General features: G+C 33.3%; 6 protein-coding genes across 21 annotated transcripts; 4 read left to right on the forward strand and 2 right to left on the reverse strand.

Moving 5' to 3' along the window:
• The first annotated feature begins 22,855 nt into the window (after positions 1-22,855).
• On the forward strand, positions 22,856-41,824 carry LOC143253320 (uncharacterized). Of its 2 annotated transcripts, none has more exons than XM_076507009.1 (8): positions 22,856-22,991; positions 25,031-25,107; positions 27,256-27,326; positions 32,597-32,716; positions 34,440-34,524; positions 34,708-34,774; positions 37,640-37,829; positions 39,518-41,824. In XM_076507009.1, exons 1-8 carry the CDS (start codon positions 22,976-22,978, stop codon positions 39,609-39,611), a joined length of 720 nt encoding a protein of 239 aa, XP_076363124.1. In that variant the 5' UTR covers positions 22,856-22,975; the 3' UTR covers positions 39,612-41,824. The 2 variants fall into 2 exon arrangements, with proteins under 2 accessions (XP_076363124.1, XP_076363125.1); XM_076507010.1 differs by having other exon boundaries at positions 39,477-39,615.
• Positions 41,825-42,395: 571 nt separating this feature from the next.
• LOC143253318 (lissencephaly-1 homolog) lies at positions 42,396-139,103 on the reverse strand. Of its 15 annotated transcripts, XM_076506999.1 has the most exons (14): positions 128,892-129,240; positions 124,785-124,821; positions 98,279-98,469; positions 62,275-62,353; positions 61,628-61,702; positions 59,959-60,165; positions 58,258-58,354; positions 56,726-56,797; positions 55,627-55,729; positions 55,230-55,326; positions 54,329-54,460; positions 50,063-50,164; positions 47,415-47,571; positions 42,396-45,165 (listed from the first exon to the last, which is right to left on the reverse strand). In XM_076506999.1, exons 3-14 carry the CDS (start codon positions 98,314-98,316, stop codon positions 45,092-45,094), a joined length of 1,233 nt encoding a protein of 410 aa, XP_076363114.1. In that variant the 5' UTR covers positions 98,317-98,469; positions 124,785-124,821; positions 128,892-129,240; the 3' UTR covers positions 42,396-45,091. The 15 variants fall into 15 exon arrangements, 13 of the variants coding, with proteins under 13 accessions (XP_076363114.1, XP_076363112.1, XP_076363116.1 ...); XM_076506997.1 differs by lacking the exon at positions 124,785-124,821 and having other exon boundaries at positions 128,892-129,206; XM_076507001.1 differs by lacking the exons at positions 124,785-124,821; positions 128,892-129,240 and adding an exon at positions 108,072-108,215 and having other exon boundaries at positions 42,396-42,626.
• A 12,986-nt stretch (positions 139,104-152,089) lies between these two features.
• Sbds (SBDS ribosome maturation factor) lies at positions 152,090-159,518 on the reverse strand. The gene is made up of 4 exons (XM_076507011.1): positions 159,107-159,518; positions 154,170-154,299; positions 152,968-153,168; positions 152,090-152,211 (listed from the first exon to the last, which is right to left on the reverse strand). The coding sequence occupies exons 1-4, from the start codon at positions 159,232-159,234 to the stop codon at positions 152,200-152,202; spliced, it is 471 nt and encodes a 156-aa protein (XP_076363126.1). The 5' UTR covers positions 159,235-159,518; the 3' UTR covers positions 152,090-152,199.
• Positions 159,519-168,684: 9,166 nt separating this feature from the next.
• Positions 168,685-174,918, forward strand: LOC143253322 (bifunctional glutamate/proline--tRNA ligase-like). Its single transcript, XM_076507012.1, has one exon. It carries the CDS (start codon positions 168,759-168,761, stop codon positions 173,415-173,417), a length of 4,659 nt encoding a protein of 1,552 aa, XP_076363127.1. The 5' UTR covers positions 168,685-168,758; the 3' UTR covers positions 173,418-174,918.
• A 31,312-nt stretch (positions 174,919-206,230) lies between these two features.
• On the forward strand, positions 206,231-212,176 carry LOC143253323 (uncharacterized). The gene is made up of 2 exons (XM_076507013.1): positions 206,231-206,336; positions 208,270-212,176. Exon 2 carries the CDS (start codon positions 208,804-208,806, stop codon positions 210,691-210,693), a length of 1,890 nt encoding a protein of 629 aa, XP_076363128.1. The 5' UTR covers positions 206,231-206,336; positions 208,270-208,803; the 3' UTR covers positions 210,694-212,176.
• Positions 212,177-245,333: 33,157 nt separating this feature from the next.
• Positions 245,334-250,114, forward strand: LOC143253324 (uncharacterized). Its single transcript, XM_076507014.1, has 2 exons — positions 245,334-247,541; positions 249,122-250,114. The coding sequence occupies exon 1, from the start codon at positions 245,874-245,876 to the stop codon at positions 247,530-247,532; it is 1,659 nt and encodes a 552-aa protein (XP_076363129.1). The 5' UTR covers positions 245,334-245,873; the 3' UTR covers positions 247,533-247,541; positions 249,122-250,114.
• The last annotated feature ends 15,011 nt before the right edge of the window (positions 250,115-265,125 follow it).

Raw genomic sequence — 265,125 nt, forward strand, 5'->3', positions numbered from 1 at the left:
GGAAAATTCTCATATGAAACAGTGAATTTTACGTCTTAAGCTGATAATCAGCACGCTGAGATTTAACAGGATAATGTAGCCCAAGAGCTAATGCGACTATTGTTAAAAGTAACAAATTCGGGAATAATGCATCATTTATTCAAAACGTTAACTACATAGCAGAGGCGCTGTCCAGCTTTCTGTTTGGAATTAAATACAAAGTAACACAATGGCTATCTGCCCTCTGCCCACCAAAGGTATCGAAACCTGGTTTTTAGCGTTGTAAGTCCGCAGACACACTGTTGTCCCACTAAGGGAGTATATGTTTGATAAGAAGAATAGCGACTGAGAATGTTCCATTAAACTGATGGGTGTTGTTCTTTAGGTGTCCTCCATCTAGTCGCTCAACTAAAACTAAGGACAGCTGAGCTTTGCACGAAGACTACAAAATACAAAGAAAAAGAGAAACTCGTTTCATTTAGTTGCTTGAAGTGCTAATGATGGAAAGTTGTTGTTTTTTGTTATGTTTTAGAGAAAAAGATATATGGAGTTATCACCATTGGTGTAGGCGTATAGCCTTTCCACCCTAAAACCCGTGAAATTTTCTATCCACCCTTATCTTAGCAAGATATTAAAGGGCTAATAACGAACATAGCTAGTTTGTAATTGTGTTGTGCGCCATCTATCGTCGAAGGCTATAACATTTAGTGCCGTGAGAGAAGAGCGGGTGTTGACCCATGAACATAATCATTCTTGTACCATAAGTTGCTTATATCCAGAACGTGGATGGAAAAAAAAATCAGTTTCGTTTTTTGCTTCCTTTTTTTCTCATGCATAATTATAAAACTTACTGCTAAATAATACATAAAAGAAGTACATGAATGAACACATAAAAGAAGAAAATCGTCTGCTTGTATAATCACTCTCACCTCAGTGAGAGACTTCATCCAATGAAGTCGAACTTGATTATTAAGAATTTCGGTGAGGAAAAACATTTTTCCCTTAATTTATGTCTTTAATCTCCCAGTGTAGTTTTTTTTAAATAAAACCTTTCATTTCGCGAGAGAAAAGGAAAAAATCTAATAAAAAATGTGATTAGAGAGACATCAGCCAATCAGTTTTAATTTCCAGAAGTACATACTATTAAGAAATATATATATATATTTCAGAGGAAATGGTTATAAAAACATTTTGGTAAATAATGAAGTAAGCGTTGGGTTGTACAGTGTGTGGATATTTTTGTAAAATAAAATAACAACAATTATTTCTAATGTAGCTATTGTCAAAGGTAACAAAATTCAAGATTATTGTGTCATTTACTTAAAGCCTTAGCTGCAGCGGAGGTGCTTTTTTGTTTGTTTTAATTAAGAACAAAGCTACATAATGGGCTATATGTGTTCTACCCACCACGGGTATCGAAACTAGGATTCTAGAACTGTAAGTACGCAAACATACCGCTGCGCCACATGGGTGCGCGCGGAGATGCTTTCTAGCTAAGGGAGTATATGCCTGATAAGAGGAAGAGCGAATGAGAATCTTCCTTTGAATTGCTTTAGTTCTTTTTTTACGCGAAGTTTTGCAAGGGTTACACTATCTGGGAATATCTGTCCACAATTTTGCACTGATAGACTAGAGGTAAGGCACCTAAGCAACAGCCCACTCTTGGGTTCCTGTTGGCTAACAGAACATAAGAACTGACTATAAATGTTTACAGAGCAGTCACTGCCCTAAATTGTAGGATATATTTTTGCAGTAAAGGGGCAAGGAACAATGAACCCTTGACTCTTCTATAGGAGGACGATATTTATATATATGTAATATATCCACAAAGGACTTACTAGAGGCGGTGTTACATAAAAACCGTTAAGATTGTTGAAAGCGAAATATTCAATATCCATGCATGTTAAATATTTAAAAATTCTGTGAAGGCACTGTTCTTTTGGAAAATACAGCTGTAGATAAGTTTAGTTACGTAAAAGAGGAAGTAAATGATTTGTGTGGTGCTTGCTCGTGGTTTCTTATTGTATATGTGAAGAAAGGTGAGATAGAAACAAACCTTTTCACTGGAATATGCCTATGCTAAAATGTGACGTTTCATGCAAATTAAAAAAAACCTCAACACAATGGTATGATTTTGTATTTCGCAAGGAAACCGTCCACAAACAAGTTGTCAACTGTTTTTGTTTATTGTTCTGCAGTTTAGTGTTTGAGTTACATTTCTGTTTATTGTTTATAAAATGTATTCATCCTCCGCACGAAGTGAATAAATTAAGTTTTAGATGTCATCTACTTTGGGCGTTGTTGTTTTCTTTTGTAATTGTCGGCCACTTTGAATGTTGTTTATGACATTACTGTCAGCTTCCATAAGCAATGCTGAATAATGCTTAGAAAACGTACTGGTATTAAAACTGGTTTCTTTTATCTCTAAGTAGTCTTTGTGACTAAGGACCTAATGATTATATAGAGGGCAAGTGTTTAATTTGGAGACGTTGCTTCAATTATTTTATTTATATAAGATGAGCTAAAATATTCTATTTAAACTTGTCCAGCTTCCACTTTTATCACTGCCAAGAAAATATCACGGGAGTCATAACGCAATGAGGAGTTTGTGATGTCACGGGAGTCATAACGCAATGAGGAGTTTGTGATGTCACAAAAAAGTACTTCTGGAGCTGTTGCGTTTATTTCACTTGTGTCTTCTAGGAGTTATAATAGAATTTCACAATCAGAAACACACACGAGTACTTTTATAGAGACGTCTATTGAATAATAGCTGATTGAATTGAATGGTTATACAAACACGAATTACAGCGAATTGGAATAGTTATACAGATGTCTGTTGAATCATAACGGATTGAAATGGTTATACAGATATCTGTTAAATTATAGCGGAATGGAATGGCTATAAAGACAGCTGTTGAATTATCGAAGACTGGAATGGTTATACAGAGCTGTTCTCTGTTTGTGAAATTCTCGCTGTAAAAGTACTTTATTATATTTATAAATTACATGTAATAACACACTTAGAACTTAAAACTATACAATCTATTTGACTTCCACAAGATAATGCTATGAATATGTAGTAAAAAACATACATATTTGAAATATATTTAAAATTGTATCTTTAAAATTAATTTTCGCGAAGTATCATGATATCAGGAAATGGTTTCCTGTAATTACAACTAGAGAACACTTTTGAAGTAAGCTATAAAAGGGAGTATCTTTATAAGTTGTACTTCAAGCATGAGAGGTGAGATACATCAAGTCATCAACGAGGGTGTTTTAGACATGACATATTTACTAGGAACCACTTTGTTTGGTATAGCGAATAAATGTTTATGTAAAATAGTCAGTATTTATACATACTTAATATAGTTGTTATTTTATTGTCATTACACTTTTTAACTATTAGAATTAATAAAAGATGCACTGACAAAAAACAAAACAACAACAAATATTTATTTGTTTAAATTGGCTGAAGTCGAAATAAGAATGTGTTTTTCTGTTTCGCTCTTACCTAATACAAAGAACAAGATTTACATTTTATTATCATTATTATTATTTTCATTATCGCTATTACTACTATTGTTCTTGTCTCGTTGTATCCTCGAATAAAAACTAAGAGACATTAAACGTTGTTTCTATTTGAGAAATAGCGTTAAAATCTTTAAAACGTAAAATTAATTAGATAGTTTTTGTTGTGCATCGGTTACTGTAACTCCAAATATTATAAAACATCAGAGTATTAATTTTTGTTTTGCATATTCATTTATTTACTTCTGAAATCTTTAAGAGCATATCTAGGAACGTTAGATATTGTAGGTTACACATAGTACAGTGTAAAGTATCTGAAATTGTCCCAGAATGTCTATTTTTTACAGGCATTTTTATTTAAACTTCATTTTGAACATCTTGTGTTATAGTATCTATATACAAATACTCTCAGTTGGCCTTGTATTAACTCTAGCTTGCCTCTATACTAAGAATAATCTAGGTTGAATGATTATTTCCGATCTGTAACACGATTGTAATGATCTTGAAAGATTAAGTCAGAAACGTTCTTAACTGGAACGTGTTTGTTCTGGCTCAACAACAGATAATATGTGAAACCAAGAAACACTAAAAAAAAAAAAAAGTGTAAACATATTTTTAATTGCCAAGAATTTGTAATCACGTTATTTATGAAAACAAATATGAAACCTATTCATTGTTTTTAATAATGAAATAATATAAAACAACCTTTTATCCTACCTTAGCAGAATCTATTACAATACAGTAATATCATAAAAACATATATCCAAAGTCCGTTTTTCTTCCCCACCCCCTCTCTCTCAATATATATATACTATTTAGGAGAAATTATTTTCATGAATGTAATATTTTCTGGCTCATTTTTGTCCAATTTCTTTTGGTATCAAATTATAGCTGGGCATAAACTTCTGAGCGAAGCCATCTCTAAAGGCTATTAAGAAGCGAAGATAATAGCCACGGTCCACCGGCCAATGAAGGATTATCTGATTTGCTTTACCCGACCACTTTATTGGAGAAAGTCAGCGAGCCGTACGTTAAGCTCAGTATGAAGGAGTGGAGATGAAGTGTAGTTTGTACCAAAGGTCTCGTGCATACACGACCCCTTCCCGTGCCTGGTGGCGCGCAGCACACGCGTTACTAAGTGAGTAATTTCTACTTCTCTACTCAACTGGTGGATGGATGGGTGTTTTAACGTTGCAGGATGTGTTTGTGGTTTGATTTCATCGAAACACGTCTAGCCTTCCCTACACACACACACACACTTCCCGTTTAAATGTATGAGAACAAACTGAAACCTAATTAACATATAAAATAATCTTTTTATATACGAGTCAGAATCTATATTTTTAATGTTACCTGGGGACGAGTATATGATTATCATATCATTGCTTATTTAAATTACATTCTTTATTAACAACTAAATATCAGTACAACAACAGCCTAGAGCATTCAAGAACTTTCTTCCACGGTATCTAAATTTTAAAAAAATCAAGTACAAAAGTGTTTTCTCTTAAAACATCTAATATTTAAACAATCAACTAAAAACGTTTTACTTTACAGCATGCAAAATCTTTAAAAATTGAGTAAAAATATTTTACAACATCCAAGATTTTTTTTAAATTAAGTAAAATATTTTTACACCGTTCAAGATTCTTAAAAATTAAGTAAAATATGTTTACACCATTCACGATTTAAGAAAATCAACTAAAGAAGTCCGTAAATACTCCTTGTCCATTTAGTTGTATTCTATTAATCTTGCATCCTGTGCTGATTAGAGGCCTATCTAATCCTAATACACAGAAAAAACAAACAATGTAAGTGTGATAATAACCTGACACAGGACATATAATGCATGAAACTTTTAATTTCATACCATATTATTTGATATTGTTCAACACGAAAGGTGCCTTATGCGTAATGGACTAAGAGACCAAGTCAGAGACTTTTAGTTTCAGGAAAATGCTCCTAATTTAAAACTGCTGACCACAGGGAGGGTACTCGTTCAGCCACCCGCGCCGCCATCACGTCTTAATCAAATTGTGGAATTTACTGTTACTTATATACTGGATACACAGCCTCAAGTTCGGAGTGTGTTCAGCGGCTTTATGTCTCGAACCTCGGATCTTATGATCAGCAGCCGAAAACGTTAAATCTTGAGCCACGCGAGGTCCAGGCCTTAGTTTGAAACTTATCCTATAAACAGAGTTGAGTGTATTTCACCTTCTTCGTAACTTGAGCTATTTTAATAAAAAACGAATTTTTGTAACCAAATTTTCCTGCTAAATCCCTCGAGAACTGTGATAATTAATAACAATTATTTGGTCTAGTAAATCACTAGTGCATATGAGGTTTATTTACTTCTCATATAATTTTTCATGTTACCATATCATTGCCATAAAAAAAACATTATTGTATTTTTCTTGTTTTAAAAACACTGCAACACCGTAATTAATTTTATAGTTCTGACAGCTTTAATGTTGTTCACCATAACTTTACTTATTAACAAAAACACTCCCAGTATAAATAACTTTGATCGAAATCGTTTTATAATAAAGTACTATAGGCAATATTGTAAATTACTATCAAAAGTGCCCGTCCAGTAGTAGTGGACTTAAAACGCATAGCTATAAATGGAGGCATAAGTCGCCTTTTCCATTATTTTGAGCCATAGCGCTCGATTCGTTCGTTTGATGCAAAGGTTATTTCGCAACAATATGCAATACATGTCAGTTTCGTGTGACATTGTTTTCAAAAATTTAGCTACTGATAACAAAAACGGATTACAGTAAAAAACACAGAGTATTATCGAAACATTCTTTCTATTACAGAACCGATAAATGTTATAATCTTAGACGTTTATGAAATAAAAAACATGGGTTATTAGCATCACTACACTGCATCGTTGAACTTCAATAAACTTCATCTTAGATAGATTCGAACTCGCGATTTTTAGATTACGAGTTGAGCGCCCTCATAACATGGCCATGCTGTCTACATGTTAAGACACCTTCAATAAAAAAAAATCTCACAAACTGGTCGACATTTTATAGAATGAAAATGTGGTGAGCCTACTAGAAGGGTTCCATAACGAAATCTTATATCATTAAAGTTCTAGAGGTCGTTGCATCAATTAAAGTTTCTATAAGGCTGAGGGCGTTGTATAAAAATCAGCAACCCTCGAGACAGTCGAAGCTGATATAAAGTAATGACATGTATAAGAGTTACATGCTTCCACTGTTTAGCATGATACCACCGAAGATTGATCGCTTTATGTAACAGCTCTTTCTGAAGCAAAATATTCATATATTCAGGTCATAAAGATGCTTTCATATAGGAAATTCAGAAGTTCCAATATGTAAATATCCTTTATGCGAATAATATTGAAAAGAAAAATCTGAATCAACTTGGAGTATCAAAATCATCCAGAAAGAGACTTGCAATAAGTATAATTCAAGTCATAGTAAACAAAATGCGACATTTTATAATTGTTGAGAAACTGAGAATTAAGTACAAAAGTCTTCTACTTGCTCCAGGCAGCAGTGTGCAACATAATCAATTAAGATCTCCATTTTGAAAGTGACATAAGTCACGTGTACATTAATTACTTCTACAAGATATCTCTTGTAGAAACGTTGTTCAAACGTTATATTTGTCTAGTCAATGGAGAATGAAACACGTTTTTATGTTATTCTATACAAAAACATAGCAGTCAAATAGCTTAATTTCTCTGCAATCGAACTATTGAAGCTGGAGCTGGGAAATTGTCATGTTCGCATGCTAGATGGATTGTAGAAATAAACAGGAAGTAGTGGTAATATTTGGAACTAAAGTCTTACGACGGAGCCCTTTTCAATGGAAACTACATTACAGATGTATTATAAAGATGCAAGGTCGTCAGGTATACCATAACTAAGTTTGGCGACACGTACTGTAACGACGTTGGGGTTTTCCAAAATCTTTTTAACAAAGAGGCTGCATGGTACGTTAACACAATTTTGGAGCTTCGCCACGTCGTCACCGACCATATCGTAACATCTGTCAAAATTTAATTCTGATATATGCCATTTCAAATCACCTTACTAAAACTTACTCAACCTCTGTAGTCCACAGAAGTTTGTGTTTAGGACACAGACATCGTGTTGTTATGAAAAAATAAAATGAGATTATTCTCAAACAATGCGAAAATATTTTACCACATTGTTACTCGTAATTTAATGTGATTATCGTGATTTCTGTAATACAATAAATATTTCATATTATTTAATATAAGAACATGACCTCGTGTGTGAACAACAACCACACAATGTAATTACACATAACTCTCTAGTCAACACTGAAAGTGTATATGCTCAGCTCATTACAACGTGTTTGTCCAGTCAAGAATAACGCTTTAAATGTTAATAAATGTCTAATGATGTTCATGTTCTTTCGAATGATTGTTCTTGGTTGATTGGGGAACATAAGACAAGATCAAGTGAAAAGTTTGTGGTAAGTTACAAGTAATAAACATTTGAGGAGGTTTCTTGTTTATCAAGTTGTTCTCTTTTTTTTATTCAATTTAACACGAAATAAGACCATGAAAGGATGTTTTAATTATATAACCCAAGTTTTCAATTTTATCAGCATGTGGCAGAATTACACCCAAGAGAACAAGAGAAGAAATACGAATAGTCGATAAGTTCTCGAAACTACGCCTAAAATAAGGTTATAAACGTCGGGAACTGTAATAAAACAAACCTAATTCTAATATACATACATAGGCTCATATTACCAGCTTCAACTTAGTCGCTAGGCAACATTAAAGTTCCCCGCACGAGTGTTAGTAATACAAGAATATTTGTGTTTTAACTTTTCTTGGAATCACTTATGAATCGAGAAGCAAAATCCTCATTTAACTTCTGCTAGCAAAAGTATCACAGAGTAAGACGAATAGCATATCATCTTGTATTCATGTGTACGGTGCTGCACACGTGGGAGCGCTAAATTCTTATCTCCGGTTTTATAGGCTTAGCTGAAGGAATGTTTTTAAACCATACCCGTAAACACGCTAGGTAAACTTAAGTAGACAACTTCTTTAAAAGTGTTTCGTGTGTCCCATAGTATTATTCTGTGAGTAACGGATTTCTAACAGCCATAGAGTATACATTTTCCTGAACCATTTCTAAAAATGAAAAAAGTTCTTATAAGATCAGACTTTAAAACAATTCCACTTAAACTGATATAAAGTATACGGAATTTCTCTTAGCGTATAATAACATCCATAAAATAAGCATTACTAAAATATGCATATATATATACTGATTATCTACACTATTGCCTGATAGGCAAGGACATTAATGTGAACTGAGTAAGGTATCCTCTCCACTCTTATCTCTGTGTATGAATTAGCATATCTCTGTAAAACTTTACTCTTTTAAATAAGTCACAATGACCCAGAAGCCTGACATGACTAGGCAGTTTAGGCGCTCAACATGCAGTCTGAGATTCCTAATAGTTGAGGAGGGGAACGATGCCTAATTCGATGGGACTAAGATCAAAATAATAATTAAAAAACCTAATCCAATCAGATCTTTGCGCTCCACGTATCTGAGAAAACTGATTTCGTTATCTATTTACTCACACATAAAAACAACTTCTTACAACTACGAGAAAAGCAAAAAAAAAAAAACGTTCTTGCTTAAACTACTTTCAATTAAAACACTAAAAATGTTATTGTTGTGTAAACATGTTTGACTTGGAATTTCGGTCGGTCTTTGTTTTTAACCTCTACAAAATAAATAAAAGTTAAAACCTTCCGTATAACAACATTTCTCATGCTATTCTAATGAACAATCTAACATATACAAAAAGTACCTTCATCTTAGTAAAAACGTTTTTTCTTACATTAACAAATTTCTGATTTCGTTTTAATTTTGACAAAAAGGACCACGCCAGGAGTACTTGTCATAATTTGACTTTTACTCATAGTTCAAACAATTCATGTTAGAATAATATTTTCTAATTTCAGTTGTGTTTGTAGTAGAAACTGATCACATCAGTAGTTTCTCTGTTTTAGTCGTGTTTGTAGTACAAATTAATCACATCAGAAGTTCTGTTTGCTTCACTTGTGTCTGTAATAAAAAATGATTAAATCAGAAGTCCCTCTGTTTGTTTCAGCTGTGTTTGTAGTAGAAAGTGATTACATCGGAAATTCCTCTGTTTCAGTTGTATGTGTAGTAAAAACTGATTAGATCAGAAGTTCCTCTATTTGTTTAGTAGAAACTGAACACACAGTTCCAGTAAAACTGATTCCTAAGTTAATCTGTTTCAGTTGTGTGTGTAGTAAAAACTGATTAGATCAGAAGTTCCTCTATTTGTTTAGTAGAAACTGAACACATCAGAAGTTCCTATGTTTGTTTCAGTTGCGTGTGTAGTATAAAGTGATTACATCAGAAGTTCCTCTGTTTCAGTTGTGTGTGTAGTAAAAACTGATTAGATCAGAAGTTAATCTGTTTCAGTTGTGTTTGTGGTAGAAACTTATTAGATCAGAAGTTCCTCTGTTTGTTTAGTAGAAACTGAACACATCAGAAGTTCCTATGTTTGTTTCAGTTGCGTGTGTAGTATAAAGTGATTACATCAGAAGTTCCTCTGTTTCAGTTGTGTGTGTAGTAAAAACTGATTAGATCAGAAGTTAATCTGTTTCAGTTGTGTTTGTGGTAGAAACTTATTAGATCAGAAGTTCCTCTGTTTGTTTCAGTTGTGTTTATAGAAACAGAACACATCAGAAATTTTGTTTGTTTCACTTGTGTTTGTAGAAGGAACTGATCACGTCAAAAACATCTCTTATTGTTGAGATGTGATTGATCATGTCAACTCAAAAACTTTGTATGTCCTTTGTATTGTTTTAACTGTTATACCAGATGATGTCTGAAGTATATGTTACACATTTAATTCCCACTATTCCATAAGTAACTCCTGACTTTTCTGAAATACAAATATTAGATAGGTCCAGTACATGACGTCACACCCTGAAAACATGGTTCTAGTCCTCGGAAAGCAATATACAAAATAAAGTGTTATAAAAAGAGAGAGAAAGAGGGAGCGAGATCTTTTAAAACACTAAACTAGAAGTGAAAATACGTCTGTATTATAATACGTTTTGGACAAACTTTTCTCTGAACACAATAAAAAAATTACTTTTATATATTACCTATTACCCCGTAGAATTCTGCAATGCAAATTACAATATCTTATTTCAGAAATCCAAAGCATAGCTTTAAGTTCTAGCTCCATTCCTTGATAATGTCATATATATGACAATTTCTACAACTTTTGTTATTCTTCTCTTCATGCCAGAGAAATAATATGTGATCTAAAAGCTATATCTTAACGGGTCTATAATTCAATGATACCAAACAGTGAGGCTTCAATGGGCATATGAAATATGGACTGTTCCGTTTGACTGCTGTATGGGTTCATATGGGTTTTTGTTTCAGTTGTATGGTGATACTGGGAAAAAGTAGCTCAACCAGAACTTTTATATGACCTATTGATACAACCAGCTAAGGTAGTTTGTAATGGTCTTCTTTATAGGAAACGAGAAACTGGTCTGAACATATATGTGAAATATTATTTTGGTTTAAAAGCTGCAATGTATCATTTCGTTAATATAAAGAGAAATCCAAATATTTATTTCAGGAATTTTCTTCTCAAGAAAAAGAAATAATGTAGACGGGTACGGCGCAAATTAAAGAGAGACTCTAGAAATAGAATAATATAATTAAGATAGGTGATCAAATAGTGTGGATTAGAATGATTTACTGAAGGAACTGATTGGTTTAAATATTAAAGTAAAACTACTTCTGCTAAAACTTACCCTACTCTAATCTGATAGACGAGTTTGCTGTCACTTTTGTAGAGCACTCACAGCTCCTAAGGGCGGAACATGTTGCATTGACGTGACGCGAACTAATAACTGACATATTGGTTCACAATCCCTAATACACTAATTACTACGTCACGTCCCGTCTTATTAAAAAAACAACAACTTAGAACAGAAAATACTGAGCATGAATAACGACAAAAATTTAGCCACTTAGGCCAATGTGCATGTGTGTGTTTTACAATAGCAAACTCACGTTGCTGTATATACCGAAGGGAAACGAACCCCTGATTTTAGTGTTATAAAGAGAAACCTTAAGTGGACCAATAAAGTGAAAAAAACCCTGAAAAAGAAATACAATAAAGTGACAGAAGTATTTGAAAAGAAAGAACAGCATGAATCAAATGCGAAAGTCTAACACAAGTATTCAGTCGTATACTGAAGTTTGAGGGCTTATTACGTTAAAATTCAGGAATTAATCCCTTTAATAGGCATAACACAAATAGCTCATTGTGCAACTTTGTGCTTAATGACTAAATGATCGAAAAGAAAAGAATAAACAATTTGGTCTTACTTTAAGACTATATAACGAGACTATATATATATTTGGAAGGAAGATTTCGAAACTCAACAAAATCGTTTTGTAGAAAAACATGAATCTTTGAAAAGTTTCCATTGCAGAAAAATATTCACTCAATACTGATAATAAAAAAATAGTAAAACCTTATAGTTGAAAAGACGATTTCTTTAAATTCCCCCAAAGCGTCGTTTACTAAATTATAACCACGATCTTCATAGGATTCAATCTCCAAAAAAAACAAAAAGAAAAAACAAACTAAAACAATGAGAAAATTTTGAAAATTCACCTTGACAAAGTAAATTATAAAAATCTCTAAGGAAATCGACAAAAATGTAAGAGCGAAGAGAGAGTAGTTATTTAAATAAAAGAAGTAAAATAGAAATGAGACAGAAGACTAAAACAATACAGAGTAAGCTACAAAGTATAACAACACGTGAAACAAATGTTTGGATATATAAAGAAAAAACATGTAGAAGCTTAACAAGTAAGAATACGGACTAAACAAATTAACATCTGAGAACTTTATATATATCAGTAGCTTTCAAGAACTAAAACACGTGGAATAAAATAAAGAAAATTGGAAGAAAATAAAAAATAGAAACAAAACGTGCCTCTTTTCTACAAATAACAGAAAGCGAAAACTTGCAAGTAATTCCAAACACTTACACAAGAGAGCTGATTAGGCTTACTTTCTTACAAACACACACTTAACAAAGAAACCGAGCTCGCTTCGACGTCTTTCTTAACGGGCATCTCCTAAGGCAGGTTTGTCAAAATGCAAATTTCTCTCTATGTGGATGAAGAGTGGCATTAGAAAACAAGAAAAGAAGAGAGATGAAGGATTCCTTCCAACAACTCATTTCAGTGCAACTGTCACTAACGTTGAAATCGCACGTAACTGCCTTAATACCTATATACATCAACAGTCCTATATAAAAGAATCTTTACTCGTTTGTTATGCTGTGAGCTTGAGCACACACTCGCTCATTATCATCACGTGAAAGATCAAATTCAGCTATAAAAGATAAGTTAAAGTTTTGCTAATTTTTACCTCACTTCTCTCTTCTTTTTTTTTTTTTAGTGTTTAGACAGTTTTCAATATACTTGCTAATGATGACATAAAAAGGCCTTTATAAAACAAACGTTTATACTAGAAGGAAAGCTCTACTTTACTTCACTGAAAGTAATTCTTGTACGTTCTCGGGTTCTTTAAGAAGAGAATAATATGTTACGACAAAATAACTCGTCGACTCAACCTTGTACCCAGCCATTCGTTACCTTAAAGGTGTAAGTCTTGAAGTTTATAATGTCAAAAATCGGGTTTAGATATACACTGTGGTTAGAACACAAACAGCCTGTTGTGTAGCTTTGTACTTAACAAACAAACAACGAAATCACCTTTATTATTCTACAAGTTATCATCCAATACACCATGGTTGTCTTCATATAACTTCCATGACTCATTAGGTTAATAATTTCAAATAGAACAAAAACTACATTTCGTAAATTTTATTTTAAATCGTTAGTTTACAAAACTATTACAATAATCCTTATTAAATTTTGTTTCTTTCTTATATGCTATCTGCACTTCGTGCACCACAGATAATCAAACCATGGATTTCAGAGATGTATCTCTATAGACTTATCATGGACCTTATTAGATACGATTAAAAGTATTTCTTTAAAAGTAGGAAAAATAATAAACCAAACACGTCATTTGAAAAGATAAAGGTCATATTATTATCCGCGTTATCGTGAAATAATATCATATGTCATACAAATTAAATATTAGTGTTAAGGATTTTGTATTGAATTACAAGCACCGACACGCTTTCTTATTAACTACTTGTTCTTGGACAAACCTAAACGAAAACGTAATTTCAAACTACGAATTATTTTACAGATTTTAATCTGATCGATATAACTTCTTTCACTGGACATTTTAACCAAAGTTTGTTTTTTTAAGTTTAGTTGTTACACTTTAGTATTTTTCTTACGGGCAGTTCAAGTACGTCAGTGAATTTGATGAATTGTAAGAGAAAAAGATACATAATGAATATGAAAATTATAGAAACTCAAATCACAAGTCGTGGTTGAATTCTTCAGTTGGACACATGGATCACTGAACGCAAAGTTTGAGTAGCTGGTGGTAATCCTTTGACTTGGTTATCAAGGGTGCTTTACTTCATCCTAGGAAAGGGTTTCAAACCCATGAGATGGTGTTCTTGAACCATGTCTTGGATAATATATTCCATCAAAAGGTTTGGTGTTTAACCTTTGAATGTTAATACTGTGTTAGAAACATAAATGTTATGAAGATGGAGATAACGAAGATAATTTTAATAAATAATGCTTCTGAATTAAATTATAATTTTCAACGTAAATGGAAAGTTTTCTTGCACCCATTTAATGAGCTCCAGGTTCCACTACTGTATGATAACTGTCTCTTGCTCTCTCATATTTACACCTGAAAGAAATATAAGATTCCTTCGCATGCAAGTGATTATTATTTTATCCTGCTAACTAGGTTCAGTCATTGCCAAGGTTGCCATCTGTTGGTCATTATGAGTAGTACATTTCATATTGATTTTCATTACAGATTGACAATGCCACTCATTTCTTCTTGGCAGTAGTCTGAAATTCAGCCTTTTCTGAAATCTCGGATTTTGCTCAATATTGTGAATGAAAAATAGTAATATCCTTATGTAATTATTAATTTAATGCTGCTTCTATTGAACAAGTATAAGTATGTATACAAAGCGCCCAGACAATGAAATAAATAAATAATTTGTTTGTAGGTAGTACAAAGCTACACAATGAACAACAGTGATCACTGTGCCCATAAACAAATACTCTGACTGAAAGGAATATTATTTCAATATATATATATATATACACACACACACACAAATAACCCTCAAGTTATTCTGACTTGTTTTGGACTAAAAGTCCCGTAGATACATTGCTTTATCGTTTTGGAAAAAAACCTTTGTTGTTTCTAGTGAAAGTGCATCATTTGTGCGGGTATGCTTGATTAGCGGTGACGTTCAGATAAGCTCTGGATGTTATACATTCGTCAATCTGCCTCTGAAGAAGAAAGGTCCAGCTTTCGAAAGCGCTCGGGTTATGGGATTTCCATTTCATTTTTATCAAGAAGACTTCTTGGACCTACGTGTTTTTAGAACATCACGTCTATATTAATCAATGGACCTAATACACATGTCTAAAACGTTCTTCGCCTCATTTCTCTACTCACGTTCAGCAACTTGTATTGTTGGACAGGGTCGAGAGTTTCATTCCGTTTTCCCGCGGTTCGTCTTAAGTAGTTGTCGGCCTCATTTATATTTTTGATAAACGAGTCTCTTTTTATTGATAATGCTGGTAGACCGTAATGAAATGTATTTTTTAAACAGCTGGTCAAAGAAATGGTACTTTATAATAGCATTCCTATCAAACATGTGTCCTCTATAAAGTCCGAATGAAAGTCGGATAAATCCGTATTCTTATGTCAATATTCTTACAAACTTACTATTTCGTGACTGTATCTCAGTACATGTAATGCTGAAGTAACCATTTGACTCGTTTCTTAACCAGTTTCACATCTTCAAATGATGTCAATGTTCTTCTAATCTTTGAGTGGTTCTAATAAAGTGATGGTTAATACGAATACCATGACTTTTTAATATGTACTTTGATGTTGGCTGCTTTTTGTAGTATTAAATTTAAACTTTTGTTCAGATGTAAGAAAAAGCTCTTAAAAATTCGTCTCAAAACAGGTTCATGCTAGGTCCGTCTGTATTAATATATATCTATGTGCTCCCTAAATATTACGACATACGCATATTACTGTGTCGACAGTGGATGGGTGGATAGATGAATTAAATTGATAAATAAATTATTAAATAGATTAATAAAATTCTACCTACATATGTGTGTATATATATCATATTATCAGTAAAATCTCTGCTAAAACTTTTTCACTTACTTCTTTCATGCAATACTACATATACATATATATATATATATATATGTAGTATTATTAGCAATAGCTTTGTCGAAACGTTTTTTCACTAACTTTTCTTCTGATTAAATATAGAAAGGCAGACAATAGTTATATAGTAATAAATTTGCTGGCTCGCGGTTCGGCTCCGAACCTGTCACACTTGGAAATTAAACATGAAGACGAATTACTACAGGCCAAACTCACGCACTCGATCTAATCTGCGCTGCTACTAGGAAAATGCAATTTACGCAAAAATAGTTTTCGAAAATTTGTTAGAATTCACGCACTAACACATCAACCGAAAATGTCTGGTTACCTGGGGAAAAAAAAAGAGAAGTTTTCAGCAGGTTTTTGTAAGCCTACGTAGCAAGACACTGCGATGAACTTTCCAAAAATTGAATTTAATGTTCTTACAGTCTCCTCTTTTGTTTCGGCAGCTGTAACTATATGTAACGTGTAAACTCTTTCTATCTGAGCAAAATGAAATCCAAGCTAACATAATTCATCTTTGTACTAATAAGCAAAAAAACAAAAAACACGAATCAATAGTGTAATCTGTAAGCGGTAAAGGCCTAACAAGTGAATTTTCGGAATTTTTAAAACTACATTAATTGAGGTTAAAGGAAGACAAAAACACCGATGTTTGCAAAACATTAATGCTGCCATATACTTAAACTGAAAACAAGAGCAAGTGGCCAAGAAACGGGGAGAACTGTACCTCACTTACACACAGAAATATAAAGAAAGAAAAGAAAAAAGAAAAATCGAGAAAAAGGTCAACATCTTCAAACATGAAAAATGTGTTGACTTTCCCTGAAAATCTTGTTTCTCTGGACAGCGCTTTAATAATGTAAAATAGTAAACCACACACACATACAAAAGCCATAAGAAGGAACCAACTAACATCAGTAGTTGCAGACACGCGGATTAGGATTTTAATGACGTAATTTATATGCAGTTTATGTCCCTAAGGGAAGAAGATAAAAGTTGTGCCCGCCGGTGAAACATCTGAACGTAAGTAACCCTGAAGACAACATATTCTTATGCCACCCAATAAAGAACAGAGCTGACATCATGCGCAGTTGAGCGCTGATATGGGATGCTTCAGACTCTGAAACGAAATAAATAAATCTCTTGTTAGACACTTTTGATACACGGCGGAAAAGGAGAGTAGGTGCCCTTACACATTTCTGTCAGACGTGTCGAATTTATACTCCTAAAATAATTAGAAATTAATAGCAAAATAAAATGTTTTTATTCTGTTGTTTTTTAATTAATAACGAACGAACTAATAAAATCTTTACTTATTTTACAAAATAGAAATAATTGTTACCGTTAGGCGGAGAGATCTTACTTATCAACTGTATAAATAATAACTGTAAATAATTTTTCACTCAAGGACAATGTGATATTTCAACGTTAGAGAAGCGAAATAAATGCGTTACTATTTATTCTTTAAACAACTGTGATTTAGTCAACAGATCTAACGGTATTATAAATAATAGTATTTAGAAATATTTCTAAAACCGTCAGCCATTATTATTTGATTTAGATCTGCAGTACTTCACTAATCATTAATAACCTAAAACACTTTAGGTGTTTGTATAACATGTAACATGATAGTGGCTTAGCGGAAAATTTAACTATTTATAAACCTGTTTTCGATACTTGTGGTAATCACAGCACAGGTAGCCCATTTTACAGTTGTGCGCTTAACAACAAAGAAACAAAAATGCCGTCACAATTAATTGTGATTTATTATTCAGCAAAATCACTCGTTGTTTAGTTCATTGTTAATTTATTTCTTTTCTATGATAAAAAGACGAAATAGAAGTTTATTATATTCATTGAATTGATATTCCCGCTGCAACAGACTAGTTTTGTCGAATTCACTGTTCATAAGTAAAGAGCATACTTTGTGTAGTAGTGTAATGTGCAGTTTGATTGGTTTAGGTATAAAGTACTTTACCCATCAGTAACAACCTAAAATGGCCCGGCATGGCCAGGTGGGTTAAGGCGTGCGACTCGTAATCTGAGGGTCGCGCCAAACATGCTCGCCTTTTCAGTCGTGGGGGCGTTATAATGTGACGGTCAATCACACTATTCGTTGGTAAAAGAGTAGCCCAAAAATTGGTGATGACTAGCTTCCTTACCTCTTGTCTTACACTGCTAAATTGGGGACGGCTAGCGCATATAGCCCTCGAGTAGCTTTGCGCGAAATTCAAAAACAAACAAATAATCTGAAATACCTTAGGAGTCAAAGATTTGTAACCCGGCGAAACTAGTCTGTTGAAGTAAGAGTAGTGAGTCAAGACTTCTACGTTATCTTTTCTTAACTGAAAATCACGTTTTGTTTAAAATAAAAAGAACTTATAAAATAAACCATCGTTACTGTAATGACTAAAGAGTTATTAGTGGTTTGTAACACAACAGATGCAATATTACTGTGTTATTGTTCAGAAAATAGTGCAGTTTGTATTTAAAGAAATCACTCAAGTATTTTTATTTATTTCTCTGATGTGAATGGGTTATTTATGCTGTGCTAACCATGTCTGTCCAAGCACAACTTTTAGTGTTATATGCGAGAGATTGTGATTTTCTTATAGAAAAGCCACATGGGGCTACCTGCTCAGCCCACCGAGGGGAATCGAACCCCTGATTTTAGCGTTGTAAATCCGGAGACATACCGCTGTACTAGCGGGTGGGGGTGTTATATGCCCAGAGACTTTCAGATGTTTCACTGGAAGCTCAGTTAAGCCTCCAGACAGAGTTACTTAACTTAACTAGCGAAATAAAAACTGATCTTACTAGAAATATTATCATATATGAAGGATAATAATAATAAAACTGGCGGTAATTTTCAGTTTAAAATCTTAAGTATCTGATGAAATAATTATTTTATAAAAAGAATTTAAAATCTACAGGTGGCGAGAAAATCTAGAAAATGCATAAAATATTTTAAAATAATTCTCCATAAAATTGACCATTACGCATTCCTTAAAATCGTAAACACACTGAAGCGATAATAAAAATGGACGACACTGAAAATGAAACTCTAATCCTAACAATCGTCCATAGTTACTTAAATATTTCTAAAATGATTAGGGTTTAGTTTGTTTGGAATTATTCATAAAGCTACACAATTGGCGAGCTGTGTTCTGTCCACGACAGGTGTCGAAACCCGGTTTCTAGTAGTGTGAGCTCACGGACACACCCTTGTGCCACTGGGGAGCAAGTAGTTAGAGATAGTGGTTTGAAACTGTACACAAAAAGGCTTATAATGTATTATAATAAAAGAAATTATATCTGACTAATTACATTTCATTGTAATAACTGCAATTATAATAACTTGTTTAAGTGCTTTATTAACTCGTTATCATTGTCATTAATGAACAACCAAACAAAATAAAACAGTATACGATTGTCGTAAGCAACTGCTATATATCTTACTCTCACGTACGTATTAATTATCAGAGAAATTCCTAACTTTTGCTAATTTATAATTTTAAAAATTACTAAATGTAGTTGAGATGGTGTACAGAAAATCTAAACTGTGGTTTTTGTTCCTTTAGCTTGACCGTCAAGAAACGTATCTTCTGTTTCGTGGGGTAATTGCACTGTGTTCTTCCTGACCTTGTGTGTGAGGAACACCTTGTGACTGTCCCAAGAAGCAAAGATGCTTCCTCATTTAGGTGTCCAATTTTCTGATCTGTCAGTTTCAGAAAAAACAAAAACAACGTGTATTGTAAATGTAGTTTTGCTGCTATTGTATTAAGAAAGATTGATCTCTGACCCTGAAAGAGTTAAGAATAGTTATTTCGTGTTCTCCACTGACTTCTGATCATGTGTATTTAGCTTTCTTATTTCATTATACTATTATTTCTTCTTCTTCTTTCAAACACATTTCATTCTCTTATTTCTTGGCGAATAAACTCGAAACATGGTATGGTTATAACATTAGTTCAGTACACCCAGAAACGTTTCTTTTATTATTGAGATATTTTTAAGGATGATATGAAATGAAATTTATAGCAACTCAAATATCAACTTGACACGCCCAACATATTGACATACACAAAGTGAGGCTTGCACATTATTATAATTTTTTAAGGGGTCAGAGCATATTTTTTAGGTTTGACGTAATTAATTACTCAGCCGTATTTTGATCTATTTACATGGGATTAGCTACAAAGATAATTTTCTATGGGTTCTACACATTGACAAACAAAAATGGTGGGCTTCTCATTCTTATTAACTATAGGGAAATGAATATGATACCAAAAGCGTAATTGTAAGATTTTTTTTTTAACAGTTACTGGGCCCGGCATGGCCAAGCGTGTTAAGGCGTGCGACTCGTAGTCTGTGGGTCGCGGGTTCGCATCCCCGTCGCGCCAAACATGTTCGCCCTCCCAGCCGTGGGAGCGATATAACGTAACGGTCAATCCCACTATTCGTTGGTAAAAGAATAGCCCAAGACTTGGCGGTGGGTGGTGATGACTAGCTGCCTTCCCGCTAGTCTTATACTGCTAAATTAGGGACGGCTAGCACATATAGCCCTCGAGTAGCTTTGTGCGAAATTCAAAAACAAACAAATTGACAGTTGCTTTGCCGTATTTCAGCCTATTTACATGGGATTTTGTACAAACATAAATTTCTACAGGTCATAAACAAAGTTAGCAGATTTTGAAGTTTTGTATTTTGTTTAGTTCTTTCAGCGAGGACAGAAAATTTGGGTTTTATGTGAACTATTCACGTGTACGAGTATATCAACCAATATACGTGGGATAAGACATAAACATACCTTCTTGCTGGTTCCAAGTAGTGATATAGGCAATTTTAGTTTCTCTGTATTCTTCTCAGTTTTTACGGTTTTAATATTGATCAGGTTGAGATTACGTGACGGAGACATGTTGCATTCTTCTGCGAATGTTGGTCTCTTTAATTATTTTATTTACTTAAAAACAGCCTATTATAAATTAAACAATTACTCTGTAACTTCGGTGTTCTACAGTAGTCCTTTCATTTGGTGATATCTTTATACATCTTTATGTTTATTTTAATTCAACTCTGTGCCTTCGGGCCCGGCATGGCCAAGCGTGTTAAGGCGTGCGACTCGTAATCTGAGGGTCGCGGGTTCGCATCCCTGTCGCGCCAAACATGTTCGCCTTTCAGCCTTGGGGGCGTTATAATGTGACCGTTAATCCCACTATTCGTTGGTAAAAGAGTAGCCCAAGAGTTTGGCGGTGGGTGGTGATGACTAGCTGCCTTCCCTCTAGTCTTACACTGCTAAATTAGGGACGGCTAGCACAGATAGCCCTCGAGTAGCTTTGTGCGAAATTTCAAAACAAACAAACAAACAACCAAATTCTATGCCTTCTCTTTTATTTCATCTATAAAAGATTGACGAACCTGTCTTATTGTACAGTAGATCTACAGATCTCTCATTTCTGTAGATATTATATAATTTTATGCTTTTTTGTTTTTGTTTTGAAGCAAAGCCACTTTGGGCTATTTGCTGTGACCACCACGAATATTGGATTTTAGCAGTTGTCCTAATGAGGGACGAAGGTGTGAAAATTTCCCATTTATTTATTTATTTTTATGTTACATATTTTTTTCAGGATTTGAACTTCAGACCTGTCTCGTGCTTTTTCAACTAGTTTAAGAGCTAGTACTGATGAATCAATAAATTGTTTCTTGAGTTCTTTCATATTGGTGCCTCAGAGCACTATGGTAGTCAGTCAACTGGAATTAATAAAGTTTTCTTTAAAGGAACACATTAGAGATAAGCAACACAGCCAACAAGTCAACCATTATGAAATAGACAGATTTTTTTGTTGCTGGAGATGTTGTGTGGATGTATGATTTTAGGCAAGCAAAGCAAAGAAATAGACTAGAAGAATTATTCGTTCCTAGCCTGGACGCATGCACTTTTATTTGTTTTGTTGTCATCGGTGATGATAAGAAGGAATTTTGTAGATATACTGATCTGTTGTGGCATGTGAAACTGGTTGGTAAACCTGCTTAGACTAGGCAGAATGATTATGCTAGTTTTGAAGATGGTATGGGGGGGGGGTTATAAACCAAAGCTTCCCTTCCTCTGCAGTGTTTTTCCACATTGCTGCTAGCCAACTGGATTACATAGTTGATCAAACGACTCATACTCATGAGAACATTGAACAAACTATTACTGACGTCACATCTCCAGACCAGTCTGATCGAAGTAAGACAATTACCAGTTTACAGCGAATAGAGATCTGAAAGAACATCAATCAGTTCGTTTCATCTATACCATGTTTTAATACTAGAGTACCAAAAATATTAAATTTATACGAATATTAAGTTAATTTTATTGATGTTGTTTATGTTGATGAATTTCAGATTTTATGTCAGCTAACATAATATATTAATTATTTATTTAAATAGTTTTTTATATTAATGTGTTTGTGTTTTCTTATGGCAAAGCCACATCGGGCTATCTGCTGAGCCCACCGAGGAGACACGAACTCCTGATTTTAGAGTTGTAAATTCGTAGACTTGCCCCTGTACTACTGGGGGCTTTGTGTATTAATATTAGGTACTGTTTGTTGTTATGTCTTTTTTAATTTCACGCAAAGCTACACAAGGGCTATCTGCGCATATTAGCTACTAATCGACGGTTTTAAATGAAGTATATTTCTCTTGTTTGCTCTAAAGAATGTTAAACCTACTTTATTTAGAACTGACTACACAACATGATGCAGAAACAAGATTTCCAAATTTTAATTTCTCTCACGAATTCTCTTTAAAAAGTAAATTAATGAAGAGAAACAAAAATGTTATATTTACTTATTTATTTTGTGTGTGTAAGTATTAATAATAAAGAGTGGTATCTAATAACCTGTCAACAATGAATCAAAATCAGGAACTTAGCTTGTCAATAGCAATAACTGAATAAACAAGTAACATGGCCGCCTAACGACTAGTTGGAATTTATCCAGTGTTTTAATTTAAAACATCTAACACGTGACTGAGCGTGTTCATGATGCCTGTTGCAGGTAATTTGAAACAATTTGTCTTAGATACTATTTTAACACCATACACGTTTAAATTGTTTGCATTAATAATATTATAAATTCTAATTTACTAAACAGGTCTAATTTGTATGAGCAAAGACTTGCGTTTCCCTAGAAGTGAAAATGAAAGTGTAAAGTACTAAAAGCAAGACTAAGAAGCAAAGTTGCTGTCGTTAGTATAGTATTACCATTTCCTTTGTGATAAAGACAAGTAGATAAAAATTAATCTTATCCTTATTTAAGGCAAATTCGAATTTATAACGTAACATTTCTTTAACCATAAATAGAATTACGATTTATATCATTCTGGAGATAAATATTATAAGTCATGATTGTATTTAAATGTCTAACTACATTATACAATTATTGTATTTGGTTCAACAGTAAGGTCATAACCTGAGGACTTTAACATGTAGGAGATCATTGGTATCAGTGGAATGTGTAGATAAAGAGTAAAATTAAGCCTACATAATTATTTTGGGGTTTGGTCAGCAATATCAGTGAGAATGGAATCTCTGTGACACCTTTTTAAATGGTGTATTAATAGGGCAAGCAATAACAGTTATTGCTGCTATTGTGATGCTATTAAGTTAACTTCCATTCAAGTGTCACAAGTAATCTGTTTTCAAATGTTTTGATAATTCAACCTTGAACTTCAAGGCTTGAGTCTAGGCTGTCTGAACGCATATTAACATTAAAATAGGCTATTTGTAATATTTTGTGGTCTAAAAAACTGCTTGAAATTTAATGTTAAACAATTTCTTTGACACTACAATATAATATACAGTACACTTTCTCAAGTTTCAGGCAGACTAGGAAAGTAAATGTTATAATGAGCTTGTTTAAATAGTGTTTATTTCACCAAGCCAAACATTACTGAATTATAACAATTGTAAATTGTTTCTTGTACTACAGTATTACATAACTACTACTGTATTTCGTTCAACCACCTCATATGTAATCAATTTAATACCATCATTTTTTTTGTGTAATTTACTAACAGCATGAGAAAGCACTGGTAAATTTTAATTTATTAGATTATTTAAATTTTTTGAAGTGTAAATGAATGCTCAAATGTTAATAGTAAGATTTGAGTAAAATTTTTCAGGAAATATAAAAATAATCTCACCAAAATACTACCACTATACCTTCTTAATCATTAAATGAGAGAGATTGCAGTAAAATGTTTTTGATAATCTTCAAATCAAAGAGCCAAGGATTAATTAATATAGTTTCTTACCAAGTGGTCATTTCATGGATAATTATAGATTTGAATAAAATCAAATCTATAACTTGAAGTTTTTGTTGTTAAAGTACTGAATTGTTAAATATAAAACTTGTAATGATATTTTGAAGGAAATTCTGTGTAGTGGTTCTTTTTGATCCAGAGTGTAAATTAATTTTTATAACTTTCATGAACTTCTTTGGAAAAAGTTCCAATTAGTGGACTTGTTTTACATTTTATATACTGAATATAAAACATTTAGAAAAGCTGTTTTGTATTTGAATGATATTTTTAAGTAAATACATGTATTAAATAGTAAGACATTTACTGTTTGTTGCAACTATTTTTATATTCATTGTTATATAATTTATTAAAGTGTTGAATTTTTTATTTAAACTTTCTTTTTTCTTTTTACCAAATCCAGGTGTGGTAACACTAATACTTAACATACTTGTGGGTGGAAGTAAAATTATTTTCAATTATCAGAGGCTTTTCCAGTTGCACAGAGCAATCATTCTTGATGATGAGAAACCCACTTGAAATAAAAATGTATCTACAGAACTATTATTATATGTGTAGATGTGTAAGTATTGTGGCTGTGAAAAAAACAACAACATACTATTAAGAAAGTGTTTCTTTTGTGTGTAAAATTTTGTTTAAAGAAGTTAGCTGAAAGTTTGTGTATTAAAACAGCAAAAATCGTATTCTAGATTTATTATTTAAAATGATTTATATAGCTGATGAAAAGTGTTTTTTTTTTGTAAGTAACTTTCAGTGAGATATCATTTGTTTACAGAAGAATCAAAGAATGATGCAGTTGATTATCGACAGAAATACAGAACTCTGAAAAGGAAATTTAAATTTTTAATTTATGTAAGTATTTGGGTTGATGAAAGTTCAAGAGAGTAAAGAAAAGTCACTGTTATTTATATGATCGATAATTTTTGAATACATGAATATTGATGGTTGCTGATATTGGACATGGAATGACTTAACTGCCAAAGATACATTAATTATGAATGAAAGCCAAAAAGGCCATTACTTAGAAAAAGAATACTGGAAATACTATACTTCCTTTTTTTTTACATGTGATCTATGTTTTTATTGTTATACTTTATTTAAGTTTAAACAGATTTGCCTGTTAAATCTAGATCAGTTGAAATGTGTCAGTGAACATTTTACCACCTTTTGTTGTTTTTTTTAATCAAACATGTGGCATCACTTTTCCAGTATAAGAGATCTAATCTATTGTTTTAGGGATATATTCTTGTCACCTTTGATCTGAAAGAGTTGAACATAATATTTCTTAGTTTCACAAAGTTTTATAAACAACTTTTAAAATAGTGAAGTATGTTGACCTTGAGATATAATCAAAGTTTAATTTTAAGATAACAGCGAGGAGTTAAGTTAATGAAGTTTGGTAGTACTGTGTTAAACTTTAATATTTTAAGGTTTTTTTAAATCCCTTTTTTTGTAGTGGTAAAGAATGCACATGTAAAGGGTGTTTGGAAAGTCACTGTGCAGTTTTGTAATCATATTTTATTCAGTCTGTTTCAAGTCAGCAACTGATAGCGATGTTTAGAAACAAAATAAGAAGGATCCAGGCCTGTATTGATGCCAATGGGGGTCACTTTCAACATTGTTTATAATTGTCATTTCATATTTACCTCCTGTATTCTATATTGAAACGTCTGTTAATAAATATACAAGTGCACAGTGACTTTCCGAACACCCTGTATTTCATTGTGAGTTTCTAGTGGAACTGAAAATTAGGAAATCATGGTAGTTGAAGTTACTTAAGATGGCCCAATGTAAATAAGAAAGTGTATAGATGTTGCGTATTACTAGCATCAAAGTTCAAATATTTTTCTAAATAAGTTATCCAGAAAACTACTAATAGATTTGTTAAGTGTGGCAACAATGCCAGAGCCTAGTTCATTAGCTTGTGCTATTCATAGACTTATTGTTAGATGTAAAAGGTAAACCTGATTTGTATTTAGATGTGTATTTCAAACAGTTCTTAAAACACAAATATGAGAAAAGGCAAGATAACAAAATATTTTCTGCCCTAATGAGATCACCCCTTTTTTTATAACAGGCATCAAATTGTCTTTCATCACATCCATGTGCCATACTTATTCAAGAAACATTTTCAAAAAAATTCAAACTGCAGAATATCCAACACATTAGACATATCATTCCAAAGTTTATAACTGGCCAAAAATGTATTTTTTGAAAGAAGGAGTTTAAATCTGGGCTTCCAACATTTGAATCTTGTTACCTTTAACAATCAAATTTATATTTCAACATTTTTAATTTATCATTCAAATAGATCATCCATAAGAAGATTGATTTTTCAAGTAAGTACAACAGTGTTGACAGTGGAATCAAATGTAATCTTTAGAATGCCATTAGTTAAAATACTGTTTATATTTGATTTAAGTATGCTTAGTTTAACTTGCTATAGCTGTGAGTTTTTAAAATAGAATGTAATGTTATGTTGATTCAAAACCATAACAGACATTTTGGAAGAGTATGCTCATGGTTTAACAGCATCCAGTTTTAATAACAGAAAAGAGTTAATAATGATTATATATGCATGTTTTTGTATTGACTTAATTAATCAAAACTTAATTATTTTTAAATGAGTGTAATATACATATGTTGCCCCCACTTAAAAATAGTAAATTTTCCATAAGCAGAGAATTGGACAGTTTAAAAAACTCGTGATCATTGGTCTGATGGGTAGAGTTGATACCACTGCCTACCGGTCATCTTTTTAATTCGCTCTTCTTCCAAACTCTGTTATGTACATAAAGTTATTGTCACACAACTTATAAAAATATTTATCTCATATTTTCATGGTTATTTTTCATGCTTTGATTTTTTAATACACTATAATTGTGCTACTGAATTTTTTCTTCCTTAAAATTTGTTGAATTCCAAATACATTTTGTGATATTTGATTTTTATGACACTTACAAACAATTCAAGTTAAATGTGTTTGTTTTTTTTTTAAAGGAAAATGAATGTTTTCAAGAAGAATTAAGGAAAGCTCAAAGAAAACTTCTCAAAGTTTCAAGGGACAAAAGGTAAATTTGTGCATCCATGTATTAATATTAAGCAAGTTACCAATGTAGAGTGAAACTAGAATGTCAACTGATTATGAGAATGTCAAATTAAATATATTTTTCTGAGATTTATACTTATAAAGATTATAATGCATTGATTGCTTCATGTGTTTGGCATCCTTACTGTTAAGAATATTTTTGGCCAGTAATCCCAGTAATATTTTACAAAGTTCATCCAGCTTAAATGATTTAAGTTAGTCCTAAATACATATATTAAGCTAACAATTCAAAAGAATCCCTATAATAAAATGTACAATAAGAAGAAATAAAACTAAAAACTTTAAAAGTAATTAGATTTAATAAACAGTTTAACCAATACTGTTAATTAAGCTAACATTAAGTATTGTATAGTAAGTATTTATGATACTTATAATCAGTGATGTCGAGAAAACCCACTTGTAAAGAAATATATATGCAAAAACGACTTGTTTGGGTTGAGAAAATTTTTTACATAGAAAAGCGAACAATGTTTCGACCTTCTTCGGTCATCGTCAGGTTCACAAAGAAAGAGGTAACTGACCGGAAGCTGACCACATGTTTGAAAAGGGTTGTGTAACTGAGTGTCGGAATATAGAGGGCAATGTTAGATGTTTGAATATATAATTTTATTTATTTTATTATATTAATATAGGTATAAAGGCATTCCTTTATATTGGTTTATTTTAGGTTTAAGTTGTTGTATAAGTAAGGCTTCTTTAATTTTGTGCTTGTTTATGTTTATTTCTTTATTTAGTGTTTTCTATGGTTATGTTGTGTTTATTTGACTTGCAGTGTTCAAAAACATGTGAAGGTGACTTTTTATGTTCTTTAAATTTGGTTTCTATTTTTCTACTTGTTTCTCCAATATAGAAGTCGTGGCATTTATCACATTGTATTTTATAAATAATGTTGGTGTGGTGTTTGTCAGTGTAGTTTTTTCATAGTATAGACCTCAATTTTGTGCCTGGTTTTTGAATAAATTTGGTATTAACTGGAATGTCATATTTTGTTACTAGTTTTTGCCAAATGTTGGTTATTTGTCTGCTGATGTCAGGAATATATGGTATGCAGCAGTATATGGTTTCGTGATTTTTTGAATCATGAGATATATTTACTTTTGTTGGTTGATTTTGCTTTCTGTCTAGGTGTGTGCGTATAATGTTTTCTACGGTTTGTGGAGGAAACTTATTGATGTTGATGAAGTATTGTTTTATTTTGTCTAATTCATCATTAATTTTATCTGGTGAGCATGGTTTTATGGCTGTGTTTATTTGGTTTCTTAGTATGTTGAGTTTTTGTTTTGTTTCATGTGTTGAGTCCCAAGGAATGTATAGTCCAGTATGGGTGATTTTTCGGTGGATTTCTGTTTTGAATTGTGTATCGGTTCTTGTAATTTTGAGGTTAAGAAATGATATTTGATTGCTTTCTTCCTGTTCACGTGTGAAGTTAATGTTGGGATGTATAGAGTTAATGTGATTGAAAAAATTAAGTATGTGTTCTGTAGATTTGAATCCTGCAACCGTGTCATCTACATATCTGTACCAGTACAGTGGTGGATGTAATGCTTTGTTAATTGCTTGTGTTTCAACTTGTGTCATAAAAATATTGGCTAGAACTGGTGATACTGGGTTGCCCATGCTTAGGCCATTTGTTTGTATATAGTTGTGGTTGTTGAACATGGTTTGTCTTTATCGTGGTGGATTCTATGAGAGTTGCTAATTGGTTGCTGGGAATGTCTGTAGTTGGGTTAGGGTCTCGGATATAGAGTTCTAAGGCTATCTTGCAGGCTTCAGTGGTTGGAACTTCTGTAAAGAGGGATATAACATCGAAACTGGCCATTAAGGCTTTATGATTAAGTTGATTTAAATTAGACTTGAAATTAAAAGAGTCTTTGATGAATGAGCTGGCTGATGTTACATATTTGGAGAATGCCCATACTATGCATTTACCAAGATTGTCGTAATGGACAATCTGGTTTATGAGGTTTGGGGATGCCGTATATTTGTGGTGTGCATGAGTCGGTTTTACGTAGGTAGGAATAAAGTGTTTGTGAAATTGTGTTGGCTTTTTTCATTTTTAGTAGTAATTTGTTCAGTTGCGTCTCGTGTGTCTTTGTTGGATTTGTGTGTATTGGTTTAAATTTGTTCGTGTCTGATAGGATGTTCTTCATTTTTTGGATGTATTCATTCGTGTTCATTATGACTATAGCGTTACCTTTATCTTCTTTTAGAATTTTTATGTTTTTGTCTTGTTTTAGGTTTTTAATGGAATTAATGTCTCTTTTTGTAAGGTTGTTTTTTAGTTTTCTGTTTTGTGAAATTATGTCGATGGTTTTGTGAGAAAATTCTTTGAAAAAATCGTTTAAGATGTTGTTTTTAGGTGTTTCTGGAAAATATAAATTTGTAATTTTACCTGGGAAGTTTGGCTGTTGGATGTCAATAAAATTATCTAAGTTGTCTTCTTTCTGTTGGTTGTTTTTGGTTGTTTCCTTGTTTTTCTTCTCTGTAGAAAGTATCACAAGTCTTTAGCTAGATCTTCTAAACATGTTTTGATTTCTATGGTTGGAATGTACCTAGGTGCTATTGCGATGTTGAGTCCTTTGTTAAGTAGATGTATCTCGTCTGTGTTTAATTGTCGGTCGGATCTGTTAATTATGCGGTTAGTCAACGGTTTGTCGTGTTGGTGTTTTTTCTGTTGTTTGCATCTTAGTTTTTCTAGTTTTTTCTTGAGGCAGATCTTTATGTCTTTGTCGTTCTTAGTATTGATTTGGTTTATGTTTCGATGTATAAGTCCATAAATCTCTGGTTTAATGCAGCATGCCAGTTGATGGTCTAGGTTCATTTTTTGTTTTTGTAAGTCATGTAGTTCTTTGTATTTCGTGTTCAACATGGCTTTAAGTAGTTTTTTCTGTAAATTTTGGATAATGTTTGGAAAACTATGCTTACCAGATAAAATTAACGATGAATTAGAGAAAATAAAACAATACTTCATCAACATCAATAAGTTTCCTCCACAAGCCGTAGAAAACATTATACGCACACACCTAGACAGAAAGCAAAAGCAACCAACAAAAGTAAATATATCTCACAAATCAAAAAATCACGAAACCATATACTGCTGTATACCTTATATTCCTGACAACAGCAGACAAATAACCAACATTTGGCAAAAACTAGTAACAAAATATGACATTCCAGTTAATACCAAATTTATTCAAAAACCAGGCACAAAACTGAGGTCTATACTATGTAAAAACTACACTGACAAACACCACACCAACATTATTTATAAAATACAATGTGATAACTGCCACGACTTCTATATTGGAGAAACAAGTAGAAAAATGGAAACCAGATTCTAAGAACATGAAAAGTCACCTTCACATGATTTTGAACACTGCAAGTCAAATAAACACAACATAACCATAGAAAACACTAAAATACTAAATAAAGAAATAAACATAAACAAGCACAAAATTAAAGAAGCCTTACTTATACAACAACTTAAACCCAAAATAAACCAATATAAAGGAACGCCTTTATACCTATATTAATATAATAAAATAAATAAAATTATATATTGAAACATCTAATACTGCCCTCTACATTCCCACACTCAGTTACACAACCCTTTTCAAACATGTGGTCAGCTTCCTGTCAGTTACCTCTTTCTTTGTGAACCTGATGATGACCGAAGAAGGTCGAAACTTGTTCGCTCTTCTATGTAAAATATTTTCTCAACCCAAACGAGCCGTTTTTGTATATATATGATATTTATATTTTACCATAATAATTTTATAGATATATTTGTAGTTGACAAAATACAAAGAAGCTGTATAAGAAAAAATAGTTCAATTAGAATATCACTCTCTAATTTTACTTTTCAACTGCATAGACTTTGTTTTTAGTTTTAATTGTGGTCAATACACAATGCATTTTTTGAAGGGTTTTTTTTCTTATGACATGGTTGTCTGCAATTTTAACACATACTAATTTATACCAAGTTGTTGAAGTTTTTCATTCAGATTACTGTTGTATTTGATTTAGCAGTGATTGTTTAATTACTTCCAAGGAAGCAACAACAGTCTTGGGTTTCACAATATTTATAAATTAGTTTTGAAATTGAACAAATAGTAGTAAGAACAAATCTTCATGATTTGTGTACATCTTGTTTTATTAGCAAAACTTTCTCTCATACTAGCCTTGGACTAGTGATTATAACACTATCCTTAATGGGCTAGAGGCTTAAAGTTAATGTATAACACTAAATACATATGAGATACTGTACAGTAATCTCTCAGGTTTTGGATTTATTTTGTTAGTTAAAAACTGGTATATATTTTTTCCTTCTACATTATTGGATTTTGTATTAACATTTACAAATTATATTTGAAAAATGTTCATTAATCAAGTTCTTAATTGTTAAAATTTTGTAGGCTAACTCTTCTGGTAAAACTTAGGTAAATGAAAAGTTATTAGGTACCATTCTCCCACAATAAAATTCAAATCAAAGATAACATAAATCTAAAAAACAAGGTTCTACCATATCTATAACACTAACTCTTGTGTGTGTAGGCCATTTTAAAGGGTAAAAAAATGTAATTATTATCTTAACATGTTTATATTATTGAATGGTAGTTAATTGAATTTGTTTACTGAATTTAAAGTTAAATTTTAACATTTTGATTCACTATAATAAATATTAATGTGTTTTCCAGTCTAAGATCACAATTGTATAAAAAGTATAAGTATTAAGAGGGCTAAATTGAAATATTTCAAGTTTCAGTTTATTGTAAATGTTCTTCTGTACTACACTAGTCATCTTCTATATGTTTTTTTTTCTGTAATAAAACAACTGTACAAAAGTCATTTTAGATTGTAGAGTTTTTATCCTCAAATTCCTCTTAAATTTTGCATTACAAATGCCAATCTTACCCACAGTTCACTCCCGATACAAATAACAATACTAGACCTTACTAGGTGGATGGTGCAAGGCAAATGTTTCTGTGAAGTGCCACTTAAAAATGCAAAATGAAGGATAATGCTAAAGAAACACAAAAAACTTGCAGTCTTGACATTAACTTTATATTGAATTTCCAGCATTCTTTGTTTAAACTGATGCTTTAAAGGACAATTATTATGTAATATGAGAAACATTAGATAACCAAACCTATTAAACTGAATTATGATGCATTCCTTTACATTTTATTTCACCTTTGTTTAAGTATTGTCTAAATAAATGTTTTCTGTCAGCTTCCTTTTAGATCGCCTACTTGAACATGAGAAGGTAGAATCATCATCAAGTGACTCAGAAGCAACTGTTTCAAGTGATAGTGAAGTTGAACAAAAGGGAGATCACCTCCCAACAAAGAAGTAAGTTTAGAATATAAAGAAATTTTGTAAATAATAACATTTTGTTGTTTTATTAATATGTTAATATTTCTAACATAAATAGCATTTTCCTTGAAGTTCACAGTTGAAAAAAAAATGCATTTTTTTCTGTTTCATTTTTGTATGTAGTGTATTTAATGAACATATTTGCTTATGGTTGATTTCATGTTTATGTTCTAAAAAGCACTATAACCCTGAAGTTTCAAAATTGTGAGCTGTGAGCTTTTGATGTATTAAACAAGATTACTTCATATCTTTTACCATAGGATTTTTAAATTTAGTTCCCATTGTACTTAACAAAAATGCTATAGTTTACTATTTTTAAGTAAGAAATTTCTTGTATTTGGATGTGTTGTTTGAATATAATAAACTATTTAAAGTATTTTCTTTCTTTTAACTGGTTCATTACCACATATATATAGATAAACAACCTTCTCAGTGCCAGATTTATTTACAGATTCACGCTAAAAAAGATAAAAAGAGTTTTAATATTTTACAACTTATCCGAAACTTGAAATTGGTAAATTTTTGGGTTTGAAATGGGATACTTTTTCTTCATGATGGTACTAAATTTCAAATGTGCACATAGATAATATTAGACTTTTTAAAGTGGGAAGAAAGGTTATATAGCATGCCATGTAACAGTGAGAGAGTTATTACATACATTTTAAAGTAAAGTATATCACTGTGTAAGGTCTAAGATAAAAACAAATGGTCTGTTTATTTTGGAAGTGTTTGAAAGTCAAACTTGAAATGGTATATAAAAGATGAGAGCATTAAAACCAGAATTATATTTGTTTGGGTTATTTTCATGCTTTGATAAGATAATCATGACTAAAAATTGTATTTGCTTTCAAATAGTAACCTTCTGTCAAAGCACAAGAAAAATATTCCTTTGTGTGCAGATGTTCTTAGATCTGCATCACCACACTTGACAGGCATTTCATGAAAGATGACATAACTGTTCAGTGTGATAAGTGACCTGAGTAAGTGCAAATGAATTAAGGAGATAAAATTCCTATCTAACATTTATTGGTATTTTCATTTAAACATTGTGCCAAACAAGTGATTATTAAAATGTATATGACAGTAAATTAATAAGCATATTATATTCTGAATATATCAGTTTAAAGATAAGTAGAATAGTCTGCAAACTTTCCAAACACACTCACTACTTTTGTATAAATATTGTTAAAGGAAGGGAAATATTTTCATACTCTTTTGTGAGTTTAATAGGATTTACTTTGAGGAATTTAGGATCTTATTAACAAAACTACAGAACTTGTGCATTTAGTAACTTCCTAGTATTTCAGAATTATCAATATAATTTGGTTTTACCACACTGTGACAAGCTATGGTGCAAATTTGATTCATAGTACATTGTTTGACCTTCAGGCTTTGTTGGGAATTTTAACCCATGTTTATTAAAGCACTAAACAGAATATTAGGCTTGACCTTAATGCACTGTAGTATGTTTTTGTTTAAGAGAACAAGTTTTAATATAAAATCAAAGTGTGCTTCATGTTACATTCTACTGTGATAATAAAAAGTTGTGTTGGGAATGACATGAGAAGAAAGTAACATTTCATCAGTGACACTATTTTTTGTACTCATGGGTTTTGTTTCCTAAAATTGTAGGAAGTTTTATATTAAGAGTTAGAAAAATCATTCAAAGAGATGTTTGTTGTTGTTTTTATCAATTTAGGAGGAAGTCTCAGCCTGTTCCAAGCACAGAAGCACAAACAGTTTCTTCTTCAATTGAAGGAATGGTCACATCTACTACAACATCTGTGAGTTTTCAAATAAGAAATTCTGTTACTTTATTACTGAGAAAATTGTTAGTTAATAAACATTATTTTATCATAAGACATTTTTCTATTTGAAAAAGCATACAACTAAGAATAGCTTTAAATCAAAGCTATTACACTTTCAAAAAAGGGAGTGAGCCTTTTTTTCTTTTTTTTTCTTTGAAGACTTCAGGTGATTCCTTTGCTTCCAAAAAGAAGAAAGCTTCTCGGAAACCCCCTCAACCCAAACCAGGTACCTGTTTGTGAACCTGATACCATTTTTCTCTATATTTTTACAAAATTATAGATCAGTTATATCAATTTTCTTATGTTTTGCATACAGCATATATCAGTGTTACTCTCTTTCCCACTTAACTCCACATTGCACCGATAAAAAAACCAAAAAACTACTTATATCCAAAGTATTACTGATATTATCACAAATTATGTGGAAAGTTTGACACTATCAGCTTAGTTATCAGGTGCATGTGATAGTGTTACCTTGCTGGTGTAGCAAGTAAATTCAGATATGTGTGTTATACAAACTAACTTGTGTCATTCTTACCTGCTGTTATGCTTACTAGTCAGAACAATGTTTGTTACATAATAACACATTTGTCCATGTACACCTGTAGGTAATATGCTGTTGATAGAGTAGCTATTCAGTATTGTATTTGATAAAGGCTAGAACTTTGTTAGCTTTTAGTTACATGGATGTGCCATAATAATTTGAAATTCCATGTTTTTCAGTGTTCAAAATTCCAAAACCTGAAATAAGACAAAGAAACAAGGTAAAAATGGGTTAAATAAGAAGACCAGCTCACAGTTTCCGTCTAATGCTGGCTATCCTGGTTTCTTTTTCTTACACTATACAAAAAAAGTGCATCAGTAGCTTTAACTGTCACAGTTAAAAGTAATATATATGTTACTGTAAAAATAACATATTGAAGTGAACATTTATAAATTGTTTTAGGTTATACTGTAACATAAACAACTTTTAGCTACAATTGAGTATCGTTCAATAAAGAAACAGGCAGCCTCACATCATATAGTGAGTGATTACTCAAATGATAGTGTAAGAATACTCATCTTGAAGTGACTGTTATAAACTCTTAGCTATTTAAGCTAAGTAGTGTTATATCTTTAAAACTGAAACCACACATTTTTGTGTCTATCAACATACATCATAGAGTGTCCTGCAGCCAAAGCAACTCTAGGACATAGTTGTTATTAACAGGAGTGGTAGTTTAGAGATTTCCCACTTTTGTAGCTTGAATTCTGCTAGTTCAAACTATAACATATTTTCGGTGAGTCCGTTCTATTGGATCCTTACTTCATATATCAAACTTTCAAGCCAATCAGTTAAGAAGTTCACTATACATAAAAGTTCCAATTTTGACTGAATGTTTTTCATTTTTGTGTGTGTGTTATTTCTTTACACTGAGAGTATTGAAAACTTTACTTAATAGAAAAACATACTCTAATGGATTTTTTATCAAATTTGGTCTAAACATAGGATACACAAGCAAAGTAATTCAATAAAGAAATGCCCAATTTTTGACCAAAATTTTTGAGCACTATAAGTAAAAATTCTTTTGAATTATCAGTCTGTTTTACTACAGCTTCACTTATGAGTGAAAGTGGACTATTTTTAGTTGTTATCATTTGGATTAAAAACAACTGATTTAGAACAGCAAAACTATTGGGTAAAGCATGTGCAGATACATTAGTATGTTTGGTCAAGCAAACAAGATTAGCAGTTTCTAACTCTAGTTTTTGAAGGAATCATACAAGAGAATAGTTATTATTCATTACCAACTTTTAACCACAAATTTGCTAAATTTTATGAAATCCTCCCAGTTGAAGAGCATTTAACATTACATGGTATTAGCTTAAGCAGTTAGTGTAAATAATGGTGCTTGATACATCTCTACAGAGAGTGTATGGGTAATGACAAGAAACTGTTAATCTAGATTCCATGACATCACTATAAAAGAAATTAATGCTGTTTCAGAGAGGAAAACTACCATCATATATTTTAAAGAATCTGGTTGGTTTTTAAAGTGTAGGTCTGTTCTGAATAATATTTTACCCACCATTATGCTCCAAAGAACAAAAAATGTGGTCTAGCTAACTAATGAATGAATATGTGCTAAAAAATTCTTATCAATATTATAAGTGCAGTTACCAGTTTGACTGCCAATTTTGATTTCATTCCTTTAATTTGCATATTCAATCTTTTTTTGGATGCAACTTTTTCCACAACTAAGGTATTTTTATTAGATTTTGCTTTATTGAATTCCAAGGAATGGGTTCTGTAGGCTTACCTAGGTAATTATAACAGTTAGAATTTATTTATACCTGTCGTTTTCTACATGCATACATATGCTAAACCAAATCATAAATGCATAAAAATCAAGTATTAAATCAGAAGATTATAATTTAGTAAAATAACATTGAATGGCTTTATTATTATGACACACTTTACCAGTTATTAAAACTTCATATGTCACAGCATTTACAAGTAAACCTGTCATGATAAAAAAATACTTTGGGCAATACATAAATAGCCCTGAGATATGTAAAGTTAAATATGCTGATAAAATAACAGTTGCTAGTTCATGATGGTTTTATATTTAATTTGGAGAAAACTGCACAAAATTAAAATTGATAAATAAAATTAAAAAAAAAAAATTCAGAAACATTATAGCTTACACTTAGTTCTCTCTGTAGTAGATCCTTGAATCTGTATTTGTGTAAAGATCAAATATGTGGGTATTGGATATATATGTATTTTTAAAGTAAATATTTAAATTATACAAATTCAAACCATTTCAGTTGTTAAATACACTGTGGTGAAATATTTGAGAAATTACTAAATAAATTACTCTTCTTGTGTAAACCTTTTTCAATGATAAATGAAATTCTCAGACATAAGCTTGTTTTCATAACTTGTATCCAGTTTCAAGATTATACAATAATTCAACCACATTGACTAAAATATAATGTTAGTTGTTTATACTTGTAATTGTAGTCATTAAAATGAAAAGTCTTTAATGTTCATATTGAAGTACCTCATTACAACAAACTTATAGTAATTTTCATCATTGTTAATTAGTCAGTCAACAAGCACGCCCCCCTGAAGTTCAGGATGCCCCACCTCTCACTCAAGGTGATGGACATATGACTGCTGAAGAAATAGAACGCCATCTTGAGGCCAAAAAATCTCTTAGAGATCTCATCCCAGAAAAGACTCCACTCACAGTACCAGCTGAATTGTTTAGCAATGAACCCACAGGACCAGATAAGTAAGTTACTGAAAGTGCTGTTTCCAGTACAACAGATGAACATTTATTATCACTGTTCTTGGAGTATTATCTAAGCGTAATGTTTTCATACATTTTATGAACTTATTTTGCGATCAATATTGTAACAGTGTGAAAATAAAGATATTTTAGACTTTTTTTTATATGTATAATTAAATTGTAGAACTCTATAACTAGAAATTTTTATTCCCTTCCATCAGTTAATATTAGTTTAGATCTATTTAATTTGTTCCACTCTATTTTCTATCTGACCACACTAAACATAAACTATATGCTTACCAATGTAGTTCTGGTGTTTCTTAAGACTTTTACATGTATTTTAAAAAAAAGCTTTCTTATAATGAAAGCTTTTAACAGTGAAATTCTCTTTATAGTACTTTGAGCCAGAAATAAAAATAACCAATGAAGACCTGTATATTCAGAACAGTCCCATAATTCCTACAAACATTTTAATTGGTGTTTGCATTTACATATTGATAAATCTATCTTGAAGTAACTTTAAGAAGTTCAGGATTTGTGCATTACCTGTCAAATAAATCAGTATATATTATGTTATAGGACAGACTGTTACACATGATACAGATTTTATTCTCTTTCTGTTGGTCTAGTCTCCTATCTCTACTAGCCTATGTTGCAATTTTATCTCAATTTCTATTAATTTAGACTATCCGTATTTCCACATAAGCATAAATCTTAACTGACAAACACCATTTTAATAGGTTAAATTAACTGTATGTGATTTTTAAACTAATAATGTACAAAAGTTTTAGTTGTTATTAAGTGTAAACTGATAAACAAGTACAAGTGGAACTAGCTGTATATTCCCTCCATGTGAATCTTTTAATATTGTGTAATGCAATATAAAGCTATACAGTCTATATTTACAAGTGTATTGAGAAGTTCCTCCAGTGATGTAGGGTTAAAGTTCCAACAAATCTGATGCCATTAATTATTTCTGTCAAATACATAAAGACATCACAATTTTAAAATATTTGAATTACTTAATGTATTTAATGAATATTGAGAAGGGAGTTAACAATATTTGACTAGAAAAAACACAAAACCAACTATCGAAATAGATATAGCAAAATTAGTTAATTGTTTTCATACTTGATATAATTTTTCTTATACTCTTCTGGTATGTCTCATCATGAGAATGTGTTGAAGTTATTCAAAACTTTGTCAGTCAACGTAATATTTAATTAGATCATTGAAACTATAATTAGGTGGTTAAACAACAGAAATGTTAACATCAATTATGTGCAGTTACAGCTTGGGTTTAAACATACATACATACATGAATAGTAGATACTGTGTGTGAAAGAATCTTAGTCTAAAATCTCTTGGCAAAAACTTAGCAAAATATTAGCTTATATTATAGCCATGAGATTTAAGATTAGCAAAATGTGGTATATTTGTAGATGTAGAAAATTTTAACATGATTATATTTGATGAGAAAATAGTGCACTATAGTTCATTAAATGCTAAACCAGTTTACCAGTATTGACTCATTTAAAATTACATCAGACAATAATGAAACTAAGGTTGTATCATGATTTTAAATACAAATACTGTAATATTTTACATGTAAAACTGGTTGCACTCAAGTTTTTTTGTTTGTTTTTTTAGATAAACCGGTTTCTCACAACATTTTTTTTCCCTTCCCCCAGTGAAAGTGATGTTCCAACTCAGGGACCATCTCCAAAAGCTGGATTCCAAGCAGGTCCTGACGATAGTAAACTTATTATTGATCTTCCTGAATGATTTGGGAAGTGTAACTTACTTTCATTAATATTTTATAACATTTACATGTTTATTCTAATTTATAAACAAAAAAACTTTAAAAAGGAGCACTTGTGATGACCTAGAATACTTATGCATTGTGAACATTAAGTAACTAACTGATCCTACAAAGTAAACTCATTGTTACCTTGGAAGGTTTGTTATGATGTGTAAGACAACTATCTATTATGTACTGAATACATTATTTGGAAGTTTGAGTATTTCTTAAGTTTAAAATTTATTATTATGTATTCATCTTTATAATTGGCATGTTTCCTTTCACAGATATGTGGCTAATGCAATATTACATATACAGCTTTAATTAGCATTAGTGATGATTTTACAAGATCTAACCAAAAAACATAATATTTACTTTAATTATTACAAATAATGAGAAGTTTAACATGCTTATTAGTATTACAGCACATTTCTGAGATTTAAATAGTTATACACCGTAAAGATAGAGGTTGTAAGTGTAATGTTTCTGGTCATTTTATATATAAACAGTAAAGCCTCAATGGCAACTCTGAAATACCAAGATCAACTGTCACAAGTAAAATTTAACAGGAGACTGCTTCTGAATACAGCCATGGTATGGAGTCATTATTGTCTAGAATGTTTAAATCACAGTTAAGCAGAAAGGTTATTTAATACACAGTAAACCAACTGTTTGACATATTACATAAAGTAGATGTTGCTTTTACAACAGCTACTTTATTTATGACCAAGTTCTCTGAGATTTGTATGCTGTTTAAAGGTAGTTAGTTATCCTTAAGCTTTGGTATATATATATAATCAGTTGTACCAAAGTTTGAATTTTGGGCTTAATTGTAATTCCAAGAGCCAAAATACATCACACTAATTTCACAGGTTAAGTGGATTTAAATAGCATAAACATCCAGTAAACATCTTATTCTAACTTTATAAGTTGACTATCATCCATAATTTAGGATATTATGATCAGAGAGGTATTATATTTGATAGATGAAGTAACAAGACAATGGAAAAAGCAAATCCAATGTTAAAAAGTCATGCAAGTTACACATCACTGACTTTATAAATACAGGATGTTAGGATTTATTTTGTCATTAGTAACTTCCATTTGAATAACAGCAAAATAGAATGTTTCATTAATATGCAAGGTCTTTATCTTATAATTGAAAAAAATTGTTAATTCATAAATATATATTAAAATTACTGAAGTAGGGTAAGTAAAAAAAAGGCAAAAGATAAAAATTAAGCATAGAGAATGGATTTTGTCATTTGTACACAAAATGAATGAACTGTAAATAAGTTACTTAAATTTGCTAATGATATTAAAATCTTGGATGTTGCTGCTTTACAAAATGAGTTGGTCATATAAATGGCAGATAGGTTTTTAGTTATAATAAATGCAAGATATTAGATGTGTATTGTTATAATTTAGATTGGAGTAACCCTAAAAATGTGTCATGAAAGAAAAGGATCTTGGTGTAATGACTGATCAGTCTCTTAAGCCATCCAAGCAGCATACTGTTGCTAAAGGTATGGCAAATGGGATTTTAGGTTGTATCTACAGAAGTATTGTATACAAGTTTAAAGATGATATAATTTCATTGTACAGATCACTGGTTAGACTGCATTTGGGATACTGTGTTCATTCTTGGGTTCCTTACCTTAGGAAAGAGTTCAGAGGAAGGTTACTGAAATGATACCTAGGTTGGAGGGGTTGTCAGTTGAGGAAAGATTAAGATCCTTAAAATTTTCTCTTGAAACAAGAGTTAGAGGGGATCTGATTGAATTGTTTAAGATGGTAAAAGGAATTGATAATATTGATGCATCTTATATTTCATTTAGCTGCCAGAATTATAGAATGTGGCAAGACAGAATCTGTCCTCAGCTACATCAGGGTGGTTAGCCTAGTGAATTGGATGCCTTCAGATGTAAAGGAGGCAGTAAATTTGAGAGAGTTTAAAAGAAAGCTTGATAGATATACAATGGTAAAGGGTGGCTTTAAATTTTGTTTAATAGTTTTAGTTTGGCTTACTCTATCTCAACCAGGGGTGTGAGATAGCATTCGTTTTGGCCACCTTCACCTTTATTCTTAAATAAATAATTACTATGAGGGGTGTGGGGCATAAAAAAGGTTGGGAACCCCTGCTCTCCCTAAACACTATGTACAGTTCACAAGTTCAATAAATATTTATTTTTATTAATGTTTTTGGTAAAGCTGTTCCTTCTGTGTGAATGTGCTAAGATAAAACATGTAAGAAGTCATTTTTCAATCATACAGTGGCACACTTCATGTGCCTTTGAATCTGACTTGCTGTCCACTTAGTCATATTCACAAATAGAAAAGTTTCAGGTTGATATTCTTTATATTGGTTATTGCTGGTGGGAGTTTTATAGTTAGCTGGAAGACTCTTAAGTTACTTTCTCAATGATACCTCTGTTGAGCCTTGAAGTTTACTGTAACAAAATGAGCTTTAGGAAACTTCAAGTCATCAGTACCAAGATGATCTATAGGAGTAGTAAAAGGAACAGTAACAGAACTGAAAGTTATCTGTCACAATGTGAGCTACAAGTAATGAACTGTTACACATTTTCAAGCAGAATGTTCTTAAGTCTGTACAAAGTAAAAACTTCTAGTTTGGTTAATACCAATGTACAATTAAAAATAATTCACTTATAGGTTATGTCCACTTCCAGTATTTTAAACAAACTAATGGAGGTATTCTGTAGCTTTTACTAATAAATATTTAGTCAAGGAATGAGCAACTGGCATACTAAATGACTAAATTCACAATTTTATTTCATTTAACACAAATTATTAATCACAAGCAAAAACATAGTGTATGATACATAATTCTTTCATAAATTCAGTGATAGCATTTTGTCTTCACCCAGAAGTCACTCCCTTACTACTGACTTACATCTCTGATGGCTAATCTTCCCAACTTGTACTGGTTGAAGTTTAAACATTCTGTCATTTCTGAGGTGGGCCCAAACGTGTGAATGCTATTCTAGAAGAAACTGCTTATAGTTTCATGATACACACTAATGAAAATGAGTTTATAGCATAATGATGAAAAAATAATTTTCTTTGAGGAAATAAACTGATCTTTGTCAGTGCGCTTTTATGTAAAATATACATAAAGAACATCACACTAAAGCATCTTATTTACAAAATTATTCTGAATACTTATCCCAAATACAAACATTTATTCTACAAACACATAAATACTATGCCTCAGGAAAAAGAAAATTAACCCAAAATATAAGGTTTACTTTAAAATTATGCTAAGCATAACAAGACAAATATGAAGCTTTAGCTATGACCCCAAGGTTTTTCTCTCTGAACACTGAGAGAATGCAAAGCTTTTGACTTCGACACTCTTGACCTCTCAGCCATTACACCACAATGAATACTCACTATCTACCAATATGTCTCATACTCCACCTGCATTTTAGACATATATCTAGAAGTTGCATTCATTTGAAAAACAAAACTGACAATATGATGTGATTAATTCAATCTTCATTAATACATGTTTAATTAATATTAACTGCATTGTGTTTTAAAGATATAGAAAGGTAATTGAAACTAACATCTACAAATATACAATATTAATTTGTTTAAAAAAAAAAACTAGTCACAGCATGCTTCTTTACACCCTACACAAGAAGTATAGTGTATGGAACTTTTCCAATATATATGCAATAAATAAAAAAATAATTATGAAAGTGATGTTCATGGTTTATCAGTAACAGTAACATAAAATACAAATAGAACTTCAACTAGTGAGAAAATATTATTGTAGTATAGGTAAGCTAGAAGTGGGACTGCCATTGAAGCACTATTTGCAGTTATCTGGTACAGACATGAGGCTTAACGTATCATTAACATTTATGATTTTGCTTTTTAACCCTTTCAAAGCCAACCATTTTGAATTCTCAGGCACCAGTGAAAAACAGACAAAGAAGTGAGGGTACCAAGTATAGGTTTATGGAAAGCCAATGGTTAATTTTTTTTTGTACTACTTGAAGATATAAGACATTATAAAGATACAATTATGCTCAGTTTGTTTTATAAAGAAGAAAAACAGCATCCACTTAAAAGCAGATGGTTAGATTCAATGCCTGATCAAAGTGTTTAGACATTTCTTTACTGAATCCAAAAACTGAGAGGTCTGAGTAAGTCATCAAACCTGCACCAATGAGACTGGTACAAGCTGAGAGAGTACCAATACACAACACAGTACCATGCTTACCTACTGATGCTACTCTGTTTGGAATGGAGGCTCACAACAATTAACTATTTTATCTGAGAAATAAAACTTAAAAAAAAAAAAGTAAAACAATGAGGTGATAGTTTCACAAAACATGTGGCTTTCCTATTTACTCCTAAGCATTAACAGAGTTTAAACTTTGAAGTCAACAGCACGGAAATTGAAAATATATTTTCTGTCAGCTAACAATACTGTATTAAACCACCTGTAGTCTTTAAAGAACAGAAAACCACCATTATAAACCAGTGCCCCGTACAATATTGAAAATAATTCAGTAATAGTAATATATTTTACAATCTTCATTACATTATAGATTCCACACAAGATGCCATTCATTTACCATGCTAAGTACTGATAAATAATATTTCTGGAAACATGAAACAACCGTAGAGTTTGGTTCAGTTTAAAACACTAACCTGCTCCTTAAAAAAGCACTGATTAATGGTTACATTCCACCACTTGTAACTGAAATTCCATTGCTAATGCAATCTCATTTTAATGTACATGATGTGCAAAACCAACTGGCACTGATACCATTTACTTCAGAATTGTTTGTAAAGTATGTGTAAGTTTAAAGTGCCCTCTAACAACTAATAAACTTTAGACTTCAACCACCTCTAACACTGCTTATCTATAAAGCTAATGCACCTAAATAATGACTAAATACAGTACCTTCTCTGTTGAAGTGGCACTTAAAACGTTTTTATATACTTTATCAAGAATACATTTAAAGAACACAAAGATTAAGATTAGAACAAGGAACATCACTTACTCTCTACAGGACAAACAATTCTGTTCAAAATGTTAGAGTTTGGCAATGTATTTTTTGTTGTAATACTTTAATTAAAGTTACCATTATACATAAAACATCAAAAGCTCCTTACATCTTGCAAGTTATGTTTCTAAAGCTGTCCTTTCCTAATGACATTTTTTTTCTCATAATCCATTGTACTTAAATTCAAAACATACTGAAAAAAATGAAACACACAGCAGAATGCTAAAATGTATACTTGGTAACAAAATACAAAATTATGAACAGTAGCTAGCTAGTTGCAATTAAAGACTGGAAACAGAAGTTAAAATTAAAAATGTAGGTAAACTAATGAGGGAAAAGCATTAATCACAGAAAATATTCACAGTGAGTTGAACTAAAAAAGGACTTCCACGAGGAAGTTTGCAGCTTTAGAAAACCTCTTAACGGCATTCCCACACCTTGACTGACTGATCTACACTGCCTGTGACTACGTAAGGAGAATTCCGGTGGAAATCTGAAATACATGGAATCACAAATACTAGCTTTTCACCCTCACTAAGAAATAAAAATTATTAAAAAGACAAAGTAATTTACACAAGCTCACAATGGTGTTATTGTCTAGAATTATTTACATGTTCTACAGTAGTTCTATGCAGAATCTGATATTGATGTACACTTTTTCTCCATTATGTACTGGCTTTTCACAAAACATCATATGTACTATTATATAAGTGAATCATTTTTGTTGAAATCTGGTCACATTTGTTTATACTTAAAATGCTGACAACCATTGGCTATAGATTTCTCTAGACCAATCACAACTTAAATTCAAACATAATAAAAAAAACGTTTATTGTGGTAAACCAAATAATTTGATCTAAGTAAAAATTTTCCTTCCCAATTTGTAAACAATCCTGACACGATAAAAAAATGAACATTATTTTCAAAATCTGCATAGCTGAATTATGTAAAATCCATTACTAAAACCAAAACAACTTTTATGAAATTTAAATGCATAAGCCTGTTTTAACAGACTAGCTGTTAACATTTAAAACTGAATACTTAAAAGTATATATTATTACAAGTTGAAGCTATTAAAGTATATAAGATTGTTTTTAGAACAGGTACAATGTATCAGTCTTGGGTACCTGCTCTAAAAACATATCTTGCTGTAATAAAATATACTAAATCAGTCAATAAACTCAAAACAATTATCTGAAAAATTTAATTGGAAGATTTTTTTTTGTAATCACAATGTCAGTTCTTGTCTTTATTACCATGAAAGCTTAATATTAAAGTTAAGTCTTTACTATTAAAAATTAACACTTATGTTTATAAGTTACTCTAAATCAGTGGTTCCCAACCTTTTTTATGCCCCTTCACCCCTAAAAAATTTTAATATATTCTCGCACCCCTCACAGTAATTATTTATTTAAGAATATAGGTGAAGGTGGCTAAAACAATTTTTTATTAGTTTTAAATGATATATAAACAAAAATGAAACATTTGGAAAAGAAAAAAAAATATTACAAGAACCTAAAAGATGCATAAACCCTACATGGCCTACAAACAAACAAATTTTCATCCATACATCCCTGGTTGGGAACCACTGCTCTAAATACTTAATATATATTGCTGCTTTTTCTTTGCACATCTCAATATTAACTTAGGTTTATGTGCTTTACTTTTATTTTAGTTTAGTTTCTATAATAGTCAATTGCCATCCATTCAACTAAATTTCAAATATAGAAACTATTTCCATGCTACTGAATATAAAACAAAGCAGGAAGACAAATAACATTTTGACATGTTACACCATACTGGATTCTGTTTTTGAGTTTTACAAAGCACTAAAAACGTGACCTTGCATCACAATTTATTATTTGGACAAAATATATTTAGAACCTATTCATACAATATGCATGTCTTTACAGCAATTTAATCTGTATATCACAGTATGCAAAATTTGTTTCAAAAATATACCCTGTTCATTACTTAAATTAGTGCAAAAATCATTATATTCACACACAGGTGTATGGTGCCATAAATCTATCTCAGTGTTCACTTGTAAACTTCTTAGAGGTTATCTTGTTACTGTTATGGAAGGATTTTGCTATTACTTGGCTCTCTGTTGTTGTGATAGAAAAGTTAGGCCATTATTTGTGCTATCTGTATGTTACTGTTATAGAAAAGTTCAGCTATTATTTGTACTATCTGCACATAAAACTAAGGAAGTCTGAAACTGTTGCTGTTTTTTAAAAGGTTTTGAAAGATGCTTATATGTTCATTGAACTTCACCACATTAATTTAAAAAATATCACTGAACTCTAAATAAAAGTGCAATAATTCAATTTGAGAAGACTGTTTGACAGAGATACATCACTTTCTAGTATTTGTTGACAAAAATCATCCACATTAAAGCTAGTAATGTTTCCATTATTAGATATTTAACAAGGAGCTAACCTTATGTTGAGACTGTAGTATATTAGAAGTATTAATTTTCTTCTATAGCTTTTATGTACCTTCATGCTGTATTTACATTACTTATCACAAAAGTATACACTATCAAAGGATTTAAAAAACACAGGAAGTGTACAATCTGGTAAGGAATAGGTGGCCAAAGTAACTGAAATCTCATAATGTGTACCATGCATCCAGGACATATTTAACTTTGTATAGTAATTATCTTGAATCCAAGTGTAGATCTTCTTAAATACTTAAAGTAATGAAGTGAAAGATGTGTGTAAGAGAATTGACCTTTACCTAATGAGGTACAAAAGTGCGTATGGGCATCCAAAGTCTTCGAACAGCGTTTGTTCTTAATATCCCACACACGTAGGGTTTTGTCATCTGAAGCACTAACAATGTATTTACCACCTGGATGGAACTTCACGCCTCGCACCCAGTTGTCATGCCCAACCTATGGTAAAGCAAGAAGTTGTTTTTATAATATTGTTACCTTAAATTTCATTAGTTCTCACTATATTCTTATAGGATGTATTGCCAACATAAACTCCCCTAAATTTTGAAACTGTTCTAACAAATTAACCACTGTATAATAATAATATTTAACCATGATAATATTCAAATCATGTCTAAATTATTCATTTCTTCCAACACTTTCTTCAAATAACAGTAAGTATCTAATATATTATGAACTGGGTTATAACATTTTTTATAAGGTATATTATTGTGATTGTCATACTTGTTTAATATTCCTAACTTACACTGATCTAGAAGAGTATAAAAAAACTTACTGTTCCCAAGATTCAAGTACAATTACAAAACCCAAAATTTCAGACCACCAGAAAGTACATTTTATAATGAGGTACTAACAAACTATAGCCATATTTTCTGTGAAAACCATATAGTGGACTTTTTGAGTTAATGTGCACTCAGAATTAGACATTTTTATTCTACCTACAAGTTGTCAGTGTTTCAAGATTTGTTTATGTGTAAGTTACACACTTTATCGTATGTGTTAATAACAATAATGATGCAACAACCATATACCTTCACCACTCTGAGGATAAACAGAGAATCAACTTTCAACATAATGTTTATAACATAAAATAGTAATTTCACATTAGTTGTCATCCTTTCTGTTCAGAACAGGATATTGATTTATAATTACAACTGCTAATAGAAATTAAGTGAAACCATGGAGTATTATAAAACATTTCAGGAACTGTACAATATTTTACTTACAACTGTCTTTAATGCCAAAAGGTGAATAAGATTAGCATTTAGCTGTTTTAGTACCCCAGTATGGATATGGTAGAATTAAAGTTAACCTCAAAGTATGTAGTTTAATCTTTCAGTAAAAAATAATAATGATAGAGTTCTAGTTCTACAATACCAATATTTTTTTTTGCTTTGGAAAAAATGAAAATACCTTTTTTTTAATCTTAGAATCTCTGAAAACCATTTTTACAACTATTTTCTATAATTTATAAGATTTTTAAAACTATCTCTGCCAGATTCAACCATTTTTAAAAAGAATATACAAAAATAGTATTTAAAATGTTTTCATAGGAAAGTAATGATATTGGTTTAGAATACATACATTAAAAAAAATCACTTCCTTTCAGCCCTGCCATGCAAAATAAGATGAAGTAAGAACCCATACTTATTGAGAACCAAATACATTACCTTAAACAAACCAACTTGTATAAAAAACGAATTTCAAGTTTTACAGCAAAAATATACTTCAATGCTAGAATAAAGCACAAAAACAAAGATTTTGAAATACCTTCAACACAAGCAAGTGACTGACCAGCATCAATGCCCAGTAGTGATAAACATTCTAAAGAACCAGAATGTTTTTGGATTAAAATTTTGCACCAGGTTAAAATTCCTAAATATAGGCCAGATTTTTACAAGCACAGGTGACCTCAGTACCAAATTAATTGAATTATTGAAAGTTTTTTGTTTAATTTTTCTGTGTAACATATAGTTTTAGTAACCTTGTAAAGAATAAAATAATGGACCAACAAGTAACTTGGTACATAAATAATTTAGAAAAATGTATGTAATAATTTAATGGTTTTTGATATGGACACCCCCACTCCTGTAAGTAGCTTTGCTAGTGAAAGAAAGAAAAAAAAAATCTTAAAACTAGCTTTCAACTATAAACAACTTAATACTTGTAGTTTGGTTGCTTAAACCTTTACATAACACAAGCAGAAGTACTCATTCCCAGAGATGGAAAAAAGTTTAAATTAATCTAATAATTTAAATTATTTCATGGACTTTAAAATGTTAATTGTGTTGTACTCTTGATTTCCATAAAGGCCAAAGCTCTTAGCTCAAAGTAATTGTTGAACACTTCATTCATGCTAGGAGCCACTCAATACCATAAATCAACATTTTTCTTCTTTGTAAGTTACATCAGATTTTGAAATGTGAAGGAAAGAGTGATTAATTCCTAAGAATTTAATCTAGAATATCCTACTTGTGAAATCAAATTCAACATCAACAATATTCATTCCTGTTTTCCCATCATTTTGAAAGTGAATATTGAACTTTGCATGCATGCACAGCTTTTCAAATGCAGTGTAGAAAGAAACCAGTACAAACAGACAGACACAACAATGCAAACAATTTTTCAGTGATATTTCTTGAAAGAAATCATATATTTAAAAAGACATAACTGTGCTTGGATCATTAGTAAACATTACATGACCTATTTCACTAAAGTACATCATGCTTAAGTTTGTCCCATTGCCTTCCTTCTTTTCCATGAAATATTTTCTAGAAAAGGTTTTAATAAAATGTTGCCTGTTCTTTCCATGTAATATTATACTTAGAACAAAAATAGCAAGCTCTTTTTTTTCCAATGGCAGTCTACTTCATACAGATGTACATTATTAAACAGTTAATATATGTACATAAAGTATAATCCAACCTACCATAGTAAAAAGGCAGAGGCCAGTGCTGATGTCCCACACTTTCAAAGTTTTGTCTCGAGATCCGGATACCAAGAATGGACCAGTTCTAATGCCTCTTTTGTTCTGTTTTATAGATTATTCATCATTCAACACAACTATGGATATATAATAACTACCAATGTTCAGAAGACAGGTGTATACTTAAAATAAGTTATAGGTACTTGATACAAATATCAATATAAACAATGACAAATTTTTCTAACACACAAGATTCTAAGTGCATTTAGGATACAGTTGCAACACCTTCATCCCCACTTTTCATTTTACAAGTTTCACATTATGTTAAACTGTAAAAGAAATTTGTACAAACAAATGAAATTATACCGAGGATTACCTGAAGTACAACACTTATTTTGTTGAAACAAGTTTCCACTTGCCCAATAAAAGCATAAATATGAACTTGTTTAATCTCAGATGTGGAGTATAGCAAAATTTACACATACTTAGCCATACCTATATACATTTATGTAATATGCTCTTTAGTCATAACTACAGCATGTTTCAAAATGTGCACCTGATTAAATGTATCTCTAGCAAGTCTTTTAAAAGACTTTTCAAAGAGTTATAATGCATGTTAATAAATCTAACATTAATACATAGTTTTTAATTCAAATATTTTATAGAAACTTGTTTTCTATTTGTGCCTTTCCGAGTCACACGACACAGTGATTTCTCATTTATACATTTTACTTCTGTTTCTGTACAAGTTTCTAATTGCTCAACCCTATTATAAATATTGAAAGTCAGAATATAAAATTTCAAGTGAGATATCAAAGTATTTATTCAAACCACATTTACACACCCATCCTATATACTCTGTCTTATAATAAATATCAATAATTCTCTCTGACGTTGTTATTAGGCATTTTCATAATAAATAAAGTGCACCTAAACTACATAAATCACATGATTGTCTGTTTTATTCTAGTATTTAAATTTCATAATTCACTAGGACAACTTGATGGGTTTAGACTAAAGATGTTGCTCCAAACAGTGATGAAGTTTTTTTTTAACTTACTTATAGGTTAGTTAAAAAAACTAAATAAATTCTTATCATTTTAGGACAATCTATTCTAGTTCCTGATATATTTTTAAATTACTAACACAATGAGGAATAAACTGGCTCATTCAGCCATGCAACCAAGTATAAAGATCTCAGGGCAAAAATAAGTGTTAAATTTATTGATTTTTATGTGTATTTTGGACTTTTTGTTTTAAATATTTTTCAGAAAAAGTAAAATGTAGCTTATAAATTTATTAAGTTTAATAACAAAACTCATTTTAAAAAACAAAAACTAGAAAAATTTCTTGTCGTGAAATGCATGTTGGCTGCTATTGCACAATGTAAACTGAAATCTGTACCTTTACAGACTTCAGGTTATATCATACGATGAATGCCAACATGCATTTCACAAAGAGAAATTTCTTTTTTTATTTAAGTTATTGTGCTGTTATGCTAGTTAAACATGGTTCAAATAGGAAGAAAACAATAACATTAAATGAAGGAAATGTGAAACTGTTTAGAACATTAAGCTGTTTAAAATAACTAACTGTTTGCTACAATCTACAGTTATGTTACTAAACAAACATTTATTTTAAATTTTATTTTACATTTTTAAATTTTCACTGCAGATAATTTTGCTACAATTAGTGTTAGGGTACAGAAAATAACAGGCAAGTTTCACTAGATAAATACTTTTTATATTTATTTAAAAGATTCCAGAATTTATGCAAATGAACTATGAAAACTGTACCAAAATACTTAAAAATGACTCATTAACAACTTTGTAAGTTGTAAGTTCACTAACAAAATTTTAGTAAAAATCTCATCTTTTCTGTACATCAGACTCATAATATTTACTAAAATACTGCCAAATTTTGTGAAGATACAGTTATGGTTATGTATAGTTTCATGGTTAAATGACGGTTACAAAGAAGGTCAAAGTGACCAAGTCCATACAAAGAGTTAACATATTCACCCGTTATCAGCCTACTTTTTTTTTCTTTCATTTTGCTTCTCTTCTTAGTTACCCTTTCAACATGAAAACATTATAGACTCTTATCAAATTAAATTTCTGATGATTTTAATTTGTCATTATAATGAAATGATACCAGGAAAATTCATCTCTTCAGTTCTTGCTTATACTTGATACTACTTTTTAAAAAGAAATAACTCACTCAGTTATGGATTGAGAATTAGGAAATGATGATCTCATTGCTTCTCTTCACACCTTTCTTTCTTGAAATGTATGGTTTTAAGTATGTCTTTCTTCTTTTCTTTTACAGTAATGTGTAATTACAACAAACTAAAGCATGGTCATTGTAATCTCTAATACAGACAAAAATACACTATTGTGCACAAACATCAAAATCTCCAAGCTGAATCATAAGGTTAAGATAATTTTCTCAAACCAGAGCTTTACTTGATCAAGAAGTTAAAAATTACAGTATTCTTTGTATGAAAAATCTGTGAATTGAAGTTGGGCATATTAAGACCTGTAGTAAAGACATCCATAAAGTTGATCGTATCACTGGTTATCTAACAAAGCTGTCACTGTGTAACATAGTTCAACTGATAAACTTTACAATACAGTAAGGAATGTGGCTTGGCAATGTAAGAAGGATTCATAGGTTACTGTTTTCTGATTTTAAGATGAATATATTGCAGATATGTTATTCACTGAAAAGCTTAACATGATTGTATGCTGTTTTTTAATTTTTATTTTAAATAAATTTAATGTTAAGTTCATACATTTTTCCTGATTATTATATATACAACTTCAGATCATAAGTTCACCTTACATTATTACTTACTTCCACTATTGTACAGTGTTAAGGGAATTCACTGGTATTGGCTCATGCACTGCTAATTTTACATTCACGGGTGGCTATTAATGAAAACTTTTTCTGTTTGTAGCAGTTTAGTGGCACTTTCCTTCTTTAATCTGTGGCTAATAACGTGCCCTACTTTACTAATATATTATTCACTGAAGGATAAGAATAATCTGTAGGGTCTTTTTTTTTTCTTACAGCATAACCTTTGTTTTAAATAACTTCAGTGCTTAATTTCCAAAATATTTCTTCAGGTTTGTATCTTACAGTTTTGTAATCTATAATAACAGTCTAAAGAAAAATATTTTTCTTGTATATTTAAATAATTAAGTATAATTAGATATATACAGCTTAATAACAAGAGAATAAGAAAAATATATGTGCTATCTTTGGATGGAATATTGTTCTCCACGTAGCACTTTCTTCACCTGATTTTAAAGCTAAATCAATACATTGGTACATATTTCTGATGATTCCATGTTTTACTTAGTGATTGTAGTTATACTAAAATATATGTACCTGTTATATGTTTGTATTGTGTACCAAAGCCTCTCAGTAAAATACTGTTGTTTTTGTAAGTTTCCTTTATCTAAACAAATGTAGCAAATAATGGTCTGACAATTTATGTTTGACAAATAAGAAATCTGAATTTCTATACCAACCAAGAAAACTGCCACTAAGAAATCCATTATTTTGTTTGTGTGTGATAACAGAGATTTCACCAAGCGTACTCCAGTAATACTGATAATGGTTTCTTGTTTGTGTGTTATTAAGCATAAAGCTATATGAAGGGCAACCTATGCTCTGCCCACCATTAGTATTGAAACCCAATTTTCAGTATTATAAGCTCTTAGACTTATAGCCAGGTGCAAATTGCAGATAATGACATCCGAATAATATGTGCCCATCAAATATATCAGAAAACTGTTTATATCCCATGAATCTGTATTGGGTTACTATGGTAATATCGTAACTATAAAATCCTGTTACAGTTTTTGGTTTGAAATATATGATTAACTTCAAATGTAATTTTGACTAATGTTGAGTAAAATTAGTAAAACATATGTCCAAAAATACAGGTTTTCAAAGGCTTCAAGAGGCTTCTACTTTCATTTATCGAATGTTAATTAAATTGAATAGGTTGATATTATTTATGTTATGAAGAAAACAAGTTAAAGTAAGGCTACATAAAAACTTTTTTTTTCTATGAGTAACTTCCATATTAATGCTTTCTCATGTATAGACTAGAAAATAATGGCTAAAAAGAAGCTTAATAGAGAGTTTAGATGAAAACAAGTAATCTCAATTTAGATTGGACAAAATATTTTTGACAGGGTTTACATTGAAATGACGAGTTAAAAAGAGCATTAATAACAACACTTAGTATAAACTTACATCTGCTCCAGCAGCCTCGTTGATTGCTGAGGTTGCACTCTCTGGAGCCCATGCAATACATTCCACTACGTGGTCATGTTCCCGAAGCTCAAGTTTACATTCTTTTGTAGAAACAACCCATACTCTTAAAGTCTGAAACAAATTACAGAATTATACATTATTTAAAGACCTATATTGATATATTCATATTCAAATTTTACTTTTGAAACAGGTGAATTATTTCTTAACTATTTCTAGGTATTCAATGATTAGTGTAAATAGTTCTCCTTAAGGAAATACCAATGAAAAAAACTTGTAAAAGAACTCCTACATCAATTTCACTTATGACTCCTATTCAATCATTTTCTTACATGTCAAATATGTAACATGTAAAACGGTGTTTTACATTCAATGTTACTTTTACACACACAGTACTCAATTTTTGATCTGTATTACATTTATAGAAAACTGACAAAACCTTTTATAACATTAGAAATAACTTGTCGAATGAACTTTTTTGACCTATTTCGAGCTTCAACTTATGAGCTTGTTCATGAATATAGTAGAACCTGAAATAAACCAAATAGGCATAGCTAACAAGTTTCTAATGCTATACATTATACAAAATAAATGAGTATGACAAGATACATCCACATTACTAAAAATAATGCAGAAAATATTTAATACCTTAAGAAGGAGGCCCAGTGTCAATTTACTATCAGTTTTATATGTGTGCATGCATAAGTTATGTCTGCTTCAAGTTACACAGTATGAATATTGTAAAAACTGTGAACTTCATTCATTATGCACTGCTTGGTTAATAATTTCTAATGATCAAATTAAATTTAGTTCCAAAAACTTTGGAAGAGCTCTCTCATAAGACTATTGCTCATAGTAATAAATCACATATACTTTGGCTCACCTGATCATTGGAGCAAGATGCAATCAAAGACCCATCCTGATTAGTTCTAACCATTCTCACCCACTCCCTGTGGCCTGTAAAAGTTTTGACACAATACCTAAACACATAAAAAAAACAAAACAGAAAGAGAGGAAATCTCATATGAAACTCCCCTTTTTCACTCCTTTCAAAAGAGATAAGCTTATAAAATCATGACATACACTCTCTTTACACAATTTTAAAGCAGTTCACAACACAAATATAGTTTAGAAAATTACAATGCATAAAATCTTAGAATCTGAACACTAATACATTAAGTAACTTCTCTTGCATAGTAACACATAACATGTTTAAGTCTGTTAAACACTGGTGTGCTTAGTTCACATGCTATCATAAAATCACAGATTGAACCTCATACCCAGTTGCAACCTCCCACATCTTGATGGTCTTGTCTCGAGAGCAGGATAATAAGTGGTCACCACTGGGCATAAAGGTCACAGAGGAGACATTATGGTCATGCCCTAGGACAAAAAAATGATATTTACATATTTGAACACTCTTTATAAATCAGGAATTCTGACAGAAACACTATGAATAAACCCAATAAATTAAAACTGCATTGCCTAATGAGGAAAAAAAAAAAGCAATAAATCATTAGGTTTAGGTTTACAGAAAAGATGGTGACCTTCACTAAAGTTAATATAACATTTGTCAATAGTAAAAAAAAAAAAAAGAGGACCTACAAAGGCATTGTGAAAATACTGAGTAGAACATTTCTAATACAAGCTACTTTATACAACATTTACAGTTAAATAAGAATATAGTTTGGTGGAACTGATGAAAAATATAAATTATTCTAAATTACAATTACCCATAAACATCACTATAAATTATTTTATACTTTCAATAACAGAGGTAAATGCACTTTCCTAACTTAGTGATAAAGGATGCAAAATAAATTTTTATATCAGTAATTGAAAAAACAGATCTTAATATTTACATTTGCCTTTGTGTTGGTATTCCTAACACACCACATAGTGAAAAATAAAAGTATTACAAAATACAAAGACTTGTACCCATCAATCTAATTTACAAGCTTTAGTAACCAAGCCTGGGGCTGAAATTTCCTTTATATTTTTAACTTCTTATTGCCAAGTCGAATAAATAAATACATACTTCATTCTCATATGTGTCTAAAAAATCAGTAATATTGTTTGTAATTTGAGAATACAAGTTCAGACTAAATTAAGTGTTTATTTTGTCTGAGTTTTACTTAATTTATTCAGGTAAAAATTAAAAACACTATTTTATAATTTTTTTATTAAAGTTATACTTATCAGTATTAAATGATCATCAAACTTCCTTAAATGTTTCATTTTTTTAAAAATAAATTCCATTTAACATCAAGACAAAGAACTAGTACTCCACAGGCCAATATCATATTTAAATCTTCATAAACATGTTACATTGCTGTTCTTTGGAGCATGTAGCAAAATTTAAGAAACTATTTTTCTTACCATGCATTGTCTTGACACATTCATAGACTTGAAAGTCCCAAAGTTTAATAGACATATCAGCAGAGCAGGACACTGTGAAATTAATCATTCAATAATAATAACTCATAATTGATTTCTTCTTCTGCTAATAAAGTTTACTAAAACAAAAACAGATAGAAAATTATGCTAAACAACAATTCTCTTAATTTTATAAAAAATATATCTTCGTTAACCATATTAGAGTTAGTTTCACTAAAATTTATCATTAATTAAAAATCACCTGAACACCTCCCAAAGTTTGCAAATGGAATATAAATAAAACCAACATTTTTTTGTTCTTTCAAATGACCTTAGAACTACCAACTTTCAATTAATGAAAGCAAAAGTCACAAATAGGTCAACAATGAAAATGCTCAGAAAAGTATAATTTTTCATACCCTTTCATTTTGTTTTCACATGAATGCTATAGGTTTGATAAGAACGAATTGTGATAAGGCAACTAAATATACAATTTCCAAGGTTTATTAACATGTATTTAAAATCCATATATATATATTGATAGATTGTGGGTCCTGCTTCTTCAGCCACCTCAAAAACCTAGGATATGTTTTATAATAATCCCACATTGTAGATTGTCCCCTAGAATCGTTTTTTAAAAAATGCAGCATATTTTGTTTAATTTTAATGTGTTTTGCTTTGGTTTAAAAATTTATGGTTATAATATAATTAATCAGAGGTTGGGATTTGCTGCTTCTAATGCAGTCCTTCCTCATGATTTTGTTTACTTATTTAACTTCATTTAAATGTATTTATTAATTTAACTCTATGTGTGTGTGTAATCAAGTTTAACAAAAGTGGTGCAACATGTGTATTATAAATAGAAACACAATATCTCATTCCAGCATTATTTTTTAAATGTTTGTTATTACTTAATTTACATTGTAGTTACTTATAAGTAAAGGAATCACATTAACACCAGCTTCTTCTAGTATATATTTTTTATATACCTAGTATATATTTTTTATATACAAATAACAAAAAATGACCACAAGAAACGTATTAATACTTGTACTGTAAACTGGAATAGTAAGGTAATTTTTTTCATACTGAAATTAATCTACCATACTACAAGATCATTTTCTGAAAAATATTAACCACAGTATAGATAAAAACAATTCTAAAAATATTTTAAGGCAATGTAAAAAAACAACAACAAACTAATACCTAATACAATGCAAAATTGTGAATGAAATCATGCTAAAACAACCACAAAATTCATAATATTTCTGAAGATGTTATTAAATATATATATTTTGCATCATCATAAATGAATCTTCAATCATATTTTACAACTACTTAGTTATAGCCTTGAATCTGATTAGCAACTCAAAATTGAAATGGTAGAAGAACAACAGTTTAAATCATCATGAGTCTAAAAACAAGAACATGGAATTACCTAGTGTAAGTCTCAATGTTCTTGATCTATAAACTTTACATTAAAAGTTACATTACTATGATCCTGACCTAGATACTGCTAACAACAGTTTTCATACCTAGCCACTTTCCAGTGTGGTCAAATGCAATATCTTGAACCGAATCTGTGTGGCCTTTCAGGGTTTTCTCATAATCACCTGTTTCATAATCCCAAACCTATAGAAATATTATATAATTTATCAACATTCTAAGCACAGAAAGCCAGGAAAGTAAAGTTGAAAATATATATACATACAAAATTTACATTAAAATAAATTAAATCTTCATTTACTAAAAAAACACAAGATATATTTAATAATGAGAAATTTATTGTCTAGAGCAGCTTCAATTTTGAACGAATAATTTTATTGGTATTAATATAGATTGTGTTGGAGTAACAGTTAAACTTCACTTTATCAAGTATATTTAACAACTCTTAAAAAAAAAAAACTTTGCTAAAAGAATAAGCTGGATCAGATTTCAAATGCAAGACATCATTTTCACCTAGATTTTCAAATGCAGTAAATGTAAATGGATTTCTTTACTTTTATATTTTATGTTTGTACAACAGTAATTACTTGACATAGTTTTCACACAAAGCACAATATTTATCACAACACAAAATATATGCTTGGTTTGAATAATGGACTGGAACTACTCTTTCAAAAACAACCAACAAATACTACCTATCAGAGTGTTTAAATTCAACTTTCTTTACTTCACAGGTGATATCAGATTCACCCAGAGCAACTGGTATTGCTCATACAACTAGTCCTTTCCATTAAATCATAGTGGAGGTCCCAACCTATAAAACCCACCAAATATCCCACTGAAAGACACCACTGTTTACATTCCTGCATAATGTGCAGCATTATAGTCATAGCTTCCATAGGTAGAACAAGTGATCTTATTAGAATAAGAAAGTAATAATGCCAGCTAGAATGAAATTAACTTGACTCTCTTGACTATGTTATGTAAAACCTGCATGTATAAGAATAATTACCTGATTAAAAAAACAAAACATTAAACAAAACAATTAAAGAAGATAGGAAATGCAGATATGTTTATATACCATAAAAGTTCCAAATTCTTAGTTCTATACTTCTATGCCATTACACATCCATACATTTTGTAGGGGGCAATTATAAACCTTTGTTTCTGTACTTTTATACCCCCACACACCTCAAAACCTGTGATAATCTAAAACTTTTGTTCCTGTACTTTGTATTTACAAATCTCTTAATTATGGTACTAAACAGAAATTGAAGTTGGTGATTTTTACATACACCAGTTTTCAAAACACAAGTTAAATCCAGTTTTTATCCAAATTTTAATTTAATTACAGCACAATAAAAACGTTGAAGCTGATTATCTTATGTAAATCAGTTTATACTAAAATAATTAATACGGTTTTTCTAGCAAGAAAGTCTGTACTAACACTACAGTATGAAACAAAAGCTAAGATTATTTAATTCTACTTTTATAATTAAGCAGATATTACATTGCACAAAACAGTTGCTCCGGTTGATCCGTAAATTAATTAAAATAATTTTTCCCTTAACATCATCCAAAACGTTTAACAATCATGGCACACTAAAAATAATAATTTTTTCCTTTCTTTTTTAATTTTTGCACATGTTCTTTATGAGTAACTTTTTTTTTATCTTTTGGAGTAAGGCAAGAAGAGTGAGTGTGTATTGTACAAGTTTCCATAGTTTTATTATGACCTTACTGCAACAGACACAACAAAGCTACATATATTAGAAGAGACTATTTATTACCTTTATTGTAGCATCTTCACTGGAAGACACTATAAGGCTAAAAATAGGGTGAAAAATAACTCTGGTCACTGGAGCTCTGTGTCCTGTAAGAGTATATCTCTCAGGGGGTCGAGGGATCCATTCTGAAGGGGATCTTTTCTCTCGAGTGGGAGCACCAGCTATATATTCTTTCTCTGCCTCAGCTAACTTTGTTTCTAAGTCCATAACCTAATACAGAAAATAAAAAATATACCTCTACATTTCCTCAGAATAAGGAATTTAAAAACATTAAAACAACTGCAATGTCCATGGCATTATATTATAAAGAAATCTATGCTTCCAAGTTACTTTAAAAACCTTGTGTACAAATTAGTTGACTTTTCTATATTTTTCTAAAAAAAACAAAGAACCCAACATTGCTTAAGAGGCAAGTCTTTAAATGTGTTTGATCCCAACGGTGTGACTGAAGATTCACAGATTTAACTGTATCATTCTTATGACTTGCACATGAATAAGCAGTTATGTATGAAAGTTAAAACCTAAATAACGTTGTTTATTGTGATTGCTATATGTACAGAATAAACATTACAGGGTGGGACAAAAATTCCTATATGGTTCATATTATACTCATGATACTAAAGACAATATCATAAAAACAGCTGAAACCATTTTAATTATTGTTCCAGAGTAACAGTCATAAATCAAACAACTTTATAATCACTATCTCTTTCCCCTTCCCTCAACACTATTTTCATAGTTACTATTTTGTGTGAGAAAAAATAAAACAGCCTAATATAAAGTTAAAACTATGTAACTACCCTTTCTCTCAAGAAAACAGTACAAATACAATATATATCAAATGTTTATACAGTGTGCTGTGTATGAAGTTCACATTATGTTACTAAATAAAATACTTTACACATTTTACTTTTGAGTAAGTTTGCCTTCCTGGAATAACAGCAGCTTAAACAGTGCTCTAAGTTAGTGGTTCTCAATCTTTTCATTCACAGACCACAACTTTTTTTTAATCTCAGAAGATCGCAGTGTTATCTATCTACATACAACCTTTGCACAGACTGAGAGCGTCTGTCCTATAGGTTTACAAGAGAACTTCTGAACAATGTGTTCTAACCACTGAAGGAGCACTAGAACATCCAACATTTAGGTAGCAATGAATATCTATATATAGAGTTTTCTTAATGTATAATATATATTTATTTCTGATTTATCAATAATTCTATACAAATAATAATGACCTGTTCAAGATAGACCATAGTTTAGTGATAAACAACTGACAATCTGTAGCAGTGGTACTTGTTCTGTTTAACTGTACTTACACAACCACACTTGTATACCCTATTACTTAGTAGCAGATCTGGCACTAGCTACTGTGTAGCTCCAGACAAGACAAGTGTGAAAACCCTTGACATATTATGATGAAACTGGTACATTCATTAATGAATCAATTCTATGATTTTGCAGGTTTTTAGCTTCATCTTTAAGAGCTGCTCATAAAAACAAATGCAGGCTTCTCACAGGCAATGGTCTTGAACAGTTGTCTCACCTTCAGACTAGCTATACTTAGCAGTAAAATGATGAAGTAGTATGTATAAAAAAACCTGGCCTGTTATAACAAAGTCTACAATAAATTTCAGTTGTTAGTTTTTCATGAAGTAAAGATCTTTTAAACCTTTTTCTGTAGTCTGATGACTGAAGTCCACTTTTTCTCTAAAAGTCCAACATATTTCTTGTCTATTTCTCCAGGCTACAAGAAAGAAAAAATTAAACTTCTTCAAACTTTACAGTTAAGAAAAGGTGTTCAATATAGATACCAATAAACTATTCTAATACATTTTTTGTTACAAACTCTCATGTGTAATACTGTTCAGATCACAGTGCTTCTATAAACACATGTATTACAATTTTAGCCCATGGTGGCTAAGTATTTTATGAAGTTCACAGCTTGTTGTATAGCATTCTGTGTGAAGTAGATCAAATAAAAACTGTATTGAAATGTTTGTCTTTTAAATATAGAATTGTTCATCTTATATAGACATTACAGTTTACTTTATCAACAATTAATGTTATGTGGAATAAAATCAGCTGTTTCAAATATTATCACTTAATACAGCCACTTTCCTAACATAATACAGGCACTAAACCTTCATTATACTGGTTACCACAGTCATCACACTTAAATTATATTTAAAGTGCTACTAAACTGATTTTAACATTTTTGAATCTCTCTCTGTGTGTATGTGTGTGTATAATAGCAATAACTTACAAACACATCCCTTTCTAGAAAAAGAAATAATTTTGGGATTTTTTAACATTTACCATATCTGCTTCTTTTTTCAAACATTCTAAAGCTTCCATATATCCACTTGATGCAAGATAGTCTGCAATGGCTTTATTTCTGTACAAGAAAATAAAACAAACTATCTTCAAGTTCATAAAACATTTTTAGTTCTGTTTGTTTGTTAAAGAAAATGTAAAAAACAAATTTCCTACTAACCTTTCCTCAGCATCTCCAAGAAAGACAAAAAATTATTTTGGTTGTTTTATATTCAATTAACAACACTTTATGATTGGTTTATATTATATATTTTGAAACTCATGCATTAACAATATACATATCCTTAATGTTTCACATGTTTGCTTGATAATCTAATTTATAAATTTTTTCTTTCACTTATTGTCTTAGAAATGATGATGTTTTTCTGCAAGAATGAGATTGCTAGTAATATAGAGATTTGGTCTAACTTTGCACCAGAGGATGAACAAATAGTACATTCTTTCAGTTAATTATAAACCCTAGCCTCCATTGCATAATATTCACTTCTTCATTACATGTGCATTTACCTCAACAGTCAATTGTATGTTTGTGATACTAACAATAGAGTGTATTACAATAAGTATAAGTTAGGCACACTAAGGCTCCAGGTGCCCACCAACTTAACTTGTGAAGGATCCTATCTGATGGTACTTAGTTCCAACTCTTACAGGCCCACCTGTAAACAATTTCTGAGGCCTTCTACCTGTAAACAACTAGGGGCACCAATACTTACCCCAACACCCTTCTGCCATAAAATTAACTGAAACAATCAAAAATATGGTTTTCATCTGTCTAAATTATAATTTAATGTATTATTCTAATTAGGTAACATTAGAAGAGATGGACTGTTAAAACAGTAAAATATGGTTGCCCCAGGGCTTTACAGTACACATATCAATTAGCTTCTGCTTATAATCCTACCTAAGCAGCAAAGACAAAAATGAGAAATGCTATAACTCAAGGCATTTTGAAAAGTAGATCTTGTTGAAGTGCCCAAATTAAAGGATGGATTTCTTACTGTTACCTTGCACTTTTTTTTTAAACCTACATGTTTTCTTAACATCACAAATTAACCTATATAATAAAGATATTTTGAAATTATTAATACTTCCCACCAGCATAATCAAGGACATATTTTTCAAGACCGTGCTTCACTTACAAGTGAATTTAATGAAGAATGCATAACAATATTCAAACTGTATCCAGTGCCTACAGGTTTTACCCCACAGCAACACTCATCATGCCAGCTGAGATACAACAAAGACTGTATTAGTTTATCTTATCAACATGCATAACCAAATGTTACAGTAATGTTAAATTACTCAATTTATTCCAAATTTTACTAATTAAGTGGTGACTGGTAACTAATATTATATCAAGACACAACAATATGACAGATCCAGCTAGCCAGAGGTTTGGAGTTCATATTTTAGTCTCATAGACTTTTTTTAACTTTTAGCACTTTCACTGAAATATTTATTATTAATTATTGTGATAAAATTACTACTTCATGCTTTTCTAGCAGAACTTACACACAATTAGACTTCTATAGCACTTGGTTGAGTCAGTCGTTTAATTACTTAATCATAACAACACATCCTAGTATGATGACCATAGTCATAGTGAGAGGCTTTACAAGTGTATATGTAGTATCATAAAAGATACATTTACTTAATACAGACTGAAATTAAATATAAGTAAAATTATCATAACTTGTAGAAAAGCTAGTTATAAGGGTATATTGGATATTTGATGTTTAGTACTTGAATATTAGTTTCAAAGGTTACAATAATAACTTGATATTTAAATTGGTTTACAATAGTTCTAAGGATACCGAGATTAAATTCCATTTCTTAGAGTATAAGAAATTCCATTAGTATAGAGTATAATAAATGAATGCCTTCTTACATTACAGAACTGTAAAGAACACAGGAGAGACTTGCAGAGCTAACTAAACCTAATTCAATGAAGTTTCCTGCATTTAATACCTCTGCATAAAATATACAGGAGGGACTACCAGAGCGCTAACTGAACCTAATTCAATGAAGAGTTTCTTGCATTTAACATCTCTATAGAAAACATACAGGAGGAGGGACTGGCAGAGAGTTAACTAAACCTAATTTAATGAAAAGTTTCATTATATTTAACATCTCTATACAAAACACATACGACAGTTTTGCAAGAGACCTAAATTAGCCTCATTCAATGAAGAGTTTCGTACATTACAAATCTATACAGAATATACGGCATGGTCTGGCAGAAAAAAATATAACCTAGTTCAAACTTTTTAAATTACGTTGTGGGGCTGGAAAAAACAATGTATCATCATTTGTTTAAAACAAATATATTTAATTAGTACAAAAAAATAAATGATTTACAGTATACAGTTTAGTGACTGGTCACCAACAAACAACAGCAAAGTTTATTTCCTAATGGGTTATTCCCAGCTTCCCGTGATATACATGGAAATAAAAATAATAAGACTTATTTAGATTCTGTATTTCATCTATCAAGTTCATAAGTATATATGCATGTGAAGAACACGTGCACTACCAGAGCGTACAGTGACTCACGTTTAAGTTGTGTAGAAACAGAGTAGACACAAGAAATCGATCGGCTTCGGGCCTGTTCCGGTTCCAACCGGAGACTTTGTTGGAGTTCTATAAACGAAAGTATAATTTTTCCACTTCCGACGAGTATTCTTCATATAAACCACGACTGAATAATACTTCTATACTCAAATGGTACAGCAAGTTTCAAACATACTGAGGATATTTTGCTTTAATATTTTTTCATAAAAAATAGTTTATAAATGATAAATCGGGTCAGGTTTATTTCACTTGCAAGTTATTTCAGGCATGTTCTACATTACAGCATCTATCTAACAACTTGAATACCTTTACCTCGATAAAATAATAATACCTTTATACGCAGACATATTTGTGTGTTTTAAGTTAAAGCATGAAAAAATTACTGTAAATACAAGAGTCTGTAAGTTGCTTTGCTTGTAAAGTTAAACACAAAGCTATACAAAGGGCTATCTGTGTTCTGCATACTATTAACACCATTTCAGGGTAACAAAACCCGGTTTCCAGCGTGGTACGTCTGCAGACATTCCGCTGTGCTTCTGGGGTTGTAAGAGTTTGTAAGTATTCCGGGTATTATCAACACTTAAACCATTTCGATTGTCTAAAAATAAGAATTTTCATACTGACTGAAACCGTTAGAAAAAGGAGGGGTCAGGCTTCCGGTAAAAACAGCACTTTAAAAAAACGTTTTGACGCTATAATGATTTTTTTTTTCTGTTTTGTTTTCGGTATATAATACCACCAGTACTATAATATTAAATAAAACCAAAACTAACCAAGGTTTCTTATACTGTGACTCACAGCTATAAATCTCACGTGCGATACATTCTTACCAGAAAAATCGACATATCCGATAGACACCGCTGCTCATGCGCAGCTGGCAACCAAGCAACTTCGAAACACAGTGAGGTCGATACAGCTTGCGTGATCGACACTTAATTAAATAAAAATTATCAAACAAACAAAAAACTGTAGACGTTTATAACTGTTAATGATAATCATTATTCTATTAAAAACTAACTTAAAAAAGAGAAGTATAGTAACTCCATGCGGAGTTCTTTTTTATTTATTTAATCAAATCCTCAACGCACGCCACCCATATAAATAACCGTTTTATTACAATACCAGTAAATATTATTTCGAAATCGCTGAATTGAGCACCAGTTTGTCTTATTTCCTTCTTGTTTTTTTATCAGAATAAACGTTTTAAATGAACTACTTGCATAAATAAACATTATTTTACTTTTTCATTTTTTATTCGGCGAATTACAGCTGCAACTACTAACAACCCGAATGTAACAGAGCAAAAACCACATCATTGCTCGTTTGTCTTATATTTATGTAAAAATTATGCTATGATATCAGTCTAATTACCTGAAAGTGGGTTTGTACCTATTCTAAAACGTATGAGTGAATGAAAATAACATATTAACCTCACTATATCTGCTATAATATCCAGTGCCGACAAGGCCTATCGCTTGACACCACCCCTCAGAGGGCCGACTGAGATACGAAAGACAGTTGTGATACATGCGCTACTTGCATTATCGGTTTCCATTAACAACGGCTGTAAGTTACCAGTCACAAAACCCATCGAGGTAACGCTCCAACATTGTGCCCATGGATCACAAAAAGGTATAGATTGCTACGTATTAACAGCGTCCATAGATCACAAACACTATGGATTGCTACGTATTAACAGCGTCCATGGATCACAAACACTATAGATTACTACGTACTCACCAGTTGTTATTGCTAGTTTTAACTATGTATCACTATATTTCTTAGCATTTAAACTCACCTTCTCACAAAATATTTACGTTTATCCAACACTGAATATCGCAATGATAACACTGCATTTATTAGTGGAAATGGCTGAATGGAATAATGGTTTTCCCCTTCCCTTTATCTGAAGATGGCCAGATGACAGAAAGACAAAATATGCTGGTAGAATAAACATACAAACATGGACAGACAGACAGAAAGAGATGACAAAAGCTAAATGGTCTGAATTTTGTGATGCTTTTTAATTTTACATTATTCTTACTACGTCGTGTCCCTTAAAACGTTACAACGTAAACACAGCGAATACAATTTCAAACTGCAAACTGTTCCATATTAAAATATTAATGAGACATCCAAGCTGTATAACTAAATAACAAAAGTTTTGTAAATCTGAATGTTATTGTTTTCCGTTTCTACCGTGCATGTTTAACCGCGCACCCTGTCATTATAAAAATTTTTAATCATTTACACGACGTCATCAACTTATCGTAACAACAGAAGTTAGGTTTCAACTGGCGCCGCTAATTCTAGCCGATTCGTAAGTCACGTGCATTGTATAAGTTGTTAAGAGAAGCCTTATTTCTGCTTTCAAAGTTCATGCAATGCCAGTTTCTTGACGGGTTCAACGATACAAAACCCAAGCTACACAATACTGTTCTCGTGTGACAAAGCTCAATACAAGATATAAAATAATAATCAGAACAACTAGAATGATATATAAAATAATTATGATGGGTTATAATGTTTCAGTAAAACTATAAACTGAAGCATTTGTCCCTTGACCCCGAAAATGGCAAACATCCAATAATATGAAATATTTTGATATACTGTACGGTTATTTTGTGAAAAACAATTCGGTGTATGTAGAACATTTTCTAAATCCAGTTTTCCACGACCTAATTACACACTTTAGACTAAGTTGCCAACTTTTATTGATCAATGGCAGCACAATAGTTTACAACATTGACTTTTAAACCCTTGTTGTTGTTTTTTACGACACATTACAATCCGCGTGCCAGATACTTTTCTTTTATTACTTGGCCAAGAAACAGCAAAGTACGTAAGATATGGCTTAAGCCTAGTTTTCCAGAGTATTGGTAACAAACCATATGCCTAATCTGGTTGTCCTTTGATTCAGGATCGTCGATTACTAAAACCCGTAACTATCGATAACGAAACTTTGACATATTTATTTGTTTGTTTTTACTTATTTTAGTTTTTTACTTAATTTAGTTTAGTTATCGAGCAGTGAAACTTGTGTCCGATATTTTAAACTATTTTTCAATACATTGATTGCAAACCATTTATCAGATCTAGTTACACGATCGTTCACTCTATCGTGAATAATTTTTAAGCGATTTTCTACGACACTGAATACGATTCTTCTACTACGTTTGGTAACTTTTTTATTTAAATCAAACATTAATATTTACCCCTTATTTATAGATTTTGGTGACTTAAGTACGCTGCATACCTGTACAAGTAAAAATACTTTTACTTTTTAGCGTTAAAAAGCAAAATACGTCGTTTTCTTTTACTGCAAAACTGCTAAGGCCACCTGCTATCAGTTCTAATTTTAAATTACAAAACAGAAGGAAGACAGCAATCAGCAGCACCCTATCATCCACCATCGACGCTGAGGGTTTGACTGTTACTTCTGTAACGCATCCACTACTTAGTATCGGGAATTTTTCTAAAATCTCAGAGGTTCAAATCGACTTCGCCAACTCAGAAGTAAGAAGTTCTTCTTTAAGGTGCAACCTGGTGCCAGGAATTGTATTATTCAACCCTAGCTGTTCTCTAAATACCAAACCACAATTGCTATAATGAGATGTGATAATTTCAAAATTACTCCAAAACAAGCAAAAGTATCCGCCCCCAGTGACTGGAGAATTTTAAGTTAATCTATCAATTTAAACTATTTTATGGGCTTTAAAAAGATTAATTGTGTTGTACTCTTGGTTTCATTCTCTAAAACTCTGAACTACTTATATTACCGACCATTAAAAGTGATTGTTAAACGTTTAAGTCACAATAAGAGTCGTTGAACAATAACATACAGTAAACCGACATTACTGGACTTAAGTTATGTCTCATTTTGAACTGTTAATGACAGTGTGATTAAGTCGTAACAATTTAGTACAGAATATTCTGCTTGTGAGATAAAATTTGGCATCAACATTACTCACACCTGTTCTTCTGTCATTTCAAAATGAAATGTTGAGCTTTACCTGCGTGTGCAACTTTTCAAATGCAACGCGGGAAGCGACCACCATAAACGAGAGACCGGGCATACACCACGCTTCGCAATACATAAAAGACACAACATAGATCACGTGGTGTATTTTTTAACCATTTTCATATCGATGGCTATACGTTTCAACAACACAAGTTACATATATAAATATGCAGACAGTTCCTCAACACACATGATTTGTTTGTTTTTGAATTTCACGAGGGTTATTTGCGCTAGCAGTCCCTAATTTAGCGGTGTAAGACTAGAGGGAAGGCAGCTAGTCATCATCACCCACCGCCAACTCCTGGACTACTCTTATCAACGAATAGTAGGATTGACCGTAACATTATAACGCCCCCACGGCTGAAAGGGCGAGTATGTTTGGTGCGACGGGGATTCGAACCCGCGACCCTCAGATTACGAGTCGAACGCCTAAACTCACCTGGCCATGCCGGGCTCTCTGAAATAGACATAACTAAAATGAAGTTTGGTGTTTTATGGCGCAAAGCAACTAGGTTATCTGCGCCGAATAGCTGGATTTGGCTGTCACAGTTATAACACTCTTACATATTTCGATTAAATCTCACAACTCGAGATCTGAATCTCACTGAACGCAGCACGGAGCCTCTGGGCTATGTCCAGCTCGAATATCAACAGATCTAGCTTTTTTGTTTTTCTGTCACATAATTTCTGCTAAACGATTTACCGATGATATGATAATATACAGGTTTCTTGCTAAGAGTAAAGCGTTTATATCGCATATAGGAGGATTTCAATCTAATTACCAAACGTTCAGCTTTCTGGGTTTTTATGTAACCCTAAACTGACTTTATCAAGAATTGATCATAAACACAGAACTGTAATTATACTTGTATAATCTGAAAATATGGATGTTAAAAAATAAACACAAAACTGCGTGACACGAAATACATACTCTGTCCCCCAAAACTTGACAATGCAACAACCCAAATAAACATAAAAAAGAGCAAGGTGTGGCCTATAAATTATTTGAACTTTCAACACTTGTCGTTACATTAAGTACAATGGCATTAAGCCTAATTTCAACTTACCAATACCTTGACAGCCTGAGTTATAAGCAAAGAAGAAGCCTGCGTCTCTTAACCCTTAAACAGTGGCCATCAATTGATGTTACTACCTTCAACATTCCTGTTGTTTTAGGATTAATCTAATAAAATATTTGGATATCTAATGACTAAGAACTAACAAGTCATTAGCACATTTATGGTGTAATCTAAATCTGAATCTACACAGATGTTTTTAAATATGTACGTTTGTAAAAAGACGCAGCTAATGTGTACTTGGAGTTGGAATCTTCAACCTGAATGGCACAGTCAGATAACTCTAGCGTTCAAACATACTGAGCCTAAATTTGAGCTACCGACTAGGAAGACAATTAGACAATGGCTTTGTACATTCCTTGAACCGAACAACGATGTTACCTGTATCTTTTATAATGCACTTACAGCTGAATGTGCGCAATGTATTCAGTGGTACCACGTCTCGAACCATGGGCCACTTATATATAGAAAGTATACGTATACAAAACACTATTCAAATCTATATGTAAAAACGGCTCGTTTGGGTTGAGAATTTTTTTTATGCAAAAAATGTTCTCAATCCAAACGATCCGTTTTTACATATATATTTTTCTACAAGTGGGTTTTCTGACATCACTGATTACTATTCAAATCTTTCAAACACATATTTTTTTATACATTTTAGCCGTAACACTTCACGAACATCAAACAAACCAATGTACCAATGTTTATGTTGTTAAATCTGCACTTGAAAACTGACAGAACAAGCCGCCTTGTATATGTTATATTTTGGTATAAAAGTCGCATTTTCTAAAAACATTACTGACACAACATTTTGTTGTTGTTGTTCAGAACAACTTTTTAATAAGCCAAACATCCCTAAATACTAAGCAATATTTTCATTTGAGAGGTAACTGTTTTGAAACGGAAATAAGCAACTCTAAAAGACACTGTTGATAATAAATAAATTGTGTAAACGGTTAGCTCTTCTCGTCCGTGCAGAACAAGACAATGCGTGGTTAACATTAATCATTGTCTACAGTAATTAACTACTATTCTGTACAGTTCAATGTGCCTTTTGAATGTAACCAACGCCTACAGTACCTTCTATCGTTTCAAATGTTTATTTTGTTTGTACACTGCAGAAAGTTAAGTAACACGTAGTTTTCACTGTCATCAAGAAGAAAAGAAATACAAGAATAAAATGTACAGAGCGACGTTAACGTAAGAACTGTAACAAGTGTATGTGCCCTTCGGATACAAAGAAAAATTTCGTTCCGAGAATTTTTACTCGAATAGCCGCATATACGAGGAAGATTGTCACTTGTAATAAAACGTGTTGAGCCTTTCTTATAAACTGTAAAGTAGTTGTTTTGGATATATCGACAATTTGTTCAGAGCAGTTACAACCTTATTCAAGTTTTTATGTGACGATTAATTTACTTGAAGTTCCACAACTGCAATAGCAAGTTTACATTTCTGACAACACAAGAAAGGGACAACTGAGTGATAATTGTTAACATATATCCTGTAACTACAACAGCAAGTTTAGATTTCTGACTGTACAAGAAAGGGACAACTGGGTGATAATTGTTAACATATATCATGTAACTACAACAGCAAGTTTAGATTTCTGACTAAAGAGTGGAGAAGGGCAACTGACTGATTAATATTGGTATCGGAGCAAAGCAAGTTTCTTACAAAGATCGTAACTGAATTTCAAAGTGGTAATGAGAACAGTTACTTAATTACATTTGTTCTTACATATCAAGATTATAATCTATCGTTTCTCCTGCTGACAACATTTACGGCCGTAATCCCAGTATCATATATCACAAGGTTTCAAACACAAGAGTCCTAGTTTAGTCCTAAATTCATACGCTAAGTTAACAATGCATTTTTTTTTATAATTAAAATATGATGATAGTGGTGAAAAACTGAAATATGGATTAAAAATAAACAGAATCGTGAGAAACTGTTTAGGAATTCAACCATTCAGATTATGAATAATAACACTACTGAGTGCATAAAACGTTTCATAAAAATGTCACTTGAAAAATCTGACTTTTATTCTATAGTTCGTTGCTGTTTTTCTACAAACGTTGCTAAAAAAATAAAGAAAATGAAGACAAAACAATTCGAAATAAAAAACGGGGCTGATGATTCATGGAAAGAGTCATTTTAAAAGTACTACAATGTTAAAAACCAAAGATTTGGTGGACAAATTCTGTTTAAATATTTTAGGAGAATTACAAGTTTCCACATAATGTGAAATACAAATAACCAAAACGTTTTCGGAAAGTTAGATATACATTTCATAACATCAAACCCACTTACAATTAACTTCCTAAAATGCATAACAGAGCGCCGAAACTACTTTGTTGCTAAGCGCAAAGCAACACAATCTGTGCTACTCCCACCACGGATATCGAAACCCGACTTTTGGTGTTACAAATTAAAGTTTACACTGTATAACATCAAGCAATACCCGCAATTAAGGCAATTGTAATTACTTATTATACAGAAATATTCTTGGAAATGTTCTTATGTTGCCACGGAAAGTAACGCCAAAATAACTTGTACGAACTCTACATTTTATAGCTTAAAAAATGTTTGAACAAAAACCTCACAACACAAATATGACGACACACAATGTCACCAGAGTGATAACTGTTGGTAAATAATAATTAAATAGCTTATGATAAGCAGTTCAGAAGACACCGTAGTAGTCTTAACAAATGTTATTTTAATTTTGTTTAATTGTGAAATTACTGCCCTCTATAATAGCACTGTGGTGACTGAATTATTTTAAAAGCTTTACAATCTTGAAGTTAAAAAATTCCCTGTCATATGATCAAATATTACCATTTCGATCAAAAACGATTAAAGGCATATCCTGTTTGTCTGGATTACATGATGAAGTTTTATTATTTTTTATAAGTTTGGTTTTTCATTCTTTCGGAAAATCACATAAAACTACACAAAGGGTAACTGTACCAGCAATCCCAAATTTTAAACTGAAACACTGCACTAATCGAATAGTAGGATCACTGTCGCTCCCGTCCCGCACTCACGGCCCGAAAAGGGCAAGAAGTGAGATCCTGTGGAAATGTGAGCTTCAGATTTACAGCCCAGCACACTAGTCATTTTAAAAGCCATGTCCGGTCCGTTAGATGTCGCTATTAACAACAACATTAATGGTTTTTTTTTTTCTAAATTATTCATAAATGGACAATTTCCTTGTCTTCTAATCCTCACACAATGTTACACAAAAGACTATCTGAATATAGTTAGCTAATGAAAGTCATTCACCGTCACCAATCAATACTGGAACTTAACGGTTGCTCTTAAAGCATAATCCCCGCACAAAATGTGCAAAGGTTCAGGACATGCTAACCATAAACAACTCCCAGCCTATCAGGGCGATTATGGTCATGACTGCATTTCAGTTTTAAGTACTAAACTGGTGTATGCCTCTCCTAGTACTGACTCATTCATAAGTACAGGGTGTCCACAAGATCTGGAGACTTGGGGAAATGGCCTAAATTTGTTTGTTTTTATTACGACCTAAATACATGTATTTATTTATTATATTTATTATGTCCTAGTTTCCTATTACAGGTAGAAATCTAAAGCGGTAAAAATGGTTTTGACGAAATTGTCCTCTATGGTCATTCTGTCCTATAAAGCTGTGATTTTGTGTCCTAACTACCGAGGAAGAAAATTAAGACGAGTGAGAGCAAAAAGCGTGTGGGAAAAATATTTCTAAACTATATGTATTCTAGTGCTATTAAAAAACAACAACATGGGAATAAAGATAAAACGGTCGCCCTACGTAAACACTTAAACGAGGAAAGAAAACAAGAAAGGAACGTTTAAAACTGTTAATATTTAGTTTGTATACATGCAACAACTAGGTAAACATAAGAGCTCTGTATGACAATCTTATGTGCGATTAAACGGATGATTATACACATGCACATGTACTTAAAAAGAGTAGTAAGACAAGTTAATCAGATAACGTGAGAGCTTTAACTGAAGGGTCACACATGCAGTTTTTGTGAGGAAAGATCAACCGCAAAAATAATTTTCTTAATTATATACATGTTCACTAATTTACGAATAGGTTTTAAGATTAATAAGCCTAATAACATATGTACGAAATACGGTAACACCGCTGAGGGACAGTGCTAACAAAAACTGTTACCACGTCCAAAAGGAACGGTAATAACCCTCTCGTACAAAACCGTTCCTCTTGAAGGATGAAACACTCTACGTTCAAAAATACGGAGAGCACGCAAAACGTGGCTGCGAGTTTTATGAGCAGGCGATACAAAAAGTAACACACGATGTTACTCTAAAGGAACCACGTTGTGCAAGTTTCTCGGGAGACAAGAGTCGCGAAGAACACTGAAAAAAAAACAAAAAAACCGCTAGCTAGCTTTCCAGAAAACATTATAATTACATAACTACTTTTCATTTTGATATACTATTGCGAATGACACAAGACAACATGCTATTACCGTATAGTTTTCGGCAGTCGGTCCATTTGTTAACAAGCTTTATAAACTTACAACACAAAGCACCTACAGTGTGTGTGTGTTTGTTTTTCTGTAGCAAAGCCACATCGCGCTGTATTAACGTGGGACCCTACAGTTTTAAGTAAATACAACTCCAAACGGTCAACCTCATTCATATAATTTTTTTAAATGGAAACCACAAACCACGATCACCAAGGTAACATGTGAATCACACTACACTAGTAGTTTAATTACTTTATACATAATAAACAGTGAAATTTTGTTTTAGATGTTATTATATACAGGTCGGAGGAGAGTTTACAAAAAATACAGCTTTGATCATTAGCTATACAGTTGGCTATCCAAGAAATCAACTAAAAGATCTCAAGACCTGAACAGGTACATAATAACGTTAAATAAAATAAACTATAATTTTACTTTTAAAAGGGCCACTTTTCAGAGCCACGTCCATAAAATCTTATCTTATGGTGGCCAATGTAAGTTCAGCTTTGGAATGGAGTGACTTTTATTTTTTACTTGGCTCTAGCTATTTGATTATTTGTTTGTGTGATTGAGGGCTCAAGAATAGGCAGATTGTTTGCATGTTTTTGAATTATGCACAAAGCTACACAAAGGCTATCTGCGCTAACCGTCCCTGATTTAGCAGTGAAAGTAGCTAGTCATTATCACCCACTGCCAACTAATGGAGTACTCTTTTACCCGAGAATAATGGAACTGACCGACACATTATTACGTCCTTACGGCTGAAAGAGAGAGCATGTTTGGCGTGACGGGGATTCGAACCCGCGAACCTTGGATTACGTATCGAGCGCCCTAACCACCTGGCCATGCCGGTTCTGTACATGTGGTGTGTGGTATTAGTTATAAAGCACTCTTCGGGTATTTCTATTAAGAGTGTGAAACTGTCTGTACTATTGTGGGATTTTCTGTACTGATTTATGAATGTATTATTAACGCATTCTTAAATGAGATCTGTTTCCGGATTGTTTGGTTCAATTCGACTATTGACCTGCTAAGACTCGGGCTTTCATTGTACGTTAGGACTGTTAGGTTGTCTCTGGAATTGCTTTGTTGGCCTTAGCGTTTCTTTATTTCGTAAGTGTTGTAGTCTGTACGGGTGTGTTACTGGTGTGTAACTGGTGTGTTTTTATATTTGATTTGTTGATGTTGTTTTCCCCGGGTAATACGTGTTTATGTATTAATCCTTACTGTTGTTGTTGTTGTTTTTTGTAATTTACGCGCAAAGCTACACAAAGCTACTCATAGCTGTTCCTATAATCGTTTTATAATCAAACCCCGGAATTTAAGTTCGTAAACTTACCTCTGACCAATCGGAGAACAGATAACATTGAAATACAGCTAACTAACAGCACCCACTCCAACCCATGGGCTACTTTTGCCTCACCAAATGGTGGTTTTAAAGTGTGTTATACAGCAAAGCCACACGGGGTATTGCATTGAACAGCGAATTTTAACGTCGTAAGTCCGTAAGCTAAACGCTATTCCACGGAGGACCTTTATAGTAGGACTTAACTAGTGAATCGCAAAAGTGTATAGTGTTAGTGTTTTAGCGGCAACGGGCCCTAACAATGAATTATTTCAAAAAAAATCAAAAAAATCATCACAACATATCTGAATCAGAATTCCATATTTTTAAGGGTATTTGGTCGTCATTGGATAATAATGAGTTGATAAATCTGTGCCCATTTCAATGGCGAGAATACTGGCGAAAACAAAATGAGAATTACATCAACAAATGCGTCATACGTTACGTTACCACAGATTCTCCCTTATGAAACATAATCAGATATCAGCTTCAACATCACGTCGACGCAAATTCCACTATCGTAAAAAGCTACCAGTTTGTAAAAACACATATTAAAAGTGTTCAAACTTAAAATTAATGGCTGCATCTTCAAATGCATTTAACATAACGAGAACATTTAACATATAATAATGGGGAGTAGGTTTATAAATCTTAGCTACGTTAATTTCTAACCAAAATTTAGGTTTAACTAAATAATTCTCAATACTTATAACAGTTTCCTGCCTGCACTAAAATAACAGCATACGGAATACTGGTCATGTATGAATAATGTCACGGTATTGTGTACACAAATAATCTTGAGTTAAAAAACTATATAATAATTTCTAACATACTATATTTTAATTAACTTAAAATTAATTAACAACTCTTGAATTATATCACATATAGTATCCTCATTGTAAAATATTCAACTATGACTCAGGTCTATTATGACAGGTACTGTGATGGTCATGTATGACATTCTTTACATACGCCCCCAACAACAAACATTTCTTCACACGCAGAGTGAACTGATTACGCTTATTTGTTTTTGTATCCGTCCGCAAAGTAAAAATGGAAATGGGTTCAATTTTGGCACATGAAAACACTGTTGAAGGGGTTACAAAGTTAAGGTCCACCACATATGATACAACTGAATGCAGTTTAGCTCATATAATATAATCCAAATAAATATAATAGAAATAGTCGCTCATGTCCCTGTAAATATTTGTCTTAAAACTTCATAATTATTTATTTGTTTGTTTGTTTGTTTTAGCTCAAAGTTACATAGTAGACTATCCGCACTCTATTCACCATGAAGATTGAAATCCCTGATTTTAGCGATGCAAGTTTGTAAACTTGCCACTAATTCATTGGGGAACTATCGAATTTTTCATGACGCATAGTATTTCTCTGCAGACTATGTGAAATCGATTCCATTCGAGTTTTATTTTAAAATGGCACAGTTTGAAAATTTCCACAATATAAACTGAAAACTGTATCGATGTAATAAATCGGAATGTACTATTTTATTCAACCCAATCTTTAATAAATACAAAAAAATAACTTTTTGTTGTTTTGTGTAACTGTTTGCAATTAGTTGTACTTAGTGTTTCTATTTGTTAAAAATCATACTTTTGAATCTTAAACACATATACAAATGCAATTACAGGCTAAACATAATCAATAACAAACACGCACAACGTTACACAAAAAAGACGAGTTGTGTGATCAAAATACAATCATATGTCCTTAAGGAACAAATATGGCGAAAACCTGATTTTTTGCAAGTTAATCAGTCTGCTCTATCTATCCTCTTATATTTATGTAAGCAACACGCAAAAAATAAAAATAATAAAACGTTAAATACGTTGACTGCACTAACCATATAAATAGATTTGATTTGTCGGTTTTATTACGCGATCAGCTTTATTTTAATCGTTACTTACGTGGTTTATTTGCTCGTGATTGTTCTCTTGATATGTTGAAATTGCTTTGAAAAAAACTATAATTACAAATCTTTACAAAGAGGTGTCATGTATACGTGGTTAACAATATCGAACGGTATAAAGTTCGTCCAAACACACACACATTTATTCAAACATAACGTAATACAGCCTTATCCACGTTACTGAATTTTGTAGTGGTTGCCTTCAAATTACGTTTATTCCCAATCACTACAAAAAAAGTAAGATCAAAAAGATAAATAAAAAATAACGAAAGAAAAAAGGTTGAAAACCCAAGCGTTATTGACAAGAGGTAATGTCTTTTTTATATTTGGATTAGGTCCACCAATCGAACGTTGTACGGTTTGTGTTAAAACCATATTGTCGAATTATACACTGTGCCTTTGTGTTTAAACCACAATTTCAAATAACACACCATAGCTTTGTGTTAAAACCATATTTCTCAATACATACTGTACCTTTGTGTAAAACTTGTTAAATGTCATGCTGTAGTTTGGTTTTCACGAGAAATAACCCACAAAGGGTTACAACATTTTTATACACACCCAAATGTTTGGAAATAAACGTCTGAAAAAATTGTGATCCGGTTTTACACATTTCTAATGCTTCATATCCTTCACGTCTTTTAATTATTTCCATACCTACGTGTATAAAAATTACTGAATAATGACTTAAGAAAAATACATAAGCTTACCACATTATGCCGTGCACGTGGTTTTTGCTGAAAGTTAAAAAATAAAGAACTGTTGTGAGTTAATTACTGAATTCAGTTGTTTTCTGCATTGCAACATAAGAAGCAAACAACGAATGTAAGACTTGGATAGATGACAAAAATGATTTTAAATATTTCATCAATTAAAAGTCCTATAAACAAACGAAGTCTACAGTAACACCGGATCAATTTATGGTAGAAATCAACATCTTACATGGCAATATATTTAGCCATATCTTACACATTGCTTATAAAACTAAACGGAAATTAACCTTTATTGAACAAAGAATTTAAAATTGCATGGCCTTCATATTTACTCCTCAAGGTTGTGCTCAGCGACTCGAAAATAAAAAGTAAAAATAGATCCTTTATCTGATCTACCTAAATCATTTTCCGCAGAACATATATATGAGAGATAAGTGGCCTTAATTAAACTTAATAAACGTTGCTTCTTTTAATTAATAATTTGGGTATAACTTAAACAAATGTTAATGAACTTACTCAACTTTACAAAAACTAAAAAACACGAAATGCAGGAAAAATTATCACGAATAAATAAAACGTGACTATAATCTTTATTGTTCTAAAGATTTACACGTGCACATTGAAACACCGAACGAATGGTGATCGTTCAGATTATTGTAATTACACATACACACAGTCAAAGTATAAGAATTATTTCCAGTTCAAACAGTATGGTAAATTCAAATATATGACTGTTTTGTGTACAGAAAAATCACATTCATAACCATGATTTTTTCTTCAAAGCCTTAAGTGGACGAATAAGTAGGTAGACAAAATACATACGTCAATAATGTCAAGTTGTTTCAACACAACTCAATATCCACTTTGTTTCTTGGTCTTACGTTTCGAGTTCTCTCCTGACAACGAGGTATGAATAGTGAGTCCAAAACAACGTATTAGCACAAACCAAGGAAGAAGTCTACAAACCGCAGCCTTCGTGTTTAATGCGTTGCTGAAATTCGCATTGAACAGTATGTGTACAAAACTGTCTTTGTTAAGCACCACCAAAGTTAACCACATTAATCCAATTAACATTTCTCTTTATTATATAGAAAGCCTATTCACACTACCTAACAAACAATGGGGAAAAAATTGAAAAGGTGGTTGTGGCAATCGCAATCATGTCCATAACCTAATCATGCGGCTCATTCACATTCCTGTCGCATAACGTTGTACTGAAATAAATTCTTATATATCCATAGTTTTCAACACAGTTGTGGAGTGTTTTCCCCATTTGTGTAAGATTCTACTAAAATGGAATATGGGGATCCCAAAATGGCAGAAACCTCATGAGGAAAACAGTAATCTCGAATAACAATAATGATTTTAATTATAATTAAATATCAGTATTTTAATACTGAAGAGTACTTAGGTTTCCTAATATCTTGATGTTACGCAGGGGCAGCGATAGGAGGGGTGAGAGGACTCGTTGGGGTAAAAGTTACCTCAAAACGTGCCTTAGCCCTCACTGCAGCCCCTGTATTCAACAACAAAAAAGCGTTTACTGTTAAAGATAATTCACTTCACAAATACTAATGTATATGCACGTGACCACAAGATGTATATTGCAGTTCTCTCTTTCTTTTTTCCAGTAAACCTCAGCCTCTTCACTGGAAAGATGCTGGTGTTACCCCTGATGCTATTAAAGATCTAGAGCAAGAAGTTCATAATCAAAAAGTTTAAATATTACTTAAATATGGTAAACCTGAAGTAAAAATGGATTATTACGACAGTGAATGAAGTTTTGTGTTAGATACGATAACATCTGATGCACGTGAATTTGATAAGTTTATTATAGAAATTCCTTAACTTGTTGCTCCGTTTGGTCTGTTTTGATTTTCGCGAAAAGCTACACGAGGGCTATATGCGCCAGCTGTCCCTAATCTAGCAGTGAAAGACTAGAGGGTAGGTAGCTAGTCATCACCATCCACCGCCAACTCCTGGAGTACTTTTTTTTTTACCAAAGAATAGTGGGATTAATCATAATATTATAACGCCCCAACAATGAAAGGGCAAGCACGTCTGGAGCGCCCTAACCAACTGACTATCCTTTATATTAAAAATATAATGTTTATGGTCAGTATGGCGAGTATAAAGTAAATATTCTAAATTATAATAGCAAATGTTCAGTTTCTTTATTAACAAGTTAGGTTTACCACGATATTGTTTTTAAATCAATTTGTCTGTCCGCTAGCAAGACGTCTACTAACAAAATAAAGTCCTAAACCAGTACAGTATAAATGCTGAAAATTCCAGTACGTTAATGTGCAACTCAAAGTAATACGGTGATGAGAACGTCATAGTTAGCAAATGTAAATGAGCTGCAACACTGTCTACACTAAAAATTAAAATCGATAGAACATAACCTAAACCAACAAAAAACGTCATCATTAGAAACCACAAATACTAAAAAACAAGTTCAACAGACCTTGAGCCAAGGTCAAAGATGGTATCAGAAACAAACACAAGGTTAGTGCTGATAAGTTCGATAACAGTATGTAAACCACTCTATATTTTTGTTTTTGTACTTTAGCTGAGCAGGCAGCCTCCTCACGTGGATTATTCTGACCTTTAGTACACGTTCATCGTGCCCAAAACGTGAGCCACAGCTTGTTCACCTGTACGTATGTGGTGGGCGAAAGACCTCATTTGGTGTGATCATACTTGTAAGAGTGACAAGAGGATCCCAAATCATTGATAAAAAAAACAAACAAACAGGCATGCAGTAAAAATATTGTATCCAAAGTTCAGGAGCCCTGTGAAAATAACCACACGTAAATTAGTCATCAGAATACACCCTTGTGCAAATTAATTGAAACAAGACGGAAAATTACGAATTTTTTCAATTTTTTGCGTTTTATTTCTGAGAATCCAAAAATTACTCACAAATTAATACATGATATGACCGCATTTATTTTTCAGAAGATCATTAACTCCCTTTGACATCGAGTCCACGACTTGACTGCAGTCTTTACTAATTTTGGATCGCGGTACCACACCTCAATTATGGCCTCAAATAGCTTATCTTTCGTAGTGCAGTCTTTTCCCCGAAGTATTTCTTTACAAATCGCCCAAAGTTTTTCAATAGGATGTAAGTCCAGAGAGTTTCCAGGCCAGTCCAGCACCATTATTCGCATTGCAGTCATAAAATTCTTCACAAGTTTTGATGTGTGGCATGGAGCTTGATCTTGCCGAAAAATGCCAGATCCATTTGGAAATCTCTTTTTCAATTCTGGAATGACTCTTCTCTGCAAAACTTCGATGTACTGTGGTCCTAGCATTATACCTTCTATGGCCTCCGACGCCATAGTAGCTGAAACAGCCCCAAAACATCATCTTCAAAAGATGTTTTACGAATTGATTGATGTGAGATTCTCGAAGTTTCTCATCTGGAGATCTGCAAACATGCAGACTTCTTTGACCCTGTACGAAGAAATGAGTCTCGTTACTGAATAACACCTTCCTCCATTGTTCTTGCGTCCAGTTCTTGTATTTCAGACCCCATTGATACCGTTTTGTCTTCATTGAGTTGGTAAGAAATTGTTTTTTGACTGGTCTCCTTGCCTTTCTAACGCAATTTCTAATGACGTAATATTCCTCAAAATTTCATCATATATCCCAAAAAATAGATCGACCGTACTGCAAAACCCAGCTAATGACGCCGTCTGAGTGAAAAAATGACTATTAAAGAAAATCAGCGGGTCCAGCGAGCCTCTACCGGCCGCCATGCTGGAAATATTGTAAAATGACCATTTGCTTCAATTAATTTGCACAAGGGTGTAACTCACCACAACAATCACGTCTCACGGAAAAAACATTGGCGAGTTTTACCTAATCACGTGGTTTGTTTAAAACTGTGTAATGGATTAACTCCACTGATTTGTTTCAAATAAACGATACAACCTGACTGCTTTTAAATTTTACATTAATTTACCAAAACATTACAAATGGCAATGAAAGTAGAGTATGTAATCATAAACGGGAACGCACAGCGATGTCACTAACAATACAAGTACGTTTAAACATTCGACAACAAAACGAGTAGTTACGATCTATTGTATTCCTGAACACAAAATCATGACGTCCACAGTTACTTTTTATTCCTCTAATCAGGCAATATTTCCAAAATATCTCATGTAACCATTTTTCAAGTAGTTTAACAAAGTTAATTAATTGGCTTTAAATACAACGTACAATAAACAGTATATAGGATACCTGCCTATCAACTAGCTTTAAACATAGCATAAATAAATAAACACATTTACCTGTCAAGTGACTTAAAATGTAACGTACAATCAAAAACCAACACATCAACGACGTTGTTTTCTAATCGTACACGTAAATATAATATTGATATTTTAAACAAAATATCTGATCATAAAGTAAATGGAAAAAAAAATCTTAATGACGTGGTCTCTTAACTTAGAAACAGCAAAGAAGTCATAGAATACAGTAATTCAAGCCTATCCTTTACACACACTTATTTTTTTCACAAAGATCACTGCTTAACATTTTTAGAACACCAAACTCACAACATCCTACCTACCATTAAATTCACTTGCAACATTCATAATAATAATAATTTACCGTTTTTTTTTTCTTAAACATTCTCACTAATCGTAACACTAATGGATTTGGTACATCAGAATACAGAAGAAAAAAAAGGCTTTTAGTGGACTCCTTTCACAATTTGTCGGTTTTATCCAGCTCACGCACAAAATACATACAGAAATTACCCTTATTCAAATAAACAAATCGACATTGTACGAACGTATCATCAATTTTAAAAAGTTTAAGTACACTGTATATGAGACTTGTGACGTAACTGGTACGTAATCAGTAAGGTTGAATAAATATCTATTTTAAAAGGGTTAAGTACACTATATATCAGACATGTGACTTAACTGGTACGTGATCGATTAAAAAAGAACCACATAAAATGATGATGATAATACGAAATCAAAAGGAAACATTTGTTGTTGTTTTTTAAACACATTGAAAAAATGCAGAGAATAAAGTTCCGAATCGAACAAACGTTAAGTATCAGAGCGACGAAAAGGTGTGTACATATATATAAAACAAGAAAATAGTACTGTCTGTTGAATGTCCACTTCACAGTCTGTGTATGTAACAATATAATAGTACTGTCTGATGAACGCCCACTTCACAGTCTGTGTATGTAACAATATAATAGTACTGATGAACGCCCACTTCACAGTCTGTGTATATAACAATATAATAGTACTGTCTGTTGAACGCCCACTTCACAGTCTGTGTATATAACAATATAATAGTACTGTCTGTTGAACGTCCACTTCACACACTGTATATATAACATTATAATAGTACTGTTTGTTGAATGTCCACTTCACAGTCTGTGTACATAACAATATAATAGTACTGTCGGTTGAATGTCTACTTCATAGTCTGGATGGATTTTCACCTAAATTTGTATGGGGATAAATTACGTCCATGAGGAAATACATACATATTTTTAGTTTTCATTTTACGTTTTTTAATCGGTGCTCTTTGCATTTTTTACCCCTACTACTTCCCCTGTAAATGGATCTTTAACAAATTTGGTATGGAGATTCACTGGGTCCATAGGGAGATAAATATATTCAGTTTTGCGTTTTAGGTTTTTACCACGACTTCGCCCCGTGTTGACGGATCTTCATCAAATTCGGCATAAAAGTTGGTGTTTTGCCGTTTTTAAAGGTTTTTTTTTCTTTTTTTTACAATCAGATACAAGGGAAGCAACTTTTCATGTCCTAAGATAACATTATAACGCCCCACGGCTGAATGGGCAAGCATGTTTGGTGTGACAGGGATTCGAACCCGCGACCCCCAGATTACGAGTCGAACGCCTTAACCCACCTGGCCAAGCCAGGCCAGAGTGTTAGCATGATACTGGACGCTGTAGAGTTTGGTGTAAACCTTTGTGTCTTATCTGCAATTTGTTACTCAGTGATTACAAAGCCAGTAACTTGAAACGCCACTATGAAGCAAGTCACAAAAACTTTTCGTCTGATTATCCACCTGAATCAGAATTACTGAAAAACGAGTTAACTGTGTTAAAAATCATCCCTAAATAGCCAGCAGACACTGTTGACAACGTTCAGTAAGGAAGTTGATACAACAACTGAAGCCAGTTTTGTAATATCATGGAATATTACTCATGCTAAATGCCCAAATACTGATGGTGAATTTGTTAAGAAGAATACAGCTAAAGTTGTTGTAGTATTAGATCCAAGTGACACAAAACTAACCACACTCCAATAGAGCACATGCAAATAACACAAAACTTAGTGACTAATTGCACAAACACCAGCTTCACGCCACACTACAAAGAGTATTATATCTCCTAGATCAGTACTGATGTTGCAGACAATTTCATATGCTTAATTTGGAAGACTCACCAACAGTTCAACAATTTTATTGAAAAACTGGAGCTTGAAAATAAACTCGGTGATGTCTCTTTCTACTGCATTGTGAGGTAGCTGTCAACCAGAAATGTCTTAAATAGGTTTGTGGATCTCTTGGAGCCTATTATTACTTTTCTTGAAAAAAAGATTCTATCCTCAACTGGGAAATGATGAATGGATGCAATATCTAATGTTCCTTAATGATATAATGAATAAAATCTACAAACTCTCAACTTGACACTCCAGGGTAAGGATAAAATTGTTTCTGATCTTCCTCAGACAATTTTCAGCTTTCAGAATAAAATGAGACTTTTTCAAAGAGACATATTGTCAAAAAACTTCAGTTATTTTCCCAAACTCAAAAGGAGAGTAAATACATTCCCTGATATTGAAATAAAAACCCACAAACTGGAAGAATACAAAGATAAATTACAAGGACTGCTTGATAATTTACTAGACAGGTTTGAAGATTTGCAGAAGTTGAAGCCTTGCTTCACCTTTCTTGTAAATCCATTCATGGTTAATATGATCAATAATAGTTGTCAAGTTCTCGAACCTCTGGTAACAGAATCATCTGCTGTGGAAATGGAACTAATAGAACTACTGAAGAACTTGGGTCTAAAGATGATCCATAAATCCCATTCTACAATTAAGTTCTGAAATAATATATCCTGAATTGAAGAAAACCAGTGTGCGACTCATGTCAATTTTCAGTACAACATACTGCTGTGAATCACTGTACTCTGTAATGAAATTTGTGAAGTCGAAGTATCGTGCAATCCTTACAAATCAACACCTGACGGAGCTATTTCGTACAGCCTTGACAACATATCAGCCGGAATTTCAACGATTCGCAAACAAGAAACTCACAAGACTTCTCCTAGCAGAAAAATAATTATGATAAGACTAAAATTTTGTAAGGGGTATCTGATTAAAATATCTAATTTTAATGTTTTACATATTTTCGTCCATGTTCTGACCAGATATTTACTAAAATAAATAAATATTAAAATATCTGTTTTTATCTCTTTTATTTTTATTTTTGGCAGTCTCATTTAATGTTAATGAAATGCAAATTTGCATATTTTTCTTATGTTTCCATAATTCATTACCATATTAAATACGCTCAATATAGTTAAAACAATCATCAGCCAGGATTTTGAAAACATTTAGTATATACATATATGTGTGTGTACTTTGTGATTATTGAAACTAATATAAATTTACAGTTTAAAAACTACATACATGAATAAACATTATTAAGTACATATATTCCTCAAAGTTTATATAATATTTATAAAAACAAAATGTGCATCTAACAATAAAAACGTGTGTAATATTTATTCATGTCATGCAGCTCTCAAACGTCTGAAGTTTATCGTATGTGGCTTTTACGTTAAGCAAGTTTGGCCAACCCTGCTCTATTCGTATATTTGATAAACAAGTCATTCTAAAGCCCCAGGCATAATTCAGTAAATGGGGCCCAAACTGCAAACGTTTATATGGTTTCGACCAATAGTTTGTAGGTCAGTTTGCAAAAATGTCTATCAGGTAAACAACAAACCTCACTTGTATGCATATGTTAGGTAATTTTAGGAAAGTGTCGTACAATACATCACATCGACACAAGTTTCAACAATCCGATACATAGGCGACACACGAGCCAACAAGGATCAACCAGCTAGTTACTACATGAATTACATTAACGTTCTGCCAAAAGAAAAAGCAGTCGACAGTGTCCAGAACCATAGACACTTTGACGAATTTTACAGAATGTGTTCCATCACATCCTCTCTTCGTGATTCGAAAAAAGATTAGATTAACATAAGGTTTAACTGGATCTTCTCATGCTCAAACAGCGCTATAGTCAGTTACGTGTCTGAAATAATTAAAAGCTCCAAATAACCTGTGATTTCTGACTCTTCAGACGTTACCAGCACAAAACAACGATCCCATAGCTCCAACTTCAGTCACAATGCTGCTCGTTAAGACAATTAGTAAGAATGTTATCTTCCAAACAATTAGAAAACTATACAATAAGGGCTCAGACTGCGAGTTTAACCGATAAAATAATAATAAATACATCCTGACGTAAAATGGATTAATTCACAAGGGTGTTATGAAGACGAAAGAAGAGCTTATAATAGTATATCAACTTAGCACTTTTTCAAGATTGTTGGTTAAACTTCCAACTGGCTGTGACAACTGCATTAAGGTTAATCCTGTAGCCTCAAGACAGATCAACTTACAGGCACTTACTGCATGGGGAGAGGAGAAGCACACATCTCCCATCCATAAAATGAGAAACATAATTCTTTCTTTATTCGTTCATTATATGCAAATGATTTTCTTTATGATTTAACCTCTTCTTATTTTCACAGCTTAGTTGAACGACACCTTCCCAGGACAATGGATCAGCACACGTGGTCTCTTAGATATCCAGACTTGACTCACATGGATTTTTTTTCGGGGGGAGTTGCTCAAGGTACGAGTGTACGAGACTAGGAACACCGAAGAACAAAAAAAAAAAAAACAACAACGAATTCGCGACAAGTGTCGCACTACTGGCAATTACAGCACGAACATCTTTCCCGGTATTTGATTAGAATGTAAATATCGTCTCCAAACTCGTTTCAAATTACAAGAACCAGCACGTGGATAACATTCTGTAAAATAAGTTGAAATGCCTATGGTTCCCGACTGTTCGGACACCCTGTACAAGATACATGTGGCAACAGACGACAGTAATAAAATTAATTAATGTATTTTTTAGCTTTTTCAAATTCTACATCCTGGTGCACTGAAAGGAAATCGTGTTTATAATTAACTGTCTTGTCAACATACCACGAGAGTGAGGTATAAGGAAAAAGACAGAAATGCTTCGATAATCAGTAAATTAAACAAAGATAACAAATATCAGAATCCTTTCTTATTAATAGATGGCATCTATTTCTGTGAAAGATTAATTAGACATAAGGTATTATTTTGAAAAGTATACATACGTTACCATATTACAATGCGTTTTTTAGGCACAAAACCACACAAAGTGATATCTGTGCCCATCACGAGTATCGAAAACCGATTTTACCACTAACTACCGAAGAAAGGGAGTAGAAACCACTGAAAAGTGAGAATGGTAAAATACATTCCAGTAAGAAACGTTTATCATAATTAGATCCACACACTATCTGGGCCCCATGCTATGGTAGGTACATTATTTACTACGTTGGATATCCCAAACCTAAATAATTATTTCATCGCTAACATAGGAGCACATACAAATCACCATGGCCACAACAACGATCCATAATACCTCGGAAAGTATAATCCTAGTTCTGGTTCCTTTTTACTGCTATCAAATTATCACAAGTAAATATGGTGTAACGACAAAATTCACATTAAGTAATTGGAAAAGCAAATCAAGCTAGCCTACGATAGCATGACCATGTAAGTATACAAAACCTCTATATGGCGTGGATAGTTTGTCAAATTCACCGACTGGCATCACTCATCAACAATATAGTAGCTACCACTGCGAAACAGATATCGTTGATGTTAACACTATAAAATCAACAATGTAAACACCAATTCATTTTTAAAGTAAAGTTTCTAAAATATTCATCCACTAAGGTGTTTAAGATTCATGACTTGGCTGGTTCGAGACTTCATAAGAACAAACACAACACACACACAAAATCCAAACAGAAATATCTAAAATGTTACAAATAATCCCACTAATTACTGCTGGAGGTCTTTTGTGTAATTAACATGTGAAATGAATAATTTCACAAAACTGGCCAGTTTTTCACAATGAGTGTTGTACTGGGAATATATATACTATACAATGTGGGCCGACGGGCAGAGAACGGTAACTTGAGAGTTAATTGTAAGAGAAGGTTAAAAATTGGACTAAAGTTGCAATGTTACGTTATTGGATTTCTTAAAAGAAATGTGCGGCATAAGCTATGTTTGGCTCTTGTTTCATGTTGTGTTCCCTAATGGATAGGCCGTGCTTATCAACCATTAAATACAGAGGTTAAGTAAATTACGTTAAACGGATTTTGGAGCTTCACCACGTCGTTATGATTCATGTCGCCATGCCCAGTCATGCTCTATTTGACGTTATCTATCTTGACAATATATAGCCACATAGCGTAGTTTTCACTGCAAAAAAGCGCCAGCCATCGTGAAGTTCTCATGTTTAAAGCGCACCACTTCTCCATGCTTGCTTTCTATAAGCCAGCCAGTGCATGATCTCCCAGCACATTTTTACACAGTCTGATGGCTGTGTAAAAATACACAGAAATACACAGTTACAACGTTGGATGACTTGATCGGTATGTTATTTGTATGTAACAGCATGAATGCCCATTTCCCTCTGCAGTTGCTTATGGTATGTGACGATAGAACAAGTATGTTGTGAAAATATTTAAAATACAGAGAATAGTTTTCAACTCTTTGCACTTTTCTCAAAAACTCTAAGTAAATCAGTGGCTTCACTGTATACACACTTTATCTGTTATACCTAATTTGAAATGAAACTATTTTAATATTCAATTATTTAAGATGTTACTAATGCTCAAAACAGTATTCCTCAGTTCATGCATTTTTCCAATGGTGATATTTCTTCACTTAACAAGATTGTAGTATATACTGTAAACAGAAACTAACCTACTACAAAATATTGAGATTATTGTTAATTTAAATACTGGCTTACGTTAATTGTTGTGATAATGCTTTGTCAAGAACTATCGCTGACTAAAGGGTTGAATAATAATAATAATTACTGAACATGCTAAATTAATTTTTAATATTGTCATGAAGTTGCCCTAATTTAAGCCCAAAGAAGTGCAAAAATTCAAGTCCAAAGCTTCTAACCAATTAAAAGTTCATCTGAATAGTTAAGTCAGTTACTCTGAACTATATATATAAACACATACACATACTAACATCTCTAGTGTATGACCTTAGTCAAATGAAAATTTAAAAAAATGTTACTGTCTGAAATAAATTGGGCTGTCAAGGTTGTCAACCATTTACTACATTTTGTAGTTTGACTTTTCATGTTAAATGGTAATGAATTATTCTGATCTTTACAAACATATTTCGTATAGATATATGTAGATTATATCCTGGTTGATGGTACTACTACATGCTGTCAGAAAAGTAACTAAATTATTCATAAGAAACAGTTTTGGTCTAAAACTAAATTTATAATTACTATTTTAGCCTAACTTCTTTTTTTAACTAACTTACTGTGTGTTACTGTGAGAGTTGTGATAAGAACTTTTAATATCACTTATTCTTAGGTCCATAGCTGTAAACAATTATTTACAAAAGTAACAGCTATGTGTAAACACTGTAGCCAACTACTGATTTCAATATCTAAAGAAAAATAGGTTGTAATACAAATTATAGATGACAAATACAACAGTGACATAGCAAACAAACTATGTACTAACAAGTGATCCATGTAAATGTTTCTGGCAGAAAGGATGTTACTTATAATGAAAATGTTAGATCAACTTCAAAAGTGTTGAAATCTTTCCAAGACAGCTAACTACAATATTAAGTATTTTTTAATGGTGCATATACAACATATAAGTTGTTTTTACATCAGATTATCAATAGTATTACACAGACCAAATCACAAACTAACATGAAACACAGGTAGGGAAAGATCAAGAAAACAAGAGATTGAAGGTGTCAAGGAAACAGCTAAAACTAACAACTGTTGAAAGGTCATGCCTTGCCTTGGAAAAATATTTGTATCTACCACAGAACTGAAAGGCATAAGTGAAAGAAAAGAAAGTGCAAACTTACCTAAAGAATAATATAGTACCTACTATGTTATTAATAGTTCTAAAAGTATACAGCCTAGATACTTTAACAAAGACTTTCATATTGAGAGAGTAAATGGCCATTTACCCACATGTATAACAGAAGTATAGAAAAATGAAAAATAGTTCAAAATAGAACTTAATAACTAATAAAACATTTACACTGACAGTACAACATTTCAACATGAAATCTAGACACACAAACAAAAGTATGAATACAGTGAACTAAATTCAGCTAAGACATTAATACTGTTATGCAAACACATTACCTATGCTAATGATCAACAAAAAATTAAAATTTACAAGGAATATAGACCACCTTTCAGAATGAGTATGGCCTCTCTCCAGGAGGGCATGGGACAGATAAAGGGTAAATTAAGTGCAAAAACACAGAATATTATGTATAATCTTTATATTATATAAAGTATAAGCTTACAACCTTCATACATCCAGCTTAAACGTCACTAAATAGAGAACTGCAAAATATTTTAGACAAATTATTCAAATATACCTATATAAATATATATCTTCTACAAGTCATAACATGGCAAAATATGATATTACTGTCTGTCATCACTTGACCATTCACTGACTGCTCTAAAGATTTGTAATAAATACTGGCTATCACATGTTCTATTTGCTAATAATAACATATGCATATAAAACAAACTTATTCTACTAAGAACTTCTGCAGAATGAGTAAAAAAAACTGATTTACAAAAGTATTCATGTTGGATTACACTCTTTGAAGTCAAGCATAATAGAACACAGTGATAAGGTACAAAAATTTTCAGTTGCCATATCAGTACTAAAATGTAGATAAAAAACACACTTTACTACAACTGAGATAAGTTTTCTTGGTTATGCAAAACTTGAAACCTATTTGTTCTCATTATCACTTCCTCCTCACTCCATCACTGCTTGAAATCACATTTTTTATCATTTTGTATAAACAAACTCTGTTCATTTGATAATTATACATATTTTTGTGCACGTCTCTCGCCCTCTATTAAGAGAACATTTAGGGCAATTGCTAACCTCATGTGGTTGCAGTTCTCTTACCACTTTACTGAGCCATTTTTTGTCATTTTTAAATAATTCAAACTCAAATTAATACTTGACGAGAGATCAAACATTCCTGTGTTTATTTCATTCATTTTGAAATTACTTGAATTGTAAACAATCAGATCATACCAGTGAAAATGAAGGAAATGCTCTCTGTTAAATGTGCTGTAAATTGACCAATACACATAAAAACTAGAAACATTATAATAACTGAGGAAACAAAATGCTGATCATTTTTTACTACAAGCTGTTCTTTAAAAGTGTTTAATATCATTTCAAATACAATGAAAGTGGTAGAGTGTTTACAATTTCCAAAAATGTTACACACGCTGAAAAATTTAAAATTTCCAAAAATGGCACACTCATTGTTAATGGTGCAAACATGTGTTCAAGGTATAAACATAAAGAATAAAAATAAAATACTGATGTGAAAAACAACAAAAGATGCATGGTACATCATGTGCTGAACAATCATTTACTAAGAAGTATTCATAACAACAAAAACTTCACCTGCTTTGTAAAATAACTCACTTTTAGATCAGGTGGCAAACTCAAAAGTAGATTAATTATGTATGTATAGTCTTACAGCATACGAGATAAGCAGGTGCTCAAAGTGCAACTGAAGGTTAAGTTACCTCATTTCTTAAAACAAGTTTCAAATGGAAACCACCCAGAGACACTTACTATCAGGATGTAAAGCTGCAAACTCTTTAAGATGTAGTAAATAAGACAGGAAATCAAGGGATAAAAAGGGAATATTTGGAAATGCTGGATATGTGAGGGGAAAGTAGAATAAATGTATGATTCTACTTACAGAAAGAACTGGTGTGAGGTGAAAAGGGAAATAGAATTACATGTCAATACCAAGTATGGTCAACCTGGACATTATTCACAACAATATTTCTCATACTTTATATTATGTATACCAATTTCTCCACACAAGTACTACCCTCTTTTAAGTTCAGTTAACTGAACTCATAGTGGCATGTATGAGTTTTCATTAAAGTGTTGGTTGAGTACGTAAATAAGATTATACTTGTGCATTTTTTGACAGTTTTATGAAAAAAAATCAACACAAGTGGCAAATTTTTGTACGATTAGTGCTTGCCACATAACTGAAATTAAGTTAACTTCCATTTTCTACAAGTTTTGAATCCCATCAAGTTTATGTCAGGACTTTATACACTACTGATGTTAAAATCTGTATAAAGAAAACCTTCAAACATGAGGAAAATGGGCTGTTTCTTCCAAAAAATCTTGTAGTTTATAGTTTTATTCTGAAAAATCTACTTAACCTTTTCAACATGAGCTCAGTTCCTAGGGCTGACATCACAACCATTTTGCCCTTGTTACAGTTTTCATGCTATAACTTTTAAATTAGTAAGCACAAGTTCGTGAAATTTAGCAGATAATCAGTAAACATTAAAATGTTTTCATATGCAAAATATCAGTTTTTTATTTAACTCTTAAGGTTTGTTAAACAGTTTTTTTTTTCTGATGCCTTATTTCTTTTCACATTTGGCAACATGCAAGTTTTTATCATAAGATTAAAAATACTTTTACGCATCAGAAAATTTTTAAATTTCACATGAAATCCTTAAAATGTCCAGATACTTAGCAAATGTTTTTCTACAAAAACTATATATATCTTATCTGTTATTTGCACTAACAAATCTCTGTATGGATTCAGTTGATTTGACCAATCTCATAACCACCATAAAAAATTAGGAAATAAATATAAATTATGCCTTTCTCAACTAGTATGACTATAGATTATAACATGGAAATATAAATGTTTAGACTAAATTTCTTAAATTTCACAACATTATACATTTATAGATATTATTTTTATTACACTGAATTTTCAGCCATGCCCGGCTAACAATACAGAAGATGCAGGTGCACTCATAAAACTGGCCATTAGTTTTTTACAAATTGACTTGCCTTGGCTGTGTTTTAGTGGACTAGTACTAAGTAAAATACAGTCAAATTTCAATTATCATGCACTATAAATGTACATAGATTATTAGTATTTACAAAACAAGTTCTTAAACTTATTTTTCTTGAAACATAGAACAGTAAATAAAGAAGTAAGGCAAACAATTATCTCTTCTAGCTATGACCTCCAAACTTAGTTACTGTTTCTTGTAGCCTGCTTAGTCTTGCAAAATTTTGCATATGCAGAATGTGAAACGAAATAATCTCTTTTTTAGGTTTTCTATATATACATTTGAAATAATTACTATATCAATACTACAGAATACCATTATAATTTATCAAATTTAGAAACAAAACTGTATTTGAGTCTACAAATATATGAAATTTCAACCAGGCTAAGATTCAACTTACCAACACAAAGTTTCATCTCACAATAAAGAGAGGATGCCTTTATACCTAGAAAATGGCTGAGAAAACCACTAGGTTATTGGTTATTCATGCTGTATGTAAAAGTAAGTGAACATATGGGACCATTTCCAAAAATGGAAAAAGGTGAATTGGGTGCCACTGTTTTTGGTTCAGTACATGAACAATATCTCAGCAAAACAGTAAAGACAGACAGTTCTTATTTTATATTCTAGTTTGTTAATATCAGTAATTTGAGCTCCTAATTTGTATAAAGCCATAGAATTTGTATTTTGACATCACAAATATCTAATCTGAACCAGTCCTGCATTCAACAAACCACATAACACACACAAATCAATGTTTAAGAGTGTTTTTCACTATTTACTTTTAAATTAAATAATTTATAATATGAAAATTTGGATTATAATCTTCAGGTTGATACCAAACTTCATGACATAAATTAATAAAATAGAGTTCAATAAACTTTTCAACATGAGTCAACAAACACAATGACAAGGCCTTTCATCCATACCTGTTCTGGAAAGGGTTAACAAAAAAAAACAATTTCAGTATTATGTAAAAGATTCCAATATTTTATATATGACTAGCAAACTGGTAAGAATCTTAAAAAACAAGTGCATAACTAAAAAAAGACTATCTTGTGTTAGTAAACAATTATCAATATCCTACATGTACAGTCTTGATATACATCAAAGCTCATACACGTATAACACACAAGTTACACTCAACTGATTATTATCAATAAGTTATAAACTATTAAAATATGGCAAGTAATTGTAACTATAAAATATAATTATGTTTACAGTTTGTAACTTCATAATGGCAAGAAATGAGAAAAAAATTCACATAAACATACACAAAGAAGTTGCAACACAACACCCATAATAGAAGGAAATTTGAATGCATGAGTGGACAATGATAAGTTAATTTAATCATTGCTAGCATTATAGGTAAGCTTTTAAAATGGGTCATGTCAATTTAAAAGCTTTTCTGGAGTTTCTGGGTGTTACATGTACTTAGCTCCACTACACTTACATCACATAAGCTGTATTTTAATATTTACTAAACTACCATACAACTTAGACTTTTTTCCTAAAACTTTGGTGTACATAAACTGTAACCACAGGGCTTCTCTCTAAAATAACCAACTTGTTTAAAACACATATTTAAAAAAAAACCTCCTTAAAGTAATATTAATCTTCCTGCTAACCTTACAAGAATTTATGATTATATAGTTATTAAATACAAAAAATCCAAAAAGAAATATCACTTACAAAACTAATTTCATATTTCATAAACCTTATGTCTGCATCATTTAAAAACACTTGTATTCTCTCTAAAGGATAGCATCTACCAGAATGTTTAAGGGATCAAATAAGAAAATTTTCAATTTTGGCAAATAGCTAAGTTAAAGTTTGTCTTAACCTCAATATCACAACCCATTAACACCATAAAAGTTTTCTAAATTTTTTGAATAATTTTAGTGTTAAAAAAATTTATTATTAGACCTAAATGGCTCCAAAAAATCTTAACTGAGCCTAAATGTTTTCATATATAGAAATCACTACTCAGATATAAGCATACAGTTTCATCCCTACAAAAGTACTTTGTGACAATTTGTTTTCCTGTGCCCTTCAACAGTTTGACATTCACTGTGATTACTAAACTAATAATAAAAAAAAAAGCTTAATTTAACTTTTGCATGAAAACTACTAAAAATCATTACTGTTGTTTTTATATTCTTCAATGTAATAATTCTCAACCAAATTGCTTTAGCCTACTATGAACTAACCTAATTGTTGTATATGAATGAAAGTTCTGCCTGGAATGGTGATTGTATTAGGCTCGAATGATACACTTGTATTCTTGGTAACTTCAAGTAGCAGCAGCTCAAATAAAACAGTCACAGTAATAGCTTATAATATTAAAATGAGTCAAGTAGCAGCAGCTCAAATAAAACAGTCACAGTAATAGCTTATAATATTAAAATGAGTCAAGTAGCAGCAGCTCAAATAAAACAGTTACAATAATAGCTTATAATATCAAAATGAGACAAAATGCCTCATCAACATTGGGTACAAGAGACATAGCATAGCTGATACGTTACTACATTTTTTCTTTATCTTCATTAAGTTCTTAGAATAAACTATGAATGATATCATTCCTTTGTGTAATTTTTTTCTGTAACTTCAAACTTTACTTCAAATTATCAACCACTTAATGATATATATCACATATACATACTTATCTCTTAAAACCACTGTCATAAGCTGGTTAGAAAACTGTTTCCAAGTTGAAAACTAAAAATAACAAGTATGTACAGGAATCCATGTTCAGCGACTTCACCACTGACCATAGCTAATCAAATTCCCATGATCACTTTTGTACAACCAGCACAACAATTTCTGATATAGAATGGTAAGTTCAATATTAAATCAAGCATCTTGATAAACTTTCCATAGGCTTACTAGTGTTTTTGAACATTGCATTTTTAACCTGATGAAAGATAAGAATCTAAGTGAGTTACACTGAAGAACATGATAGATGTGTGATCAAACAGGATTACTGTAACTGCAGTTTCTTGAGCAATCTATTTCAAAAAACAGCTTTTTTCTTTTAAGGTATATTTGGAACCTTGAGAACATTTTGATTAGTTTTCAATCAACTTCAAGATCTTTTTTTGTTATCCTCCTAACACTACTAGAAGATATGCACAGTTTCATCACATTGGTTTTTTTATACCAGGAGGTTCTTTTATCTTAATCACAGCCATCACTAAGAGTAAGGATGTTGCTCTTTAATGATTTGAGATGAAATGTGGGAGTTCATTGCTGTTCTGAATGATCTATTATACAAGTTTTTCTGTTTCCATAGAAAATACTGAAACCCTTTTATTAGGAATATTATGTCTCTTGCCCTACATCATTTAATGTTTTCTCAGTATGAATACCCTTTGATGGCATTGTACTACTGAATAGTTAAAAATCCAATTAACCAAATAAATACAAGTTAAATACGTAGACCATGAACCATAGCTTGCATCTATAACAGCACACCACTGCCTTAGTACATAAAAAGCCACTTTATAAAGTTTAATTAACTATCAGTGAATCCATCATTTTGATGTATGGTGATAATTTTTAACAAATGGCTTATTTACAGTGGTCTTTATATGTCAATATTCACCATCAAATAATTCAAAATAAGAGACAAGTAGTCAAAGTATAAATTACATAAACAACTATAACTTATTTATTACTGCCTGTAACTTTTATATATTGACAAAAACAAAGAAAACTAAAAATCTAGAGTTCTATAGTGACCAATTTCATATACAATTTTCAATTTATCTTCATACAGTAACATCTAAATCTTCTTAAAAAAGGGTATAAAATATAACATCAGCAAAATCAATCAATTTGAAACTTGTAACCAATGAAAAATACACGTACATAGGTATATGTATATACCTAGTTTTTTAAATGTTTGAATATCACTAACTACAAAATAATCTACATCCTCAAATAATTAAACAAAGATATGTGAAACACCTCAGAAGTCTACAGTTTGAAAAAAAAGGAAAATTAATTAATTATAACTGTTCAATCAGAACTGTTTTATTGTTAAATAATGGTTTGTACTAAAATGCTCAGATCAACTTCAAGCACTTTTCAAAGACTTTCTCAGCACTCTCAGAATGATTTTCAAGCACTTTATTGGAAGCTCAAATATACATCAAAATCAATCAGATTCTACTGAAATTTTATAAAATTCATATTTATTTGTTCAACACATAAATATAGACTAAAAACAGAAGAAAAACTGTTTACTGCACTCAAGTCTGAGACGTGCATTAAAGTCAGGTGTATTGATATATTTGGTTATTAGAATATTTTCAAGTATTTTTACAAAAAATAGACCCTTTTCAAGTAATTTCAAGGATGTTTATGCACCATACTAAATAGATTCAGTTCATTCAATACAGTGAAATAATAAAAAATACAGAGAAATGTTATTATCTAATGACTATTCATATTCCATTTTGAGAATCCAAAAGCAAGAAAATAAAATTTATGGTTTTACAGTACTTACAATTCTTCCCGTTGGCGCTGAGATAACACCATTTTCATAGTTTGGCCTTCACAGAGAAGCTATCCACACAATAAGAATAAATAGAATATCAGCTGTCAACTACACAATAAATAATTACTGGTTTTTTTATGACTGGCTTAACCAAACCCAAACTTTATAATAGGATGTTGTTAAGGGTTCATGGTCACCACCTGTAAAACATTAACAAGTAATCAGTGCTTATAAAACAATTAAAAAAATTTTCTTTAACAAAAACCAGCCCATCACAATGAAAAATACACACACACACACACACACACACATATATATGTATATTATATATATATATACACACACACACACACACACATTACAAAAAAATGTAATTGTAATTTATGTCAAAAACACTTTAAAACTTGATAGGAATTTTAAAAGTGCTCAAAACATATATATATATATATATGATAAAAGTACATATAAATCAGATGCATGTAAAATTACATATAATAATAATGGATATATATATATATAACTTATAACTCAATTTCAAATCCATTGATTATAATTTATTTCATCACTCAAATTATCTACCTTTTTAAGCTGTGAAAAAAAATCTTCTGTAAAAGAAAATATTTTTTTTCATCTTTGTATATTCTTAATCATACTGTAGGACAATTATATTTCTTTATCTTTAAACTTTTAGAACAAACCATCTTGCCTCATACCCTTCTAATCAAATGTAAAAAATGGAGCACTTGCTGGTAAGCTGCCTTGGCCAGGGCTGTATACAACTGCAGTATCAATACCCAAAAATACATCATTAAATGACATGTATAAACCATCTAAAAAATATTCTTCCTCAAGAAACTAAGAACAACAAAGGTAGGCATTTGGTCAGATCAAAAAACCCTATGAACATGAAACCCCTTCTAACCTACTGAATCTGTGATTTTGAAAATGAGCTATAAAAAGTTCTTTAAAGACTACACACACTATCATTACCATCATTCTGAATATTATTAGACAAAGTATTTCTCAATCTATGGTATTAGTTTATATGGCCTTTTAGAATGAGCATTCTCACTGATTTTAGTGAGAAAAAACTTCAAGAGCACAAACAATAAGCACTATCACCAAGAAATAATCAAAGACTGCATTACAATTTTAAGAGGATAAACTTTTCCAGGTAAATGTGATTTCACTTGTTTTCAAGTTCTTATAATACATTGTTGTAATGTATCTAATATTAACAAACAAACAAGTTGGCTACAGAATGATTACATTCAAATATAACTAAGAAATTGGTTAAGAAAGAGGAAGTTATTTTCTCCAAGAAATGCACAGGGTAGCCATTTTGAAATAGAACATCTTGTATGAAAGTAATTTATTTGTGATGGGCTAGATAGGATGAGGTAAGTTTGTAGGTTCTAGAACCTATCTAGCCCTTAACTAAAAAATAATAACAAATTTTAATAAAGTTTCTGACAAATAAATAATATTATGTCATACATCTGTCCCATTTATGGAAAGCATTACATTTCCACAAGAAAGGAAAACAAACATATCTAAGCAAAATCATGACTGTGAAATTGGAATATGATCATATTTTTCCCACATTCAATGAGAATGAAATATACAGGAAGCCATCCAGTTACCGAAAAGAAAAATATTCCAACATATGCAGTAGTTAGTGAAAGTTTTTCTTAAAAGAAGTTTATTTATTCTATTCACCACATTTTAAGTTGTCACGTTTCAGCCTTTTTCTGTGCCATGAGGAATTCAAGCTCACATGAAACTGGTTGATTAATGTAAAATCATTTACTTTAATACTAAAATTGATATTCTTTGTTACAAACTACAAAATGGATTATTTGTGCTCTTCTCACAATGCATATTGAAACCCTATTTTTTAGCAATATAAGTCAACTGACTTACCACTGAGCTATTAGAAGCTGTTAGTACACATCTTTTCATAAGTGAAATAAAATTTCTACATAATACAGAAGATGGACACTTCAAATTACTGCTTTATATCCAAGTTCAATCACATCTAAAACCTTTCCAAGACAAGTGATATTATTATTCTTGCAACACAAAGAACATAGACAAACCACCAGAATAACATTACACTTAATATTTATTACTTTTTTAATCTTCTGGGGCATAAAATTTGTAGTGACATGATTAAGGAGTTTAATATTATCTGAGGTTGGATAATGTGATTATGCTTTATTTACTTAATAAAAATAATGGAAATATAAACTTGAATATTTTGGGTACAAAATTTAAGTTTTGGAAGCCTAGATCTAGACTTTTTTTTTCCCTAGACAAAACTGTTTATCTGTAAGAAATATACACTTGGACAATAACTCATATACTAATTTAATTATACTAGAGATACAGACAAATTTAGTAATTTACTGTACAGAAGGATGTTCAGATATTATCCAAAAAAAACTTCTAAATGACATTAAGATATTCATATAAATTTAAACTTCATTATATCAGTCTACTCTTGTAGAAATAATTTCAACTCAAAAATACAATTTACCACTTAGCTTCTGAAGTACTGGGAGAAGCAAAGTAACTTAATTTCTATACTGTTTTTTCATGTGATTTTTTTATTATTATTTTGGATTCTGGTGTTATGTCTAAAACTCATTTTGTTTATCCCTAAATCTGGTCCACTGTTACAGACATAAAAAAGTGCTATGCACATAGTAAACATAATGAAATTTCCTTATTGTACCAGAAGTTGTGTAATTCATATTGCCCAACACCCACAACATGTTTTGCTCTTGTACTTTGCCCTTTGGACAAGTATCCTTTTCACATTGTTCAACTTATTGCTATATAAACATTTCATGTAGAGATGGAAGTTCTTGAAATTCTGGAATGTGAAACTCTGGTACACACTAACATTTGCAAAACATACCCTTAAACCTCAAGCTAAAACTGTAAACACAAATGTACATACTTGCAAACCTTCAGTCAAATACATTAATAAAAACATTTAAGTTAATGTAACAATGCAATTAAAGTGCTTTGTATACATTAAAAGTCCATTAATTAAAGGAATTATATATAATAATAAAAGTTATAAAATTTAAACTGTTTAATATATGTACATTCTGTATGCACACACACACATATATAAAATAAGCACCATATTAGTTCATAACAAAACTACTGTCAACCATTGTTTATCAGTTCATGTATGGGTCATATTGTACATTCTGCACTAAAAACTCATACGAAATTGTTCAAAGCAAAATCATACACAAATTTACAAAGCGGAACAAATATGATTATACAGTTGTTCCATCCAGAACAGTTTAATTTCTAACATCTTACTCTGAAATAAACAATTACTAGGTTTCAACTGTTTATATAATATTCTATTTAGTGTCAACTGTGAAACAGTAAGTGCACAAACCATAAAGTACTAACTTTATAGTAACTTATGCTTCACTCTGTATGCAAAGAGCTTAAACTCAATATACACCATTCCCAATGGTATCATATTGACTCCACTGTTAAATACTAGAAAAATCTCGAAACTTATATTCTACTTTTTGTGGGACTGGAAATGGGTAAGTAGACTTTTGTAGCATTCTGTTCCTTAAACAACAAGTCTATCTAACAAATTATAAAATCTCCACATGAACGAGATGCAGATTTTCCTTGCAACATCATAAGAAACTTCATGTTTTTGGATAATGACCAAAAGTACTATCTCTAGTACAAATGAGACTTTTACAGCATCAAAAAGTGTTAATGAGCACTTAATAATTATCATTTCACAAACACAATACTTATTTCATACAAACTGTTCACTTTCATGCAAGTAAAAGAATTAACTAATAAGCATCTTGTTTCATACTAAGTGTAATTTATGTATAAAACTACTGATATCCCACAGAAGTGTTCAAGCTACTCAAGAATAACACTGATTTATAATTCTGGTAACTTGCAACTTTAGTGAATAAATATTTTTAACTTCTATGTTTTCTAATACCTAAACCTTAAAGAACTTTTGAAAACATGCAGAATGAAATGTAAAACTAGATTCAAGCTACCTTCCCATATCTTTATCTTATTCCCACAGTTTGGAAATAACACTAAAATTTTAAATGAGAATGATTATAACTATTCAGGTTAATACCACACAGGTTATAAAAGAACACTTATAGGTATTCAGATTAATACCATGTGGGTTATAAAAATTTGTTTATTATTATGCACAAGGCTACACAGGACTATCTGTGCTCTGCCCACCATGGATATCAAAACCCAGTTTCTAGAAGCATAAGTCTGCTGACATACCAGTGTCCTACTGGAGGGCAGGTTATAAAAGAACACTTACAAGTATTCAGGTTAATACCTCATAAGCTACAAAAGCATTAGCATCTGTAAAATCATTTACAGTTTGTAGCTAGTGCCAAAAACTGACTTATAAATTGGGGGTTGGATAGAAAATATATTGTAATAACACCATCTTAAACAAAATCATATTTAACACTCCTACGAAAAGTGGGGCCTAATAGGCCCCAGAGCAACTTGAAAGGTTATTAATATTAGGCTAATAATTTTGTATTTAAATGAAATTGCCATATAAATCCATTAATAAATGGATTACTGAGATTCCCACTGTCCCTATCTACTATCTAGCAAAACCACAGCCAGGGGAACGGGCTTGGAGAAATCAGGACTAGAAACGTCTTTTCGTAGGAGTGTTAAAACACTTTACTGTCTTAAAACATTTGCTGTATGTACTTAGTGTAGCCTAATAATTTAAAAGGTAATGCACAGAAACAACAAAAGTTATTATTCTTCTTACAGTACTTCACTTCATTCAAACAAGTATCATTTTAAACTACATACTGTATGCAATACTTCACCTCATTCAAACAAGTATCATTTTAAACTGCATACTGTATGCAGTACTTCACCTCATTCAAACAAGTATCATTTTAAACTGCATACTGTATGCAGTACTTCACCTCATTCAAACAAGTATCATTTTAAACTGCATACTGTATGCAGTACTTCACCTCATTCAAACAAGTATCATTTTAAACTGCATACTGTATGCAGTACTTCACCTCATTCAAACAAATATCATTTTAAACTGCATACTGTATGCAGTACTTCACCTCATTCAAACAAATATTTTAAACTACATACTGTATGCATGCAAGTTGTATGTCATTTGAAATTTGGAGCAAAATTATCATGCATATGCATGTACTTGGTAAGTAATATAAACTAATGTGTTATGGTTTTAAAAAATGTAATTTCACAGGCATTTTCCATTGTATAACTATATTTTTAGGGCTTATTTATCATTCATAACATTTTTTTTAATTATTCAGTGAAACATAATTTGGAATATGCACAATATATATTACAACTTAGTAAATTACAAGGCAGATTTACAGCCATACTGGCTACCACAAAGCAGCATTTAGTTCTTACACTGCTATCAAAATATGTTAATGAACATCAGGATCAAATCTTTCCTCTTTCAACATGATGGCTTTGAAAGATTAAAAAAGAGTGAGAGTTGAAGAACCTCATCACATAAACCAAATTTCTTTTAACTAAAATGATCATTGCAGAAGTAGAGAGAGAATATTCTGAACATAACAAGTTTTTATTTTTACAAGAGTCGTAAAAATGGAACAAAATATTTTTAGTGTGCAAAATTAATTTCCTTTACACTTTCTTGCCAAATCATAAATTTTGCCACCTTGAAATCTACCAACATAAATAGTTTTTTTCTACTTCAAAGGTAATGGTAAAGCTACAAAATGGTCTGCTAGTAACTTGTCATTCAAAGATGGAGCATATGGAGTATTTTGGTAGCTCTTGTAACTCTAAAACCACACAAACATAATTTAAAATAACTTTAAGCCAGTACTTCACAACATTAAATTTAAAAGATATATTAACTATGTATAGACCACAATTTGTTCAGTGTATTTAACATAAAATAGAAATTAAAATAATTTCATACAGTATAAAAAAATTAAATCAAACATATTTTCAACTTTTTCTCTTAAACAAAAAGTTTATTTATAAAAATTTGTTTGTTTTTTTTCAAGAAAAAATTTATTTAAAAAATTACATGCTACATTTTGTGAAAGGGGGGGGTCATTTTTGATAATGATAATCATTTTCCAGAAATATCAAATATCATTATGATGAAATAAGCCCTTACATGCATGGAAAATAAAACTTATTCTATTAAACCAATCTCTATTCCACACTATTCAAAATGTAATCTAACCAGGACTTTAATTTACAACTGAATTAAAAGCAACAAAAAAGGAATATTTTATTCAAAATTTATTATTAAACAACAACAAAAAGTCAGTTCAAACACACGATAACCTGAGTGCTTGGGAATGCAGCTAATCCTTCCTAAGAGTGAACTGTGAATAAACTGAAACTGTAAAGCTATAAAAATAAGAAATATCTAACTTATGAAAGCATTCATCAGATTCCTTGAAATGTACTTTATATACTTATTGCTTATCTAATAATATGTGAAACTGGAACACTGAGCAAGTTTCAGGTTTGAACTTGACTCTGTTTGAAAGCCGTAACATACCTGATTTATACTGATGTTTGTTTAGATGGGTATATTAAAAAAGAAAAGTTATTCTCAATAGGCTAAATAGTCATCTGTATTGAATTTGCCCACTTTTATAGTCTACAGTCTATATTGTATGATTCATAAAGGATCAGACATGGGGAGGTTATTTTAAATTTGTATCCATGCTAGCTTAGTATAAACAAGGAAGAAAACAATTAGGGAAAACAGTTAACAATATAAATAGATACAAAATAGTTAAGGTAGTAAAACAAGTCCTTCATCCTGGATAACTAGGAGCCACATATTACCTTCATTCATTGCTCTTTATTTGTATTATCTTTCTCTGTGATCTCAAGTAGTGGAAAATCATCTTAGAAACTAAAACGAAATCTTCAAGTCATCATAACTAAGAACGAACTTTATCCTACAACTGAGTATGTGAATGAAAGTTCCCGAGTAAATGAACACTCTCCTAACTTTTTTTAAAGAATATTTAGATAAAGTAGAGAAACATTAAAAATATAATAAATTGGTAAAATCAAATCTTGCTATATTTCTGAAATTATAGAAAAAATGATCGAAACATGGCTTTCCACAAAACAAAAGCAATTAATCAACTAAGTACATGACTCTCAAAATCAATCACTATAATTAAATGCTTCAAATTCATAACATTACTGTTTACAAAGTGAAGTCCAACATTTAAAAATTTGTTTAATTTCTAAACATCTACCAAATATTGTATTAATTGGAGCTAAAATTGTGTTTTACTTTTTCCAACAGAAGTATCCAAACTTTATAAAATCACTTCTTTATTCCAAGATTTTTTTATGCATGTACTATCATTTCAAAAACAGTTAAGAAAAGTCCTTAATATCTTGGACCATTTTAAGTTTGTTTGAACTATACAAACACAAATCATTTTAAAGCATAAAATAATTTATAATTTTTGAAAGCAGAAGTTACCTGAACAGTAAATGTGTTATTATTACACTACTACTGTATCTCAACAAATATATTTTGATTTAACAAACAAAAAAAGACTTTACAGTACAGAACAAATTATTCAATATACCCTGTATCTGCTCAGTATGTGTGTGTTACAGTATTTTATGATGTATGAACACAGTCTTTTTTGTCATTAGTTCAATCACACTTCATATATTTGAAGTTATCTTGATCCAATATGCACGTGCATAGATCAAAATACACCTTTTAAAAAATTTTTACACATTGCCATTTAACATAGTATGTATTTGAGGTCAGGGTTATCAACCATTTGTTTCACCCAACACTGCTGATTTAACAACAGTTTGTGAGAAATATCCAATACAATATACAGGAGTACTGAAAAAATGCTTTGGAAGTCCTAGAAGTTATGCAATGTGTATAACAGACAAATATATTTTTATTCTTCACATGAACATAATCTATCTTTCCAACTTGTCAAAGTCAAACTAACATCAGCTATTACCACATATCTTGAGTAAATATATTCCTGTAACACATCTGATTTTTTGTGTACAACTCATTTGTATATTTGACTAAAAGCTAGCCAGTTTCACCTAGGCAAGTGAACAGACTTCATGCAATTCCAGTTAAAATATGTATATGAACTTAATTTAAATGTTCATGTATATCTTCACGTTTTTATATACAAAGGTCAGAGATAAAGATAGCTGAAGTATGCAAGATTATTAATGGTATTGATACTTCAGGTTTTATACATACATACATATATATATTAATAGTAATGTTACATGTGCAACATTTCAACTGTCTTAAACTTAACACTGTAACTACCACAACGTGAATGTTACATCTGTGTTTGCAAAGATAATATTACTGTTGGTTCAAACAGAGGCAATAATAAGAGGTTGAGAAGCAAGAGCTCAATATACCCCAAAATGTACTTCGACCTCTCCCATAGGTATTTATGGTATATGTAATATATGAACGTTTTGTCATATAAGACGTTATATATGACAACTAACACCTGCATGAACAGGTATATCAACCTGTCATATAGTAATACTATATGACAAAGACATATAGTACTTTATCACAGAAGATGTGACGAGGTACTAGTCTGATATTTGCAAACCAATATGTGACAAAAAATTAAATTCAATATTTACCACAATTGGCAGTATTATATAGGTGGTTACGACTAGCTGCCTTCCCTCTAGTCTTACCACCCTAAATTAGGGACGGCTAGCCCAGATAGCCCTCGAGTAGCTTTGCGTGTAATTAAAAAAAAAAAAAACTAGTGTTGGTAGTATATACACTATTTTATACATATACGTCTAAGCTCATTCCATTGGCTGTGGTTTCGCTAGATAGTAGATAGGGACAGTGGGAATCTCGTTAATCCATTCATGCGCGTCACTAATTAGATGACGAGGCATTGTTTATACCTCTCAACAAACAATATAGCTAATTCATTTCCTAAATACTGCAGTATAGTAAATATTCTCACAAAAAAGTATAATTCAATGGCCTCAATTTGCTTCTTCTTTGTCTATCTCATTACATCAACCCACAGAGACATTAGTGCCACCCTTGGATTTAGTAATACTAAACACTATGATGTTTGAAACTTACAAATCACTATAACTTATGGTATAATACAAAATTTGCATTTAAATTTTAGCGTAAGTCGAACTTCATAAATGTACTATTATCTGACAGATTAAGCATAACTTAGATATAAACTGTTATTTGTACTTATAAATTCAGATTTCATATCTGAAAGGTATAGATAATTATTAATACCTGGTAACTAGTTTTACCTTTCTGTGATTATGAATTACTAGCTCTTGAGTGTTACCATATCTAAACTACAGTACAGGTCAGTATTGTTTACTTCGTCTTAATCCTTGTAAAGACTGCACAAACCCTCCCTCGGATGAATTGAAAGTAGAATTAAGTGTTAGGACTAGTTAAAAATGAAACAATATAATAATACAGCATTAAATTAGTATAAAAACATCGAGAATAGAAATACAGCACCATATATATTAGAATTTTAGTTTTTCAGAAAGCGCAATGAAGATGTGACGAGGTACTAGTCTGATATTTGCAAACCAATATGTGACAAAAAATTAAATTCAATATTTACCACAATTGAAAATTTTCAAATTTTAAACATCTCTAAGAAAATGTTAATATCATTTACATAAACATACTTATTTAATTTAATTATAAACTTACTGAATCCAGTTAAAAACAACCACTGCAGTATTGGATATTCTCGTCAATCGTTTTGTTCTACGAGAAATTACGTTATTAAAGGTTGCGCTAGTACCGCACTTAAAGACATATACAAAGCAATGTTCGACAAATATATTACAAATAATAATTTCAAAAATTGATAAATGGAAGTCAATAATGTTTAATACAATATTGGTACTGATATGCAAGTTAAATATTTTATTGTATAATACAAATGTATCTGTAAGCGTCATGTTAGAACCTTAAAATATTAATTTATTTAAACCTAACTAAACTTTGAATTTTTTGGGTACTTATGTAAGTTAAACTGAATGATCCCTCCCAAGTAAACTTGTGAATGTACTTACCAATAAACACTTGTTATAAGTTCGTGCGGCATATAAAGTACACTAGTTAAAAAGCTTGTGTCGGTATACGAGTATCTGATTTCTGAATTCATTTATATATTTAGTATTTACTATGTCATAATTTTATTCTTCTATAACATATAGTGAAATTTTATTTGACTTAAATGTTGCCATTTTATACATATAAATGCATTCAGTTGATTCTCTCACTTTAAAAACTTTTCCGTTGCTATACCCTTATGATATCTATGCAGACATATATTTTCTACGCTTTTATCAAGTTTTTATACCGTAATAATTGGTTCAGAAAGTCGTTATGATTATTTTACTCTTATTGCTACGTTTCTTTGTTTTATACGTCCCGGCGGTTCAGGTACTTGACTCGTAATCCAAGGATCGTAGGTTCGAATCCCCGTCATAGCAAACATGCTCGTCCTTTCAGCCGTGGGGGCCTTATAATGTTCGGTCAATCCCACTATTCGTTGGTAAAATAATAGCCCAAGAGTTGGCAATGGGTGGTTATGACTAGCTGCCTTCCCTCTAGTCTTACCACCCTAAATTAGGGACGGCTAGCGCAGTTAGCCCTCGAGTAGCGCGTAATTAAAAAAAAAAAAGTGTAATTTCCTTTGCTGATTGATCGTGACGTTTTCTAAATATAACCGCCAACCAATACTGTGAGAGAACAAAGGTGACGAGATGACATTGTCGACTGGACAGAAAAGCAAATTTACTTGTTCAAATCACAAGCATTTTTCTTTACAAGATTTTATTAGGAAATCGTCATGTCAAAACTTCTTTCAATAATAATGTTTTTGAGATCAATCCTGTGAGAAAGAATGCTGTGAAGTTAAGACACAACCTGGTAAAAAGGGCTGTCATTTTGCCTGCATAAATATGTTTGTTCATTTATTCACTTTTGTATGGGCCTGGCATGGCCTAGCGCGTTAAGGCGTGCGCTTCGTAATCTGAGGGTCGCGCCCGAGTCGCGCCAAACATGCTCGCCCTTTCAGCCGTGGGGGCGTCATAATGTTACGGTAAACCCCACTATTCGTTGGTAAAAGAGTAGCCCAAGAGTTGGCGGTGGGTGGTGATGACTAGCTGCCTTCCCTCTAGTCTTACACTGCTAAATTAGGGACGGCTAGCACAGATAGCCCTCGAATAGCTTTGTGCGAAATTCCAAAACAAACAAAATCACTTTTGTACATACTCGTTACACTACATTTAAATGAACGGAACTAATTCAAGTTATCTGTTACCAGACATTCTCTTTATTTCTTAATGGAATGTACTATTATTCAGTTGGTAATGAAACAATAATCTATTAATGTCGCATCTAACAACTACAAATATTATTTCGAATTTATGGGATCATTAAATCGAGAGGTAGTAACTAATGATGAACACTCACTGACAATATAAAAGAAATAGAAGAATTATTCAAACAGCTAGTTACACAGAACTGAATAAATAGACTATTAGAAACCAGTTATTTCAAGTGTAACTTGAAAGGGTATATTGTAAGGAACTATAACTTAAAGCCAATATGGGACACAAACTCCTCCAAAAGTATACTATAAAGATAGAACTGTTTTATTTCTCTAAAAATGGCAATTACAGCCAAAACTGTAAAAAATCAACTACCATAACTAACCCAAAAAGATGTTATTCTGAAAGTAGGCCTGCCTAATCAGATCAAAGTTACAACATGGAGATAATAAGACATCTAAAAAGACAGGAACTAATTGGACGAACTGGGGAATTCCAGCTGGAAATAGCTCATTTACTTGAAGTGGAAAATGGAGTTTATTATATGAGAAAAATATTTATTAAGTCTATAAGTTTATTGATGGAGAAGTTTGCAATATGTTAATCGGAGCTGGTTTCAGGGCTACAATTATTTGACCTAATTTGTTAATGAAAGGTAGGAAATTGCCTTCAAAGATTAAGATAGAAGAGGCAGTGATGAAAATAGTAATTAAACATACAATTCCAGCAAGAGAACCATTAAGTTTTCAGAAATATCAAAGGAGGAAATAAGCAAATATATTGTTGATATGTAGACTAGATGTTTTAATTTTTTTATCATAACTTGAAACAGCCCACCAATAAAAGAACAAAAACATTACATAGGTTTTAACTAGTATAGTATACTTAACATATCTTTACTGTGTTAAAAGTTTGTTCAATTTCAAACAAAGCTATCTGGTGACTGCACTAGCCATCCCTAATATAGAATCAACAACACCCACTGCCAACTCTTGGGCTTCTCTTTCAGCTATGAAAAGTGGGATTGCATGTTACATTATAGCACAATGCTTCTCAACCTTTTTCAATATTATTCAGTTCTATACATTTTTTTACAAAAGCTCAACCATCTCAGTTCGATAAAGTATTAAATCCAATTACAAAATAGTTTATGACTTAAATATACATCAAACTACAGCTAGAATAAATACAACATAAAATAAATGTATTTACCAAACTAAACTAGAATAAATAATAATAATAATACCTAATGATGTTTTGCTTTTGACTTTGTTGTATAATTGATAATACCCTTTCACCTTGATTGTGATCTTATTAAGTGAACCATTCACCCAGTTGAAAAGCACTGTTACAGCACACTAACCAACATGTGATGCCAAATTATTTTAAAGAATATCAGGATTTGGCTATTTTCATGTCAAAAACATATTTATACAAGGGGATATACTTTTAAGTCTTGTGCACCCCTTCAAGTTGAAAAAAATTCATGAGATCAGTATTTTTTATTTGTTTTTGTGTGAAACAAGAGCACAAGTTCCAGTTAAATGTGTTATAAGTGAAATAACTGCTAATTTTACACTTCTATGACAGGTACAGAAGGTATCCTTTTGTTTAGATATATTCAGAAATTTTTCAAAATTTTCATGAACATGTTCTACATTAATTGTAATATCTTTGTAAACTGGATATGCAGGTTGTAAGCACTCACTAGACCTCTTTCTTAAGGAAGGATTACCTACTACAATGGTTACTTCATAAAAACTTGTAACAATTGAGTGTACTTCCTGAGAGGGAAGTAAAGGTGTGCCATGATTACTTGGGTAAATTTGTAAGAGTTAAAGGTTCTATCCTTTGTATATTTGGAATGGTCAATGCAATAATCAATCTAATGATTAGGGGATACCACACTAGAACACAGTATGATTTAAAAGTTTAGTATTATATAATCTTATATACTGTCTTTGACCTGTGCGAATATTTTGGGTTTGGTTTGTTTTGAGTTTTGTGCAATTTTGCTATCTACACTAGCTGTCCCTAATTTAGCATTATAAGACAAAATTGATTGCTACTCTTTTACCAATGAATAGTGGAATTGACCGTCACATTATAATACCCACATGGCTAAAAGGGCAAGCATGTTTGGTGCAACAGGGATTTGAACTCGCAACCCTCAGATTACGAGTGAAATGCCTAAACCACCTGGTCATGCTGGGCTGAGCATTTTGAGAAATTCCTCTCTATCCCAATTGCCAGTGGAAAACTGCAATAGCATATAGGGGTTGACCATTAGCTAAAGTATTCACACATTATATCAAAGAAATATATCTTCAAGTTTTTGGTTGTGCATTTGGGCTTTCTTTGATATCTGTCTTTGATATATTATATTTTACATAAAATTTCTAGAATCTGCATTTTGCAGATATGTGTAACTACACAATGGAATTCATCAGTGTACTTCAATGTTACAATTGTTAAAAAATATCAGCTATAAGGAATTTATTCTAATATTAATACTATAAAATCAATTAATATATAAAAGTTTAATATGTAACACATCCCACCCTCTTACATTTATATATATAACTTGTACTATTTGCAATTAATTATGTTTTCCAAATGGATTTTGGTCCACAATGAAGATTTTTATCTCTAGCTTCAATAATTTAAATTTATTTGTAAAATTCACTGTATTAAAATCCACAGATTGAAGTTTAGTACTTTGTGAGTCATACTTATTAAATGCTGCAATCTCACTGATCTAATTGGAATTATGTAGTAGTATAATGTTGTTCTTACAAATCACCAGTTTCCAGTTCACAACCTTATCCATTCTTCTACTCAATCATTTCTTACAAAATAAAGACAATAAAGGTTTAAAAACATTTATTTTTTATTCAAAAATTCACTCAATCTCCATAAGTAAATTTGTAATGGATCGTTCTGTTATTATTTGTTTTTCAATCATGATGCATCCAATGACACTTCACTAACCCAGTTACAGTATTGTGACTGTAATTTTTACTATTAGTATATAAAAAAAAAGAATAATTACAAAAAAAAACTCAAACATATAATAGCAAGATGCATATATATTCTAGTACTAGATATTAGATAATAAGTAAACACTTGACTTACATAGAAAATAATCATACATCAAATTTTTATATTATTATTTTTTACCTATAAAAATCTAAGGTAATTTCTTTCATTTTTCACCTGTAATTGAACTTTGTTTCAGGACATATGTGTGCCATCAGTTTGTTTGTTATTAACCATAAAGTTACACTATGTGCTATCTGTGCTTTCCCTATCATGACTATCAAAACCTGATCTCCAGTGGTGTATGTTTATAGATACCATAGACTTATACATAACTTTATGTTCCATTAATGATACATAACATAACATATACACTGCTGGCCAAAACCTTAAGGCCAATGAACATAAAGAAAAATATGCATTTTGCATTGTTAGACTCAACCACTTATTTGAGTAGAGTTTCGAAAGATGAAAGTAAGAAAATAAAGAATAAAAATAAAAAAACTTTTTTAGCATTTAATAGGGAAAATATGAACACTATGAAATTAGCCTAAATACTAGCTGGTCAAAAGTTTTAGACCACACTGAAATGAAGCATTAATCAGTAAACCCATAACAAAATTTAGTCATTTGTGTTCAAGCATTAGTATTGTCAACATCTCCCACTGATATCTCCTGTGTTACATTGGGTAAAAACATGGCAAAGGCTAAAAAGTTGACACAGTTTGAAAGTGGCAGAATTGTCGAGCTTCAAAAGCAAGGTCTCTCTCAACATGCCATCGCTGGTGAGATTGGGCATAGTAAAACTGCTGTTGCAAATTTCTTAAAAGGCTCTGAGGGATATGAAATGAGAATTGCAAGTGGTCGATCCAAAAAAATTTCACCGGCATTGAGCAGAAGGATTCGACAGGTTGTTTGGCAAAACACCAGCTGATCGTTGAACCAGATTAAGGCCCTTACAGATGCAGAATACAGCTAAAGAACAATAAGATGGCATTTACGAGAGAAAGGCTATAAAAACCGTAAAGGTCTTCAAAGATCACACCATGAAACTTTACTCAGAAGCACCAAACATGGGACGTAGAAAAGTGGATGAAGGTTTTGTTCTCTGAGTAGAAAAAATTTAACCTGGATGGTCCAGATGGCTTCCAATGTTATAGGCATGATAAGGATATCCCACTGGAGACATTTTCTACAAGACACAGTGGAGGAGGTTCAATCATGATCTGGGGTGCTTTCTCCTTCCATGAAACGGTGGAGCTTCAGGTTATACAGGGGCATCAAACAGCAGCTGGCTAACATTGGCATGTTGGAGAGAGAATCCTTATTGACTGAAGGCCCTCGTTTGTATGGATGTGACTGAATCTTTCAGCAGGACAACGCTGCAATCCACAATGCCTGCAGGGCAAAGGACTTCTTCATAGCAAATAACGTGATTCATTTAGATCATCCAGCATGTTCGCTCGAACTGAACCCATTGAAAATGTTTGGGGGTGGATGGCAAGGGAAGTCTATAGATGTGGACATCAATTCCAAACAGTGCATGATCTTCACAAAGCAATCTTCACCACTTGGAATAACATTCCAGCCAGCCTTCTGCAAACCCTTATGTTTGCAGTTATTCACAATGACGATAGTGCAACTCACTACTGAGACCTCTTGTTGGGCAATTCCTACCCTGTTTGGATCTTCTTTTTGGTATGGTCTTAAACTTTTGACCAGCTAGTATTTAGGCTAATTTCATAGTGTTCACATTTTCCCTGTTAAATGTCAAAACGTTTTTTTATTTTTATTTTCCCTTTTCTTATTTTCATCTTTTGAAGCTCTACTCAAATAAGTGGTTGAGACTAACAATACAAAATGCATATTTTTTTCTTTATGTTCATTGGCCTTAAGATTTTGGCCAGCAGTGTATATATACCTAGGTAATATTGGAAGAAATCCCATCATATGTAAAATTAAGTTTTTGACTTTCAGATTAATTAATATCATAACAACCAGAAAATTGCAAGCACTCACTACAAGTTCTGTAGATGTGGTATGCAAAACACATTTGATGTTTCCTGTCTTCTGTAGTCTAGTGAGGTGAGCTTTTGATATTCACTGAAAACATTGTAAAATATTCATATGTACAAATTTATAGCAGTGTCTGTAGCTTTAATGATACAATGTTAGTCATGGAATGTGACTTTTGCCCAGTTACCTACTATTTTGAGTCATCCCCACTTGGTGTCATGTACACTTTATCTTCACGAAGGTTACTATAAAGTAGAATGCTCTATGTAAAGGTGGGTGGTAGTGTTTTTCCCATTGAATGGTCAGAAAATGCCCTGAAAACGTCTTCCTTATTTTAACAAGTATGATTATGAATACAGCATTCAGTGAAGAGTCATCAGGTTAGTTAGTAAGAGAACAGACAGTTAAAAACTAGTGAAGTTATAGTGAAATAGCGAATCACCAAAGAGATAAAATAATAGTTATGACAGTGAGAGTAATATCAAGATAGTTAAATATCCAATGTGTTAGCTGTTGCAGTTACTCTGTATAAGTAAACTGATTTGTTAGTTAACATCATTAGTAACATAGGCCTACAGCTAATTTCACGCAGTGTACACGTATTGAAATTTGTAGAAATGCTAAAGCAGGAAGTAATTTATCATCGTTTGGCTTTGGAATTAAATTATTTTTGCCAGAATATTTCAAAATACCTGCCAACTAAAGAACAACATTACAACAGTAGTAGCTGCACTCAAAAATTGTATTGAGAGAATACTTGGAATTTTCTTCAGATACCCATGTCAAACTTCAGTTAAGATTTCTTGAGGTAGTCTAATGGTTAATTCTGCTTTCTCTCTGTAGAAGTGCCCTGGTGATTATAACCTGTTTATGTTTTTCTTACAAATCTAGATAGAACTACTCTAGAAAACATACAAATTATGAGACTTTGACATGGGTCTCTGAAGCAAAATTCCAAATATAACTTTTGATATCAGGCCTTCATGTGACGTGTATAATATACAACATACCATCAGTGTATACACTAAGATCTTAATTAGATATATTGTGCTATAAACATGCAAGATTAACAAGAGTTTAAATGTAATCCAAATAGTCTTTGAACATGAACCCATCTATGATAATGCTTTTGCATTAATTTTATATTACCTATATTACAAACAATTTGAGCCACTGAGACAAATAAATGCATTAATAACCCTTACAGGTATTTAAAAAAACTTTGAAAAACTACTGATTGGATTATTATTTTTTAAAATTTAAAATTTTTCAAGTTCATTTTGTTACAAAGACTAAATAAGTAAACTCCACACAGAAGACAAGTCTCACTTCTACTATGGTTCAGACTATAGAACTAATTTATATCAGATATCAGTCATTTTTTTATAATTGCCTTGATTTCATCAATGGACAAAGTTCCATTTTATTTTAAATAAAAATTATTCTAATCTTTGGACATGGAGCATCAGGGAAATTCACAGACAATAGCTTGACATGAAACAAATGGTTTTATAACAAAATGCATAAGTATAAACAGAAAAACTTTGTACAAGTTTATAAGATGTCAATAGCATGATTATACACCTAGGTACAGGAGTTTCAAATGGTTTTAAAAGTTGTACTACATGAATAAAATGAATTTTGGACATTCAAAGAAAGTTGCAAAATTGCTATCTGCAGATAGCTCTCCTTAATTGCAAACATAAAAGCTAGAGGGTGGCAACTAGTTAACAGCACCCACTGCCAACTCTTTGACTATTCTAATCAAATAGTAGAATTTGACAGTGTTATAATGAGCTCATGACCTTAAAGATGCTAAAAAAGTTTTGCAGCACTAGGATGCAAAATTATGATGGATCTTTGGATTTACATTTTGTCAAGTAACCACTCAGCAACATCCAACCCATGGATGGAATATATGACGAATAATTCAGTGTAAACACTAATATCAAAATATTATTTTGTTTAGAGGGAATGGCTTGTTTTGGATGACAAAATGAAAGTATTAACAATTCTTAAAACCGGATGTAAAAAAACCTTACACATATATAAAGCAACAGTAAGTTTTTAATGTTCTTAAAATGTCAGTTTTTGTTAACCTTTCAAAAACAAGCAAAAATAAAAAAGCAATAAGTCACGATTTGAAACATTATGTTCATAGCTTTTTATTTAGGTTCATATCAGTTAAATTATTGAATTATTCCATTAAATCATGTGATGATTGACCTCTTTTCATATAACGCATATCATACTTCATGTTATTATTGTAGTAACTAACTTAAAAAATGTTTATTGTTTTACATTGTTTGGTTATTAAATTTTTAAGCATAGAAAAAATGTTGTTTTTATGTAGAACACTAAAAATGTGCATTATAATAAATCTAAGTTAGTTGTTAAATTTCAGCCAAAGCTACTTAGCCACAACCTATGTTACCTGTTTCTAATTTTGAAGTACTATATAAGAGGGTAGGAAGTTACCCAATTTCATTCACAAATAACACTTGTGCAATGAATAACGAAATTGCTCACTAGATTGTGATGCCCAAAAGTTAGAACGAGTACGTTTGGTGATGTATAGGATGTATTTTAAATAACCACAATAATAAATTACTTGTTTGAAAAAAACACCAAAAAATCTGTACATTTGATAAAATTAAGAAATTAATGAAGCCTATTTCATTGTTTACCAATAAAACAAAAACACTCCACAGTTGGGCAATATATTTCACTAAAATATATGTTAAACATATGAACTATTTTATAGTTATGTTGACAATATGTTAAGTAATTGTTTACACAAAGAATTAATAATTCACTTATTCACTTATAATTAACTTATTCATTTTACCACACTGAAGTACATATGGCTTAGATTGTTATGGAAGAACAAATGCATTTGTTTTTATACATATGCAGTTGCTCTATTTCTTACTATTCAGACCCCTTTCTATTTTTACACTGGTACAAATGTCTTCCAATTATGTATATTTCAAAAGTAATGATATTGTTTCCTTATAGTTAAGCACAGTCACATACTGAGTTATCTGTACTCTACCCATTACAGCTATCAAAACCTGATTTTTAGTAGTATAAAACTTCAGACTTACCAGGAAGCTAAAATCAACAAGTAGGGCTCATAACATACAAGTATTTTTAAAGAGCACATGGTAATGAGATTCTTTCTTTTTGTCATTAACAAGAGTTTGGTTGGTGATAACATTTTTCACAGATATTGATGGCACTCCTTTCATTCACGAATTTTGCATAATTAGAAATCTTCTTAATTGTCATTAAGTTGATAAATTAGGAACTTAACCAACTTTCAGATGTATACTTGTACAATGTTAAGCCTCAAAAGTAGTCAAACCTATTTACACAAAATTCATACAAATAATTTTCTTCTGACCTACATGCAATCTGGGTTTTGGTTAAACTCTCAGTATACATACCTGTAGCCTCTATAATACAATGTATGATACAGGATAATTCAATGTTTGTTTGTTTTTAATTCAGAGAAGAACTGGAATTTTCAAGCTGAAAATATGCATATATGGGTTTCACATACAGCTATTCATCAATTCTTAAGCCACCGACCAGACGAAAAATACTGACCATTGGGGCTTTGAACTGAACAGTGAGATTGACTGTCACATTTGTAACACATCAACACCTGAAAGTGCACAGCAAGGTCAGTGGAATTGCATCTTGGATCCTTCAATCCACTGCTTGACATGCTAACTATTATACTATGCTTGGTCCAAAATTCACAAAGAACACATTTTTCAGTATACTTAATTATTAATTACAATAAACCTCTAAGGCAGTTTTTCAAAGTATATTAATCTTTCCAAATATTTAAAAATTCAGCTACAGTTGGTTTTTTCAGATACAAAACTTAAAATAAAAAAAAGGGCTGCAGATATGACTTGTGTATTAAAAGTTTTATTTCTCTTGAAAAATTAAGATATGGAAAATTTAGTAAAATCTTCTGAATAAATGTTTTGTGCTAATTTTGAAACTGTTAAAAATAAGCCTTTAATTATTCAGAACTATACTGTTTTGGATCAGCATAGCAATTAAGACCAACTTAATTCCTCCTTCAGAATTACTCGTTTAATGGTAAATAATTTATTTTCCAGATAATTAGTTTTTAGTAAATCATCTCATTACTGTAATTTTAATATCACTATGATAGTAGTGTTAAGAAAGAAGTATGAAACCAAAGTATAACACCACTTTTATTTACTATATCATATACAGATTCAAATAACAAGCAATATTGTAAAATCAACAAAAATGAGTAATTAAATATTTCTTTTACTTCTAAGAATGTTTAAAAAGTATATAAAAATGCATACACTAACACACATGACCACAAAAATGCTGCGACATCTGTATTTTGAAACTGAAAATTAAGAAATCCAATATCACACCTCTGATTTGACTCAAATGCTAGCTGTATAATCATAAAAATAAGAAAATGAATACTGCATAAATAGCACATTAATAACAAAGTAAAATTATTATAATCATTTATAAATGGTAACACAATAATAGTAACAAGACTGAAAGAATAATAATAAAAACACAGAGGAAAAATACTGTTTTAGACCTTGGCAACATGGAAGTAGATAACCATAGCATACAGCATACATCTATTTTTCACTAATATACTACATTAACAAATTCAGATGTTGCACTTTTTAATGACAACAAAAAAAGAAAAGGAAATAACTTTTAACTACAGATATAAAAATGGAAAAAGTACCACTACATCATGCATATACAATGTATCTAAACAATATTTAACATTCAGGGCCACATATACTTATCACCCATTTCTCATTATTGTCACAGTTCACAATTGTGCAAAAATTATGGTAAATTAGTATCATAAATGTGTGTAATATGATTCAGTTCACTGCAAATAAAATCTTGAGATATCCCTATGTCAAGAATAGCAGTTAACTACAAAAATGTTTAGTCCAAAAAATCTTATTACAATCAATGTTTTCATGAGAAAAAAAATGTATCAAATGTTATATACTGACATTTAAAATATTTACTACAGATTTCTGTGAATTAAACTTTTTTTACTTTCAGAGATACTTGGTGAAGAAAGAAAAAGTAAAGTTTTATAGAATTTCTCATTTTGCCTTTTTTGTACATTAGTTGTAGCTCTTTTGTGTTAACTTCAATATCTGTATGCCTCAAAATGTTAAAGTACTGAAAAATAAATTGACTGGATGGTTTGATTTTGATATATGCAAAAGAAGCAGTAATAATGAATAGTAATATCATCAATATAGTTGACAAATTAACAGTTCTTAAACTAATTCTCCATATTTCCCATTTGAAAAATATAAATGAATGTCCGTAGTTGTTAAGAATATTCCTGTGTTGCATATTTTTTATATGGTCTTTACTTGCACACAAAGAAATAAATTTTTTAAATGAAGGGCATTTAGATAGTCACATCCATTCCCTTGAACTTCTCAACTCAAATATCTGCTCACCAAAATATAAAGTTTCTGATGGCTCTTTTTTAAACTTTAGAAATGTTGTAATACAACAGATATGTTTGAAAAAGCACTGCTTCATGAAAAAATGTTCATGTGAGATCCAGATTGATATTAAAGAAGATATGATATAAACAATGTATTTTAAAAAACAGTACCATATAGTGTTTTCAGTTATTCCTTTGTTTGACATCAATATAAAAATTGCAATTCTAGAAGAAACTTCACCTTGGAGTTTGTGTTAAAATACAAAGTTACACAATGGGCTATCTGTGCTCTTCCTACTGTGTGTATGTCAAAACCAATTTTTATTATTACAAGCCCACTTAAATCAGATGGAAATGTCTCATTTTGTAATATCAACCACAACATTTTTCAACATCTTGATATATATCAAAACATACCATATTTTAACCATTTTTATAAGCATCTAAAATTAAACTTCCTACTCATTAAGCACCGGTATAAATGTACAAATGTATACAATAGTAAAAAACCCAATACCTAATTTACTATTATCATCACAGCTTTTATAAAAAAAACTTTCATTTCAACCTTGCATCTGAAAAGAGAAAGCTTTCTGATACAAAACTCCTTTCAACATACACCTTATTTTTAATACTTTTTGCACATAACACAAAAATGTGACTATCATACTGAAAATATACTAATCAACCTATATTACATAATTTACTTTATATACATGCTCTAGCTCATATAATATTAACATACACATTCAGTTAACATGTTTTTGCATACGTAGTGATCAATGTTTCTATATGAAACAATACATGCACATTTATATATCAATCAAACTATGATACTGGCTCAATTTTTAACCAAACAAGCTTTGAAACACATTTTTATCTCTTACATCATATTCAGATTTCAACATTCAATTACCATATACAAAGTATTTCTCCTTCTGCATTGTCTGATAAAAAAAAAATTAATTTCAGCTTTAGTAAAATGCAAACGAACATTTTTTGACAAATAGTGTTTTAAAATCTAGCATCTAACGATACATAAGAAGCTATAACATAGACAAAAAAGACTGAAAAGTGAAAAATACTCAAAGGTCCTAACTTTTTCATATCAAGGACATTTGTGTATTTAAAGGCCTGGTGATAATGCTGTATTTGTGCTTATTACATATCTTTATGATAAACTCAACCTAACCCTTTTCATCCATATCTATACACACACATTTCAAAACTGGTCATAGGTCAAAGCCCAACAACAAAAACTGTATTTTGCCATACATATTTGCAAAGTCAAGCATAACTATTGATAAAGTATTATTGACAATTTCTCTGGGTTATATCCATGTATAATTTTGTAACTAAAATGAAAATAATTTTTCATTTTTAAACATAACTGCAGGCCAACAAGTGGGCACTACTAATCTTGATCCACTGAAACATGTTTTCATAATGATACATTTATTTTTCACTTCACAACTATTTTATATTTCAAACACCCTCATTTCAACTAAGTTAACTGCAGTGAATGACTTAACTGTCAAAACATTTAAAAAATTTTGCAAATTTACATACAGCTAAAACTGAGAAAAATAACTTAGAAGCAAGCAGTAAAAATAGTTGTTATTTCTGTACATAACAAAATTCTCCAATACGCTGTTTTAAAACTTAAATTTTAAAGATCATTTTCAGCAACTTCAAGCTTAAAATCTAACAGAAAGTGACATCTGAGAAGACAGCTTTATACAAAGAATTTAAACTTCAAATAAATTCAAAACATCCCCAGAAATGCAACAAACAAATACACGGGTATTCTTTGAAAGGGGTTGAAAGAGAGTTGTTTACATAAAGTTATATATAAAACATTTAATATTTCATGTCTGCACACAGACACAATTAAAATTTGCAAATAATGAATGGGGCAGTGAATTGTGGACTGACAAAAAAGAAGAGAAATAAAAAGTCTGATATTTTGAAAACCAGGAAAGTTTTGTTGAGATACAAGTATGAGTAATTTACACAAGTATATATAAGCACACACTGTGGAAGATGTTGTCAATATTAAAAAAGAACAATATCACAACATCCCAAGTCAACACGTAATACTCAATGGTTGACTTTTAACTTCCTCTGACATTGAATTTCATTAGTTTATTACAAAAATGGAAGAAGCATTGGTTAACAGTTTCAAAAACTAGCTGCATCCATGCCTAATGAATGCCATCATAGCTCAAACTAGAACAAAAACTGCAAAATTTCTTGGGTTTCAAAATGAATTTCCTATGCCTAATATTGTAACCTCTGTGTTGATAGCTTGGACTAGGACATGCACCATGAATAAAAAGATAAATTTGTATACAGGTATATCTTGAATGCAACTCATTTGAATTACTTGACACTTCTACTTGTTTGTGTGAAATCATACAATATTCCCTATTTAAAATATCAATGAACATTAGCATGCACAAGTCACATCGCATTTATCCTAATATATAAAACACACATAAGCACTTTGTTTGTACTCTTAGACTTCGGTTTGATTTTACTTTGTTAATAATACACCACAGGTAACATTTTTAATCTGTAATCCATCTGTAGATCTGTTGGTGGTATAAATAAATCAAATAGTGACTTTAGATCCATTTTTTATCTAATTCTCTTTCTCTCTATTTTTTTACTTTTATTACAGATGCACTTAGTACAATCATTAAACATCAGCTTTCATGTTAAATGATTTCACTTTCATGCTATAAAGTATGGAACTTTGCAAACATGTAACAAGGATGTATCTTTCTGTTAAGTAGGGATGTTTAATTGAAAATATACTGTTGAAAAAGCTACATGCATATAACAATTTATATGCAACTCTTTTGTTGCCGTGACTTATCCCTATCAACATATTCTATTATGCTTTTAATCACCAACTGCATGTACCTATTTTAATAACTTACAAACAAATATTATATTTTTGTCATTAATATCTTTCACTCATCTACACTTACATGTATCTGGCAGGAACATTTTTATTGCAAGTCTTTAAAAGTTTAAGTCACAAACATAAATTAAACTTACAAAATAAAATATTAAGCCACCAATGCATGATCTAAAATAGTATGTACTACACTCCAACAAGAATACACAAAAACACATCAATAAATATGGCAAAGTAAAAGAGCAGTATACACAGTAAAAATTAACTTGCTTTTGTAGCTCTCCAAGCTGCTCAAGAATAACAACAACAAATTATAAAAGTATAAGCATGCTCATTAAAAACTAAGTCCAAAATTCTTATATGGAGGACTAATGATAAACTCCATATCATCCACATCAAATGACAACAATATCTGGACACAACATGCAGTGATAACCAATAAAATATGGAGAAATTATAATATTAACACTAATTTATTGTGCTTTAAAAGCAATACTCTTCCAAAAAAATAAAAGTAAAAGCACTGTTAAAAAACAAATATGACAAAGTTTGTCTACTGGCAAACAATATTAAATAGCTTACTATTTTACATATCATTGACATATGATGTCTCATTTAACTACATAGTATATTTCTAGAGATGTTTTGGACATTGTAGCTTCCCTTTACACAACTGTTCTCATTAAGTATGCAGAAACACTTGCATTTAATGGATGTTACAGTGCAACAGTGATATATAAATACCAACAAATTCAAGACCTAGTCTTAAACAGAGAATTTTCACTTAAGATTGTACAATTGTAACATTAATGATTTATCTAAATCTAATCTTCTTTTAGGGCCATGCAAACAGAACATGAAACATTCAGCCATCACCGCTAAATTTCTGACGAGGCCTACATATCTACATACCTCTATTCAACAACATGGTATGAATAATAATAATTATTCTCATTATTGGATGGCACTTGAAATACAACTTGAAATCAGGTTCGCTCTCCAATGTGTTTTCCTTTTTTATTCTTAATTTGAAGATGCATTGTATGATTGAGATTATGATGCATCTTATATGCATCGAGACATGCAAGTACATACATTTTACATGTGCTGCAAATACATTTTTACATAATTATCAAGCTCAACCATATGTACAAAAATGGTATTTGATTATTTAGCAAACTGTCTGTGTAGTTTAAAACAACTCCACTCTCCATCTTTAGTATCTAGTCATCTTCTGGTTCAATAAAATATAGTATTATGTATTAACTGTCTTTCCTGATAAAAAGGGTCATTGTAGACTATTCTACTTATTTTACAACACCTAATTGTAAAACATGTACACTCTCTTTATACAAAATTAAGTACAGGGCTTTATTTCCCATTTCTATCACCTTAAAACAAATGCAAAACAAAAATTACAACTCTTTACAATTAATCTCTCTCATCATTTCAAACATTTGAACATAACTTTAGTGAACTTTGCTTAAATAGTATGTCTAAATTGCCAAATAAATGAAAAACAATCTAACTACTTAGTTCCATACTGATGCTATGGCTACAATATTGCTATTAAGGAAATGAAAATAACTCACAATGACTACTTTGTTTTACTCCATATGGTTCACCTGACTGTAGAAATGATTATTCATTAGTCACTCAATACATTACTTTTTTTTTTGTGGCTACTGTTTATATTCAATTTTAAATGTCAATAATTACCATAACATAATGAAGAATATTTTTAAATTTCTCACTCAATTTATGTCTAGGTCATCAAAATGTATAAAAATGTACACCAACCATGCCTAACACTAACTTATGAAGGAAAGTTAAACTGTAAGCAAACTGTTTATTAATGGATTTTATGTTTAATTAACATAACATGAGCAAATTAATCTATTAAAAATTTAGTATACAGTAAAATTAATGTATGTTGAATGTATTTTACAATATTTATTTATACAAGCTAAGTTTTCACCAATATCTGACACATACTTTTGATACAACTACAGTACTGAATTCCAAATAGGTCAAAATGATATAAATATTATGATTTCAGTCATTGCCTGATAACAACTTAAAAAAATCTCAATATTTGGACATTGGCTTTTCACCTCATAAAACCTAAACAAGTATGGCAAATGGTATACAAGCCCACAATTTCTTTCATAGTTATACATTTTAAGACAGTAAAATGACAAGACATCCAAGTTATCTATGTGATTTTTTTAAAAACAGATCCAAGAACAAGATTAAAACTGTCTACACTGAAAACTACAAATACTAAATATTCATTAAAAATAATAACTTCCATTAGTAGATACACAGTCCTGATGAATGCACAAGTCATTAAATAGTTTATGAGAATGAGTGCTACAAATCTAATGCACAATGCTACTGTTTCATTAATTTATTAACCATGTTGTGAAGTGCTTGCTAATGCCATATTTTGAGGAACAAAGGGGATCAGCTTCTGGTGACAAACCATGTGACACTGCAAGCTAGCTTCCGAAACATAAGACTTTCTACAGATGATACACTGGTAGGGTTTCTGTATCGATGGGTGTCGTAAATGCAGTTTAAGATGAGTTTTCATGTTGCCCTTTTGTGTAAAAAGCCTACCACACTGAGGGCATGCGAAACGTCTCTCACCTGTGTGAATAAGCATGTGGGTTTTGAGGTTGCCTTTCTGGCTGAATGTTTTATCACAGATCTGGCACGGGTAGGGTCGCTTGCCAGTGTGAACACTCATGTGATGATCAAGTACCAGCTTCTGAGTGAAACTCTTTCCACATACTTTACAAGAAAATGGTTTAATCCCCTCATGGTCCTGCAGATGTATCTGAAGGTTCCCTTTTAATGTGTAACTCTTTCCACAATACTGGCAACGATATGGTTTCTCATTATAATGAGTACGCAGATGATAAATTAAGAAACTCTTTTCTGAAAAGGCTTGGAAGCAGATTTCGCAAGGGTATGGTTTATCGCCCGTGTGAATTGTTTGGTGGTTCTGAAGACTTTCTTTGGAAGAAAAACATTTTCCACAGAAATCACAGATGAAAGATTGCATGACACCATGCATAGTGTAACAGTGATCAAGCAGAATTTTCTTTTGACTGAATTTCTCTTCACACATGTTGCAACTGAATATATCCAGTGAATGACAAGACCTATGTAAACCACTTTCTTTTTCTGAATAAGATTTTCCACAATTGCAGTAATATATCTTTGTAGAGTTGCTCTCCATTCCAATCTGTAACTCTCCACCTGCTGAGTGTTCTCTGCTAGACTTAACTGATCCACCACCACCACGTGAGCTAGAAGCATTGCTTGTTTTCCTCTGCAAGTTGCATGGCAATGATTTTGAATGCTGTTGATTATTCAGGTCAGGACATGACGAAGTTTCAGGATTTTCTGATTCAGCAATGCTCTGGACATTTTCTTGTAGATGTTCACCATTTTGTGAAGAAAGCCTAGCTAGAAAACTTAATGAAGAATCCATGCTTGAAGCAAAGGATGTACGAATGCCCCTGGAAAAAAAATTTAAAGAACTATACGTACTTACGATCTATACATTACTTTATAATAGGTCCTTTTCAGTATACTGTTCACAATACACTGCAAAAGTCTTGTGTACACATACAATCGCTCTTACAGACAATCTCGTTGTCTTCAATAAATAGAATGAGAATTACATGCAATAAACGACTGCAGTTTGTGATATAATGAGACTAGCACCTCATATTTATCCATGACCAGATGCCCCATTATCTTGACCTGGGCATAGTTATAGGTTTAATTGGTATTTAGGAGATGATAATCTCCATATATGTACCAGCAGGAATCAATTTCACTGGTTACAGAGAAAAGAAACATAAAATAATGGTACCTTTGTTTTACAGACAATGTAATTTGCATTCCTCTCCCCAGCTAAGATAAGAGAAAAAAATTTCAGACACCAATCCACCATATGCTGTAAATTGAAACTATTTGTCTTGTGTGGTTACCTATTAAATTCAACTGAGAAAGTGGTTTACAAATTTACGTATACCATGTGTCTGATACTTTCTTAAATCACAAGCTGCTGCAAAAAATGACAGTACTTTTAAATTTAACATGTAAAATATATACACAAACACTTTTTATTACAGAAGAAAATACAGAGCCTACATTTCAACAATTATTGTAGCAAAAATAATTAGCTTAAAGTATAACACAATTCCTCTCTTACATATTACACATAGGTTCATGCTCTTCCAGTAAAGTTAATGAGCAATTCACAAGTTATGTGCCAAAAGTAACCCGAGACTAAGGTAAAATATAGTTCTCCATATATTTTTTTATCAAAACTATGTGGCAAACAAACAGTTACATCTTTAAAGGCCAAAGATTCTAGAAACTTCATAACAGAAATGAACTGATCATTAAGCAACTTAGATGGCTTACACTTTTAAATGGACGAACATTTAGTTTTCTGTCTTGGATGAAAAAAAGATCATTCTTATCTGACAAACAACTTCATTATTTTGCTTTTTCTTAATTTTCTAAAAGCTAAATAAATTATTAATTTTTATTAAAAATAAAAAAGAAACCAGAAAATTATGATATTATTACAGTTTTATTTAACAAGCGTAGAAACCTTTTGGCAAAAAAATCAATTGCAAAATAATTTTGAAAAATATCATTCAATAAAGTATATTCTACATGAATTCACATAAGGGAATTTTATGTCTAACCAACTTAGTTTTTGGCATGGCAGTTGCTTTATTTTTAAATCTTGGGGACATTGTATAACTTAATTTTCAAAACCAAAACTTTTAACAAGGTGACACATAAAAGACTGATTAAAAAGTTGACTTCCTACATGGATAGAAAGTGAAGAAAGTTAAGAAAATATGCATAACTACAAAATAAAGAATGATTATAATTTTTATTTTCTTTGAATAATATGGATAAGTGAGTTCAACCCTATTTCAGTATTTGTTAATGATATTAAAAAAAACTATGGGAAGATCTCATATTATCTGGTATTGTTTTTGTTATTAATTAAGGACTTGAAATCAGTATGGATCATCAACAAATGATGCCACAATGTTAAATATTACTGGAAATGTATAGAGTAATACATCAATGAACTCTGAATTAAAAAGAAAAAAAGGAGAAGGGCACACTTCTAGGAGAGAAGCTCTAGTGGTATCGAAAATAGAAAATATTAAAGATATTACTTATGCTTTATAATTTAAGTGCTGTAGTTTAACCTTAAAATTATTTAACCTTTATAATACTAGATTTACAGTTACATACAAGAAAGATGATTTCTAACGTAAACTTTTAAATTTTAGTTAAATTGAATCATAGATACAGGTTTTATTTTTACTCACCACAATTTTATAAATGAAAAAAAAAGTGAAAACAGTATAATAGTTTGCATTTTGGGCCAACTTAAGCAGGTGTACTTTGTAGTATTAATACTACTAGCAGTAGTTATTAACAGTCTAGGCTAACATTTGCTTAACGTTTACTAAGTACTGCATTTATTAAGTTCAGTTAAGCTGGTGGTGATACTAGTAAAAGTAACACTAAGTCTTATCATTCAATTGTAACTTGTCGCACTAAACGTTTGAAAAATAAACTTTCATTTTTTTAAAGTTCTAGCGGGTAATCTACCAATTAAGAATTTTTCAAATATGATGACTAACCTTGAAGTTTGCAGAATATCGTCCAAACAGTCGACAAAACTTCTTTACATTGATTTGTTTTTGTTTTTAATTAACCTACCGCCAAATGTATGATCAAGCAAAAGGCTGGACGTTGTTAGACCAGTCGCCCTCCCTTCCATACAATTTTACTAAAATTAAAACATAGATTAAACTTTCTCTTTATAAATTACCCGGAATCATCTTAACAATTACATTCACAGTTTAAATAATTAAATATATTATATCCATATTATTTCAAATGTTAAAGAAAAAAATGGAATCAACTATTTTTTCATTCATATCTCTTAATTTACTTATTAGTCTAACAATCGTAAGCTCAATAGTTTTGCGTGTGACACAAAGTTAAAATGACTAAAGAGACATCTATTTTCCCCTTTTGAAAAACAAAAGAAAGAAAAGTACAATATAAATTATATGTAATTATTTATTTCTATATTGGAGGTATTACAAATTGTTTATTACGGAATCAACTAATCCGCTGACTCAATATGATACGCTTACTTTCCCAGATGGTCAGCGCTAAGTCTGAAGACTTATAACGATCAAACTGGGTTTTGATAACTATAACGGACGCAGAACAGATACCTTAGTATGTAGCTTTACACTTAACAACAAGCAAAAAAACATGACATGAAGGGAAAACTCAAAGCCATATGCACCAAGCTGCAAGAACTATCATGTTACTAAAATATGAAAATTAAAGAAGAGATCTAAACCAATTACATCAGTCAAAGCACTCTCACAATCAACCACTATGTGCGTTTATAAACGCAACCAACGCAATTTGCTCCTTAACGTGGTCTCGATTATTTTCAACTTATTAAAAGTTCTTTTCACGAGACATTTGACCGAATAAAAGAGCCGGGAGTTAGTCATAGGCAGTGCAAAAATAAGTTTAAGCTCCTGTACACAGGTTCAAAACCCTTTATTGTTACGTTTGTTTGTTTTTTATTTCAGAGGAATCTCCGATTTATTATATTACATACGTTACTCATTACTATTTTAAATATCCGGAAATTAGAATTTGAATTTCAATATTAATATATATCAAATTCATGGTACTTGCCAACAAGACCGATGCACACAATTTTTTTTCTAACACAGATGTATTTTAATATACAAACAATAAATTTATAATAACGGTCATTACTAACAGTTATTTCAAATAATGCTTTATACAGGAGTGTTTTACAAACTTACAAATAATACTGAGTCTTATATCCGGTCTAGAATTGAATGTTTATCGACGATCTAAGTCCACGACAAGCAAATTATTTCCAAGTTTATATCGTCACACCTCGCTGAAGAAAGCTAGCTTCATTGGCCTCACACCGCTGACTTGTGCTGATGTTGTTATTTAATGTCCTCGTAGAAATTCTAACATCCAAAGTAATTCACTGAAGTTGCACGCCTTTTAATCTAAGAAGTTTATAAATTCCTGTACCTTTCCTATGAATAAGGCTTTGGTTTCCTCTTCACCTTGTTCCATCCATTTTAATTCGGTTATAATTGTCATAAAACCACAAACTGAAATTGCATTTGGATTATCTTATTAAATTCTCTGTGATAAAAAACTGTGCGTTTGCTCTTAATTCTATTATTTTCCAAGTATTTCGTAATGCTAAAGGGATCCCATACAGTACAAGATGAGAAACTTCACACACACAAAAGCACTGCAAAACATATGGTGCTTCATTTTTACATCTTTATCTGTCATTCAGTTTTCTTCTTGTCAGCACGAGCCTGTGACAGGTCAGTTAGAATGGTATAAACATAATAATGGATATCAGGTTTTTAATTCTTAAAGTGATATTATTCCAAACCTTGAGGGTTTACTGAAATACAGATTCGAAATTCAATGACAACAAACGTTTTCTTTCGTTTTTACCTTCGGATATGGTTAGTTGGTTGGTTGAAAGTCCGGTAAAAAGTTAAAAGTAAATTTACTAAACTTCATAAAAGGAAATTCAAGTAAAACAAAACAAAATTTAAAAAATAACAAGAGAGAAACTACAGTAATTCAAATTGTAAAGGACTTTCACCTTGTTCCATCCATTTTAATTCGGTTATAATTGTCATAAAACCACAAACTGAAATTGCATTTGGATTATCTTATTAAATTCTCTGTGATAAAAAACTGTGCGTTTGCTCTTAATTCTATTATTTTCCAAGTATTTCGTAATGCTAAAGGGATCCCATACAGTACAAGATGAGAAACTTCACACACACAAAAGCACTGCAAAACATATGGTGCTTCATTTTTACATCTTTATCTGTCATTCAGTTTTCTTCTTGTCAGCACGAGCCTGTGACAGGTCAGTTAGAATGGTATAAACATAATAATGGATATCAGGTTTTTAATTCTTAAAGTGATATTATTCCAAACCTTGAGGGTTTACTGAAATACAGATTCGAAATTCAATGACAACAAACGTTTTCTTTCGTTTTTACCTTCGGATATGGTTAGTTGGTTGGTTGAAAGTCCGGTAAAAAGTTAAAAGTAAATTTACTAAACTTCATAAAAGGAAATTCAAGTAAAACAAAACAAAATTTAAAAAATAACAAGAGAGAAACTACAGTAATTCAAATTGTAAAGGACTTTCTGTAGCTTAACTGTAAACTCCATATCGAACTAGATGAAGTGTGATTTTTAAAAGGGAACCACATTAAAAATGTGTAATGTATAAATTTAAAAACTTAAATGGCTTTAAAAAATTAATGGCCTTTAAAAACTAAAAATATTACCAAGATGGACAGTGTTACCATCACCAATGATACTGTCTAATGTTATGGACAAACCTTGGGACATAATATGGTGAAAATGGTGCCGTCGTTGCGAATTGTAAGGAATGACAAGAAGGTAAAATGTGGCTTATTGTGATCTGAGTGTTACAGAAAGTACACAATGGTGCATCAGTTCCAGATAAAAGAAAATAATGAGTTAAAAAACTGTGACCAATGCGTAGTCTAGTTAGAACAACTTCCTCTTTCTGATCCTTAGGGAAGCAAGACGACCAAAGTCCAATACAGGGTTTTATTTGGAAAAGCTTGTGGTCACGTTGCTCATTCCAAGTCGACTGCCAGCTGGCACAAAGCCGAGCCTTGAATACAGGACCATAGTACATGTATGGGACAGGCACAGTAGTGATAATGCCAGAGCAGATAGATTTAGCTGCAGTGTCGGCGAGCTTGTTCCCGCAAATACCAACGTGGCCCAATATCCAGAAAAACTGGATAGAAGTAGATGTTAAAGAGAGATGGGCCAGTTGGTTTTGAATATCGGCGATAACAGGGTGTGAACCAACTTGAAGTGATTCCACGGCCAGTAGAGAACTAAGCAATTCAGTATAAATTGTGCAGTTTGAGTACTGCTTGGCATCTATGTGATCCAAGGCAAGAGATATAGCATACAGTTCAGCAGTGAACACAGAAGCTGTAGAGGGGATTCTGCACGCAACCACTAAACCACAACAAGCCATGACAGAGCCCACACAGTCACCTGATTTCGAACCATCTGTATAAATAGGAATGGAGAGATGGTTCAAAAGATGTTCAGGAACTAGCAGACAGTATTTCTAATCAGAAGTGTCTAATTTTCTCAGATGAGTTAAAGATAGGTCACAACTGGGGACTGTAAGAAGCCATGGTGGGATGAGCTGACGACTGGATACAGCAATGTTATCCAAGGACAGACCCAATTCGTCTAACTGCACCTGGATACGAAGGCCAAAAGGACCAATGGCAGACTGTCTGGTCTAAAAAAGCATGGTCCATCGAGGAAGGATAATACAACCCCAGGTGGGAAACTTTGATAAAGAACAAGTTTCAAAGTATACAGTAAAGACAGTTGCAAACAGCAGAGGTGTAGAGGAGGTTCATGATACTGTGTACAAGCTCTGGACTGGGGAAGAGTGGAAAGACCTGGTGCAGAGCTAAAGTCCCTGATGATGAGTGGGGTCCAGCATCTTCAAGGCTGAGACCCCAGAAGAGCCATAAACCAGTGATCTAGTCTAGTTTCGATCAAATAAGAGCATGATATATCTTAAGCATAGAATGTCGATCCACTTCTCAAGTGGTAGAAGAGGACACAGACGATATTCAGTACTCTTGTACATTTGATCCGTATCTGCTTGATGTGTGGTATAAAGGTCAGCTTAGTCTGAGATCACAGGCAGCACAACTTCACCGATACAGAGTTCAGAATCAGGGTGAATACTCCATTGGCAGCAAAAGTGCATGCAAACGGTTTTAAAGAGAGAGAAGATAAAGCCATTTGCTGTGGTCTACTGCAGCAAACAATTGAGGGCAGTCTGTAGCTGCCACTCAATATACCTCATGTTTGACGAATGTCATGAGATAAGGAAGTTCGTCGACATAGAGCCTGTTTGTAACAGTGAGATTGAGCTGTTCAGTGATGCCATTTTTTATAATGAAAAGTGTGACACTCAGAACACAGCCCAAGTTGCTGTAGAAAAGAATTGGAAAATGGCAAACCCACATGAGCTCGGAATCTCTTGTCTATTAACAATTTTTTAAATAAAAATGGGCAAATGGCCACGTAACCCATATATATGGAGGTCTCACAAAATGCCATACCTCCATGTTGTATCATATGCCATTTCAATTTCAAAGAATATTGATACAAAATGTTGTCGTTTGAGAAAGGCTTTTCTGATTGATGTTTCAAGTCGAATTAGGTGGTCCGTGGTGGAGAGCTGTCGTCGGAACCCACACTGGGTGGGCAAGAGGAGGATGTTTGATTCAAGGAACCAAACAAGACGAGCATTAACCATCTGCTCTATGCTCATCAAAGCAATTGGAAGGTGGTTTGAAAAATCTTGGGATCCTTCCCAGGCTTGGAGAAAGGTAGGACAATAGCCTAGCACCAGGCATCAGGAAAAACATTCTCCTGTCAGATCTGATTAAAAACAATCAGAAGGATAGCAAGAGAAGCAGGAGGTAGATGGTGCAGCATCTCGTAGTGTACATCATCAGGCCCAACTATTGTACTGCAGACCGATGAAGGACCAATTTGAGTTCCACCAGTGTAAAGGGACAATTATAGTCATAGAGACAATCGGCACGAAAGAAAAGAGATGATTGCTCTGCCCGAGGAAATACAACCCAAGGAAATACAAATGGTTACAGCCTCCAAGGGTGTAGCAACTGGCAAAGACAGGGTGGTCACATGCTGATCAACCAACAGTGCCACCACTCCATGCACTTGTCCATCACACAACCTTTCACTTCTGTACAGAGAAAACTGCCGAAAGGTGACTGTATTGGCAGGTTTCAAAAATGTTTCCTGTAAGGAAAGACAAACAGGTGGTAGAAAGCAATCAGTGTTTTGATGTCAACCAGATTAGAGCATAAAAACTTCGACAGTTCCATTGTATCAGTGTGGCCATTTCCATTTAGGTGTAGGTGAATTGGGTGGAAAACGCTTCTGTTTATGATGTCTTTTTTTCCCTTACTGTCCTTATTCGAGGGAGGTCTATTGATCTCCATAGATCCTGCCCTGGGTCGATTGGGCAGGTCTTTGCTGTTGGAAGGGGATTCCAGAGACTGAGGACGTGAACAAATGATTCTTTTGCATCTTGGGGTGAGAGAAGAAAATAAATCCGAGGAAATGCCTGTACCTGGAACCAAAGGATGTGGATATTGGGGTTTGGTGGAATGTATGTAAGGGACAGAGATAGGTATTGAAGTTGATTCCTCAATTTTTTTAACAAAGGTCAAAAGACTACATTTGTTTGGAGAACGATTCTTTAGAAGGCACAGAGAGATCTGTCTGCACTCCCACTGTAGTTGTGGAACGAAGTGCAGCAGCATAATGCGAGATGAGGTGGTAGACAACAATTTTCGAGCATCAGGATACGAAATATTATGAATCGTTTTCAAACGGTGTACCTCTTTTTATTCCCACAATTTTGGGCAAAAACGAAAGTAGAATGGGTGAGAGCCATTGAAATTGACACAATAAGGGTCCATTTTACACTCACAGGCATTATGGTCCTTGCCACTGCAATGAGCACACATCAAGTAACCACGACATGACATCAAGTGGCTGAACCTTTGACACTGGAAACATTGGAGAGGGTTTAAAATGTATAGCAATTAAGATAACCTACCTTGATCGTGGCAGGCGGACGTGGTGACGTAAATGTAAGAATAAGGACATTGGTCGGCATCATAATTCCAACTTTGCGAATGGAGATACACCTCACTGCAGAAACTCCTTAGGTGGAGAAGCCAGCGAAAATCTCAGACTTTGGGATGTTCTTCAAATCCCTCTCAACAATAACCCCACATGATGAATTCAAAGTAGCATGAGGTGTAACCTCAATAGGCACATCTCCAATTGCCTTCGAATGCAAGAGATCAGTGATGTCGAGAAAACCCACTTGTAGAGAAATATTTATGCAAAAACGGCTCGTTTGGGTTGAGAAAATATTTTACATAAAAGAGGGAACGTTTCGACCTTCTTTGGTCATTGTCAGGTTCACAAAATGCAAGAGAAGTTCAGTGTTGAGATGTGGATGTTTCCACCAATATGTCACCAGATTAAAGCTTCTTTACTGACATTGGAGAGCCAGCAAGTCCCTCTAGTCCCTTCTGAATTAAAAAGGGAGACATTTGCCCTAAAGGTTTGTCTGAAAGTGAGTGCAATATAAGAAAATGAGGGACAACAGATGGCACAGATGATGAGGATTGTTGCTCAGAATCTTCAAGACGTGATCGTTTACCTATAGACTGTTTTTCACCATTTTATTAAAATTTTTAATTGAAGTATCCATAATTTCGGTGCCCACTGACCCCGCCCACTACGGAGGCCTACGAGGGGTCGTACTACAATGTCAAACAAAGACACTGCAACAATGCCAGAGTTTCGTGAGCACTATACCCATACACCAGCATCAGATATAATGTCCACAACACCTGTTGAGAACATCCAACACTGGTGCTTGGTTGACCTTAGCCTAAGTGGACCAACCAACTGACCCAAGGCCGCCCGTCTACAGGAATTCAAGGCCAACTTGGTATGTTAGGGTTGGACCCCTCAACCATTAGGATCCTCTTCTCCCCTTCACGGGTTGCCACGCAAGCAAACACGTGGGGGGATGTTTAGATCCCAGAGAAGGTAAACTGAAAGAACAGAACTTTCCCTGGCAGGTCACCTCACCACGTACAGGAATCCACATCGAGGGGCTTTGGATAGGTCTAAAATAATCTAACGTTTTCATTTACAAGTTGTTGGATAAAGGGCCAAAACTTTCAAAAACATTAAGAAAGGTATGTACTACAACCGCAATTTTCAAATAATTCACACTGCTAAAAGTGAATTGTTGATTTTGTTCTGGATAACACCTGGTTTTCCGAAGGTAAAGCTGCACTTCATGAATAAAGGTCAACACGAGTGAGTTTTCTTGAATATTAGGGTCAAGTGATATTTGAAATTATATCTTCCTTTATGTTTGAATGGTAACGTGTAATCATATACCGTGACCATAGAATATTGCCGAGTTGTTTGTTAACGTGTTGCCTGCAAGGAACGAACTTATCGGATTGTTAATATTTTTTTTCCCTACACATCTGAGGGCATAGACTATATCAGAAAAAACAAACAAACAATTATTTCTTAGGGATAAATTATTCATGTATTGTTTCTAGTTCTAGATGTAAAAAACAAAAACTGCCTGTATTTAAATTTTGCTGTGGAAGTCGTGATATGCTATGTACGCCATTGACAGTAACCATGCATAATTGAAGAAAAGGATAAAATACAAATCAAAATTAAAAATTGAAAACGTGAATGGTTTGAAGAACAGCGACCGGTAGTGTTCAACTGAAGAATATCAATTTTTAACGGAAATACAGCAACAAATTCAGATAACAGTACAGTACATTTAATGTTGCTGTGAGATCGCACAACTTTAAAACTTTCTTTTTCAGATATCGTTATTGATATTTTGTTCATTTGTTTTGTTAGCCATCCCTTATTAAGCAGTGTAAGACTAGAGGAAGGCAGCTTGTCATCACCACCAACCGCAAACTCTTTTACCAACGAATAGTGGGATTGACCGTAACATTATAACGCACTCACGGCTGAAAGGGCAAGCATGTTTGGTGCGACAGGGATTCGAACCCGGACCCTCGGAATACGAGTCGAACGCCTTAACCCACCTGGCCATAATTTTTTTGTTCAAGAGGGTGAGTATGATAATACAAAAACAATAATGTCGCCTCTCCGAGAGAACAGAAACTACCCACTTCATAGTTTTTTCAAATAAAAGTACACAATTTAAACTCAGTGACTTTACTAAACGAAGCAAACAAAATAAATTACAAGAATTGTCTGTGAAAATATCTAAAAAAAATTTAAGTGGAACTGTTATTTTTGATTCATAAACAATTAAGATGTAGGTAATAGTTACAATTTATCCAATTTTAAGCTCGTAAAAATGTATTTAACATAAATGTTGTACACTCGAACTATAAATTAGTTAACCTTGCGTGTCACGTAACGTCTCTGTTTCCATTTATGAAGTAATCTAACAATCTTTCCAGGATCTTGGGCTATATTCTAATCCAGATTTTCGAGCTGGGTTTGAACCTGCGCATTACCACAAACTATTCCCTGCACTTTAAGGTCTTATAGCTGGTCTAGAACTAAATGTTTTATTGACGATTCAGGTCCACAATGAATAAATTAATTTTGAGTTGATGTTTTCACAACGTAGTTGTCTAATAATAATAATACTCTCTTGGTGCGTTGCTTTTTATACGAATCACGTGAGACTCCAGAACGATTACCAAAGTTCGATCGACAACAATACTGTCAATCACCAGTATTACATAACCACCTAGTACACTTGATTCTTACACTCAAGAATCTTCTACAAATTTCAAGAACAAGCAGGCCTTGGGGAATACACAGTCAAAAAATATGTCACACGCAAAAACAAACAATACTGAAAGAAGCGTAGGTATTAAAATAAATGTGTAACTGTAAACCCGTTAGAGGACACAAGGTAAGTAGTCATGCCCTGACTATCAGCAGGAGCCACAGAAAGTCTAGAAGAGAAAAACAACAAGGAAAAAGAACAAAACAGGTGACATCATTTCATGGTTCTACCACTTCTGAGATGCCTCTAAACATAAAGGAATAAAGAAAAGGAGTCATGTGTAACTCATAGAGAGCTACGGCAAATAAATGAATCCCTTCCAACAAGGAATTTCTGAATTTCTCAGTAAATTCCAACAGTATATACCCCAGGAAACCAAAGAAAGAACAGAAAATCTAGTCATGGTTGAAATCAGTAGAAGACCCCATTTGACCTCAAGTTGATATAGGGACCCTCAGTAGGCTTCAACAACATTTTTGGAAGAAAATATTTCATAGCAAGAGTGAGGGTCAAACAAATACAAGAATTATGATCTGTTTAAAGTGATCACAGGGTTTAGTCTAGAATTTCACATATCAAAAAGTGTATCTAGTATGTGGAATCAATATATATATATCCACCAAGGTATGAGGTATACCTATCCTACAACATAATAAAGCTGTAAATTTTCCAGCACAAACCAGGTGAAGGAGGAAAAACAAAGAATTCTTCCCAACTTTTCCACCATCAAGGAAGGAGTAGACTTAAAGGTATCCAAGTCTTGCTCACAGTACCAGGACAGAGGATGTAGTTACACAGGTGAGTGTCACAAGACCAAAATTCATAAATGGCATTTAAGTGGGTTCTAAAAGACTGGAGCAAATAAGACCAGTGCAATCCTTAGACTGGTAAAGTGAAGATCAAGGAACAATTGTGTGTCAGTGAATGATACGTTTTGGAACTTGTATTATCATGCTTTAAGTTATATTTAAATAAAAGTTTGATGAAATATAAAGCACAGAAATTAAATTAAGGGTAATAACTAAATTATTTCAAGAAATAAGATGCCAGCTAAAACCTATCACCATTAACAGTAGTAGTTGCATTATAATCAATTCAATAGTAATTTAGCAGATGGAGTGATCTTTGAGATTAATGTGAAGTCTATGCAAACAAAATTGTCAAAACTAGTATCTCAATCTTTATTGAAGAGGTTTGATAGAATTATTTTCCACTAAATACTTTCATCTCTTTAACAAGCAGTTTTAAGAATAATTTGTACATGAAAAGTTTCAAGACAGATTACTCCAATAATTCGTCTCCTTCCTGCATCTCCTTTAAACTCACTACCACCAGTTGACCCTTGCCTTTAGTTTCAGTTCTTATCAGGTCATCTAGTTTCCTGAAGTTCCCTGGGTCAGTTGAAAATACCTTAAAAATATTCATACCCACACATAAGGTTTTATATAGTTAAATAACTAAGATACTTTAATCAAAGTTTGTTTACAAAATTAAAATGAATTTCAAACAGTTATCTCTGAAACAGTCTTGTTCACATGCTTTCATGCTGTCAACAGCCATGAAAGTACGAGTTTTCACTGTCCTTGAAATAATGCAGACCATGTGTTAACTTACCCAAAGCTCTACACTCTCTCAACTTCCATATCATTTATTGTTCATGCATTAGGAGAAAGTACATAATTTGTGCTTTCCTGCCATAATCCACATAAGCCCATATTTTACATAAGTCAGATTTTCATTTTGACATTTCTGTTATTAACTTTGTTCATTATGACTTTTAAAGTCAACATTTAATACTGTTGCAAATGTTTTTACAAGTATCAAATATTTTACATTTTTGTGAATGCCTTATTTGCATAGTTTGATTCTACCATGTGTGGAGTTGGTATGGTTGTATTATTGCCCCTATATCAGGCAGCTAATTCAACATACTCTGTTGGTGTCCATCACAGGTTACACATTCATGCAGATGCCCTGTTGCAGATCATCTACTCTTCTTATATAATGAAAATTAAATAAATAAATAAAAAAAAGACCTTCTGTTTGAGTCTATTCACCATGATTTTTCAGCTAGTCCTAATTCTGAAGAGGTTTATGCTGGTTTGATTTTCTTTTTTCTCGGATTTATATATATATATATATATATATATATACACACACACACACACATACACATACCTTGAACAAATTCTATCATGGAAGATGACTCAATCTTGGAATCTTTATATATTCCAATTCTCCCAATTTTCGTGCCATTCCCATATTAACAGCCTACTAGCAGGTTATCTTCCCCTAATCAACTAACTTGAGTATTTAATTCCTCTGATTATTTTTATTTCTTCACAGTGGCAGGGAATATTTTTCATTTTTCCCATGATCTTCTAACTCATTTCATAACAAGTTTTCTGCCCTGCACACTTCAGAGTAATTATTAAATATTATCTTATTAAAAATATCAGGAAGAAAAACAAAATTTTTACCTTACAGTCTTCCACAGCTGCAGTTCTCATGGATTCAATTTCTATTACCACATAACTATAGTACATCCTTGGCATCTCAACTTGTCATATTTTCTGACATGACAATTCTCTCTTCTCCATAACTTCTCTAATATTTGTCATTCTGTCCTAGTTTCCTATTTATTTTTTTGGATTTTACTATGTTACTAAACATGAATTAAAAAAAAATGAAAAAGGTATCTTTATCCACTTGATGACAATTTTCTGTTACAGATGAATCTCCCCATCTGAACTGTTGGAGGGAATTGTTTTGGATCCTTTGCTAGTATCATGCAAAATTCTTGTGATTGACAAATCCCTAAGTCTGGTCTTAATGTCTTTTCTTCTTCCTTCTTATCCAGTCACCTATAAATTCTGGATCAAGAAGTGTTAAACTTCCCTCAAAAAGAAGTAGAAAACATTTATTAAACTGCACCAGGTTTTTCACTCCCATCTTTTTGACTCACCTTCTCCTGGAAACACCTCATATTTCCAACTGAAAATTTGAGGTTATGAAAGATTCTTTATCACAGCCTTTGGATGATAATGGTGAATTTAATGTTTTTCTTCAACCCTCTATTCACCTATCACCTTTCTTCATTACAGGGTGGTTTATCAGTTCACTGCCCTTTGCTTTGACTCCATACATACATTTTGTTTCAAGTTGTCTAGTTTTTAGGGTTTTCTCCATTTACCTGATACTGATTTTTAATTGACTTATTCTGACTCTTTTGTCATTAATTCTCTTTAATACATCCGAGTTGTGAATCAACACAGATTAAGGAACATTTATTCCATCTCATGTCAATGTAAGCATTATTCTTGTGCACTTACCATAAAATACACTGTTTTTGCTTAATGGTTAATGGAATACAAAAACATCCAAGTCATTTAATAACCGATTCCTTGCAATGTCAGACAATCACCTTCTTCCATTTTATGTTTTACGGATAAAGATCAAAATTTCTAGCTATGGACACACTAAGTCAATCTTGGGAGAACCTCTTTATTTATACCTGCTTCTTCTTTGCATATTTAAGTAGATCAGTTAGTAAAGTTACCAGATTCTCCTCATCATCCCACTTTTATCTAACTCAGCCATGGTTTTCCTTATGTCAATCTTTTCATAGGGAACCATTCCAATTACAACATTGAAAACATTCTTTGGCAACCTTAAATGTTGTTTTTAATATTGACATTCAATATCTATAGGTTCATACCTGACTGTTGTCAAGTCTTTTCTCCAAGAAGTTTGATTATTTTCTAAAGTGACTTGAATGTTAGCCCATACTTGTCAGCTTTTCCCTAGTAGACTATTAATCCAATTCGACTACCTTACAGTGTTGGTGAATTACACACAATACTTCATGTCTATCTAACCCTAACATATTTTTCTGGCTCTTGGTATTTCAAAGGTAAGTATATAATTTGAATTTTACATTTTGAGAATTAAAATAATTTTCAAATAGGAACTTACCTTTGACGTACATTACAACGAGCATCTCCACTAACAAAAATATTTCATCATCACTACTGTAAATAAGTAAATCTGGCTTATGGTAGGAAACCACTAAATTATGTAGATGTTGAACAGATGAAGAATTCTGGGTATATTGGTGCAAGAACAAGAACCTAAACTTGCATGGTTTTTGACAGCATGAAATTAAACCTAACAAAAAAATTGCTTTTAGCATTTCAGGGGTACATCTACCTAATTCAAATCTGAAAAACAAAACTAAAATGTAGCAACATATCTATTTATATACTATGTTTCAAAACGTTGAAAATCAAATTAATTAGACACTCTATATGAAAAGGGATAAAAATCACTAATGTATATATCAAGCTTTCAGTGTTTTGTGTTCAATATTATCTGAAAATAAACTGTTAGAATGGTAGGGAATGAAGCATTTTAAGTATCCTAAAAAGGTGAAACAAAATAATTTCAGCCACTTTAACTATAAAAGTAAAAATGTAACAAAGTACAAAGGATAGTATGTCTATAGTATTAATAAGCAAGTTTCATAGAAATCTAGAATTTGTGAATATTCATCACTACTGCATATTTTGTCTTTCCAATTGTGTTCATATACTCATTGGTAATATTACACAGTATGGAAAATACGAATTGTATTTTAAATCAAAACTTTCAAAAGCTAATGAAAAACATTGGTAACAAAAATTAGTGTTATTATATCTTGCTTTTTGAAGATAATACTATAATGTACAAATGAGATGTAATCTGGTAAACATTATGCAAGAGCAAACAATATTAATTTCATGTAGATACATGTACATTAAAACATGTTTCATCTGAATCTCTAGGGTGGGCAAAAATGTCTTGGCATCCCCCTTATTTAAAGAGCTTGAGATAATTCACTGTGGGGTTTTATCACAGATTGCAACAAAGAAACAACATAAAAGAACTGTTGAGTTTTTATAAGCTTACCCTAATATTCTAAGAGGATGCCACACTACACATGGAGACTTAGCATCCTGTGTCACAAAAATGAATGCTAACAGATGGAGGTTTTGGATTATTAAACATTTTGTTAGTGTCTGTATCCATGCGAGATGCATGTCAAGACGAGATAAATCCTTTGTTTTCATGTACACTATATCTGAGGGAATATATATACACACACACACATCACTATTCACAAGAACTGTGAATAAATAAACTGGTAAAAATTTAGATATATAAAATAAATTATTTTTATTACATTTGCTCTTTTGAAAACAAATCAGTAATGTGTGTAAAACAAATGGAAGTGTCTACTTATAATAAATCCACTGGAAAGACCTACAATGATAAAAAGCCAAACGTGTCTTAAACATTATGTGAAAAAATGTGATGTTATAATTGTATTATCTTCTCTAACCATTTCAAGGTCACCATTCTCTAATGACTCAGAATCCACTCCTGTTGCTAATTCTTTAATTTTTGTTCGAAGGTTCTTGCCTTTTGGTATTGATACCCTCAACTTCATCTGAGCCCTCTCAATCTGGATAACCTCTTTCAGCTGTCTGATCACTTCTAAGGCCTGTGTGAACATTGAACTGGGGCATCAAAATAATATCTTAATATTTTAGTGGACAATTCCAGAATTTCAGGAAACCTTAACACCAAAGCACCAAATAAAAGTATCTTGTAACTTATTATTTTGGCTAAAAATATTTAGTGATTTATTCAAAAGTGATTCAAAATAACATTTCTTCCAGCACAATTAACATCACTTGTTACCCTATGGATTTGCCATACCAAAATCAATCTACTTGGTTGGCTCTACCACTTTCCCTGATCAATCTATTGTGAAAAAGTTATCTAAAGTATATCAGGTATAGACACATTTAAACCAAGCAATACAAATTGCTATTAACTCAAAACATCATTAACTAATAATATGAATGATATATCAACAGTTAACAATTGGGTTTAGCTAAAAGCAACAAATTAACTGACAAAGTCCAGTTAGATGGTATAAATAACAACAATTGAGACTACTCAAACTCAATAAATGTTTAGTACAAGCTAAGAAAAAAAAGGAACAAATGTTCTAAGCATTTTACTGAGTTGTTTAAAGCACATGGACAAAATTTAGAAATGTATGAAATTCTTTACTAGCTATTGAGCATTAACTGTTACTTGAGTTCAATGTCTGTAAGTTTAACACAATCCAAGATCACTGCATTCACACACTCACATTATATATATATATATATATATATATACACACACACACACACACACACACACACACACCTGCACATCTATAATGATTAAATTACTAAAACAATTGTGACTACAAAATTATTTTATATTATTGCCCTTGTGAACACAAACTTAACATATAAGTCTAGACAGAATAGTACTTTATTACGTATTTCAAAAACTTTGCATGATATCAAATCAAGAGCGTTACAATTGAAATAAATTCCCATTTTGTATTTGTACAACTTGTGTAAAATATATTTTAACATGTAAGCTTGATGTTCTTCACTAATCCTTTTTAACTAAATGTTACAACAATGGGTATCCCTTAGAAGCTTGTACCTAATCTAAGGATTGTGGGATACTGCCCTATACAGTGATTCTTGATGACAAGAAACCCACTTGAAATTAAAATGTATCTCAGAATGGCTGGTATGGGTATTAAAACCTTTTTGATATGGAGAGAATGTTTCAAACTTCCTAGGTCATCTCCAGTGGTCTCACAAAAGTGCAATATTTTCTTTTTGCCTCCATGTTATGTAGAGGCAAAAATAATAAATATTATACTTCTCTTTAATAAACAAGAAATCTGGTATAGAATAGAGTAAATACACTTATAAAGTTTGGGAATAAATATCCTTTTATGAAATACAAACCTTCTTGCATATTTGAATCTGATTCTGTAGAAGGGATTTTGTGCGCAATCACCAAACCACAACAAACCATAGCAGAGCCCACATAGTCACATGATTTAGAACCATTCATATAAATGGGAATGAAAGGATGGCTCGAAAAATCTTCAGTGAATAACAGACAGTATTTCCAATTGGGAGTGTCTGCTTTTCTCAGATGACTCAAAGATAGGTCACATTTGGGGACTGTATAATGCCATGGTGGGATAGGCTGACCAGTGGATACAGCAATATTATCCAAGGACAGACCCAATTCGTCCAACTGCGCCTGGATACAAAGGCCGAAAGGAACAATGGCAGATCATCCGTTCTCAAAAAGCATGGCCTACTGAGGAAAGAAAACACAACCCCAGGTGGGATGCTATGGTAAGGATCAAAGTTTCAAAGCATACAGTAAAGACAGTTGCAAACAGCAGAGGTGTAGAGGAGGTTCATGATACTGTGTACAAGCTCTGGACTGGGGAAGAGTGGAAAGACCTGGTGCAGAGCTAAAGTCCCTGATGATGAATGGGGTCCAGCATCTTCAAGGCTGAGACCCCAGAAGAGCCATAAACCAGTGACCCATAGTCCAGTTTTGATCGAATAAAAGCACAATACATCTTTAGCAATACGAACATCGATCTGCTCCACAAGTGGTGGAAGAAAGGACACAGAGGAAGTTCAGTGCTCTTGTACATCTGACTCATAGCTGCTTGATGTGTGGTATGAAGGCCAGCTTATGGTCAAAGGTAAGCCCCAAGAACTTTGTCTCGGAAACCACAAGTAGCACAACTTCACTGACACGGAGTTCAGGATCAAGGTGAATACTCCATTGGCAGCAAAAGTGCATGCAAACAATTTTAGAGAAAGAGAAGTTAAAACCATTTGCTGTGGTCCACTTCAGTAAATGATCGAAAGCAACCTGTAGCTGCTGCTCAGCATACCTCATGTTCAACAATTGACGAGATGTAAAAGTCACTGACACAAAGCCTGTTTACAACATTAAGAGGGAGTTGTTCAGTAATGGCATTAATCCTTATACTGAAAAGTGTGACACTCCAAACACAGCTCTGAGGGGCTCCAACTTCCTGTAGAAAAAAATGGGAAAGTGTCGAACCCACAAAAACTTGGAATCACTTCTCCATTTAAAAGTTTTAATAAAAATGGACAAATGACCATGTAACTCATATATAGGAGGTCTCGCATGTTGTATCATAAGCCTTCTCAAGGTCAAAGAATATTAAAGCCTCCTCAAGATTAAAAAGGGAGACAGCAAGTGTTCAAAGAGAGCATCAAGATCTGATTTATCATAGGTCTCTTCAGTAGACAGAACAAACAGTGATGGTACAACCCAAGGAAACACAGATGGCTATATCTTCTAAGGGTGTATCAAGTTGCAAAGACGAGGTGGGCACATGCTGATCAACCAACAGTGCCACTCCTTCATGCATTTGTCCATCAAACAACCTGTCATTTCTGTACAAAGAAAACTGCCAAATGGTGACTGTATCAGCAGGTTTCAGAAGTGTTTCCTGAAAGAAAAGACAGACAGGATTGTAAGAAGCAATCAGTGCTTTGATGTCATCTAGATTAGAACGTAAACATTGACAGTTCTATTGAATCAAAGTGGTCATTTTTTATTTATGTGCAGGCAAATTTGTCTGTTTTCAACCACATCTTTATTGTATTCCAGGGAGGCAAGTCAAACTCCATGAATCCTGTCCTGGGTTGATTGGGTAGGTCTCTGTCATTGGAAGAGGACTGCAGTGACTGAGGACATGAATGAATGATTATTTTGCCTCTTGGGGTTGGAGAAGATGTACCTGAGGAAATGCCTGTACCATGAACCACAGAGAGTGGATCTTAGGATTTGCTGGAATGATTGTTAGTGAGAGAAATGGGTTTTGACATTGATTCATCAACTTTTTTAACTATGAAGGTCAAAAGACTTTTTATATGGTTTGAGGATGATTATTTTGGAGGCACAGAGAGATCATTCTGCATTCCCACTGTTGTAGTGGGATGAAGTGCAGCAGCACATGTCTGAGATGAAGTGTTGGACAGTAACTTGCAAGCCTCATGGTAAGTGATGTTTTGAATCATCTTCAAATGCTGCACCTCTTTTTCTTCTGACTGCTTAGGGCAAGAATGAAAGTAGAATGGATGAGAGCTATTGTAATTAACACAATGAGAGTCTGTCTCACACTTGTAGCCATCGTGGTCCTTGCCACTACAACGAGCACACATGAAGGAACCACAACATGATGTCTTTGAGTGATCACACCTCTGACACGAGAAACATCTGAGAGGGTTTGGAATGTATGGCTCTATCTTGCAATTAAGATAACCTGCCTTGATGGTGGCAGGTGGACGTGATGATGTAAATATCAGAATGAGAACATTGTTTGGCATCATAATTCCATCTTTGCGAGTGGAGATACACCTCACTGCAAAAACATCTTGGGTGGAGAAATTAGAGAAATCTCTGACTCAGGAATATTCTTGAAATACCTCTCAACAATAACTCCTCATGATGAATTCAAAATAGCATGAGGTGTAACTTCAATAGGTATATCCCCAATTGTCTTTGAATGCAAGAGGAGCTCACTGTGTTTAGATGTGGATGTTTCTGCCAAGATGTCACCAGAACAAAGCTTTTTGACCGACTCTGGAGAGCCAACAAGTCCCTATAGTCCCTTCTGAATAAAGAAAATAAGGGAGACATTTGCCCTAAAGATTTGTCTGAACGAGAATGTAATACAAGAAAATGAGGTACAGGTGTTACAGATGTTGAAGACTGCTGCTCAGAATCTTCAAGATGTGATTGTTTACCTATGGACTGTTTTTCACTATTTTATTTAAGTTTTTATTTGGAGGATCCATAATAAAAAAAAGGGAAATTTCAGTGCCCACTGATCCCACACACCACAGAGCTCTATGATGGGATGCACCACAATGCCAAACAAAAACACTGCAGCAATGCCAGGGTTTTGTGAGCACTATACCTAAACACCAGCATCAGATACAATGTCCACAACACCTGTTGAGAATATTTAACATTGGTACTTGATTGACCCTAGCCCAAGTGGACCAGCTGACTGATCCTAGGAGAGACACCCCAAGGCTGCCAATCTACAGGAATTCAAGGCCAAAGTGGTGTGTTAGAACTGGACCCCTCAACCACCAGGATCCTCTCCTCCTCTTCATGGGTCACCAAGCATAGCAAACATGTGGGTAGAAGTTTAGATCCCAGAGGAGATAAACTGAAAGGACAGGACATACTCTGGGAGGTCCCCTCATTATGTAGAGGAATCCAAATTGAGGGGCTTTCTAAACAGATCACGAGTCAAAGGCCATGTTAGCACACCTGTTGACTTGCATTCAAAATTTTATTGAACTACTATTTTATGAATTTATTTCAATAAGTTTGGAATTAAACTGTAGATTATAATCTAAACTTTAATGTTATGTGAGTTATTTTGTTAATTTAAAAGTAAATATTAAAAGAACCCACAAATATAGATTTTAGTGAGTCACATACATTGAATGCAGCACTGGTTAAAATTAGATGTTTATGTCAAAATAACAAATCAATAATTTTGTACAAATTAGGAACTTAAATTACCAATATTATCAAGCTAGAATATGAAATAAGAATTTCATGTCTTTTTATTTTGCTGAGATATGGTTTATGTGCTGAATCAAACACAGTGGTCTGTTCACTGCTTTATAAAAGGTTCTTTGTATACTCTTACTACAATTTTGACGTGAAGAAATAATCAACAGCTCAGTATGTCCCCTTGGTGGTTTTCTAAGTCATTTTAATCTGTGAAAAGGCTAGCATTTTTTTTCAATCCAAGATTTCAATGATATAAGTTGTCTTTAGTCTACTCGAAGTTTCATATGTTTTAGACCTAAATACAGTTTATTTGCTAAGCTTCATAAATTAGTGGAATTCTATGGAATCTGTATAGTTATTTATGACTTTTTGGTTATTTAACTGTATATATAAAACCTAAAAACAAAAAAACTTGTTTGACATCTTCCATGTGCAACATTTAAAAAGCTAAGCAATCTATGTCCAGCAGCAAAGTTCAAATGTCATAGCTAGGAGAAATAGTTGTTTGCTTTACTTCTTTATTGTTCTATGTTTAAGAAAAATAGGTTTCAGAACTTACTTCTAAATTATTATAATATATATACATATATAATGTATAAAAGTTTAAATGCTACTGTATAATTCAAAGTACTAGTCAACTAAAACAGCCAAGGCCAAGTCAGTTTTATATTACTGGATACAGTAATATGAGTGCATATGTATCACATCAATGCAAGTTATGTTAGCTAGGCATGACTAGAAGGTCAATATAATAAAAAATATACATAAATATTTAATGTGATGATACTTAAGCTACTTCAACTACACATTTGTATTTTCACATTATAATATGCACTCATTCTTGCACAAAAAAAAGGGTCACAAGGTTAGTCCATTCACAGACCCCATATAAAAAACAAAACAAAGTCTTACTTAAAACAAACGTTTGAAATGTATTTAGGAGGCTTTAGATATTACACAAATAATATTTGAGATTTTTAGGATGACGAATAGGTTTTTTAATCATAACATGAAATCCCTTTGCACAAAGAATAGTAACCAAACAGACTCAATATTTTCACAAATCTTCAGTGAAAATATTTCATTAAAAATCTGATTTTTGTGTATTAAAAACATCTAATCTTAAGTAAAAGTCTGCCAAGTTTTATGAAGGTACTCAATATTGTAGCAAAAATTATAGGGTACATACTTAACATGTACAAATGTGTATATGGACTTTTGTATACCATACTAATCCCATTATGAAAGGGTTAATATCTTAAAGAACAATCGGTTTCATTGGTTGTAGGTATAGTGTTGTTCAAACAGGTACACTATTTAATGTACTAAGTCTTCACATGAATTGTTAAACATTGTAAATGAGAATTGAGTTCAGAAAGATTTACAGAAATTTTAACACAAAAGTGTTCACATGATATGCACTGATGAATAATATAAATATACAAATCATATTATAAAGCTTCATTTCTCAAATTACTTCAGATATTCTAAAAAACAAAGAAATAGAGGATTGCTTTAACCTGTTTTTGGTCCAAGCAGAGCTGGGCAGTTAGTGGTATTTGCTTATAAATCAATCAATGGCTCCATTAATCAATTATTAATTAGTTCAGTGTTCCTGTGGCTCTGGTACATACAAACAAGCAAGGAAAGGTTGTCAACAGGTAACCCTAGTTTCCTTCCTTCCAAAAGTTCAAGAAGGAAAAGCAAAGTGTCTCAAAAAAAAAAAAAAAAGGTAGGTGTCATCAGTCAGTTACCTATCATCTAGTCAGTAGTTCAGAATTAGTTATAGTAGCAGAAAACCTAAGTAGCCTTATCCCCTTTAGTGTCCATCAAAGAGGAGTAAACTTGAAGTAAAAAAAATACTGATTTTGATTAATCAACAAGTTTGTATGACACTAATCAATGTAATCACCCAAACTAAATGAGATATACAAAAAAATGAGCACCCATTTTAAGTTTAGTAAAAGTTATAATTATTTGGCTTTAAACTTTAAATTGCTTGTCATCCTCAAACTTCTCTAAATATGGTCACCAGAATATTAAAAGTCTGGCTGACCAAGGTTACTTAAACAGGCATGCAGCTTCCATTAATATAATGTTAGTTTTATCTCCATTCCCCAAGAAAGACACTTGTATTAAAAAAGTTAGTGATACCTGAAATATTTGACACCAGTAGCTTTATGAAACTAACATCCTCCGACTCTTTCAGACACAGACACACACACACACGCGTATATAGTAAATCAGATAATGAGTGTATTTACGTTTTTTGAGGAGTTTTGTTTTTGTCCCAGAGTTACAGTGAGAATTTCAAGGGTAAAAAAAAAAATTAGAATAAAAAAATTCAGTGTTAATTAAAAACTTTACAATGTATACCACTTTCATCTTTTGAAGTGGAAAAGAGCTTGTTAATGTTAAAGAGAAATCTTTATTTTTAATTCACCCTGCATGTTGTTTTCCTTAATGGTTTTGTTTTTAATCTGTGATAAAGACTTGCACTTTTATGCTAGTAAAAACAAATTATTTATAATGTACACTATATGTTACTTACCCTCATCAAGTGCTAAAGTAGGACAATACGTAAGAGGTTACAATGAACAGCTTTTGCAATAAACATGAGACTTCCGTTTAAGTTATTGTTACTTCAAAATGACTAGTTGATTTCCTAAGTAACTTAAGCCTCCTATCAATATATATTTATATATAGTTAAATTGTATTATTTTAGTACCCTCTGAACCATGTCTAGCTAATATTTGCATCATATAACTTACAAATCATGTGGCTAATGTGCAGCCCACATTATGGTATCTAATCACAATCCAGACTACTTGTTGAGATACCTTATAAAAATTATCATCTATTTTAATTTAATTAACCTGGTATGTTTTCAATCTTTTTTTTTCTTTTTTTTTTTTGCAATAATGGTACTACTGCATTAAATACTTTTAATTACTAACCTGGATCTTTTTTGCTGTCAACTGTTGAAACTTAACCCTACTTTTTTTATACTAATGTTACTACAGCATTAGATACTTTTTATTTAATTAAATAATACACCACAGAACACCAAATAAGAACATGCAAAAGGCAAACAATGTTCCATAACCATCACAATTTTTCTGGCTTTCTAACTGTGTGACTAAAGCTGTCAAAAATTCAGCTAAGCTCATCAATGTGTTTCCCCATAGGAAAAGTTTAAACTTGAAGGAAAACGGACAATTCTATGCACAGAAAACAACATAATATATATCATTTGATAGAGAAAAACTTTGGTTTTCTATTGGTTATAAATAGTCTTTTTAAATTTCAGAAAGAAAAGAACTATTAGCAGGTTCTTAAAAGATAGGAAACAACAAGTGGGTATAGCAAAAGGGATCTGATTTTCTATTTTATTGCTTTGTAACCAAGCAAGATTGAAAGCTGTGTAAATTATGCTTTGCCTGAGTGATGACAGCATCATAATGAGTAGTTTATATTAAACTTCATACTTCTTTGAGGGGTGGTAAAAAGAAAATTAAAGAAAAGGAAAGAAATAACAAATGTTAGTTATAATACTAAGGGAGGTTGAGAATTTTTTTAAGTACTTCCTTATAAAATTATGAAATTGAAACTTGTATAATATTAAACTTATTTGTTATATATGTGTTCTGATGCTAAGTTTATCCATGTATATTGAATGAAATGGATTAATTAATTAAATTTTTAATGTAATTATGAGAAAGGTTATGATGTGAAACCTGCCCAAAGTGAAAGGGTTAATCATGTGGTACCTTCAAGTGGTTTTATTTTCATGAAATTTATTGTCATTGAAGAAACCTAGGAGTGTCAGTATGCACACATCCTGACAAGTTTTTGTATGTACTTGACTCGGAAGTTCCAGTCAACTAGAACCCTGGATGAGAAGACAAAATGTGTATATATTAGTTTAAAAAAAATAAATAAATAAAATCAAAACAAGCCACAAATGCATAACTAGTCCTTCAATCTAGAGTTTGTCTTAGGAATTCTGTTTCTTATTACCTTTGTCAATGTTACGGACAAAGATTTACATACACAAGCTCAAGACTGAAAAAACTAATCTGTTTCCATTGTTATTGTAAGTTCAAGGACTACTTATAACATTACTTGGCGTTTGTCAAAAAAAAAATAAATGTTAAGTAATATATTTAAATATACGAGATAATTAACACAATTTATTTTTAAATGAAAATACTCGTTTCTTATGCAACAGATATCCAACAGTTTCACCTGTACTATGATAAGGTACTCAGTCACAGATTAAAAACTGTTTATACAGCAATTAGTTAGAGAGACTAACAATCATCATAGTGATTCCACTTTTGGACAGTCTTTATCCACCCAATGATCTGGTAAATCTCCAGTAAACAATTAAACTTTTAAAATGCTTAAAAACAGCTTCTGTACATGACTAATACATTCTGTTGAAAGACTCTAGAAACCTTGCAAAGAAGAACACAAATAACCTTAAAATTCTCAAGTATAAAAGGCTCAATAAAAAATCTATCTTATGAGCTAAAATGTATGAAATACAGGAGAATTAAGTCTTACAACCAAAGTCAAATTAAATATTTCCAAATCGTTCAAATTAAAATGTCTTAGATATAGTATTATTAATAAAAACACACACCTGCTGTTTGGTACTCTTGCTTGGCTTAACTGAAAAGTGTACCTCCTTCATGGACTTCTCGATCATGCTTACAGGATAAGGCCTCTTAGTTTTAGGATTAATACACTTGTCTGATACTATTGTAGCAATGTCTTTAAACATTGATTCTAACTGAGTTTGCCTCTCCTTCTCTGAAACCTGAAGTTCACCTTTGGCTAAGATCTGAAAATATTTTTCAATTTCAACAAATTTGATATTTAATGTTTCATTATATTTGCATGGAAAGTTCAAGTATTAATAAATTTAAATATTGTACAAACAAATATAACTATACAAAAGTTTTGCAGAACCAACATTTTACACAAGAGAAACAGGAAACCTTTTTTTCTTCTTCATGCAGATGTAAAAAATGCCTACAAGCAAACAATATATTTTTATACTTTTTTTTAGATTATTACCAAATTCATATATATTAAATTTGGAAGAATAGTAAATAAGGTGAAGTAATTATATAATTCATAGTGAGACAATGATTTACATGATTAAAGCCTGTTCCAAGAGGTTTATAGGTTGTTTCAGATACATGCAGCTGTTCCATGATGTTCAATTTAGCAAGTTATTGTCTAAAGTATTTAATTACTTCTGTGTAATTACACCTCTAAATTTTTTTTCCCCTTATAAATTAGGACTTTAAATTTTATGGCAATAATACATCTTGTGCTGTTCTACATTTTAGTATATGTTCTAGGCCTAGTTAGCTGCATGGGAAACCCTTCTAGCACAAGGCTATTTTAACAAGTAACAAATACCATCTACCATTCTCCTGACTGTTACAAAATTCTTGTCACAAGCTTTCTTATTTCTCATGTCTTCATGTCCTGATACTAAACACTTGAATTAGGTCCACATGATTTTTAATACCAGGGCCCCTGTAGCCCAGTGTTTCTAAAAGTTATCTAATCTGAAACTGTATATACAAATTTTACATGTAAAACTGTGTGAATGTATATTGATTGTCAATCATTAAAAGCATACGTTTCAAAATTTACATGTATGAAGACTGTCAGGACTTAAAAGACAGAATGGTTTACTTCATTTTTCTTAAAAAATCAAATCACATTTATCACACGTAAACAAAAACATGTTTAATGAAAATAAAATCTGGTATAGAGTAAATGCACTTATGAAGTTGGGAAATAAAAATCCTTTCATGAAATACAAACCTCTTTGCATATTTCAACCTGATTATCAGTTTTAAAACACTTTATAAGGTCTTCTTTCTTAGCAACTTGCCCTTTTGATACATTGGTAAACACACTATCAGTCTGTAAAACCTCGTCCAAGTCCTTTTCCCTAGTAAATATTAACTGAGTTTTTAAAAGTTGTCATCCAAAAAAAGACAAACACAGAGATACACACAAGGAATCAACAGTAACAGTTCAGCACAGTTTCTTGATGTTCAAAACAAAAATTCATAAGCTAAGTTAAATTACAATCATAAAAACACCAGTGTTTGATATTAACACTTAGATACACAATAGTGTAAAATACATCAACAGATACAACTCAAAACTTTTCATAGTTTATCTTGTACCATTGTATAATGAAAAGTATCTTCTCAAAACAAGCTAAAACATGTATTTCATTTAGACATGTCAATTTATTATTTACTATAATTTATCTAAATTTTTCTTCCAATTTCTTGTGAAATAACAGCCATTTAAAATAATATTGTCAAATATTTACTGGTAATATTATTCTTGGAATTTTTTCTAAAAATTATAATTTATTCTTTATTTCTAATAACACATTATTGTATTGTCAGTTTTCATACTTCTTAAACATGTAACATAAACACTGCAGTATCACAAGAAAACCTGAGCAAAAACAGACCAAAAAATAAAAAGGTTACTCCTTCACACCCATTTCACTAACATCTACCCTCTTGAATTACACCATTTCAAGGCAGAAAAAACCATATCAGTGTCCTGCTCATCCCCTACCCTAACTACTATATTCCTTAAGTTCCTGCCACACCACTCCCAAACACCTGCTATCTGTCAGAACTCTACAACCTACAGTATAAATGAACCAACTACAAAGGAGCACAAAACTCAGACTACAGCCACACTGGAAAAAGTAAAAGACTACCCAAATGACTATAACAAGAAGTAGAAAAGGTACTCAGATCCAGTCACCCAAACAACTCAAAATCACTGAAGCATCACAACAAACCAATAACCTATCCATATTTGCACATTTTCTGCCTCTCAGTGTAGATCAACCTTCCCTCACACCCTTCTTATCACATTTGCCTAACATCTCAGTTATTGACACATCCCTTCACTACAGCTTACCAAAGGAACCCTTCATCTTTTGCCCACCCACCAGTGACCTTGAAGATCACATACTGTTAAAATCCGATCTAAACTGTTAAAATTCCTAGCATTCAAAGACTCCACTGAGTACTAATTAACCCACAGCACTGACCTTCACTCTGCCACCAACTTACTTCTTTTCACTAACTCAACACTGGTAATGGATTGGCATCTCACCAGTGAAAGTTTTTTTTCAGGGTACTTCCATTCTTCATGCTGTACACAGAATGAATGTAAAGCCCATTTTGGTTCTATGTTCCCAACAAAAACAAGTCAAAATCCTATAGCTAAACTGTCTTACACCAATTACCATTCTATTAGTTCATTTCTATTGGTATCTTTCTTGTATCAAGAGAAAACACAAAACTAGGCACATTTTTTTTACGGTTCTAAAATTTCAGATACCCTTATGGTTTGAGATTTAGATTCATATTTTTAGCATTCAAATTTTATTAATCCTTAAAGCAAAGAATAAGACTAGCTGGAATACTGATTACTTTCAGGTACACTATAAAAATGGTTCAGTAAAATATGAAAGACCATTTGATCCTTCAAAGCTCTCTGCATATCTTCCTTTCAGGAAACAAAAACTTAAACTCACTCTATTTTATAGAAAATTATAAATTATTTTAACCTCATGATGACTCATTCCATAAGTTAGTCATCTTATAAAAAAACAAAAAACTGTCTTAACTGGCATCTTGCTTATCTCTTGTAAATCTTCAGTTTAGTCCTATTGTTTTTGGAATATACAGTAGCCCAAAGAAATCACAGGACTTCATCCTTCTGATCAGTCAGATAACCTTTTAAACTTTCATGTGATTATGTCTACCCTTGTTTACTCAAGAGAAAAAATTTAAGAAGTCTCAACCTATCTCCATCAAATAACCCTTTCATTCCTAGAATCATTGTAGTACATCTCCTACAAACTCATTACCTTTCGCTATGGATCATGGGTCAAAGGCTATGTCATCACATTTGTTGACTTGCACTCAAAATTTTATTGAACTATTTTTTGATCCAAGATTTCAAGGAGATAGGATGCATCTCCAGTCTGCTCAAAGTTTCATACTTTTAAAAATCTAAATAAATCTTAGTTACTGAGCTAATTAGGTTATAGTGGAATTCTATGGTATCAGTGTAGTTATTTATGATTTTTTTGGTTATTCAACTGAATATAATCAAACCTAAAAAAAAAAAAAGTGTGTTAAATATCCCTCATGTACAAAATTTTAAAAGCCTTAGCAGCAACCTACATTGAGCAACAACTGAGCATAAAGGTTGTAGTGAGAATAAATAACTGTTTACTTCTCAATTTATTGTTCTGCATTTTAAGAAAAATAAGTTCAATAATTTATTTCTAAACAGTAATAAACTATATATACACATAATAACTGAAATGTGACTGTATATCAGAAAGTACTATTCCACTAAGACACAGCCAAGACAGGGAAAACTAAAGGTCAGTTTTTTTATTACCAGATATTCAAGTTATATAATGTTAGCTAGGTATGACTGGAAGGTCAATTTATTAAAAAGTAATAAATATTTATGTAACTATATGGTGTTAGGAGACCTAAGCTACTTAGATTAAAAATTTGTATTTGTGTTATAATATATTGCCATTCTAGCATGAAAAAAAAAAAAAGTGATTTAGATTTCCTAATTTTATGATAGTTACAAGATTGGTTTCTCAACCCAAATGAGCCGTTTTTGCATATACATTTCTCTACAAGTGGCTTTTCTCGACATCACTGATAAAATCACTTTGCACTCAGACTAGTAATGAAACTGTATTTTCACAAAGAAATCTTCAGTAAAAGTATTTCATTGAAAAAAACCTGATTTTTGTATGTGAAATACTTGTAATCTTTACTACAAGTCTACCCAAAATTCTGTGAAGTTATACATGCTTTATCAAGAGTTATTATGCAAATACTTAACAAGTATATTACACCTAACTTGTAATGAAATAGTTCATGCCCTTAGGAAACCACAATTGTGTGAAGTATTACAAAAGAGGCTTAACTACTGATTTATGGAAAGAAATAACTACTTCTTTTGACATTTAATCAATATATCAATAAATACAATTTCAAATTTCTCATAGGTCTACTACCAGTAGAGCACTGCCTAATTGGCATGAGTGACTTATCCACCATTATGCCAAAATTACTTTTTCAGTAACTACTGAGTTATTTCCAACTGTATTAAATACAAAGGTGAAATTATGATAATCTAAGAACTTCATCTCATTTTCAATATAATATAAAAGGTAATTTTACAAATATTTGTCTAACTAACCAACTGATCCCTGTCATTGTATAGTAAGTACATCAGTGTCTTCAATACAGCTAGAAATACAAGATATTAATGCCATCCACAAACTTTACTGATTTACTTATTAGTTTGCTATAAATATTATTAATGTAAGAAAAATCATAGTTGGAGTTGTGGTTACTAGGAAGAAAAAGCACTTTACTTCTATGAAGTAAAGTTCAGCTTAAGTGGTGCTTACAAACTGTAGACTATACAAAAAATGTTATTAAAATTAGCACAGGCTTCCAATAAAATACTTATATCTAAAAATATCTATTAATATAAAAAGGAATCTGGTTAAAGGCTTGTAGAGATAGATCTGGAGTTAGATCCAAGTGGTTCCTTTCCTTTTACACTGAAAACAAATTTGAAGGAAACAGGAAACATTAATTAGCAATAAAGATAAAAGAGATGTAGGTGGTAGAAAAATATTTGTTTACTAGGATCAGTAATATATAAAATGGGATGAGAGCCTGAACCATTTGTAAAAATAAAGCATTAATGATAAGTGTGAATATTATGACTGATTTAAAACCTACAACAAATTTTTGGACAAACCCTTTCTATCAATATGACTATAAAACACTCTATCCTACTTGCCAGCCAATTTGTGAATAGAGCCCGATATAATAAGAGTCTAAAAGTTGCTACAAGGTCCTAATTCTGTCAGCTTCACAAATGAAGGAAAATGCATTTTCAATGTTATTAAAAGCATTAGATAACCACATTTTACAGTTAAAATTTTATCAATAGAAGTAAGACAAAAGTCAATGGAATTGGATTTACAGAAACTTCACTTTATAAACCAGATTTAGTTTCTTCTAGCCTCTCTGATATCTGTTCAAATGGGCCCTCACTCTCTTTGAAAATCCTAGTGTAAAACTCATATACAAATAACAGTATAGAATTTCTGCATCATATTATTAGATAAATTGTTAAAGAATTATATGAATATAAAACAGCTAAAATGTTTCCTTGGTATCTCTAAGCTTAATCATTTGACTTACATTGGCCTAAAAACCCACAATCTAAACATTTGTTTTTTCGTCCTACTCAGAACTAAATCATTCATTCAACAGTAACAATATCCAGTCAACGACTGAAGGAAAAGATACAGATTTAAAATATATTATTATTATTATTATACTAGTGGTTTATCTTTTGCCATTAGTCCTAGCAATGTATTGGAATCTATTGTCAGAAGTTCTTTCCACGACATTTAAATTTTAATAAGAAACAATTTAGAGATGTTTCAGTTTTTGTTTTTTTCCTTATCCCAAACTTAACTGGATTTTTTCATAAGAATTTCCTTTTTTCTCATGTTGGATATCATTATCATGACCTTTATGCCACTTTGCATTAATAGTATGATTAAAAATTTCAAAACTTATTGAATTATTGGAAAATTTAGAAAGCTGGCTTGATAGTAAGTCTGTACAAAATTTTAAAACGAGATTACTTACACTTTACTTCTCCATGACATCACCTTATTCTTGTAGCATGCAATTTCAAATCTCTTTCCTCCTTTTTTCATTCGAACTACTGCAACATTTGTTAATCTAATTTGGTTGGTCGGTGTAAAAATTGACATTTTTATAAAGTAAAATATGTGTAACTCGAAAGAAATAGCTTTAATAAATGAACCACAAACACAAGTGCATAACAAGTTTAGGCAAATCACGTAAACCACAATTGCAACACTGGAATTCAAACAGTTTTAACTTTAAAAACAAAAAAGTTAAAACAATATTTTAATTAGACTGGCTTTCCCTCAGTCTTCAAAATCTTGACTAGTGCTACACACCAGTACGACCTATTCTTAATACTATAAACCTGTAAACTAGCTCAAAACCAATACATTTTAGGAAGTTTTGTGCATACCGAAAAAGCGTACACAGACTACTGATTATTTATTGGAAAGGAATCGTTGTATTAATAAAGATTGCCTATATAATTTCGTAAAGTGATTAGTAAACGAGGAATTGAAACAAAAAAACAATTGAAACGAAAAACGTCGAAGTAAAGCTCCAAATACATAAATATAATTTTAAAAAATTTCAATTCTCAGGCTTTTTTTTTTAAATGCTAAAGTTGTGCATAAAAGTATCAGAAAATGAACTAGAAAACCTAAAGTGACAATAGTTCTTGTTTTTTTTCAAAACACTTTATAAACAAATGTCATGCATTTGGATTAATTTATTTTATCATCAAATAAGGAAAAGAGATGAAAATTACAATGAAGCAAACAAAAAATAACTAGTTAAAACATGAAAACATGACAGTGACAGGTATTTTAGCCCCCGCTGCAAATGTTTGTTTGTTTTTGAATTTCGCTTGAGGGCTATCTAGCCGTCCCTAATTTAGCAGTGTAAGACTAGAGGGAAGGCAGCTAGTCATCACCACCCACCGCCAACTCTTGGGCTACTCTTTTACCAACGAATAGTGGAATTGACCATAACATTATAACGCCCCCACGGCTGAAAGGGTGGGCATGTTTGGCGCGACGGGGATGCGAACCCGCAACCCTCAGATTACAAGTCGCACGCCTTAACACGCTTGGCCATGCCGGACCCCCACAAATGTGATAACATAGGTATAAAATCATGTTTCACTTTCCATTAATGGACTCAGCAGATAGCCCAATGTGGCTTTGCCATAAGAAAAAACATACACACACATACTTCACATGAAAACGATTGCATGTTTGTTTTTAAACTTCGTAAAAAGTTAAACGAGGGCTGTCTGCGCCAGCCATTTCCTAATTTAGAAGTGTAAGAATAGAGGGAAGGAAACTAGTCTCACCACTCACATCAATTCTTAGGCTACATTTCACCCACAAATAGTGGGAATGACAATTTCTGTATAACCCTCCCACGGCTGAAAGGGCGAGAATGTTTGGTGTGAAGGAGATTCGAATCCGCGCCCCTCAGATTAGATTCTGGCGCCCTAACCCCTTGGCCACGCTGGGCCTCATGAAAAAGAACAAAGTTTCAATAAAAAAAATGCTTTCATTCATGAAGAAAAAACAAGAACACCATTTCACTGTGTATTTTGAAAGTTGTTATTAAGTACAAGGCTACGCAGAGTGTTATATACATTGAACTACATACACCGCTGGCCAAAATCGTAAGACCAATGAACATAATGAAAAAATATGCATTTAACGTTGTTAGACTCAACCACTTATTTGAGTGGAGCTTCGAAAGATGACAATAAGAAAAGGGAAAATAAAAATAAAAAACTTTTTTAGCATTTAATAGGGAAAATGGAATCGACGTTCTTTTTTATTAAATAATTAAATTAAAAGAACTTTTACAACCTCGTTATCTTAAGAGCATTCAACTCAAAAACATGTGTGGGTACTTTTTCTTTTAAATCTATAATGACACCAAATGGTTATTTTTAATATTGACTTTGGTAAACCTATTTCGTTTAGCTGATTTCACTCCTTTCATAATGTTAAACAAGAGCCAGCCGCAGTGTTGACGAAATTGAAAGATAAAATAGCATTTTATTAGCTACGCTAGCTAGGAAATTCCAATGCATGAGTTAGAAAATGTAAAGAGATGATATATCTCCAGCATTAAATGTTCATATCGTAGGGAAGCTACACCATACATTGTTATTGCTATCAACTTCATTAACTGATAAGTGTGGAAAGCCAAGCACTTTCAAAATCTTGATGAAGCTTCCTGATACTAAACTTTGAGTATTAATAGGAATGACAGTCTTAAAATGCTCAAATATTAAATCATCAAACCGAAATTTCTCTTTTATATCACATATGACTTCTTTGTAGAATTCTCTGGTTCATGAATATATGTTGTTTTGTTTTTTATGGTCAATATCTGTAAAATTTATTTCCAAGTTTCTCAATATGGATAGTAGTAAGATACCAAAATATTCATTGTTCAGAGGCACATACTCACTTTCTTTCTTTTGGGGTCCAAGTTTGACCTAATGGTTTACGTGCCTAGCTGTAGACCTGAGTTTGTTCCCTGATTCTTATTCTATTACTACTGAAAAAAATGAAAAAACCCGAGAACTACGTAAGTACTTTATAAAAATGGTGGCCACATTCCATTATTTTAATAAAGTATCCCACAAGTGGTTGTGGGTGGTGCTAACTGGCCGCATTTTCTTTCTCTTGGAGGCATTGGGCTTTAGGTTCTGTAGACCTGAAAAGATCATGTGCAGTTTGACCTCTTCCTCCCTTCTTGACTATTGTTTTAATCAAGGCTTTTAGTAATTTATTTCTTTTGCTCGTTACATTTTTCCTTTTCAGGGCCATGTCCATGAATTTTATCCTGGTACTGATGTAAGTTATATTCTGATATATAGTGACATTTATTTTAATTAGTTTTATATATTTAGTTATTGGTTTATGTAATACAGGTACCCATGTTGTTATGAGTAATTACCTTTCCTCTAGTCCAGTGTTTTCCAAACTTCAAATGACGACGCTTTCTAACTCAACAAAGTTTCTGTTGCACCCCTGTCAGATATAAGATACTTCAGCGTAAATAGTATTATTAATGATTTATTTTGTGCCTGTATTCATTGACTTCGAGGCTATAAAGATTTATAGAAGCTTTAGGTGATTATAAACATATAAAAAAATAGCGACTAGACGAGAGGGAATAGAAGAAATGGAAAGTAAAAAGTAAAGTCACAGGAAAGAGAACTCAAAGTGAATCATTGTATGAGTGAAAGGCTTAATGGTTGATGTGTTAGACTGAAATTAGTAGTTTGAAAGAGATAAAAAGGATAATTTGTCTTGTCAAAGGGTGTTCTAAGCTAACTAAACCAGCTTGTGTGGTCTATGACAAAAAATCATACGATTATTTGGAAGCACTATAAAAACGGATTACTATCGGAAGTACAGAATACAACTGTGGTAACTCAAGCAATAACGTACGTGAATTATATATGCACACTATTGCAATATATATACATGAATGATCATGAATACAACATAATTAGAGCTTGCATGTACCTGTATAAAGCTAGAACTGTCTTTTTCATGGGTTTATTAAAACTGGATTCCTCAATGAATTTCGAAAAGTCTAGCTTTTGAAGTACATCATACACTATGCTCATTATAGACAAACTGTTTAGTTGTTGTTTTTTTTACTCATTCTGTTCTTGAGCTCATTTTTGATTCGTTTCAGTTTCTAAAACGATTGCTCCCCATTGCAATTTGGCATTATTTTGGAGAAGTATATTCTCAGCACTATCTCAAAATTAAGAAATGTTTGAATAAGGGCGTGTCTATAGAGAAAAAAGTAATTTCGCAATACCATTAATTATGTGTCTTAAGATTGTGTGAATGAACCTTGAAGCCTGAAATTGTCAATGTAGAAAACTGGATTAATACGTTTTCTATCTCAGTTTTAAACATCATTCGAAAAAGCATGGAAAAAACATTTTGTGGTTTGGTTAATTTCTTGATATGAAAGATATGATTATTTGGAGAGGAATCAAAATTTGGTGGCAAAATTCTTATATTCATCAAGATTGTATTTCAATGCAGTGCAAGTTGCCGATCTCAACTAAACATACTTCAGTTCTAAATTTATCCTTGGTATCCTCTGCATCTCTATCATTATGGTGTTAAATGCGCACCTGGACACTTTTCTAAACTGAACTATACTCATTATGACCATATAGTTCAGAACGTAGATCTTCAAATCCGTCAAATTCTGTTCTCCGATCTTCAACACATTTAATAAGGTCCCCCATAAGGACACAGCAACATTGAAATCTAAGCCACTTTATTGGAGTGCGAGACTTGTGACGTGGAATAATTTCAAGAACGTGTACCAAATAAAAATGAGAGCATTCAAATCTAGTTCTTCAACTTTATCAACGATTGATCGGGTGTTATTTCTGCATACAATTTTTTGCTCAACATCATTTGCCAGGGATATCAGCACTTTGCATCTGGAGATCAACCTTTCAAAAGGGATGAAATATCTTCATATCTTACCGACCACCAAGTTTTCAGAAAGCTGTGCGGCAGTACTTAATCCTAAAGGTTTCATGCTTGCCGCAAGGCAACTGTTAGTAATGTGTTAATGCAAATAGGAATGCGTATAACGTTTGTACAATGTCAAAAAATGTCAAAATATCTTACAGCTTTAGGGCAACACTGTACACTGCTTTTTTTCCAACCAAGTTTAATGAGTGAACTGCATATGGTATATACAGTGCATAAGGGTTTCTATCATGGATGGTAACTTAAACACTACTATATTTTCTACTCATATTGTAAGCATTATAATAAGACTGACTGCAATATTTTTATATTATTACTATTCTCCCACAGAACGGCAAGTATCATTTCATCTACGATTTGACCATTATAGCTTAACACAAGTAAGAACTACAGAAATCTTTCTTCAAGACAAATTGGTAAAAGTTGTGAGCCACAAAGATGAGTTGATCAGAATGTGTGACATTTGGTGTTGAATTGACAACAGTGAATAAAATTTAGCAGATCTTAATTCCTTGACAATCGTCTGAAGTACGTTTCCACCTGTACCATGTAGTAGTTCTTTATAAAGTGCACAGGAAAATAAATCCTTTGAACATTATTAAACCTTCTTTACCTTGAATTATGCCTGATTTTCTAAAATCTTCATCACAGTGTTAACAATTATTACTACCGTTCGCAGTACAAATATTGTTTTGTTCTTCAGATATGTTGTATCTGCATAGGCCAGTGTCATTAACGAATTGTAGCTATCTTCATCACAGTCCAATTTAATATGGATTTCTGTTACTGCTTCAGTTAAGATTAGTGTGTATAGTATATTAGATTTATCTGAGTCAATATTTGGGTTATTGTTCTTGTTGCCCACTCAAGATGATTTCGTTTCCGTATTATCAACGACAATGATCTCGTGATGGATCTTTTGAAAAATGTATCCAGCTTTAACAAGTTAGCAGTTTCTTTTTTTCTTTGCTCCTCGAGTATTTGTTGTTCTTTTCTTTAATGAACTCCTGATATGTGTGCAAGTTGCGTTTTGAAACAAATTCAATGAAATAATATTGTGGTAGATTAAAATTAGTTGTCTGAAAGCACTGACAGGCATGGCATGTAAACAAGAACAGCATTCACGTGTTTCTATAGCAATTTGGACATAGTCATGTGTGCATGTCAAGACTTAACATTCAATATTTAATTAATCTACATTTTTATTATGTTATACTAATAAATATGGCATAAAACATTGTTAATTATCCATATTTTAATAATATATAATTTTATGTTCTTGATTTTATTAAGTAACATTTAAAAAATCCTGAATTTTCCCTAGTCTGACAATTGTAACATTTTCTCTCTAAGCGTTCTCTTTAATAAAATTTACCTAACACAACTCCAAGAAATACAAAATTTAACGTAAATTACTTTATAGCCTTTAATCTTATTTGGTTATAGAACTATCAAATAGAAAATCAGACTCATCTTCCCACGCCCACCTCAATCCCCATTCCAGTTGCCAATAGTTCTCTCTTACTTTAATACTTTATTATTTATAACCAATAGAGAGCTTATGTTTTCTTTTATTAAATAATGGATTGTGTTGCGTAGCTTTATTCCACACAGTATGTTTAGTTTCGCTTCTAGTCCATGTTTTTCCATGGATAACATTTCGATGAACTTAAGTGAATTTCTGAAAACACTTGTTGCTTAGTTATAAAGCCAGAAAAGGCTTGATAGTCATAGAATACGTCCCCCGTTGGTACAGCGGTAAGTCTACGGATTTACAACGCTAAAATTAGGGGTTCGATTCCTTTTGGTGGACTCAGCAGATAGACCGATGTGGCTTTGCTACAAGAAAACACACACACTCCTAGAATATATTTTATTTTTGCATATTATTATTCTGCATTCTTTTGAGCATTATTTAATTAAACAAAAGTTATTTAGTGCATTAGTACCATTACGTTATATTAAAAAGTATGGTTAAGTGTTATGGACAGTCGACAACAACAACAAAAAGAACGAGGTAAGTAATTTAGTTCTTTTTCACGTGTATTCTTTATTTATTGTTTACAAGTAATTAAAATAGAAAAATTAAAGTTGCTGAAGTTAGATTAAGTACAATACATAGTAATAATAATATGATAGAAATTCTTTCAGGGGGTACGCCCGCAAATAGTTCGTGGTAGTGTAATTCGAGAATGTACCATCAATTGCACATTCGCTAGTGATTTATAATTTATAATGGCCCCTATAGTGGTTAGATTCAGTTCAAAGGCAATAACATAATGAAATGTAAATATAAATAGAAGTATACTGCTACAGGTTTATAGCTATATAGGGTAAACCAATGTAGTTTCCATGTTACAATTTGAAGTCATCCTAGAAAGTAAATAGGGGTGATTTATAATTTATTTTGATTTTTCTTTGGTGGTTACGAGGTTGGTCAAATTGACCAGTTTTGGATATAGTTAGGTCAGATGATATAACAGATAAAGTATAAAGTTTTACTCAAATTTTTGGAATATATTTGAAAGGTATTAAAGATTATATAATTCAAATTTGAGTCTCCTGAGAGGAATAAAAGTATTTTTAATCTTAGCTTAAATATTATTATCCACTCTGATTAGTGAGAAAAAAACAACTTTATATATATATTCATAGATAATGTACAGTAAGGATACTTCGTTTTTAAAAATGATTTCTATCTACAAATCACTTATAATTTTAATAAACGTCTATAAAAGTTTGTAAAGATAGCTATACTGTACTAAAAGTTTGATATTAAAACTATATACTGGTACAAAATGGTCTTGTGGTTTGTCCTTGCAACAGAGCTCATATTGAGAAAGCTAATATAATAAGGAGTCCCTTTAGACTGGGCCCTCAAGTGGTCGCCCAAGACTAAATCCGTCACTGGTAACAGTTTAGGACAAGTTAGTTTATTCATGACTTTTACAGAATCAATGTCTAACTCAAAATGCATACAACTTCTAAAGTTTCAAAGTACTTGAAAAGGAGTATTTTTTGCAAAAGTGCTTGAAAACATTATAATATTAGACATATCTAACTTTAATGGATGTTATGAAGTTGAGTTTGGTTGTTTTCGAATTTTATGCAAAGCTACTCTAGAGCCACCTGCACAACCGTCCATAATGTAATAACGAGAGTCTAGAGACAAGGTGTCCTCTCATCACCACCTACTATTGAACTACTATTTTACCAACGAAAAATAACCCCACAATTAGAAGGGGAGCATGGGGTGTATGACGGGGATTTGAACTCACGACTCTAAGATTTTAAGACAAGTGCTCTAACACCTTGGCTATGCTGGACCTGAAAAAACATATTGAGAGTGCTTAAAAAGTGCTTTAAATTGATCTGTGCAATTCAGTATAAAACATGCTTCCTTGTTTCACAGACATTTCGCTAAGATAGATTATGTCTTTTTTATCTTTAGTTCTAGGACAAAATAGCTTGTATTTAGAAAAATGTTAATTCTATTCAGGAGCTGTCTTTGTCATTCTAAAGCCTTGTAAAGAATTCGGTAAATGGGACCCCTTAATGATAGGATATCTCAGAAGTAGATAAAAATGGGACCCTTTCATGTGTGAGGCCTCGCCCAACAGGTAAGACTCTTATGTTTATAGTTTTACCTAAAGTTCTGTTAACTCTATATATAGTTCTTCTACGACTGAACTATCGCAAATACAGTCTTAATTTGACTAACAACGTGACTGTAAATTATATAGTTTGTTTTGTTTTTTTGGAATTTCGCACAAAGCTACTCGAGGGCTATCTGTGCTAGCCGTCCCTAATTTAGCAGTGTAAGACTAGAGGGAAGGCAGCTAGTCATCACCACCCACCGCCAACTCTTGGGCTACTCTTTTACCAACGAATAGTTGGATTGACCGTCACATTATAACGCCCCCACGGCTGGGAGGGCGAGCATGTTTGGCGCAATGCGGGCGCGAACCCGCGACCCTCGGATTACGAGTCGCACGCCTTACGCGCTAGGCCATGCCAGGCCCAATTATATAGTTACCTGCTCTCTAAAGGAGTTTTAGGTTTTCATCTCGATCAACGCTGAGCCTTCCACCCCCTCTCCAATTATGAACTTCCATCGCTCCGTACTTGTTAGTATTAAGTAAATCTAGCGGTATGCCATCCGTAATCCTAAACTACCGAATACAGAGACAACTGACCTGCAGCGGTCTCTTTTATTTTATAACTTAGTGTTGGTTATTTTGTACGAGTACTTCTCGCAGTCATTACTTCAAAGCTCTAACATAATCATTATAATGTTAACTTTGGTTTGTTTTGAATTTCGCGCAAAGCTACAAGAGGGCTATCTGCGCTAGCCGTCCTTAATTTAGCAATGTAAGACTAGAAGAAGGCAGCTAGTCATCACCACCCACCGCCAACTCTTGGGCTACTCTTTTATCAACGAATAGGGTGATTGATCGTTACATTATAACGCTCCCACGGCTGAAAGGGCAAGCATGTTTGGTGTGACGGGGATTCGAACCCGCGAGTTAACCTTAGACTTTAGGTACTGTTACGTCAAATCTCTTTATTTTGTTCCACTACAAGCGTGATGCAAATTAAACTTTCAGAAATACTATCACACGTTTCAGCCAGCATTAGGCAATTTCGTAACAATATATATAATTACTTAATGTTAAAAATAATGGACGAGCAAATACTCTATGTAATTCTGCCACGAATTTAACTTTAGTTCCTGTGTAAAATTTAAACTGCAATTAAATGATTTTCGATTATTTTAATCGTTTCCATCGTTTATTTTGCTTCTCTTTTATATTATATTGATGGAAGTTAGAAAAATTCCTGATAGAGTTTCAGAAATATATTACTATCCGTAGAAAGCCCGGTGTTCTGGAACTGTCTTTTGAAATCGTATTATACAGCTATAATTCCTAAAAAATGAAAAATACTCATGATGCGTATAATAATGTACCGGACGAAGCTTTAAAATGAAAAAGCAAACAAGTAGCGTCCTCTATTAGTAATGATAATAAAAACGTCATATCCGGTTTTTACATCATTTTCGTTCAACGTGGTTTTATCGTGAAATTTTACTTTTGTTCGTTAGATTTGTAGTGTGTATGTTTACTGCAGTGTTGGGTTGTTTTATAGTGCTAGCAACCAGAAAACTCATTAGTGTTTTACTTTTAATAGCAATGGAGGTAGAAGTTAATTGTAGCTTGTCGGTACCGCCTTTATCTGTACTAATAACAGGAGAATTTGTGAAGCCCGATATTGTATTGAACGTGGTATGGGGAAAGGCTACTACCTTAGAAATACCACATAACGGGGTAACTCTTAACTCGGCCATTGCTATATGTCGCTATCTAGCACGACTTGCCCCATCGAAAGGTCTTTACGGTACAAGTGCTTTAGAAAAAACTGAAGTGGATCATTGGTTAGAATTTACTTCCAAGTTGTTTTCTCCAGGTGAGTTTTCTCAGAGTATTAAGTTCTTAAATGAGGTATTCCAGGCTCCAGTTTCGTATCTTGTTGGCCAGACAGTCACGCTTGCAGATGTAGCTGTATGGTCAGCTTTGTATCAGAATAACCAATGGCAAAAGTTATTAACAGAAGCAGCAGCGCCATTTAACCTTCTTCGTTGGTACAACTTTTTATCTTCTATGGAACCATTTAGTGGAGTTGAACAAATGTTTTCTGCTGAAACTCAAATTAAAACGGGCAAAATATATAGTAAAGATGATAAAATACCAAAATCAAATGAAAAGGGTACCAAAGACGAGGGAAAGTTTATTGACTTACCTGGGGCTGAGAAAGGAAAAGTGGTGGTTCGTTTCCCTCCAGAAGCTAGTGGATTTCTTCATATAGGGCATGCCAAAGCTGCACTCTTGAACCAGTATTATCAAAATGAATTTGAAGGAAAATTAATTTTACGTTTTGATGATACAAACCCTGCCAAAGAGAAAGAAGATTTTGAAAAGGTTATTTTAGAAGATGTTGAAATGTTGGGTATAAAACCTAACATTTTTTCCTATACTTCAGATTATTTTGACGTGCTTCTCCAAAGTTGTGAAGATTTACTGAAATCTGGTAAAGCTTATGTTGATGGCACTGATGGGGAAACCATGAAAATTGAAAGAGAGGCGAGAAAAGAATCAAAAAGTAGGAACAATTCTGTACAAAGAAATTTAGAAATGTGGGAAGAAATGAAGAAAGGGTCTAAAAATGGCCAAAATTGTTGTGTTAGAGCTAAAATAGATATGAATGCTGATAATGGTTGTATGAGAGATCCTACTTTGTACCGTTATAAGAAAGAAACACATCCCCGTACAGGAGATAAATATATGGTATATCCTACTTATGATTTTGCATGCCCTATTGTAGACAGTATAGAAAATGTTACTCATGCTCTCAGGACAACAGAGTATCACGATCGTGATGAGCAATATTTCTGGATCCTTGATGCTTTGAGAATGAGAAAACCTTATATTTACGAGTATTCAAGGCTGAATATGATGAATACAGTGCTTTCTAAACGAAAGCTAACGTGGTTTGTTGAACAGAATATTGTAGATGGATGGGATGATCCTCGTATGCCTACTGTAAGAGGTGTTCTAAGACGAGGCATGACAGTAGAGGGTCTTAAACAATTTATTATAGCTCAGGGTTCTTCTCGTTCTGTTGTAATGATGGATTGGGATAAAATATGGGCTTTCAATAAAAAAGTTATTGACCCAGTTTCTCCTAGGTTTACAGCTGTTGAGAAAGATAATGTAGTTTGTGTTATTGTGAAAGATGCAAGGGAAGAACCACAACAAGTTCCAAAGCATCCAAAAAATCCAGATGTAGGTATGAAGACTGTGTGGACTGGACCTCACATTTTAATTGATAGAGCTGATGCAGAAGCTATGAAGGAGGGTGAAAATGTGACATTCATTAACTGGGGAAACCTGTTGATTAAATCCATCAAAAATAATAGTCTAGGGCAAGTTGAGCAGATAGAAGCTAGTCTTAACTTAGACAATAAAGACTATAAGAAAACAATGAAAGTTACTTGGCTTGCTAACACTGACAAAGCTCCTTTGATTCCATGTGTTTTTATCTATTTTGATCATCTTATTACAAAATCAGTTTTGGGTAAGGATGAAGATTTCAAATGTTTCCTTGCAAATACCACAAAGACAGAAGTAATGGTATTGGGTGATCCAGAAATGAAAAAATTGAAGAAAAATGACATCATACAAGTCCAAAGGAAAGGTTATTTTATCTGTGATCAGCCTTATGATTCCAGAAGTAATGATAGTGCTGTTGTACTCATATTTATACCTGATGGTTCTAAGGATACAAATATGTTGCCTGAAATTGTAAGAAGAGCAAAAGGCATAAGCAAAAATCAAAATAAAACTGTAACAGTCAAAGCAGAACAGTTGTCAACTAATGAACACACAGGCTTGGATGATGATAGAGTAAAGGAACTTAGTAATAAAATTAAAGCTCAGGGAGAGAAAGTCCGTTCTTTGAAATCAGAAAGAGTAGATAAGATGGTTATTGATGCTGAAGTTCAAGAACTTCTTAAGTTGAAAACAAACTTTAAGATTATTACTGGTAAAGAATGGAAACTTGATACACATATGAAGTGTTTAGAACAGGCAAATCAGTCTGAAAGTAATAAAAAAAGTGTAAATAAAATAAAGGATGAGTGTTCTTCAGAAAATATTTCTGGTCCTTCACTAGAATTAGATAAGCAGATCAAAAACCAAGGTGACAAAATTAGACAAATGAAAATAGAGAAAGTTAGCAAAGATGTATTAGATCCAGAAATTCAGACTCTTCTTAAGTTAAAAACAGGTTTTAAAGCACTCACAGGAAAGGAATGGAGACCTTCAAGTGGCAATACCAGTAATATAACAAAGAAGGAAAATAGCAAGGGAGATTGCCATACAAAGGATTCTGCCACAAAAGATCAGTATAAAGATGCAGCAGTATTAAAGGCAAAAACTGATGCTCAGGGTGAAAAAGTACAAAACTTAAAAACAAGTGGAGCACCCAGGCAGGAGATAGAGTCTGAAGTAAAGATTCTTTTAAATTTAAAAGCTAAATACAAAGAACTAACTGGAGAAGATTTAAATAAAGGAGTTGACAAAAGGAAAGATAAAAAGAAAGAGAAACCAGATGGGAAGCAGGATTTGAACAAGAAGCAGCATGCAAAGAAAAGTGAAGGACAAGATGGGTTAGAAATGGCACAATCTGGTCTCAAGAAAACTACCAGGCTTGGAATTGAGGCAAAAAAAGAAGAAAACTTGGCAGATTGGTATTCTCAAGTTATCACTAAGGCTGAGATGATTGAATATTATGATGTTAGTGGTTGTTACATTTTAAGACCGTGGTCATTTAGCATTTGGGAAGTCATACAAAAGTTTTTCGATACAAGAATAAAAAGCATTGGGGTTCAAAATTGCTATTTTCCAATGTTTGTATCTTCTCAGGCTCTAGAAAAAGAGAAAACTCATGTTGAAGATTTTGCTCCAGAAGTTGCATGGGTCACAAGATCTGGAAATTCTGATCTTGCTGAACCAATAGCTATCCGGCCAACAAGTGAAACTGTTATGTACCCTTATTATGCCAAATGGATAAAGTCACACCGAGATCTCCCAGTTCAGCTTAACCAGTGGTGTAATGTAGTTAGGTGGGAATTTAAACATCCTCAACCATTCCTCAGGACAAGAGAGTTTTTGTGGCAAGAAGGACATTCAGCATTTGCTACACAAGAAGAAGCTGTTAAAGAAGTGTATCAGATCTTGGAATTTTATGCTGAAGTTTATGAGAAATTACTTGCTATTCCAGTTATTCGAGGTAGAAAAACAGAAAGGGAAAAGTTTGCTGGAGGTGATTTTACAACAACCGTAGAAGCTTATATTTCAGCTAGTGGTCGAGGCCTTCAGGGAGCAACATCACATCATTTAGGTCAAAATTTTTCAAAAATGTTTGAAGTGGTTTTTGAAGACCCTGAAACATCTGAAAAAAAATTTGTGTACCAGAACTCATGGGGTATTAGTACACGTACTATTGGTGCTTTGGTTATGGTTCATTCAGATAATGTTGGTCTTGTTTTGCCTCCTCAAGTTGCTTGTTTTCAGGTTGTCATTATACCTTGTGGTATCACAGCTACCCTTACTGATGCAGATAAAAATGATTTATTTAACAAGTGCAAAGACTTTGAAAGTATGTTAATGGAAAGTGGAATAAGAACTCACTGTGATTATCGAGAGAATTATTCCCCTGGCTGGAAGTTCAACCATTGGGAACTCAAAGGTGTCCCTCTTCGGGTGGAACTAGGTCCAAGAGATATTAAACAACAGCAGTTTGTAGCTGTACGACGAGACACTGGTGAAAAAATGACTTTGAAAGTGCAAGAAGCAGTGGTTGTTATTAATGGTCTTCTGGATAAAATTCAGAATAGCCTGTACCAGAAAGCTTTGGATGATTTGAATAAATACCTAACTGTTGCTTATGAATGGGAAGACTTCCTTGAGAAACTGGACAATCGTTGCATTATTCAGTCTCCATTTTGTGGTGAAAGCTATTGTGAAGAGAAAATTAAGAAAGACAGTGCTAAAGATGCAAATGAATTAGGAGAATCTCTTGGACCAGCAATGGGAGCTAAAACTTTATGTATCCCATTTAAGCAACCTGGGGAGATTACAGCTGATTTAAAGTGTATATCTCCTTCATGTGATAACAAACCCAAGTTCTACACTTTATTTGGTCGAAGTTACTAGCGTACCAGCAGTTTCAGATTCAGTCAACTGCAACAATAAAAATCTAATTAAATTTCTTTAAATGTTAAAATAGATTTTTGTTATCAGTGTGTGGTATTGTTTTTAAAATTAATTTTTTAATTTTTCTAAAACTTGTACATTTTGTATACTATAGTACAATTAGGAAGTCAAAATTTGTGGAACTTTTTTGGTTGAAAAAGTACATAGATTTTATCTAGACAGAGTGAAGTTTGGAAATTTACTGATAGGATTAGAAAACATCCAATTTGCAGAATGTTTTATTATTGAGCATAACCACTTTTTTTCACTATGATTCTGCTAAATAATCAACAATTAAATGCAAGTTAACTGTTAGTGATTAGTTTGAACAAACTTGCAACTTCGTATAAAATAAACCTGCATGTCTTAATATGTCAGTCTTTTCATGAAACTGTTTTGTGTAAACAATAGAATATTGTAGATTTACATAATGCATGCATGATTATATGATTTGAACATAATTCATGTGTGTCACTGAGAAAAACACCCATAATAATTTTAAGATATCAAAAAATATATAAGATCAATTGAACGATGGTTTTTATCTTTTTCAGTCTAGGGAAGGTCTGTTCCTACTATACTAATATGCACTGTTTGTTTTTGGTTAATGTTATGCTTATGTGGTATGAGGAGCATGTTCTAAATACCTTACTAACTTCTATAATTTTGTTACTTCAGTAAATACATCTTATACATATGTAACATGAAGATTGTATACTTTGTATTTTAACAGTGTTTCAGGACAACGTGGAACCTATTGATCCATCTTTGCTGTCCCATTCTCTAAACTAAAATAAAACAATTTTACTGAAGGAAATAATTTTGTGAAATTTATAAAAATTGATAGAGTTGTGGCAGTTTTTAACATATTTTTCCCCCACCCCTTTTTTTTTTATCAAACCACCTTTAATTATATGAAACACTCAAAAATATGAAAATTTATTGTATTGTCTGAAATTTAAAAATTGTTCTTATCTATATAACAGTGAAGAAAGTTAATTTTAAGAATATTTTAACAGATTTTCATTTAGTTTTTCTTCATGGTTTAGTAATTGCACATTTTCTAAATGATACAAATAATGATTATTTTTGAATATGCAAAATTTCAAATTTGTATTAAGTGTGTGTCATATAAACAGGGGAACTGAAGTTTTGGGGGGGGGAAGTTGCTTCTATTTGCAATTGTTTATGAAAGTATTTAAGAAAAGGATGCTGTATTATTTTAGGGTAAATTCTTAATTTTGACTAAGTTATTGTAATTTAAAATGTAACTTCATGGAGGGAACAAAAACTGTAATTTCATATGGTAGACTGATATCTGTACTGACTGAAACATTTATTGATAACAACCTTTTGTATTTGTGTGTAAATGCAGATGAAAGCGTGAAGAGAATATCCCTTCATTAAATGTTTTAGTTGAAATACTGAGTTGTATTTTTAAATTAAATACCTAATATATCATTAACTTTCCCAGTGTCATTTTTCTTGAACTTAGCATTTTCTTAGTGTCATAGTTCAAAAAGTAATTCATAATTTTTTCTATATTGCATTAGGAGTTTTTTATTTAAAATGTTGAAATGTTAATTTAAATAATACCTGTATTTTTGCAAGATGCATAATTAACAGTATGTAAAATAACATGCTAATGGACTTAATTTACCTGGTAAAAGCACAACTTTTTTTTTTAGTAAGTATTAGAATTCGTAAGTATTGATTGGTCTAAATGATAAACATCTTATTGATAGCAACAACTTTAAAGTTGTGTAAACTTATTAAAGCTATGCACTTGTAGTATATTCAATAAGATTATAGTGATCAAATTAACAATTTTTTTTTATATCCCCAAGATTAAACTTGTAATTTGAACAAAAAAGAAACTTAAAATTAAATACGCTGTCACTGTGTGTAAGTTCCTTTATATACATTTAATGACTTTATATTTCTCTTCTTTGTATATTATTTTCAAAATCAGTATTTGATGTTCTAAGGACGTTTTAAGAAAGGTTAATGTTGTATAAGCTTAAATGTATATATATCTCGCTAGATGGCGCTGTAAACTGAAACTACATATTTTAAATATTATTTTGTACTAGAACATATTTAAATTTGTGGCGCTTTATATCGAATAATGTTTTCATACAACTAAATGTGTTAACTGTCTCATATATTAATCGTTTTTTATTATTGACGTTGGTTAAAATATTTGCCAAGTGTTGTTAGTATTTGCTTTTTAGTTTAAAGTCCGTTTCTGTAGATCGTAAATTAAACCCCATTGTAGCTACGAAAGCCCGTTGCTTTACAACCGGCCCACAGAACAAATAACCAATGATACAGTTTTGCACTTAAAGGAAGAAACCTTCAAGGCTATAAAAGTGTTCTTAAATAAATATGGGATACCAGGCGAAACCGGGGAATAAGAAAATGTTTTTAAAAATAGCCGTAATTTTATCGAAAATATTTTAAATCTACAGATAGGCTGTGGCAGTATAAACATATTTCAGTGTAGCATACGATGAACAATACAACCATATAAGTGACGAACAATAACATTTAATAAACGTTTCGGGATATGCACTTTCAGAAACTTTCTACAGTAAACACAAAGCTTTACAAATAATAAACTGAATGTTAAATAGATATTTGTAAGGGCATTGTTGAGACACGAATGAAAAAGGGACGGTGAACATCTGTACGTTAACTTGAATACACTACACAACAATTGTTTTGAAAAGATTTTGCTGATTGTGACAGGTACCTGGTGGGTATGTACAAATATAGTTTTGGTTTTACTTCATCACGTAGGAACTCTGAGAAATAGACAGGAACTGTTTACCGACAAAAACGTATTTAATTGCGTTTATGTTTCTAATACGCTATAAAGTTCAACATAATTAAAAGTGTTTTGCTTCTGATTTTCGTTTGTATTCAATGTCCGGTGCATCACGTTGCAGTGTCCAACAGTAGTCAGCAAGCATTGACGGATTCCAGTTGCCTGACATCGTTTTTCCATTGTAACAATGTCCTGGTGAAACCTTTCACCGTGTTCGTCACTGACAGCACCAAGATTTGCGGGGAAGAAGTCCAAGTGTGAGTGAATGAATTTTGAGTGACATGTTGCACTTCACTGTTTTGTATGCTTTGAGAAGTTTGTCTACCAGCTGAATATAATGTGGGGCTCTGTAATTGCCAAGAAAATTGTCAATAACGTATTTGAAGGCTTTTCAGGGAATCTTTTCCAGCCCAAGTAACAGATCTTCGAACCGCTTGTCACTCATAACATGTCTGATCTGAGGACTAACAAAAATGCCCTTTTTCATCTTGGCCTCAGTTATTCTTGGGAACATTTGTCTTAAATGACGAAAACCTTCTCCTTCTTTGTTCATTGCTTTCACGAAATTCTTAAGTCCCAATTTTATGTGAAGAGGAGGCAAAAAATCTTTGCCGGGTCGACAAGCGGTTCATGCGCCACATTTTTCTGTCCTGGAACTAACTTTTAACGGAGTGGGCAGCTCTGTCTAGAATAATGTGACTCTTTGACACGACTGTCACATTCACAGATGAAACAACAGTACTTTGTATAGCCGAGCTGCAGTCCCAGTAACAGAGCAACGACTTTCAGATCTCCACAGATATTCCAGTTGTACTTGCTGTACTGGATGTGCTTCAGCAATATTTCTATGTTCTCGTAGGTTTCTTTCATGTGTGCTGCATAGCCAACAGGAATTGAAGGGTGAACGTTGTCATTGTGTAACAGAACAGATTTGAGGCTTAACATTGATGAATTGGTAAAGAGACGCCACTCTTGCTGGTCATGGTCACAACCCAAAGCAGAGAACAATCCTTTGATGTCAACACAGAAACAGAGACTGTCAACTTGTACAAAGAATTTTGTTATATTATCTTGGCGGCTTCGAAAAACAGAAATTTTCGTACCTGGTGACAGCAAACACCATTTCTGCAGTCTCGAACCCAGCAATTCGGCTTTTGCTTTTGACAGCCCCAAATCTCTGACCAGATCGTTTAATTCTGACTGTGTTATGAGATGTGGATCACCTGAGGAGCACGGTTCAAAATCCGGATCAATGTCCCTGACAGTTCCCTGCATTGCAGTTTCGTCATCTGGTTCGTCTAAGGTCCATTCCTCTGGTGATTTCGGAATTGGAAGACTGTCGTCATGTGGCACGGGTCTCATTGCCTAAGGCATATTAGGGTATTCAAATGACTTCTTGTTTTTGGCAGAGAAACCAGACACATTAGTCAAAAAGAAGTAACAGTTTGTCACATGGTCTTTCTGTTCTCGCCATATCATCGGGACAGCAAACAGCATTGTCTTTCGAGTGCTTCTGAGCCAAACTCTCAGGCAGACAGCACATGTCGCACAACAAATGTGAGGCGCCCATTCCTGGTCTTGATCAACAATTTTACAGCCGAAGTACAGATGATATGCTTTCTTCACAAGAGCAGTCATTGAGCGTCTCTGATGAAAAAAGCGTATAATCGCCACAAATATAGGGGAATCTATTGCGGCTGTTACGACATTGACGAGACATATTGATCGACACCAATCAAAAAACTGTAAAACGTCTGTAACATCTAACTTACTTGTTACAGTGCTACTGAGACAATGCTATATTCTGAAACAATACGTACACACTATAAGATCTATATTAATCCAATGATCAGCATCTAACTAACTAACTAAACTAACGTGGCAGGGGTTCAGTTTAGAGAGAGAGAAATCAGAAGAGTTCTCTCCCCAACTGGGGTGTTCAGGAACTTTGTAGTTCCTCTTCGTCCCCTTTCGTGGATTGTTATTAAGATTAAGTGGTGTTTTTTTTTTATTATTATTTTAATAAATTAATTATCGTTATTATTCTTAACTTTTTGGGTGGAGAATGTCTCACTAAATGTTCTTTTGGGTGGAGGCAAAGGCAGCAGTGGAAAGAAAGGCCGGGACCTTTCCCGAAAGGAAAAAGTTGGGCAGATGTGAACATGAATGTAATTAATTCAAATTCAGATCAAATCAAACGGCCCGATTCTGGGTCTGGCAAAAAGGTTGCCTAGGCTGGGATCTAGAAATCCAATGCCTGAAGATTTTGATGTGGGGGGAAACGGGAGTGCCCCGAGAAAACCCCACTTTCACACAACAGGCGCCGAAAGTTTTGCCTGTCGTGTGCCCTGTACCTGAAAAAAAGGAATTCATGTTAATAACATAGATTTTATTTATTTAGATTCTTTGTTGAGTGGATTGTGATTCTTGAAATATGTTGTAAGGTGATATGTATTTTGTTGGTGCACTTGATAATTTGTGTAGTGATGCCGTTAGTTTGTTTCTATTTTCTGCTTTTAGATAATATTTGAGAGAAAGTTCTGTCATTCTATCTCTTATAGTTGGTAAATTACTGATTTGGTGTAGATAATTTGTTGGCGTAAATGATGGTAAACTGAATGCGGATTTTAATATTTTATATGACAAATATACGACTACAAAATAAATCGTTCTTGTCATCACGAGTCATCATTTCTGTCTTGTTGCAGCAACTAGTCGAACAGTTCTCATAAATGGCAGCTTTAGGGAATTATTTCAAGCAACGGTTGGAATTCGACAAGGATGTCTATCTACTGTCAATCATACTATTCGTTGGTAAAAGAGTAGCCCAAGAGTTGGCGGTGGGTGATGATGATTAGCTGCCTTCCCTCCAGTTTTACACTGCTAAATTAGGGACGGCTAGCACAGATTTCCCTCAAGTAGCTTTGCGCGAAATTCAAAACAAATAAACAAACATACCTTCCATGAACATACCACACTTGTCCGCTCAAAAGAATTGCAACAATGCAAACAATAGCCGTGCATGTGGTGAGATGCTATATTATGGGTTTACATCCTTATACAGCTGTGTTGATTTACCCTTGTTGATATCATTCATTATGGTATAGATAGATGTTTCTAAATCTCCTTTGGTATACACATATGTTATCTTTGAAAATGTCATGGTCATACCCTCTACCAGTAATATTCTCATGGTGGCATCGCACTATTCCAGGGGCAGGAATTAAATGTAAAGAAAGGTTTCTTCGAAAAATAAATAATTCCATTACATTTATGTAGAAAAATCAATTAGACTTCTCCACGGAGTGATATACATGCCGACCATACGCAAATTTATAATAATTGAAACTAAAATTGTGAAAAAAAGATATTGTTATAGCTTCAGTGTGAGATAAAAACTAAAATACACTAGTACTTGTATAAGTTTAAGGCAGAATTATACACCACTTACGATTTCAGCTGAAATTAAAAAAACAAACAAATAAAAAAAACACTAAAGATTAAGAATAATTTCGACTTTATGCATCAGTAGCACAAGTCAACACTTGAAACTGTTCTAAATTTAAATGTATTTCAGAACGGCTGGTATGGGTATTACCACTTTTATTGATAAGGAAAGAACAACATTTCGACCTTCCTAGGTCATCTTTAGGTTAAAAAAGAGATAGTTTGAATGTGACCGTTGACGGACACATGTCTTAGAGACGAGACTATAAACGGGTACCGGATTGTAGGGGTCGTTGCAGATGGATGTTAGGTTATTAATTAGTATAGGTAGTTTGACTGTGTGGGTATTTGGGTATTGATGTTGTTAAATACCCAGGAGGGTCAGGTACATTTGACCTCTTCCTCCCTCCCGAACGATAATAGCGTCTGTCTTTAGGGTTTTTTTTTGGGTTTTTTTTTAAAGCTTTGGGCCAGAGTAAAAGTATAACATCATACTCAGGTCCATTTCAGGGCTCAGTCCATGCATGGACGAACAAGAAGTTTTTTTGTTTTTTTTTCTTCATTTTATTTTTTTTTCCATATATATATTTTTTTTTGTATTTTTCTCCTTTTTCTCGATTGAGAGAATGCTACTACTACTTGTAGTAACACACACACACATAGAAAGTAATAATCATTATTATTCAATACTTGAATAATAATTAAAAAAAATAAATTAAAAAAGAAAATAATAATTATAAAAATAAAAATAAACAAGGACTAAGTGTCTAGTGCATAGTGGCCAGCTTGTGTTACATTTCTTAAATATATGTTAAAAGGGGAGAGGTATTTAGGACCATTTACTTCATGTACGTGATATCTGTCGAGATCACACATTAAGTCATTTTTTATGCCAATTCTTATTGAAATATTTTAGAGAATTATGCAAGAGTCTTTCAGCTATTGTATCTATGTTTGCATACTTGTGCATGAATGTGGTTGAGGTGCTACGTGGTACTTTATATGCTGAAGCTAGTACAGAATTTTGTATACGTTGAAGTTTCTGTACATGTGTGGGTACTATGTTAATCCAGGCAGGTGATGCATATTCTATTGTTGGTCTAATGTACGTTTTGTAGATTTTAAGTATGTTGTCTGGTGATGTTCCTTGGATTTTACCTGAAAGACTTCTTGCATAGTTTGCTCTTTTCCAGATTCGTATCAGTACATTTTTAATATGTGGTAGCCACGTTAATTTTGAGTCATAGGTTAGACCTAGAAATTTAGCAGAAGTAGCAGTCAGTAAAAGTGATCCATTCATATAGAGTTTTGGTGGATCTTTTTTCAGCTTATTCAGTCTGCTGAATACTATGACTTGGGTTTCTGGAATATTAATTTTGATTCTGTATTTCTGGCAGTATTCTTCGATGTTATTTAGGACTGGTTGTAGGTTCGTTGCTGCCATTGACGGAGTGGGGGCACTTTTCCAGACTGCTACATCGTCAGCGAACTGTGATGCATAACCTAAATTTAGGTCCGACAGAGGCATATTACTCACGTACATGATAAATAATTAGGGCTAACAACCCCTCCCTGCGGGACTCCTGCTTCGGGTGAAAAGGACCCTGAGTGGGCCCCATTTACATTTACTTTACACATTCTGTTATCCAGGAAGTTGGACAGCCAGCGAATAGTTTCCTGGGGTAATGCCATTTCAAGCAATCTATGTCGTAAGCCGTTATGCCACACTGTGTCAAATGCTTTCTCAATGTCGAGAAAGCAAGCTACAGTGCATTCTTTTTTGTTGAAGCTGTCGGTAATTGATTCTGTAAGTCGAATTCTGAAAAAAAAAACGTATGATAACAGTTGAGCTACTTATTCAAATATAAGTATGTTAGAGAATACTCACACATGCACCAGTAATTCAATGGTCATTACTTTGTGATTAGCCTGTCAGCCTGTGGATCGAAAGGTCCTAGGTGTTTTTAAATATCTCTGCTTTTTCTGTGTTAGTGTATGCTGTTTCTCCATCCAGTTCCAGTGGTGGATATACTGTGTTTGTTGAGTTCGAGATGTAATGCTATTGAACATGCTCTGCATTTTCATTTGTAGGAGTGTAGGCAGCCAATCATATTCCTAGTTAGTTGATCAACAGCGAAGGAAGAGAAGGTTAATGGACCTTCGATGTAATTGCTTAGAATAAAACCATTGTGTTTTTAGTGACATAACAATACTTGTTTAATACCAGACTTATACCCGCAGTGACATGGCTACGCACGACGATGAACCCAAATAAAATGCCCAGGTGATCAATTGATAAACTACTAAAGCGTGCTTGAATTTTCGCTCTAATGCTTCCATAATGTTTATACATTCTGTAAAAGAATACTCACACATGTCATTACTTTGTGATTAGGAAGCTCATTTGTAGGAGTGTAGGCAGCCAATCCCAATTTTCCTGTAAAAAGGTCGAGGAAGCTATTTTGGCTGTAGTTCAAAATTAAGAACAATTATATTTAAATCCTGGTAGCATCTAACTTGATCGTTTAGTTCCCATATGCAAAATATGTCGATCAGGTTGAAAATTGCAGTTCCTACTACACATCCACACAGCATATAGCACGACTGTTTGAAGGCTTAAACCGCTGAAATCCGGGTTTTAACACTCATGGTGGGTATAGTTTAAGCTTTGAATAAAAGTAAATGTTTTCCCCAGCTATATCCACAAGAGTACAATGGGTTAGGACAAATCGATCTGAAACCTAAGCTATTAAACTGTGCATGCCATGATTATCTTGCTTGATTTATAACGTAAATCTATATACTGAATGGATTATCTACGCTGTGTCTGCCACAGGAATCAAAACCTAAATTTTATCATTATAAGCTGAATGAACACCTCAAGCTTAATACTGAGCCACCAGAAGACATTTATATTAGTTTTTACAATTAAACAACACATCTAAAATACATATATAATACCACCAGGAGACATTTATTTTAGTTTTTACAATTAAACAACACATCTAAAATACACATATAATACCACCAGAAGACATTTATATTAGTTTTTACAATTAAACAACACATCTAAAATACATATATAATACCACCAGGAGACATTTATATTAGTTTTTACAATTAAACAACACATCTAAAATACATATATAATACCACCAGGAGACATTTATATTAGTTTTTACAATTAAACAACACATCTAAAATACATATATAATACCACCAGGAGACATTTATATTAGTTTTTACAATTAAACAACACATCTAAAATACATATATAATACCACCAGGAGACATTTATATTAGTTTTACAATTAAACAACACATCTAAAATACATATATAATATCACCAGGAGACATTTATATTAGTTTTTACAATTAAACAACACATCTAAAATACATATATAATACCACCAGGAGACATTTATATTATTTTTCACAATTATACTACAAATCTGAAATATATATATAATATTAATTCCACCCACGAATTATAGGGAGTTATAAAGTTAGTGTTCATCTTTGGGGCAGTCCATAAAGCAAACCGAGAAACATAGAGGTGAATAATGGTTACTAGAAATAACACTGAAGAGTCAGTACAGTAGTACTTCAAACTGGTACAGTGTGGTAGAAAAACCAAAAACACACACTTAGTTCTTACACATGTCATTCAGACTGACTACTATAATAAACGAAAAGTTCTATCATGGATATAACTCGTTCAACTTCGCTTTCTGCATTAAATCAAGTAAATGGATAAACTTACTCAACAGTATTCTTCAGACAGACCGGGGATTGGTTGAAAAGTTCAAGCTGTCAGTCATGAAACTTCATATCTTACAATAACCCGGATATGTGCTTGCTGTTTGCCATCACCGATAGATTAACATTTACACATCGAACCGTGAGTATCTCTAAATCTACACTGGAAACATTCCTCGAAAACTACGTGGGGCAGAAGATTCATCTAGCGTAAAACACTTAGAAAAGATTTTTAGGAAGGAGTAATTTTTGATTTTTCAGCAACCGATCTGCCATAATCTAAAATGTGCGCGGTTTCTCAATTTACTGCACAAGCATATTAAATTCCTTAAATAATATCAAAATTATAAATCACACATTTATTGCACAGTAAAAGCAGCACATTGTGTATGTTCCTGTTGAAGTGCAAAGTCAGTAGTTTCTATTAATTTTGAAAGTAAACAGTTTATCTTTATACGACCAGATTTCTTGGTGAGAAGAAACTCACTTGAAATAAAAATGTATCTCAGAACAGCTGGTATGGGTATTAACACTTTTAGTGATAAGGAGAGAAAAACGTTTTGACCTTCCTAGGTCATCTTCAGGTTAAGAAAGAGAGAGTGTTTGAATGTGACCGTTGACGGACACATGTCTTAGGCACGAGACTATAAACGGGTACCGGATTGTAGAGGGCGTTGCAGGTGAATATTAGGTTATTAATTAGTATAGGTATAGGTTTCTTTATATTGGTTTGATTTTGGTTTTAGTTGCTGTGTATATAGGGCTTCTTTGATTTTGCGTTTGTTTATGTTTGTTTATTTAGTATTTGGGTGTTTTCTATGGTTATGTTGCGTTTATTTGATTTGCAGTGTTTAAAAACGTGTGAAGGTGTTTTTTGTGTTCTTTGAATCTAGTTTCCATTTTTCTGCTTGTTTCTCCAATATAGAAGTCGTGGCAGTTGTAGCATTGTATTTTATAAATTATGTTAGTGTTGTGTTTGTCAGTGAAGTTTTCACAGAGTATGGACTTTAATTTTATACCTGGTTTTTGAATAAATTTATTGTTTGGTGGAATGTTGTATTTTGTTACAAGTTCTCTCCTTATCAGTAAGTTGCAAAATCACTACGGAGTTCCAAATTGCCTCTGGAAACAACGTCAGCACAAGAACTGTTCGTTGAGAGCTTCATAAAATGGGTTTCCATGGCCGAGCAGCCGCACACAAGCCTAACATCACCATGTGCAATGCCAAGCGTCGGCTAGAGTGGTGTAAAGCACACCGCCACTGAACTCTAGAGCAGTGGAAATGCTTTCTTTAGAGTGATGAATCACAACTCACTATTTGGCAGTCTGACGGACGAATCTGGGTTTGGCGGATGCCAGGAGAACACTACCTGAAAGTGTTGTGAGCTGGGAATAATGGTCTGGGGCTGTTTTACATGGTTTGGGCTAGGCTGCTTAGTCCAGTGAAGGGAAATCTTAATGCTATAGCATACAATGACATTCTAGAGAATTGTCTGCTTCCAACTTTGTAGCAACAGTTTGGGGAAGGCCCTTTTTTGTTTCAGCATGACATTGTTCCCGTGCACAGCGAGAGTTTCATAAAGGCATAGTTTGCCAAAGTTGGTGTTGAAGAACTTGACTAGCCTGTACAGAGCCTTGACCTCAACTCCATCGAACACCTTTGGGAGGAATTTGAACGCCAACTGCGAGCCAGACCTTCTCGCCCGACATTAGTGTCCGACCTCACTAATGCTCTTGTAGCTGAATAGAAGCGAATCCCTATACCATGTTCCAGAATCTAATGAAAAGCCTTCACAGAAGAGTGGAGGCTGTTATAGTTTTGGAATGAGCTGTTCAAAAAGCACATGTGGGTGTGATGGTCAGGTGTCCACACACTACTTTTGGCCATGTAGTATATATATATATCAAACTTACTTCAGTATGCTGTCAAATTAATACTATAGCAGGTAACTTGTCAGTTCTTTCTGTGTGACCAATTGTTATAATTTCCCCCTCAAGACATTTTAAATTAAGCCTTAAACTAAATGATTTACATATTTCCCTGCAATGGAACTTTTGTGGTAATTAAAATACATTTTTAAATACATGAAATTCTCATCTATCGACGCCTCAGCAGTAAGTTTTAGGGCTTATATCGCTATATTTCGTGTTTTGTCTCCCGCGTTGGGCACAGCGCAAATAGCAAAGTGTACACATTCAAACAAACATCGAAACAAATTAGTTAGAAAATAGTTTTTTGTATTGAGATAATACTACAAGTTTATAGAATTCAAAACACTCGAAACTTGCAACAAAATTAAATGTTCGAAAACATATTTCAAAAGGAATAAATCGTAAAAGTTCCAATGTTACGAGTTATCATATTTGGAATAAAAATTTCGGGGTTAACATATTAAACCCAATAATTGGTGTTAAATTTTATGATTTTAAATACGTGCGGCATTATAAGGCTGCCTCCTAGTGGCACAACAGTAAGTCTGCGGAATTATAATGCTGGAAACTAGGTTTTGATACCCAAGATGGGCAGAGCACACATAGTCCATTGTGTAGCTTTGTGCTTAATTACAAACAAACAAATTACAAGGTTGGTGAAGGATCAAAGCTTCCCACAAGACACACGAGGATGGACCTAAAAGCTATGAAGCAAGTATTTCTCGATGCTGCTGAGATCAAAGTGCTGCAAACAGAGCGCCATCATAGTATTTATGAATGGCTCACATAAAAGAGGCTGGTCTCCAAAAAGAAAATCGACTACTTGTTATTTCCATTACGTGGATGTATGTGCCAGATCATGCAGGGGTTAATCTAAAAATTGACAAGTTCTAAATATAATCTTCTGACGTAATTCTAGGAAACTAATTATGCTGAGTATTTTAATGTGCGTACTAGTGGACTAATTACACTGTATATTTACGTATACTTACTAATTATACTGTATCCTTAAGTATGCATACTAATACACTAATTACACCGTATCTTTAAGTATACGTACTAGTGGACTAATTACACTGTATCTTTAAGTATACATACTTGTGGACTAATTACATGGTCTTTAAGAGTACATACTAGTGGACTAATTACACTGTATCTTTTAGCACACATACTAGTGGACTAATTATAGTGTATCTTTAAGTGTAGATACTAATAGACTAATTATACTGTATCTTTAGGTATAGATACTAATAAACCAATCATATTGTATCCGTTAGTATACGTACTAGTGGACTAATTATACTGTATCTTTAAGTATGCATACTAGTGGACTAGTTACACTGTGTCTTTAAGTATGCATACTAGTGGACTAGTTATACTGTATTTTTAAGTATAGATACTAATAGACTAATTATACTGTATCCTAAGTACACGCACTAATGGACTAATTACACTATATCTTTACGTATACATACTAATAGACTAATTATATTGTATACTAACGCATACAAGTACTAGTGGACTAATTATACTGTATCCTTAGATACATGTACTAGTGGACTAATTACATTGTATATTTAAGTATACATACTAATAGACTAATTATGCTGTATCTTAAAGTTAACCTGAAGATGACTTAGAAAGGTCGAAACGTTGTTGTCTGGTTATGAATAAAAGTGTTGACACCCATAGCAGCCGTTCTGAGATACATACTAGTGTATTAATTATACTGCATCCCTAAGTAAATGTACTAGTGGACTAATTATACTGCATATTTAAGTATACGTACTAGTAGACTAATTAAACTATATCAAGCATCGTTTGATATTTAAAAGATTCGAGACTCGGGACCGTTTGGGCAGAAATTTTCGACGTTTCATTTTGGTATCGATCATGATTTTCTGCTAGATTTTTCTAGACATCAACTGGTGATTCGGATATTGTCAAATAAAATCGAGGCTTGTGTGACAACACCTAACGATGCTTCTGTAACATATCTTGTCACCTAAACAATTTTGTTGTTGAGCGTAACGCTATGCAATAGGCTGCCTGTGTTAAGTCAGTTGTAGGGAGTAAAATCTTTCTTTCGATGTATAGTTTTCCCATTTTCTTTAGATGTAATCTTTTCACTGTTTTGATTATAGATGTCAGCGACCGTTTCCGACCTTGAATCATAAACAGGTTTCAGGAAATGCACGTAAAAGAAGAAATTATATTCACCCCACCTGGACCAGCAACAACAAAGAAAGCTTCCTGTGAGAGAGTGTCTGGAGGGAATAGAAAGTGAAGAACTCCATAACTTATGTACATATATACGTATATTTATATGACGGGCATACCCTTTTTTTTCTTTTTTCTTGTTGCAGCATATTGTAAGGTTTGTGCCTTCACGGTTGGAGACAAGAAGAAAACTGTGAGGAATTCACAAATTGACCTGTGTTTTAACTGTATGAGACGAAAAATCGTTAGAGAAATTCAATTCCGATTTTATTTTCCCACAAAGTTTAACTGACCACATTTCTATACTCCAACACTTCTCACAAAGCTTCATTTCAGGAAAAGGAGTCGACGGTGGTTAAATATGAGGGGAAGGTTAAATGAGGTTAAATATTGTGTGTGTGTGTCGTCTTATAGCAAAGCCACATCGGGCTATCTGCTGAGTTCACCGAGAGGAATCGAACCCCTGATTTTAGCGTTGTAAATCCATAGACTTACACCTCTACCAGCGGAGGATCAATGTGTTGTAGTTGTAGCGTTGATCACAGTGGTCCAATCAAAAGACAGAAACACTAATTTCTGATTTCTCAAAGGCGGAGCACGGCACTGGGTCATTTCACCACAGTTGTTTCCTGGTGGTCGAAGTCTTAGAGTTAGAAGTCTTTTGTTCTTCCATTTGTTAGTTAGCCTGGCATAACCAGGTGGTTAAGGCGCTTGACTCGTAATCTGAGGGTCGCGGATTCGAATCCCCGGTACACCGAACATGGTCGCCCTTTCAGCCGTCATTGTGTTGTAATGTGACAGTGAATTCCATTATTCGTTGACACAAGAGTAACCCAAGAGTTGGAGGTGGGTGGTGGTGTCTAGCTGCCTTCTCTCTAGTCTTACACTGCTAAATTAGGGACGGATGGCGTAGATAATCCTAGTGTAGCTTTGCGCGAAATTCAAAAAACAAACTCACTATTTTTTATTTAAATTATTTATTTAATGTACAAAACTAAATGAAATATTGAAGACACATCAAAATGTATTTATGAAACACGTGATACCGTAAGTAATTCGAATACGATTTGCATATATCATAGATCTCAAAAAAAGAAATTGTGCATATAGTGAGGTGGGGTTTGATACAGCGCTGGAACTGAAGCAAGTTTCCTAGAAGAACCAGAGCTAGCCGAGAATGTTTTTAAAGCTAAAGTGTTTATTTAGACCTAGCAAAATTAGTGTGAAAAGTAACAGTTTACTGATAAATTTATGTGGCCTTCTATTTATATTCTTGATTTTTTTGGAATCTTTATTTCCAGTTACCAGGTTTTACATGTTTATAGAGTGGTAAGCTCAATTCAAGTTGGGGAAATTATTAAATTCTTGAAATTTACGGAAGAGAGGACTAGTCCCCCTCTCCTTCTCCTTTGTAACATACTTTATAAATCAGAGTGAAATAATCAGTATTCTCTTGCAGTTGTTGTTTCAAATTAAGCACAAAGCTACACAATGTGCTCTGTCCAACACGAGTATCAAACCCGGTTTTATCGTTGTAAGTTTGCAAGTATTAAAATGTTGACAAACTCAATAACTTGCACTTAATAATGTTAACAATATTGGTATAAATATTGTAATTCACACAACAAGTAAGTGTCAATATTAGAATTCTCATGTACATAGTTATCGTTCGGTATTTGAAGTTGTATAGTTTCCTTTATGAACAGACCAGGGACTGTGACGTAGCAGGTACACGAACTTACTGTTGTTGTTTAAACTGAACTCAAAACAACAGACAGGTAAGTTGTGTTTGTAAAGCAGGTAGGAGAGTTGAATCACTGAAAACACGTCACGTTAGATGATGTATTGTTTTAAACTGAAAAAATGATGCGACAGCTCATGCACGTGCAGGTGAACGACCTCAAAGGTGCGTAAGAATGAAAATTAAATAACAAAAAAAAGAGAATGACTATGTTATATATCTGTAAACCGTATCATAACTGATATATTAATCCAGTAGTATAGCGCTAAATTTTATAGTTTCGGATACCTGCCAGAATTTGTGAGATACAAACGTTATTATTAGGTTAAAGATATCCTCTAAACTGAATTTTCGTTTCTGTGAGTCACTTTTAAATTAAAAAACAAAACAAAAGTACCAAAGACATATCATCGAGAGAAAACATACCATTCAACTTTCTTTAAACAAAAGCTGCAAGATAAGAAAAACAACTACGTTCCGCATAAAAACCAAAGTTTAAAACAAGTTTTAAAACGCCTTCTTATACATATGTATATATTTGTAACTGCATTACAATATTAACAGCTTTGTATTTTATAAAGCTTTGCACACCTCCTGTCCTGACAACACGAATAACTGAAAAGAAACCACCTTCATTATATATTATGTAAATAATAAGCACTTTAAAAACGTGTAAAATTATTTTATTAAATTTTAATACCACACTCGTGCGTCTTAACAAAAAATATCTTACCGTTTTAACGCTTTGTTTGTTTTGAATTTCGCGCAAAGCTACTCGAGGGCTATCTGCGCTAGTTGCCCCTAATTTAGCAGTGTAAGACTAGAGGGAAGGCAGCTAGTCATCATCACCCACCGCCAAATCTTGGGCTACTCTTTTACCAACGAATAGTGGGATTGATCGTCACATTATAACGTCCCCCTGGCTGAAAGGGCGAGCATGTTTGGTGCAACCCGCGAACCTGCGACCCTCAGATTACGAGTCAAACGCCTTAACACGCTTGCCCATGCCGGTCCCATTTAACGCTTTAACACCTGCTCCTAAGCTGAAGCGGTTGCACGCTGCCTGATTCCTGTTTTTCAGGGTGAGGAACAGAGTGCCTGAAAGAGTTCCACTGGTAGACACAAGGGATCACAAACAGCCAAATGATGCTATGAGAATTTGATTATGAAAGGTACTTAAGTTTGAGTGAAAAGTGAATAATTTCTTATATATATATATATACGTACACATTGTTTTACTTCTAGAAGTTTCTGGGTTCTGATTCAGTTTCAGGTAACGTAACGGAATCCGACAGCACTGCACCCTTAGACTAACTATTCTATTTTTATTGTGATTGACTGCAGGAAATAACATTATCTTGTAGTTAGGAAAGGATGAATATTATTTTAATTTTTTATTTTATTTTTACGCTGTTTTATTTTAACAGCGTATTCAGAGTCTTCTTTCTCGGCTTTAAAATTCTTCAGGAACCAGACATAAAGGTGTCCTTGAAATTTTCCATCATTACAATATAATTATAGTTTCCTCGAAAGGGAGCCGAAGGCCAGTTGGTGGGGTCACCTGTTTAAAATACTCGCATAACCATACAGTGTGTTGTCTGTCAGTCAGTCATTCGACACTAGACGTCACATAAGGAACGCTTAATGTTGCAATTTGTACTACTGTCGTAACGTCAGTAAAACGTGCGCATATCACGAATCATGAAAAGAATCATGCACTCTGTAGGCTGCAGCACAATCTGAGATATAAACGAGAAAAGAACTAAATAAAAATGTTTTTTACTCTTAATTTTAAATTTATTTTCTCTTGAAACAAAGCACTTCCAGCGGCTCTGCGGAAGTACGTCTAGTAACGTATATGACATTCTGAACGAGTTATTTTTGATGGCACAATCTCAAAGCAAGAAGATACTGTCCTTCAAACCTTCATCAGGGAATCTAGAGTATATTAATTTTAATTCGTTTCCTGAATCTGTGAGAAAAAAAAAAAAAAGTTCATGAAGGTTTAGATCAGTAAATTTAGTGTCCAAAGTTCCTCGTCACATATGGTGCTTTCAGGGCAGAAGTTCGGAACAGTATCAGCTCTGATTATCTTGCGTAGGTCAATCACACGAACCTATAGAGTTGTATGTTTGGTTTTTGAATTTCGAGCAAAGCTACACGAAGACTATCTCTATTTTAACAGTGTGAGACTAGAGATAAGGCAGCTAGTCATCATCACCTTCTGCCAACTCTTGGGCTACTCTATTACCAACAAATAGTGGGATTTATCATCAAAGTATAACGCCCCCACGCTAAAAGGGCGAACATGTTTGGTGTGAGGAAGATTGGAACCCGCGACCCTCAACTGACGAGTCAAGCGTCCGGACCACCTAGCTATGACGGACCTCCTATAGAGTTGAAAATAACTGCCCAGAAAGAAACCGTTTGATTTCTCGCTTTCATGTGAAAAGAAACAAATGTTTAGTATTTATCGTTATACTGTAACTTATAAAACTTAAATTTATACTGTTCAACTGGTTACGCATCATACGGGAGCGTAGGTAGAAATATATAAAGGGAGAAGCGTTACTTTTGAAGAAAAAATTAGGAGCGAAGCTATACTGCAGTGTCCAGTGACATAATACCATCGGAAAAAGTTTCTGATTTTCACTGAAAATGGTGTACAGTTTGATGGTAGTCAGAGTTTGTTTTGCACCCTCAAAATACCATTTATACGTACAGGAGTGTAATTTAAGAGGTCTAATGCCTCCCGTCGAACCCCTCATGCATTCTTGCATACCACCAGTATAACTTCGCCACAACTTTTGGAAACCCTTGGGATCAATTCCACACCAAGTGAGAACGAACGTACCACTTCAGATAAAATTAGTAAGGAACTTCTAACAAAACAAACTACCTGTCTATCACGTTCCTCTCACAGCAAGGCCCTTCCTTCCCCGAGTTTAATTACGTGAACGGGAAGCGGCGCCATGTTGGGCGCCAATTATTTTACGACAATCAAGCTTATGCATTTCTGGGGTCGTACCTGGTTGCTCTCTCACATCAAACATGCGTTCTATCATACAAGATGAAGGGTAAGCCTGATAGCTGGTATTTTAAAAATACGTTATATGCATAAGTAACTAGGATATTACAAAAACAAACGCTTTCTGGTTTTTTCTCGTGTGTCAATTCCATAATACAGTATACCCTCACCTGTTCGCGGTTCCCCATTCGCGGCCCCGCATATTCGCGGGTTAGGCTCTTAACCCTATCGCATCGTATGACGGTATACCGGGCTAGCGTCATAACGTCATAAAAACGAATGCTCGGTAAACCGGGTTTTTGTAGATCATAGAGACTAAAAGCGCTTTTCGAGGGTATGTCTGTATTTACTTTCTCAAGCAGTTTTATCGATTTACGTCTTTATCGAACAATGGGCTGAGCTGCTATTGGCTGACTGCCTCAGCTTCCCCCACAACGCAAACGGCAAAGCACAGCCGGTAACGCACTACACACGCACATACACAGCGCTCGGTCCCGAGGAGGCTAGGAAATAGGTTTGAATTTAGCCAATGGCTGACAGCTTTAGTTTCTCCTTCTTGCTGATTGGCTGCATACGCGTGCTGCTGATCAGCTGTTTCTCTCTTTCATTTGCGCGTGAGTTTTCAACGTGGTTGTTTGGACTGTAAATTCAAGTGTTTATTTTTACAATATTATTTACACCCTACAATGCCATTCAAACGCCCTACACCTCCAACTTCTGGCAAGGAACCTAAGCGCCAGAAAAAGGTTATGACCCTGCATGAGAAGGTACAACTACTTGATATGATAAAGGAAGGAAAAGGTTATGCTGCTGTAGGACGCCATTACGGAGTGAATGAAAGCACCGTGCGTTACATAAAGAAAAATGAACAAGCAATCACAGCTAGTGTAGATACGAATTTTTGTGGAAGTGCTAAGATGGTGAATGTTGTAAGAAACAAGGCAATCGTGAGGATGGAATCTGCCTTAGCATTGTGGATACAAGACTTGCGAAAGAAAAATATCCCTTTGGACACCAAGATCATTCAAAAGAAGGCATTGAAATTATATTCTCAATTCACTGAAGGACAACCAGGACTATCAACAGCAGCTGATGCCGAAGAATTTCATGCCAGCAAGGGTTGGTTCGATCGTTTCCTGAAACGTTACCAACTACGATTTGGAAAATCCCACGGAGAAGCTGCATCTGCAGACACAGAAGCTGCAGCAAAGTATCCTGAGGCCTTTAAGAAACTCATTGAGGAGAAGGGATACAAGCCAGAGCAGGTCTTCAACATGGACGAGACTGGGTTGTTCTGGAAAAAAATGCCTTCCAGAACTTTCATCATGAAGGACGAACTGAAAGCCCCAGGATTCAAAGCACAAAAGGACAGAGTGACACTTATTATGTGTGGCAATGCTGCTGGCTGGATGATGAAACCTGGCCTCATTTATAAATCTGCAAAGCCCAGGGCTCTGAAGAACAAAAATAAAAACACTTTGCCTGTCTTCTGGATGCATAATTCCAAGGCCTGGATTACGAAGCTCCTGACATCCAACTGGTTTCATCAGTGTTTCATCCCTCAAATGGTAGAATACCTTCGCAAAAAAGAACTCGAATTTCGAGTGTTGCTGATCATGGATAATGCTGGCGGTCACCCTGTGGATTTGTATCATGAGGGAGTCCAGATCGAGTTCCTCCCTCCCAACACAACATCCCTCCTCCAGCCTATGGATCAAGGAGTGATTCATGCCTTTAAGGCACTTTACACTGGCAACTGTCTTCAACAATTAGTTGATGAAATAGACGAGAATGAGGACTTCCAGTTGAAAGTGTACTGGCGCAATTTCACAATTACATCGTGCCTGACAGTCATACACAAGGCACTTCAAGACATGAAAAAAGAAACATTTAATGCATGTTGGAAAAATCTGTGGCCAGAATGTGTTCATGATTACAAAGGGTTCTCACCGGATGAAATTCAACATGATGCTGTCAACAAGACAGTTAAACTAGCAAAGTTAATCGGTGGTGAAGGCTTTGATGACATAACTTATGAAGAGTTCAATGATCTGATTAACGCCCACTCTCAGCCTCTAACGGACGAAGATTTGGCAGAGTTGACGAAATCTGCCAGTGAAGAAGAAACAGAGGGCCAGGAAGAACCATCACAAGAGGAAGAGGACGAGGGTCTAACTCTAGAACGGTTGTCTGAACTCATGTCAAAAGCAAAGGATTTGCAAGAGACTGCCAAGTCATGGGACCCTTACATGGTTCGTTCGCTGCAATTCTAAATGCAATTAACTCTACCATGTCGACCTACAAAACTCTATTCATCACTATGAAAAAACAACGGAACCAGCTGCCAATAACCATGTTCCTAAAGAAGGTACCCAAAACGTCAAACCAAGCCACACCCGAAGAAAGTACGACACCTCCTCCTGACTCTCCTAAAGAAACAACACAACCTCTTGACTCTCCTGAAGAAATGGAGCTTTTTCCTTAAGTGCCTGAAGAGGAGGAGTAATTACCTATAGTGCTGTAAAGCAGCAGCTAAGCTGTGCCATACTGTACATTAGTGTTATCTTCATCATCATTTTATTATCATTCATTATTGGTGAGTGCACAAACAATATTAAATTTTTTTTCAATTATTATTGCAATACAGTACGTATTTTTTTATAAATGCATACACTGTATGTACAGTGCATATTTTTGTGACCGTGTATTAATAATGTTTTTAATTGCATATTATTACTGAATTGTACTGTACTGTATTATTATTACCTGAACTGTGCGTACTGTATTTATCTGTCTAAGTTTGCCTTTAAATTTGTTCCACTTTCTGTCAATTCTAATACATGTGTTGTACGCATAGAAAATGACTTTACGGTACAGTAATACAGTATGGGTAACTATACTATGCGGTGTTACTGTCCTTCTGTACTTACGTTTCTTTTTGATTAAAATATTGTTGCAGTACAAAATTAAAATGTTTACATTATCATTACTACATTAGTGAAATACATGACTGCATACAATATTACTACATTATTACTGTATTAATGAGTAAGAGTGTCTTTAGAAAGTGTCTGGAAAGCATTTAGTACCGTATATAATCTCATACATAGAAGTTTTAAAACTGCATCCAATATTTGCGGTTTTTCGCTATTCGCGGGGGATAAAGAACGTAACCCCCGCGAATAGCGAGGGAATACTGTACTTATTTGCATTTACGCTTGTTTTGTTTACAACACAAAGTTACACAATAGGCTATCCTGCAATCTGTCTGCCACGGGGATCGAACCCCAAATTTGTACACTCCTCTTTTTCAGTAAGTATAATTTCATACTATATTTCCACAACAGATTTACCTAAAAACCTTAAACGTGATGTAAAAGTATTCTTAACTATGTGATACTACATATAATGCCTTCCAAAGGCAAACGTTTCATGTATATGATAAAACAATTTAATCTCCTAAAATAATCAGTGATGACGAGAAAATCCACTTGTAGAAAAAAATATATATATAAAAACGGCTGGTTTGGGTTGAGAATTTTTTGTATGTAGAGTTCGCTCCTCTTCATAAAAAAATTCTCAACCAAACCAGCCGTTTTTACATAAATATTTTCCTTCTAAAATAAACCCCAAAACATTCCGTGGTGCCTTTCCCCCCTGACGATAATTGTTTAATGTCTATGATGAAATATTTGCCTTTATTTATTTATTTTGCTTTCTATAAGTTAGTATTACTCATCCTCTACCGACAACACTGTACGTCACATTTTGTGATGCTTTACGAATGAACACTTTTCTGTTATTTGATGTAAGAAAAGTATCTCAAAACAGCTGGTATGGCCAGGTTGTTAATGCACTCGATTCGTAATCCGAGGGGTGCGGGTTCCAATTCTCGTCACACCAAACATGCTCGCCGTTTCAGTCGTGGGAACGTTATGATGTTACGGTTAATCCCACTATTCATTGGTAACAGAGTAGCCTAAGAGTTGGCGGTGGGTGGTGATGACTAGTTACCTTCCCTCTAGACTTAAACTGCTAAATTAGGGACTGCTAGCGCAGATAGTCCTCGTATGGCTTTGCGCGAAATTCAAAAACCAAACCAACCCCTACCAGCCGTTCTAAGATACATTTTTATTTCAAGTGTTTTTTTTCCTCACCTTGATGTACGAAATGTTTTTGTACAACACAATACTCCGTTTGGGGTGTCACGAGCGGATGAGCTGTATCCAAATTAAAATGAGGTTGTCCTTTTCTGTACCATTACAATCTGACGTGGCAATAACAACAACAGATGTACTAACAGCCTATTTGTTTTGAGATTTTTCATAACTGCCATTAGACGATTTTTCGCACGAGTATTGTTGATTGGTTGTTCTACCGAAAGAACAACACAGTGAGCTAACTGCACAATTTTCGCCGCAGGGAGTAAACCTTATATTTTAGTCATGCGAACTTAAAGATTGAAAAAAAGGGATTTATTGATAGAACTTATAAAGAACTAGCAACTAGCACTAATTCTGATTTGCCGAGACCTGTTATATAGGTCAAGTTCGATAACACACAAATGGGTAGGTAGGCCAACTAGAGGTCACATACCAATGATTCGCAGGGTTTGTCGATGAACAATTTGTGGTTTAGGCGTCGCACCCTATTTATACACCTGTACTTGTTTGACTTGCGTAGATCAAACTTCTTGATACGTTATGAATTTTTAAAACCTTTTTCGAATAAATTCAATGTCCTCGTTTGTCACAGGTCGTATTCCTGTTATAGAAAACGCCATAGTATCAGAGTTGTTTTCCTAGATTTAATTGTTTACTTTTGGTAGTAAAATAAGGTAACCGAAGTCACAGAGGGCACCATTTCACTGATATTGCAGGTATTAGTTGTCCTGGCTTGTGTTGAACCGTTGTCAGAATCACTGATGAGGCTTTTGTATTTTTCCTTCTAACACTCTTCATTACGCAAGACTTATGTTTTAAACCTTCACAGCATGTGGGTATGCAACTATTTGAATACAAAATATGCTAATAAATCATCAGAACTGTGTAAACTATGTAGAAAACATTACATACCATAAGCAGTTACGGTATAGTTATATAAATATATTTTTACACCTCAAAAATAGGTAATTCAGCCACAACCCCCTGTGTACGTGTATGGTTTAGATCCCAACCGTACCCCTTAGTGAAATGACTGCAAAAAATAAAACAAATATACTTACTAGCAACACAGAATAAATAACTGATTCTAAACGAAAAATGTGTAGAAAAGGAATTTTTTTAAAATTTGTTTTAGGGAGTGTATTTGTGTATATTGAGTGTATTTGTTTTGTTTTTTAGACGTTTATTAGTTTAATCTTATCTATCTCATCCTTTTGTAAACACGCTTGTTTTTGTTGGATTGATTACGTCGTTGATTTTAATTACTATCTAAATCACTGACATTTTGGAAACAGCCATAAGCCCGGTTATTAGTTGTTTATTTTAGTGTAAAACCATACAATGGACTATGTGTGCGGATAATTTTAACAATGCTCACTTAGATATGAAACAGAATATTGATAGAACTTATAAAGAGTATATCTAATTTTGGAAAACTTCCAACGTTGTATTCTCCTTCAACATTAGAATGAACTGTATAATCACTGTTCTTAGAATTATTGTAAACAGTGTACCTTTTTCTTCAGTACTGGTACCTTTATGTAATGTTATTGCATTTTCAAAGTTTGTTATGTTAAGAAAAAATATACAAGCACAATTTCCTATCCTTTTTACAAACGAGCTAGTGTCTCATACAAGAACAATGGTTTGTTTGTAGTTAAGCACAAAGCAACCGAAAAGGCCACCTGTGTTCTGCCCACCACGAGTATTGAAACCCGCTTTCTTGCAGTATAAGTGCGGAGACTGTGCCACTAAGGAGCCAAGGCCTATGGTAACATCTTAATTGTTAACTAAATTTCTGATTTTGATTTGTTTCGGAATTTCGCGCAAAGCTACACGAGAACTATCTGCGCTAACCGTCCCTGATTTAGCAGTGTAAAACTAGAGGGAAGCTAGTCATCACCACCCACCGCCAACTCTTGGGCTACTCTTTTACCAACGAATAATGGGATTGACCGTAACATTATAATGCGCCCACAGCTGGAAGGGCGAGCATGGCTGGTGTGACGGAGATTCAGATCCACGGCTCTACGATTGCGAGTCTTATATATGTCATTATTAACAGACGATAAAAAAATTCCAATTATCTATATGGGTTTTCAGCATGAGGACTTATCTATACGTTATAACTACAAATACATACATACTTATGTATACACATTCCGATTTGAATTTCATAGTTGACAGTTCTAGTTAACAAAAATTAAACTATGAAACATGTCAATTGTTGATCTGTCCACCCATCTATTTATTCGTCTGTTAAGTTTTCAGGCAACGTAAGTGGAATGTTTGAAAATGAGGTTTTAATTAATAAAATCAACACATATTGTGCCAAGCTAATGTTATGGGAATCTGAAGGGGGAGACTACTGTTTCGAGCCCCAAAAAAATGCTAATGCCTCACCAGAAGAATGTAGAAAATGTTACATATCATAAGCAGCTGCACTTATATATATAATATTTTTTTTACACCGCAAAAATAGGTGGTTCGGCCGAACCCCCCTGCGCACGTGCGTGGTTTTAGTATATTACTCCTTCGCGATGGACTTGTTTTTGTGCTAGATGGCGGTGATAGATTACAAAATAAAATAAAATGTATATGCCGTTCTAGTGAATGCTTATTTTTCTACAGTTCATATTCATGGGATAAAAGTGTCTTTCTTCTTAAAAGAAAGCCACTTAATTTTGTTATTCTGGGCACAATAATAACAAGAGTCTATATTTTACAGATCTTTCCATGACAGCGCTCGGGTTTTTCGTATTCCACAAATGAGTTGCCTTTTCCGAGGGCTTAATATTTCTTTAACCTTTATTCAAAGTTCACCATTCTGTCAGAGAGTAAAAAACTCGTGGTTACTTTGAATAAAATTTTAGTGAACCCTTTATGTAACTTTTCGAAGTATTTTGTTGACAAACACACAGATATCGCAACATCACCACCCACAGTATAATTGTTCAACTCCTTCGTTAACAGTTGAGGATAATATTTTTAAACAAAACAGCGAGGATATTAGTATCCACAAATCATGTAAGGATATCGACCTCAAACTGACAGACAGACAAATGATGGAAGGGGCGGGTACTACTTAAACCTCTTCCTCCTAGCAATGAACAAGGACCTCTTATGTTGTAACTTATGGAAGAGACAAATAGTTCTATAATGGTGCCTGACTCACATTTAATTTTGAATTCACAACAGAAAAACTAACAAGAATATTAACAACAACATCTACAGTTAACACTACTTTTATCACTAAATTTTGGAACTTATAACATTATTCAATTGTTCAGTAGTTTTTTTTCAAATTTTCTTAAATAGAATTCTGAACCCACTTTGGATATTTGAAAAATGATTTTAAAATAGGCCTTCATACTACTTTTTACCAATATCACATCAAAGTGAATACTCTACAAAAGTGTTCCAGAAAACATGAATCTTGTCTAATTTGCTGTTTTTATTTTTTAAATTATTATTGTTATTATATATATATATATATATATATAGTGCTAGTAGTTTCCATAGTCACACTTTATAAAAGTGTATGTAATTTTAACTTTATTATATTGGATAATTTGCTAATGAAAACTGTTACGAGGTTATACGTTCTATTTTATTCTAAGATTGCCCTAATTTCTCTCAGAACAGCCTGAAGGAGCCATAAGAAACGGGAGGATTTGACAGGTCCCGTATTACAGGGCGATGCCGTATTTTTTCTACGTTATTAATATAACATTCTTCTGTACTGTTACCCATAAGCTATTATACTCTTTGACTGGGTCTTAATCAAAACAGAGAGAGAGATCGGACACAGAGTTTAAAAAATCACAAATTATAGAAAGAAGATAAACAAGAATTCAAGTTCAGTGCAGTATTTGAACAAGCGCTATATAGTCGAATATGGATCATAAATACTTTACTGTCGATGGAAATTCATGCTCAAGTCAAAACTCTGTCTCAGGTAAAAATAAACCTATAATCTCTATTGCCACCTACCCCTCTATAAACCTAACTCTAAATTAGTATCTCAAAATGCGAATCTACATCAGTACTCTGAAGTATATCTTAAAGAAAGAAGTAATCTGGGACTGTATTTTCTGACAAACCCTTGATTTACAGCTTGGACAGACCACTGCTTCTATTCATACCATAATTCATGCTGCAGTGATTTATTCTAGAAGAAAACAGAATAATAAAGATGAGAGAAAATTCGCAGTTAGTCCTAGCAGAGCTTATAGAACAATATCAAAACGGTAACTAGATTTGATTAAATAAACAGGCATTTTTTAACTAAAATTTTGATCAAATATCTCTAACACGACAGATTCAGTATTCTTTTATATTAATTTTGCTAGTAACTTATATTACGAAAGGTTTCTTTGTTTGTAGTTAAGCACACAGCTACACAATGGACTACTTGTTCTCTGTTAACCACGAATATTATCTCACAGACAGTATTGAATGATACACTGCTGGCCAAAATCTTAAGAAAAAATATGCATTTTGCGTTGTTAGACTCAACCACTTATTTGAGTAGAGCTTCGAAAGATGAAAATAAGAAAAGGGAAAATAAAAATAAAATATTTTTTTAGCATTTAATAGGGAAAATGTGAATACTGTGAAATAGCCTAAATACTAGCTGGTCAAAAGTATAAGACCATACCAAAAAGAAGTCCTAAACAGGGTAGGAAATGTCTAACAAGAGGTCTCAGTAGTAAGTTGCACGGCCTTTATTGCGAATAACTTCAAACATTCGCTTTGACATGATCGATATAAGCGCTTGCAGAAGACTGGCTGGAATGTTAATCCAAGTGGTGAAGATGGCTTCATGAAGATCATGCACTGTTTGGAATTGACGTCCATTTCTATAGACTTCCTTTTCCATCTTGGGGTTCAGTTCGGGCGAACACGCTGGATGGTCCAAAAGAATCACGTTATTCGCCATGAAAACGTCCTTTGTCCTGCGGACATTGTGGATTGCAGCGTTGTCTTGCTGAAAGATCCTGTCATTTCCACACAAACGAGGGCCTTCAGTCAATAAGGGTACTCTCTCCAACATGCCTATGTAGCCAGCTACTGTTTGACGCCCCTGTATAACCTGAAGCTCCATTGTTCCATGGAAGGAGAAAGCACCCCAGATCATGATGGAACCTTCTCCACTGTGTGGTGTAGAAAATGTCTCCGGTGGGATATCCTTATCGTGCCAGTAACGTTGGAAGCCATCTGGGCCATCCAGGTTAAGGTTTTCTCATCAGATAACAAAACCTTCTTCCACTTTTCTACGTCCCATGTTTGGTGCTTCTCAACAAAGTTTAACTGAGCTGTTTTGTGGTGTGGAAGGAGGCGTGATATTTGAAGACCTTTACGGTTTTTAAAGCCTTTCTCTCGTAAATGCCATCTTATTCTTCTTTAGCTGTATTCTGCGTCCGTAAGGGCCTTAATCTGGTTCAACGATCAGTTGGTGTTTTACTAGACAACCTGTCAAATCCTCCTGCTCAATGCCGGCGAAATTTTCTTGGATCGACCACTTGAAATTCTCATTTCGTATCCCTCAGGGTCTTTTAAGAAATTTGCAACAGCAGTTTTACTATGCCCAAACTCACCATCGATGGCACATTGAGAGAGACCTTGCTTTTGCAGCTCGACAATTCTGCCACTCTGACAATTTCAAACTCTGTCAACTTTTTAGCCTTTGCCATATTTTTACCCAATGTAACACAGGAAATGTCAGTGGGAAATCAACACGAATGCTTGAACACAAATGACTAAATTTCTTTACGTGTTTACCGATTAACGCTTCGTTTCAGTATTGTCTTAAACTTTTGACCAGCTATTATTTAGGCTAATTCCATAGTGTTCACATTTTCCCTATTAAATGCTAAAAAAGTTTTTTCTATTCTTTATTTTCTTATTTTCATCTTTCGAAGCTCTACTCAAATAAGTTGTTGAGTCTAACAACGCAAAATGCATATTTTCTTTATGTTCATTGGCTTTAAGACTTTGGCCAGCAATGTATGTTGCTTAATGTTGCACTCAGACGAGAAAAAACACTACAAACCCTCCTTAACAGGACCGCGTTAAGAAAGCCTCTCATTTCCCAACTTGCATTGGAATCACAAAAGTGATCTGTTTTTAAGAACAGCATTATAAATACTCGAGTAGCCACAGACCATCTAAGTGTTAAAATTGTAAGTAGATAATGATATAAGAGAGTGTAGATTATTTTACCGTTGACATTTTAGGATATTTTACTTTTAAAATATCATCTATCACATTCATTAGAAAACATTCATCGTATTTTCTTATTATTTTGAATTTAGTTACAACATTGATCAGTAATGTCATACCAGAAGAGGAAAATATATTTTCTAATATAAAAACAATATTATGTGTGTGTGTGTATATATATATATACATATTTCAAGAAATAATGTATTCTTTTCCGAATTGAATAAAAATATTATTATTATTAGAGTCAATGTGAACGTATTTTTCTCAACGACATTCATCTAGGGAAAATTTGGAGTTGTCTTTTATCGTACAAAATGAAATGACTTTCTGTTAATCCAAACAACACGAAACAATTGTGACTGTCGTATAACGTCCACACACCAGCCATATGGAGAAGAGTAAATCACGTTGAAATAGTACGGGATAAAACGATAAATTATTTACAGCGCAAAAAATAATGAATAGTTTATACCGTTTACACGTTATTGTTGGGCTCTGTTGCAGTCATTTTGATGCTCTTTTGGACCATACGTTTTTTACCGATGCCCTTAAGTCCAAGGAATATCTTTAGTGTAACCTTATGTATGTAACAATACCACATAACATCTCTTAATTGTTTTGTTACGTAAGTTAAACTACACTCTGGGATACACTCACACCAATACAATAACGCACGAGTACATAACAATACAATAGTACAAATTCCCTAAATAATTGATACCAATACAATACTACATGAACAAGTAGCAATACAAAGACATAAGTTTTCTTTCATAAATGATACTAGTACAATTATACACTGGTACGTAAAAATACAACGGCACAAGTGTTCTTCCATAATTGATACCAGTACAATAAATAATACACAAGTACGTAGCAATACAACGGCACAACGTTTCTTCCATAACTGATACAAGTACAATTGTATATACAAGTATGTAGCTTATTCAGGTAGAAGAGTAAAGCTTTGTGTTTTCAAACAGGAAAAACAGGACTGTTGCATTCCCAACAGAATACAGTACAAGGTAATTTAATAGTTACGTCTGTGTATAACTTGGAAACCTGGAGATACATCCCTTCATACTAGAAAATACCTTAGTGGTTTTTTTTTTAAAGTAGAACTAACATATTACGTTAATTTTTAGTAGGGGCATTGGTTAGAGTGCCTAGACTGTGAGTCAGTAGGGTCACAGTTCGCGTTCCGATGCATCCAAAAAGCTCCACTTCCTTAAAATATGCTTGTTGTAAGATTATTTTCACAGAAGTTGGAGAGATCCCATCATTTGAATACTGTTTATTAACTGCCATCTATCTAGTCTATCAGTTCAACGGAAATTACCCGCGGATAGCTTTCGATCAGCTTTGCACAAAAATCCCTAAACCAATATACAATATTCCAAGTATTCTGCTGGACAAGAAACCCGCTTTGCTCTTACAAAAGGCCCAGCATTGCCAGGTTGGTTAAGGGGTTTGACTCGTAATCTGAGGGTCGCGGGTTCAAATCTCGATCGCACCAAACAAACTCGCCCTTTTCAGCCGTAGGGTCGTTATAATGTGACGGTCAATCCCACTATTCATTGATAAAAGAGTAGCCCAAGAGTTGGCGGTGGGTGGTAATGACTAGCTGCCTTCCCTCTAGTCTTACACTGCTAAATTAGGGACGGCTAGCACAGATAGCTGTTGATTAGTTTTGTGCGAAATTCAAAAAACAAACAAACTCTTACAAAAAAATTTCCCCCTCCCTTTTGAAGTTCAATGGTAAGTTTGAGAGCTCATAACGCTGAAAATCGACGTTCGTTAGGTTCGGTGAACACAACCAATTGTGAAGCTTTACATTTAAGAGAAATAATGAAACCGTTACAAAAACACATAAATTTCTCTGATTAATTTTTTTTTGGAATATATTGTTTTAGAATATTGATCGTTAAACAACTGAACAAGATGTATTGAACAAAAACGAGCAAGCAAATCTCTGAAGACGTTTATATCAGCTTTTCCGTAATGCACGTGCGATGTAATGCACAGAGCTGACGGTTGTCCAACACCAGTTTCAACAATCCTACTGTATGGAAATTCATAGAGACTGCCCAGTGATTTGTTTTTTGTGAGTAAACACGGGCTAAAAGTTTAAACTGCTGTACCAGATAACACTAGTCTTTAAACAACTTCAGCTAGAAAAAGTTCCCACGAGTGTTTACTTTATGCTTAGTTATAAGGTCAGCTGAGTGAGATTGTGAAAGGCCTTATTCTTATTTCAACTAAGCTACTCCAGGAAAACTGTTCGTAAACCTGTGCGCCTGAGAGATAACAGAAATATGATACCCCTCCCAAGATACATTTGAATCTGTAAGAGACGTATAGCCGTATTTAGCACACTTAGCGCGACTTATCTTCACTGACGGAAGTGAGCCATACACATTACATTTATAGACGTTATATATACCTAATTGCGAATGATGGAATCCGTGAGCTTTGCTTCTCGGAGATAAAAGCCTGAATCGCAACCTTGGACCTAGTTCATTAATCTCAATACTTATTGCACCCTTCAGGATGAACACGTACTTGGTTACTTGACCGTTATGTAATCATATGGACTATTACGAATACCTGAATACTCGTTTGTTTCTTCATATGCTTAAACTATGTGGGGTTTGAACTGACCTATGTGGAAACAGAGTAAGTACACGCAACTTGTGCACCTCGTCCGAACACCAATCCTTCTTCATTATGTTGTGCGCAGTTGCCAGGATCACGTAGACGTGTTTCTTCACCTACACATTCCACTTTTATTCCAATATCATTAAGTATAATGGATATCCCCATCATGAGAGTTCTAAATCCTCAATCTGAATGCATCTGTATGATCTCAACATAAGAAAATCGTGCGTGCCAATAAAACAACAACAACAACAACAAAATTTATATACGCTTCACAAAAGCGACAAATTTTCGGTGACATCACACTACCCGCGAAACGTTAAACAATGTCAAAATATAGTTCTGATACATTCCTTTCCACAGCGATTTTATGTTCCCGTGGTTGTCACCTAACTTGCTGATTGATAAAATAAAAATCGTTTTAAAATAACACTCCACATTCTATATTAAAGTTATAGATGGTCTTTAATAAGTTAAAAGAGAAGCCCAAGAATTGGCTGTGGGTGGTGATGACTAGCTGCCTTCCCTCTAGTCTTAAACTGCAAAATTAGGGACGGCTAGCGCAGATAGCCCTCGTGTAGCTTTGCGCGAAATTAAAAGAAAACAACAACAAAAACTTCATTAAGATGTACGTTACTATTCTTCAATTGTTAGTCCACAATATTAGCCCAGTCATCGCTTTACGTCACAAGACTGGTAAGCAACGATTGGCTTTGAGGTAAGCATGCGCATTCAAGTTATCAGCTTCAGACGTTTTCAGCATTCTCAAAACCTTTTAGTCCCCCAAAGTTTGTGAATGTAGCAAATATAACATAAACTGGCTGCAAGTGGGACGTAACTTCACAAAACAACAGATCTCGTACAGTACTGATAGGTAAGTAGTTCGTGATGTTTAATATTTTTCTGAAACAGATTTGACGAGCGAAAACTTTTGTTGAGTTCAGATAAAGAAGTATTTAAACCGCTTGATGAATGCTGTTCTGTAATTTTAACATGTAACTACTGAATAATTTACACACACACTTTTGTTTTAAGATGAAGATGTCTGGAGGTTTATCATACACTGAAAACAATTTTATTCGCTGTAAAGTGACTGTGAGAAATGAAAGGTATAAAAAGTACATAGCACGATTGATGCTGTGAAAAACTATTACTGTGTATTGAGTACAACTCACAAGTACCTAATATGGGGGTCGCGGGTCCTAATCACCGTCACATCAAACATGCTCACCCTTTCAGCCGTGGGAGCGTTATAAATTAAGGGCAATCCCACTATTCGGTGGTAAAAGAGTAGCCCAAGCGTTGGCGATGGCTGGTGATGACTAGCTGCCTTCCCTCTAGCCTAACACTGCTAAATTAAGGACGGCTAGCGCAGATAGCCCTCGTGTAGTTTTGCGCGAAATTCAAAACAAACCAAACCCTAAAGTTCATAATGTAATTCAAGGCTGTAAAAAAACAACAAAAACAAACAAATTCTGGGTAAAATTTCGGCCTCATTCCACGTTTTGTTTTTCAGTTTTTAAGACGATTGGAAAAGTCGTAATTATAAAATCTCCCATCCCCAAAACAATATCAAATCTTAAGAAAAGACTTGAAAATAAAAATTTCTCACTTTAAAGGTTGTGGACTATTATCATCTACACAAGTCAGAGATTGATTCAGTCAGTGTTATTTTCAGAGTGTAAGATATTAATATTAAATAATATTATTTAATAATAAAAGATCTTCCTTTTATTAAACAGGCCTGCGAACTTAAACATCATAAAAGTCTTTTTTGTTTTAATAATTCAGCTATGCAGATATCGAGAATATCATTAATTTATTTCTATCACGTAAGCCCCCCAGTGGCATAGCGGTATATCTGCAAACTCACACTGCTAAAATCCAGGTTTCGATACCTGTGGTGGGCAGAGTACAGATAGCTGATTGTATAGCTTTGTGCCTAATTCTAAATAATCAATCAACTGTTACGTAAGAAATAAAAAACTCATATAGAGCAAATTATCATTTCATTTACCATAATGAACATTTTTTACTACTATACTTGAGTTTTAGAACGATCAATAAGACTCTCACGTCGCGATTGATCTAAAGAAATCTGTGGCCAGTGGTTGTCAAAAATTTTAAGCATAACGAAATGTGACCCGATTTTGATAAAAATGATTCACTTATGTAAGTGTGTGCGTGTTTTCTTAAAGAAGCCACATCTGACTATTTTCTGAGTCCATCGAGGGGAACTGGTGGACTCAGCAGATAGCCCCATGTGGCTTTTCTATAAGAATACACACACACACACATTTGATGTTTTGTGAAAAATCTGTACACGATGTAAAAACGAATATCATTTTCGAATTTAGCTTACAGGAATTACTAGAGAATATGTAAACATTTCAAGACAGTAAAACAATCTCAGGCCTATTTTGCCTATAGAGCCTAATTAGTTATGTAAATAATTAGTTCCATTACAGTTTACGGAACTATCTTTAGGATACATATTTTAACACTGTCTGTTCTCCAACTTACGCCGATAACTTAAGTCTTTAAGTTTTGTTATAAATTGTTGTCATGATTACTGTGTGTGTGTTGTGTGCATCAGGAGGCTTCAACTGTTGAAATTGTTATAACTATTAGAATTCACAAAGCCCTCTTTAGGGCACATGTTTTATACTTTATTTTCACAAACTTGCCAGGTTATTGTTAAACGTTTAGATTTGGTTATTAAACTATTGCTGCCATTACTATATATATATATATGTGTGTGTGTGCCGGGAGGCTTTTCAAATGAGTTTTCCTCATGCATTCTGTAGGTGGAGGCGTTGTTTCCGTGAGATAAGGCGCCTACGTAGAACACAGAAACCATCGCCCTCGCACACCTTGAGAAAGACTTCTTTTACTTACCAGCCAACATAAATTAACTGCCATTAAAAGCAGATGATATATAGAGGCCATGGGAAATCTCATATATAGACGTACTGTATTTGGTACATGAAAATTAGAACAGTTGAAGACAGAGAAAGATCTGGAGCAGTTGCTTACAGACTGGATGTAACGAATGCCATTATTGGATGCCTAAAGCTAAGAGAAAGAACGGAATTTTAGCTACGTATTTCCGCCACCCGAAAACAGGTTGGGTGCAGGACGAGAAACTGGCTTGACGTACGGCGATGTCTTCGTCAGCTAGACAGAACATCGGCCGCTTCAAGAGTGTGTGCAGTCTAACTTTACTGGTCTGTGACACCTACGCAGGAAATCAAATGTAATATTACAACACTGAGGGTCTGTTGTGTACTTTTGTGGATGACACTAGTTACTATAGAGTGCTTGTTCAATAGCCAATCGCTATGGCTTTCCATGGAGGAGAGCGTAGAGAAATAAAGAAGTCGTACTATGTGTGGTTTCTAGGAGCCAAAGAGAGCAAAGGGTTAAGGGGGGACCAGCATATTCGGTCCATTCTAAAAGAACTTTTAGAAGAGGAAAAGCAGTTTGAGCCCGCGAAAGTGACGCTTCAAGTTAGTAGCAAAGGTCTGAAGATAACAGAGAACGTCCCTAGACAAAACAGTAGAGAGAAGACGGAACAAAATAGGCATTTCATCCCTCACGACGCCATCACATATGTAACACAAGAGTCCAAGCCAAATGATGATATTGTATGTGCTATTCTTTTAGTTTATAATCCCTTGACAAAATGTCCATTCCACGTGCACTGTTACAGGTGTGACAGCGTTGAAACTGGGACCACGCTAAGCAATCAGCTCAAGGCTTTGACAGACAGGCCGGAAAATCAAAAGAAACTTAGGGAGATTGAAACACGTTTGGAAGGCCTTCTTCCTTATAGAACACTGAGCTCAGATGGGCGAAGTATCATGACAGAAGGATCAGACCCAACTGATGACTCCCTCTACTCAGATCGAGACATCCCGGGTAAAAGCAAAGAGAATATTAATAGTTTGTACGACTCACTTGCAGCTGAACTGCGCGAAAAATTAAACAACCATAATTCCTGTCCCATTTTACTCCCTCCTAAGGATTACGACCCGATATCTAGGAGGCAAGGCAATCTGCGAGGCATTGAGAAAAGGCGAAGCACTAATTTTCATATAATTGGAGTGAATCAGAGATTGACGTCTTTTTCAACTACGCAGAATGAAACAAGAGATTCAGGCTCCAGTGGAAACTCGAGTGGGATTGGATCAGATGACGCTCTCAGTTCTGTCATTCAGGAAGTAACATCTCATTTAGAGTACGAGAGAAAAAGAACTGATCTAGCCATGAGCTCAGATGTTGAAGATTGGCAGGATTCTCTAGCACAAGGAAAAGATCTGATTCTGCCACAGTGGAAAAAGGGTGTACCACCAGTTCATCATAAGTATAGAAAAAGTTCACCAACCCTTGTTCCAAAAGAACCTCAACCCATTTTACCAAACCATTTAGAAAAGAATGCCGTTTCTGGGTCTTCCCAGGACGACTGGTGCAGTAGATGTGAGAAATATACAGACTCTCAGGACGCATTTAATTCGGACAGGGTTGGATGCTCTTCCAAAATAGAAGCTTTAACTAATAGTACAGACAATACCAGACCTTTCTCTTACCACATCCTAAAACAAGAAGACATTTCTTCAAGGTTAAAGAAATCTGATTTAGATTCACATGTTGTTTACAAACAGAAAAGTCCAGATCCACCTTCTTCAGGGCGGATGAATTTCAGACCAGTGTCTTTTCCAAGTACAAACACAGTTACTGGAAACAGATCTCTCTCTACTTCCTTTAACAGTTACACGTCTCATCCAGATTACTCCAGAAAGTTACGACCTGTAGAACGTCAGCGTTCTAACCCTGTTTCTGGAGGTTTAAACCAAAACAATGAATTTTTGCCTGGAAGATACTTTTCTCTGCGACCTCGAACTGAGACTCACCACTCCCCTTTTTATGACGAGCGTAGCCAACAGCTGTCTCCGGTTTGTCACGTTAACCAAACATATCGCCGTGATGATAATCTTCACACAGACAAACATCCATTTGTCTCGCTTGGAAAGCCCAGAAGTGCTAAAACCCCAGGAGACATAGTGTCTAAGTGCCCAGTAGAACGACACACGGAAAATTTACGACAGCTACAATATTCACCTGAGGAAAGGCATAAATCCGGTTATTTTGAACTTCCGATAAACCCTCGGGAATACCGACATAGCATTGCAGAGCCTTTAAACCGCAGGCTACCACTGAACTTACGTTAATAAAGATGTGTACCCCATGTGTGTCACGATTGTCACAAAATGTACGGGTTGTAGTACATTTACAATCTCAAGACAATCATTGTTGAGATGCGTAAAGACATGTTTTCACTTTTGCCACACAGAGGTTTTGTCCTCAACTTAGAAGTGAGTTTTTTTATAGTTGTTTTTTCTTGCTGTTAAATAGAAAGCTACACAATGAGCTATCTATGTAGTTCCCACCACAGGTATTGAAGCCCGGTTTTCAGCGTTTTCAGTCTTGAGACTTGCCGCTGTGCCACTATGGGCACAGAAGTGAGAGAGAGAAGCAGTGTGATGACTCTTAGGTGTTTCTTTCATTATATATATTTCTAAGACTTATATTTTTGAACATTTAAAATTAATGCTCAAATATAATGTAGTACAGTCAAAACAGTTTTGTGTATACGTTTTGTAGTCTAGAATCTTACGAGTTTTTACATTTTAGTCTATTCTGTATATATGTACACAATGTTTGAGTATTTTAATCTATTTTGTATATATGTCCGAATACTGTACAAAATTATTTTATATTAAATCACCTTAATTAAATTTTTAGTGATCTTATTGAATTAAATCTAATTCGTGATGACGAGAGACCCACTAGAAGTAAAACTGCATTCTCAAGACGGCTGGTATGGGTATTAGCACTTTAATTAAAATAAATTATAGAATAATGTTTTGACCTTCTTAGGTTATCTTCAGGATAACAAAAAGAGTTTGCAACATTATATGAAAAGGAATGGGCATCGGCAGAAAAATGTTTCCAGGAAGGAGAGCATAGTAGAGTGAAATTGTGAAATGAATAAAAAATGTACTTACATATACCAAATAAACAATGAGAGACTTACGTTTCTCAAATTCCGCGAGGGGCAAGTGCTCCGTCATGCTTATGTGAAAAGGACTAATCACAAAAATAAAATACCTTTAAGCAATGAAGTTAATTAAAGTAAACGGCGAAAGGCTTAACTGTAAACAGGGGGAAACTGAACTGTCATAAATGATGATTCGGTAGCAAAAATTTGATCATGTACCATTGCAACCAGCTTGATACATATGTACCACGTTGTCCACATTGTCAAAAGAATAACTTTTTAACGTATCTTGGTACAACACATACGTACCACATTGTCCCCCTTTTCAGAACAACGATTTGTAATGTACCTTGGAAAATAGGTATACATACACCAAGTTGTTCATATTTTCAAAATAATGATATGATGTTGTATCCTGACAACCAGGTGTGATATATATACGTGCCATTAATTTGATATCGTACCAATAGCAACCAGATTTACAAATACCACGTTTTCTAGATATGTGACTTTTTTAGTGTTCGATGTTATACATAATATAACACGACATTACATTTGTATTAACTGAAAATACCATGATACCAACGTTTAACTAGTGAAAAATATGCTTCAACTGGTCTTTATTTGAGAAACTATATAAAACACACTAACTTATCTTAAAACGTTAAAATGCAAACTAAATATTTTAGACAAGAGTGTTGGAAAATAAATAAATAAGTAAATTACCTTGTAATTAATATATTTCTCTAAGAAGTTTTTGATAAAATTCGATTTTTCTGTTTTAAATTTTGTGCAAAGCTACACAAGGGCTATCTGCGCTAGCCGTCCCTAATTTTGTAGTGCAAGACTAGAGAGAAGGCAGCTATTTATTACCACCTACTGTTAACTCTTGGGCTACTCTTTTACCAATGAATAGTGGAATTGACCACGACATTATAACGCCTTTAGACTGAAAAGGCGAATATGTTTGGTGCGACAGGGATTCGAATCCGCGACCTTCAGATTACGAGCCGAGCGCTCTAACCACCTGGTCATGCCGCACAACATTCGATTTAAAATTGGATTAAAACACATGAAAACTGTGTATTTTACTGACAGTTCAGAATCATGTTGTATATACACAAAAAAATCATAATTTTACATAAACTTTACTGACAACATCTTTAGTCGGAGTAGGTAAAAAGGTTCTGGAAAAATTCAAACAAAATAAAAAAACAACGCAAGTGAACTATTGATCTACACGATAGTACATTAGAATATTATTATGATTAGGTTAATTTAAGTAGCAGTTCCAGCTGACCACTAACTTGGATATTTGCATTAGACATCATTTAATTGATGGTATTTGTTAGCGGTGAAGAGTTTTTGATCACTGAAGTTTGATAATTTTATATTCACTTAGCGATTTATGTAGAAAATACCGAAATGTTAACATCCACAATGTTTACATCTAGTAAGACATGTTTTCACGTCGATATCTTGTACATTCTATAAAAGTTCTATCGCTAATGGTACTGCAGAGTAAGTTGTTACTGATGTTAAACGTGTTATAAATGGTAGAGATTGTCAGTTATAATGGTACTGCAGAGTAAGTTGTTACTGATGTTAAACATTTTATAAATGGTAGAGGTTGTCAGTTATAATGGTACTGCAGAGTAAGTTGTTACTGATGTTAAACATGTTATAAATGGAGAGGTTGTCAGTTATCTTGGTACTGCAGAGTATGTTGTTACTGATGTTAAACATTTTATAAATGGTAGAGGTTGTCAGTTATCTTGGTACTGAAGAATAAGTTGTTACTGATGTTAAACATGTTATAAATGGTAGAGGTTGTCAGTTATAATGGTACTGCAGAGTAAGTTGTTACTGATGTTAAACATTTTATAAATGGTAGAGGTTGTCAGTTATAATGGTACTGCAGAGTAAGTTGTTACTGATGTTAAACATTTTATAAATGGTAGAGGTTGTCAGTTATCTTGGTACTGCAGAGTATGTTGTTACTGATGGTAAACATTTTATAAATGGTAGAGGTTGTCAGTTATCTTGGTACTGCAGAGTATGTTGTTACTGATGTTAAACATTTTATAAATGGTAGAGGTTGTCAGTTATCTTGGTACTGCAGAGTAAGTTGTTACTGATGTTAAACATGTTATAAATGGTAGAGGTTGTCAGTTATAATGGTACTGCAGAGTAAGTTGTTACTGATGTTAAACATGTTATAAATGGTAGAGGTTGTCAGTTATAATAATACTGCAGAGTAAGTTGTTACTGATGTTAAACATGTTATAAATGGTAGAGGTTGTCAGTTATAATAATACTGCAGAGTAAGTTGTTACTGATGTTAAACATGTTATAGATGGTAGAGGTTGTCAGTTTAAGTGTTCTCTAAATTGTTTCCTGCTACTTCGTGAGATCGTTCTGGGATTACTCCATAAAATAATATTACAGAGACTGTACACAACTGACGAAACAGTGCATTATAATCTTTATAAGTAGAAAAATTTCTCCGATCGAAAGTTAATGTTAATAAGCTGCGATGGGTGTTGAATACTTTCCAAATTGTATCCAATAGAAAATATTTTCTAATTTATGTCGTGCACTACTAATTGTAACTATCTAGTATCTGTTAACAATTTTTGAAGCGGTATTCGCTGGTGACTCCTGACATCCACTGGTGTTGAGTATTTTTTATATAGTGTTTGGTAGAAAAGGTTGTCACCAGTACTTGTTGACAATTTTCAACATGCCTGTTTCACAGTACATATTTCAGGTTTAGCTGCTTGTTTATATGACACTTTGTGTTTGTATGACGTGATAAGTGACTACTAAAACAGACACGACTGATGACTTGTACAACAGTAAGACTCAGTTAATGTCTTCTAAAAGAACTTGACCGATGATTTATACAAAATACGACTTTATAAATGTTCTATAATCAAAATATGTCTGACCTTAGTACCATCTACTATGTGAGGATAAAAGATAGCAAAAACTTTCCTTTCATAAAGGCACAGTTACGAAAAACAGGTTGTTATCAAGGTTAAAACCTGCCAGGCTTGTGGAATGTTGAGGATGAGAAAATCAACACCCCCCTCCCCCAGTGGCACAGCGGAATGTCTGCGCACCTAAGAGAAGACTTACACCATAGATAGCCGATTGTGTAGCTTTGTGCTGAATTGCAAACAAACAAGTTACACACCATAATAAAAAACACAAGGTTCTTAGTGAACCCATCAATTACATCACTACTCACTGAAATCGAACCCACAATGACATATGTGGTAAAGGTTGTTATAATGGTATTATAACAATGTTTATGTATTATTAAAATATCCGTCGAAATGTTAAAAATCAACAACCAAAATAGTAATTAAAGACAAACTAAAGCGTGACAACGTGAGATACACAGTTGTCTCTAAATATGGGGATTACACACCTATATGGAACATTCAAACAGTGTTCGATACACAGAGTCAGTGACCGAGTAATTCTGTGCCCGAAGCCTAACGTGGCTCACATATAGAAAGTAACTTAAATCACCAAGATCAGACTGCACGCATTTAGGAAAAAAAAAAGCGTTTTCTCTGAAACCTTGTCGCAAACTTCATTTAAACATTCATTCTTAATGTTGCTTTTAAATATATAAAGCGATAATGTTTCAGCTGGACTAGAAAAACAATGGTTAAAAAATGTATTTATAATTTTACCAGTTCCGTGCTCCGGTATTTTATACAGATACAAATCTTCAGCAATATTCCCTGTTATTTTCTTCATCTTACGTTATCTTATTTAATTATTCCACAACAATCTTCGAATAGCAGCTAATTAACCTCATTGTTTCCAAAACATGAAAGCCTAACTACTGAGATTGAGGACATTATTTCTGGAAGGTATGGTTTTCGTTTCTTGTAACAATCCGCACAAACCTTCACCCCTTTTTTTTGGCAAGGGGCTGATTTTTAAAACACGCTTCCGATAATGTTTTCTCGTATCCTTATACATTTGTTCAAATATTTTAATTTTATCTAAATCCTCAATGTATTAACTTTTTTTTTGACAACAAAACGTTTACAATTTAAACCTTGGCCGGCTTACCATACAAGGTTATGAGACACTCAGTTGCATTAGCGAAGACGTATTTTATTATCAGACACTTAGCTACATTAGAGGATATATACCCTAAAATCAGACACTTAAATACATTAGTGGAGATGTACTCTAAAATCGTACTTTTTTGATCAATTAGCGGATGTGTATTCTGTTAGATACGCTCTAAAATCAGACAGGTACATTGGCGGAAATATATCCCAACATGGTCATTATTAGGAATCAAACAAATATGCATAATCCTAACTTTAAGTTGGATATAAAGATTATCGTATTCATAGAAGAGTTGTACGTTAATATATAATGTTTGTAAAACTGTTGTATATAAGCCACTACTTGTAATAACTGTTATTATAAACTGTACTGTTGTTTGTATATTAAAGAAAATGTAAGAAAGAAAACTGTGGTAATGAATCTTGTTGACAAATATCATAAATTTGATACATATTGACATTCATTCAAATTCTAAATTAAAATTAAAATTTCCGTCTACTTGAAATGGTAATACGTTAACATACTTGACATAATAAATATGTAACAGGTGTAAAACAGAGAAACAAAATATGAAAATATCAGACAGACGTTTCGTTTAAGTGTGGTATTCTCAGATTGTCTAATTTCTCTCAGAGTAGCCTGTAGGAACCGTAAAAAAATAGGGAGATTAGACAGATACCGTGTTATAGAGTAGTATCGTATTCTCTATAGCTTTGACTGAGTCTTTACGTAAAATAAAGAGACTGGAAGTAAGCCTATAAACCTTAGGTAAGTGCTTATTTACTTGTTCAGGTGGAGAGAGACATTTATTTGTGCTCTATCTCGCCAGTGTAATCCTATCTCACAAAAGCTAGAGTTAAATGAGGTGTAGATAGAAGCGGTGATCAAACTATTTATATCATGATGTAATACCTTTAATACATAATAAATTTAAATGCCAGTAGTCAAATATAAACTTCGACAGTTGTATGTCTCAATATTATTAGCAATTTCTAACAAAATGCATTCTACAGCAAGATGGTGTGTATCTTAAAATACAGTCTATATCTCAGGAGTCCAGTGATCTGTCGATGTAGAAAACATATCAAATCTCAGACCTAGCAAACTTTTATACATTTTAAAAGAAAAATATGCTATTTGCAAAGGCCCCTCTCTCTGGGGACACAAGCTATGCTCATGACTTAGGGCCACTCACATGTCAACAACAATTATCCCACCCTTTGGCTATCAGAACAATCTCGCTTAATGAAAAATACAGTAATACCCTTGGTGACTGACTCACTCCTGTGAATAACTAAGACGAGAGTATGTTAGTAGTTCTCTAACCAAATAACCAATAATAATTTGGTTTGGATACTATCTTTTCTTTTAAAAGTCAAAAACTTACAAACGTATTATTCCATTAATTAATTTACGTAAACTAAACTCTAGAAGAATTTTGTAACATAAACACCGACATTTTTCGAAAGAAACCTTTTTTTTGTTATTAATGTGTGATTGTTATTGTACTTCATATAATAACAAATAAAAAGAACTTATCTAAAATTACTTCAAACAACAGAACTAATACACGTTTTCAGGCTCACAGTACAAAACATGTAATGACAACCTGTTTGATAATAAACTTTCTCATGAATTAAAGAGCATATATTATATATACAGTAGTTTATATATATATATATAATGATGTATAAAAATCATAAGAGTTTGAGTCATTCAAATAAAGCAATTGTCATTACTGCTACACCAGAAAACCTAAGTCATCGTTTTAGAAAAATCTGTAGTCCGGAATCTGATTGTACAAAGACTCAAACGTGAAACGTACTTCAGTTTGAGTGTACTCAAGAACACGTTTTTCAGAGTTGTATCTGTTTAGTTTCGAAAAAAAAAACACGAAGAAGAAACGATACCTACATGCAAGATTTATAAAAACTACCACCTTTAATGATCTATAGTTCCCGGATTCTGTCAGATGTAACAGAAGTCTTTAGTAGTTCGTTACATTTCACTGCCTTATTCCCACAGGCTGTAACTTTTCACTCACTTTAGAACATACATGGGAACATAACCACAGTTCTTTCCTTTCAGAAATCAGTCTAATCCACATGGTTTGTCCCTAGATTGTATGGCTATTAGAAACATGCCACATTCTCAATAAATGCCACCACTTTCCATTCCACTTGAAAATAACTTAGTGACGCACACATGAGCTATTTTTTATCTTTATTTTTTTAATGTGAAGTCAATGAACTGTGGTATTTTGAGGGTTGTGACTTACTGCATACGTTCTATATTTCGAGAAAGGTCATAAATTTGCGTTTTAATTTTTTTATAGGGCGCTGAACTAGGAAGTTAATGAAACGCGAAACACAGATTAACCTCTAGCTGCGTTTCTAAATCTGAAAGATTAGTTAATAAAACAAATAAACGAAGTCAATGAACACACCATTTGGTTCACTGATTAAAATACTGCTTTTCCTTTGTTCTTGGTGTCCATACGTTACTTCAAACCTGACCAATGGCTTTCTCGTATATCTTCCTCCACGTGTCACGAATTCTTTATAGAACCTGTATGATTCGTATTTAACAATAGCAAACCGTGTCATTCAATGTAAAATATCATAAAAGATGTTCTATACAATTTTGGTGTTGAAGAGAGTTGCTTGACAACAAAATAAGAAATACAAATCGGGCTCACAAACATAGTTTAAATTCAGTCACTTATCAGCAATTATTACTATACAGAATTATAGTTGTACATTATATATATATATAAAATCGTATTGACATGCATATAGATAGGTAAATAAATTGCTCTTGTTAATTGGAATTGAGCACAAAGCAACACAATGGGTTATCTGTGCTTTGCCCACAAAAGGTGTCGAAAGCCGGTTTCTAGCAGTATGATTTCGCAGACAAAGCGCTGTGCCACTGGGAGGAACAAAGAAATACGTGCATATTGACAGGAAAAGAAAACGATCCTTTTGAAGGTCCATCAGCACGATAAGGGAAATAAGAAAGGTCTCTTTACCACTTCATAGACTTTATCATACATTTGTTTCTTTACTTGAACAGCTTTAGATCTTCATTTCTCAAACATGAACTGCATAAGAGTCTGACAAAAGCTTAAACAAACTAAAGAATTACTAGACTACTGAATAAAAATGATCAAAATACGAAGCACCACCTTTAAAACACATCCAAGTGAAGACGTGTACTGAAAGTAAACTAACGTTTTCTTTGATTAAATTCTAAAGCTTACATTAACAACAAGAAATGCAACGTACGTGTAACTGTTACGTGGGTGAGATGCTTACAAACACTGTGGAATACCTGTTTCAATTGGAAGATGCTTATATACATTGTGGAATATCTAGTTTGATTGAAACATGATTATAAACACTATGGAATACCTGGTTCGATTTCAAGATGCTTATAAACATTGTTGAATATATGATTCGATTGCAAGATGCTTATAAACATTGTTGAATATATGATTCAATTGCAAGATGCTTATAAACACTGTGGAATACTTGGTTCGATTGGAAGATGCTTATAAACATTGTAGAGTATATAGTTTGATTGAAACATGCTTATAAACATTGTGGAATATATAGTTCGACTGGAAGATGCTTACAAAAATTGTGGAATTCCTGGTTTGATCAAAATGTATTTAAAAACACTGTGGAGTGACTTGTTCAAATTAAAAATGCTAACAAATATCGCGGAATTAGTTAACCAAAATATCCTTCTAAATATTGGGGAGTAGCTGGTTCGACTGAAAGATGCTTACAGTATTACGGAGTAGAGTAACTGGTTTAACTTTGAAAAAAATAAAAATAAAATGTTAGTTCGCCACCTGGTGTCATTCTGATATAAACATACTTATTTTTCCTCTCACAACGCCACACCCTAACTAATGAGGAAGGCCTCGGTTTTAGTTAGAACTGCCATTAACACTGATCTCACGCTGGAATCTTCGGATGACCTCATTCCATACTGTATCCACAGCAAAAACAAAACCACATTTATACACCAGGGAGCGTGATACCAAAAACAACGTTGTTCAGCCTTAGCAGTTTTTATCTTGGCGATATCACGCACACGATTATGAACACTCGCGTAAGATTTGAGCAAGAGATGGCGACAGTTACTTGTCGAATAAGATGAAACAGAGCTTTGTCTTTTCACGTGACTAGGTTTAGAATTTCGTGAAATGTTTTTAGTACACACACACCCATATATTATTTACTTGAAATTCCTGACGTTAAAAACAGTGTACCAGGATCATTACATTTTAAGTTAGGCACTTTAAGTGTTCTTTATTTCGAAATGTATGCACCAGGGAGTGCGAACAATGGTGTGATAAAACATATATACAACAAAATATGAGCCAATGATTAATAGTAATACTATGCAGTAAAAATTAAACATACGTAGCGAAATTTCCTTAATGACAAAGTTGTCAACCTGTTTAAATTCTTTAATGTTTCCTTCCTTCGTGTTTATTCCTTTGTTGTTATGCACAATGCTACGCCATGGGCTATGTCCACCTAATTTTTAGGGTTATGTGACTTCATATTTACCATTCAACCATTGTAGGGAAGAGATCTTTCCTTTGCGAATAGATGGTACAGATGCTTATCACAGTAAGGTACCGTGATGAAATTAGAATATATTACTAGATGCTGAACAGTAGTACTATGTTTCTTTTCTCCTTAAGGTGTTTAAGAGGGACCGAAGTCTTCAATTTCTTTGATAACATTTCGTTTATCTGTTCTCGTTATATACGCTTAGTATATTTGTGGTTTAATTTATTTCTGTTTGAATCATGGCGTAAGATGGACATGAAAATAGTTGGAATGATGATACTAGATTAGTGTGATCTTATCAACATTGACATAGCGGTATATCTGCAGACTTATAATACTAGAAACCAGGTTTAGATACCCGTGGTGAGCAGAGGACAGATAGCCCTTCGTGTAGCATCGTGTTTAACTTCAAACAAACAATTAAACCTATATAGACTTCAAAAAATAAAACAAATATTGAGGGAGAAACTGTGCCTTCCTGGGCTTGCAACAGGATTGGACGAGCAAGACCCTTAAGTTGCAGATTTCGTTATTATTGTGTGTGTTCTAAAACTGTAATATAATATAATATCAGGCCATATATTGTACCTTGGAAATATAATCAATAGCTTTCAGACCCTGTACCTGCAATTATAGTTATCGAAAATACAAATGAAGAGCAGGTTGATTTTACACCTCATATACTCATCGTATTTCTTGAAACTCAACCTAAGAACATTCGATTTAAAATGAAGATTTTCACATTCCCGCATAACCATGTTATAACATTGTAACGAATGAAAATTATGTTCACAGCGTCGTGCAGCGTAATTACAAGTTAAAACTATTATGACAGTCCCACGGAACAACTATGTAATAATTTAAAATAATTTTCGTAGTCTCGTATAACTACGGAACAATTCGAAAGCAGGTTTTCACAGTTCCATGTAACCACAGAACAACATTGTAACATTTTTAGGGCACATTTTCAGATTTTCAAATAATCACAGTTAACAGTCTATCGATTTAAAAATGAAGATTTTTTCACTCATTTTGAATTAAGTATAAAACAACAGTCTGTTGATTCAGAATGGAGACTCTCATAGTTTAGTCTATTGTTTTCACACATTAAGCGTAACAAACTCCCATAACGTTATTACGTTTTGATGTTTAAAAACTGACTTCTGATAACATAAAGAAATCCAGACTTAATGTTTATTTGATATATAGAAATTTGATAATTTTTGATGACATATATATTGTCGTTGGCTACATTTCTTTCAGTTTAGTCGTTTGTACTGTTTTTGACTAGATAAAGTTTTTAACGTCACGTGATAAGCGCATGGCTCAACGTCTGGATTTGTTATTTTGTAAGTTTGGGGAAAGATTTTAACAATATAAAATACGAGTTAAATTACGAGTTAAACGAAAATAGAAGAAATAACTGACTGATTAATTAGTTAGTAAAGTCAGTTAATTTGGATTCAGTAAATTTGCTCAGAAGTGGATTAATTATTAGGCCAAGAAGAGTCTGTTACATACATTTTCTGAATTTTAAGCTTGTTTCTCAATGAAGTATTAGAGTTATAAAATAAAGGTTATGATCTCAGAAACATTTGTTTATATTATAGGCATTATAAGTTGTAATATTTATTATATATATATATATATTCTAGAACAGAGGAATTATTATTGAGAATAATGTATTGTATAATCTTCAGTAATCATTCACTTACTACCAGTCCGGCATGGCCAGGTAATCAAGACACTCGACTCGTAATCTGCGGGTCACGGGTTCAAATCTCCGTTACACCAAACATGCTCGCCCTTTCAGCCGTGGGGGTGTTATAATGTGACGGTCAGTTTCACTATTCGTTGGTAAGAGGGTAGCCCAAGAGTTGGCAGTGGGTGGTGATGACTAGCTACCTTCCCTCCAGTCTTACACTGCTAAATTAAGGACGGCTAGCGCAGATAACCCTGGTGTATCTTTACGCGAATTTCAGAACAAACCACTTACCACCAGCAATTATTCTTACAATTTAGAGAGAGCACGACTATAAGTAACTGGATGGTGCTATTTTTCTAAGAAGTTATGAGTATGTATTTTGTGTTTTTCTTATAACAAAGCCACATCGGGCGATCTTTTGTATTTATCAAGGGAAATCTAACCCCCAATTTTAGTGTTGCAAATATGTAGACTTACTGCTGTCCCAGCAGAGAACAAGTTGTGGATGAAAATGAAGAAGAAAATGCTATACAATGTGAAACACTTGCCATATCCAGTGTCATCGAGATCCTAACAGCGTGGTTGGGATACGATAGATATAGTAGTAGTTTACAACACCAACCTTTGACGAACAACAACTAATATGGTGTGAAATAGGTTAAATAAGCGGATTATAATTACTATTAATGTTATTTACATCATAATAAATTAAGGCGACAGAACAAAATCGCTCAAAGACGTATCTAATGTTAATCCATTTTGTTAGCGTTATGTGTAAAGGTAAGCTCTAACACGTAGTAGATTGAATATATTTTGACATTTTTATTTATTAAAACAGTTTATTTTACATACTGAATATTTCGGTGATCTTTAGCAAAGAATTATCAATAATTTTATCAAAAGTAATTATATATGAATGAAGTATCGTGATTTTGTATTGTAGCGTCATCTTTTGTCCACGATGTTAGTCTCTATTTATCTTACGAAATTATTATATTTGTTTAGAAACATAAAAATAACATTTCTGCTGATGTTAAATTAAAGTTTGAAAATCAATTAGTATCAAACGAATAAAACTACTTAAATACTGATCTGTGTTAAAAAAATCTAGCAAATAAAACTCATTGGTTGAAGAAAGTTTGTTTCTTATTTTGTACGCCAGATGCCGCTTTAATACTCTCTTCATTTGAGAATTAAGATTAATAAGCGATAATCCATGGTAAGAAGAGAAGATAAAAACAGGTAACATTATAGGAATTTTCTACTATACTTTCTAAACTTTTACTAGTTGTTCATGCATACTGAAAATATGTAAGCACGAACTGCATCATTCGAGTATTTAAAACACGAGCAGCAGGAAAATACTGTTATATTATAAGATAACCGAGACTTGGTTATCAACAATTTTCAAATCACGTGCTTTTTCCTCTTACACATGCGCCTAAATACTTCTCATCAGGTTCGAAAATAGGTTCAAGGCTTTGTTAATTAAAAATAAGAAGTAACACGCAATTGAATAGTAATATCTAAGTTTTGAAAATAAAATTTATTTTATATTTTTAAGGAAGAGAGTGAAGTGTAAAATCAAACGCGAGCTGAACTTTGGAAAGAGAAAATAGTTCTGAATACAAAGTAATTAAATTAGTGTGACTAAGAGCTTCAAAAATGCTTAAAATTATTAATTTGTATAATATATAAAAAACAAATAATATAATAAAGGGAGAACTTTTTCAGTATTTCTGCGAAGTTACTAAGCCTAATCTTGAACTATTGACCGCACGGAAAGCAGCCTGAGGGTAACATCTTCACACTCACTTTTCATGCGAAGGGATTGACTGTCATGTTTGTAAGGAACCAACAAAGTTAAAGTGTGTCTGTGGGGGTAAGTGATTCCAGTGTCAGATGGAATCAAACCCGACTCGTTAGCTCCGAAATCCCGAGCTCTACGATATGTTTAGCTTACGTCCGAAGAGTTTGTCAGCTAACTCAGATAAGAACTATACAAAGAATTATCAATGCTCTGCCCACCAGGAGTATCGAAACCCACTTTCTTGTGATAGAAGTCCGCAGACATACCATCGAGCCACTGGGGAGAACTCAGAGAAGTGAACAAAAACACAAACAAACAAAAATTAATAAAACAAGAGTCGTTTTTATTTTCTGGAAGGACGAGACAGATTAAGAGATGAAATTATTAATAAAATAAAGTAATTCTAAATTTAAAAAAGTATTGAGTTTGGGAAATTATAATATTTCAAAACAGTAAAGAGAAAAATATTAATACTAAATAAGTAAGACACAAACTGGGAGAAGAAACACACCATAACGGTAGCTTCCTTCAAACTCTCCGGGAGCCGAGATACTTAATACTTAAACCCCTTTGTTTGTTCTTAAGCACATAAGTTACACAATGGGCTGTGTATATCGTGTCCACTTCGGGTATCGAGTCTAGATTTTTAGCGTTATAAGCTCTTAGACTTTAAAAAATTATCAGTGTGCACAAAACCTGCTTGGAAGAAAACGTTGTGAATTGAAATACAGTTCTGTGTTTTCTTATAGCAAAGCCACATCGGACTATCTGCTGAGCCCACCGAGGGGAATCGAACACATGATTTTAGCGTTGGAAATCCGGAGACATCTCGCTGTACTAGCGGGGGGTAATTGAAATACATGTTTATAATCTATTGCTTTGAAACGGTCCGCTTTCATTATTTTGAATTAAAATATTTTGGTTTTTAATTGTTTCATAGGTAATAACAGCTTTCTCTGTGTAAAGAAAACACACATGTAAGGATTTGTTTGTTTGTTTTTGAATTTCGCACAAAGCTACTCGAGAGCTATCTGCGCTAGCCGTCCCTAATTTAGCAGTGTAAGACTGTAAGGGAAGGCAGCTAGTCATCACCACCCACCGCCCACTCTTTGGCAACTCTTTTATAAACGATTGACCGTAACATTATAACGCCCCTACGGCTGAAAGGGCGAGCATGTTTGGTGCGACCGAGATTCGAACCCGCGACCCTCGGATTACGAGTCTAACGCCTTAACCCACCTGGTCATGCCGGGCCGAAACTCTAAAGAGATTTGATGTTTGTGTCCACGTGAAAGTGTATGAGGTTTTGCATAAAAAATATTTAATTAAATCTGAAATCAAACCATGTTGTTACATACTAAACTTTTATAACTACCTTATTACTCTTGGGTTTTTCTACAATATTCAACAAAGAAATTGTGATTTTATCATGATATACTTTAACTAAAGTTAAATATCATTGTCTACTAGACTCCGTCAATATTTATTTTCCACATTTGTACATATGCGTGTGTATAAACGTATCTATAATAAGAAATTATGATTCGTCTTATGCGTGTTTTTCTTATAGCAAAGCTATAGTGGGCTACCTGCTTAATCCGCCAAGAGGAAGTCGATACCCTGATTTTAGCGTTGTAAACCGTAAACTTACCGCTGGGCCAACGGGGTACGTCTTCTTATGCGTCAGACAATCATTGCAATAATGTTTTTATTCTTCCAAGTCATTATAAAAAATAATTTATTAGACAGTATTGATTCTTATTGACCTAAGCGTGTAATAATGAATGCATATAAGATTATATTAAACATTTAAAGTAATAAGTTATTTATACCTGTAATGATACGAGGTAGAATTGTACAATTCTTTGTAAATAAGGCTGGGCATAGGCAGATGATTAAGGCACTCGACTCGTGTTATCCGAGGGTCGCAGGTTCGAATCCCGGTCGCGCCAAACATGCTCGCCCTTTCAGCCGTCGAGGCGTTATTATGTGACGGTCAATTCCACTATTCGTTGGTAAAAGAGTAGCCTAAGAGTTGGCGGTGGGTGGTGATGAACAGCTGCCTTCTCTATAGTCTTACACTGAAAAATTAGGGAAGGCTAGCGCAGAGAGCCCTCGAGTAGCTTTGCTTGAAATTCAAAAAGAAATGAATCTTTGTTTTTGATTTTTGATCTCGTGAATATTTTCACACTACAATTTACAATACTAACGCGTGCATATATTTAGGATAATTAATAAGAATGGTGATCATTTTTCTTAAACGTTTAATTCTTTGTAATAATTAGTGGCTTTTTCTTGTCATTGCAAGTTTTCTCTTCAACCTAAGGTGTTTTTTCTTTTAAGTAACTACACTTGATGTCTTTTGCGAGAAAAGAAGAATCAATCAGAAGTATCTATGGTAAACTGTAAACAAATAAAACAATTCTTTAATGTTTATTTTTTTAGAGAAGGACTTGAGGAGTGAGCTAAGCTTCTTAGGTAATAAAGTAAAAAAAGAAATTACTGGTCTTAGAGGAAGAAAGAAAGAATAAAAACTTTATTTACATGATTTTAATTTTGTATTTCATTCCCATGAGGAACAGGGCGCAGATGACGTATTGTGTAGCTTTAAGCTAAAAAACACACTAATAAACAAAGTTTAAATTGAAAGTATTAAAAACAGTGACTCAAATTTTAGAAATTTGCATAATCAGTTTTATATCTTGTTATACAGTGTAGTTTCATAGTTTAAAATACATTTTTAGGTATGCGCACAAAGTGATTATGTTGTTAGATGGTTGTAAACAAGTCTTTGAATAATTTATTTGGATATGAGATTGCAGAACTTGCGTTTTTCATGTTTCGTTATAGGTGTAGCGTTTGGAGAAGTTAGATATGTCTAGTGTTATGGCTTTTGCGTGTAATAGATTTTTATGTTCTCTATGTTGTTCTACTAATATACGAGGGCTGTTCAAAAAATACGCGGACTGACGTCATAAAACAAAATGTACTTTATTTAGAAGTTACAGGTCTGGGACCCCTTCAAAGTACTCTCCTCCCCAACGCACACACTAATCCTAACGGTGTTTCCATTTGTTGAAACAGTCCTGGTACGCTTCTTTTGTAATGTCCTCCAGCTCCTTCGTCGCATTTGCCTTAATCTCGGGAATCGTCTCAAATCTTCTTCCTTTCAAGGGTCTTTTGAGTTTGGGGAACAAGAAAAAATCGCAAGGAACAAGGTCAAGTGAGTAGGGGGTGGGTGGGGAAGAACAGTGATCGAGTGTTTGGCCAAAAACTCACGAGTTCTGAGGACTGAATTTCGCAGCAACGCGGTGCATCTTCAATTTTTCGGTGAAAATCTTGTAACAAGATCCAACTCATATCCCACACTCTTCAGCAAGCTCCCTGACAGTCAGACGTCGATTTGCCCGCAACAGGGTGTTGATTTTGTCGACGTGTGGGTCGTCAGATGAAGTGGAAGGACGTCCAGGACGCTCATCATCTTCAATGGACTGTGGACCATCCTTAAAACGTTCATGCCATTTGGAACATGCCGTACGCTTCATAGCAACATCACCGTAAGCCGTGTTAAGCATAGCAAAAGTTTCAGTCGCAGATTTTCCAAGTTTAACACAAAATTTCACAGCAAGTCGTTGCTCCTTCAGGTCATTCATTCTGAAATCCGCCAAACGAAAAAAATCGCACTTCACTTAAAACCGCGTAGCTAATACACAAATGAAGATATCTGCAATCGGGAAATGGCGTCGTAATCAGCTAATCTGTGCGAACCTAGCGACACCAAGCGGATTCCCCTGAAACCAACTGGAGCCGCGCAATTCAAACAGTCCGCGTATTTTTTTAACAGGCCTTGTACATTTGTGTGTGTCTTAGCTTCTTATTTGGTTGTCACTTTGAAATAGCTGATTTTATTGAAAAATTCATGGAATAAATTCGAAATTCAGACGTAAGCCTAAAATAGGTTATAAGTTTACAAACACAGAATACTGACAAACGAATAGCAAAGCAACTCTAGAGCTATCTGCGCTAGCCGTCCCTAATTTAGCAGTGTAAGACTATAAGGGAAGGCAGCTAGTCATCACCACCCACCGCCAACTCTTGGGCTACTCTTTTATAAACGATTGACTGTAACTCGGATTACGAGTCGAACGCCTTAACACGTTTGACCATGCCGGGCCCAGATGTAAGGAAAGAGAAGCAGGTGATGAATTAAACCCGGTATCAGTATTTGGATAACAAAGCAGTAAGACTCTACCAATAAAACATGAACAGTTCAGTTCCTTAGGAACCAACAGTCAACATTGAAATGTGTGTGCACCTCGAGACAAAACATTTAAATTTTCTAATTTTGTCAACGATCTGCTAATGACATTTTGATTTTAAAGTCCCCACCAACATTTCTACTGCGATTTTTCTTTAGCCGCGTCATAACGGCTCATAGAATGGATCTGAATAATTTGTTTGTTTTTTGTTGTTTTTTTAAGTACAAACTTTTAGCTTATAACTCCGCATTTTTTTTATCGATTTCAGATATAATTGCTATTATCGACTCAGGAAGTTAAATACCTCTTTCGATTGATGTATTTAACTACGCCCAAGGACTCATAAATTAATTTACTCTAATCCTGCATAAAATATTTTTAATTTGAGGGTAGACTGGTTGAGATCTTGATGAGTAATAACATCGAATCAGGTGTACTCCGTTTGGTGTTGCTGGCGCACAAAAATATAGTTAATATAAAAAAGGGGAATCATACATTAAGTTACTCTAATTCTGCACAAGAAGGTCAAGTGTCGTGACGCTTGTTTATTGTTGGAATCTTACTCAACTGCTGTTAGTTCCTTCAGTTGGATGAAATATCTAGGTTTGGCATTCAGGTGTACTGCTGTATTTCCTATCTGTTTTGTTTTTTAATTATCTCAAAAATAAAGAGAGTTTCCAGTCTGATAGATGGCTCTTCACATACAAACTTAGTCGTCTGTAACCAGAAGACAATAACAATTAGGTGTTAATAATGTAAATATGTTCTCTCTGCTGACTTTTGGCGTTACTAATAGCAACCGTAGCTACTAGCTTCGGGTCAGGATGTTTGCTGCTAAATTACATACATCGTTGATAAACATTTTGAAGTGTTTATGTGTGCTTGTTTAAAAAGAAAAGAAAAAGAGGAATGACCTTAAATAATTTATCCACGTTAGAGGCAAGAATTTGCTATTCATACAGTAATGAATAAATAACGTACTTAAAAAATAAACACATCTAACCTCTTTCTGCCTATGCTACTCCTGGTGAACGAGCTTATAAATAATGATGACAAAGTAGATAAAAAGCACAGTTTATTATGTCACTTTCTATTTAGGGTTAAGCTCAGGTTGCTGATTGAGCTTCCTTGTAGCTTGAGGGTATGTTGAAAAAAATAACTGATCATGTTTCAACACCACATTAACGGAGGTGAAGAATATGACTAGATTTTCACACCATAATAAAGAGTGAAAAACATGACCCTTGACTATTGTATATTAGGTAACACAGTCGAACCTTACATTTCTACGATGCTCATAGTTTTCTGCAATTAATGAATAGTTCGTCCTACCCGAAAGATAGTGTAAAGCACCTCCTGTCTGAAACATAATGTAAAGTTCGTTCTACATGATATTAAAATTTGCTTTGCATTATATGTCTAGTACTATATATGCAAAAACAGCTTGTTTGAGTTGAGAAAATATTTTACATAGAAGAGCGAACAACGTTTCGACCTTCTTCGATCATCGTAAGGTTCACAAAGAAAGAAAGAGGTAACTGACCGGAAGCTGACCACATGTTTGGAAGGTGTTGTGTAACTGAGTGTCGGAATGTAGAGGGCGGTGTTAGATGTTTGAATATATAATTTTATTTATTTTATTATATTAATATAGGTATAAAGGCGTTCCGTTATATTGGTTTATTTTGGGTTTAAGTTGTTGTATTTAAGGCTTCTTTAATTTTGCGTTTGTTTATGTTTGTTTCTTTATTTAGTATTTGAGTGTTTTCTATGGTTATGTTGTGTTTATTTGACTTGCAGTGTTCGAAAACGTGTGAAGGTAACTTTTTATGTTCTTTGAATCTGGTTACCATTCTTTTACTTGTTTCTCCAATATAGAAGTCGTGGCAGTTATCACATTGTATTTTATAAATAATGTTGCTGTGGTGTTTGTCAGTGTAGTTTTTACATAGTATAGACCTCAGTTTTGTACCTGGTTTTTGAATAAATTTGGTATTAACTGGAATGTCACATTTTGTTACTAGTTTTTACCAAATGTTGGCAATTTTTTTTCTGCTGATGTCGGGAATATATGGTATGCAGCAGTATATGGTTTCGTGATTTTTTGATTCGTGAGATATATTTTCCTTTGTTGGTTGATTTTGCTTTCTGTCTAGGTGTGTGCATATAATGTTTTCTACGGTTTGTGGAGGAAACTTATTGAAGTTGATGAAGTATTGTTTTATTTTGTCTAATTCATCGTTAATTTTATCTGGTAAGCATAGTTTTATGACTGTGGTTATTTGGTTTCTTAGTATGTTGAGTTTTTGTTTTGTTTCATGTGCTGAGTCCCAAGGAATGTATAGTCCAGTATGGGTGATTTTTCGGTGGATTTCTGTTTTGAATTGTGTGTCGGTTCTAGTAATTTTGAGGTTAAGAAATGATATTTGATTGCTTTCTTCCTGCTCACATGTGAAGTTAATGTTGGGATGTATAGAGTTAATGTGATTGAAAAAATCACATTACCACAGCATTACATCCACCACTATACTGGTACAGATATGTAGATGACACGGTTGCGGGATTCAGATCTGCAGAACACATACTAAATTTTGTTTGTTTTGAGAAACAAACAGTTTATTTTCTGAAGTACCGAAAGACCAAAATGCACTTAAATTTTCTGCTACAAACAGTGGGAATAAGAGGTCACGTGTAAAGGAAATTTATTGGTTTTAAACAATGAAATTATTTTGGAAGAGTATCCGTGGGTAGAGGTGCGTAAAATGATGGTATGTCGTGTGGCTAGCAGTAAACAGAATTTGTGTAAATCTTGATGAATACCAGTCATAGCAATAGGTGCAGTTAGAGAACGATCATCCATATATAGGAAAAATATGGAGTGGATTCTGTTGACGAGATGAGAAATACCCTGAGCAATATCAGTTATAAAATGATCACCAAAGGTATTGACGTTTTATAAGAAAGAAACAGGAGTAACGCGAAGTTGACGAGAGTGTAAATGACCTGTCACTAATTGAAACTGATTCTAGTGCCGGGAGAGATGAGAAGTGACACGTAGTTTGGTGTATATACTTCACCATTCTTTACTGTAATAATACGATTACGAGCATCTCGTTTAAGACCCAAAGGACCTAGAACTGTTGAGATTTTGGAAACAAGACTTAAGATGAATGTATCATAGAAAGCGCTAAATGAAGTATTTGCAGGTGATAACGAACAGTTGAAATCGTTTCGAGAACTGAACTAAGAAATAAAAAAAATGTAAGAGCACGTTCTGAGTGGTCAATATCCTCAAACTAGGCGAAGTAGTTAACACACAAGATCACCTGCAGAAGTTGTAATATTTTCAAAACGAGACCGAAAACTCAAGCACTTTCGAATAATTGACTATTCTTCTTCAGGAGAATAAAGGGTTATGTTTAATGAATGTGATGAAATATATAGGCTCAGATGTCGATGTCATGTAAACCGAATATTCAATATGAGTTGGTCTTGAGAACTAGCCTATTATAACTTAAAGTTGTTTGTGTCAGGTTTAGCTTTGTGCCAAAGGTGTGTGTAAAGTTCATAATAGTTGTAAGAATTGTTTGTTAATTTCTATAAAAATAAAATCAAAATGAACAACAGATATTTTTCTTTAAATTGTGAGTTTGTTTGTTTGTTTTTTGAATTTCGCACAAAGCTACTCGAGAGCTATCTGTGCTAGCTGTCCCTAATTTTGTAGTGTAAGACTAGAGGGAAGACAGCTAGTCATCACCACCCACCGTCAACTCTTGGGCTACTCTTTTACCAACAAAAAGTGGGATTGACCGTCACTTATAACGCCCCAACGGCTGAGAGGGCGAGCATGTTTGGTGCGATCGGGATTCGAATCCGCGGCCCTCAGATTATGAATCGAAATTATTTCTTTCAGTCGTTTGGTTGTGAAAAAATTCTTCTGGTCATCCCAGCTAACAGGGAACCACATCTAGAGAGTTTTATTATTGCAATTAAAAATAAAATAATCCAAGCTATTAACTCTGACTCAAAAGTACGAAACAATCTCTCCTATGGTGAACATTCTGCTCTAATTTCGCTGAAACACGAACGTGAAATTATTATTAAAACAGCTGTTAAGGGCGGTGCCATTGTCATTCAAGATAAAACCAACTATATCAACGAATCTTACCGACAACTTAATGACCCAAACCACTATAAAAAGGTAGATATGGACCCCACACTGCAATTTGTAAAAACTGCCGAAGATGAGCTATGTAGTTTACAGAAAAGCCAACGTGTCAGCCGTGAAACATTACAGTTTACAGAAAAGCCAACGTGTCAGCCGTGAAACATTACAGTTTCTTTTTCTTAAACAACCAGTTCGAAGTTGCTTTTACATGTTACCAAAAATTCACAAACCAAACATTCCTGGTTCCTATTATCCCTAACTTTGGTATGCCTACTGAAAACTTATCTGCTTAATTTGATCACCACATCAATAATATTCCCCTACGTTTCACGTCGTACATTAAAGACAACACATTTTTTAAACGTGATCTCTGACATTAATACCAACGGAAAGCTTTCTCCAAACACTGTTCTCTGTACTATGAATGTTTCTTCTCTATACGCAAACATTCCCCACGACGAAGACCCAAAAGCTCTAGAATCTCCTCTGCAAAAACTAGACAAACCCAACACTCGAATTATCAGGTCATCCCTTAATTAATATACGATTTTATGTTCAGAAAATATTTTCACATGCCTTTAATGTTATTTAATCAATGATGTATGTTCCTTTATTATTAATTACTTCCTGCCAAAGATTCACAGCTTCTGAATGCCACTTCTATAAAATTCTTGGGGTTTGGAGGAAAAGAATGTAGAGAGGATAGTTTTGACATCTTCATGTCTTCCAAGCTCTTTCCATCAATATATTTTTGCAAGTTTCGGAATAGATGATAATCAAATGGGGAAGGTCAGGAGAATAAGGAAGATGTAGAAGTTCTTCCCAGTCTAGCTCTTCAACCTTTTCAGATGTGATTTTTGCTGTATGGTGAACATTATCCTGGTGTAACACAACACCTTTACAATCGATCAAAGCAGGCCTCTTTTCTTTCAGTGCAACATTCAAACGCTCTAACTGTTGACAATAGAAATCTGATGTAATCATCACATTGAGTGGCAGCAACTCAGAGTGGATCACACCAACAATATCCCACCAAACGCTTAATAAGACTTTCCTAGGGTGGAGGTCCATTTTGGGCTGTACTTTAGTCAGGTTACTTGCACTGAGTTATTGTCTACAACGCTTAACATTTTTTTATAATATATCCATTTTTCATCTCCAGTCACTAACCTGTCCAAAAAAGGTGAGTTACGTTCACGAGAGTGCAGAAAAGTACAAAGGACCACTCTTGCACTAAGGTTGGCTTCTGTCAAATCATAGAGGACCTATTTTCCAAGTTTTGACACCTTTCTGAGCTGTTGTAGGTGATGATGAACTGTTGAATGGGTTGAATTAAGCTTCTGTGCTAGTTCTTCAACTGCTACAGCACCATCTTTAACAAGTGCAGCCAGCAGCAAGTTATCATTAAACTCAACAGGGCGACCTGAACGTGGCGCATCACTTAAACTGTAGTTACCTGAGCTTCTGAAACCACCTTTGACATTTTCTTTCATTGAGGTACTCCTGACCATAAACACCTTGAATGTTTCGTATAGTTTCTGCTGCACTTTTGCCTTTTTTAAACTCATAAAGCATTATTTGCCTAATGTACTCCTCAGACACATCCATCTTCATATGGGTTTATTTGAATAATGATCTGAAAAAGTGGAGTTAGTTTCTTTTATTTGTCTGAATATTTTTATACACGTCCTACTACATATTTTAGTCATTAAAGCTTTCTACAAAGACAGAAATTATGGTACATTTTATGTATTACATTTTCAGACATTACTTATAGGTTGACCTGATATTACAGACTTAGCTTCACAAGTACTTACACTTAACAGTTTGAATTTAATAATGAATTCTATATTTAAACAAAAGGCAGCTACGGGAACCAAGATGGCACCAAACTATGCCAACATTTTTACGGGAGACTTAGAGACGAAACTTTTGGAAAACTGGACAGACTAACCAACGTTTTGGGGTCGCTACATCAGTGATATTTTATTCATTTGGGTAGGAAACGAAGATTCATTACAGTCCTTTTATAGACATGTTAACACCTTCCACAGTTCTGTTAAATTTACTCTAGACTACTCCATTACCCAAATAAGTTTCTTGAATGTAACCCTAACATTAAAGATGGTGTTGTACTTATTGATTTCTCGGCTCGGCATGGCCAAGCGTGTTAAGGCGTGCGACTCGTAATCTGAGGGTCGCGGGTTCGCATCCTTGTCGCGCCAAACATGCTCGCCCCTTCAGCCGTGGGGGCGTTATAATGTTACGGTCAATCCCACTATTCGTTGGTAAAAGAGTAGCCCAAGAGTTGGCGGTGGGTGGTGATGACTAGCTGCCTTCCCTCTAGTTTTACACTACTAATTTAGGGACGGCTAGCACAGATTGCCCTCGTGTGGCTTTGCGCTAAATTCAAAACAAACCAAACCGGCTTTCATCATTGAAACGCTGCGTTGAGTTCCGTGCACACGCGTTCTTACTGTGACGTAGTTCCTAAGTCAACAAACTTTCTGTTTAAGAGTCTTACTTCCCTGTAGTTATGTTTTGTATTTGTTGGCCATAAAAGGAAACTGGGTGCATTGTTCTTACAAACCATATGTTTTGTTTTTTTTGGAATTTCGCAGAAAGCTACTCGAGGGCTATCTGTGCTACCCATCCCTAATTTAGCAGTGTAAGACTAGAGGGAAGGCAGCTAGTCATCACCACCCACCGCCAACTCTTGGGCTACTCTTTTCCCAACGAAAAGTGGGATTGACCGTCACATTATACGCCCCCACGGCTGGGAGAGCGAGCATGTTTAGCGCGACGCGGGCGCGAACCCGCGACCCTCGGATTACGAGTCGCACGCCTTACGCGTTTGGCCATGCCGGGCCCGTATTTAATGTGATAAAGAAATAATATTTTTATTTAAGTAAGAGTGTTTTTCTCCCGGTTTTCTAAAAAAAAATCCTTATTTGATAGAAAAAAATATTATTTTCAAAATCTACGTGACTGAATTATGGTAAAATCGCTCATTTAAAAAAAAAAAAACGTTTATGAAACTTAAATGCGCAGACCTGTTTTATCAAGCGAGTAAAGATAGAAAATGTCGTAAATAAAAACCACAAATAAGCACTTGACTACGATTAAAGGACGCTTTTTTACAAACATAAATAAAAGGTGTTAAAACAGATTTAAATAAATAAATACCTATGTATCTACTACCAAACAAGGTATTTATTAAGTAAACCATGTTCTACTTATATAAAATTGACATTAAACACTATGTTGACTTCAACGCTACCACCAGCTTGCGCTAGAAGCAGCTAAATGGGATATCAGTTTTTCTTTATTTATTGAGGGCAATTAATATACGTATATTTTTCTATAAAACAATCACATGTTAGGATTGCATTTCTACACAATTTTGATATGCATTAAATTCAGTATTTGATGTTCTATTTTTATAGACATTCTACAGGTTGTACGACCATTTCAGGTCTGTCCCTAATTAAGAACAATTGAGCAGAGTAAGGACAACCAGTCAACCCAAACTCCTACATGGCTACTCTTAACAACTTTTGGGCCTTTTTTGTTTTTCAAACGCGTTTACAGTTGAAAATGTGAAGCTTGTTCAGTGGAATATTGTAGGCTCGAACGTTTGATTTTCCGATCCACTACTCAGCAAACTTACGGTTAGACCAAGGACTCCACAGTAAACTTAAGAGACGCCATTTTGACAATAACATCTTGAGTTAAGTTCTAATATATTTAACATGTCGAGGCTAAGAAAAGCGTATTAACACAGTTCATGATTGCATAACATGTAAACACACGCGTCTTTATGCTTAAGCTTTTACAACTTTCAGCTGTTTATATAGTTTGGAACCAGAAAACCAACAGCTGTTTATACAGTTTAGAACCAGAAGACCAACAGCTGTCTAAATAGTTTAAAACCAGAAGACCAACAGTTGCTTATACAGTTCAGAACTAGAAGACCAACAGCTGTTTATATAGTTTAGAACCAGAAGAAGATCAGCGTATCTCAACTGACAGTCAACTTCCTAGCGCCAATCAAAACTTATCGATACTGGTCCTGAAGAAGAAAGATCTACTCTTTTCATCATGAATGTTTATATCGTGTCTGTCAATTAATAATAGATATTGAAAGAAATTTTGATTTATTTTCTACTGTCAGGAATGTTTTTATTGTGTTTATCTATTAATAAGAGATGTTGAAAGTAGGTCGACGTTATTTTCTATCCGTTTGTGCATTATTTAGTATACGTTTGACATGTTACACCGCCTTAACAAATTCTGGAGAAAATGTCATAATTTTATATTCGTATAAAAAGTGAATATGAAAAGGAATTAGAACATACAAATGTGCTTGGTTTTTATACCATCTCAGTGTTAATAGCATATCTATAGCGTAAAGAGAATTCAAATAGTTGGCCAGAGTTCTGGTGTCACAAGACATGCGTGACCAGTGCTCCAAATCCGGTTTGATCACTTAGCTAACGAGGCCAAGGTTCAGCTAACAGGCTCTACTCGGTCTCCGGTGCATGAAAGTAGTGCTTTATAACAGACAAGTTGGGCGATACCTTCAGCTCTTGGTGCATAACTTTGAAATAATTGGAAAGGTTTATATAGCACATTTAATTTTCGATTCTTATAAATCAAACGAAGGTTGCTCTCTATCGTTTTTCTATCTTCGAGCAAGAAACATTTTGGAACACTTTGTATCTCGGAAGTACAAATGACAGTTTAGAGCATTTCTAATGTTTTCACACATAAACTACATCATTTTTAAAAAGATATTAACGCATTTTCTATGAAAGGTTTGTTTTGGTAATAAACTACCGTATTAATACATGTAATTTTACAGTTATTTTTAATGTTGGTATTGGAATGTTGAGTGGATCTCACTATAATCGAACTATTCGCACTGTGATTGGATTGTAATAAACACTGCAAGGTTGCATAATCTTTGGTAATATGTTACACATCAATACGTATTCGGGACTGCCTTGAAATAATGTAGAAATATATATCCTATGATGTCCTTGTTTATGTGCACGTGTGGTTTGAGAGGTCAAATGACATTTGTTGGTGTATTGACTCTTTATTGTTGGTCAAGAGATAATTCAAAGGGTTAAGAAACATTCAAAGGAAGAGGTTAACGGTGAGAGGCTAATAACCAACTGTGGAAATCAATCAAAAGTCATTGTGGCGAACTTTGACAGCACAATGAATTTCCCTTCTGATGACGCAGCTTTAGATTTCGTAACGCTAAAATTCGTGTTTCGATACATACGATAGGCCCAGCGTAAATAGACCACCGTACAGATTTGTGTTTAACGGCGAAAAGAAACATTTGACGCTATAATTTGCTTTATGAATGTTTCTTATGTTCCTATGTTTCATTATATCGTAACATGAAAATATTTTAATTGCAGACTTTTTGCGCTTTTTTTTCTTTGTGGTTGTGCATAGAAATTGAAGTTTACCTTGGATCTGGCCAATAAGAAAAGCTTCCAGAGACATCCATCATTAGATAGGAAAGCCACAACCCTTTTAGTCGCCTGACAGTATGCGTATGTCTTCTGAATTCTGTTCACGTGCTCCCCTCCGAACCCTGAAGCGGTCACCTTGAAAACCATGATGGTGCATCTCCACCCCCGCTTCAACTGGTAAAAAAATCATTATAATTTATAAAACATTTCTTAGGTTACTGCAGTGGACTTTGAATTATGAATAAACTAAAGCATTAACCCGTTAGTAAATGCTTTACTATTTATAAGTAAATATAAATTTATTTATATGTGCTTGGTGCACGTGTGGTTTGAAAGGTCAAATGACACTTGTTGGTGTATTGACTCTTTATTGTTGGTCAAGAGATAATTCAAAGGGTTAAAAAACATTCAAAGGAAGAGGTTAACGGTGAGAGGCTAATAACCAACTGTGGAAATCAATCAAAAGTCATTGTGGCGAACTTTGACAGCACAATGAATTTCCCTTCTGATGACGCAGCTTTAGATTTCGTAACGCTAAAATTCGTGTTTCGATACATACGATAGGCCCAGCGTAAATAGACCACCGTACAGATTTGTGTTTAACGGCGAAAAGAAACATTTGACCCTATAATTTGCTTTATGAATGTTTCTTATGTTCCTATGTTTCATTATATCGTAACATGAAAATATTTTAATTGCAGACGGAATTCTTAGTTACAATTCTTTTCTATCTAGTTACAAAAGAAAGAATACCACATAATAATAATAGTGGTTAGGAATACCACAATACCAGAATAATAAGAGAGGAAAACAACATAGAAAAAGAGTGTTAATAAGAGGAATAAAAAAATCTACATAGTTACAAGAGAGAGGAATACCACAATAATAAAAAAAATCTACCTAGTTACAAGAGAGAGGAATACCATAATAATAAAAAAATCTACCTAGTTACAAGAGAGAGGAATACCACAACAATAAAAAAAAATCTACCTAGTTACAAGAGAGAGAAATACCATAATAATAAAAAAAATCTACCTAGTTACAAGAGAGAGGAATACCATAATAATAAAAAAAATCTACACAGTTACAAGAGAGAGGAATACCACAATAATAAAAAAAAATCTACCTAGTTACAATACCACAATAATAAAAAAAAATCTACCTAGTTACAAGAGAGAGGAATACCACAATAATAAAAAAATCTACCTAGTTACAAGAGAGAGGAACACCACAATAATAAAAAACCTACATAGTTACAAGAGAGAGGAATACCACAATAATAAAAAAATATACCTAGTTACAAGAGAGAGAAATACCACAATAATAAAAAAATCTACATAGTTACAAGAGAGAGGAATACCACAATAATAATAAAGTGTTAGAAAAAAAGGTAAGTTTTGGAATAACAACTATGTCCCAAACAGCCACGAGTTCAAGAAATGGGATACCACAATAATACAAAAATCGGTAGAAGAAAGGGAAGTTTTGGAAAGACAACTATGCCAAAATCTGCCAAGAGTCCAAGATATAGGAATAACTCAATAATGTAAAAATCCGTTAGAAAAAAGGAAGTTATGGAAATTTAACAGTACCAAAACCTAACATGAGTCCAAGAAATGTGACTACCAAAAACATAGAGAAAGTGATAGAGGAAGATAAAGGTTGCAAAGATAACTATGCTAAAAATCGTCAGAAACTGAAAAATAAATACAATACAAAGAAATCGACAGAAGAAGGGTTAGTTTATAAAGTCAGTTAGCCCAAAACCATCATAAATACAAGAGCATAATAATAAAATGATCACTCGGAATTACATTCATTACCCTAAAGGTGTCTCCACGTAAAATGAAATTCATATGACTTATTATAGAGTATACAACGTAAGCAATACAGAGCCAAATTCATGAAAACACTTTTTAAATAAGTTTATATTCATATACCCTTATACCATATTCACAGCACTATATCTTTATTGCCTCATAATGTTCACATAGATTTATTGAGTTTTGACATCGTCTTTTAATCCCTTTACGATTTGTACTACAAAGATATTTTGGTGTGTCATGAAGTACGTACGTTACGAAGATGTTTTTCTGTTAAAAGCTATTTCGAACAATTAAAAATGAGGATTTGTCACAATGATGACTGATTTTAAAAATTTGACATTTTTAAACTTTTTTTACTAGCAATTTCCACTTGTTCGTTGTATTCAGAAATAACAGTGTAGCAAGCCAAAATATTCAACCAGAATCCTAATAGACATAAAAATCTCTTGTTGTCAAACAACCTAAATGCTATTTTCATTTGCAAAAATATTTCGTACACAATAGCGACAAAACATTGACTTGAAATTGTTATCAAAAATTGAATTTCCTCGCCGTATTTAAACTAAATCTGATATTGTCCTCCACTTGTACAACGACAAATATGAAGGCTTACGGTACTGTGCAAAAGTGTTAGGATAAAGTCAAAAGTTAGATTTCAGGCTACTTTTAAAGAACAGTGGAAGACAAATTACAGGTGAAACATCAAAATTTTATTAATCTTCGCATTTAGTAGAACAGAAACTCAGTGGAAGTGATTGAGTTCAGCAAACAGTTAATATTTTGTGTGTCCCCTTTTTGCCTTAATAACAACAGACAGTCTTTCAGGCGTTGTTACAACACATTTAATCAAAATAGCCTTTATGATCCAAATGTCTCTAATACACTCCTATAAAGTTTCTTTGGAAGTAACTATTGATTTGCCAATATTTTGATATATCAAATACATATTTGCTCAGTTGGGTTGAAATTGGGGTTCTGTGGGGGCCATTGCATCATTTGAATGACTCCACCAGCTTCTTTCTTAGCTAAGTATATTCTACATAGATTGGATGAGTGTTTGAGGTCTTTATCTTCTTGATAATAGAATTGTTTACCAATGATACGCAAAACACTGGATATATCATGATAGATCAGTATCTGATGGTACTTGCGCTAATCTATTATCTAATTTAATTCGCAAATATCTTCTGCCACATTAGCAGGAAAACATTCCCAAACCATCACTCTGCGTGTTTCATGGTAGATGTAATGCATTGAGGTAAGCATTTTTCTCCTTTCTTCTATCATATGTTAAACCTACACTTTGAATCAAATATTTCAAAATTGGACCCATCCTTTTCCAATAATCAACAGTCCAATTTTATACTTTTTAGCAAATTTCAGTCTATTGAGAATATTTGAAGACCGAAGTAAAGGTTTTTAAACTCCTACACAATCAAATATTCCACTTTTGTTGAGTTTTCTTGATGCCGTAGATCTCGACACTTTTCTATCATCTGGTACATGATGGTTTATCTCAAGTTTAAGATCAGTGGCAGTCCTGTTCCGAAGGCTGAATACACGAAGATATTATACTTAACATCAGTATCATTAAGTTTACGTGTTCTGCCTCTTCCTTTCATATCTTCAAATTTACCTGTCTTGTTCTTACGACTTAGGGTGCACTTAACAACGGTTGGGAAGCATTTCAATTGTGCAACAATTTGTCAAAGAGTCCAACCAGCATTACATATAGCTTTTATGCGAACTCTCTGTTTGATGCATTATCTATGCTTTATGGAACGTGGCGCGACAACAAAACTTAATATATAGTGTTAAACGCTGTTGTTATCAAGGTTTACTTGTGGAGTGCTATTAAATCGATTTATTTTAGCGTATACCTGTACTATATGCCAGTTTCTTGTTAGCTTCGTTCTATATAGTCAGGACACTGCACAGGGTACCATGATAGTTATTTCAGACTCTAAGTTTGGTCAGTGTGTTTACTGAAACAGATCTCTTATGACATACCCTTTGTACAAGTATGTGAGAATTATAATGAATGATAAGTATTATCATCCTGTCACGGTCAACTTTTAACATGGATCAGTGAAACATTACCATAGTGTTGAAATTTACCTTCTGTTATGACATAGAATAATTAACCCTATAAAATGAATAGAAAAACAAAATATTATATTGTTCTAACATTTTTACACAGTACTGTGCCGCGTCAAAAACCGAGTTTTGATACTTGTGATGATCATAAACTTGCGAGCACATCGTGTAGCTTTACGTTTAACAACAAACAATTAGTTCATTGTGTAGCTTTACGTTTAACAATTAGCTCTGACAGTGACTTTTGGTCATTGATCTTACTAGTTTTCCTTTGATCGCCATTAAGCCCCAAGCTACAAAATGGGCTATCTGTGCCGTATCCACCACAAGAATCGAACACCAAATATTAGCATTATAAGCTGTCGAGCTCACCCCTGAGCCATTTGTATCATGATAAGCCTGACAGTAAATAAAGAAAGAGCTTCATTAATAAGTTTAGGATATCAAGCGAGTTTTAAAATAGGAAATAAAGTGTGATAGTTATTAATATGTTTTAGCTTTATTACAGAACACCAAGAAAATTACCCTTCCATATTCTATTTAAGCTGCAACTTCAAGGTTACCGTAGCTTCCTGAAGAGTATATTAGATGGTAGTAAAAATGGAATGTATAACGTGGAATTTGGCATATATCAAACTGAAGACAAGATGGTGCATTAGCAGTGAGAATTATTCCGTACACTATTTGGAGTATCTGTCCGTTGGACGGTGAAATTAAAACTTATTTGTAACAAACAACAAGAAATTTTGCTTCTACTTTTTCTTAGCATAACAGTGTGTTAAGTTTGGCACTGATTAATCAAGAAATTTGGAAACTTATAAGGAACAGATACACAGATACATTCATATTGATGTTTCTTTACATAGATTATAACATTTATTAACTTGCAGTTATCAACGAGGAAGAAGTCTGTAAAATTAACTTGCCAAGTTTAAAACTCTGGTCATGAAAATGAGTTTCGTTAAGGGTTTTAATAATGTTCGCGCTCTCAGAACTAGAGATATACCCCCCTCCAATCTCAAGCTAAATCAAACTGTGTTTCAATATTGGTCATCGAAGATGCACTGAAGAGGAACACAGTTCCTAGTTTGAAATAAATATCGACTTCATCTTTCTTGTTAACGAAATCAAGCACATATGGGAAAGTTTTGGAGATAGACTTCACTGGCTAACATAGTCATAGTGGAAGCATGTGTGCAATAATTACATGCATGTTGTTTACCTCTCATCCATACACAACGTTGGTTTTCAGTCAGTGTTTGTTTTTTCCGCGCAAAGCTGCACAATAGGCTGTCTGCGTTTTATCAAACTATCTTTCCAGACAGAACTTAAAAATTATTTCCCCAGACTGGACTTTTTCTTTATTTTTGTGTTGAAAACTAACAAGTAGAATATCTGCACCCTGTTCACCGCGGGTAATCAATCCCAGATTTTAGAGTTGTGACTCTATAAACTTACCGCTGATCTTACGAGGGAATAATGTTTGATTTCATTGTTTGTTTTATACAAATTGATAATTAAATATGTATTTTTATTTAACTGGTTTACCGATTGGTGAGACTGTTGAATTGTCGGTAGATTTATGTTTATTTTAGAGTATCACACTACTGTCACTTATTTCGTTACGTTCATGGATCAGTTCGAATTCAGGTATTGTATAAAGTTATTGATTTATAAAATAAATAAATAAAATATTACGTAGTTTTAACGCTTGAAATGAACTATCAGGAACACTTATAACAAGTTCCTGTCATTCAGAGTAAAACTTCAGTCACTTGTTTAAATCTGCCTCGAACATCTTGCTTGTTGTTAAGCTTAAAGCTACACAATGGGCAATTTGTGTTGTGCCCACCACGAGTGTTGAAATCCGGTTTTTAGCGGTGTGAGTCTTCGGACTTATCACTGAATTACTGGAGGCTACTTGGAACGAAATTAGCAAATAGGGTGAAGAACTGTAGCAACGCAACGTGTGATATTTCCGTAGTTCCGTTTTTCTTGTCAGCACGAGGTAAACACAACATTATCTTCTTCTCGTCACTGACGTTACTCGTGGGTCTGCCCGAACACACGAGAAAACATTCATACAAAAAGACAGTTAATTTAAATAGTAAACACTGACGCAGCTGTTCGTCTTCAGTGAGTTTTAATATAATGTAGTAAATACTAACGCACCTATTCACTTATGGAATAGCTGTGGAATGCTAGTGTCACAATGGATGATCTGTTGAATTTGATTGCAAAACGAAACTCAAGAGATTTATAACTGAAGGTAATCTAATTAGAAATGGAGAACAGATTGAAAACCATAAAACCCATTATTATGGAGAATACCACGGAGCCTAATTGTCAAATTGACGTTGGATAAATGATTTGCGAACTGAATTTTAGTTATCTTTATATTTGAGCAATAATTAAATAGTTGTTTCAGTAGTACACCAGTAATGAATGAAAATCTTACTCCGTTTGTAGTGCAAGACTAAAGGCATGACTTTCAGTTTTTTGTTGTTGTTGAAAACTATAACAAACAAAGATTGGTATAGAAAGAACCAGTCTGTTCCTGTACACAGTCCAATTGGACGCGAATGTAAGAAGATGATGAAAACCTGACAGACAAGGTTCAAAGGGTGGAATTCTTGGGAGATAGAACAGAACATCACTCGGTTCACTGACTCTGAAACACAGTTACACGAATTATCTGGAACATTCGGCATGAAAGACGACATGATTATTAAAAACCTCCCAGCTGTTAGACAGTTTATACTAGAAACCTGAGAACTGCTAGGTGGGCAAATGGTTCTCAAACCGTGGAGCATGGAGCTAGTGTTTATGAAACACGAGAAAATTAATATAGAATAACAAACTTAATTTGAGCTACTGGCTTACTCTTACACACTTAATCTTCTCGCTCCAAGACCAGCCAGTGTTTTCTTCTCTTCAAGTTCACAAAAATCGCATCACATATTCATCATTTGTGCTAGAAAAAAACTACAACAAAAGAAATTTCATCAACATTAATATTTGCTATTTCATTTAATCCCTTTCGACATTAAAAAAATGTTTATTTTATTGTTCAGCTTAATGCAACATATTAAATCAATGGCAATACTGTAATTACATACACTGAAAGTACTTTTCATATCTGGACAGAATTATAAACGTTTGTCTGATAAGAGTAAAATCTACTAAGCTTACTTAGTGGCATCCTCTACATTTTTTAACAAACTAGACATTTCACGAAACGTTATTACTCGCTACTTGGTTGTTAAATATCACGAATTAATTCACGAAACTTGAACAAATAAGACCGTATTTTGTAAATAATAAAATTCTCTCAATTTCTGATTCTAAGCCCTCTACATGACCTGGAATATAGTTTAGCGAAGTATCATTTCTTATTCAGCGTAAGAGGAATGGAGTTGAGCAACACAACAGTGATTTATGAAGACTTAAGCCTAAGTAGTATGGCCGACGGTTTTATGTATTAGTGATCTAAGAAAATGATTGTAGGACGTGAGGAGGTGGCTGACAACATGGTAACACTTGTAGGATTAAGTCGCTCTTCAACGACAGAGTTTAAAATACATACTATAATAACGTATTTAGAGATAATGTTTTTCCTTTCATTTAAAAAAAATAATATTAGCTGAGTGAGTAATTTTACCTGAATATTATTTCTCCATGAATATTTGAAGTTAATAAATCTAAAGGTAAACTCCTGGTTGAAAAAAAACACACAAAACGTTTCATTGTGACACATGCACCCCAGTTACTACGTTTGTAATTCTTGTACAACACAAGGCGCATGCTTGCCATCCATCCCCAACATTCATTACCTCATTCAAATACCTTATCGGCAGTAGATATATCCAATTAGGGGACTCCCACTACGCCATTGGCTAACCAGAACTGGTTTCCGCGGTGTTCCGCACGCTCGATGGCCTAGTGGCAAGAGACTTGTGATTATAACTACGTGTTTATGCAGCTTCGTTGCAAAACAAGTTCGCAGAGATTAGTGAATGGAACAGTATGTTAACGGCACAGTTGCCGGAAGTTTTATCGAGGCTTTCAACATTTAAGTGTGAACAACTCAACATCTCGACACTGCTAAACGTGAGTGAATCAAATGTTATACACTATCTGGATTTTTCACTATTCTTCAAAGTTGCCAGCTTAACTTAACGAATCATTGTATTTAGATTTTTTTTTTGTTTAGTTTATCTTTTTTGCGTGTGTTCAATTCGTGAGCCAAAGTTTATTAGGCTAGAGATTGAATTAAGATTACGAAAGAAGATCGTTTAAGATGAAAACACTAGATCAAATGTTTGAAGGCGTCGCAGATTTTGTAGGTAAAGTTCCTGTGGAAGGACCTCTGACGGAGTTAACTTTACAACGATGCCTGAAGACGTTGCCGCTTTTTTCGCACGACCAATCTTTGAAGCATTCAACCCAAGATAACACTTGGCGCGTACGGTTCGATGGTCAGTGTCTCACCGCTTCGAATAATAAACCGAATTCCCTCGAGATCGAGAAAATGGATTTGGAAAACGTAGTCCTGTGTTATTTACCGAGAGATTCTTCAAGATCTGTTGTGTGGGTTGTTCGAAATGGAACCAGAAAAGAAACAAAAGAGGCCTGGGTTTGGAGATGCGCAGTGGAGAAGGATGCCATACAGTTATATCACATGTATCACGAAGTGATAGAGAAGAGACGTTACGGGAGTGACTCTGTACACTGTGTCAAGAACTCTGTAAAGAAAAACTTTACAGATGAACTCTCCGCTATTGTAGCTGAAGGGTTAAACCTGAAGAAGTGTGGGGAACTTCCCAAGACGGTGAGACCTGAAGGATGTCCACACATTCGAATAAATCTTATTTCACAGTCAGAAGAAAAGGACGAAATAACTTCTGATCAAAATCAAGAGTTTACTACATCTACAAAAAATCTGGAATTTAATAAAAATTCTAGTGTCCAGGCAGTGAAAGAAAAACCTAAAGTTCCACCTCGAACAAGGAGAAAAGCGCCACCTCCTCGTCCACCAAGAAAGGCTACTAAACAAATATCTAAACCTAGTCAACCAAAAGATACGTTTAAAGCACACAATTCGCCAGGTTGCGTTCAACAACAATTGTCTAGTAATGTCAAAGAAGACAAAGGTTCAATCAAAGCCTCTTCTGAAGAAGTGAAGAATGTTACAAACCGGGAAGTCCTGGTAGCCGTATCTCGCTCGTGTCGCGACCGTAAGCCCGTATCAACTCGTCAACGCGAGCCCGCCAAACTTTTAGCCTCAAGACCAGAAGAAACCCCGTGGGAGAGCAAAATCAGTCGTGGCACGTCACCTCATCGGCCTGCTGGTGGAGCTTCTCTGGGAACTCTGGTGAAAAATCTTCTAGGAGCGGATTCTTCAAATCATTCCAGAACAGAAGGAGTAAAGAGTTTTGAAAATCATTACAACAGACAGAGGAGTAGGAGCACTGTTCCTTCTACTCCTGGATGGTCTGCAGCTGAAGACTACTGTGTACTGGAGAAGTCATGGAAAGACGGCGACAACAACCGTAAATCTTCTGACGTCCTTGCTGTGCCGTACACCAAGTGGATAACCGAGGCAGGGAGTGGTGACCCACAGATCAACAGCGGCTTGCTTCGGAAAGTGTTTGGAAACAAACCTACGAATGGAAGTAAAAATCTTACGTCAAATGAGATCCCCAGCCCAGTCTCTCATCTGGATCTTTTAGAAGGTTTTCACACTTTCTCGAAGTCACTAAATCCGAACAAGTCGAAATTTGTGGGTTTTCAGTCGCAACCATCCGGGTCATTAACAAGCGACGAGTCCGACAGCGGGACGGAAACCAAGCCAAAATCAGTGTTAAAGAAACCCTCTTCCAGTGTTGACGGTTTACACGAGTCCAAGAAAAATGTGACTTTTAACACTATGACTACAGTTCAAGTTATGGAAGAGTGAACTGACAAGGTAACTGTGGGTATCGCAAGATTTCAGCTTTCGTTAATGATTCACTTAAAATCTAGTCTGTTGTAGAAAGACGACATAAATGGACAAACGTTTTTGATCCGATTTTTTATGTAGCTTTGTTAAACGTTAAACACTTGGAATAGACAAAAAATGGAAGTGTAAAATTTTACTTTGCTTCTATTTCATTTAAATTAACCTGTTCGTTTGTACACGTTTGTGTTACACACAAAACATCGTTTTTTCTCATTCTAAAACAGTATTGTGTATGACTGTTAAATGCGTGGATTATTTGAAAGCTATTTCGTCCATATACATACTAAATAATTTTAGATACCTGATATGGTTTTTCTCCCAGGAAATAATAAGGGAAAACAGTGTTCGTGTGTTACGAACTCTTGATAGGGAAACATCATTTTTTGTTATTATTTGTAAATTAATGTTCTATGCCCAACTAGACAAATTATTTATATTTTCGTTCATTCCAGTGTATGTTACTATAAATAAAAGGAAGATTAAGAATAAATTGACAATAACCTAAAAGTCAGTGACCGTTGTAGAAGTTTGGTTGGTAACATTAGAGAAGAAGACATTTTTTTAAATAGGAAAACATGTTCTTTTTACATTTGTGGTTGACAGGAAAATCGACACGTTGAATCGTGACCGCTCGATTGAGCACCGCGCTTGTTCTGTAGCGAATTAGAACACTGTACCATTTGTTACGACAAAATAAAAGAGTTTAATGCTACCTGTTCAGTCTAAAAACATACATGTAAAATATATATACTTAAACACAATGGTACAAGAAACACATAAAAAGCAAGCTTAAACCTTGCATGGACGACGGAACCGGGGGACACGTGCCCCCACAATAACAAACCTGAGATCCAAATATCATTGGATTCCCTCAATATTTTGCTGACAACACTGCCTTATATTTAGATTTTTGTTTTTCTCTGCAGTCAGTTTACTTTGTCAACTGAAGTGAACCAGGGGGAACGTATCCCCATAATAACAAAACTGAGGTCCAAATGTTATTGGATTCGTCCGATATTTAGTTGACAATTATTATTTTTTTTATTTAGTCTTTTTCTCCGTAATCAGTTGTTTTTGTGAACTGAAGTGAATGAAAGGCTGTTTTTGTTTGGCAAATTCTAAACGTTATAGGTTAGTAAGTTTTTATGCATTTGTATAACGTGTATACTGGTTGTATTAATAAGTTGGAAAACAACGATTAATAAGGATAATGAAGTGATACATTTTTGAGAACGTACTACATCTTTCGAACGTACATTGGTTTGTCTTCTTGAGACATTATTACTTACAAAGAATTGGTTGCCAGTTTTTTATTAAGTTAGCATAATATATTTCCATATTAAAGTGTATTATATCTGAAACCCTTTTTGTAGTACAGAGAAAATAACTTCGTTTCGATTTTATTTATACAGTACAGTAGCTGTTATTGTGTAAGATTGTCGGATAATAATTTAAACAGTTTTTTTTTTTGATGGTCAAACACCTTTTATTCGTTTTCCACCAGGAGGACGATACAAAAATAATTCATTTTTATTTTTATGAACCAGTATGGTCATGGAAGTTCGATCAGAAAGAAGTATTGAGTATTTTTTACGTGGAAACCAGATTCTTCTAATTCCCCTTGAACAGTTTGACAATATTGAAGAAACGAGGTTGTTCGCCGTAGTCATTAGGATATAGCTGATAAAGTCGGTTGACGATGTTCCTGTCAATGTTATACGTCAAATCGATAAAAGTGTTAACAGATTACAACAAAACTGTTTTGATTCTTTTCTTCTGTTAGTTAACAAAACACGAACTCGTTAAATGCCGGTAAAACTTTATTTGGTTTACGGATGACTTAACATTTGTATAGTTAAAACATAATACGTTTCCGTAGTTAGCTAGATTAAACCTGGTGATTAGTGACATTAATTTGATACGATGTTTAAGAAAGAATTTAAACAGTCTTTCTGAACAGTGTTTTGGTCAATAATCGGTCACTGAAACATGGTCGTTTTTTCAAATGTTTTAAGTCGTTAACTTTGAGACTGACAGCTGGGATATCTTCGGTACGTTGAAGATTATCTTAAGTTGAACTGTTACGTTAAGTCTGGTTGCTTTTTTTGTGGATGGTGTGAAGTTTGAACGCTATATTCGAACAAAGGTGCTTATATTTGTATATGATTTCTTTCAAATTACTTTTCGTGAAATGCCTGACAAACCACGATGTTAATTTTCATTTTTGAAACTAAATATATTGTGTAAATCATTAACTATTTGATTCTAAAAGGTGTTCGATACGTGTAACGTGTTTCACATGACATTACCTGAAATGCATGCGTATAAAACAATGTAACTCTGCTTCAATGTGTGCGCTTAAGAGTGTCACTATATTTTGAAGCGCGCAGTTATGAAACAGTGCTATTATGTTTTAAAGCGTGTGCTTATGAAACATTGTAAATATGTTTTGAAGTGTGCTCTTACGAAACAATGCTACTGTTTTGATAATCCATCAGTCATGTATGTTTGTATATATATAAATATTTGTTGCAAAAATATTTTGAGTGAAATCTGTTTTTTTTATAACATAATCTTAAATTCACACTAATGTAAATGAACAGAGTTTAATTAAACCACACAAAACTGTTTGTGCTCATACGCATAAGAACACTTAAACATGTAGAATCCTTTTAGGACTGGTCCCTGTTTTTAATAAATTATTTATTGTGTAATTATTTTAACGTTGTATTCGTTTGTTTTTTTTGCTGTACATATATAACAAGGAAATTATTTTAAACGAGTGTTCATTCTGAATTTCTGTTAATAACAAAAAAACTACTTTAAAAGTGAAATTAGTTTTCCGTCTTTTATTTTTTGTTACTAACAAGAAAAATTATTGTTTTAAAATCCAAAATCTGAGACCATTTTTACTTTCTAATTGAAAGGAAAAAAAGTGTGGATAATTTGTTTTAAAGTCAAAGTCGAGTCCTATCTCAGATAAGATTGAATCAAATAAAGTAAGTTTAATTTTAAACTTTCAAAACGTTTTTATTACAACAAATCAATATGTTTAGATAAAACATAAACTATTATTGGTAAAATAACCACACTTAGTTACCGTTGACTACAGTCGAATAGAGATTAACCTGATATACTCAATATTTATGTTAACACAGAATTAGGTCACAGAATATTTCAACTATTTGCTGTTTCTTAAACTTATGTACTAAAGAAACCAGTTTATTTTAGTTCAGTTTCCTCTGTTTCTTAAGTTATAAATTCCACATCGTTAAAACACGAACATGTCCTTAAAAAGTGTAACACGTTCGGTACTGCTTGTTGAATTTTATGTCTGAAAAAAAAAGTGCATTGCATTCATATTTTATATATAACTGAGAGGACATTTCAGGACATTGGTACAAATATAAAACAAAACGTACTTAACGCACGAACGCGGACTGATATATGTAGAAGCAGGAAGAACGTTTACCATGTGCACGTTCTTGCTCTAATCACAGCTTCATCTTTAACGTTTGAACTTTAAAAACGTCATGACTATCTTCAAAACATGTTTATAACCATGCAAGATGTAAGTGCAGGGTCCAGTACAGGAACAGCTATGCTATTCCGTGAAAATGATCCCCTACCCCGGTTTCTGAAAGTTCATTTTTCATGCTTTCTAGTTCTGCAACCACAGAAGACTAACAGTACCACTTAGATGAAAACTCACTGGATTCAAGTCAAACCTACTCGCTGGGAGAACGGGAAAGTATAAAAAAACAAACACATGATGGAACTAGATGTTTCAAACAATAATCATTCAATTTGCTGCTATAATAAGCCTTTTGAGATAAGAACATTCTCACCGATTGTCTTCGAACAGGTTTTAAAGAGGTCTAGTCTGTACCACGAGCCTCTTCGACTTGTAAAACAGTAGCTAATTTTCTAACGATAATTTTTCATTGTCGGTTATAATAACGCGGTGAATGGTACAAGAAGAAATTAGACAAAAAGTTTACAAATTTTCTTGTTCGCGCTTTATATACTTATGTACGTTAAAACAACCAATGTAGTACATAAGTGTACGTTTACTTTTAAGCAGGACGGAGGGAAATTTACTATATGTCTAGTACTAAGCAGTTGAGGCTATAAAAAGTAGTACCAAGACAATTTAAACCTATTCAATTATTGTTTGTTTCAGAGTAAGAAGTCTAAATTTAAAATGTGTTATCAATCAAATAACTGTACTTTTATATCTTTACACCTCCGTCTCAACAGAAGACATAAACAATTCGAAAAATGAGTAATAAAAACAAACAAACAAAAAATACAACACACGTTTAAGATTGTTCTTGTTTGGTATTAAGCACAAAGTTACACAAAGAACTATCTGCACTCTGCCCACCACGGGTATTGAAACCGGTTTCTGGCAGTAGAAGTACGAATACATTCCGCTAGGGCCACACTTGAGATGAGACACATCACAAATAATAACAATAAAGATCTGCCCCACAATTAAGAAAAAACACAAACAAATCCTTATGAAGGTTAACAATTTATAAAATACGAAGATCAAGACGATGGTGAAAATAAAATATTTCATTTTGAACGTTTCGGATTACACACAATTCACCTTCACAATTCGAAACGTCCAAAATAAAGCGTCTAGTTCCACCACCGACTTGATCGTCTTTTGAAACTACGATTCTCCAGAAATGAATTCACTTTCTGTAACCAGAAAATCTCTTTGAATCTTGACGACAAATCACTATATAATTTGATCGATTCTTTAGAAGTATAATTTATGATCGTCTCAGCATTTTAATAACCTTCCGGTATGAAAACTGGTCTTGCGTGTCTGCGTTTCTATGGAAACTGTACGTTAAAGGTTATGCTTCTCGTTCTGTCCTTTGAGTTCTAGTTAACGACACTACTAATACTATGTGGGTACATACTTCTAGTCTTGGGCACCTTACCTTAGGAAAGATATTAAATCTGGAAAAGGTTCAGAGGATGGTTACTAAAGTGGTACCTGGGATGGAAGTGTTGACAAAGATTTGAAGATCATTAAAAATGTTTTTTTCTTGAAAATAGAAGAGTTATATAGGATCTAATTGAAGTGTTTAAGATTGCAAAAGGAATTGATAATGTTGGTGCATCAACATTTTTCATAATTAACAGCGAAAATTATAAAACCAGGGGACACAAAGATAGATCTAGGCAAAGTAAAAGCCATCTTCAACTAAGACAATTTTATTTTCCAAACAGGGTGGTTGGCCTACGAAATGGATTGCCTTTGAATGTTATGGAGACAGTAAATTTGGGTGAGTTTAAAAGTAAGTTTAATACATACATGAATGATAATGGCCAGCTTTAATTTTTTTTATTTAATAGTTTTAGTTTGAATTAGAAGATGGGACAGTCGAGATGGACCAATAAGTCCCTTGTTGTCCCTAAACATTATGTAATGCTACTTTTGGGAAACAGGTGAGTAAATATAACTTTATGCTGAACTTAAAAATGGCGGAACTGTATTTTGCAAGGGAAAGACCATCTCTTTTACTACTGACTCGCATGTGCCTATCCCAGATGTTCTTTAGTTTGCATGTTACCACCTGCTTCATCTGGTATACAACCATATTAAATGACTATAGAGATTCTTCAGGAAACTGCAAAAATTCTAAAACCGTGTCACATACTCTACTCTTTTATTTTTTTACATATAGACCTTATCCGCACAAGAAACCAAGATAATTTATAATTTATTGAAACTGTTGAGTTGTTTCTCCAGTTCAAGTATGCACTGTGCAATTGCAGATTCGACTTCTTTATTTTCTTCGACAGCAAACCTACAGAACATCCAAAGAGCACTACCTATTCTCACAACGTCCCAACAAAATAATCTGCTGGCTGGTAAACACCGTTTTCATTATTTTGTGTTGTCTCACGCGACCATACCATATTTCTTGCTTTTGAAGTTCATATGTCATGCTGTGTTGTTTCCTATAGAATGCATAATTCTTCTCAGGATTAATGGCATACGTATGACATATGGTAGTTACTACTAATTACACTTTGTGACAAGCCTTAAAAGATTTAATTATTCTGATTAGAGATTGATTACGTTCTCTTCTCATAAATAATTACATCCGAGTTTTCATACCGAGTCTTTGATAAAGTTCCAATGCCACCCTAAATCCTCTATACAAGGAAACTACGTGATGTGACTGTATTCAGGTGAAAATGTTTTCAACATTAATTCCTATTCTGTAATTGCTGTATCAGTATTTCACCCGTGTGCGAGATATGTCGACCAGTAACAGAAGCCTAATTTCCTTTGTGGTTTATGCTGACAATTTCCCTAGACAAATACGTTAACAATGGTGCTGAGTTTACTGCAGTTTCCTGTTTAGAGAAAATTAAAACTGACAATACAACAAAAGTCACATTTTAATTAATTATGTGTTTTCGATACTTTCTGTTTCAGGTATGGTTACATCATTAGAAAAGTGTCAATATTTCTGGCAAAACTACCGAGGTTTATCTGCTACCGTCCCTAATTTTAAACTACTGTAAAGCAACCAATCAGCAATGTCCTACTACCTGTTAACAATAAGATATTAACTGTTACTACTATAACGCGCCTAGAATTTAAAATGTGGAAAAATGTTGTTTGAATAGCATGGATTCGAACTAGGCTCGATATCTCCAAAACCTAGAATTCTTCCACAGGTTGTCTTGACGTGGACTGATGGCTGGGACTCTTTACTCGAAACTTTTAGGTCGTAGGTTCGAATCCCGTCAATGTGAGAGAGGAAGTACTTTTTATTTGATTATTGTTTTATTTATCGTTCATATATTATTTCTTCTATTGTTTATCTATGAATTTTTGTTACATTTAAAACGCTAATTCACCTTTCATTTCAGTAAATATGCATGTATTATGAAACTGACACCAATTCCTCCTAGCGACGGCGTACATATATCATTAATGTTGTACAAACGTATGTAAATTACGATCAGATGGCTTGTAATCTCGTGATCTAACAAGCGAACAAAACCCCTACATTGAGCTGTAACAATTCATGGCTGAAAAGTATTATTACTCGAAGTTATTAGTTATTTTGTAGTTTAAATATGGAATATTGTCATTTTGGAATTAGTTGTTTTTTAAATTTTTATGGTTCTTTTTTGATTACTTTATTCATTGAAATATTTCTTGACCACGATTGTATTGTTTATTAACGTTAGCTTCGAGTTCCTGGCCAGTCACGTTTTTCTTTGCTTTGGTGAAGGTTATCACCATTCTAAGTCACACTTTGGAGTTCTGTGGTTGTCAAAGTATAATAAAATTGAATTGTTGTTTTTTATTAATTCAACCCTGGTTGTAGTAGCAAGTTGCTTTAGACTGTTACAACAGAAAGAGCTCGATCTTTTAGCCATGTAGGGGAGGGGATTATAATGTAACAGTCAATCCCATTATCTGATTAGAGTAACCCAAGATTTTTCAATGGGTGATGTTAACTAGCTGCTTACTTTCTAGTCTTTCACTTCTAAATTACAGAAGGATAGTGAACATCATCTTCTAGTAGATTTGCGCGAAATTCAACAAACAAAGAGACCAGATACCACAGACCTACACTTCATCTGTAAAGATAAAACGTTGAGTAACTAATCTTAGAAACGTGTGTTAATAAAATACACAAACAAATAAAACATGTTTGATGACATGCAACTTGACGCAAGCTAATAGAAAATACACTGAGGTAATTGATAGACGTAACCAGTCGGAAACGGAAGCTCAAGAATTTAAAGCTGAACATTTACGCACGTGACAACTCGTAAAACAATGTTGGAAAATTTGGTGACACTGCACCTATGTGCTTGCAGAATAAACAAAAACAGAAAACCTGCCAGAATAAAACGAAAAGGTGAAATAAGCACATTCAGGATATGGACAACATCCAAGATACCTTAAGTCAAATAATTCTACTGTGTCCACGCCCTCGTGATTTGGACGTTTGCATTTTAATGTGGGAGAGGAGACAATGCAAGTAAAAGTGGCGGTCAAGGATAACATAAAATTTTGCCGAAAGAGGGCCTAAGGCCACCTGGTGTGGGTCACTTGTTTTAACCACTCTCACCATTATACAGTGATGTTGTGTCAGTGGATACTAAAATGACGTCGCATAAAGGGGGGCTTAACGTTGTAATTTTTACTGTCGTGCGCATGCCATTAATACCGAGAAGAATTATGCATTCTATAAGGTACAACACAGCATGACATATGAAATTCAAAAGCATGAAATAAAAATATTTGTTACTCTTAATTTTGGTTTTATTTACTTTTGAAACAGAACAACTTAGAGGACCTTCAGGACGTTCATCTTATGTACACACTAGTTAGTGTATGTATCGAGTTTGAACTGGTCAGTATTAATGATGTGGATGATTGCGGAGATTGAGGGTAAGTACTTAATACCTAACTAAAAACACAAACATTAATTACCTTGTGTTGGCCTTTGTAGGAGCTATGACTGTTTTTCTTTCTTTTCTTCTCCAGGGCATATACAGATAAGTTTGGGGGGGGGGAAGAAACATTTTGATTGTCTGTCTTACAGTATGAATAAAATAGGAACTATCCATTAAAAAAGATGTCTCTTCTGTAAAACATTATTAAATCCAAACGGTTCAATATTTGTAACAATATTCGGATTTACAATACTAAAGTCAAGAGTTCGATTCCCCTCGGTGTACACAGCAGATGACTCAATGTTCATGTAAGGCGCGGGTTGGTCCTGTGTTAGAGCTTCGGATGTTGGAGCGGGTGAACCGCGTGTTCAAGGCTTTGTGATGCCACAAAATATATTCCAAGCTTAAAGTTGTGTATGTGTTTTAAGAGTAAAGGCCCATTCCTAAGAATGATTGGTTGCCTTCCCTGAAGTCAATAGTTCAAAATTTGAACGAGAGGAGATGGTATTTGCAAGATTTCCATAAATACAAATACTGCTTGTATAATTTATTTTTCTTCCTCTTCATTCGTCATTCTCTGACAACTGATGTTATTTCTGCTACTCTACTGACTTCGTGATTATTTTATTTTTCTCTCTCTCTTTCCTTTCTGTTGCCCTATCTTCAGAAATGTGAGACGTGATGTTTCTTTTTCATTTGTTTGTTTACTGCGGGTATCGGAACTGAATTTTTAGGTTATAAGCTTTCAGGGAAGGTTTCTTATAACGTACGGCTAAAGAAAGATGTAATTCAATGTAATTTGAAACGTTCGAATTTTAGTTTCTATAGATCGACTTAAAAACTTATTGGTGGAATTTAAGAGACCTAAAAATCCTCCCCCCTCATACGTACAAAATATTGTATAAATAAAATACAGTTTGTTTTGCAAGTAAAAATAAAATGATATCAAAACAACTACTTTACTACTTGTGGATTATTTTAAAAATTTCACTGCAAAATTTGATTATCACAAAGTAAGAAAAGTGTACTCTGGATCTGAACTCCGCCCAGAATATTGGAAGCTAAAGAATTTATTTTTGACTACGCCCTTGTAGGTTGGGTGTTTAATACTTTAATCAAGAAAGAACCTACTTGGTTTTGATCTCAAATTATTGTTTTAAAAAATTTATTCAAGAAATACTTTTGACAATTCTTGTTTCACTGATTCTATTTGATTAAAATGATTTTGAGATCAATTTATAATACTAGTCGGACCACACCCTTGTGAGCAATGTGGTTTTTAATCAATAAATACAAAATTTTAACTAATCTTATAAGATGGAATATCAAATTTTAATCACAGTTTTACATTACACTAGTAAAACATGTTAGGGCAACTGTTTTTATAATAATTTTGGATATTTTAGAGATGGAAAGATTCGAAAAAATACACGTAAGGAACGGTTATACAGAGAGAAGATATTAACTCGTGAGCGAGCGCACACACACACACAAGCACGTGCGTAGACGTTTTTTTTTTTTTTTAATAAGCATACCCTGAATATTAAACACTTGCAACCAACTAATTCAATAGTTTATTCACGACAGGATCAATTAAACTATAGAGTTCAGTAAGAATTGAAATACCAAAGTCCTCGAAATAATCTCACAGAACAGTACAAAACCGAATCTTTCCCAGATATATCAAGAAAAAGACTAAAGATATTATTTAAGTTAATTATGTTCAAAATTACTAAAACGCGCAGTGTTCAACCCGTCTTTGTGCATCAACTTTTCACAAAGGGAGAGAGAGAGCTTCCTAAGTTACAGAAAGAAACAAAACATACCTATGCATTCGGGAGTAGGCCTAGTGGTTAGGGTTCTCACCTCACAAAATGGGGGATCGCGGTTTCGAATCCCCATCATACTGAACACACCTGCCCTTTCAATGTAGGGGCACATATAATGTGACGGTCAATCCCACTATTCGCTGGTAAAATAGTAACCTATGAGTGGGCAGTAGGTGGTATTGTCTAGCTGCTTTACCTCTAGTCTACCATTGTTAAATCAAGGACGGCTAGCGTAGATAGCCTTCGGGTAACCTTACGCGAAATTATAAAGAAAAAAACAAAACAAAAAATTATTTAACTCAATAACACTACAGAATAAATCGTTATTATTTTACATTGAATCATAAAAATCCTTGTTGTCATGACTACACAAACCAACAGAACTCTCTCATGAACACGTTTATAACTGCTAAGATTTGTAATTAAATTTTATGAACATACTCGAACAACCAGGACTTCTTATTTAATGCTATGGTTACACTCTAACCTCAAGAAAAATATCATTTTCACATTTTTCATTAACCTTCGCTTAATCAATGTTCACATGATTATTCGCCATACAACTCTTCGATTTCAACAACGCTGTTGTGTTGAAAACAGGTTTCTATCTGAGCGGCAAACCGGTACTTTAACTTCAATTAACAAGGTTTCGACTGATTTAAATCGATCGCCACGACTCGTTATATTACAAAGTGAAATAAATAAAGTTTGTTTTACATAATGCCCTAAACAGAGATAAAAGTTTAAAAGATGGATACACACATTCATAAATATCCACTTGTAACCAGTATAAGGCGAGCATCGCCTAATGATTAGCGCGCCAGCCTGTGAATTTGAGGTTTCGTTACCGCTAAAAAATAATATAATAATAATAATAATAATAAATCTCATTCCGCAATAAATTCAGTGTGTACGAGTTATAAGAGTGATGGGAGGCGTTCATTAATTAATACCTACTATAATTTAGCATTTCAAAATTAGAGACAGCTAGAGCAGATATCCTCGAATAGCTTCGCGTGAAATACAACAAAAGATCATTGGTTCGAGGCTAAATGTTTTTTATGACAATGTTGATCGCCAGTGTTTTACTTTTTTGGCTTTCAAAGTAGCAGTATTTTTTGTAACCTCCTAAATATCAGAGACACCACCTTGGAAAGCAACATGACCAAACAATAAATAAATATTTTGTTTTAAGAACCTGAACTAGTCGTGGCCTTGGTGATATGCACCTGCACACTTCGATAAGATTAACCTACGAAACGTGACAAAATTGGCCTTTGTGGGCGTTGCAGCTGATTACGTAATAATAAATATAATATAATTCTAGTACTGAGCAATGAATAAATCAGTACTAGGCCTGTAATAACTGTAATTCCGTTTGAAAGGGTGCCTGGTGTATTTAACGTCAACTATCCGTTGTCGCCAGCCAAAAAAAAAAAAGTTTTGAAGTTAAAAGTAACAGCATTTTCTATAAACTGTAAATTACATTTTATATTATAGTTTTTCAGTTTCCATGTTTTTGATATTTTTCGATTTGCCATACACCTTGAACACTAGTTACACCCTAAACATCCTTGTAGTCAAAATGGTAATGAAATATGAATTTAGTTTTTATCATTAAACTTCCTACATAAACAACTTAATCTAGACTTACTGAAACTTTTACTCTTTGCTCTTCTTTTTGTTTTCAATCGATAACACTCAAACCTTTTTAGGAATTAATATCGGTCTCAACACCTTTTTAATGGTCCGGCATGGCCAAGCGTGTTAAGGCGTGCGACTCGCAATCTGAGGGTCGCGGGTTCGCATCCCCGTCGCGCCAAACATGCTCGCCCTTTCAGCCGTGGGGGCGTTATAATGTTCGGTCAATCCCACTATTCGTTGGTAAAAGAGTAGCCCAAGAGTTGGCGGTGGGTGGTGATGACTAGCTGCCTTCCCTATAGTCTTACACTACTAAATTAGGGGCAGCTAGCACAGATAGCCCTCGAGTAGCTATGTGCGAAATTCAAAAACAAACAAACACATTTTTAATTTAAGTAATTATATCTTTATAAAGCTGGAAAAAGCTGCTGCAGTACTGTGGGAGCGTAGTAAATACTATAACATTATGTGTGTGTGTATACATCTAATTTACCTTAACCAAAATTAAACTTGCAAAACGAAATTATTCTAAACATAAAAAACGAAAATCAATGAAGTCTAGCTAACCTCACAGTAATAAACTACTGAGATCTAAATAACTTTTTAGAATACTGGGGTGGTCATTCGAGCCCCATATTCACTTCCCCCTCACTTGATTCGCTATTTGATTCTTGAACTATCTGCGACACCACTCCGTAATAAAAGAGTTGGGTTTAGAAATCAACACATCTTTCTTCACTCCACAACATAAAAACAACATACAACAAGAAACTACTAGCAAGAGGTAACAAACAAGGTTGTTAAGAAAGCTGATTCATTTTCGAACACCTAGGGTACATAAAACCGAAATGAATCCTACCAAGAAATAACTGGAACAATCACACGGCCGAGAAATGAAAATCTAGTGAAAAACTGACACAATATGACAGAAAATAAATAATTACGACACGTAGCAGAATTAACAGAAAATGGGAAAAGAAACAAGAAGTTGGCAGCAATTTAAAGTGGAAAGTATGATAAAAACAACGAAAAAAACCGGGATGATCCCAAGATTGATACTCAATTGCCTAGAAACTTCTGAAGCCTGTTTTGGATCTTTTTTTTTTTTAAAATCTAAAGATGGAAATACAATAATTCATTTTAAGTCTCGGTTACATTGGAAGAAAGATAGGTACATGACGGAGTGAATTATATTAAATTCCCCCTCAAGTTCCATCTCAAGTAGCAGCCTCGAAAATATTTCACCTTTTGTCTTGAAAAAAAAAAACCTCAAAATCTTAACCTCGCCACAAAATACAATCAGGGATGCGGTATCTCTTTGTTGCACAGAAATTGCGCACAGAGAAATGTAATTAACATAACTAACAAACCGAACCAGGTAGAAAACGGAAGTGCCTGTGTGATTATTACCTCAGGTAATGTTTGAACGCATGGAATTAAAGAACAGGTGTAAGACTGGAGAAATTTCCTGAAGAAGGAACAGCGAAAGACTGAAGCAATTTTTCAAAGCTAGCAGTAAGAATGGGTGTATTTAGATTGTTTTGGTCGTTAGATGAATCACATTAATATTATTCTAGGTTGTGTGGCTTTGCTTGTTTTACTTTTGCACAAATCTGCACGAGAACTTCCTGGATTAGGAACCTCATATGTTTTAAAGTGATATATATCACTTCAAACAATATAAATTGTTATAACTGAAAAAAAAAAACACAAGTAAAAAATAAATAAATTAAACAAGAAACGCTGCACAACTGAAAAGATCCCAGGGTACAAGTTATAACGCAAGATTATAAAAAAATATCCTAGGTTTTGGAGCTGAGTGGGAAGTCGGACCCACATTGCGGTGGGGTTACACCGTCTATCAGTCTTAACCTCCATTTACCAGTCTCTCTTGGATTACTCTTGTCAGTTGGAATAGTAGAACTTCACCGTCACTGCTATAACACACACACACAGCCCCAAAGCGCGAAGTGCGAATTAGGTTTTGTTGGTAACGGGACGTGAATCTCAGATTCATAGTCTGACTCGCAAATTCGCTAAGCTGCAATCGGCCTGTATGGTTTTGTATATTTCCTCTTTTAAATTTTACTTGCGAGTTGTGAATTCGGATACCTGTCACCAAATATGCTCGCTTTCTCAAAATAACTGTGGGGACACAATAATGTGATGGTCAATCCCACTTTTCGTTTATAAAAGAGTAGCCCAAGAGTATTTCGAGTTGGTGGTGAAAGGTGTTGACTAGCTGTCTTTTTATCAATGGTAAATTAGGGATAGCTAGCTCAGATAGCCCTCTAGTAGCTTTGCGCAAAACTCAAACCAAATTATTTCGTTTAATAAATAACCGAACACCAATAATATTAAAAGTCGTTAATTCTTAAATATATTTTGACTATAGTCGACACAAACTACGCCTGTGAAAATCCTTCGTCATAACATAATGTTAAGAACTAACCCAAACTGTTGTAAGCAATATTTTCAATGATTTAATTTAAGTGTTAGCTAGAGGGCGCGACATATTAAGATTGAAATGGTTTATAAAAGTAGGCCTAGTATACCTACAGGATGGCCCGTAAGTCCCTACCCATCCATATATCTTATGTATTCAGTGTATCTGTGTGCTGTCCCTCATTCTAGCTGCATAATATTATGCGACGCCATGTTCTGCGAGACATTTTCCTCAACATAGCAAGGGTTATTGTTCCAAATGCCGCGGTAACAGCTGCCTTTAACTCATAATTAGTATTATAACGTTGTTTAGACACAATGTCCTTTATGTATCCCCAAAGAGAGTTATCACATGTTGTAAAGTCCGGACGTCTTGCGGGCCATTTCATGGGTGCCGGGAATGTTACAGAACCACGACTTATCCATTTGTCTGGAAAAGTGTCATTAAGATAATCTCGCACAGTGAGGGCATAATGAACCGGAGCTCCATCTTGTTGAAACCAAACCTCCTCTCTGATTCCAAGTTCATCGAGTTTCGGTATAAACCATTGTTATGCCATGTTTAGATATAAGGTATGGTTTACTGGGCTTACATCGGCCATATTTCTCTGAAAAAAAGAAACAAATTTATAATACATGCGTAATTGAATATAATATAATAACATATGGATGGGCAAGGACCTACGGGCCACCCTGTAGAACTTTCGAATTTTGACGTTAAAACTCTTATAAATTTAGGTAGTATAGAGACACGAGAGTAGGTTATAGATACGAGAAGCAGTGAAGCATTAAAGTCAGTTTTGTTTTCAGTTGCCATGGCGCTAGTCATTCAAAAAAGATTTAATTCAAATGAAGTATTTTTTCCCATCTTAGTAATGATGTATATTCAGTTACTCGTTCGAGTAAACGTAAAACTGTACAATTAATTTCATTTCTAAGTTATAACATTATCATTAACAAAGTATTTCCATTAAAACGTCATTTATAAACTTAGACTTACAAGTTAAAACAGGGTACAAGTGAATACATTTTGCAGAAACGCTAAGGAAAAAAATAGGTTAATCTGTTATCATTACGTGGACTGGACTCTGAAGTATTTTCCTCAAATAATTTTAAAAAAACCTTTGAATGAAAAAACAACACTATAATACTGATATAAGAAATGGATTATTTTGGTGAAAGCAAAATATAACTTGGCTCTATTTCAATAAATTGACATTGCAACTAGCTGCAAAAGGATTTGGTTTGTTTGGTTTGAATTTTGCGTAAAGCTAAACGAGGGGTATCTGCGCTAGCCGTCCCTAGTAGTGTAAGACTAAAGGAAAGGCAGCTAGTCATCACCATCCACCGTCAGCTCTTTGGCTAACCTTTTACAAACGAATAGTTGGATTGACCGTAACTTTATAACGCCCCCACAGCTAAAAGATCGCGCATGTTTGGTGCGATGGGGATTGAATCCGTGACCCTCAAATTACGGGTCTAGTGCCTTAACCAACTGACCATGCCGGACCTACTAGAAATGACGAAATTATTAAAAGAGACCTGAGAAGAATGAGAGAAAAACTAAGAAAATTCCAAGAAGAAAGAGACATAAAATCAAATGGATGCGGCAGGAAGTTAAAAGAAGACCAAGAGGCAAGAGGCTGAAAATGAAGAGAAGTTAAGAGAAAGAAACATACCATTTAAAGAAGAATTAAAATAAAAATAAATCTGATTGAAGATAAGATCAATTAATCTATAGGAGACTTACAGAGGGATTACAACACCAAGTTTGAAGAAACATAAGAACAACATAGAAGTTCAGGAAGGCTGTCATAACAAAATTAAAAAGTACAAAAAGACATCAAAAGAGTATACAAATGCATAACTGAAGTAAAGAAAGGCCGTGATGGTAAAATTGATAAAGTTAAGAAAAACATCAAAAAGGTAAAAAATAATGGAAGTGACAGGGTAAAATACATGGAAAAACGAATAATTAAATGCAAAATTTAAACCAGCCACACCTCTTTCTTAGCCAAATCACGAATTCCATCTTGAAACACCATCTACTTAAAAATATAGAATAGAAGAACTTATTTGATCGACACCTGTTAGCACCACTGCTTTGCCATCTGTTACTTAAGAACCTTTCTAGACTACTCCAGCCATGACTTATTAAATCGAATTCCAGAACTTGTTTATTTTTTAATTTTGTGCAAAAGTACACGAGGGCTTCTACGCTAGCCGTTCTTAATTTAGTAGTGTAAAACTAAAGGGAAGGCAACTAATCTTCACCACTGACCACCAACTCTTGGGATACTCTCGTTTACCAACGAATAGTGGGATTGAACGTAACATTATATCACTCCCACGCCTGAAATACATGTTTGGTGTGACGGGGATTCGAATTCGCGACCCTCAGATTACGAGTCGAGCTCCCTAACCATCTGACTATGCCGGACCATTTCTAGAACTTAACGGGATAGTTTAAAATTGGTCAATCGAGAAACTAATGGACTGTAATGAAAAGGGATCATCGAAAATATAACAAACTTTCTTTGGAATCACTTCAAGACTGAATGGGCGGAATAGAGTACAAACAGTTAGATTTTCTGACCATTACAAAACAGAAACATCTTTTATGATATTACATAACCTTCCAGCTGAGAACCATGACAATTATCTAGCATTGATAGCTGCTTTATCCAACAGGTTTGGAGTGACACACCATAAGAAAACATCCAAAGTAAAGCTCCAGAAGAGACTACAAAGAAACAACGAGACGTTAGCTAAGTTTTCAGATTTGAAAAAAAAAAAAGTGTCCAATTATCCTACCTGGACGTTCCTAGAGAAACGGTAGACCCGACAGAACGTGACCAGTTTAAAGATGCCACAATAGAGAATGATATGAAAAATTAGGCTTAAGAGAAGTAGGCATAACTCGTTAAAGGAAGCTTTCCAGTTTGCGACAGAACCAAAATCCATTAAAGTTGTAAATGAACTAGTTACAATGTCAAAGTAACGAGAATCAGTAAATCATGCAGCATTAAAACCCCAACCCCAACTGAAGATGATCTAGAAAAAATAAAATAATTAGTTATATAACTAGTTATACAAAACATGGTAAAAAAAACACAGGTGTTTCAAATTTAACCTGAAAGGACATATTATCAGGAATCCCAGACAAAACTTGTAGGGAACAA

Source organism: Tachypleus tridentatus, chromosome 6 (assembly GCF_004210375.1).
Source record: "Tachypleus tridentatus isolate NWPU-2018 chromosome 6, ASM421037v1, whole genome shotgun sequence".
NCBI lineage: Eukaryota > Metazoa > Arthropoda > Merostomata > Xiphosura > Limulidae > Tachypleus > Tachypleus tridentatus.

Coding starts and splice junctions, on each gene's coding strand:
- LOC143253320 (XM_076507009.1), top strand. Junction 32,717..34,439: donor GATCACCTCCCAACAAAGAA/GTAAGTTTAGAA, acceptor TTATCAATTTAG/GAGGAAGTCTCAGCCTGTTC. Junction 34,525..34,707: donor TCACATCTACTACAACATCT/GTGAGTTTTCAA, acceptor TTTTCTTTGAAG/ACTTCAGGTGATTCCTTTGC.
- LOC143253318 (XM_076506999.1), bottom strand. CDS start 98,316: ATGAAAATGGTGTTATCTCAGCGCCAACGGGAAGAATT. Junction 60,166..61,627: donor TCATCAGACTACAGAAAAAG/GTTTAAAAGATC, acceptor TTTCTGTATTAG/GTTATGGACTTAGAAACAAA. Junction 56,798..58,257: donor CCACACTGGAAAGTGGCTAG/GTATGAAAACTG, acceptor TTAATTTCACAG/TGTCCTGCTCTGCTGATATG.
- Sbds (XM_076507011.1), bottom strand. CDS start 159,234: ATGTCAATTTTTACACCGACCAACCAAATTAGATTAACAAATGTTGCA. Junction 154,300..159,106: donor ATGTCATGGAGAAGTAAAGT/GTAAGTAATCTC, acceptor AATATTTACTAG/GGAAAAGGACTTGGACGAGG. Junction 153,169..154,169: donor AGGTTGAAATATGCAAAGAG/GTTTGTATTTCA, acceptor AAATATTTTCAG/ATCTTAGCCAAAGGTGAACT.
- LOC143253322 (XM_076507012.1), top strand. CDS start 168,759: ATGTTTACTGCAGTGTTGGGTTGTTTTATAGTGCTAGCAACCAGAAAA.
- LOC143253323 (XM_076507013.1), top strand. CDS start 208,804: ATGGCTTTCCATGGAGGAGAGCGTAGAGAAATAAAGAAGTCGTACTAT.
- LOC143253324 (XM_076507014.1), top strand. CDS start 245,874: ATGAAAACACTAGATCAAATGTTTGAAGGCGTCGCAGATTTTGTAGGT.